Source organism: Eurosta solidaginis, chromosome 5, assembly GCF_040869045.1.
Source record: "Eurosta solidaginis isolate ZX-2024a chromosome 5, ASM4086904v1, whole genome shotgun sequence".
NCBI lineage: Eukaryota > Metazoa > Arthropoda > Insecta > Diptera > Tephritidae > Eurosta > Eurosta solidaginis.
Window position 1 is genome coordinate 214,808,618 of NC_090323.1, and position 288,358 is coordinate 215,096,975.

Consider the following 288,358-nt stretch of genomic DNA (forward strand, 5'->3'; position numbering starts at 1 on the left):
TATGAAAGGAAGAGAAAGTGGGATAGGGAGTGCGACAAGAGTGGGAGTGGGAGTGGGAGTGTGAGTGTGAGCGTGGCAATGCTAGTTGGAATGTGTTTAGGATTGGGATTAGGAGCAGGAGTAGCAGAGGGTATGTTAATGGGAGTGAGATGAGAGTGAGACTAGGAACGGGTATGGGAATGGAAGAGAGAATAAAAAAAGAAGTGGGATTGGGACCAGGAATGGGAGTGGGTGTAAAAGTCGAGGTATGACTGGGGTTGGATTTGGGAGCTAGGTGTGGAGGTGGGAGTGGAAGAGAAAGGGGGATTGGGAGTGCGATAAGAGTGGGAGTTTGAGCGTGAGTGTGAATGGAAGTGGGACCGGGAATGGGAATTTGAGTGGGAGTGGGAGTGGGAGTGAGAGTCAGTGTACGAGTGACAACGGCAATTGGAGTGCAAATGAGATGGAGACTGGAACTGGGAGTGGAAGCACGTGGGCGTGGTAGTGAAAGATGGAGTGGGATTGAGCATGCGAGTGCGAGTGGGCGGGATATAAAACAAACAATAAATGGGGAATGGTATAAAGAGTAAAGAGAAAAAGCGAGGCACACTTTTGGAATGTAGACAAACTTATTTTCAGGCAGGACAAAGTCTGCCAGTTACAAGAGCCTTATAAAATCAAGTCGCTAAATATGTATGTAAAGTTTCCACCCAGCATTTTTCGAAATCACTAAACATATTAGAGTCTTTTTCGAGTCTCCAGAATGATCAAAATAAGCATATGTGCGCTCATTTTCTGATCAGAGAAGACTCCCTCGCCGGGAGAAAATGGTACCCTACGAGCCTCATTTAACCCATATTCTTAATCAGTATTTAGTCTTTTTCGAGTTATATTTATTATCATTTATGAGTCTTGTGGGAATAATTTTTAAGTGTGTTTTAAAGCTTTTGCGATCAAAAGAAGACTCGAAATCGACTCCGTCTTATGAGTGAAATATGGTTTATTGAAAAAGCAACAATAAAATGTAAAGCGGACAAAAATTGATTATTCAATCATATTTCGATTCTCAATATGTTGTGTAAACAAATCACTCTTGGCGTTATAAATAAACTTTATGAAAGCACGTTAAAAGAATTGAAATAGAAAGCAATTAATTGGGTAAAGAAAGCCATGTAGGTCGCGAAGTTTACTTCGGACAGTCTTCTTTTAATGCAACTACTGCAAAAAATTATTTAAAAATGTAGATGTTTTGCGGAGAATTTCAGAAAAACATGGCGGTAAATGTATGAAATATGTTCAGTGTTTTCAAGATTTTGTTCTGTTGGTTAATTCTTGCTTTTCGCATAATTTATAACCGCGATTCGAAGTTAATATTAATAAATTTAAAACAAGTTATGAGGACTTGGAAATTAGTAATACACTTAAAGTGCATGCTGTAATTGAACACGTGCCTTACTTTTGTTCAAAACATGGAAAAGGTCTCGGTTTTTGGAGAGAGCAAGTTTTTGAATCATGCACAGATTTTAAAAAGACGGGCGTTAAGCACAGTGTTAAGATACCTCATCCAGAATACTCTATTCGTTTATTGATAGCAGTGTGCGAATACAATAGTTGCCGTTTGTGATTCAAATAAATTGAAGAAGCTTATTAACGAACTTTTGTGGTTTCAAACAAAAATATGCCTAATTTTGTAAATTTTGTTTAAAATAACTGTTTGCATTGTATGTAACGTTACATAAAATAAATGTTTATATTATTTTTTGTAAAGAAACATGATTATTATTGTGTTAAAATAGATTTCCCTATCAATAACGCATATGAAAGCTTTAGTTGCAAAATATAAAAATTTTAAAATTTCAAATGACTCTAAAAAAAGCGCCGAATATGCGTTTTCGCAGCTGGCTTTATTTGATAATAGACACCTCCTAGAAGAAGCCCACAGAAAAATTTCCCGGGTGGTCGGCAGAAAAACTTTAATTTTTTAAAACCAACCGTGTAATATAACAAATATGGCTTTTCCTGGGACTTAACCCAGGATTTTCGGCGTTGTAGGCGAGCACTACCACCATAGTAGTGGAAAAAATACAGGCTAAAAGTTTCTTGCACTTATTTATTTCCCATGAAATATATGTTTGAATACACAAAAACTAAAATTATCAACTCACTTAAACAACCATGCAAACAATCGTGCGATATATCCCTAAAGATAGCGGTAAGCGATTGATCTCTTTTGTCCATATTGGGGTATAATTGATCCCCTATAGTCCCATTTGGCTATATATGGCATCAGTCAATTTGACATTTGCGTAGCCAATTGAAAGAAACAATTAAAAACAAACAGCAACTAATGTAGAAAATAAAAAGGTTAAATGTGATTGACTAGCATTATTAAAGAAAAATGCCGAGCTCTATATCGATCCTAAAATACTAGTAGCATATGTTCCTTTATTGTAACATTTGTTTTGTTCTTATTGTTCTACAACACCAATACGCAAAAAAAGAGAATATTGTATTAGAATTTAAAAAAAAAAATATAAAACTCGCAAGAAATTCCATACGGATAGAAAAAGGACTTGTCCGACAGTACCCATAGGCGAACAAAAGAGGCTTGTGTGACTCTGGTTGTAGAGGTACGAAGAGAATATTTCCGACAACACCCGTATGGATAGAAAAAGGGCCTGTGGGACAATTCTCTTAGGGGTACAAAGGGGGCGTGTCGAACAGTACACAAAGGAGTATAAAGAGGAAATTTTGATCATTACAAAAAGGCTCTGTCCGACAGTACCCGTAGGGGTATAAAAAGGACCAGTCCTACACTACCCGTTCAGGTATAAACAGGCACAATTCGTCTCTCCACAGGACTTCCTCAAACAAAAGGAATCACTCCAACGCATATAAAGGGATCAAAACTGGCTATAATCGCATACTCCTTTGCGACTCTTCCCGGATTCATTCTAGACTATTCGCATTTTTTGCAGGGAAATTTTGTATTTTCGACCCACACTAGTACATACGCACACACATACTAATACATTTATATGAATAAATAGTTTACTTTTACGTACACATTATTATGCATTATATGCACTGATGTTTCTAGTTTTGACTTTTGCACCATAATTTAGTATGTACGTTTATGTGCTTGCGATGGACTATGAAATATCAGATATAAGCTCGCACAACGGCTCCACGCTTTGTTTGTTTGTACGATTGATTTCTGCTTCAAACCCGCATACTTGAGCCAAATTTATGCTGAATGCGGTTAGATAGCGCAATATTTCATGCAATTTTAACAAACGCTACATTTTACGTGCTTCGAAACTGTATTGATTTCTACTTAGTTAGGACGTAATAATTCTACATATCTACATATTAAGATAGAAAACGTACATATGTAGATATGTGGTTACATTGTAAAGGAATGTGAATAAAGTTTCTTTGGTAAATTAATTTTAAATGCTAGAACTGTTAAATTTCTTTTGAAAATAATTATCAAAGTTTCATTGACTTTTTCAATTTTAATGATAATCTAATAAAATTTTTTCGGTTGACCTAGAAATTAACAATTAAAAATATAGTCAAAAATGAACATTGTTGTTGGCTACTAAAAAAATCAAAAATAATTGAAAAAACAAAAACAATGAAATAAATAAAAATTATCAAATAATTACAACAAATCAAACAATTAGCTGAGCGTAGGGTAGGTTATGTGGTAGCTGCCCTGGTAGGGGAAGCTTACTTGGACAGGATTAAGATCCATTGTGATACCCAATTAAATAACGGTGACGTAGCTATAGCTATTTAGAGAGTCGTTACGTAGCAACCATATAATTTTTAATGAGACCGATTTAAACTTTGAATAAGTACTTCGAAAATCTAAGTAAGCCGCGACCGCAATATTTTCGCCTAGTTTAAGCATAAAGTGACTGGATGATTCCATCTCACCATCCTCCATATAGCTGCAGGGTATATTGAGACGTACCGCATAGATTCCCATTGGACGGTGCCTTGTCGAGAGCCCAATTGCCCTTGGTGAACTCAATCATTTTGGCAGACCCCCTCATTTTCTGCCAGAAGGATCTTGCTACTCTTCAAGAGGTGGTGTCTGCCCAAAGCTTGCTTAGCTGACTCGATGCCCATTTTGCAAGAGCAAACCACAGGTGACCAGCGGAATATCGCAATCCCTACAGCTATTTTCATCCGGATCAATTGTACCGATGCGGCCATCCGTATTATACAATTATAAAATTGTTCCATGCAATCGCAAGCGAGATCAGGCACTCCCAGTTCAACCTCGATCGCACTGTAGCTAAACTTAAGGCCTTTATAGCCGCCTGTCTATCGGAGTAGATGTTAAGCTCCCTAACCGTAGTAGCACTGGATAGCATTTCATCTACCGCATTCCAGCAATTTCTGCTTGGAAGGTGCTGCAGTGATCAGCCAACATAAATTTTCGGCTAACATTTAGCTCTCGACCCCAACTAAAAAATTAAATTAAACTAAATAAAATAAAATGAAATAAAATAAAATAAAATAAAAATATAAAAAATATAAAAAATAAAAATAAAAATAAAACAAAATTAAATTAAAATAAATAAAATAAAATAAAATAAAACAAAATAAAGTAAAAAAAATTAAAGAAAATAAAATAACATAAAACAAAATAAAAGAAAATAAAAAAAAAATAAATTAAAATAAAATAAAATGAAATAAAATAAAATAATATTAAATTAATTAAATTAAATTAAACTCAATAAAATTAAATAAAATTAAATTAACCTAAATTAAATTAAACTAAATAAAATAAAATAAAATAAAACAAAATAAAATAAAATAAAATGAAATAAACTAAAATAAAATAACTACAAAAGAAGCTACAATAAAATAAAATTTAAAAAATTAAACTAAATAAAGTAAAATAAAATGAAATGAAATAAAATTAAAAAAAATAAAAAATTAAAATAAAACGAAATTAAATTAAACTAAAATAAACTAAATAAAATAAAATAAAAATAATTAAATTAAATTAAATTAATTAAATTAAATTAAACTTAAAAAATAAATAAAATGAAATTGAATTAAACTAAATTAAATTAAACTAAATAAAATAAATAAAATAAAATAAAATAAAATGAAATAAACTAAACTAAATTAACTACAAAGAAGCTACAATAAAATAAAATTAAAAAAATTTAACTAAATAAAATAAAATAAAATAAAATAAAACAAAATAAAATAAAATAAAGTAGAACAAACTAAATACAAGAGAAACTACAATAAAATAAAATTTAATTAAATGAAATAAAATTAAATTAAATAAAAAAAAAAATAAAATAAAATAAACCAAAATAAAATAAAATAACGTCAAAATAAACTAAAGTAAAATTAAAAAATTAAAATATTTTCTCCAGCATTACGAAAAATTCAAATGGCAACAACTTTTCAATATGTCCAAAGGAGTTTCTTGGGAAAGCATTAGGGAAATTTTTCTCTTTTACACCTTAAGGACATGCTCGATGTAAATATGAAAATATTGTCGTATTTTGTACACAGATATACATTCAGATATTTCATATCAGTATCTTCCTTCATTGATTTCAAGCTTTAAGTTTTAAGTTTTCAATTTACTTAACATGATATTATTCACAGCACACATCATGTGAATTATGTCTTGCAAGTCAAACAATGACAAGTCGCAACAAAACACCTGACATCATCAGTGGCTACAACGAAGGAAATCACATGAAACTAATTAGCGCCGAGCAGGCTAATGCCGCCAACACAATCAATCAAATTAGTCCTAAAACTAAACGCATATATGCGTATTTAGTTTACAGGTGGAAAGACTAACCCAACATAAAATTTGCGTATAATGAAATAAGCAATTAATCAGCATAATCATTATTAAGAGTTCAAACCATTTTGAATGCTGTGTGTAAATCACGCCTACTATCTCTGTTTCGCGATATATGATGCAAATTGAGAGCACAAAGCGAGTCCTCTTATTGCTTTCCCTTTCGAACCTTTCTCGACCCGAGCGTATTCATGCAATCGAACGCCTTGTGATAGCCAGCGAAACCTTTGCGATTTGTGTGTATCATCAACAGAATCATATTTCTTTGCGAAAACAACAAAGGTCATCCCGTCGTTGATGATTACAGGCCATACATCAGGAGAGGGAGGAAGAGAAACTTATAGAGCGTAATTATTGGTTCGTCGAGACTGGACTTTACTCGTAAATTGTCTACTCCATCTAAAGTAGCACTCATTGGCAGTAGCCAATATCCGTTTGAGCTGAAATTGCTTTTTTTGTTTCATGAACAAATGAAGCCTCCTATGCCAAGACGCAAATGCGCTGACTATATCCTTCACAGCTTTGCTACCGCAGTACTATAAACTGAGGAAATTGTAATTAAAAAAACTATATATTTAGTTAGGTAGTTATTACTCAGTGCGTGGCACTTCTGCTCCTCATCTTCTCTAAAATCTCCTACTTTCGTTTGTCTCCATTTTTCCTCTACTTCCTCTCTTTCTCCTAAATCTTTTCTAATATTTTTCTCTTTTCCTCTAATTGACTACCTGCTATCCCCTTGTTTAATCTCAGCCTCTCTTTACTTTTCCTTCTTTTTGTACCCTCTCCCCCTTCTCTTTTCTGCGTCCTTTGCTCTTACCCTTCCAGTCCAAATCATAAGAATAAATATTTCGTTTTTTATGAATTGATGGGCCAACAGAATGAATCTCGGCAGAATAAAAAATAAAATTATCTTGGAATTAAATAGGTTTTCGTCATATAAACCATCAGAGGTTGATGGTGTTTCCTACATTATGGTGCAGAATACTCAAAAGTCCTTGGTTAAGTAAGTAAACGAAATATTTTCAGCATGCATTCACTATAGCCACATTCATACCAAAATCGTAAGGAATCAAGCAAGATCTACCGCAAGTTTCAGGAACATAAATCTTTCATTTTCGGGGTTTATGAACCAGCAAGGCATTGGCTCTCGTATCTTCTTCTTAACCGAAAGATATCAGCTGAGTTGGGGGAGCGAGAATTAGTCAGCAGATATGTTGTGGCACACCAGAAGCTATGGTGCTCTCTCTCACCTCTACTATGGTTTATTACTATAAACTATATTCTAGCAAAACTCAACACAAGTGTTGTGAAGATTGTGACGTGCGTTGGCAAAACCAAGTTAGTGAGCACAGGAATGAGCGCTTAGGCCAAGCCCAGAAAAGGCGGATCTACTACTCTCACGAGGAAGGTGGTTTATACTTCCTTTTAAGTTACCAAGGCTAAACGGCCACCAACTAACCCTGTTGATTAATACCAAATACCTGAGACCAAAAATTTACTAAACTCAACTGGAAAGTACGCATCGAGGAAAGGGGCAAAAATGGCCTTCTCGCTTTATAAGCCTGCAAGGCGTTGTAGCGGTAAGAAATGGGGTCCCAAAAGATGGTGCTATGGCGGTACGAAGCAGTCGTGTGACTTTTGCTGACGTATGGCTAAATAGTCCGCGGGGAAGCTCTAAATAAAAACTACAGGCTTAACAGTCTAAAGAAAGTTCATTGCAATGCATGTGTTGGTGCCACCGTAGCCTGCCGCACCTGCCCCTTGGCTGATTTAGACCCCCTTTTAAACCTACTTGCGAAGGATATACATATATTTTGTAAGACGGCACAAATTTTATAGAGACTCAGACAATCTGGGTGCCCGAAGAATCTTCACAAAGTACATAGCATTATGCTTAATTTTCTTTCGTTGGGAACCTTTAATTTCGGAATACATTATTATCATCGTAAATTGTAGTTGGAGGGCTATTATTAACATTTTAATTTCAAATGGAATTATTGAAAGATTGGCACGGTTCCAGCTAATAAGGCTTATCTACACCGATAGCTCCAAATTGGACTCAGGTGTGGGGGCTGGAGTTTATCTGCATTTCCTGGAAATTTCTGCGTCATTCAAACTGCCATTATACTGCGGAGTGTTTCAAGCAGAAATTCTGGCGATTTGGCAAGCCTTTAAATCACTCGAAGTACGAAGCATAACTGGCATAATATCTACCATTTTTGGTAGCTAAGCAGCAATAAAGGCTATGGAAATTGTTTCAATCTGGGTTCCGGTACATTGAGGCATCGAAGAAAATGAGGTGGTTCAAGAACTAGCACCTAGGGATGTATGGGCATCTCCTCGTTATGAAATAAGCAAATAGTACTTTTCCGAATTTCGTACACCTACTAACTGCTTTTAACATTTTTTGTATCCACCGCAGCTATATATACTAATCCGTGCGCTTATTTCAATACTAACAAAACAATAGCTGATTTGTGATTGTTTTGTTGTTGCAATTGGAAATTGAATCAAACCAAATATGCAAATGGACAGTAAGGATAACTCACAGGCAGGTAGTTAGATAGGCAAAATGCTACCAAAGCAAAATAGGTTTTGAATTTAATGGATATTATTGACATTGTGAATGATGTCTGTATATTGCACTGTGCGTATGTTTGATGAGTATAAGATACATATATTATACGTATATGTCACTTTATTCGAATGCGTATGTCAATATTTAATATGCCAATAGCGTAAAATGATCGCATGTAGGTCAATTAATAGCGTATAAATCAGTGAACAATTCAACCACAGCTGTATATCAAGCAATGAATAGCTCATTCGGGCACTTCAATGTTCAGGCACAAACGCACACATGCATAGCATACGATTACTTACAAAGGCACGTCCTCAATCACAATTGATTCTTGTATGCACACACACACTTTATGAGTCTTGTTTATACCTATTTCATTACATACTATAGTAAGTACAGTTATATGTAAACTCACACACGTCTGCTCGAATAAACAACAAATTAACACATCCGGTGACACACCTGACTACGTTCAAATCGTCAAACTGAGTTGATGGTTAACTTAAGGTAGTTGGATTGACTTCAATGATATGGATATATATATAAATGGGTTTCAGGAAGTATATATGTACATTGTATATACAAATAAGACAAATTTAAGTATATAGGTACATACGAGGTGCAGTTCATTTTTCGTCCACCCCTTTCCGTTGCTGTGCGAAGAAATCGCGTTCGAAAAAGGTGTGGCGTGCGTCGTCAATGAGCCCTCAATATACGCATTTGGGATTTTCAACCTTGCCTATTATGTGGAGATATATCCGGAAGTACCAGTTATAAATTGTGTTAGGGTCCAGCTCGAGAATAAGTTATCTATTCCAAATGCCTGCAGTAATGCAGCTCATCTGCGTACTTCTACTCGGAGTTGATAAATTTATTTCCTCTCCTCAGCTAGAATATATATCGGTATGGTTCGCGCAACGGCACGGACTGCGTCATTTCTGGCGCCTCTAATGATAGGCATATCTACTGCTGGTATATTTCAATCGCCCCAACCCTGAGTTGGGTTTTGTTTCTGGTTAGTTATTTTAATTAAACACTTCTAAATAGTTCCGCTCAATGACATCGAGTAAAGATGCAGTAGCTGTGAGTTCAATTAACTTATGGCAGAAACAAATATAGTGCCAATAAGGATTTATATCAGAAATTTACTTAAAGCTGTAGCTGTGGAGCACGAAATTTAAATTATGTATATTATGCAATGCTCCGTAGATATACGTTGATCCAGTGAGCTTTTACCCAATAACTTATGTATGTAGTAGTGGGGTAATATGTGCGCTGCTTGCCTTCTATAATGCATTTCATTAACAAAGGTTATGTGCCTGGAACTGTAAAACGTCTTGCTTTTTTATGTTCTTAATTGCAGAAATTATTAAAACCTTTACATATAATGGATTGATAGTAGTAATTGTTGCTTTGCGCGTGATCGCGCTCTAGTATGTGTATGAAAACATTTCTCTTCGCAAAGAGTTTAACAAAAAGGAATGGGCAAGGTCCTTTTATATTCCAACGGCATATTAACATCATCGGTACAGAGGCGTTTATGCATCTCTGTCAAGGGCGAGAAATTATTTCATTCATACAAGATTTTTGTTTAAATGGTTGAACTTGTTATAATAAATACCCAGAATGATTTTGATTATTTTGGGTTTCGCGGCCATGGCAGATAGATAGTATGCTCGTCTACGCCAACGTCTCAGCCATAAGCGAAAAATTTAGCAGCCTGAGCACATGGAGCTTATGTTAGTTAGTCCACAATTTTGTAGCAAAATAAAAAATTCATCCGTTCATAAAATCATTCTTTATTTACAGCACTACTGTGGTAGTACTTCCCAATTAAATTACTTACATACTTCATTTACAATGTTTTAAAATCAAACAGAATGATTATTGTTTAGCTTGCGCTGCTTTTTTAATCTCAGTTTCCTCATTCGCCTATTTACCCTGAGTCTAGGCTTTTTGCTAACAGCCTTCTCGAAAAATTGTTTAATTATTTGGCGTTTCTGTAATCCATACTGGACTTTTACTTCTATTTATATGTGTGAATACGTCTGAACATTATGCACTCTTTATTGATTTTTACATCTCGTATTCTCTGCTAAGTTCTATCCATAAGTGAGTAATATGCACTGTGTGTGTATGAATCTCGTATTCTCTGTTTGATTTTATGTATATGTATGTGCCAGTGTTTTCTATTTCATCCGAATAAGCGCTGCTGAACGAATATTCGAATTCTGAGTTCACAGGCAAAGTTGAAAGTTAATTTTATTTTCTTTTTTTTTTTATTTTAAACCAGTTTTTGTATATGTTACCCTAGATTAGCAGTAGCAATGAAAAATATGCTCCGATATTGTGAATCTGGGTCAATTTGTGTCTTCACTATCGAAGACTATACGAGACCATTTTTTGGTTAACTTTGGAGCTGTTTCTGGTTCTTTCAGGGTCTTCGATGTCAGTTTGTGGTCACTCTAGGATGATTTTGGAGTCCGTTTCGGACCCTTAAATGATCACGAAATAACTCCGTAAGGACCTTAAAATAATCCAGATACAAATTACACCAAGGTGATTCCCAAACGATCACAAAATGCGCGCGGAAGGATCCCGAAATGAACCTCAATAAAGCTCGTAGCAAAATGGATGATAAGCGAGGTCGTAGGGTTGTGAAAACTTAAAACAGCGCCACAATTGGAATGGGAAATTTATTTGCGTTCACTAACTTTTGTAAATAACTGATCTTTTTCATTCCTTTTCCCAAAAAAAAAAAATTTTTTGTTTTTGTGACAATTTATTTGTTTTTATTTTAAAATATTCGAATAATGATTAGTGCCAGTATACTAAACAAACCAACTAGTCAAATAGTTAAATTATTTTAGTAAAATTTCGTAAACGGAACATTCGAATAACCGATTAATGTAATTAGTCGAATAGTTGTAAGAGCTATAGTATTACTACCTACTTGAACCCTTTATTAAGATGTTGCGAACCTGAGCTCATGAAAAAAAACAATACAATTGTGAATACAAATAATGATGTTAAGAGTTTCTTTAACTATGTCAATAATTACGACCAACAATATGATATACGAATGCAGTGAGCTACCAAATAATATAAAAATTCACCATAAATCGAGGTCACAAAATACATCTTTGCACAAAAGTCTTTCGAGTGCCACATTTTCATCTGAAATGAAAACAAGCACTGATCTCACCTTTACCACAATTCACTCTTTAAAACTATGATTTATAAATGCTTGTTAGGTGGCACGAACTTCGAGTCTTTTCAGTGATAATACGACCAAATTATTTTTTTTTAAGTATGTTTCAACGTAGATAAGATCAGATTTAACCAACCGCTCCTTGAGGAACTTACATATATGAGTGTTACCAGAAGTCTTTCTAATGATCAAATTGAAAAGCCCCATCAAAAAGCATTACCTTTGTTATAAAATAATTCCTTCCTCCTGACAATTTCAAGAAGCTTTCCAGGCCCTACGCCGCTTGTTGCTTATAAATCTGATAGCTTTATCACTCATAAAATCTCGAGTGTTTTCCTGGCAAACAGAGAGCAGGAGCACAAAATGTGTTGATTCGTTACCTCCTCCAAGCGGCGCTTCCTTCATCTGCTATCGCTAATTGGACTTAATTTGAAGGCATATGACGCCAGAAGGTATTGTTCTATCAGAGTACATGTTATGATCTTACTGTCTTTTGATAACTCAATATAAAGATATGTTACATAAAAAAGTAGCTTGCTTTATACAGTATAAAAACTCTAGGTGTCATGAGAACCGTTTTTCTCCACTTGCATGCGCCTGTGCCTATACATATCCATATCTTACATACGTACATAGATACCTTTTGTATATGTTTGTAAAACATATTTCTTCATTTGCACTTCTTACTCATGTCTGCCTTTACATAAAAATATCTATTTAAATATATAAGTATATGCATTAGGCCGGGTCGATTTGTGGGGAGGCAAAAAAATCGCCAATTGCTCTGTGAAAATCATATTCTAGAGATCAAAGAAACCATGCCGAAGGAACCATGCCTCTAAAACGAATTCTGATTTCCCCCAATTTGGGTCGAACTTTTGGGTAGGGGCAAATTTTGAAAAATCCCACTTTGACCCATTTAGAGTGCTCCAATCGAATCCAAATGTATTACCGACCCCCACTAACTTTGGAGGCCCGACCCACCGATGCCAGTGGCACACCCCCTGGAACCCCCCTGGGGGTTCACCATACAAACATTTCAAAAAATCGCCGGTTTTGCACTTTACATGAAAAAATCAGCGAAATGCCTATGTTTTTTCTTTTTGGAATTTATATTTCTCTTTAGAAATTTATTTAGTCAGAACATATGTAAATGAAAAAATGAATTTATAATAGAATAGAAGGAATAATAGAAAAGAAATTAAAAAAAGTTATTAGAAATTAGCGTTTTTACAACCCTTTTAAAACCGGGGCACCACTGTGATACATTTGCATAGTCGTAGTTGTGTGGGTTTTTTATTCATAAAATAAAAAATGTAAGGCGCGATAACCTCCGAAGAGATCTAAGGCCGAGCTTCTCTTCCAATTTGCGTCGTGCTCCTCTTGATTTTCCCTACAAATTGGCCGGACGGGACCTACATGTTTTATGCCGACTCCGAACGGCATCTACAAGGCAGATGAGTTTTCACTGAGAGCTTTTCATGGCAGAAATACACCCGGAGCGCTTGCCAAACACTGCCGAGGGGCGATCCCGCTTAGAAAAATTTTCTTCTAATTGAAAAACCTTATTTCTAAAATTTTGATGTTGTTTGCCCGGGAGTTGAACCCAGGGCATACGGTGTGATAGGCGGAGCACGCTACCATCACACCACGGTGGTTTTTTATTCAACCGTTTTAAAAATGAAGGTATCACTGTGACACAATTGCAGATGGTAAAATTGCTTGTGTTTCATTTCATTCTTATTACCTCGTCTCGTAGACCATATATAACGCAACAGTTTTTGTGAATGCATTAAGTCGTTGTGAAGAACTCAAAATGTGAAGTGCTAATTTCAGATAAAAAAATATTTCAAAAAAAATAATAAGTGAAGTGACCATTCTAAATCAAAAAGTTTTCAATGAATCCACCATCCTCTACAACGCAAGATGAAGCAATTATATCAACAACTATCGAAAACCCAATGAGTTATATACCCAAGCATGATGTTACTGTTTTTGGTGTGTATACTGATTTAACGGATCTTAATTTACCAACCCATCTGGATATCTTGAGATATTATATTTACTTAAGCGAACGTGCTAAAACAGAACAAAAAAAGTTTTCCCATAAATCATTCACTATTCAAGTACAAGATAAGTTGATTGGTATGGAAATAATGCTGAAAAAAAGTGTATTTAATAAATTGAATAAATTGGTTGACAAGCATTAAGAGCAAATCAAGAGAAGAAACAACACCCAACAATTTACAGAGTATGTAAAATCTCTGGAAACAATTTTTTACATTGGAACATGTAAATGCGATTTGAAGGCATCTCCATGTGCATGCGGCTGGGTTCCCGAACACCCCAAAGAGTTCATGCACGATCAACATAATCAGAGAAGACTAACAATGGATGCATTTATGATGGAAACTGAAGAGCAAAGAGCAACGTCTATGTCATCAATGCCAACATACCAAGATCCCGATGATTCAACATACGCACCGCCACCGGTTCAAGAAGATATGGATAGAAGCACAAGTTCACAATACATAGAGAGATACGATTGTTTTAACTTTGCGTTGGTATGTGACAGATTTGGTGTGCCTGACAGAGTAGCATAAGCATTGGGAACCGCTCTTTTGCAAGATTTTAAAATTAAAGATAAACATGGGAAACCTCTTATCATGGATAAATCGAAAGTTCGCAGAGAAAAAGAGAAATGCAGACAAGAAGTGCTTCGCAAACGGTTAGATGATACCAATTTGTTAGCGTTTTCATTCGATGGCAGAAAAGATGATAATTTAACGATAGATAAAATTGATGAGAAGTATCATACTAGGATGGTAAAAGAACCTCATCTTGTTATTTTGAGAGAACCCAATTCTGAATTGATTGGTTACGTTAGACTGGAACATGAAACCGCTGAATACAAAACAACCAAATTAAATGGTTTTTCCAACGATAAAAATATATCACTGGATACATTAATTAGAATATGCACTGACGGTGAGCCAACAAACACTGGCCCACACGGTGGAATTATACGACGATTCGAATTGCTGTTAAAAAGACCATTGCATTGGTTCGTTTGCCTTCTACACTTCAACGAACTTCCGTTTCGGCATTTGTTTGAAGCTTTGGATAAATCAACCAGCACTGGGCCAAGATCGGCAACCGGAAAACTGAGCCGTCAAATCGAAATTTGTGAAACTCTTCCGGTAAGTTATTGCTATCACTCATTTATTATAATTCTCAACCATTTTTAATTATTTTATTATTATCTATTTTCAGGTGGTGGACGGCTTCCAGAAAATTGAGTTGCAAAATATGTCCCCTGCTCCAGAAAAAATTGAATTTTCCACCGATTCGAAGTACTTATACGGCATGGCCCATGCAATTTCTAGCGGCGTGGTTCCGGAGGATCTGGCTAACATCAAACCAGGGAAAATTGTACATTCTCGGTGGCTCACCAAGGCCGCTAGTTTATGGCGATTATATGTGACAACGGAAAATCCAGGTGCAAATTCAAGAATTCTGGTTGAATTTATAATTAAATCTTATGTGCCAATATACTTCAATATCAAGTATTACAGATCTGTCGTGTACGGCAGTGCATTATTTTTCAAATTCATTGGTTGGTCACGATTTCTAGAACCTCATTTACGCAAAATTGTCAATGAAGTAATTAAAGATAATTCATATTATGCGCATTCGGAAAATATCTTGTTATCAATGTTGTTTGATGATAGCAAAGAAAAGCGCGACTATGCCATCAAGAAAATTCTACGCTATCGAACCGATTTTGACGAGCCAATAGAACTTAGAGTTTATAAAAAACCAGATATAAACTTTAATTGCACAAGTTATACGGAAATGATCAATTTGAATGATATAAATATCGTATTTTAACCACCATTCACGCGAAGCATTCCGTACGATACATTGAAAGAATATTTAAATCAATATGATCCACCGTTTTATGATCCAAAAATTCCATCATACATATAAGGAACAGAACGACATGTTCAATTGCTAGCTTGCGTTTCCAAACGTGTTATACCGGAAAATGTAGAGGCTGTTATGGCGACGACATTAGAGAGCCGTGCGAAATTGCCCAGACTTGAAAGTAAAAAAGACTTCAAACAATAATTTTTTTTTAGTTTCTTTTCATAACTCACTTAAATTAATTTTTTCATTTACATATATTCTGACTAAATAAATATCTTAAGAGAAAAAATATATATTATTATAAATAAATAATAAATATTATTATAAATAAATAAATAAAAATAAAGAAAAAACATATCCATTTAGCTGATTTTTTCATGTAAAATGCAAAACCAGCGATTTTTTGAAATGTTTGTATGGTAAACCCCCAGGGGGGTTCCAGGAGGTGTGCCACTGGCATCGGTGGTTCGGGCCTCCAAAGTTAGTGAGAGTCGGTCATACATTTGGGCTCGATTGGAGCACTCTAAATGAGACAAAGTGGTATTTTTCAAAATTTGTTCCTACCCAAAAGTTCGACCCAAATTGGGGGACATCATAATTCGTTTTAGAGGTATGGTTCCTTCGGCAAATTTTCATATTTTGATCTCTAGAATACGATTTTCATAGAGCAATGAGCGAGTTTTAAATCGACCCGCCCTAATACATAAGTATATATTATGTTGTATATAACTTACCAGTGTGAAAATATGTAGAATGAAATTTAATTAATTGCAAACCGCTGTAAACAAACTCTTGCCATTGCATTCTTTTGCAATTTTCTCTTCAATTCTTGTAGTGAAATTCATTACATCCATTGCTTGTTCATTTACATGTCGAGAAGATGCCCACTGGTAATGTTTTCAATGTTGTTAAGTTGAAAAATCGTAAATTATTTTATATCTTTTATGGTAGAATTGCCGGCCCTCTTTTATACAAATTAACATATAAATACGAGCATATGCATTTCTATTCACACATGGATATATGTTTTGAGATTCCCGTAGAAAATTTCTTTCTTATTTCAGATACGCTTATAGATAATATGAATTTGTTGTTATTGCTACTAGAGAGATATTACAAAATTTTCAAACCGCGATATTTACTTAGACATGTTTTTGAATTTCCCTTCTTCATTTTCTGTTGGTGAGTTTTGAACTCAAAACCTCCAACATTCATACGTCATACTGGTGTAAAGATATATGCCTCTATACACTTAGCCGTATGAATGCTCAGCTGTAAGCTTTTGTAAATGATCGCTAAGTATTGCGTTTTTTGTTGCTATTGCTTTTGTACATAATTAGGTACATACTGTAATAAATTTTATGAATCCTTAATTATTCTGCTTTTTTCTTATAGTGCATATCGTACTAACAACTCAAATATTCAGAAGAGTAAAATGTTCTTTATTTACAACACTTTTTTAGTAGCAGTTTTTTCCCCCAGCGGGTTAGGGGGGGTCAGAATATACCCGCGGTAGGTATGCCTGTCGTAAGAGGCGACTAAAATACCAGATTCAAGGGGCTGTGTAGCGCAACCCTGCAGGTTGCCAGCGCAACATATAGCTTCTCCAAACCCAATTGTCAACCTCACCTATCCGCGGCGAATCCTGTTTCACTAACAGACGAGGCTCTGGCGACCCTAAGCTCCTTATGGAACTTGGGGTTGGGGAGGGAGGGGATGGCCTGAAGGTTTAATGTGGCCACATAAATCGTTCCCGAGATGGTCGGGCCAGCACCTTAATGGTGCTGTGGCACCGGAGCGTACCGGATCTGTATCCGGCAAAGGACCATCACATCGATAACACTCCCCAAAGCCTTCGGGGAGCAACCTTATCGCTACAACAACAACAACAACAGTAGCAGTTTTTCTTCAAAATTACTTTGCTTGCGTACTTCACATAAAGCGTATTAAAATCAAACCGATTTATCATTCCTTAGCTTGCGCTGCTTTTATATTATTACTAGGATCTATATATATGACGAACAGCTGCTTATTTATTTCTCATTTCTGTATCTGATTTTTACGTTTGTCGAAGTGATTCATCGCCATCTTCTTTTATTCAGGCTATGGGGTAGCTGCATTAGATGGATGACGCTCACACAGACAGCATTAATAAAGTTAGTGTAAGCCTTTAAGGCATAACTTCCTAGTTAACCTCTCGAATATTTTAGACTTTGCGGAGTTTTACCCAAACTTCTCCTAGCCCTTCGATTTCGTACTTATATACAAACAAGTGCATTCAAATTTCCTATTGGGGTTATACTATACTTTTTTAGGTATTCATTCTTGTAAAGAGAAATTAAAATAAATGTAAACTGGATAAAATTAAATGGTCTTACCTTCAAGCAGACATGCATATGTACATTTTAAGAAAGAAATCCTGTAAATTTTCATAAAAAAAAAAAACACTTATTTTATATACAACCGAAGGCTCTTTCGCGTATTATATTTACTTTTGTTATTAATGCATATTTCTTTTTCACATTCAGAAGCAAGAAAAGTGGCAAGAGCTATCAGATTCCAAAAGTTTGAGTTAGGTTACGTTGAACTGGCCGGTTCGTGAGGATTTCACATATAATTAATTAGTGCAAAGTGATACCATAAGTCTGTGTAACGACCAAACTGAAAATTCCTATACAAAACCAGAACTTATATTATAAAATAAGATCATTTTATCCTTTTCGAAATAGTCAGAAGCTTTCTAGGACCTATACCACTTGCTGCTTTTAGATCTTATAGCCGTATTACTCCGTTTATCTGGGGCCTTAATCTGGCAAGCGCAGGGCACGAGCACAAAACGTGCTCTATAATTTCCTCCTCCAACCTACACCTTCTACATCTGCTGTATCACTGACGGAGCCTAATTTAAATGATAAGAGTGACTTCAATAGTATAGATCTTCGATACTTTACAGCACTTTACATAAACAAGCATTTTTAAACCTGCATAAGGTTCCGACAAGGCCTTCTTCATTCTTCTTCCAACGTTGGACTTTTCTGACAATCAACTATCTCTTATAATTCCTAGTTATTTTTGTAAACGGGTACAGAGTCATCCCTTTTTTTTAGTTTTGATTCAATTTGGGGCCATTGACATTTTATTTAACAAGACCATACCCATTTTTTCTGCGTCGACGTTTCAACCCGACATTAGATGCCTAGGTATTATTTCGAAAGCGTCCGATCCATCAAAGAGCTAATTGTTGGAAGGCGCTTTACATTCGTGGCAATTGCAGCGTCATCTGCGTACGACTTATGTTCGATGTGGCCCTCGTCGCACCGCCAGAGCAGTTGGTTGAAGTTCAGCGTCCAGAGCAGTTATGATAATAATCTGCCCCGCGGCGCATCCCTTTCCACTGATTTCGTGGCCCCATTAAACTCCATTTATTACTGTAATCTTTCTGCAATTTTACGTGCAGCCTTATAGTGCGATAACCATTTTTACAACATGGGTTAGACCGATAATGGCATTATATCAATAATCTGCAATCCCCGTTATCAAGTTTACAAAGAAAGATAATAGTCAATTAAAACCAGTAAGGAAGGCTAAGTTCGGGTGTAACCGAACATTACATACTCAGTTGAGAGCTATGGAGACAAAATAAGGAAAATCACCATGTAGGAAAATGAACCTAGGGTAACCCTGGAATGTGGTTGTATGACATGTGTATCAAATGGAAGGTATTAAAGAGTATTTTAAGAGAGAGTAGGCCATAGTTCTATGGATGGACGCCATTTGGGGATATCGCCATAAAGGTGGACCAGGGCTGACTCTAGAATGTGTTTGTACGATATGGGTATCAAATGAAAGGTGATAATGAGTATTTTAAAAGGGAATGGGCTTTAGTTCTATAGGTGAACGCCTTTTCGATAAATCGCCATAAAGGTGGACCAGGGGTGACTCTAGAATATGTTTGTACGATATGGGTATCAAATGAAAGCTGTTAATGAATATTTTGAAAAGCAGTGATCCTTAGTTCCATAGGTGGACGCCGTTTCGAGATATCGCCATAAAGGTGGACCAGGGGTGTCTCTAGTTGTACGATATGGGAATCAAATGAAAGGTGTTACTGAGCATTTTAAGAGGGAGTGGGCATTAGGTCTATAGGTGCACGCCTTTTCGAAATGTCGCCATTAGGGTGGGCCAGGGGTGACTCTAGAATATGTTTGTATGATATGGGTATCAAATGAAAGATGGGAATGAGTATTTAAAAAGGGAGTAATCCTTAGTTCTATAGGTGTACGCCTTTTCGAGATATCGCCATAAAGGTGGACCAATGGTGACTCTAGAATGTTTGTACGATATGGGTATCAAACGAAAGGTGCTACTGAGCATTTTAAGAGGAAGTGGGCATGAGGTCTATAGGTGGACGCCTTTTCGAGGTATCGTCATTAGGGTGGGCCAGGGGTGACTCTAGAACGTGTTTGTACGATATGGGTATCAAACGAAAGGTGTTACTGATCATTTTAAGATGGAGTGGGCATTAGGTCTATAGGTGGACGCCTTTTCGAGATATCGCCATTAGGGTGAGTCAGGGGTGACTCTAGAATGTTTGTACGATATGGGTATCAAACGAAAGGTGTTACTGAGCAGTTTAAGAGGGAGTGGGCATTAGGTCTATAGGTGGACGCCTTTTCGAGATATAGCCATTAGGGTGGGAAAGGGGTGACTCTAGAATGTTTTTGTACGATATGGGTATCAAATGAAAGGTGGTAATGAGTATTTTAAAAGGGAGTAATCCTTAGTTCTATAGGTGGACGCCTTTTCGAGATATCGCCATAAACGTGGACTAAGGGTGACTCTAGAATGTTTGTACGATATGGATATCAAACGAAAGGTGTTACTGAGCATTTTAAGAGGGAGTGGGCATTAGGTCTATAGGTGGACGCCTTTTCGAGATATCGCCATTAGGGTGGGCCAGGGGTGACTCTAGAATGTTTGTACGATATGGGTATCAAACGAAAGGTGTTACTGAGCATTTTAAGAGGGAGTGGGCATTAGGTCTATAGGTGGACGCCTTTTCGAGATATCGCCATTAGGGTGGGCCAGGGTGACTCTAGAATGTGTTTGTACGATATGGGTATCAAATGAAAGGTGGTAATGAGTATTTTAAAAGGGAGTAATCCTTAGTTCTATAGGTGGACGCCTTTTCGAGATATCGCCATAAAGGTGGACCAAGGGTGACTCTACAATGTTTGTACGATATGGGTATCAAACGAAAGGTGTTACTGAGCCTCTTAAGAGGGAGTGGGCATTAGGTCTATATGTGGACGCCTTTTCGAGATATCGCCATTAGGGTGGGCCAGGGGTGACTCTAGAATGTTTGTACGATATGGGTATCAAACGAAAGGTGTTACTGAGCATTTTAAGAGGGAGTGGGCATTAGGTCTATAGGTGGTCGCCTTTTCGAGATATCGCCATTAGGGTGGGCCAGGGGTGACTCTAGAATGTTTGTACGATATGGGTATCAAACGAAAGGTCTTACTGAGCATTTTAAGAGGGAGTGGGCATTAGATCTATAGGTGGACGCCTTTTCGAGATATCGCCATTAGGGTGGGCCAGGGTGATTCTAGAATGTGTTTGTACGATATGGATATCAAATTAAAAGTATTAATGAGGGTTTTAAAAGCGAGTGGCCCTTAGATGTATATGTGAAGGCGTTCTCGCGATATCGACCAAAATGTGGACCAGGTGATCCAGAAAATCATCTGTCGGGTATTGCTAATTTATTTATATATGCAATACCACTAACAGTATTCCTGCCAAGATTCCAAGGGCTGTTGATTTCGCCTTGTAGAACTTTTTCATATTCTTCTACTTAATATGGTAGGTGTCACACCCATTTTACAAAGTTTTTTCCAAAGTTATATTTTGCGTCAATAAACTAATCCAGTTACCATGATTCATCCCTTTTTTCGTAGTTGGTATAGAATTATGGCATTTTTTTCATTTTTCGTAATTTTCGATATCGATAAAGTGGGCGTGGTTATGGTCGGATTTCGGCCATTTTTTATACCAAGATAAAGTGAGTTCAGATAAGTACGTGGGCTAAGCTTAGTAAAGATATATCGGTTTTTGCTCAAGTTATTGTGTTAACGGCCGAGCGGAAAGACAGACGGTGGACTGTGTATAAAAACTGGGCGTGGCTCCCACCGATTTCGCCCTTTTTCACAGAGAACAGTTACCGTCACAGAATCTATGCTCCTACCTAATTTGAGAAGGATTGGTAAATTTTTTTCGACTTATGGCATTAAAAGTATTCTAGACAAACTAAATGAAAATGGGCGGAGCCACGCCCATTTTGAAATTTTCTTTTATTTTTGGATTTTGTTGCATCATATCATTACTGGAGTTGAATTTTGACTTAATTTACTTATATACAGTAAAGATATTAACTTTTTTGTTAAAATTTGAATTTAAAAAAAAATTTTTTTAAAAAGTGGGCGTGTTCTTCATCCAATTTCGCTAATTTTTATTTAGCACATATATAGTAAGAGTAGTAACGTTCCTGCCAAATTTCATCATGATATCTTCAACGACTGCCAAATTACAGCTTGCAAAACTTTTAAATTACCTTCTTGTAAAAGTGGGCGGTGCCACGCCCATTGTCCAAAATCTTACTAGTTTTCTATTCTGCGTCATAACGTCAACCCATCTACCAAGTTTCATCGCTTTAACCGCCTTTGGCAATGAATTATCGCATTTTTTCGGTTTTTCGAAATTTTCGATATCGAAAAAGTGGGCGTGGTTATAGTCCGATATCGTTCATTTTAAATAGCGATCTGAGATGAGTGCTCAGAAACCTACATACCAAATTTCATCAAGATACCTCAAAATTTACTCAAGTTATCGTGTTAACGGACGGACGGACGGACGGACGGACGGACGGACATGGCTCAATCAAATTTTTTTTCGATCCTGATTATTTTGATATATGGAAGTCTATATCTATCTCGATTCCTTTATATATGTACAACCAACCGTTATCCAATCAAACTTAATATACTCTGTGAGCTCTGCTCAACTGAGTATAAAAAATTATATTTTGCCTCAAACTACTTTCAGTGGAACCCTAATTTAATTTACCACTTTATACAAATTGGCTGAAACTTATTAATCTTCCTACCTTTGATAGCTGCAGAGCGATATTTGGAGTCGTCTTAATGATTAAGCCGTTCACTAGGGTTTGGTTTCCAGTCCTCTTTTACTAAGCGTAGTTATCTTCAAATTTCCTTTTCTGCCCACTTTTGAATTAAATGTGATCTTGCTTCAGGTACAAACTCTCATTTGAACACAATTGATAGTTCAAAATCTCTTTGTAGCATTAATAATCTATTCCTTCATCATTTATCCTGCATTTTTAACAAGAAATTTGGTTTTTGCTTACTTACCTGAGACATAAGTGAGATGGACAGCTCCGTCCGACCGCCACTGAGTTACCTCCTAGGGAGAATCGACGAATATGATAACATGGCAACGTATGGACCAATACTGTTGGCTGCGAAGTCTCAAGGTCTTTATTGCCATGCTTGGATTGGCAAGGCACCAGCTTCCTTTTCAAACTGAACAAATCTGCGGTGAGGGTACTTACGGGTGTCATCACAGGTCATTGCTATCACACCAATGCTCCGAAGGTGGCGAATACCAACAAGGCCCTCTGCAGAAGCTGTCAGGATGAGGAGGAAGAGGAGTCGATCTACCACTTTCTCTGCCAATGTCCGGCGCTTCAAAGAAGAAGGCTCAGATTTCTGGGCGCACGCATCTTCGACAGCCTGGCAGAGGTTGAGAAGGTGGACGTCTCGCTTCTTCTTAGGTTCATCAGGGCCGCCACCCTGTACTTACTAAGGGCACTCACAATGGACAAAAATGTCTCACAGTGGAAATGTGGGTAACACCCATGCACGCCCTCTTAACCTAACCTAACCTAACCTACTTTACTAATTGTCGCTAAACCGAATAAATATTAATGGCCGTCGAACATGGCGAGCCAGTCGCTAGGTAGCTGAGATATCTGGCGCCAATTCGTTGCACCTAGAGTATTTAAATCGTTTTCCTCCTGGACCCTCTAGTGAAGTGGAGCTGCCCTCTTCGACTGCTTCCATGGGCAGTTTCTGATTAAACTACATTATTAGCCGGATTACCATTTTCCATTCACATAGCATGGCCTAGCTAGTGTATCCGCTGGGTTCTAATTCGCTGGACTATGTTGATTTCTGTATTAAGCTCGTACATTGTATCATTAAATTTTCTTCGGTACTCGCTGTCGCAAATGCGCAGAGGCCCGAAAATCTTCCAAAGAACTTTTATCTCGTTCACTCCCAGAGCCGCTTATCTGATTTTGTCATGTTCCATGCTTCTGCACCATACAGCAGAACGTGTACGATAAGTGACATGTGGAGCATGGTTTTCGTTTATCGCGAGAGGACTTTACTTTTCAATTTTCTACCTCGTGCAAAGTAACATTTATTGACAAGGGTGATAACTCGCTGGATTTCAGAGCTGATGCACTGTAGTACTCTCTATCAGTAGTACTTAACCTAATTTCGTTGGTGTTTTAATTAGCTTGTAACGAAGCTTTCCCCTATGCCCCGGTGCTCCTTGAATAATTGATGGAGTATACTCGCCGTGTCCAGGGTTCGGTACAATAAATTTATACTTTGGGGTCCTTTTCCAAGTCGTACAAATTCACTTTATTTAACTTAATTATTTATAACAAACTCATGCCTAAAATACCATATGAGTTCAATTCTTTGTTTTATTTGGTATTTGGTATCGGCGTCGGTAACGGTTCACCCGAGTTCCATTGGCGTGACTGCTGGTGTGCTTGCTTATTTTGTTAATGCTCTGCTGTATGTATTTGCTATTTGTATTATACTTTGGTATTGGCTAACGGACCACCAGATCCCATTAGCGCGTTGTTATAGGACGCCTTAGTGGCGTGCCTACGCTGGCGTTCGTCGCTACGTTGGCTGTCGTTCTGAGTAGGCAGTCACTGAGGACGCTTAAAAGGATATGCGGACACTGAGGACGCTCGTTGGCGATGCGTGGACCCTGGCGTTGCGGTTAGAACTTCGTCGCTGAGAATGCTCGATGATAATGGATATGCGACCACAGGGGGCGCTTGTTGGCGACACGCTTGTTGGCCGTCGCTGTCGGGTTTCGCCTCGCGATCGGCCGTGGTGGGTCGGCAGAACGCAGCCTTGAGCGTATATTAGCGGGTAAAAATCGCGACACTCAATCACAGCTCAGTTTCCGTCTACGTCGGGTGGTGATGTCCCGCATTGATCAAAACCTATTTACTGACTATCACCATCCGCTTGTAGATCCGATTATTAACCACAGCGACGGGATATGCCTTTTTCTGAACGACGATGCCTCGGTAGCGATTACGGGTCGCCTCGCGGTCCGTTGTGATATGTCGTCGGAGCGGAGCCTTAAGCGTATAATGAGTGGGGAAAAATCACAACACTCACGTACGGCTCAGTCTGCGTCTACGTCGGTTGGTGATGTCCCGCATTGTTCAAAATCTATTTACTGGCTATCACCATCCGCTTGTAGATCCGACTAATAATCACAGTGCTGGGCTACACCGTTTGATGGCGTCGATGGCTCTGTTGCTGGCACTGTTGGTTGCGACGGCGTTCGATGGGTCTGTTGGCGGCGCGGTTGGTTGCGTCGGCGTCCCGTTCACTGCGTTAACTCGCGTTGATATGGCGGCCCACGTTTGGCGGTGCGCAACCTATAGCTTGGTTTGGCTCAGTTCGCTTCTAATCTGAATGATGATGTCTCGCATTGGTCAAAACCTATTTCCGAGCTATCACTCTTCAACTTAGATCCGTTTGCTACCACGGCCCCGTTCTGACTAACTATTTTCTTGCTGTAGTCGTTCCATTATAGGCTTGAATCAAAATAATAAATGTGTTTGTTCGCCCACATGTTGCGACCGTGTTGTTACGATCGGTCGTGCTTCGGTAGAAGCTGTAGTTATTGTTTTAGCATGACTTGTGTACTGTGTTGGTACACGTAGGGAAAATTCCCTATTCGTGGGATTTTAGTCGGAAAAAAATTACCGTGGGGAATTAAAGACAGATCTTTATATAGTTGGTAAATGTAGGGATTTTTGACAAAATGAAGCAAAATGTGCAAATATATTTGTCTGTTTACATATTAAATTTGTTTTGTCTGAAACGGAAGTACGTTCATTTGGCAACTTTCTGTTATAAATATGGTTAAGTGGCATTATAGTAACAACTCCTACTTTACGTTATTACTGGCAACACTGTAATCAGCTGATTCAATGAAAGCACAATTTTTTTGAAACAAACGTCCAATTCCTACAATTTGTTTTGCGCCTTTCGCTGCTGATTTTATAAAAGTACACTTAAAGAAAAATTAAAAGCATTGGTATTCATTGACCACATTAATTTTGAACAGAAATGAGTTCTTCAGAAAAATCAAACAAAAGTTTTGAAAAGAGCAAAAATTATCGCAAGCAAAGGTTTACCAATAAGTGGCTCGAAGAGGAGAAGTTTAAGTTTTGGCTAGAAGCTATGGCTGGTGAGGAGTTCAAAATCAAATGTGTTGCCTGCAACAAAAATTTAAATTGCGGGAAGTCCGACTTGTTGAGACACGCCGAAATGAAATCGGACCAGAACAATGTAACGGCTATAGCCAAACAAAGCAATTTGAATAATTTTTTTAAAAAAACCTTGAATAGAGAAAGGGAAAAAGATAAAAAGAATTTTGAAATACGACTGTTTTTGTTCTTTGCTGAACACAACGTAGCATTGACAGTGGTGGATCACCTTATTCCGCTTTTAAAGAAATAGTGCCGGATTCTGAAATTATAAAAAAATGTTGATCTTGGGAGGAAAAAGTGTACTAGCATAATAAAAAAAATGTAATAGCAAAAGAAGAAAAAACAACTTGGTAAATAAATTAAAAACAAAAATGTTTTCCGTAATGATCGACGAGAGCACAGATATCGGCCTCAATAAGCATATGTGCATCCTGGCCAGGTTTTACGATGAAGAGGAAGGACTTGTCATAGTTAAGCTGTTGGATATTCTACCATTAGGAACTGATTGCACTGCTGATGCTCTATACAAAGCTTTTAAGGAATTAATTTTAACTCTTGGAATTCCATTTAATAATATAATTGGTAAATAAAATCTAATATCCGTACGTATGAACATATATCTTAAAGTAGTTTTATTACATGTTTATTTAAGGCATGTGCAGTGATGGCGCAAGTGTTAGGGTCGGAAAATGTAACTCATTCGCTTCCAGATTGATTACTGATATACAAAGCGCGGTGGTTGTAAAGTGTATTTGTCATTCGGTCTCAATCATTGCAAGTAAAGCTTGCTTAGCTCTTCCAAGAGCACCGGAAGGTCTTTTGCGACAAATCGGATCGTATGTCTCTAGAAGCCCCAAGAGATGTGTGCAGTTAGAAGATTTGCAAGAAATGTTAGGTGGAAGGAAAAAGAAAATTTTGAGGACTTGTGCAACTAGGTGGCTTTCACATCATAGAAGCGTCGAAAGTATTTTAGAAAACTGGGAAGTGCTTTTGGTGTTTTTTAAGTAAGCTGTCGTGCAAGATAAGTTGAAATCTACAGAAATTATTTGAACTTTGAACTTAATAACGTTTGCAGTAGAGTATATTTACTTTTTCTGAAGTATGTTCTCAACTACTTTAATACTCTAAATACACTTTTTCAGTCAAAAAAGCCATTAATACACATTCTTCAACGTAAATCGGTGAAACTATTTTTGAGTTTAGGTCAAAATTTCATTCAAAGGCCAGAACTTAATATTTATTGTACCGTTAAATCACCGCACGTTTCTCTACCAATAGAGGAAGTTTTTTTTGGACATGAAAAAGGCTTCAAGCAAAATCAGATTTGATTGCCTGCAGTTTTACATTATTGCTTTAGAAGAAATACAACGAATATTGCCTCTTGAAACAGGTATATTTACGGAAATGGAATTTTTATGTCCTGAAGTTGCAATGGGGGTAAAAGGAACCAAAAATAATTTCACATTTAAAACTATTTGTGAAAAAATACATTTAGATGTTAACGCACTTCAACAAGAGTGGAGAACTTTTGAGATTAATTTTAAGAGCGCTGAAAAGGAGAATCTTATGAGAGTGGACACTGAAGAATTTTAGAGCAACATAATCAAAATGAAAAACTTTAATGACAATTTTCTTTTTCCTACTATATCAAAAGTAGCCAAGTATGTCTTAACTTTGCCACATGCCAATGCAGAAAGAATTTTTTCTATAGTTACAGATGTTCGTCCGAAGAAAATAAATAAGTTAAGCCATGAAAATTTAACTTCTATTTGCGTAATGCGATCTTTTTTGCAAGATGAAACTCTAAATTGTTGCAATTTTTAATGCAAGGAATCGCATTTGAAAAATATGACAGCTCCACAGCTCTACGACCATCATTAATGTTTTTTGTTTGTGTTATGTTTAAAAAATTTACATGTTTCTGTTTTCTATTTTTTGCTTTTTCAACCAAATAACAAAGTTAACAACTTTATTGAATGACATTTGTATCTATGCTAGTCTAAAAGAAATGAATTCACTTATTATTTCTATGTCTGTACATATGCATACATAAAACGCAATATTTTGTTTGTATATATATTATTTATTTTTATAATAACATTATACCATTGCATTTTTAATTAAACATTTTTGGGTTTGTTTTTTTTTTTTTCGTCAAGTAGGGATTTTCCAAAAAATTATGTACCATCACAGCTTGGGTATACTGTTGTTTGATGTTGCTGTTGAAGTTGGGATGGCCTAGTTTGTTGCGTGTTGTATTCGTGTATTTGACTTGCTGTCAGCGTTGACAGATTGACGACGCCGTCGTCATTTTGACGATTTTCAACTAGTATGACGCTTGGCCGATTTTGTAATGAAAAATGACGATTTAAGCCTGCCTTCTATGTAAGATTTATTTTAAATATTCAAACACCAAGAAATAGATCAAATAATGTTGATTTTAGATGGACACTACAGTAATAAATATTGATCAACTTAGCTCGTGAAAACGGAGTGGTGATGATATCATTGCCTCCGCATTCCACTCATAAAATGCAACCGCTAGACAAAGCATACATATGCCCACCCAAGGCTTATTGCAGTAACGAATTAAAGCGTTTTATGAGCGAAAATGGCCGAAAAGTTACTCAATTCGATTTAGTTGGTCTCTTTTTCAAAGCGTATTATAAGGTTCAGATGGGCCAAATGGCAGTTGTATGAGCACAAACTGCCGAAAACTCTGAAGTTTCCTAGCAAAATAATGCAACTTCGGAGGCTGAACGTACTCTTACTTCACCGACATCTTATACAAATCGAGTGACTTCCCCAGAACATGTGGCATCAACCAGTTAAGGAGTCGTTTCACCATGGCAGATTTTACCATTGCCAAAGATTTGAAAGCCATTTGCTACCGGAAGAGGAAGAAAGTCAAAAGTGATAGTATTAACAAAATCACCACATAAGAGTCAGTTGGAATAAAGCACTCGGAAGATCCGGGAAAAAGTGAAGCTAAAAATTAAAAAACAAAAGGAACCTTAAAAAACTAGCAGGGAAATCTAGAACAGCTGAATGTGAAAATTAACCAGTGACTCCGAAGTAAGCGTCGTCTACGCATAGAACCAAGGGGATTTTGTTGAAATGCCTCCAGATGGAGCAATTTGCTCCTTTTGCGAAAAGTTATGGAAGGACGAAAGAAATATATCAGAATGTAGTGCTTGTTTACAGTACGATACGGTTTGGGATCATAACGTCTGCATTCCCAAAAAAATCCAATTTTTTTTGCGAGTCTTGCACAAATTGAAATTTTTATACAAGTTTGATATTTCCAATATCTTGTTCAATTTTAATATCAACGAGTTAAGTAGGCATTTTATTTTATCTTTTGAGAAGCTATTTATCTTTTATTAATAAAATTGGTAAATTTTAAAAGAAGTTATCTAATATTTTCTTTAGTAAAACTGATCTGGTTATTGTTCGGGTTAAATTATATTATGCCAAATTAGCCTACGTTTGCCAAATTAGCCTAGGTTTGCGTGCCACATTACCCGCCAATTTTTGGGGAAGCAGCATTTCGGGCTCACCCGAATTCCGTCTTATAAATTGTAAACTAATGGTGGTATACAACTTTTGATAAAGTATGCCATAGATGATATTTCACCAAACAAATTGTGATGAAAAATAGGTGAATTGGACTTTTGGTTAGGCCAAAATTTCCCAAAAACGAAAGGCTATACCACAAATGCCGCAGTTCCTCTATCTTGAAAACATTTATAAGGCTCCTCCAGAAGCTTTTTGTAAAACTATTTCTACTATCAAAAGAGCTGACTCTACCTTTTTTTTTTTATTTATGTGCATTCGTTCCAGATCTAATGTGCTTGCCACACTCTTCAGCGAATATAGAACGAATTTTTTTCTAAAATAAATTTAAACAACACAAAAATCCGAAACCCGCTGGAAACTGATACATTAAACGAATATTGCTAGCCCAAGATTATTTAAAATTTGATTTATTTTTCTGTCATAATTTGAACCGCAAATAAATATCCTAAAAAATTAGGAAACTAAAATGATATAGGAGGTTCGATTCGAGCTCAAACAAAACAAACAAAAAAAAAAAAAAATTGTTAAATTACTGAAAACAAGTACCTTTTGTATGTAATACAAAATTTATCTTTTAAGACGTTTTTGTTATTTATAAAATAAAACGAAATGAATTGAAAACAATTTTATAAGTTGTATGTGGCAAAAAAATAACAATCAAAGACAATTTTCAGAAAAGGGCTTTTAAAGTTAATATTATGGAATGAAATCCGGCGATCTCATTTTGGTTTCCGGCGAATACAATCGTACGTACCCTGGTAAAAACCCAACTTCGTCCTAACTCAACTTTGGTTGTTATTGCTTATTGCCCCAAATGACGATTTTTGACGATTTTCTTGGTGGCGCCTGACGACTTGGAAAGAAAATATATGGCAACGCTGCTTGCTGTAGGCATAATTTGTTTACTGTGTGATCGTGTTGCTGGCTTCGCTCAGCCTTATGTTGTGATTATAATGTTGTATGTGTTGCTGGTTTCGCTCAATTTAATGTTGCTGTGACAATGTTGTGTGTGCCAAATTTGGTGTCAATATTTGGTCCTCACAAGCTGATTAGCTTAAGAGTTCGCTGTAATTAAGTAAGCACTTCAAAATCTCGAAGTTTGACAAATCCCTGCCTTTCAACAACTTGGCAAACGAAAACAAACAGTTCGTGCGTTATGCGGATGCGCCCCTCATGTAGGCTGAATAAGCTGCGATAAAAGCCGTTGTTGCTAACAATTTTTTTGTTTGTAATATATAAAACGGATCTAAGGGTAAAATTTTTGATCAGCCAAGTTCAGTACGCCCTATTACCTTTGAGTTTATATGTACATACATTGAAATATATGTATATTAAACTGTGTTGATTTATTAACCAATATCGCGCCATCGATTTTTCGATGGGATTTCGGCTCAGGAAAAAAAAGTTCCACTACTCATACCCAAAACAATTATTTTAAATTTTTTTCAAAAAATTGTTATCGACAACGTTTTTAGACGACATTTTCGGGTCGGACAGGGCATACATATGAAAATTTTTTAAGCAGGTCATGAATAAAACCTTAAAAATCAAAACCAAAAAAAAAAAAAAAACAAAAAAAAAAAAAACAAAAATGTTGCAGGCTCGAAAAAAAAAGTCCTGAGCACAAATCCTATCCAAAAATCGATGGCGCGACATCGGTTAACTTTCGTTCATACAAATCGACCCAGGTTAATGTTTATATATTTCAAGATGTAAAAAATATATTACGCAGTTGCACATTAACTAAAATTGAAATTTTTTACATGTTTTCTTCATATTTCAAATGCAATTAGCAAATGCCAACAACAATAAAGTGTCAATATTCTTTAGCATTAAAACAAATGTTCGGTTTGTAATGCGATGTCGGATTTTGCGATTAGCTTATCATATTCAAGCATAATAAAATATTGAGTTTTTATATGGGGTATTCCATTCCATTTCGACCAATTTTGAACCCGATCCCTTTAGAATTGGCTGAAAGTTTTTCTTCGTTTTCTAGCTTACGGAGACGTTTTTCAGAATTTTTTCAAATATTTTCATCCAATTCAAAAAAAGTTACGAATTTTTAAAAAAACAAGGTTTTTGTTTTCAAAATGCTAAGATTTTTTCAAAGACTGACCATTTGGAATCTTTTTTTTTCTTTAATTTGTTTTTAAATGTACTTTTCGGAAAAAATATAAAAACATTTTTTTAGTATTTTTTTTTTTCAATTTTTCAATTTTTCGAGATTTTTCGGATTTCGCCATTTTTTTTTTTTTATAAAAAACTTCAATCAATTCTGCAATCATCCCCACTAATCCCGGAGTGAGCCGATTTTTTTTATATTTTTTTTATTTAATTTTTCAAAAATAAATTTTTTTTTTATCAATTTTATTTATATAACAAAAAAATGTAAGAAAATGATTTTCAAGTATTCTTTTCTTTATATATTATGGAATGTATGTGAATACCGGCCTAATACAGTTGCTGGACAGCGAAAGCGAGTCATTTTTAACGTAGATTACCTAATAAACAAAGAAAAGAATACTTAAAAATCATTTCCTTACATTTTTTTGTTATATAAATAAAATTGATAAAAAAAAAACTTTATTTTTGAAATATTAAATAAAAAAAATATAAAAAAAAATCGGCCCACCCCGGGATTAGTGGGGATGATGGCAGAATTGATTGAAGTTTTTTATCAGAAAAAAAAATGGCGAAATTCGAAAAATCTCGAAAAACTGAAAAATAAAAAAAAAAACTTTAAAATTTTTTTGTATTTTTTCCGAAAAGTACATTTAAAAACAAATTTAAAAAAAAAAGATCCCAAACGGTCAATTTTCGAAAAAGTTATAGCATTTTGAAAACAAAAACGGTGTTGTTTTTAAATTCATAACTTTTTTTGAGTTGGATGAAAAGATTTGAAAAAATTCTGAAAAACGTCTTTCGTAAGCTAGAAAAAGAAGAAAAACTTTCAGCCGATTCTAAAAGGGTCGGGTTCAAAATTGGTCGAAATGGTATGGAATACCCCGTATATATTTTTTTTTCATATACTTATAATAGAGAAAAATGAAAAAATTTGCACACAGCGTTGGTTAGTACAACATGTTTATGAATTTCTCTTCTTGATCATCTGGCTTTTCTTGAGCTGAATTTTTTTTAATCGAAACCTCTAACATTCATACTTTAAAGCCGCCTTCAACAGCACGAAAAGGAGCTACATATATGCCGCTATATCTGAATTTGGTTTCCCCGCAAAACTTATACGGCTATGCAAAATGACGTTGAGCAACACCATCAGCTCAGTCAGAAGTGAGAAAGACCTCTCCGAGCCGTTCGAAACTATTCGAGGTTTCAGACAGGGTGACCCCCTATCATGCGATTTCTTCAATTTGTTGCTGGAGAAAATTATACTAGCTGCAGAACTTAACCGCACTGGAACAATATTCTATAAAAGCGTGCAGTTACTGGCATATACTGATGATATTGATATCATCGGCCTAAACACCCACGCTATTAGTCTGCTTACTCCAAACTTGAAAAAGAAGCGGTAAAGATGGGTTTGATGGTGAATGAGGACAAAACGAAGTACGTGCTGTCATCGAGCAAAGAGTCAGCGCGTACGCGCCTTGGCAACCACGCTACTGTTGGCAGCCATAATTTTGAAACAGTAAAATACTTCGTTTATTTGTTAACTAGTATCAACACTAAAAACAACATCAGCACTGAAATCCAGCGAAGAATTAATCTTGCCAATAAATGCTACTTTGGACTAGGTAGGCAATTGAAAAGTATAGTCCTCTCTCGGCGAACGAACCTCATACTCTACAAGTCACTTAACGTACCCATCCTGCTATATGGGGCAGAAGCATGGATCATGACAACAGCAGATGAAGCGGCTTTGAGAGTATTCGAGAGAAAAGTTCTTCGAAAAATTTATGAACCTCTACGCGTTGGCGATGGCGAGTGGCGAAGAAGATTAAATGATGAGCTGTACGAGCTATACGCAGACATCAACATAGTCCAGCGAATTAAAACGCAGCGCCTGCGCTGGCTCGGCCATGTTATGCGAATGAAAGATGATGCTCCGGCCAAGAAAGTGTTTCTATCGGAACCCGCCTATGGAAGCAGATGTAAAGGGCGGCCCCCACTCCGTTGGAAGGATCAGGTAGAATACGATTTAAACTCCCTTGGTGTGACCAATAGGTGCCGGTTGGCGGAGCGACTGGCGCGCCTTGTTGGACGGCCTTAACCGTTTAGACGGTTAAGTGCCAATTAAGAAAGTAAGTCACATTCATACTGGTGTAAAGGGAGATGCCTCCCGCGGGGGTATCGGTCCCCTACCGGGCGCCTCCTCAGGTGGTGGATAGAGGAACGCTTCCCACAAGACGGGAGGTACTGAGTGAATTAAGTACTCAGGGCGAACCAAAACGAGCAATCCAGTGGAAAAATGGGAATGTGTTGCTTTAAGGGCAACACATCCCAAAGTTCCGGTGGAAGGGCGATAGGATGCCGCCCTAAAATACCTCATCAAGCATCCACAGGATCGAGACCAGTAAGATCCTGTTGACCAAAACTGGAAATATGATTATGAACTGATTGCTACGGGCTGGCGATGACGATAGGCTACTACCTTAATAAGCAAGGGTGACACCTTGACGAAACGGCTGGTAGGTTAATATCGGCATCGTCTGCGTCTCGTTAAAACCTTGGCAGGTCTTCAAGTACGTTCGAAGCACGTCGCCATTAAGTTGGTGGTGCAGGCTCAGTTGAGACGACTCCTGACTAACGCTGTATTCTGGCTCTGAACACAGACTCCCATAAGGACCTGTGTCAACCCACGCGTGACCTCCCTGCTTCTGCAAAGATAACCACGGGAATTGAAGACGGCGACTGCACATCGTGCGGAGATAGCGGCTTGAAGCGGAGACCCAATAGAACAATTGAGCAACAAAATAAAAACAACAAAGGAAGATAAAAGTAGAGAAAGCGAGAAAGAAAGGGGCGATGAAGCGGTGTTCAAGAAGAGCACTAAAGTGCTGAGATCGCCGGTTGTAACAACCCCCGCTAAAGCGACCTTGTCGGTAATGCCCACACAAGGCACCGAATCGGCGGAAAAGACAAAGGCAGCGAAAGCACAGCTGCGCAATAACCCCAGCCAGTCAACACCTGCTACTGCAAGGGAAAAAGCGTCGGTCAGCTCACCCAATGTCGTTGCACAGCGCGCTGTTGGGAAGGAGAAACGTGCGACTCCGCCAAGAGGCTCACTCTCATACACAAGCCTCGAAGGGAAGAGCCAAGACGAACTGCTGGAGTACGCGGTATCAGTGCTGCGCGAGATGCAGGAAACCGCTCTCAAGCAGAAGACCGTGTCCAAGGACATAAAAACCGGTATGGCTCTTCTCGAGGAAGCGTTAAGCTGCATGGGATCGTTAAGGGCCCAAAAGGTAGATGAGAGCAGAGAATCGGGCCGAAAAAGCAAGAGGGCACGAACGAGCTCAGATTCCCACTCGGAGGACTTGGAAGCCAAAAAGAAACGAGATTAAAGAACAAATACGCTTTCACAAGGTGAGTCTTGGTCCAATGTAGCGCGCCGGAGGCTGAAACAGCGGGCCCAGCCAGCCAAGCAGGCAACCCCCGTCCAAGCTCCTGAAGCTCAAAAACGGGCGAGAAAGAGGAGACAAGCAGCAACTTTTGTGGAAAAACCTGTGGAAGGCAAAAGCTATGCCCAGGTACTAGGGGCCATACGCGGCCAGCTCCGCCCTAATGACACAGGTACGGTGGTACGGTCAGTACGAAAAAGCAAATCTGGTAACGTACTGATTGAAACGGCGCGCTGCAGTGACCAGACGGACTTCAGAGCAGCTATAGGTAGTGCAGTAGGAGATGTCGGTGAAGCCCAACATCTCTCCAAGCGGATGAAGTTGGAAGTACTTGGCATGGACTGTCTCACAACTGAAACAGAAATCCAAGACGCAATAAGGAGGGAGGTCGGAAAAGAAGAAATCACTAGACCTCTCCGTGTCTCTGTGTTCGCAGCAAACCAAAGAGAACAGAAAATGGCGGTCGTCGAAGTGGACGAGAATATTGGCAACGCCCTACTCAAAAAAGGTAAAATTCCGATCGGATGGATACAGTGCCGAATCAGACAGCGAGCAGAAGTACAACGCTGCTTTAGGTGTCTCGGCTACGGACACCGGAAGGCAGAATGCTAGGGTCCAGACAGGAGTAACGCCTGCTGGAAGTATGGGCAAAGCGGCCACAAAGCTTCGGCCAAAATGTTACCTTTGTAATACACAGAAACTCGATCATGTCCCTGGATCTGGAGCATGCAGCATTTTCAGAGCGGCACTCGCTGTTGCAAAGGCCAAAGTCTCAATTCAATAGTGATTAGTTTTATCCAAGGCAACCCAGACTTGCTGATGAGCTACTACAACAGTTGGTCTTAGACCATAAAGCTAACAGCGTTATCATCAGCGAACCCTATAGAGCCCGAAATGATTGGCATATAGACAACACCGGCCCCGCAATCTGGATGACAGATGCAAACGCCAATATTGTGAACCGTGTTGCCGGACAAGGCTACGTCCGCCTAATTACGAATAATACCACAATAGTAAGCTGCTACTTGTCCCCGAATGATCCCATTCAAACGTTCAGGGAGAAGCTTGAACTTATTGAAGACGACCTGAGGGACTTAACTAGTAACCTGATTGTGGCGGGAGACTTTAACGCAAGAGCCGTCGAATGGGAAATGCCGCAGACTAACACCCGTGGAAGGTTAGTCCTTGAGATGGCAGCCAGGCTCGGTTTGAACGTGCTTAACACTGGTACGACCCCTATATACCGACGGCCAGGCTTTGGATACTCGATCCCCGATGTAACACTAGTGTCAGAAAGCCTGCTGCTGACCGCTGCTGGATGGAGAGTCATAGAGGATCTGACTGGCAGCGATCACAACTACATCACTTTCCACCTAAACGATCCCGGTCAGAGGCAGATTCCGAACGGGCCACGCAGAACAAAAGCATGGGACGCATCCAAGGTCGACTCTGCCACGTTCTCCGCATCAGTACTGGGGGATGTCCGACGGATAATCAAAAACTCCAGTCCGACGGAAGAGACGGTTGAAAAGACAATGAGCTGTCTTCCCCCCGCTTGCAACCTCTCTATGCCACGGAGGGGAGTGTGGAGGGGTAAAAAGCAGGTATACTGGTGGAATAGCGAAATCGCGGAGCTGCGGAAAATATGCCACAGGATGCGAAGGCTAGCAACTCGCGCGCGCGGCAGGCCTGAGGCTCTAGAAAAGTCGGAAGCGTACAAAGGAGCGAAGAAAGCTCTTAGTGCTGCCATTAAGCAAAGCAAGCTTAAGTGCTGGAAAGCGCTTTGCGAGGAAGTGGATCGAGACCCATGGGGGCAGGGATATAAGATAGTAATGAAGAAGTTCCGTCCGCCAAACCAGCTGATGGACGAGAACCAAATAAGGAACATTGTGGATGGCCTGTTTCCCACCCAACTGCCTAGGGAGGGCGGGTACGTTACCCATGAAGATCGCAACGTGGAACCATTCCAAGAAGAAGAGCTTAAAACTGCCGTGCGAACTATGAAACCTAGGAAAGCATCTGGGCCCGACGGAATACCCGCGGAGGCAATTAGACTAGCTGCAAACGACTGCCCAGAACTTATGTTGCACATGTACAACAAATGTCTCGAAGAAAGAATTTTCCCCACCATATGGAAGACAGCACGTCTGGTTCTCATTCCAAAAGGGAAAGGAGATCCCAACTCTCCATCATCCTACCGTCCCCTATGTATGTTGGACACAGCAGGGAAATTGATGGAGAGTCTCCTGAAGCAACGCCTCACCAGAGCGTTACAGGACGCCGGAGGACTGTCGCCCAGACAGCATGGTTTTCGGAGGGGACACTCTACAATAGATGCCATAGCAGAAGTTATAGACGCAGTCAAGGAAGCCGAGACAGCGCGCCACAGAGCAAGACCTATAGTGTTGCTGGTCACGCTGGACGTCAAAAACGCTTTTAACTCAGCTAGGTGGGAGGACATGCTTGAGGCACTAGAAAGCACTTTCAAAGTACCGCAATATTTGTTAGAAATTTTAAGGGACTACCTAAGAGAGAGGTATCTAATATATGAAAGTACTCACGGTCAAAAAAAGGTAAAAATAACAGGTGGAGCAGCCCAGGGTTCGGTACTAGGTCCCGATCTCTGGAATATAACTTACGACAGTCTTCTTCGATTAGACATGCCAGAAAGCACCTTCCTCGTTGCATTTGCAGACGACGTGGCAGCTGTGATAACAGCACCAAGTTGCGAGCTGGCACAGCTAAAATTAAACCAGGTCATGCGTAATGTAAATAGGTGGATGGCTGAGCACGGTCTCCAGTTAGCAACAGCCAAAACGGAGATCGTCATCATCACAAAGAGACGTATTCCCACTACCAGGAACATGATGGTTGGGGACCAGCCAATAGAAACACTCGCTTCAACGAAATATCTGGGAGTGAGGTTAGACAGCAAACTCAACTTCTCGGATCACATACGAGGGACCTGCGAAAGAGCTGCGCGCATAATAGCGCAGTTAAGTAGATTAATGGCAAACACAGGTGGCCCAAAGCCATGCACAAGGAAGTTGCTTGCATCAGCCTCGGATTCTATACTCTTATATGGTGCAGAAATCTGGGCGGACGCAATGAAATACCGGAAGAACCGAGTCGCCCTCACCTCGGTACAACGCATAGGGGCGCTGCGAATATCTTCGGCTTACCGCACGGTATCAGCTGAAGCTGTCCTGGTCGTTGCGGGAACCATACCGATATATCTTCTCGTTGAGGAAAGAAAAACAATATATGACAACGGATCGCAAGCAAGTAGAGCTGCTGTTGCCATGCAGGCGCGAGAAGAATCGATCCGACGTTGGCAAGATCAGTGGAGCAACAGCATCGTAGGAAAGTGGACTAGGGAACTAACCCCTGAACTTGATCCATGGTTGAAGCGACCGCACGGAGAGGTAGACTTTTACCTGACCCAGTTTCTAACGGGACATGGTTACTTCCGCAAATACCTACACAGAATGGGTAAGGTTGATAGCCCGAGCTGTCTGTACTGTGGGGAAATAGACGATGTACGCCACACCTTCTTCGAATGCAGGCACTTCTCCCATCAGCGAAGGAGGGTAGAAGAGGTACTTGGCGACCTATCCCCGGGCAGTGTCATTAATAACATGACCTGTCGAAGAGACAGATGGGATACGGTCAGCACATATGTGAGGCATATACTTACCAGTAAACGAGAAGACGGATGCCTAGCCCATTAGCGTGAGAGTAGCCATAGAGCTCACGTAGCGCGCACCCGTACCCGAAGTAATGCTAAACGCGGTCCCAGGTACGGGGATTTGCGCGGGCCGTGGGAGGTTAGGTTTTAGTGGGTAGGCCTTCATGGAAGAAGGGAGTCCTACACTCGGAGAGTCTCGCAGTGAGGCTTAAATATCCCGGTCAGTGCATAAAGCATTTCCTCCTTCCACGAAACACAAAAAAAAAAAAAAAAAAAAAAAAAAGGGAGATGGCTGTCTATACTCAGCTTTATAATTGGCTCAATGCGTGCTTTGTTATTTTTCTTTAAATATTGCCTTTTCTGGTGCTATTCCTTTTTTATATAATAAGGTACATAAGTGTTCTATGATTTTAATCCAAATGTTGAGGTATATTTTTAGGCACGGCTAACGGAACTTGATATGTGGCATAAGATTTCCTAGCAATACATTATTAGCAATCCTTTGGCCGTTCAATATCAAATCTTTATTATTTATTATTTATTTTGTAGTATTGTATATACTTTTTATCTAAACAAACCACGCACAGTTTCTCGATATTGAAATTTTTTTAAAATATTTAAAATCGATAGCGCATTATCGAAGACCCATAAAGTTATGTGGGTTGGCCTTAGGAAAATTCGTAATTTAGTAAAAGTTTTAAGGAGAAAATTTAAAACTTTTGCAAACCGTCAATCGAAAGGCGGTGGAGTCTTGTAAACACTAAATTCTCATGCTGGAACATATAAACTTGGTAAACTTTTAGAAAACGGACATTACCCGCACTATGGAAAATTTTAAAAATAGCTCTTTTGTTAAGAAAAAATTGTTCATTTGATTTGAAAAAAGTCGCATTTGGACTGAAAAAAGTTTCATTTGGTTTAAAGGAAGTTTAATTTGACTTGAAAAAAATTCATAAAAAATCAAAGAAGTTTATTTTGATTTGAAAAAAGATTAATATGATTTGAAAAAGGGTTATTTTGATTTGAAAAAAGTAAAAACGTTTCATTTGATTGGAAAAGTCTCATTTGAATTGAAAAAATTTTCGTTTCATTTAAGAGTTTCATTTGATTTGAAAAAATTTCATTTGAAATGAAAAAAGACTGTTTCGATTTAAAAAGGTTTATTTAGATTTGAAAAAAGTATATTTTTATTTGAAAAAAAAGTTGTTTTTTTTTTTTTTTGATTTGAAAAAACTTTCATTTGATTTTGAAAAAAATTTATTTGAAATGAAATAAGTTTATTTTGATTTGAAAAAGGTTTATTTTGATTTTAAAAAAGTTTATTTTTATTTGAAAAAAGTTTCATTCGATTCGAAAAACTTTCATTCGATTCGAAAAAAGTCTCATTTGAATTGAAAAAAATACGTTTGATTTAAAATAACGATATAAAAAAATTTCATTTGAAAAAAAAGCTTATTTTGAATTGGAAAAGGTCTATTTTGATTTGAAAAATGTTTATTTTTATTTGAAAAACTGATTTTTTCGATTTGAAAAAAGATTCATTTGATTCGAAAAAGGCTTTATTTGAATTGCAAAAAGTTTCGTTTGATTTAAAAGAAGTTTAATTTAATTTTAAAAAATTTCATTTGAAATAAAAGTCTATTTTGATTTGAAAAAAGTTTTTTTTTTTTATTAAAACAAAAATATTTTTGATTTGAAAGAAGTTTCGTTTGATTTGAAAAAGATTTTATTAGAAATGAAAGAAAGTTCCATTTCAAATGAAGAAAGTTTCATTTGATTTGCAAAAAGTTTCATTTGACTTGACTATAGTAAATAACATATACCAACGGGCTTTTAAAAACTGTTGCTTAAAACACTATTTTCGATTTACTCACGGTGCTTGCGGCGCACTGGACAATTGGGGTACATGCGGTAGGGATGGGAGTGGAACACTATACCTCCTATCGCAGCTGCAAGCGTCCGGAGGCGGAGGAAACGATTGAGGATCTGCTGTGCTAATGCCCAGCATACTGTCGAAGCAAAATAAAGTCTCTCGGAAAGCGCTTTTTCGAAAGCCTCCCCGAACTCAAGGATGTTAGGCCGGGAGAGCTTCTCAAATTTATAAACTCCACAGGATGGATATAGGGGGACGGGTTTCCCTGAGGTATTTGAAAATGTTTATGAGTCTTCTCACAACACCCTTTCATTGTTTAACTCACGAGTTTTTTGTATCAAAACGGCGCATTAATGCTAATTGGAGTCAACTGGGACTCACCACTCCAACCAACCAACACACCTACCTTTAAATACAGAATCATATCTTCACGTTCACGGGTTAGATACTCGTCTCCTAAACTTACTTATTTGGTATTGTGTTGTACGAGAACGAATCAGTGCTATCGTAATTTGCTATTACAATTTCAGTGAGTATAATCTGAAAGTCTTTAGCTTCAAACTGAAAAAGTCAAATTTGTTAGATTGCAAAAAGGCTTTCGAAACAATAATTTTCAAAATGAAATAAAAATAGTTTTAAGTTTCTATTATACCTTACAACTCGTCATACAAATCTCAACGGCCAGTTATCAAGTAGAAGCATGTTATTAGTAATAAATTAAATCCACAGAATATTCAAATTTAAAGACTGTCGCCAATCGTTAGAAAAACTTAAAAATTCTTGCTTCTTCAATTTTCTGCAAATATGCGACTTACCAGTTACCAGCATATTCTCTCATAATTATAAGGATATATCTCCGTTAAAGCTGCGAACAGATATGGAAAACAAGAATTCAGCCATTTGATTTAAAATACCATGAACATATCTCAGGCTCATGCTTTTACATCCGTAAAATCGTACGCCAATTCATCCCCCGTAAGTCACGTCAAAAATTTGATTTTAGGTTAAACTTTTACCTGTTATAGAATAAACTTTTACCTATCCAGAATCAACACAGACATACGCAGTGTATGTTTTGCTTGTATAGCGTCTCCACATCTTTTCAATTGAAATGTGAAACGAACGCCTTTATCTTTGTGTGACAACCCTGTTGAAACTGCAAGTTTCAGTCTTTTTCTTTAAGACATTATCAATGAAAATTTGTTAGTGATCGCACTCATTGGATGAGGCGACGCAATTCCAAAATAATAAAAAGAACGATAACCAAATACTAAAAATTTATGAGCTCATGCATCATTGTAACGCTAATGCTTAATCACCTGTAGCTGTAACGAATTTCTAACTTTAACTTTTTCAATAGCGAAATATGAAAACAGCCGAATGTTGCATTCTACTAATACCTTATATACATGATTATAAGGGAGAGCAAAATTATTCGCACAACACATACTTTTTCCATGAGCCTTCGACTAGGCAAAAATGACTACGGCTTCTGCTAAATTCCTAGCACCACTTACGCTCAATAACATTAACTTTGCTAGTTGGATCACAAAAAACACGATTCGAAGGATTCAAGGGGTTGATAAACGCAATTCAAACCTTCCGCAACACAACTTTCAACCTCACCTACGCGAGGCATATCCTGTTACAATTATGAATGTATAAGAGATATATTTAGCAAGCTAGGATCTAGGCAGGAGTGGGGATGGGATGGCTTAGACGATTTACTGTGGTCATATTTAATCGTTCCCGAGATGGTCGGGCTTGTACATCAATAGCGCTTTTTACCGCAACGTACCGGTTATATAACCATCAACATCGATAACACTCCCCAAAACTTTCGGAAAGTGTCTTTATCGCTAAAACAACAACAACAGCATGATTCGAGTATCGAGCAAAACAGAAATCTTAAATATTTGCTTATTTTTTACACATTGTGCTTTAAAACGCAGATAACTATGAAACAAATAAACATATACAATGTATTCGGCTATATTTATATATACATATATGTATGTGAGTTTATAAATCTTTACTTATTCCCTTTGTCGATTGCAAACTTTCACCAAACTATTGAAGTGTTGATTAAACTACGCAAGTACTTGTTGCTGGTCTTAAAAATACACCTTTCGCTACATAGCAAGTATTAAATTTTTTATTTGCAGGCGAAGTTATACAAGCAGTTTTCGCTTCCATTCTCTCGGCTAAGTTCCAGAGTTGGAAATGCATAAAAACTTATTTTAGTAAGTTCATACATAAAAGCGATAAAAATTGCAAAACAATTAAGTTGTAGCTTCTTCGAAGAAAATAACTTTGAAAGTATGAGAATTTTTATTTTTTTTTTTCAGAAAATTTGCAAGATTTCTTTATTTGATTTGTGTATATTTCCGTTTGTGCTCTTTGCATTTGTTTGTGTTGGTATATAACTTGGAGTGATTTTTAATACATTTTTTTTATTTTGCTTTAAGTGGTAAATTACGTATTGTATAATAGTACTTTTTGGAGCTTTCAGGCCCGCTTTCCTTTAAAATAAAACAAAAGTTTATTTCTTGGTACTACGCGCTTCGATGTTGTTTTGCGTCTTCCTCAGGGATTTCTATTTATTACACACAAAACGAAAAACATATAAATTGTTGAATATTAACTTAATTATAAGGCGACACAAACAGTTTTGAATATATTGAACTTACATCTTTTTGCTACTTAATGCACAAATTTTGTATTAAATTTAAATGCAATATCATTACGTAAGTACATAACAACCACATAATCTAAGAGCACTGTGACATCATTCCCTCTCAAAAGCTAAACATTTAATGTAATGGCGCTTGCATATGCGCAATTTATGCTATCTACATCGTCCCGATAATTTACAACTTTCGATATATTTTGTTGTATGCGCAGCCCTTCTAACGTCAACCTTCTTCTTATTATGTTCTCCACGTCCAAAATCTTTACATTATCGAAATCAGCTGTGTCCTTGCAATCCTTCAGGTGCTGCGCTAAAGCTGTGGTGTTTTGTTGTTTTTTGCGTCTAACCTGTGTGCATTTATTCTCCTGTTGACCGATCTTTTTGTTTGTACTACGTATACCCGCAAAATTCCCCCTCTCTTCGTCCAACACTTGGTATTTGGTAGATTACGTTGTGTAGTTGCTGTCTGTTAGTTTAGGTATGTATTTGACACCTGTGTATATTTATACCTTTCATGAAAATGAAATGGTATATTAAAATTTCGTCACGAAACCCAAAATTGTAAGTCCTTAAAGGAAAATAGATAGACCCACCATTAAGTATACCGAAATAATCAGGATGAAGAGCTGAGTTGATTTAGCCATGCCCATCTGTCCGTCTGTCTGTTTGTATGCAAACTAGTCCCTCAATTTTGGGGATATCTTCATAGAATTTGGTGAGCGGATGTATTTGGGTGTCCGATTAGACATTTGTCGGAACCGGCCGGATCGGACCACTATAGCATATATCCTCCATACAAACGATTTTTTAGAAAAAGAGGATTTTTGTCATATCTTACTCACTTTAACAGATTGGAGCTGCAAACTTCACCATATACTTTCGTATATTGCACATATGTTGCCTGAAAAAATTGATGAGGTCGGTCGTATATATAGTATATATCCCCCACAACTGATTGTTCAGATGAGAAACTTTTCGTAATTACTGCCCCATTTTAAGAGCTAGAGGCTTCAAATTTCAACGAATGCTTACGTATATAGCATATATTGTTGTCTGAAAAAATCATAGAGATCGGTGATATATATATTATATACTTCATATAAACTGTCATTTTTGCCCCTTTTTTACGGCTACAAGCTTCAAAATTCATCAAATTTCATCAAATAGTTACGTTTACGTCATATATTGTTGAAATACGTGATTCGTAGTCATAGTTTTTACACGCAGACCACAAAAAACCTGAAAATTTGCATCCTCACACAAAGTACCTACAGATTTTTTATTTTATATGTATCTTAAAAATCGGTTAGGTATGTAGATCTGTTCACTATATATTTCTTATTTTATACATCCGATTATGCGAAGATTACGAAGGGGATAAGATTATTGTTAAGCTCCATTCATGAAAGGTATGAAGTCTTCAGCACAGCCGAAGACAGTCCCGTCCTTACTTGTTTTCTATTGCTTTCTTCATTTAGTGTTGTGGTATTGTTGCTCGTTTTTTGTTTAGTTTTGTTTCTCGCCGTGCGTATTAGACCATTTATTATTTTATTTGGGTATCCATTTTTTTTTAAGTATGATCTGAATAGTTGTCTTGTTGTGCTCCATTAACTCCTGGTCACTCAAGGAGTAAACTTTGTTAATAAAGTTGATTATAGTATTTCTTTTTTGATTCCGTGGGTGGTTTGATTGGTAAGTGATCATTCTAGATAATGTCACGGCCTTTTTGTACCAATTTGTTTATATTTTGTTTCCGACATGGTGGATTTCCATGTCCAGAAAAGTTAGTTTGTGATGTTTTTCTTTTTCTAGTGTAAATTTTAATTTGTTGTGTTGCATTTCATCATCGTCAATGGTTACATCTTTTATTTTTTCTTTTTTTTTTTTATACATAACTATGCTTTTTCAACCAAAAATTATATCTTAAATTTATACTCTGGAAAGCGAGGAAGATGGCGTTGCATTCAATCGATAATTCAAGGGGATTTTTGCTGTTATGATTAGGGATGTGCACCGGATCGAAATAGTGGTCGTTTCGGTAAAGCTGTTTGAACCGTTTTTTCTCTTTGGATTGATCCATCAAAACAGTTTTTGACTGAAATAATAAATTGTAAGGTGGAAAACGTTCAATATAATAAAAACTTGGGTTGCAGTACTTTGCTTCGTACCTATTTTTGGTCTCCTTGTATACGCCCACCCGCTATACCCCAAGCACACTTCCGATCATTTTTGGAGCGAATATAAATATTCTGCAGCAAATATTATGCTAAAATCTTTTAGAGTGTAAAATTGCTCAAGCTAAGTGATTGCCTACGATGTACGAGTGTTAACTTGCTAATCGCTTCCTTCAAAAAATCGAGCGGATATTCCTTAAATAGAGTCTGTGATTTATCTGTTTTACCTACGTTGGGGGATCTGGCCAAGTCCCGTTTTGGGTACAACTGGGATTAGCCAGTTTGTAATTTATGCAGCCAATCTAAATAAATAATTGGAAATGGCAAAGAAGTGGGTTAGGTGAGGTTGAACTGGCCGGTAAATAAAGACATCACATAGAATTTGTTTGACGACCAAGCGGAAGAGCCCCAAACAGGTACCAGGTCCTATATTATAGAATAACTCCATCCTCTTGGCAAATTCTAGAAGTTTTCTAGGACCAAGCTTAATTGCAGCCTCGAGATCTGGCAACTCCTGCCGCATCTAAGATCTGGAGCCTGAGTGTAGGGCAATATCAGCCGTTTATTCCTGAAGTTCGCATTTCCTACGCCTGGTGATATTGACGTAGCCTAACTTAAAAGCATGTGACGCATTGTGAACTTGAACTCTTCTCTCTTCCGAGATATGAGCCACTTTGTAAGTCTAATATCGTAGGCTTTGCACATGATCGTAGAAATTTTGCAGCTCCACGCTTTTGCTCATACGATGGATCATATGCAACTCCTGTGTTCTTTTAATTTCTCCCAAACGGATTGGGACGTCTATCTTCGACTCAGTGACCTTTCCCAACTCATTGGCTTTTGGACTACCTTTTATACCTTAATGACCGTGAACCCAATACAAGTGTATGGTCCGGCCTGAGAAAACTTTTTCCAAAGCTTGTTTGCATTCCAGAACAGACTGTCAGTACTGTTTGAGATCATTGCCATAATCGCGCCTGATTATCAATAAATTTATTTACGCGATTGCCAGAACATCTGCTGCTTTTTTCTTGGCTATAATTTTCACCTGAAATGCACTGCAGTAATCTGATCTAAGTAAGTAAGATCAACATATTTCGGGAACGACACAGAAAACAGCAGACCCTACACCTTCCATTAATTTTGGACCATCCGTATACACATATGTATTATGTTCTGCACATTGGTACCAATCCTCTGGCTATATTTGGGTCCCTGAATCTCTTTTGAAACTCAACTACTGGATCATATATTCCGTTTACCTGACATTAGATGGCTCTGTACTGTTAAGACCATAAGACAAGAACTCGAGCTTTTCTGAGGCCTTATTGTAGTGGCAAACACGATGTTTTTGGCCATAAAGTCTTTAGGCGGGGTGTGTAGAGTGGCATGCAATGCTGCTGCCGACGCAGTTTTTGGGGCTACCATTTTACGCAATCAATTCATACTCTGCAACAAGTTTTTACATAAATGTCCTTTTCCGTATGGTTATGTGTATATATAAATTCACTGTGAATTTGAGATACTGAAAATAGTAGTAAACAAGCAATTATCCGGGAATGTTGTTCGCAAAAAATATAGAAATAAAAAAAACACGTGAAATAAAACAAGTATATCCGAATCCCGAAATTAGATTAACATGTTCAGGCAAAGAGAAATGTCGAATAGCAAACAATTAGACAAGAGGATTGCTTCCTCTCCCATCAAAGCTTTAAGGATGGGCTATTTGGAGCTTTAGAATGATAAGTTACGTAAATGAATGTTAGGCTGCTTATTTAAGTACAACTACATATATTAATTTGGTACGATATAAATCTTTTATACTGAAATTTTTTCGCGTACTACTCCTAATTTTTACCCACACGTTTTTGGAAACGGCGACTCCAATTACGTCTTTCTGAGAAGGTTTTCGTGGCCGAGCAGGAAGCGCTTGCTCACTACTGCCGATGGGCTGCCAAATTCTTGTACCGAGACTTAAACCTGGACCATCTGGTTCGGAACAGAGGTACTACGTTTATATCCACCCGTCGCCATGATTTTAACTTTAATGAAATGAATCACATACACGTGAAGCCTACACAATGTAGTACATACATATGAATATAGCTGTTACTGACCATTTTTCAAACTTCCTTTATATGAATGTAACAAACCAACAAAATTTGGGTTGAAAAATTATACTCCAATGTTTCCAAATCTTTTATATTACGAGCTTAAATGGACCCAGAATAGATTGGTATTGAAAGTGAGCGAAATCGGATGATAACCACTTTCTATATATATAACATTTTGGAAACAAAAAAAACCTGATTATTTAGTATATAATACACCTACAATGTTGAAATTTGACGTTTGGATTGATATTGAGACTGTTGATAAAAATTTTAAAATGAGCGTAACACCGCCCACTTGTGATAAAATCAATTTTACAAATATTATTAAGGTTTACTTTACTGAGAGGTTGCCTTACTATAAGGAATGCTTTGAAGAAAAATTAACGAAATCGGTTAAGGACCACGCCCACTTTTATATGAGAGATTTTTAAAAGGGTCGTGGACGAATAAAGCAAGCTATATCTTTGCAAAAAAGGCCTTTATATTGTGACGAATATTAGTAACACTAAGTGATACATCACTAATATGATATTAAGTAAATAAAGCCACAACAACAATAAAGCTGCCACACTTGTATGTACGTAAACAAATTAATCATCATGTACACACGTACATACAAGCAGCAGAGAGATACTCAAAAAAGTATGCAATCATCAGCTACTACTTCGCTCACATATAAATACGCATATGGTTACACATTAAAAATCCAGGCGCGACCAGGTAGGTAGAGGATTCTAGAAGAAGACACGTCTAGACATTTGGGCAGGGAGTATAAAATCAGCAGAAGCTGAGGTGTCCGGAATCAGTTTGATTTAAACACTCTATTAGTTGCGAAGGATAAGTGTTTTTGTACTATCAAAGTAGTCTAATAAAGACAATTTTGCATAATTGAATATTGGAGATATTTATTCAACAATTTAGCGATACGAACGTTAGTAGAAGGTGTAAAATAAGCGGAGTTTCACTAAATTCGTTACAATATCAATGGTGTTTCATTTCCCAAATGGATTTATAACAATAAATAGGAAAAACTTCAAATTTAAAAAATGAGCATGTTACCTCCCTTTTTTGACTAGTTTTTATGTTTCTGGAGCCATAGCTCGAACAAAAATTAGTACAGAATAGAACCATATATATGTGTATTATTACGCAGCCTTGTAACACTATTAAGCACACAAAACAAACAACAACAGCATTTCGAGTGTACATCAGATGTAATGTTCGGTTTCACCCCAACTTAGATTTCCTTACTTGGTTTTAACCTCTTTTCGTTGAAGGAATGCAAGTAATACACACGTAGTATTTGCAATCTATTAGGAACTTCGGTTTGGTAGTGAAGCGCACTGCCACAGCTTTCATATCTGAGGTCAGTTCTTACTCTGTTATAAAAAAGTTTTTATTGCATCCCCAACTCATAAATATTAATGTTTTCAGCAGCCTTGTTTCACTATCGATGACCATCGATGTTTGTATGAGCGGTATTGCATGCCCGCTCGCCTGTTTATTAATGATACATCCAGGCCCAACGAGAGGGGGGAATGGGGGGATTTCCCACGGGCCAGGTTTCTCAGGGGGCCAGCGACTTAGAGGTACTAAGTCATTTTTCTTTTTTATTTAGGAGAGTCTTTAGTTGTTCCATGTGCAAATTTTAAGCCGAATTTCTAAAGCAACGTATATTGATAATGATTTTTTCCCTGGGCCTTAGGAGACTATAAAAACATCAAACAAAAATGTATGCTTACATGAATCCGAAATCGCAAAGTTTTCGTTGTGACACTAATGAAGTTTCATCTTCAAAAAGTCTTCCAACAATACCACGATCTCTGTATCAATATCCAGATTATTTAAACGACTTCGATATCGGTACCGTGAATAATGAGTTTTTGCGATCTGAAGAAGTCAACGAAATAATTCGTCGAGGACACCAAACTTTCCCTGCTATTTTTCCACGTGATTGTCATGACGAGGCATTTCCCTACCTCCTTGTTAAACAGAATCTTGCCAAATGGAGAGAAAGTGGAGCGTGACTGGTTAGTGTGGAGTGCTAGTAGCAATGATTTTTATTACCTACCATGTCGTATGTTAAGCACCAATACTTTAAATCGACCTAAAATTTTTTGTCCTGTCGGATATATAATCACTGAAACTCAAAAGTGGAAAGAAATTTTATATAGAATTTTGGACACTATTTTATTTTGGGGTAAAAAGAGTTCTAGCTTTCAAGGCGAACGTATATATCTTGGTGAACGAAAAGATGTACATTTTTTGGGCACCTAAGGTCTCATAAGCCATTATGATCCGATACTTAGAGATCATTTGGAGAAAGTTAGGATTTCACAACAGCAGTACAAACGTTTACAAGTTCACTATTTTTCCCCAGACATTCAGAACGAATTTATAGCAATTTGTGCAAAGCACATGGGGAAAATTATATTAGATCACGGCACGAAAGCCAAGTATTTTGCTATTATCGTTTATGCTATGCCTGATGCTAGTCAGGTTGACGACTATCATGTTTCGCTAACTCCATTTCAATTCGAAAGCAAAAAATTTTACAATTCAAGAACGGTTTTTGGCTTTCGTAAATTGTAACCAAAAAACTGGTCAGAAAATCGCTGATCTAATTTTCCATACTCTATGTAAACATGAAATCCCATTAAAAGATTGTCGTGCACAAGGGTACGATAACGGTTCAATATGAAAGGAGCTTACAGCGGAGCACTACGGCACATTCTCGACAAAAACTCGAATGCTGATTACACGCCTTGTGCAACCCACAGTCCCAATTAATGTGGTATTGGTGCTGCAGAATGAAAGTTCGAATGTATCTTGCTGTCCTCAATTTGGTGCAAAATACTGACTACCATTAATGAAAGAAACGTGATCCTCCAAGTTAGAGACGTCACCATAGATGTTGAGGTCCGACGTCTAGATGCATTATAAGCAGATTTAAAGTTGATCAGGAACCAATGGGAAACAATTGTAAGCGAATGCAAAACAGTTGCTATTCAATTGAACATATCGCCAAAGTTTCTGCACATTCGAAAGAGAAAACCTAAAACACGTTCTGAAGATAATTTAAATGAGATGATTACGGATGATCCAGAGTCTGATTTTTAAAACAATACATTCCTGATGATCGTTGATTCGGAAATCACTGGCATCACTGAAAGATTTGCAGCTATGAGAAATTTGAGCGAGACATTTTCCCTTTTATGGCAATTTGAAGACATGGATGAAACTACGGTTCTGGCGAGTGCAGCAAAATTGGTCGAAAAATAAAAGTCGGACATTTCTCAAAGCTTAGAATGCGAAATAATTCACTTGAAACACATTTACGAAGCAAATTTTGCAAAGGCAAGTAAAGCCACTCTTTGATATCCGAACTTTCTATATTTAATTATTAAAATTTATAATCATTAAATTTATCAGGAATGTATTAAAATGTATGCGGCGGCCACCGTGGTGTGATGGTAGCGTGCTCCGCCTACCAAACCGAATGCCCTGGGTCCACACCCCGGGCAAAGCAACATCAAAATTTTAGAAATAAGGTGTTTTTATTAGCTTGGCAAGCACTCCGAGTGTATTTGTGTCATGAAAATCTCTCAGTGAAAACTCATCTGCCTCGCAGATGCCGTTCGGAGTTGTCATAAAAGAAGTAAGTCCCGTCCTGCCAATTTGTAAGAAAAATTAAAAAGGAGCACGACGTAAATTTGAAGAGAAGCTCGGCCTAAAATCTCTTCGGAGGTTATCGCGCCTTACATTTATTTTTGTTTGTATTAAAATGTTACCAAATAACTAGAACAGATTATTTGAAACAATATATGGCTGTTAAGAGAGAATTTTATTTCTACGTTACAGTAAAATCGTATAAGCAGTGAATATTCTGTGTTAATTTTATTGTCAGCTCATAGTCCAAAAATCATTTAGTTGATGTGGCAAACATGTTTTTTTTTTTTTTTTGATGTAATCATGCAATAATGATTCATGAAGTCATTAATTCAAGTTAATCAAATGTATTAGTGGATTTTTTATAGGGGGCCCGTAAATTGTTTAGTCCCGGGCTCGGATTTTCACTCTGCGACCCTGGATACATCCATTTTGAATGGTAAAAGCAATACATCAACAACATCCTGTTTAAGTTGGTAATTTATTCAAGGTTCAGCTAAACGTAGCCAAGCATTCATGTGTATCGAAAAATTCGCAGAACAGAAATGACAGCGATACTTTTGGTCTCCAGTTATGATGTACAATGTAACGTGGAAAAATCCATGGCTAGAATTTACAGCTGTTACCAGTGCATATCGTGTTGATGTTCGCACTATGCGTTTTTATTGTTCGGTAAATTAAGCACAAAATGAATGCATTTCCTGTAAAATTTGCGGGGCATTTTGGATGCATGTCATACGCACAGGCGGGGAAAAGTACCCAAATGATGTAAAAGTAAAAACATTTATACGTTTTGTATATTTTAGCATATTTATATTATTTCATGGGTATGCGTAAAAGAGCGTTAATATTTCGCTGAAACCAATAACGCAACTGGCAAAATGGAGTAATGCAATTTGATACTAATTAGTCATTTATGGTAGCGTTAGGAATAATTTTGTTTGTATATGCCTTTGGCACAATTGTATCTATAAAATACTTGAAAATAGGCACGCTGTTTTGTAAAAACCAACTAATTACCCATATCTATTAGTAACGCCTGAAAAGATGGGTACCGGTGCGTAACGTAATAATTTTGTGCTTACCATTTTTTCCCTCAATTGTATTGATGGGTTCAACCAGAACTTTGTAAACTTTAACCCTGCTAAGATAACGTACGTCTGTGAGAAGTACGTCGTTTTAATTTTGCTCTCGGTCTCCCACAATCGTAAAGAGCGAACAGTCTCTCTCTCAGTTTTCTCAGCTTCCATTTGCAGGTTGTCAGTGGTGGTTTTTTTCCAGTATTTTTTAGCTGAAATATTTACGATTGTTTTTTCGGAATAAGTCTAAGAGACGTATCGTTATCTTTTACGTGACTAAGAATATAATATTTAATTCTTGCCTATAATGGTAATTTGAGCTAATATTTTTAAATATAATTTAAAACAATTAATTCTTTCAATTTAAGTACAAAAAAAATGTATTTTATTTTAAGTTTTTTGCCATAAACTGAGGTCGAAGGACTGACTGACTGAAGAAAATACTGATTTTTATAATGAATTTTTAATACAACTCAAACTTAATTTTTAATATATTAAAAAAACAATATTTTTCTTTAAAAAACATTTAAAACAAGTGAATATATTTCAAATAAAAGATAAAATATACAAAAAAAAATTCAAGTTTTTTTTTGATACCTTTAGGGCACTTAAACTGGAACACGTCTGTCAGAAGTACGATATCTTTCTAGTATAAAACAAGTAAAGAAAATTAAGTTCGGGTGTAACCGAACATTACATACTCAGTTGAGAGCTATGGTGACAACATAAGGGAAAATAACCATGTAGAAAAATGAACCGAGGGAAACCCTGGAATGTGTTTGTATGACATGGGTATCAAATGGAAGGTATTAAAGAGTATTTTATGAGGGAGTGGGCCATAGTTCTATAGGTGGACGCCATTTAGGGATATCGCCATAAAGGTGGATCAGTGTTGACTCTAGAATTTGTTTGCACGATATGGGTATCAAAAGAAAGGTGTAAATGAGTATTTTAAAGGGAGTGATCCTTAGTTCCATAGCTGGACGCCGTTTCGAGATATCGCCATAAAGGTGGAGCAGGGGTTACCCTAGAATTTGTTTGTACGATATGGATATCAAACGAAAGGTATTAATGAGTATTTTAAAAGGGCTTAGTTCCATAGGTGGACGCCATTTAGGGATATCGCCATAAAGGTGGATCAGTGTTGACTCTAGAATTTGTTTGCACGATATGGGTATCAAAAGAAAGGTGTAAATGAGTATTTTAAAGGGAGTGATCCTTAGTTCCATAGGTGGACGCCGTTTCGAGATATCGCCATAAAGGTGGACCAGGGGTGACCCTAGAATTTGCTTGTACAATATGGGTATCAAAAGAAAGGTGTAAATGAATATTTTAAAAGGAGTGATCCTTAGTTCCATAGGTGGACGCCGTTTCGAGATATCGCCATAAAGGTGGACCAGGGGTGACCCTAGAATTTGCTTGTACAATATGGGTATCAAAAGAAAGGTGTTATTGAATATTTTAAAGGGAGTCATCCTTAGTTCCAATCAAATTTCAAAAGGATTGGTAAATTTTCTACTTATGGCATTAAAAGTATCCTAGACAAATTAAATGAAAAATGGCGGAGCCACGCCCATTTTAAAATTTTCTTTTATTTTTGTATTTTGTTGCACCATATCATAACTGGAGTTGAATGTTGCCATAATTTACTTATATACTGTAAAGGTATTAAATTTTTTGTTAAAATTTTATTTAAAAAAAAATTTTTTTTAAAAGTGGGCGTGGTACTTCTCCCATTTTGCTAATTTTTATTAAGCGTACATATAGTAATAAGAGTAACGTTCTTGCCAAATTTCATTATGATATCTTCAACGACTGCCAAATTACACTTGCAAAACTTTTAAATCACCTTCTTTTAAAAGTGGGAGGTGCCACGCCCATTTTCCAAAATTTTACTTATTTTCTGTTCTGCGTCATAAGTTCAAACCACCTACCAAGTTTGATCGATTTATCTGTCTTTGGTAATGAATTATCGCACTTTTTCTGTTTTTCGAAATTTTCGATATCGAAAAAGTTGGCGTGGTTATAGTCCGATATCGTTCATTTTAAATAGCGATCTGAGATCAGTGCTCTGGAACCTACATACCAAATTTCATTAAGATACCTCAAAATTTACTCAAGTTATCGTGTTAACGGACGGCCGGACGGACATGGCTCAATCAAATTTTTGTTCGATCCTGATGATTTTGATATATGGAAGTCTATATCTATCTCGATTCCTTTATACCTGTACAATCAACCGTTATCCAATCAAACTTAATATACTCTGTGAGCTCTGCTCAACTGAGTATAAAAATAACGTTAGCTCTGTAGGGTTAAATCCCAATTTCTATACTAGAATATAAGTTTTTTTTCAACGCTTTTTGATATCCTCTTTCAAATGTTTTAGCATAAAAATGTTTAAAAAAATTTTATAAATAGTTACTAAATTAAAGATTTCAATGAAAACGTCATATTGAGTACTGGTGGGTCTAGTCAGACTCTTAGTTTTGGTTTTGAATAATTTTAGGAAGTCCTAGGAAATACGAAAATGTGTGAAAGTATGATAGATATATTAGGGACTAGCTGACCCGGCAATATTCGTACCGCCTCAGAATCACTATATATAAAAATTAATTGTTTGATCGATTTTAAATATTTTTCTTTGTTCCGAAAATGGAAGCTAGACAGCCAACCGACGGCACACAAGAGGAGTTGGAGAATATCTCTAAAGCACATCGTAACGTCGATGTGAAAAAAATTGGTTTCTGAACACCACGAAAAAACAAATGATGAGATTTATAATACTGGATTGCAACCGATCCACCTTGAGCCAGCTTGAAGAGGAAACGCAAGAAGAAAAATGTGTGAACTCTACAGCGAGTTGAAACGGGAAGCGCGATGCCTTTAGAGGAGAAAGAACAAAAGTAGGAAGCAAGAGTACTTGCAATGCACGAGGATTAGCGGTTAAAAATTTTCCAAAAAAAATCTGGCGAAAGACAGAAGGTTTTAAGTTCTGAAAAATTTTTGTAAAACCGAAAACGGCTACAAGGGAATCCATGTCCAGTGGGTTCTTAGATTGTTAACTCTTATGAGGTGGGTTTTGTCTAAGGCTGGGGTAACACTCAGTCAATCCAGAGTCGAGTAAAGGTCCCACAAACCCCTACTGAATAAATACACGATATTTATGTGTTACGAACGCACGCACACACGGCTGGGGATATTAGGCGGACAGCAGCTTTCCGTGCAAAGATGGAGGCGGTGGCTAATAGGCGTAGTAGTAGCGGAGGGGTCGGTACGGTGGTTTAGCGGCGGTGCAGTAGCGGGCGGGATGGTACGGTTGTCCGGGAGCAGCGGCGGGATCAGCGCGGCGGCCGGACGGCGGACAGTATTAGCGGACGGATTGGTGCAGTAGTATGAGCGCAGTGGCTGGACGGCGGACAGTATTAGCGGACGGATGGGTGTAGCGGTATAGACGAAGTGACGGCACCAGCGAACTGGATGGACGGTGATGCAGCGGCTTAACGGCGGTAGGATGGCGAGCGGCCAACGGTCGTTGTAGCAGCGGCGGGACGGATACAGCGGCTCAACGGCGGTAGGATGGCGAACGGCCAACGGTCGTCGTAGCAGCGGCGGGACGGATACAGCGGCTCAACGGCGGCAGGATGGCGAACAGCCAACGGTCGTCGTAGCAGCGGCGTGACGGATGCAGCGGCTTAACGGCGGTAGGGTGGCGAACGGCCAACGGCCGTCGTAGTAGCGGCGGGACGGATACAGCGGCTCAACGGCGGTAGGATGGCGAACGGCCAACGGTCGTCGTAGCAGCGGTGGCACCAGAGGGGCGACGGTGCGACGGCAGCGGCGGTGGGCTACGGAGCGCGTACCAGGGCAGAGAGAGAGAGAAAGTAGGCCGGCGACGGGGTTTACCTGGACAGCGGCTGCGTGTTCCGGGCGGGGTCGGATAGGCGTACCAACGGGCTGGTATTGGTCGGTCGGCTGCAACGGGATCTCAAGTCGCTGTCTTCGGCAGCTGTGGTAGTCGCGGGGTCAGTCACCTGCGGAAGAGACTGCGAGGACTGGTTAGTGCTGGTTTCACCGCTGGACACCCCCGCCTTCCTACTTGCACACTAGTAGAAGGTGCGTAAGGGGGCGGTGTTGTACCAGCCGATACACCGTGGGTCGACCCGTGGGCGGAGGGGAAGTGCACCTTAACGGCACAGCGGTAGCCCCTGTGCGCACGCATCGGCTCACGGCCGAAACCAGAGCTGAGGGGAAGGGGTGGAATGTCATGAAGGCGTCGGGCCGCTCAACACCTAGGAGGGCGCGGGGGGCAAAGTAGCACAAGGCATCCTCCCCGTCGTCCTTACCTAAGTGAAGGGTGACCCGCGCCATGACAGCGCCCCCTCCACTCAGCCAGCCTAAGCTAGAACTGAGGGGGAGGGGTTAAATGGCCATGAAGGCGTCGGACCACTCAACACCTAGGAGGGCGCGGGGGGCAAAGTAGCACAAGGCATCCTCCCCGTCGTCCTTACCTAAGTGAAGGGTGACCCGCGCCATGACGGCGCCCCTTCCACTCAGCTAGCTAGCAGGAGGGAAAAATATGTCTTTAAAAAGACATCCACTCCCGCTGGCTCACCTGCGAGGACTGAATTGCAAAAATGCAAATTCAGTGTTTATATGGGTGGTGACGCAAACTGGTTGAGAATTCAACGCACCATTATTGTGATTTTCATTGGTTCGCAATTTAGTTGGTTGTTGAATATGCTATAAAAGAAGTGGTTGTTGGCTATGCTATAGCAAAATAAGTACAGGGAGGTTCAGGGTTAGGTGAATAAGGAAATACAGGGGGGGGTTACGTTATTGTAACGTTACGTTACAGTCCCCCTCCCACTTCGGTTGACGGAAAGCTGCGGTGGGGGAAAGGTGGATCTCCAGGCATGGCCTAGGTATTATTCCGGTGTGCGTGTGGGCGAAGCACTTTATTTAAAAAAAAAAATATTTTTTCCAAAAATATACAGAGTCATTCTACTTAAGTCTAACAGAGTTAATGTTACTATTTCAGGTTTTTTTTTTTTTTTTTTTTTTTTTTTTTTGTAATTTGAAAAATAATTCACACTTCATTTTCTCTTAAAATTAACAGAGGGTGCATATATATATAAAAATAGAAAATTTTGATTGGTCTCGTCTTCCTTCTTCAGTGCCTTATTCGATTGGTACGATTCGCTTCGTTCCATGAGTGACACCTTTGCGTGTTTGTCATTTATCACTTCTACCCTCACCCGCTGTGCTTTCCACCGGAATGTCCAGGTTTTCTTGGATTGGTTGGCCGGGCGTTTTAGCCTTAGTTCTCTAAAAAATTCCTCGGGATCCGGTAATTTTTTTTTTTTTTTTGCTGTTTTTGTTGTTTCGTTGGTTTCGGGGGCGCGCCGTTCTTGCGGCTCTGTCGCCGACTCCTTCTCCCGGATGGCCATTAGGTGGTTTATTGGCGGCCCATGAAAAATTTGTATGCGTTGTATCCTTGGTTTGTTTGCCGGCCATAATGTTGCCTCAAACGGTGGGTGCCACGGCCGTATTGGTTGTGGTGAGTCCGGTTTTTCGACTCATATTGGACGGTCTGGTTCACGCAATGAAGAGATAAACGGGTTGTTTATGATTCGTACGGCTTTAAGTCTTGCAAGTGTGCGTGTGCGTGTTGCCGCTTTGGTTGCTCCGGGTGGCCTAATTTTACCGTGTTCGTTGAAACGTATTCCATCAACAAGTACGGGCCGGAAAATTTTGGTGCTAACTTCTGGGCGAATTTGTCTGCCGCGGATGAGAGTGGGTGGTCCCTTTTCATCACCTGCTCACCTATGCGTGGCTTCAATTGCCGTCTGCGTAAGTCGTAGTGTTTTTTCTGTTGCTTTGAAGCTTTGGCTAGATGCCCATTTATCTCGTCCCACAACTTGGTGATGGACGGTGGTACGGTTGGTGGCTCTGCTGGTACTGCTCCCTCCGTGTGCACTTGCTGCGGTGCTGTAAGGTCTCTACCGAAGTTGATTTCTGCTGCTGATGCTGTTGTAGATTCTTGGCTGGCCGCGTTTATCGCGAATGCTATTTGCGGTATCTCCTGGTCCCAGGTGCGGTGGTCGTCCTTGCATCGCTGAGCCATCATGGTTTTCACGACTCGGTTGGTTCGCTCGGTGGGGTTTTCGTGCGGGGCGTAGGCTGCCGTAAACTTGTGATCGATGCGGTGGTCGTTCAAAAACGTTGCTAATGGCTTCCCGACGAATTGTTTGCCATTGTCTGTGAGGAGGGTTTTCGGGCAGCCAAATCGGTATATGACTCTTTCTTGGAGTGCTTTGATTACGCTTGCCGTTGTCGCTTGGCGCACTGGGATCAACTCCACCCACTTGGAGAATTTGTCCACCATTACGAGGAGGCAAGTATTTCCTTGCTTGGAACGGGGTAGTGGCCCTACGAAGTCAGCGGTTACTATTTCCCACGGTCGTGATGATTGCATGGTTGCCATCAATCCTGCTGGCCGTCTTTGCTCGACTTTGTATTCTGCGCATCTGATGCACTTCCGTACGTGTTTGAGGACATCGCGGAACATCCCGGGCCAGTAATAGTTCTGTTGTGCTCTCTTAAGCGTCTTCTTCACCCCGAGATGTCCGGCGGCGGCGGCGTCGTGGACTTCCTGTAGTACGTCCTTTCGTCGGTCGGCTGGGATGCACAGCTTCCATTGCGGTGACCGCGAAAGTTGATTTCTCGGGGAAATGTGGCGGAAGAGTCGGTTATCGACGATCTGGTAATCTGGGTGTGCTTGGGGTTTTTCCCGCACCTGTCTTGCTTTCCTCTCGTGCCAGTCGTTTGTTCCGTTGGTTATGGTGTACAAAATGTCGTCATGCGTGTCGTAGCGGGCAGCGGGAGAGTGCGTCGGCTACCACGTTCTGTGCTCCTTTTCGGTATTCTATCTCGAAATTATATTGTTGCAATTCCAGTGCCCATCTTGCCAGACGTCCAGAGGGGTTTTGGAGTGAATGCAGCCATTTTAGTGAGTGGTGGTCGGTGATGACGGTGAAGTGATACCCCTCCAGGTACGGTCTCATCTTACGGATACCCCATAGCACGGCGAGGCATTCTTGTTCGGTGGCCGAGTATCGCTTTTCCAGCTGGGTTAGGCTTCGGCTGGCGTAGGCTACTACATTCTCGTGGTCGGAATGGCGTTGATAGAGCACGACGCCCAGGCCCTCTCCGCTCGCGTCGGTCTGGAGAAAAAACGGTCGAGAGAAGTCCGGACAACAAAGTATTGGCGCGCTGGAGAGCTTATCCTTGAGAGCTTTGAAAGCGTGATTTTGTTGCGCCTCCCATTTCCAGACTTGTCCCTTTTTCAGCAGTTGGTTAAGCGGCGCGGCGAGCGTAGAAAAGTCTGCCACGAAGCGGCGGTACCATGACGCGAGTCCAAGAAAACGGCGGAGCTCTTTGAGCGTTTTCGGTGCGGGCATCTCCTGTACAGCGGATACTTTTGCTGGATCGGTGTGAATTCCTTTCGAACTGATGATATGTCCTAGGTAATGGAGTTGTTGCTGGACGAAGCTGCATTTTTTGAAGTTTACTTGCATCCTGTGTCTTTATAGGCGCTCGAACACTTCCCTCAAGATCGCCAAGTGTTCTGCGAAGGTATCTCCCAATACGATGATATCGTCCAGGTAGGCGAAAACTTTTGGTTGGAGTTCGGGTCCAAGTATCGAATCCAGAGCGCGTTGAAAGGTGGCCGGAGCAGAGTGTAGGCCAAATGGCATGACTTTCCACTGGAACAACCCTCTGCCAGGAACTGTAAATGCGGTGTATGGTCGGGATGCTCTGGCGAGCGGGATTTGCCAGTAGCCGTTCTTCCACTCAATGGTCGAGATGAATTTCGCCTATTTCAGCTGGTCGAGAATGGCTCCAATTTGCGGCAACGGGTAAGCGTCTGGTTCGCTGGCGGCGTTGAGTTGACGGTAATAGATGCACATCCTCCACGTGCCCTGTTGTTTGCGGACTAGCACGATTGGCGAGCTGTACGCGCTTCGCGATGGTTCTATCCTTCCTCCTGCTAATAGCTCGTCTACCTCTTCGTTGATGACTTGTTGCATGGCCGAGTTGCGGGGGTAGTATCGTTGCTTCAGCGGTCGGTTGTGTTTGAGACGAATCGTATGCTCGGCTGCAGTGCTTGGTCCGATGATTTCTCCAAACCGCTTTTGGTGATGCGCCAGGAAGTTTCCCAGTTCCGTGTTTTGTTCGTCGCTCAGGTGTTCTCGGCTCGTCAATGCACATAGCGTATCCAGTTCGGGTGCTCTCTTGGTCACGGTGGCCTCTAGCGGCTGACCATCCAGCGTGAGGATGATTCCCCTCTGTCTTAGGAAGTCCATTCCGAGGATTACCTGTTCGGCCAAGTTTGGGATAACGGATAGCATCGCGTCTGTGGTTCGTCCTTGATACACAATCCTTGCCGGGTAGGAGTTCGAGGTAAAGACACACGTTTGGTCTGCCAGCTGGATGCTTCGCTTGTTGGGGCGCGCCTTGATGTTGTTCTTTTCTAGGTGTTTCCGTACGGTGTCATCTACATAGGATAGGGTGGCGCCGGTGTCCACTAGTGCGCACACGCTCATGTCCTCGATGAGCACTGGTATATAGAATCGGCCATCTACTTGTGTTTTTGCGGTCGATTTGCTGGCGGGTGGTTCCTTCGGCTTCTCTGGTCGGACGTACGGTGCTTGGCGGCTTCCTTTAATAGCGTTGGACGGCGTTCGGGGTGCGTTCTCGGTAGTTGGGCTAGTCGGAGGGCATGGACAGTCCCTGGAGAGGATGTTGTCTTGGCCACACCGGGAGCAGAACTTCCTCCAGGGGCCCTTACATTGGAAGCGGTGGTGTCCGCGTTCCTTGCAGCGCCAACAGCACTCTTTGCTGTCGTATTCCATGGGTAGGTGGTATAGGCTGTGGGCCACCATTTTTCCCTGTTTCGCTTCCTCGCCTCTTAATAGCTCATACTCTTCCGTTAGCTCCAGGAGCTCCTCGATCGTCCTAAACTCGCTGCGTTTGACAAAAAGGCGGTATTCCACGCGTAGACCATCATAGATCCGTTCGAGGTGATTCTCTTCGCACATCGTCGGGTGTTGGCGGATCAGCGTTTCCAGTGCGAGGATGTAGTCCTTGGCCTTCTATCGGCCTTGCTGTTTGCGTTGTCGGATGGCCTCTTCCAAATGTCGTATGTGTCGCTTAGGTAGAAAAAAATTTTGCACCTCCCTCCGCAGATCGCTCCAGCGGTGTATGTGTTGCTTACGGACGCGGTACCATTGCAGTGCTTTCCCACGTAGAAGCTCCGGCAGTGTTGGGAGGAGTCGGTCGACGGGGATGCGGTAGCATTCGGCAAGCTCCTCTATCCTCTCAAGAAATTCGTGCAGTGACTCCTCCCCTGAAAAGTGCAAGTCCCAGCGGCGAACGGTATTCATAAGTTCACCGTCGCTCATTTCGTCTCGTTTTGGTAATGCGTTCTCTCCCTTTCCTCCGTGCGGCTGTGGGCTGTTGATCTGGATTGTAGGGATCGGCTTTGTTGTTGGCTGGGGTAGCGTAGCGAACTTCCCCTCTTCCTCGTTCACTTCTCGTTCCAGCTCTTTCAACAGGTCTTCACTGGATTTCCTGGCGCGTTTCGCTCGCACGTAAGTACTCAGTGCGCGACGAAGCTCGGCTACGGTTTGGCCTTCCACGTCGATTCGGTGTTCCTTACACTCCTCGATCAGCTTCTCCTTCCTAAGTAGGTAGATCCAATTGAGCGAGTCGGTGTTCAGCAGCGTGCCTTCCGGAGCCTGTGTGTGTGTTGTTTCTAGCGGTGCGTTCGTCGAACCCGCCCCGGCAGTGTTGGTGGTGGTTGTAGTTGTTTTTCCACGGTCATCTGCGGAGGAGGGTCCCTGCTCGGGCGCCATTTATGAGGTGGGTTTTGTGTAAGGCTGGGGTAACACTCAGTCAATCCAGAGTCGAGTAAAGGTCCCACAAACCCCTACTGAATAAATACACGATATTTATGTGTTACGAACGCACGCACACACGGCTGGGGATATTAGGCGGACAGCAGCTTTCCGTGCAAAGATGGAGGCGGTGGCTAATAGGCGTATTAGTAGCGGAGGGGTCGGTACGGTGGTTTAGCGGCGGTGCAGTAGCGGGCGGGATGGTACGATTGTCCGGGAGCAGCGGCGGGATCAGCGCGGCGGCTGGACGGCGGACAGTATTAGCGGACGGATTGGTGCAGTAGTATGAGCGCAGTGGCTGGACGGCGGACAGTATTAGCGGACGGATGGGTGTAGCGGTATAGACGAAGTGACGGCACCAGCGAACTGGATGGACGGTGATGCAGCGGCGGGACGGATACAGCGGCTCAACGGCGGTAGGATGGCGAACGGCCAACGGTCGTCGTAGCAGCGGCGGGACGGATACAGCGGCTCAACGGCGCCAGGATGGCGAACAGCGAACGGTCGTCGTAGCAGCGGCGTGACGGATGCAGCGGCTTAACGGCGGTAGGGTGGCGAACGGCCAACGGCCGTCGTAGCAGCGGCGGGACGGATACAGCGGCTCAACGGCGGTAGGATGGCGAACGGCCAACGGTCGTCGTAGCAGCGGCGTGACGGATTCAGCGGCTTAACGGCGGTAGGATGGCGAACGGCCAACGGTCGTCGTAGCAGCGGTGGCACCAGAGGGGCGACGGTGCGACGGAAGCGGCGGTGGGCTACGGAGCGCGTACCAGGGCAGAGAGAGAGAGAAAGTAGGCCGGCGACGGGGTTTACCTGGACAGCGGCTGCGTGTTCCGGGCGGGGTCGGATAGGCGTACAAACGGGCTGGAATTGGTCGGTCGGCTGCAACGGGATCTCTAGTCGCTCTTCTTCGGCAGCTGTGGTAGTCGCGGGGTCAGTCACCTGCGGAAGAGACTGCGAGGACTGGTTAGTGCTGGTTTCACCGCTGGACACCCCCGCCTCCCTACTTGCACACTAGTAGAAGGTGCGTAAGGGGGCGGGGTTGTACCAGCCGATACACCGTGGGTCGGCCCGTGGGCGGAGGGGAAGTGCACCTTAACGGCACAGCGGTAGCCCCTGTGCGCACGCATCGGCTCACGGCCGAAACCAGAGCTGAGGGGAAGGGGTGGAATGTCATGAAGGCGTCGGGCCGCTCAACACCTAGGAGGGCGCGGGGGGCAAAGTAGCACAAGGAATCCTCCCCGTCGTCCTTACCTAAGTGAAGGGTGACCCGCGCCATGACAGCGCCCCCTCCACTCAGCCAGCCTAAGCTAGAACTGAGGGGGAGGGGTTAAATGGCCATGAAGGCGTCGGACCACTCAACACCTAGGAGGGCGCGGGGGGCAAAGTAGCACAAGGCATCCTCCCCGTCGTCCTTACCTAAGTGAAGGGTGACCCGCGCCATGACGGCGCCCCTTCCACTCAGCTAGCTAGCAGGAGGGAAAAATATGTCTTTAAAAAGACATCCACTCCCGCTGGCTCACCTGCGAGGACTGAATTGCAAAAATGCAAATTCAGTGTTTATATGGGTGGTGACGCAAACTGGTTGAGAATTCAACGCACCATTATTGTGATTTTCATTGGTTCGCAATTTAGTTGGTTGTTGAATATGCTATAAAAGAAGTGGTTGTTGGCTATGCTATAGCAAAATAAGTACAGGGAGGTTCAGGTTTAGGTGAATAAGGAAATACAGGGGGGGGTTACGTTATTGTAACGTTACGTTACACTCTTAATTGAAAGAGGGGTTGAACGTCCACGCAAGATGACGAAACTAAAGCCCGCCATCAATGATGATGGAATAAATGTTTTCCCACCCGGCTGTAATGAAGTAAGAACAGCGATAAAAAATAAGTAAGGAAGGCTAAATTCGAGTGTGCGTTAGATTCGCAGGGTTTCGTAAATGGTTTGCAATTGGTTTTTAATTCCATACGTTTGGGAAATATCGACCAAATTGTAGACCAAGTGTGACGTTTTTTGGAACGATTTTCCTTCATCCTTTTTCAAATAAGGGAAAATCACAATGTAGGAAAATGAACCTAGGTTAACCCTGTAATATGTTTGTATGACATGGGTATCAAACGAAAGGTATTAAAGAGTATATTAAAACGGAATGGGTCTTGTTTCTTTATGAGGACACCTTTTCGAGATATCGCCATAAGGTGGACCAGGGGTGACTCTAGAATGTGTTTGTACGATATGGGTATCAAACTAAAGGTATTAATGAGGGTTTTAAAAGGGAGTGGTGGTAGTTGTATATGTGAAGGCATTTTCGAGATATCGACCAAAGCGTGGACCAGGGTGACCCAGGACATCATCTGTCGGGTACCGCTAATTTATTTATGTATGTAATTAGCAGACCCGGCAGACATTGTTCTGCCTTAAATTTGGTCTATCTGCATACCTTTTAATAAGCTTTTTCCGTCTAATTCTGCCCTACCCCCTCTTCACTTTTTCTTAATCCTTTTATTCACTTCTCTCTCCGTCTGTTCTGCTTAATCTTTCTCTATCTTCGTCTCACTCTATATCTTTCTCAGTCTCCATCTCCTTCCCTCTTTTCTCTTCTCTCAAGTTCTGCTCATACCTTATTGCCAGTCCCAGAGGGTGGTATCCACTTTGTTCCAGTCCCATTCCGAATCCCAGTCCCACTCCGAGTCTCAGTCCCAGTACTAGTCCTAATCCCAGTCCCAGTCCATCTCTGGCCTACTTCCCGGCAAAAAGGATCGTAAATACTAATATAGTCAAATTTATTTACCAAATTTCTGGCAAATTGAATAGTACGTATGTAAGTAGGTATGTGGGTATTATAAATTTTGCCACGCCTCTATAATATATACCTTCAAATTATATTAACTGTACCATCTCACGTAGCTAGGCTTTCAAATGCAAAAAACCGTTTTAAAATCGAAGGATTCTTTGTGAAATTATGTGCGTACATGGCATTTAGCGACTTTATTTTTTAATATTTATAGATAGATACCACGAACAGTACTCCTGCCATGATGCCAAGGGCTTTCGATTTCGCCCTGCAGAACTTTTTCATTTTCTTCTACTTAATATAGTTGTGACACCTACACCTATTTTACACAGTTTTTTCTAAAGTTGAATTTTGCGTCAAAAAACGAATCCAATCACCCTTCTTTCATATTTGGTATAGAATTATGGCATTTTTTTATTTTCCGAAATCTTGGCAGGAATACTGTTCGTGGTATTACATATATAAATAAATTACTGGTACCCGACAGAAGATGTTCTGGGTCACCCTGGTCCACATTTTGGTCGATATCTCGAAAACGCCTTCACATATACAACTAAGAGCTACTCCCTTTTAAAACTCTCATTAACACCTTCAATTTGATACCCATATCATACAACACACATTCCAGAGTCACCCCCGATCCACTTTTATGGCGATATCCTGAAATTGCGTCCACCTATAGAACTATGGCGCACTCCCCTTTAAAATACTCTTTAATACCTTCCATTTGAAACCCATGTCATACAAACACATTTCAGGGTTACCCTAGTTTCATTTTGGTGATTTGCCCATATTTTGTCTCCAAAGCTCTCAGCTGAGTATGTAATGTTCGGTTACACCCGAACTTAGCCTTCCTTACTTATTTATTTTATATTTACCTTAAAAATCGTTTAGGTTTGTACATCTGTTCACTATATATTTCGTATCTTATACATCCGATTATTTGGAGATTACGAATGGAATAATATTATTGTTCAGTCCCATTTATGAAAGGTGTGAAGTCTTCGGCACAGCCGAAAAGAGTCCCGTCCTTACTTGTTTAATATTAACTTTAAATTTCACTCATTGAAATATTTACTGCGTAGGGTCCTTACGTGCATACCAGTAAATATATTTCAGCTAAGCATAACTTAAATTGCCAGCGAAATCTAATACTTTCGCTTGGTACACTAATGATGCTCAAGGAAAAAAGTGCTTGCTGCCAACGCGATTCATTGTAAGGCTTCAATAAATTGCACTGATTTTTCCGTTTTCCCATTTGGCTGACGCTATCATGAATAAGAAGAAGAAGATCATCATTGCTGCAGCTTATTTTATTACCAACAATTCCTTTTCGTTCTTCTTCAGCAGCAGCAGCAGAAGCAGCAGCAATAGCCGTAGTTAAGTGGTGTAGTGTAGCTAGAAATAGGTACTTCATTATTTTCTACTTGGCAGTTTTGTATTGCTTATCGCGAAGTTAATTTTTTATGCCGCCACACTGTGCAAGCCAATTTGATAAAATAATTTCCGTAAAATTACTGTTGAATGCTTTCAATTTAATATCTTGGAAATGTATTTTTTTAGTTAGATTTAAAAAATGTATATATATTCACACCATGATTAAATAGGTTTCAAGAAGCATTGAGAATTTATGCGCACTTGCAGTTGAAAAAGTGTTATAATGGCTATTAAAAATGTAAGCGTAGATATTTAGTGTAAAGTCCAAAGGCAATAATATTGGGACGATCTCAGTATGAACTTAATAAATTTGACAAGTAACTTCTAAAATGTCCAGGGCGATGAGGTACGAGCAATACTGTGAGAACTTGGCGACGACAAATGAGGCATCAAAACTTCGCAAAATACTACAGGGTCTAGTTCAGGCCCTAATAGTATAAGCAAGTCTGATGGCTTATGGACCGTCTCCAGTCAGGAAATTCCAGAGGTCTTGATGGAGACACACTTTCCGGGATGCACGGAAACGACAGGCACGACGAAGTCAGAAAACCGCACATATCCTCCGGAAATCGACGTCACGGATATCGTTGATCGGAATAAATATCATGCGCTATAAAATCATTCGAACCCTACAAATCGGCGGGACCGACCGAATGGTGTGTTACCGGCTATGTTATGTGACGAGCATCACAATGATATTAGCCTCTCGACGTAATATGCGAACATCACAGGGCGATATCATTATCACAGCAACAATTATAATTGTGTGTTGCAGATCAAATTGTTTGTTGTATTGTATCGAACATTGGTTCGAAAAGTTCGTCACGACCAATGCTCAGTGCAACAACATAAAAATATACTTAGCGTCGATGTGCTCTGACGAAACAACAAAGGTAATTGGTTGTGAGCGGGCGAGCGTAACTTAAAAGCCCAGGTAAGGCAATCACTAACACACCCACTTGATATTGTACAATTGTAGGTACACATATAGGTATATATATGTAGATTAGAATTAGTGACCATGCACTAATACTTGGAAAACCCGCACATGCGCATAACGAAGGTGGCGCTCAACTAGTGGAACAGAGAACTACTAGATGACCATGCAGAAAATCCAATGATGCAAGCTATCGCACAATCAATATGAATGCTATGCTAAACTAGTCTTCATCCGTCTCATGGAAGTTTTGACATTTATTGCTCCAGCGGAACAACGTGGTTGAAAAAAGCGGTAGAAAAGCTAAATATAGTACAAGGACTAACAAAGAGGGAGAAGGAAGGATTGTCGTGTATTAGTTAAGAGTTCTTTGCGGAACTTGTCGTCATACATCGAATCGGGAGATGATGCAGGAGAGCCATAAGACAGCGCTTACACTTCGTTCAGGGAAGGTGTAGTGATATGCTGATTGAACGATACCTTCATCTAATTGGTGTTGACAACTTGAATGGGTTAAAATAATAATCGATTGATACGTAATGATTCAAGGCGTTGACGAGCGCAGTTCATAGCTTTATAAAACCAATTATCAAGCTTAAACACGCGAGGCGAATCCTCTTACAATAATGCATGTGTCGTAGATTTATTCAGCAAACGAGAATCTAGTGGCCCCAAGCTCATCATTGAACTATGGCGTGTGAGATTTGTGGCTTCGTTCTCGAGACGTGTACCTTAATGGTTCTTGTTAACAGAACTTGCTGGATTTATATCCGGCAAAGGACCATTATCGTCGATCTAGCTCCCCAAAATCTTCGAGGAGTGTCCTTATCACTACAACAACAACAACGAAATGGTTGCATAACGCTCAATTATGTACTAAACTCTTGAAAAGCTGCTCGAGTAATTTCCCAACCAAAAGCGGGAAGGACCGGTCATATTTATCCCAAAGACTTGAGGCCCATTAAATTAACATCATTTATTCTCAAAATCTTTGCGTGGTTGGTGGATATGTATACAAAGTACAACAGGAATGAAAAATTGTTCTCCAAAACACGAAATGGGTACACCAAAGGCAAGTCGGTGAACACGGCACCGCTTAGGGTATTTTAAAGCATAAAGAAAGCCTTGGAATTTAAAGAGTACGCCTATAGTGAGCGAGCTTTAACAATGTCTATAAACGGACATTCATAGATGGTATTAATATTTAAGTACATAAAGCCCAACCAGATGGAACGGTTGCATGCTAAATTGCAGGAAGATAGCTTCACAATGGAGGTTGTAAGAGCCTACTTCGGTAGTGAAAATTACGTCGCACGCAGACCTCGCTGCAGTTGTCATGAAAGTGTAAAACTCTTTTCAACAAATATCTCTTCGATGAATCGGGCATTTCGGTATATATATGTTTTGACATCTAAAGTCATATTGACCACCAACGCAATGAAGATGGATATGGTTTTGTTCACTAAGATGTATAAGGTCACAAATTGAACTAGACCTAAGCCTGGAGGGAAAGAAGAAAGCTTGTAAAAAATATCTGTAGATCATTCTAGACAGTAAGTTTTCGTGGAAACTCTGCGAAACTTAGAAAGTAAAGAAGAACCTGGCGGCACTTGGTGCATTTAAAAGAATGGCGGGATGATCGTGTACATCACCCTATCTTTTTAATGAGGTATTTGTAGCGATTGCAAAGCGTATCCTTTTTTGGACAGACACACGAAAGAGAATCCATTTCAAATAAGTAGAGGGTTATGCTGGCTATAAATGCTCTGCATTACGGGAACCCTGAGAACAACCAACGCCTATGCTGTGTATCATCCTGCACATTCAATCTGTAGACAAGAATAGAACATAGCATTTACAACTGCAGCAGGACTCGGTGCCTCGGGGCAGCTTGAGCCGAAACCACACGACCATAATAGTATGCGGTCATCAATTACTGGACAAACAAGTTATCTTGTTCTATATCTGCGCTATGATGGGACTCTTAGAGCCATAAAAGAGATGTATTAGGGACCAAAACCTTATCGTATGTAGTTTTTGGAAGATGGGATGACCCATAATAACCGATATGATCATGTCAGTATGGAGATGTAATTAATATCTGTGAAATAGCTGTCTTAAACCACGACCCCACCAAATCTTCGATAAGTGATGCACATACAAAAAAACAACAATAAAAATACATTTACCATATTAATCATGTAAAGAAAACTTGGGGCTGCACGGCTATTCGAGGATATTGACAACTTTTCCTGCCGTCAAAAAATTTAATTTTCACGATTTACCATCCAGCAACTAGGGAGTTACACAACCTAATCAAAAAAGGCAAAGTTCAGAGTAAAGTAGCAAAAGGTGGAGGTATCATTTTATGACTAACTATAAACACCTCAGAGGGACTGAATATAACCATAGTGTTACATGAAATTTGTTTGAAAATCATACAAAATAACTAGCCGCGCACAGGAGAGAGCGAACGTATTTTGTCTGTGATGAAATAAGAACTTGAGCCGATGTTAAGTCCTGCATCTACTTGTAACAACGTGGTATCTGGTTAAATATGTTTCGATAAAGTGACAGTCCTGTAGTTTGTACGAGTATCCTTAAAGCTGGTGCTTAACGGTGATCATGTTTCCATCACCGGCGAAATCGGTCAGCCACTGTTCATCAGGGGAAGTTTCATTGTTAAAGCTGAACTTTTTGACCATTAGGCCAAAAACACCTGCCTGCTCACATTGGCGTTGAAGTCGCCAAGCACGATTTTTATATCATAATCTGTTAATTATTTTCAAAAACATCTGCGACAGATACCATCCCTAAGTAAAATGCAAGCAAAAAAAGTTTCAAGGATCAAAACTTTGTTTGCAGGTTGGTATATTTGGTTAGCTAGCTAAGATTAAGATATTGATGTTCGAACTTATATTATGTTATACTTTAAGTTTAGTCCATGTAACTTTTTTCTCATATTCGCTTACTTGTTGTTCTTATGTATGTAGGTACTTAGTTTCTTAATTTTGCTAATCTGAACTTGCTGAACGTCGACATCATCATTAGCAGCACAACTAATAATTTTTAAGTGAAAACTTTCAACTTTGGTTAGCAACAAAAAAAAATGAACGTGCGACTTAGAATACTTCGATTTCTTTATTAATCACTCAAGTTCGGAACTTTTTGTTTGCTAAGCAAGAGAATAAATAAAAACAAGCTAGAAAGTCTAAGTTCGGGCGAGACTGAACATCATATCCACAACATGTACTCTCTTATTTTATATATCGTCATTAAGGCTGCCATCATATCAAGTTCCATCTTTTCGTCCAACATGCTCACCATCCCACTCGGAAAAAACACAAAGAAAATAAAAATTTCCTAACAGCAGGACCCAATGTTTTCAAAGTCTCCCCAGCTATCAATTCTAAGTAGATTTAGTGCATAAAATCATCAAAGTATTATTTGCCACACTCCCGTTGAAAAAAAAAAAAACAGCCTCTAGGCCGGTAATCTATATTTGTGGACATCATGATAAATATATCAAAAGTTTGATCATATTTTTTTTATCTTTTTATACTCAGTTGAGCAGAGCTCACAGAGTATACTAACTTTGATTGGATAACGGTTGGTTGTACAGGTATAAAGGAATCGAGATAGATATAGACTTCCATATATCAAAATCATCAATATCGAAAAAAAATTCGATCCGTCCGTCCGTCCGTCCGTCTGTCCGTTAACACGATAACTTGAGTAAATTTTGAGGAATCTTGATGAAATTTGGTATGTAGGTTCCTGGGCACTCATCTCAGATCGCTATTTAAAATGAACGATATCCGACAATAATCACGCCCACTTTTTCGATATCGAAAATTACGAAACATGAAAAAGAATGCCATAATTATATACCAAATACGAAAAAAGGGATGAAACATGGTAATTGTATTGGTCTGTTGACGCAGAATATAACTTTAGAAAAAAACTTGGTAAAATGGGTGTGACACCTACCGTATTAAGTAGAAGAACATGAAAAAGTTTTGCAGGGCGAAATCAAAAGTCCTTGGAATCCTGGAAGGAATACTGTTCGTGGTATTACATATATAAATAAATTAGCGGTACCCGAGAGATGGTGTTCTGGATCACCCTGGTCCACATTTTGGTCGATATCTCGAAAACGCCTTCACATATACAACTAAGGGCCACTCGCTTTTAAAACTCTCATTAACACCTTTCATTTGATACCCATATCGTACAAACAAATTCTAGAGTCGCCCCTGGTCCACCTTTATGGCGATATTTCGAAAAGGTGTCCACCTTAAGAACTAAGGCCCACGCCCTTTTAAAATACTCATTAACACCTTTCATTTGATACCCATATCGTACAAACAAATTCTAGAATCACCCCTGGTCCACGTTTATGGCCATATCTCGAAAAGGCATCCACCTATAGAACTAAGGCCCACGCCCTTTTAAAATACTCATTAACACCTTTCATTTCATACCCATATAGTACAAACAAATTCTAGAGTCACCCCTGGTCCACGTTTATGGCGATATCTCGAAAAGGCGTCCACATATAGAACTAAGGCCCACTCCTTTTTAAAATACTCATTAACACCTTTCATTTGATACCCATATCGTACAAACAAATTCTAGAGTCACCCCTGGTCCACCTTTATGGCGATATCTCGAAAAGGCGTCCACATATAGAACTAAGGCCCACGCCCTTTTAAAATACTCATTAACACCTTTCATTTGATACCCATATCGTACAAACAAATTCTAGAGTCACCCCTGGTCCACGTTTATGGCCATATCTCGAAAAGGCATCCACCTATAGAACTAAGGCCCACGCCCTTTTAAAATACTCATTAACACCTTTCATTTGATACCCATATCGTACAAACAAATTCTAGAGTCACCCCTGGTCCACGTTTATGGCCATATCTCGAAAATGCATCCACCTATAGAACTAAGGCCCACGCCCTTTTAAAATACTCATTAACACCTTTCATTTGATACCCATATAGTACAAACAAATTCTAGAGTCACCCCTGGTCCACGTTTATGGCGATATCTCGAAAAGGCGTCCACATATAGAACTAAGGCCCACTCCTTTTTAAAATACTCATTAACACCTTTCATTTGATACCCGTATCGTACAAACAAATTCTAGAGTCATCCCTGGTCCACCTTTATGGCGATATCTCGAAACGGCGTCCATCTATAGAACTTAGGCCCACGCATTTTAAAATACTCATTAATACCTTTCATTTGATACCCATATCGTACAAAATAAATTCTAGAGTCACCCTTGGTGCACCTTTATGGCGATATATCGAAAGGGCGTCCACCTATAGAACTTAGGCCCACTCCATTTTAAAATTATCATTAACACACTTCATTTGATACCCATATCGTACAAACAAACTCTAGAGTCAGGCCTGGTCCACCTTTATGGCGATATCCCTAAATGACGTCCATCTATAGAACTATTGTCCACTTCCTCTTAAAATACTCTTTAATACCTTCCATTTGATACACATGTCATCCAAACACATTCCAGGGTTACCCTAGGTTCTTTCTACAACATGGTGATTTTCCCTTACTTTGTCTCCACAGCTCTCAACTGAGTATGAAATGTTGGGTTACACCCGAAGTTAGCCTTCCTAACTTGTTTTTTCTAATGGAAGTTTTGGCAGCGCGGTGCCCTATGAAACCAGACTAATCATGTTCACGCGATCTATTTATATATATATATACTAGCAGACCCGGCAGACGTTGTTCTTGCCCTAAATCTGCATACATTTTGAAACGCCTTTTCCGTCTAACTCTGCCCTCGCCCTCTTCACGTTTTCCTAATCCTTTTATTCACTCCTCCTTCCGTCTTTATCGCTTCATCTATTTCAAATTTCGTCTCATTCTATCTATCTCTCAGTCTATATCTTTTGTTCCAGTCTCAGTCCCAGTCCCACACCGAGTCTCAGTCCCAGTCCTAGTCCTAATCCCAGTCCCATTCCGTCTCTGGTTAATTCAGGTCTCTACTTCGGCTTCGCATGCATATTTATCAGTTTTATCAGGTTGATGCGACTAAATCGAATATTACAATGAAAATTACTTTAAAGCTCTCAGCAACAGCTTTCATTTCATATCCATAATACCCGCACATTCTAGGTGTATCCGGGTCCACGTTTTGGCCTATATCTCGAGACCCTATTCACCCAGCGGTATAATATATTACTCTGTACTAAAGCACTCATCAACAGCTTTCATTTGTTATCCATATTCTATAAACATATTCTAGGGGTACCCGGGTCCACGTTTGAACAAAATCGACCGACGCATCTCTTCAAACACCGACCATCAACAAACACACATTTAGCCTTTCGTTTCATATATATAGATTTTTATTTTTCACACTTCACTATAATATTAAAACGAAAACAGATATTCGCTGCTTTTGAAATTCGGCTTAAAAATTGCACATGGAACAACTAAAGACTCTCTTAAATTAAAAAAAAAATGTCTTGGAACTTCTAAATCGCGGGCCTCCTCAGAAACCCGGGGTCCGGAGGTAATCCCCCATCCCCTGCCCCCCTCTCGGCGGGCCTGGTGATGTGCCCAAGTATAATATTTTTTATTGATAAGCACGTTGTTTAATTAAACACCAACCAATTACACGGAAGTATATCGGCACCACCTGAAAATATGAGTGCCGGTGCATATACGTAACACTTCATTATTACGTATAAACATATATAAAAATTTGCAATAAAATTATATTGAGACTATAAACTGAGATATAACCTACCCTATATTTCAAGTTAGATCAATCTACACAAGGGGTGCAAAATAAATTCAAAATCAGTTCAGTAGTTTAGGAGTCCATCGCGGACAAACAATGTGACACGTGATTTTTATATATAAACATAATAACTGTTTTTTTTTTTTTTTGCGAGTCTTTGATGGGCAGCGCTGTGCGATCTGAGTCTGCTCAGCTACAGAAGAGATTTCGTCATCCAAGCGTAATAATTAAATACTCACAGAAACAAACGTATTATACATTAATTATTAAGAGAGGTGCGAACAATCTTTTTTATAGAAAAAAGCGAGTCCGAGCTATCAAATGTGTTTGAGTGAGAGTTATAATCTTGGCATAAACGCCGAAAAGGTTCGCTTTGTTGGAAATTAGTTCGACATTCTTTCAGTAGAAGAGGCTTAAAGTGTTTCGATTTCCGAGAGGGGACGCAAAAGTTCACTTCGTTCAGACGGAATGTGTGCGACATTGATCCATTTAAAAGTTTCGTCATAAATATTGCACCAAGCATTTCCCTTCGACTAGCAAGAGTTGGAATATTGATAAGCTTTATCGATTAGTATAAGGTGGAAGATTAGTTAAAGAGTCCCATTGAAAATGTCTTAAGGTAAATAGTAAAAATTGTTTTTGTATTAATTCGAGACTGCCTGCATCGACTTGATAACGCGGATTCCAAATCGCTCAGTAATATTCTAATATTGGCCTAACTAATGTTGTAAAAAGTGCTTTAGTTATGGAAGGGTCATCAAATTCTTTTGACCACCGTTTAACAAATGCAAAAACACATTTGCCTTTATTCACTGTAGCATTAATATGAAGATTGAAACTAAGCTTTGAGTCCATCATGACTCCCAAGTCAACAAGATTGTTTACAGTTTCTAGACTATAGTTGTTAACTGTACATGAAGCTTGTGGAGAATTCCACGAGAAAAACACATAAACGTACATTTTTTAAGATTGAGCGGCATATAATTTACATTGCACCAGGTAACGAAGTGATTCAAATCAAATTGAAGCAAGGAATGTTGCTCAACCGAGGCATATGATTTGAAAAGTTTTACATCGTATGCGTACATCAAGATTTTTGAGTATTTAATTGTATTGGATATATCGTTTATGAACAACAAGAACAGAATCGGACCAAGATGGCTGCTCTGAGGAACACCAGAAGAAACATTGATGACCCCCGAAAGTGTATTTTTAAAGATTACTTTTTGCGTATTATTACCAAGATACGACGAAATCCAACATATAAGACGCAGTTGAAAACCAAGTTGACCGAGCTTATTAATAAGTAATGGGTGTGATACTTTGTCGAGAGCTTTACTGAAATCGGTGTTAAGGCCTTTTCTAAATCCATTGTTGACCTCAACCTTCAATAGGAAAGGAAAATTAGATAAAGAAATTAGTATTTGTGACAATTTGTAAACAAGAGGGTATAAGCGGCTGTATTTCAATGCAACCGTCCCGATATCCTTTGCTGATATCTACAAGGAGAGAGGAAGAGTAGCGTTACAAGCGAGGGAAAAGAAAAGCGCTACAAGCCAGGCATCAAACTCTGAAAGCAAAATATACGAAAATTCAACGAACTCCGTGATTGAGCCGCAGTAGGTTCCAATTACAGAAAATTAGATCATAGGCAGTAAGAGACCTCTTTCACAGTACTTTGAAAAACTGAGAATTTTCTTACGTCTAGAAGCGCTTTTCTACACACATTTCCCATCGGGAGACTATTCAGAAGAGCCAGCAGTCATCACTCACACTTCGATCACGGAGCGGGTAGTGCCGGGCTTGGTGACCGACACCAAGATCGAATGGGCAGTGAAGAAGTTTTCTAAGTTTAAATCGCCGGGCCGAGATGGTATATTCCTGGCCATGCTACAAGTTTCAAGTATGGCGGTTGTGGAATGGCTTAAAATAATATTCGATGGGTGCATAAGGCTGAATCATGTACCGCACTCTTGGAAAACTGCTCGTGTAGCTTTCCTACATAAAGTCCAACGTGGATGAAAAGCTGCTCTACACAACACAGCATGGGTACACCAAAGGCAAGTAGGTAGACACCGCATTGCATAGGGTGGTAATACGTATAGAGTTATCCTTGGAATATAAGGAATATGCCCTAGGATTCTTCCTGGACATTGCCGGGGCTTTCAATAATTTTCCTTAATGGGCGATTATGGATGGTCTTAATTACATTAACCGTCCTGTGCACAGATGGGTACCCGGGTATCTTTTGCATATTCAAAAACCATTTTTACATAATCTAAAAATAGAAACGAGTCAACATTTTTTGGCATCGTATGGGAATAAGTTTTCTACAAAAAGGAGAGAACATTTTTTAAAATATAATTTCATAAAGATGGTTTTTTAATAAATTAATTTTTTATAACTAAAATTAGTTTTTCATTACTAGTTCTCATGGCTGGGATACCCAGGTACCACTAGTAGTTCTCACGTATGAACTGCCTTGTTGTACCCGGGTACCCAGCCATGCGAAATAAGAAGAAAAAATATTCATGAACAGGACGGTTAAAGTACATCCAGCCTTAACCAGATTGATCGGCAGCATGTTAAATTGCAGGAAGATTACATCGCAATGGGGATTGTACGAGGCCGCGAAATCAGTGGACAGGGGCACGCCGCAGGGAGGGCTGCTATCACCTCTGCTGTGGACGCTGGCCATCAACCAACTGCTTAGGCGATTCGATGAGCGACCCGTAAAACATACGGTTTAAGCAGATGACGTTGCAATTGTCATAAGTGGAAAGTGCCTTCCAACGATTAGTTCTTTGATGGATCGGGTGCTTCGGCATATTCATACCTGGGCATCTAATGTCGTATTAAAAGTCAAAGCGGAGAAGACGGATATGGTCTTGTTTGCAAAGAGGTACAAGGTCCCAAATTGGACCAGGCCTAAGTTAGGAGGGGTGACCTTACAGGAGAAACCTTGCCCAAAATATCTAGGAATCAGCCTAGACACTAAGCTATAATGGAAGCTCAACGTGGAGGAGAGGGTGAAAAAGGCATTAACGGCACTTTATGCATGTAAAAGATTGCTGAGGCGTACGTGAGGCTTATCGCTGTCTCTTTCTCTTTGGGTTTTTAGAGCGATTGTAAGCCTAAGGAGTGCTTTTTTGGTGGAAAGCCACACAAAAAATAACATACCTCAAAAAATTAGAGGGGGTATGCAGATTATCGATGCTTAGCATAACGGGAGCCCTGAAAACAACCCCGACGGCTGCACTGTATGCTATTTTGCACTTTTCACCTGTAGACCTTGTAGCAAGGAACATAGCATTAACAACTGCAACCACGCTCGGTGCTTCGGGGCAGCTTAAGCGCCGACCATATAACCATAGTAGTATAGCGTCATCAATCACAAGAACAGACTATCTGATTCCCTATCTGCGCGTCGAGGGAGATCTTAAGGCCACAATAGAGGTGGACGGTTGGCGCAAGGGTGCGCAAACGGCGGACGAGGCGATACATATGTACACAGATGGTTCCAAAGTAGTGGAAAGAATACGGTCTGCGGTATACTATGCTGATACGGAAGTAAGCAAATCCTACAGGCTGCGGGATTACTGTAGCGTTTTCCAAGCGGAAATAGTAGCCGTAACCAAAGCGGTAGAAACCCTGGAAGGGAATAGCTTAAGCTGCAACCGTGTTAACTTTTATATTGGCAGTCAAGCAGCAATTAAGGCAATACTCTCGCATAGCACAGCATCTAAATGCATGTTAGAGTGTAAGCATTTCCTGGAGAGAATTGAGACAGGGAGAAGCATACATATTTATTGGGTATATGGGAATAGATGGGAATGAAAAAGCGGATGAACTAGCTAAAAAGGGCGCATCCCTTGAAGCTTGCCCCGTATATGTCCCAATTACCATGCAGGAAAGGCGTGGGTTCAAGCGCGGGGCTGTAAAGTGTCGAAGATTATGTGTAGGCCTTACAACCTTAGACTAACAAAGTTGCTTCTCTCATTAAAAAGAGAGGACTGTAGACTCATGATGGGTATTCTGACTAGACACTGCCTTCTGGCGTCACATGCCTTTAAATTAGGCTTGGTCAGTGATAGCAGATGTAGGAAGTGCGAGCGGGAGGAGGAAATGATCAAGCAAGTTCTGTGCTCGTACCCTGCGCTTTCCAGGCTAAGACTCTAGCTATTAGGAGTGATACAGCTGTCAGATCTAGAAGCAGCAAGTGGCTTAAGTCCTAGGAAGTTTCTAGTATTTGCCAAGAGGACGGAGTTATTTTATAACATAGGTCCTGGTTTTTGAGAGGGTTTTTCAGTTTTGTCGGTAAAACAAACTTCTGGTAATACTACGGACTCAATCAGTCTACGTGAAGTCCTCATGGACCGGCCAGTTCAACCAAACCTAACCTACGCCTGGAAGCAGTGGTCACCCCAACACATCTGGAGAGTGAGAAAACGTGAGGTGGTGCCAGTACGTCGAAGCCAGTTTAAGAGTTTTACAGCGAGTATGACTCGGTACATCAATCGGTATTATGAGAAAGAATTTCCAGATGGCAGAATTAAACAAACACGTTTAATTATCCAAAAGACAAAAGATTGATACCTTTCTGTAATTTTTGGTACCTCCAACGAGAATCAGCCAACTCATACTGTTTAGTTCAGATTTTGGTGATTTACCTAAGAGGAGAAGTAAAACTAAGGCTAAGGAGCTAAAGTGCAAGGTTAAATTCAGCTCGTTTTTACCTGTAATTTAAACTCCCACGGATAAACTTGGATTTAAATTTAACTTTTTAGTCCTTATTAAAAACCAAAAACAAGTTTAAGGTTAAGTAATATCCACACCTGTTTTTCCTGGGGCCGAGTTGCGCTACCTCCCCTTACATAGAAGAAACGCGCTCTTTCAAGGCGAAGAGTAAGATTATAACTTTGGCCTGTTTCGGTATAAACGGTCTCCAGATTTTGATGTATTGAGGGGAGAAATATGTTAGCTTTTGGTAAAATTTTATCCCGAAATATTTGAAGGCTGTATGTAAATGCTTATGGGATAGCCTCATGACAAAAGAAGGTGTGACCGCTGATCTTTTCGAGGTATCAGCATCCTTCCAGTAATTTGCGTGGCAGACGAGCTTCTATCCGTGGTATGAATGAAAGTGTGGACATGGAGGTCATCCTTGGGATGCATTCATTGTATATATATTTGGAACATGATGACGGACTTTCTGCTTGGACAACTCGTGTCGCTTTGTAAATTCAGCGCCTGCGCGAATGACGTCTTCTTATTAGTAGAGGATGAGTCTCGTGCCAGCGTTGAACGCATTCGTGGGTAAAACAAAAAAAAAAAAAAAAAAAAAACGGCTAGCTGGGGCGCTTATCGGCGGGAAAAACTCTGATAATGTTGCTGAAGGGCAGATTGTTTTTCGTGTTGTTCTTGTAGGTGGGTTCAGAAGCAGGTTTGTGATACAGGTCAAGAACCTGGGGCTGACCATTGGGGAGTTAATTAATTCTACTCAACACTTGGTGCGTATAAGAGAGAAAATGTTGTGTATTTCAGAGCAGTTGCGTTGCGTTGTAAGAAACGTCTAGAGCCTGAGTTGTCGTACTGATCGTTCAATATACCGTGGCCCCTTCGGAGCTTGTGCTACTTATGCGACCGCCTTGTAGTATTGAACGGCCATTTATTTATGACGGATTTTTAATGTACAATGGTTTTAGTTTCTGGCATGCCCACCGGGGTGTTACTCTACATAGACAGATGCCAACAAAGTTTTAATTAGCGAACCCCCTCTTGAACTGATGGTGATGCTTAGAGCTTAGTACTTAGCAAGAAGTTACATTCGAAATCATTCGGGAAATTTCGTTTGTGGCAGAAAGTCCAGCTTCAGATTTAATCTGGTTCTGGGTTTTCTGCTTACAGGTCATGGTTTCCTTAATACATTTTTGGTTAAGAGGACTTTGAGTGAAACGAGTGGATTTGAGGGTCTTTGTGTGAAAATGACTAATCCATGCATGTTTTGTCTGATTGTTCGGTGTACTTCTACGTAAAGGATTTAGGTATTTAAGGTATTAATTCTTTCCACTAGCCGGTCGATTGAATTGTTAAACACTTATTCTTTAGATGATACCACTGAAAGCAGATGACGTGCGGAGCTTGCTCTATTTCTGCTCAATCGGAAGTATCGCGATGGCTTTGGTTGATATCCAAATGCGATAAGAGTCAGCTAGCTCGAATGTGGAGCTGCACTGTAACTATATGCTATGACGACAGCGGGTTAGGGGGTTGGAATATACCCACGGTAGGTATGCTTGTCGTAAGAGGCGACTAAAATACCAAACAGATTCAAGGGATTGTGTAGCGCAACCCTTCCAAGGTGTTGCCAGCGCAAAATATAGCTTCTCCAACCCACTTGTCAACCTTACCTATCCGTGTCGAACACTGTTTCATTAACAGCCGAGGCTCTGGCGACCCCGAACTCCTCATATCTAGGTGGAAGGGCAGGATAGCCTAGAAGGTCGCATGTGGTCATACCTAATCGTTCCCGAGATGGTCGGGCTTCGTGCCGGAAGTTACCTAATCTGCATACAGCGAAGGACCATCAACTCGGATAATATTCCCCAAGGACTCCGGGGAGTGTCCTTATCGCTACAATAATAATAACAACAACAACAAAGCATAGATTGGAAGAGTTGATAGATAGGCTTCACTATCCCACCAGGGCGATGGTGTGTGTACTCATTATCAATTGAAACGAAGCTAAGCGAGCCTTGCATGCTGTCCAGACGTGCTTTGACTCATAAATATTGGATCATCGTAAGGTTTTTTGACGAGGGAAGGTACTTTCGTTGTACAAATTATTTTACTATAAGTACACCGGTAAAAGCACCAACTGTTATCTTTAGTACACGGGACTTTGCAGCTTCACGCCCCTCCCGGTTGTATGGTCATATGCAATTCATGTTTCAAACCTTCATAGTCACCTAATTGGCTCTTTGGTTACCTGCTATCGAAGGAAATACCCTACGATATCATAATATGACTTTTTTAAATATTAATTTAAACTTTTCTTGGTTGCACATTTTAAGTTAAAAAAGTGTGATTTACATATTTATTATGTTAAGAGAAAAAATGTATGTAAATCATGAATTAGCATGTTCGCAATGTAGCAATCCACAAAAAATAAAAATAAAACTTTTTGTTAAGTTTGTAAGCTAATTAAATATCTAACAAACTTTACAACCAAAGATATCATTGCCAAAATCTATTTCAATAATTACTAATTTATTATTGGTTAGGAAGACCTCCCAATTTTCCAACACCGCACAGTTGCCGAAGCAAAACCAAAATTGAATATTAAAAAACAAAAAACTTCTTGAAATGAATCATGACAGATAATTCCGATGAGCAATGAAGCGTTGAACAGAGCAAAGTATGCAAAAGTACCGCAAAAATTTCTAATAAAATTACATTCCTACTATTGACTCATTCTTTCTATGTAGTCTATTACAAGTATTTGTATAATAAATACACAGGGAAGGCCAACAAAAGCACCAAGTTATAGATTAGAGTTGGAAACCATTAAAACCACTGCAATGTACACATCTAATTGGACATCTAAGTTGAACTGAAAAGCAAACTACTTACACCGAAGCATATGTACATATGTATATACACACATACATACCATATTCGAATAAATACAGACAAATGTGGACATTTACAAATCTATGTACAGTAAACACGATGCAAAATGAACACGCCCAAACTCAAATAAAACGAAAACTATTTTTATTTGCTCAAAATTTTAATTTTTTGCAAAGGATTACCTCCAATCAATCTTATGAGAAACAAGTAAGGAAGGCTAAGTTCGGGTGTAACCGAACATTACATACTCAGTTGAGAGCTATGGAGACAAAATAAGGAAAATCACCATGTAGGAAAATGAACCTAGGGTAACCCTGGAATATGGTTGTATGACATGTGTATCAAATGGAAGGTATTAAAGAGTACTTTAAGAGAGAGTAGGCCATAGTTCTATGGATGGACACCATTTAGGGATATCGCCATAATGGTGGACCAGGGCTGACTCTAAAATGTGTTTGTACGATATGGGTATCAAATGAAAGGTGATAATGGGTATTTTAAAAGGGAATGGGCTTTAGTTCTATAGGTGAACGCCTTTTCGAGAAATCCCCATAAAGGTGGACCAGGGGTGACTCTAGAATATTTTTGTACGATATGGGTATCAAATGAAAGCTGTTAATGAGTATTTTGAAAAGGAGTGATCCTTAGTTCCCTAGGTGGACGCCGTTTCGAGATATCGCCATAAAGGTGGACCAGGAGTGTCTCTAGTTGTACGATATGGGAATCAAATGAAAGGTGTTACTGAGCATTTTAAAAGGGAGTGGGCATTAGGTCTATAGGTGGACGCCTTTTCGAGATATCGCCATTAGGGTGGGCCAGGGGTGACTCTAGAATGTTTGTACGATATGGGTATCAAACGAAAGGTGTTACTGAGCATTTTAAGAGGGAGTGGGCATTAGGTCTATAGGTGGACGCCTTTTCGAGATATCGCCATTAGGGTGAGCCAGGGGTGACTCTAGAATGTTTTTACGATATGGGTATCAAACGAAAGGTGTTACTGAGCATTTTAAGAGGAAGTGGGCATTAGGTCTATAGGTGCACGCCTTTTCGAGATATCGCCATTAGGGTGGGCCAGGGGTGACTCTAGAATGTGTTTGTACGATATGGGTATCAAAATAAAGGCATTAATGAGGGTTTTAAAAGCGAGTGGCCCTTAGATGTATATGTGAAGGCGTTCTCGCGATATCGACAAAATGTGGACCAGGTGATCCAGAAAATCATCTGTCGGGTACTGCTAATTTATTTATATATTCAATACCACTAACAGTATTCCTGCCAAGATTCCAAGGGCTGTTGATTTCGCCTTGTAGAACTTTTTCATTTTCTTCTACTTAATATGGTAGGTGTCACACCCATTTTACAAAGTTTTTTCCAAAGTTATATTTTGCGTCAATAAACCAATCCAGTTACCATGTTTCATCCCTTTTTTCGTATTTGGTATAGAATTATGGCATTTTTTTCATTTTTCGTAATTTTCGATATCGATAAAGTGGGCGTGGTTATGGTCGGATTTCGGCCATTTTTTATACCAAGATAAAGTGAGTTCAGATAAGTACGTGGGCTAAGTTTAGTAAAGATATATCGGTTTTTGCTCAAGTTATTGTGTTAACGGCCGAGCGGAAGGACAGACGGTGGACTGTGTATAAAAACTGGGCGTGGCTTCCACCGATTTCGCCCATTTTCACAGATAACAGTTACCGTCATAGCATCTATGCTCCTACCAAACTTCAAAAGGATTGGTAAATTTTTGTTCGACTTATGGCATTAAAAGTATTCTAGACTAACTAAATGAAAATGGGCGGAGCAACGCCCATTTTGAAATTTTCTTTTATTTTTATATTTTGTTGCATCATATTATTACTGGAGTTGAATTTTGACTTAATTTACTTATATACAGTAAAGATATTAAATTTTTTGTTAAAATTTGAATTAAAAAAAAATTTTTTTTTTTTGCTAGTTTTTATTTAGCACATATATAGTAATAGTAGTTGCGTTCCTGCCAAATTTCATCATGATATCTTCAACGACTGCCAAATTACAGCTTGCAAAACTTTTAAATTACCTTCTTGTAAAAGTGGGCGGTGCCACGCCCATTGTCCAAAATCTTACTAATTTTCTATTCTGCGTCATAACGTCAACCCATCTGCCAAGTTGCATCGCTTTAACCGCCTTCGGCAATGAATTATCGCATTTTTTCCGTTTTTCGAAATTTTCGATATCGAAAAAGTGGGCGTGGTTATAGTCCGATATCGTTCATTTTAAATAGCGATCTGAGATGAGTGCTCAGGAACCTACATACCAAATTTCATTAAGATACCTCAAAATTTATTCAAGTTATCGTGTTAACGGACGGACGGACGGACGGACGGACAGACATGGCTCAATCAAATTTTTTTTTGGATCCTGATTATTTTGATATAAGGAAGTCTATATCTATATCGATTCCTTTATATTTGTACAACCAACCGTTTTCCAATCAAACTTAATATACTCTGTGAGCTCTGCTCAACTGAGTATAAAAAGTAAAAATAAAAAAATAAAAAAAATTTAGTTAAACGGTTTTATTGAAAAGAATACCTACATTAAATAATAATAATACTTAAAGCTAGCAAAAAAAGTAGGTCCTAGGTACTAGTCATCACACTAACCATCAATGCAGGGCGTTGTTTTTTTGAATATCTCGATCCTTTCGCCACCTAGCGGAATTTAAAAAAAAAGCAATGTCTATTTCTGAATGTAATGTCTGTTCCAAATATGAGCCAAATCGCACAAAAAATACGATTTTTTGAAATATATTGATCTATGTGCCACCTAGCGGAGTTTTTTATTTTTTTTTATTGTATTGTCATCGGGTTCTGAACTATATTCCAAGTTTCAAGCTTGTATCTTATCGGGATGTTGCTTAAATTACAATTACAAAATTCGTAAACAACATCCGCTACACAGATTTAAGCTAAATATAACCATTTAAAAAAGAGGACGAAAGGTACAGTGATAAAAAGGAGAAATAAAGAACAAATAGAGGGGAAAGCGTATGGGCGAATGAGACGAGGAGAAAAAAAAACAGCCATAGAAAGTCCGGTCCTACGATTTCCACAGGGCTCGTCAAAATTACGTTTGTCAAATCCAGGAGCAAGATTACAAGACAAGTTTAACCGAGTTTGCATCAGCAGATCCCAAGTTCCCCCTTTTTATTTTATTTGATCTTAGGAGCAGATATTTATCTTAATGTAATCTTAGGAGCAGATATTAATGGGCCATTGCTCTGTAAATAATTGAAGCAGTCTTCTCCCAACACTCCAGTGGCAAATAATACGCACTTAGATTGAGTCATACATGCAAGCTGCTCTGAATCTTGGGCTCCATTGCACACAAGCTTTTGTGCAACAGCTGCAATTGAACTTTACCAGTAGTCTAAGTCGCTTTGGACTTTTATTGCATTCACAGATATTTAATCGTCATAAAATGGATAATCTTCTTGCGTTCTTGATTTAATACGTAGTTCATTTGTGCGTTAATTTTCAGAAACCATGCTGGTTTGCGGTGAAATAAGGGAGCGATGGGAGGGTATAATATAATATGGGTATTATAGTTTAGCTGGCCTCCCGGGCTTTAAAAGCGGACTCGCGAAATCGTCCTCGCCATTTTCCAAGATTTTTAAGCATATCTCAGACCATCAAATAGTTTAGAAAGTTCGATGGCTTCTTCAACATCTTTGGTGGCGATATTAACATTAAATAAAATACTTTACAACGATGGATGTTTTGTCATTGTCTCCGACCGGTTTGAGAGAGATTTAGCAGTTGATAGAAGCTTACCTTCACTGGTAAAAAGGTTTCAGTTCCTTAGATGGTCCTTCCATTTTCTAGCCCTTGTGTTTGTATACAACGTAGGTCTACTAAAATTGGAAGTGACTGATATTTCGCATACGCATTGAGAGCACAATTTTGCTATAGAATGCAGGCCTCTTGTCATTAAACTGTTTAATGCGAAGGCCTATGTCCCAGATTCGGGGGTCACTAGGGTATCGCTGTTTTATAAGGTTACGCTCTCTCGCTAAATTGGCTATGGGGATGTTGTTCCACTTCATAAAGTCGACTAACTCCGAGATCTTTCTAGTCATTTCCCTGGAGTTAGGCATGGGTGGTTGCGCCTGGGTTGTAAAATCTAAATCGCATGTGCTGTTGGAGTCCTGGTACGAGACGTCAAAGGGGTATTGCCTGGGTAGCCGGTATTGTTGGATGTGTTGATACGATAAAAACAATAGCCGTGGGATAGCTGTCGGCAAGAACATAAAAAAAAAATGACATCGTCCAAAGGCAGGAACTGCACTGGCAGATGTTGTAAACCTATATATTCTGTACTAAGATGTAGACTACGTGGAACCTTGGGCCGTGAACAACAATGTACTACAAAAGTTTTAAAACGGGACCGGAAAATGTTGGGATTTAGGCCAGAACTTCCTGTTCGTTGCAACCAAGTAAAACCATTTCTCTGGATCAGTTTTGGGTTCAAAAACTTCCCGGGGGCAAGAGAAAATTGAGAAGCCCTAATGAAAGGATCTACTCTGAGGATGACAATAAGTAGGATGGATGCAGCAAACTAAAAGTTGTTATACGTAAATCACAGCCTTTGGAAAAATATACTGAACCGGTCCGGTTCATAGAACTGACTGCCGTGGGAAGCGTGTGATTTATCAGGCACGCTTTTTATTTCGAGCAAACCTGGCTTTATTTTGTTAGAGCTACCGATTGCTTACTTTAATTTCATTATACAGATTTACTTAGTTTAAGTAACTTGACACAGAAATCGGGTGTAAAGAAAAATGCTTATATTACATGTGTACTTAGTATGTAACCTTGCAAACGTACCAACATACATTTGTCAATACAAACGTTTTTTAATACATACATACAACTCTGTACTAAAGCTTTATATCCTGGCAGCCATAGTCTGTTTGTGGTGACATTAAGAATTTCACAAAGTTTCCAATGCAGAATTTGCTGGCAAAAACAAGAAAATTGAGACCAAGAGACAAGTGTTGCCTCGATACCATTTTGTACTCGATACTAGTACTCATTTAAAACGATCAAAGAAATTCATCTATACCAAAAGTGTATTCTGTGTAACCTACCGATCGATCTTTATATCGTATATATTACTAGAAAGTCAGGCACAGCTCAGAGAAAGGTGAAAAGGAACACTCTCTCGCCTACTTTGCGTCGTGGCAAAAGAAGACGAAGAGTCAGGGCCTTGAGTGTAGAGGCTGCCAAGTTGTGTATTATACATATGCCCTGAATATTCTTGTCATCAATCAACTTCTGAATATATTGAGTGATGTTTTACAGAGTTACCTGGATATCGTGACCAGTTGGTACGAATAATGCGGATAAACTATAGCCCTTATATAAGCGAGATAATTTTGTTCCTGAATTTAGACCACGCACTTTTGTGGAGTACTTTTGTTGGTGTCTGACAGGGTTAAGTACCTTTGAACTATTCTTGACAGCAAGCTGACATGGAAGCTTAATCTGTAGGAGTGGACTGGAAAGTGTGGAGAAAAGCCTTGTTTAACTGTAGAAGGGAAGCTGGCAAGTCCCTCTGCAAAGGTGGATATGCTGGTCAAGCGGATTATCTTCGCCGGCAATACGGCTTCGTAAATAAAATATTCACAATATTCTTTTTGGGGGAATATTTAGTTATAGGGGAGCACGATTTTAGCGGGTGTTGTCGTTACAAATGAGTAATTGATACCGTTATACTGTCCAACGTATGTATTACCTTCTACCTAAGAAATTATTATATCTACTACGAATAATATTCGTTGATTCACAAAAGTACTAGAGTATCTACACGTATTTGTTAAAAGCGAAACAACACTAGTCATGGCAAATTGCAGTTGAGACGAAAAATTTCTAAATGAAATATTAAGTTTCTGCAATGAAGATGTTTAGAAAAAACAAATAAGGAAAGCTAAGTTCGGGTGTAACCGAACATTGCATACTCAACTGAGAGCATAGCTGCTTACATATCACATACATTTGGGAAATATCGACCAAATTCAAACGCTCAAAGAATCATATATTCTTTACTAAGTACAAGCACTATTTAAAAATATTTATTCATTTAGATAAGTTTCTGTACAATAACTATATTCATAGTATTGAGTCGAATATTAAATCGAATCTTAAAACTTTTTGAACTATATAAAGTCAAAAAAAGGTGGCTCCAGTGTACCCTCTGGAGTTTTCCTTGATTATCAGCCTGCGCGATCTCTAAGTGAAGCAGCGAACTTATTTGCTGAGTTTTTTAAGTCAAATTTTTCTCAGGATGATAATAATAAAGCGGTTGATTTTTCATTGGATTCCGTTAATATCCTGAACTTCGGTACGCTTACTCTCTCCTGTGGGGATGTTAGTAAGGCTATTATTATACTTAAATCCTCATCTCAAACTGACGTTGATGGGTTTTCTTCTGTCTTGTTAAAAAACTGTCCAGCCTCGGTCTGTCCGTTGACTCTGATTTTCAATAAATCATTATCATCTGGGACGTTCATCGATGATTGGAAGCTCACCTCGATTACGCCCGTTTTCAAATGTGGAAATAAGAACAATGTGCGTAACTATAGACCAATATCCAGGCTGTCCACATTCTCTAAAATTTTTGAGCATGCTGTGAATGCCAAGTTGAGTTTTGCTGTTAAATCCCTTATATCACCCCTCCAGCACGGGTTTGTTGCTTATAGGTCCACGGTTTCAAATCTTGCTGTTTTCAGCGAATACTGTGTAGATTCTTTCTCTGCTGGACTACAGGTTGATTGCATTTACACTGACTTTTCCAAAGCTTTTGATAGAGTTCCTCACACAGTTCTGATAAAAAAATTAAACTGTATTTTTTTTTTTCATTCAACGTTTCTTTTGTGGATTCGTTCTTATTTAAGTAATAGACACTGCGTTGTTACCATTGATGGGAAAATGTCTAGTCCGTTCGTTGCGACTTCTGGCGTTCCCCAGGGAAGTATACTAGGCCCACTTTTATTTATATTATTTATTAATGACATCAGCAGATGTTTTTCGTTTGCAAAGTGTTTAATTTATGCAGATGACTTAAAAATATTCTCAGCTACTAAATCGCAAGAAGATGCCATAAAGCTGCAGGATGATATAAATAAACTTCACCAATGGTGCCTGAATTCCTGTCTCTTTTTAAATACGCAAAAATGCTTACACATTATTTATTCAAAATCAACTAACAATTTGTCTACAAAATACAGTATATCTAACTATGAACTTCAATTTGTTGATGAGATTAAAGACCTGGGTGTCGTTTTTGACAAAAGTTTTCCTTCATTAATCACATTAACTACGTAATATCGAAAGCATATTCTATGGTCGGATTTGTACGGCGCAATGCTTCAAAATTCTCAGACCCCTATACATTTAAGCTGTTCTACACGTCATACGTAAGATCTCATATTGAATATGCTGTCTTCATTTGGAGACCAAGCAATCAAACGGCCATTTGTAGAATTGAGAGATTTCAAAAAATTTTCCTTAAATATGCCCTTCGGCCGTTAAACTTTTCGGAGCCGATTCTTTCCTACTCTGCACGTCTTTTACTTTTAAGCCTCAAGTCTATGGAAAATCGTAGATCTATACTGTGCTTGTCATTCATGTATAATGTTATTAATGGCTACATTGATTACCCTTATTTGCTGGAAAGGATTCGATTTAATGTTCCCCAAATATCTCTCAGAAATTCCTTTCCATTTTATTACGATTATTTCGGAACGAATTACGCTGGTAATGCTCCCATTACGCGTGCTATTCGGGAGCTTAACTCAATAAGTAGTTCCGCTGCTCTTGATTTCTCTATACAAAGGGCTGACTTTATGAATATTTTGAAGTCTGCTTTCTAAGTAAACCGATTACTTTTAGGCATAAGTATTTTTTAAATTTTCATTGTATCATAGTCTGTAAGAATTAAAATTCACAGACTTAAACAAATGAATAAATAAATTGTTGACCAAGGGTGACGTTTTTCGGAACGATATTCCTTCATCCTTTGTCAAATAAGGGAAAATCACCATGTAGGAAAATGAACCTAGGGTAACCCTGGCATGTGTTTGTATGACATGTGTATCAAATGGAAGGTATTACAGAGTATTTTAAAGGGGATTGGGCCTTGGTTGTAGAAGTGAAGGTGTTTTCGAGATATTGAACCAAACGTGGACCAAGGTGACCCAGAACATCATCAGTCGGGTACCGCTAATTTACTTATATATGTAATACCATGAACAGCATTCCTGCCATGATTCCAAGGGCTTTTGATTTCGCCCTGCACAACTTTTTCATTATCTTCTACTTAATATGGTAGGTTTCACACCCATTTTACAAAGTTTTTTCTAAAGTTAAATTTTGCGTCATAAAACCAATCCAATCGCCATGTTTCATTCCTTTTTTCGTATTTGAGTATAGAGTTATGGATTTTTTTTTCATTTTTCGAAAATTTCGAAAAAGTGGGCATGGTCATAGTCGGATTTCGCCCATTTTTAATACCAAGATAAAGCGAGTTCCGATAAGTACGTGAACAAAGTTTAGTAAAGATATATCGTTTTCGGCTTAAGTTATCGTGATAACGGCCGAGCGGAAGGATAGACGAGCAACTGTGTATAAAAATTGGGCGTGGCTTTAACCTATTTCGCCTATTTTTACAAAAAACAGTTATCGTCATAGAAGCTATGCCCTTACAAAATTTGACAAGAATGTGTAAATTTTCGTTCGACTTATGGCATTAAAAGTATTCTAGACCAATTAAATGAAAAAGGGTGGAGCTACGCCCATTTTGAAATTTTCTTTTATTTTTGTATTTTGTTGCATCATATCATTTTTGGAGTTGAATGTTGACATAATTTACTCATATACTGTACAGATATTAAATTTTTTGTTAAATTTTGACTTAAACATTTTTTTTAAAAGTGGGCGTGTTCGTCATCCGATTTCGGAAATTTTTTTTAATAAAACATATAGTAACAGGAGTAGCGGTCCTGCCAAATTTCATCCTGATATCATCAACGACTGCCGCAGTAATTTGCTTGCAAACCTCGCAAATAACCTTCATTTAAAAGTGGGCGGTGCCACGCCAATTGTCCAAAATTTTCCTAATTTTCTATTCTGCGTCATAAGGTAAACCCACCTACCAAGTTTCATCGCTTTATCGGTCTTTGGTAATGAATTATCGCACTTTTTCGGTTTTTTGAAATTTTCTATATCGAAAAAGTGGGCGTAGTTATAGTCCGATTTCGATCATTTTAAATAGCGATCTGGGATGAGTGCCCAGGAACTTACATACCAAATTTCATTAAGATACCACAAAATTTACTCAAGTTGTCGTGATATCGGACAGACGGATGGACATGGCTAAATGAATTTCTTTCTTCGCCCAGATCATTTTGATATATAGAAGTCTATATCTATCTTGATAAGTTTATGGTGTTACCGGGTACCGTTATGGGAAAAAAATTAATATACTCTGTGAGCTATGCTCAGCTGAGTATAATTAGCTGTCAGTTAAAAATATTTTATTATCTTCATAAATAATTAATAACATAAGCTCAAATTATTAGTGCGAGTTTGGATTACAGTTAAAGTTGACTACATTTAAACAAAGTAATTTTTATAACCAGCATCTTTTTTTCAGTGCGAGTTCTAGCTTCCCTTAGTTCCCTAGGTGGACGCCGTTTCGAGATATCGCCATAAAGGTGGACCAGGAGTGTCTCTAGTTGTACGATATGGGAATCAAATGAAAGGTGTTACTGAGCATTTTAAAAGGGAGTGGGCATTAGGTCTATAGGTGGACGCCTTTTCGAGATATCGCCATTAGGGTGGGCCAGGGGTGACTCTAGAATGTTTGTACGATATGGGTATCAAACGAAAGGTGTTACTGAGCATTTTAAGAGGGAGTGGGCATTAGGTCTATAGGTGGACGCCTTTTCGAGATATCGCCATTAGGGTGAGCCAGGGGTGACTCTAGAATGTTTTTACGATATGGGTATCAAACGAAAGGTGTTACTGAGCATTTTAAGAGGAAGTGGGCATTAGGTCTATAGGTGCACGCCTTTTCGAGATATCGCCATTAGGGTGGGCCAGGGGTGACTCTAGAATGTGTTTGTACGATATGGGTATCAAAATAAAGGCATTAATGAGGGTTTTAAAAGCGAGTGGCCCTTAGATGTATATGTGAAGGCGTTCTCGCGATATCGACAAAATGTGGACCAGGTGATCCAGAAAATCATCTGTCGGGTACTGCTAATTTATTTATATATTCAATACCACTAACAGTATTCCTGCCAAGATTCCAAGGGCTGTTGATTTCGCCTTGTAGAACTTTTTCATTTTCTTCTACTTAATATGGTAGGTGTCACACCCATTTTACAAAGTTTTTTCCAAAGTTATATTTTGCGTCAATAAACCAATCCAGTTACCATGTTTCATCCCTTTTTTCGTATTTGGTATAGAATTATGGCATTTTTTTCATTTTTTGTAATTTTCGATATCGATAAAGTGGGCGTGGTTATGGTCGGATTTCGGCCATTTTTTATACCAAGATAAAGTGAGTTCAGATAAGTACGTGGGCTAAGTTTAGTAAAGATATATCGGTTTTTGCTCAAGTTATTGTGTTAACGGCCGAGCGGAAGGACAGACGGTGGACTGTGTATAAAAACTGGGCGTGGCTTCCACCGATTTCGCCCATTTTCACAGATAACAGTTACCGTCATAGCATCTATGCTCCTACCAAACTTCAAAAGGATTGGTAAATTTTTGTTCGACTTATGGCATTAAAAGTATTCTAGACTAACTAAATGAAAATGGGCGGAGCAACGCCCATTTTGAAATTTTCTTTTATTTTTATATTTTGTTGCATCATATTATTACTGGAGTTGAATTTTGACTTAATTTACTTATATACAGTAAAGATATTAAATTTTTTGTTAAAATTTGAATTAAAAAAAAATTTTTTTTTTTTGCTAGTTTTTATTTAGCACATATATAGTAATAGTAGTTGCGTTCCTGCCAAATTTCATCATGATATCTTCAACGACTGCCAGATTACAGCTTGCAAAACTTTTAAATTACCTTCTTGTAAAAGTGGGCGGTGCCACGCCCATTGTCCAAAATCTTACTAATTTTCTATTCTGCGTCATAACGTCAACCCATCTGCCAAGTTGCATCGCTTTAACCGCCTTCGGCAATGAATTATCGCATTTTTTCCGTTTTTCGAAATTTTCGATATCGAAAAAGTGGGCGTGGTTATAGTCCGATATCGTTCATTTTAAATAGCGATCTGAGATGAGTGCTCAGGAACCTACATACCAAATTTCATTAAGATACCTCAAAATTTATTCAAGTTATCGTGTTAACGGACGGACGGACGGACGGACGGACAGACATGGCTCAATCAAATTTTTTTTTGGATCCTGATTATTTTGATATAAGGAAGTCTATATCTATATCGATTCCTTTATATTTGTACAACCAACCGTTTTCCAATCAAACTTAATATACTCTGTGAGCTCTGCTCAACTGAGTATAAAAAGTAAAAATAAAAAAATAAAAAAAATTTAGTTAAACGGTTTTATTGAAAAGAATACCTACATTAAATAATAATAATACTTAAAGCTAGCAAAAAAAGTAGGTCCTAGGTACTAGTCATCACACTAACCATCAATGCAGGGCGTTGTTTTTTTGAATATCTCGATCCTTTCGCCACCTAGCGGAATTTAAAAAAAAAGCAATGTCTATTTCTGAATGTAATGTCTGTTCCAAATATGAGCCAAATCGCACAAAAAATACGATTTTTTGAAATATATTGATCTATGTGCCACCTAGCGGAGTTTTTTATTTTTTTTATTGTATTGTCATCGGGTTCTGAACTATATTCCAAGTTTCAAGCTTGTATCTTATCGGGATGTTGCTTAAATTACAATTACAAAATTCGTAAACAACATCCGCTACACAGATTTAAGCTAAATATAACCATTTAAAAAAGAGGACGAAAGGTACAGTGATAAAAAGGAGAAATAAAGAACAAATAGAGGGGAAAGCGTATGGGCGAATGAGACGAGGAGAAAAAAAAACAGCCATAGAAAGTCCGGTCCTACGATTTCCACAGGGCTCGTCAAAATTACGTTTGTCAAATCCAGGAGCAAGATTACAAGACAAGTTTAACCGAGTTTGCATCAGCAGATCCCAAGTTCCCCCTTTTTATTTTATTTGATCTTAGGAGCAGATATTTATCTTAATGTAATCTTAGGAGCAGATATTAATGGGCCATTGCTCTGTAAATAATTGAAGCAGTCTTCTCCCAACACTCCAGTGGCAAATAATACGCACTTAGATTGAGTCATACATGCAAGCTGCTCTGAATCTTGGGCTCCATTGCACACAAGCTTTTGTGCAACAGCTGCAATTGAACTTTACCAGTAGTCTAAGTCGCTTTGGACTTTTATTGCATTCACAGATATTTAATCGTCATAAAATGGATAATCTTCTTGCGTTCTTGATTTAATACGTAGTTCATTTGTGCGTTAATTTTCAGAAACCATGCTGGTTTGCGGTGAAATAAGGGAGCGATGGGAGGGTATAATATAATATGGGTATTATAGTTTAGCTGGCCTCCCGGGCTTTAAAAGCGGACTCGCGAAATCGTCCTCGCCATTTTCCAAGATTTTTAAGCATATCTCAGACCATCAAATAGTTTAGAAAGTTCGATGGCTTCTTCAACATCTTTGGTGGCGATATTAACATTAAATAAAATACTTTACAACGATGGATGTTTTGTCATTGTCTCCGACCGGTTTGAGAGAGATTTAGCAGTTGATAGAAGCTTACCTTCACTGGTAAAAAGGTTTCAGTTCCTTAGATGGTCCTTCCATTTTCTAGCCCTTGTGTTTGTATACAACGTAGGTCTACTAAAATTGGAAGTGACTGATATTTCGCATACGCATTGAGAGCACAATTTTGCTATAGAATGCAGGCCTCTTGTCATTAAACTGTTTAATGCGAAGGCCTATGTCCCAGATTCGGGGGTCACTAGGGTATCGCTGTTTTATAAGGTTACGCTCTCTCGCTAAATTGGCTATGGGGATGTTGTTCCACTTCATAAAGTCGACTAACTCCGAGATCTTTCTAGTCATTTCCCTGGAGTTAGGCATGGGTGGTTGCGCCTGGGTTGTAAAATCTAAATCGCATGTGCTGTTGGAGTCCTGGTACGAGACGTCAAAGGGGTATTGCCTGGGTAGCCGGTATTGTTGGATGTGTTGATACGATAAAAACAATAGCCGTGGGATAGCTGTCGGCAAGAACATAAAAAAAAAATGACATCGTCCAAAGGCAGGAACTGCACTGGCAGATGTTGTAAACCTATATATTCTGTACTAAGATGTAGACTACGTGGAACCTTGGGCCGTGAACAACAATGTACTACAAAAGTTTTAAAACGGGACCGGAAAATGTTGGGATTTAGGCCAGAACTTCCTGTTCGTTGCAACCAAGTAAAACCATTTCTCTGGATCAGTTTTGGGTTCAAAAACTTCCCGGGGGCAAGAGAAAATTGAGAAGCCCTAATGAAAGGATCTACTCTGAGGATGACAATAAGTAGGATGGATGCAGCAAACTAAAAGTTGTTATACGTAAATCACAGCCTTTGGAAAAATATACTGAACCGGTCCGGTTCATAGAACTGACTGCCGTGGGAAGCGTGTGATTTATCAGGCACGCTTTTTATTTCGAGCAAACCTGGCTTTATTTTGTTAGAGCTACCGATTGCTTACTTTAATTTCATTATACAGATTTACTTAGTTTAAGTAACTTGACACAGAAATCGGGTGTAAAGAAAAATGTTTATATTACATGTGTACTTAGTATGTAACCTTGCAAACGTACCAACATACATTTGTCAATACAAACGTTTTTTAATACATACATACAACTCTGTACTAAAGCTTTATATCCTGGCAGCCATAGTCTGTTTGTGGTGACATTAAGAATTTCACAAAGTTTCCAATGCAGAATTTGCTGGCAAAAACAAGAAAATTGAGACCAAGAGACAAGTGTTGCCTCGATACCATTTTGTACTCGATACTAGTACTCATTTAAAACGATCAAAGAAATTCATCTATACCAAAAGTGTATTCTGTGTAACCTACCGATCGATCTTTATATCGTATATATTACTAGAAAGTCAGGCACAGCTCAGAGAAAGGTGAAAAGGAACACTCTCTCGCCTACTTTGCGTCGTGGCAAAAGAAGACGAAGAGTCAGGGCCTTGAGTGTAGAGGCTGCCAAGTTGTGTATTATACATATGCCCTGAATATTCTTGTCATCAATCAACTTCTGAATATATTGAGTGATGTTTTACAGAGTTACCTGGATATCGTGACCAGTTGGTACGAATAATGCGGATAAACTATAGCCCTTATATAAGCGAGATAATTTTGTTCCTGAATTTAGACCACGCACTTTTGTGGAGTACTTTTGTTGGTGTCTGACAGGGTTAAGTACCTTTGAACTATTCTTGACAGCAAGCTGACATGGAAGCTTAATCTGTAGGAGTGGACTGGAAAGTGTGGAGAAAAGCCTTGTTTAACTGTAGAAGGGAAGCTGGCAAGTCCCTCTGCAAAGGTGGATATGCTGGTCAAGCGGATTATCTTCGCCGGCAATACGGTTTCGTAAATAAAATATTCACAATATTCTTTTTGGGGGAATATTTAGTTATAGGGGAGCACGATTTTAGCGGGTGTTGTCGTTACAAATGAGTAATTGATACCGTTATACTGTCCAACGTATGTATTACCTTCTACCTAAGAAATTATTATATCTACTACGAATAATATTCGTTGATTCACAAAAGTACTAGAGTATCTACACGTATTTGTTAAAAGCGAAACAACACTAGTCATGGCAAATTGCAGTTGAGACGAAAAATTTCTAAATGAAATATTAAGTTTCTGCAATGAAGATGTTTAGAAAAAACAAATAAGGAAAGCTAAGTTCGGGTGTAACCGAACATTGCATACTCAACTGAGAGCATAGCTGCTTACATATCACATACATTTGGGAAATATCGACCAAATTCAAACGCTCAAAGAATCATATATTCTTTACTAAGTACAAGCACTATTTAAAAATATTTATTCATTTAGATAAGTTTCTGTACAATAACTATATTCATAGTATTGAGTCGAATATTAAATCGAATCTTAAAACTTTTTGAACTATATAAAGTCAAAAAAAGGTGGCTCCAGTGTACCCTCTGGAGTTTTCCTTGATTATCAGCCTGCGCGATCTCTAAGTGAAGCAGCGAACTTATTTGCTGAGTTTTTTAAGTCAAATTTTTCTCAGGATGATAATAATAAAGCGGTTGATTTTTCATTGGATTCCGTTAATATCCTGAACTTCGGTACGCTTACTCTCTCCTGTGGGGATGTTAGTAAGGCTATTATTATACTTAAATCCTCATCTCAAACTGACGTTGATGGGTTTTCTTCTGTCTTGATAAAAAAACTGTCCAGCCTCGGTCTGTCCGTTGACTCTGATTTTCAATAAATCATTATCATCTGGGACGTTCATCGATGATTGGAAGCTCACCTCGATTACGCCCGTTTTCAAATGTGGAAATAAGAACAATGTGCGTAACTATAGACCAATATCCAGGCTGTCCACATTCTCTAAAATTTTTGAGCATGCTGTGAATGCCAAGTTGAGTTTTGCTGTTAAATCCCTTATATCACCCCTCCAGCACGGGTTTGTTGCTTATAGGTCCACGGTTTCAAATCTTGCTGTTTTCAGCGAATACTGTGTAGATTCTTTCTCTGCTGGACTACAGGTTGATTGCATTTACACTGACTTTTCCAAAGCTTTTGATAGAGTTCCTCACACAGTTCTGATAAAAAAATTAAACTGTATTTTTTTTTTTCATTCAACGTTTCTTTTGTGGATTCGTTCTTATTTAAGTAATAGACACTGCGTTGTTACCATTGATGGGAAAATGTCTAGTCCGTTCGTTGCGACTTCTGGCGTTCCCCAGGGAAGTATACTAGGCCCACTTTTATTTATATTATTTATTAATGACATCAGCAGATGTTTTTCGTTTGCAAAGTGTTTAATTTATGCAGATGACTTAAAAATATTCTCAGCTACTAAATCGCAAGAAGATGCCATAAAGCTGCAGGATGATATAAATAAACTTCACCAATGGTGCCTGAATTCCTGTCTCTTTTTAAATACGCAAAAATGCTTACACATTATTTATTCAAAATCAACTAACAATTTGTCTACAAAATACAGTATATCTAACTATGAACTTCAATTTGTTGATGAGATTAAAGACCTGGGTGTCGTTTTTGACAAAAGTTTTCCTTCATTAATCACATTAACTACGTAATATCGAAAGCATATTCTATGGTCGGATTTGTACGGCGCAATGCTTCAAAATTCTCAGACCCCTATACATTTAAGCTGTTCTACACGTCATACGTAAGATCTCATATTGAATATGCTGTCTTCATTTGGAGACCAAGCAATCAAACGGTCATTTGTAGAATTGAGAGATTTCAAAAAATTTTCCTTAAATATGCCCTTCGGCCGTTAAACTTTTCGGAGCCGATTCTTTCCTACTCTGCACGTCTTTTACTTTTAAGCCTCAAGTCTATGGAAAATCGTAGATCTATACTGTGCTTGTCATTCATGTATAATGTTATTAATGGCTACATTGATTACCCTTATTTGCTGGAAAGGATTCGATTTAATGTTCCCCAAATATCTCTCAGAAATTCCTTTCCATTTTATTACGATTATTTCGGAACGAATTACGCTGGTAATGCTCCCATTACGCGTGCTATTCGGGAGCTTAACTCAATAAGTAGTTCCGCTGCTCTTGATTTCTCTATACAAAGGGCTGACTTTATGAATATTTTGAAGTCTGCTTTCTAAGTAAACCGATTACTTTTAGGCATAAGTATTTTTTAAATTTTCATTGTATCATAGTCTGTAAGAATTAAAATTCACAGACTTAAACAAATAAATAAATAAATTGTTGACCAAGGGTGACGTTTTTCGGAACGATATTCCTTCATCCTTTGTCAAATAAGGGAAAATCACCATGTAGGAAAATGAACCTAGGGTAACCCTGGCATGTGTTTGTATGACATGTGTATCAAATGGAAGGTATTACAGAGTATTTTAAAGGGGATTGGGCCTTGGTTGTAGAAGTGAAGGTGTTTTCGAGATATTGAACCAAACGTGGACCAAGGTGACCCAGAACATCATCAGTCGGGTACCGCTAATTTACTTATATATGTAATACCATGAACAGCATTCCTGCCATGATTCCAAGGGCTTTTGATTTCGCCCTGCACAACTTTTTCATTATCTTCTACTTAATATGGTAGGTTTCACACCCATTTTACAAAGTTTTTTCTAAAGTTAAATTTTGCGTCATAAAACCAATCCAATCGCCATGTTTCATTCCTTTTTTCGTATTTGAGTATAGAGTTATGGATTTTTTTTCATTTTTCGAAAATTTCGAAAAAGTGGGCATGGTCATAGTCGGATTTCGCCCATTTTTAATACCAAGATAAAGCGAGTTCCGATAAGTACGTGAACAAAGTTTAGTAAAGATATATCGTTTTCGGCTTAAGTTATCGTGATAACGGCCGAGCGGAAGGATAGACGAGCAACTGTGTATAAAAATTGGGCGTGGCTTTAACCTATTTCGCCTATTTTTACAAAAAACAGTTATCGTCATAGAAGCTATGCCCTTACAAAATTTGACAAGAATGTGTAAATTTTCGTTCGACTTATGGCATTAAAAGTATTCTAGACCAATTAAATGAAAAAGGGTGGAGCTACGCCCATTTTGAAATTTTCTTTTATTTTTGTATTTTGTTGCATCATATCATTTTTGGAGTTGAATGTTGACATAATTTACTCATATACTGTACAGATATTAAATTTTTTGTTAAATTTTGACTTAAACATTTTTTTTAAAAGTGGGCGTGTTCGTCATCCGATTTCGGAAATTTTTTTTAATAAAACATATAGTAACAGGAGTAGCGGTCCTGCCAAATTTCATCCTGATATCATCAACGACTGCCGCAGTAATTTGCTTGCAAACCTCGCAAATAACCTTCATTTAAAAGTGGGCGGTGCCACGCCAATTGTCCAAAATTTTCCTAATTTTCTATTCTGCGTCATAAGGTAAACCCACCTACCAAGTTTCATCGCTTTATTGGTCTTTGGTAATGAATTATCGCACTTTTTCGGTTTTTTGAAATTTTCTATATCGAAAAAGTGGGCGTAGTTATAGTCCGATTTCGATCATTTTAAATAGCGATCTGGGATGAGTGCCCAGGAACTTACATACCAAATTTCATTAAGATACCACAAAATTTACTCAAGTTGTCGTGATATCGGACAGACGGATGGACATGGCTAAATGAATTTCTTTCTTCGCCCAGATCATTTTGATATATAGAAGTCTATATCTATCTTGATAAGTTTATGGTGTTACCGGGTACCGTTATGGGAAAAAAATTAATATACTCTGTGAGCTATGCTCAGCTGAGTATAATTAGCTGTCAGTTAAAAATATTTTATTATCTTCATAAATAATTAATAACATAAGCTCAAATTATTAGTGCGAGTTTGGATTACAGTTAAAGTTGACTACATTTAAACAAAGTAATTTTTATAACCAGCATCTTTTTTTCAGTGCGAGTTCTAGCTCAAGTTAATTATGTTGTTCAGTTCCGTTATATTTTAAATCTCATCTCAGTTAAAACGACCAAAGTGGCAAGATTGAATACGGACTGGAAAAACTGGATACAAAAGTTGTTGCGTTGTGAAGCAAGCTACTTTTTCTTGGCAGCCCTTTATTATTTAGACTTGTTTTTGCAGCATAATGCGTTTTGCCTGGACAAGTAAAGATTTAAATTATTTCAATATCCAGATAAAAGTTAGGCTGAAGGGATGCGCATTTTTAATACGTTGTGGAATCCGCACTACTTCCTTATTTGTTATTTCACCGAGATTGCTAAAACGGCAGGCTTAGGTGGCGCAGAAACCCATGAAATGGGGCATTAGGTTAACGGAGTACCTGAATGTGCCATTTTTGATGCATCTGCCGATTCCATATTCGGAATTAAATCTCCGTAGACTATACGTCCAGTCAATTAAAATTAATGACTGCAGAGATTACAGTCAGAAAAAATCTTCTTTAGAATATAGAAAATAGCATTGGCGTTCTTGCTTGGACGACGAAAAGGAGGATTTTGAGCTTCTCTTCTTCCCAGAAGCTCTGGTTTCGGTTGTGAAATTATGCATGCGCAACTGTAGTGACCATTGTGGATGATAAACATGCACTTTAACTTTGCCCACAGCTCGGTCTAAGAAGTTTCAGTTGGTACAACCATGCCCGCGTTAATACTTTAATCAAGCGTGCAGATATGGAAGCAATTGTGTTCAGCGAGGAAGTTAGAGCTGTTGTGCTTCCTTACTGTCTGTTGTAAGTTACTTACTTGCCTCAATCAGTCTATGCCACTGACTATAACCCCTGAAGAAGCAACCAGCCGTTGCACAGGTAAATCAGAAGGGCATCCGCAATCGAAGTATTTCATATCGCTGCAACTCTGTTGCCCGTTAACACGTGCCCGGTTCCTCACTGTCAAAATATGTTGCTTTTGCTGTTCTTGTTGTAGCGAGAAAGGCAATTTAAGGGGTGTTATCTATGTTGATTGCCCTCTGCCGTTCTGGTAACAAGTATCATTAAGAAACAAGCACGAGAAGCTATAAATTGCCCTGGCAACCCCTTAAGACTGTTGCACTACACAATCCCTTGAATCAATTGGGTGTTTTTGACGCCTCTTTCCGCAAGCATTTTTACCGCGGGTATATTCTCAGGTTATAGTCGACCCCCGAAAAAATTCACCATATACTTTCGTATTACTTTCTCCGAATATTCTTTCTTCCGATTTTTTTTTGAATTTCCAGACGTTTGTTATTTGTCTAAATACTTGTTGCCATATAAGGACATTTCATCATTTACTATCTAAAAGCAGCACGATGTAAATAATAAGAGAAATTAGATCTAATCTTCGCGGAAGTAAATCGCGCCTGCGGGCTTTTCGAGATAAGCTTCGCCGGCTTCTAATCGGTAACAACCAATGGCAACAAGTTATTTTTGTAATATCGACCTGTTAACAAAACGAAACTATCGTGAATTAGCGGTTTCATATCGGCTTGCTAGCGACGGCTAACAGATATATGAAAACTTCAGGAAGTGTTATAAATATTGAAGGTCCGTTGCCGGATATAGATTTGCACGATCCAGTAAAAAGCACCTTTAAAATACGGGAATGATTTAATATAACCACATTTAACAATCTAGGTGCACTCCCTAATTCCATGAGGAACTTGCCAGAGCTTCACCTGCTAAATATGTGTATGATACATGCATATTTGTAAGAGAATTCACCTCGCGTAGTTGAGGTTGAGAATTGCTCTCGTCTCACTCTCTCCTTTATATTTTTTAATTTTTATTTTCATCGATATCAGTTTCTGCTTTCGGTAATCAAATGACTTTCTGTCCGCTTTCAATCATATTAGCTCTACCACGTACAGTGTTCTCACATTAAGGTAAAGTGTAGTGACTATACTGACGTATACTATATTTTCCCATACAGCATACCACTTCCAAACACTACGTTTACACTTATACTTACCTCACTCTTACATTACGAATTCTACCATACAGTAACCAAGAATTTTTCGCATCAAAAATGTTACGTATACGCACCGGCACCCGCCTTTGCAGCTGGCAGGAATATGTTTGCATGTGATTGGTTGATTTTTAATAAAGCAACGTGATTATTTATACTCAATGTACATATGTAGTCCAAAATTCACTTGTGGAATAAAAACTTTGTTAAATAAAACCTTTATACTACCGACTCAAGTGATTATTCACATATTGCGAACATTATCCCAACTCTTGGTATTAAGAATCGAATTATTTAAGAACAAATAAGGAAGGCTAAGTTCGGGTGTAACCGAACATTACATAGATACTCAGCTGAGAGCTTTGGAGACAAAATAAGAGAAAATCGCCATTTAGCAACATGAACCTAGGGTCACCCTTGGAATGTGTTTGTATGACATGGGTTTCAAATGGAAAGTATTAAAGAGTATTTTAAAAGGGAGAGCGCCATAATTCTATAGGTGGACGCCATTTCGGGATAGCGCCATAAAGGTGGACCAGGCGTGACTCCAAAATGTGTTTGTATGATATGTGTATCAAAGGAAAGGTGTTAATGAGTATTTTAAAAGAGAGTGAGCCTTAGTTCTATAGGTGGACCCCTTTTCGAGATATCGCAATAAAGGTGGACCAGGGGTGACTCTAGAATGTGTTTGTACGATATGGGTATCAAATGAAATATGTTAATGAGTATTTTAAAAGGGAGTGGGCCTTAGTTCTATAGGTGGACTCCTTTTCGAGATATCGCCATAAAGGTGGACCAGGGGTGACCAGAATGCGTTTGTCCAATATGAGTATCAAATTAAAGGTTTTAATGGGGGTTTTAAAAGAGAGTGGGTCTTAGTTGTATATGTGAAGGCGTTTTCGAGATGTCGACCAAAATGTGGACCAGGGAGACCAAGAACATCATCTATCGTGTACCGTTAATTTATTTATATATGTAATACCACGTACAGTATTCCTTCCAAGATTCCAAGTGCTTTTGATTTCGCCATGCAGAACTTTTTCATTTTATTCTACTTAATATGGTAGGTGTCACACCCATTTTACGAAGTTTTTTCTAAAGTTATATTTTGCATCAATAAACCAATCAAATTACAATGTTTGATCCCTTTTTTCATATTTGGTATAGAATTATGGCATTTTTTTCATTTTTTTTAATTTTCGATATCGCGTGATATCGAAATGGGCGTGGTCATAGTCGGATTTCGGCCAATTTTTATACCAAGATAAAGTGAGTTCAGATAAGTACGTGAACTGAGTTTAGTAAAGATATATCGATTTTTGCTCAAGTTATCGTGTTAACGGCCGAGCGGAAGGACAGACAGAGGACTGTGTATCAAATCTGGTCGTAGCTTCAAACGATTTCGCCCATTTTCATAGAAAAAAGTTATCGTCATAGAATCTATGCCCCTACCAAATTTTATTTATTTATTTATTTAGTCTAGTAATAATGTTAACACTTATGACTAAATTACAGAAACCAGCTTATATTAAGCTATGGAAAACACTATATTATTACAGATTAAGTAACTTTTTAGTTTAAGTTGGATAGCGAATTTTGAGTCGGAGAAATCAATATCCAAGACACTTAGAAGCAATTAGTTTCTGATAGGGCTCTGTTAATAGGCGCTTTTGAGCTATAAACAGTTCTACTCAGACCTATGAAAAAGATTTCAAAGTGGCGGAGGTTTCTACAGGGAGTATTTAAGCATAGTCTTTCAAGAAGCAACGCTCAGTCAATTTTGCCCGTAAAATGATCGAAAATGAACAACGAGGCCAAATGAATTCAGCAATTGTTTAGGGATAGTAAGGATATTAGTTGGCATCGAGACTCATAACACGGGATCGGTTCAGAGAATCGTAATGAAATAAGCGCGAAGCCATAAAGATTTTTTGAACCCGCTCCAGGCGGTTGACTGCATGGTAAGGCCGCCAAATGAAAGCCGCATATTCAAGTTTGGACCGCACAAAGGACTTATATAAAACTTTGAGTGTGTATGGGTCAGAGAAGTTTGCGGAATGGCGTCTGACAGAAGCAAGCATTGAAAGCGCCTTAGAAACTGTGAAGCTGACGTGAGTGTTTAAATTAAACTTTGAGTCGAAGTATACCCCCCTGTCTTTAACTTCAAGAATCGTTCGAAGAAAAGTGTCTGCAATATGATAGGAGGTATGAAGTGGCCACAGCAGTTTACCATACGTCACAGTGTGGCACTTACTTATATTAAGGAAAAGACGGTTCCTAACACACCAAATATAAAGCTTATTAGTCTCAGATTAAAGAACAACGACATTATCTGATCTCGGAATAGATCTTGAGATCATCAGCATAAAGCAGAAATTTGGTACATGGATTGGTAAATTTTTGTTCGACTTATGGCATTAAAAGTATTGTAGACGAATTAAATGAAAAAGGGTGGAGCAACGCCCTTGTGGGCATTTTTGTAATCCGATTTTTCTAATATTTATGTAGCACATATATAGTTACAGTAGTAACGTTCCTGCCATATTTCATCAACAACTTCCAAATTACAGCTTGCAAAACTTTTAAATTACCTTCTTTTAAAAGTGGGCGGTGCCACGCCCGTTATCCAAAATTTTACCAATTTTCTAGTTTGCGTCATAAGATCAAGGCGCCTACCAAATTTCATCGCTTTATCCGTCTTTGGTATTGAATTATCGCACTTTTTCCCTTTTTCGAAATTTTCGATATCGAAAAAGTGGGCGTAGTTGCAGTCCGCTTTCGTTCATTTTAAGTACCGCTCTGAGATCAGCACCCAGGATCCCACGTACTACATTGCATTAAGATACCTCAAAATTTACTCAAGTTACCCTGCTTACGGACGGACGGACGGACGGACATGGCTAAATGTATTTCTTTTTTCGCCAAGATCATTTTGATATAGAAGTGTATATCTATCTCGATTAGTTTATGCCGTTACGGATTACCTTTATGCGAACAAAGGTAATATACTCTGTGATCTCTGCTCAGCTGAGTATATAAATGCGGAGTCCTATACCGTACCTAAATTTTAGAATATATTACATCTGTGAGTATTATTTTACTACCATTGGGGTTAAAAATGCGACTGAACCTATTTGAGTCCTTATTGGACCGAAAAGGGACAAAGGGTTCAAAGGGTATTGGTCCTATCGATACCGTTTGGGTATAAATGTGTACAAATAGTGTCTTCATAGGACAGAGTCAAACAAAAGGGAACATTTCAACTCGTACAAAGAGATCAAAACTGGCATTGGTCGCATACTCCTTTCAAACTCATCCCGGATTCATCCTAGACTAATTGCAGCGGCCCACACCACTGGTAATCACGCTAAAACAATAATTTTACTCTTTGCTCAAACATTGCTGTTGTCAATATGGCCTTTACAAATATCAGGACAGCTGCTGTTTGAAATAACAAATTGTTTTCGTATGTCGATTTATCTTCTCTGAACTATTATTTGTTACACATTCAGCAGAATATAATTCTTAAGACATAGTCCTACGCTGAAAGACTCTTACGTGGTTATTTTCATTACGAAAAGCTGATCTCAGCTCAAGCTTATCTTGTGCGAGATCAAGGGCCAATAAGCAACACCAGAAAACTATTTTCGGAAGTCGAGCTTAGAAAAAATTGTTTGTTGTCAGATAATAAAATAATACACTTTAATAATAATTTCGTACTTGCAAACATCCACCAAACTTTGCATACTCAGCTAATATTGCGGTCAGATACCATATTTTCATATTTTTTTTTTTCAAAAAAAAAAAAAAAATTATCACAAGAAAGCTGGAAATTTAAAAAAAAAATCCTTCAACATTCATATTTACACACAACTTGGAAAAAGCAGAAAGATACTTTCATTCTCACCGAATAGCTTTCTTTTATTTACAATTCTTATTCAGTTCTTTTATTTTTATATACTATGGAATCCTCTTTATTTTTGTGAATAGCGCGTAACATACGTTTACAATTTCGTTACTTCCACCACTTAAATGAACACTCTAAATAGCCATTGTGGCATTCTCTATTACACTTTGCAATGTGCACTTTCTGAAACGACATACACAGTGGCTTTTGAAGATTTTCTCCTTGGACTACAAACATAATAAATACAAATGTAGGTATGACTTACTTCAGTTGATTTATATTTTGGTGTCTTTTGAATGAGTCACTGCATTAAGAGATAGTTATTTTTCAATTACATCGCCTGTCATTTGCCAAAAGTTATCCGGACATTTTTACCACACTTTTGAATTTAATAACACATAAACAAGTGTTTGAGAAAAACTACAAAGGAGAAAAATAAAACTTTAACAATTTTTAGAAAATTAAACGCAAATGGCAAATAACGTTGCAGGTTGCTCTGGAAGTGCTATTTTAGATTAAATTCTGAAGCGTTTCTCTCTCTTTGTTTCAGTAAAGCACACTTTCATACTATCGTCAAGCATAACTTTGGGAGGGTATTGGTGCCGGCAAGTAGCATTTTAAATTGCGGGCATTTGATGGAAAATTATCAAAATTAACCAAGTTTGTTGTTCAAGTAACATCGTGTTGCATAGAGATTGATATACGTTTATATTTAATCAAACTTGAGGAAAGCATTATTCTCTTTCGCGAAACATGTTTATATAAAATAAAATTCATATGACATTCACATTGCATCAAAATTTCGAGTTTATGGCCCATTTTGGAGTTTAAAAGTATTGGTTAAAATTTAGCGGTATTGGAAAACTCCAAAATGTAAATGCTAAATCTGTCGATAATGCATCGCAGAGGGTGATCAAGAAAAAACGAAAGCACTCGAATATCAAGGATATGCTCTTGGTATTTTTCTCGAAGTTAGGCCTTATCAGTAACAGGGTTGAAGTACCAATTGGATTGACTCCGTGCTTAGCTACATATCGATCAAGTTGCGATTTGGTATATGAAGGGTCAAGATATTTGTTAACAGAGGAAAATCACAAGGTGGGTTTTTATTTCCAATATACGTGATATAAAATTCGTGCTTGCAGACTTTAGCAAAAGGATGTACGAGGAGTTTAGAATTCACAATAGAACATATCCTAATAAGCTGAGACTGATCGACGGCATATCTTCAGTGCTTTAGATGTACGCATTATTTAACGACCTGGCATCTACTCTAGTCAGTATCTCGGTGCTACTGCACGAACAAATGCAGGGAGCAAACCCACAGGAAAAGCTAGTCATCGAAAGGCTGCAATCGCAACAGAATGGCATTAGTTTCGCAGCTCGACTCTCAGGTCTGCTCTCTGGGAGCAGGAGTCAATACGACATAATGCAGAAGCAGCGAGCGCATACCATTTAACCCACTTTGTACCGTGGAAAAGACAAAAGTTAGTAACTGGAGTCGTAAAAAAGGCATGCCATGCCCACTTTTGATAATACTAATCGAAAAACAATGAGTTTTTATTTAGCTGTTTGACGGAATCTGTCAGCTAAGTATACAATGTTCGGCCACATCCTAACTTTACATTTTAAGAAATAAAGTTTTGGAATAGAAATAATATATATAATTTTATAAAGCATATTTTTAGGTATTTGAGGTGGATTACTATATGGGGTTGGTTGTTGTTGTAGCAATAAAGACACTTCCCATAATTTTCCGGAGTTTTAGCGATGTTAAATTTTCTTTGCCGGATAGAGGTCCGATGCGTTCCGGTAACAGGCGCTATTAAGGTACAAGCTCGACACTTTTAGAAACGATTTCATGTGTCCACACTGGACCTCTTTGGTTATCCCTACCCCACCCCCTGGTTCAATGGAACACCAGATCCTTGGCTGCTAAATAAGCAGAATTCGCCACGGGTTGGTGGCGCTGGCATTTGGGTTGGTGAAGCTATATATTTCGCTTGCGACCCATTTAATGGGTTGCGCCACACAACGCCTTGAATCAATTGGGTATTTTAATAGCCTTATACGACAGTCATACCTGCCGCGTGTATATTCTAAGCCTGAAACGCTGGGGTCGGTTCAACTTACCTCTGCACTTTAAATGAAAATGCACCCAAAAAAAAAGGCATATCTATGCGCTTTTTTTTTGTGTTTATTTGTATAAGTTCACACGCTTGTAAATATATATTTCATTCAAAGTATCATATGAAAGTGAAACAGCTTTTATGGTTTATTGCTTATGTGTTTGAGTTCTATCATTTGCTCATTGTACCAAAGGTATCTCGTGGTACCACATTGTTTCAGTTGTAACATATTCATTTGCTAACAAGTAGAACTGGCAGTTTTGTATTGTTGTTCAAACATTGACTCAACGTTTCCGACATTTGTATTGTAACTGTGTTTCTAACCACTGACGCCCATGCAAACGTCACCACACACCTACCAATGCATACATACATATATATATGCATGCTTTACCTACATATTGTGTAACCGCATGTAAAACCACGGACTTGAAACACCAAAGTTTAACGGTTACTCGTAGTGTATAACGGTACGTAACAGTATCGTGGCATATAAGTATATATATTCAATTTCCATGCAACGCTATGCCACAAGAACGCAAATTTAAGTGTACTTTACTTCAATTAAGCATGAGTTTGGCGAAACAAACCAATGAAATAGTCAAGCACAAAGTCATCGTATTTGTATTCTGTTGTGCTAATAAACTTTTAATTCAATTTCGAGCGAAAATTTAGTTTTTTGTGTATACTGCACAATCCTCTTTTCGTTTTTTAATGATCTTTGTTCGTTACCTTTTTGTACGTTTTTATGCTTTGTGAATAGTTTTGTTTGAGTACCTTAAAATATTGGCTCGTTTGCAGGTTTGAAGCTTATGCATAAAAATGTACGTATGTTTGCATTATCACATATGTGTGGATAGCAATGTATATGTGCGAGCATAGCTACAAAAGTCATAGCCGCGGATAACGGTTTAAGCGACAAAATGAAATAAGCAGAAAAACACAGTTCATTGGAGACTGTAAGCCAGGATCTCTTTTTATAATACCTCTGAAGTTGGCATTCACCATCTCGCATAAAATAAAAAGCAATAACTGTTCTGAGTTGGTTTCCAATAGTTCTGGAGTTCCTGAAAACAAGAAAAGGGTTCTGGCTTTTTAGATAGAAAAAAAAGTTTTTGAAATTTGTGTATGCCAACTTCACGCAGCATACAAAATGTTAAAAATCGATAAAAAAAAACTGTTCTGAGTAGCTTTTCGGTAGTTCTGGAGTTCCTGAAAAGGAGAAAAAGTTCTGCAGAATTTCACCAAATATACACATTTTTCAAAAAAATTTGAAAAATTCGAAAATTTGGAAAAAATTCAAAAAAAAAAGTTGTTCTAAGTTGGTTTTTTAAATTCTGGGGTTCCTGAAAAGGAAAAAAAATTTCTGCAAATTTACGCCCAATTTTCACATTTTTCCAAAGTAGAATTTTTAAAAAATTTTCAATACAAAAAAAAAATTAGTGTTCTGAGTAGCTTTTAAAATGTTCTGGAGCTTCTGAAAAGGAGAAAAAAGGTTCTGTAAATTTACGCCCAATATTCCCATTTTTCCAAAAGTCGAATTTATAAAAAAATTTTCAAAATCAAGTAAACAAATGGTGTTCTCAGTAGCTTCTAAAAAGTTCCGGAGTTCCTGAAAAGGAGAAAAAAGTTCTGCAAATTTACGCCCAATATTAACATTTTTCCAAAAGTCTAATTTTTAAAAAAATTAAAAAAAAAAATTGGTATTCTGAGTAGCTTTCGAAAAGTTCTGGAGTTCTTTTTTTTTTTCTCTTTTTCAGGAACACTAAGAACTCATTCAGTCTATGTCCTCATGGACCGGCCAGTTCAACCTAACCTAATCTTCCATATATGAAATAATTTAGATGGGAGACATAGAGAGTGGAATATATGAAGTAATTAAGATGAAGATAGGGTATGAAAAAGGGACTAAGAGTAGGAATGGGATTGATAGTGGGAGTACAAATGGGAATGTGCTTGAGAGTGAGAAAGAGAATTAGAATGGGAAGAGAGTTGGGATAAAGGAAATATGAAAGTGACAGGAAAAAAGGAGAAATTGAAGAAACAGTAGTAAAGCCTTGGTTTTTATGATGACATAAAGAGTGGAGTGAATTCAACTTTTTAAATACAGGGCAGGACAATGTTTGCGGGTACGTTTGTTATAAATAAAACTTATAATAACTTCGCTATATTAGTGACTCAGCAGCGGCATTTTCATTCACCAACAAAATAATTTGGTAATGCGTTTGGGATGTAATTGAAGAACGGCCATGGGTATATTTTGATGATTAAAACTTAAGAGGATCTGTAAAAGATCCCAGCCGTACCAAATTTTTGGATTATATTAGATTAAGATGTAGAAGAAAGCTGGAACTTTTCTAAACAATGACGTGCCGATATATTTATACCATAAGCAAGGCATAACTTCTTGCTCTGCATTTTCTTGAAATTGTATCCAATATTTTGTGTATGGATGCCATATATGAAGTAATTAAAATGGAAAGATGGAGAGTGAAAGAGAGAGTAGGCGGGGGAATGGGTATGGGAAAGGGAGTGGGAATGAGAGTGGGACTGGCAACAAGAGTGGGAGTGGAAGTGGCAATGTGCTTAGTAGTGAGAAGGAAAATTATAATGAGAAGAAAGTTGGGAAAAAGGCAATATGGATATGACAAAAAAAGAATGTGAAATTGACGAAAAAGTAGTAAAGTTGTAGTCATTATGATGATACAGAGAGTGATAGAGTGAAGTGAATACGACTTTTCAAATACAGGGCAGGGCAACGCTTTTTATAAATAACACTATAAATAAGATCGCCACATTAGCAGGCTCGGAAGCGGCTTTTTGGTCCACCAACAAATTCTTTAGTAATGCGTTTATGAAGAACGGCCATGGTTATATTTTGATCATTAAAACTTAAGAGAATATATAAAAGATCCTTGCCGTAACAAATTTTTGGATTAGATTAGATAAAGGTAAAGAAGAAAGCTCGAACTTTTCTAAACAATTACGTGCCGACATATTTATCCCATAAGCATGGCATTCTTGATGTGCATTATGTATGAGAGTTACTACCTAACTCTACCAGATAACTACGTTTAGAGTGTGTATTTTTAAGTTTTTTAATTTATATTCAATTCATCTTATAAAAAATGGCTTTAGACGGTATAGTTGATAATACAACTATATATTTTTAAAAATTTTATTTATTTTATTTTAAAATATTAATATTAACATTGAAAAGTTATAAATACACTGACACTAAAATTTTTATTTTGAAGTAATATTCAAAAATAAGGTAATTCAAAAAATAATTTACCAAAATAAATTATATTTAAATAAAGTAGATAACTCCACATTTACTCCCCCTCCAGTGAAATGAAAAAAATTTATTTTTGATTGTTAATTTACAGTGTATATTAAGTACTGTAAGAATTTTGTGTTATAGTTTGAAGAACATTTGAATTATGTGTTAATTGCGTTAAAGGTTTATGTTAGTATTGATGTAAGTACCCAATCTTTTGATGATTTGATGTATTTGATAACTTATTTTTAGTTGTTTTTATTGTTTACTTATTGTATTAATATTTTATGTATATTAATATTTGGTTGTGTTATTGCAATGTTGTTTGTGAAATATTGTTATTTATCATGATGTGATTGAAGAATCTAGAATTAGGTTGAGTAATATTAGATGGCAACTTTGTGTGCACAATTACTCAAAAATTAAAAACTTGTATTATGCATAATGTATGTCCAAGTTGTTTATAAGGAAGAAAAATTTGATTCCGTTATTCGTTTGAGATTGATATGAAATTGTCATATGATTTTAATTTCAATATGAAAGAATTGATATATGTCAATAAAAATTATTTTAAGAAATCTTTTGAGATTTTTTAAAATTTTTTATTGATTATTAATTGTTGTTTTTTTTTTATTGAAAATGAGGTTTATTAAATATTAATTTACTTGTATTGTAAAGTTTATATGTCTGTTGTTGCAAAATTTCTCATTTCTATAAATGATAAATATATACTTTTCAATATAAACTGGAGAAAGAGTGTACATAATTAATATAAATAATAAACTGATTATTGTTTAAAATGTTGAAAATATATTAAATATTTAAACATTAATTTAATTTAATAGTAACTTTAATTTAATATTATTTAAAACAAAATCAATTATGAAGTTAATAAATTATTTGAATTGTTTAAAGAATGAAAATATTGTTGCAAATTAAATCTTTAAAAAGTAAATTATTTAGTTTGAAAATATAAAAGATATAATCTGAAAAATGAATGAATATAAATAAATAAAAAATGCTTAACACTTGCTGTGAACTCCATATTTTGAAAAATTGATTGTTGTTAATAATTATCATTGTATTGTAAGATGTTCCAAATTCTTTTTGTAAATAAAGAAATGTTGATTGTTGTAAGTTGATGATTTTAAAATAGTCCAAATGTTACTGGTAAATTTTGCATCAAGTATTCTCTCTTCGTATAAAGTTTTGTTTAAATTGGTTATAACATACTTCATGGAAAGCACAATGACAAAATTTCTGATTTAATTAGCATTTCTATATTTAAATTTAGTCTTATTTGGCAATTTATATAGAGATTTTGTTATACTATCGGATTTATTTTAAATTGTAGGAGAAATAAATTGTCTTTTGATTTTTTGTTAAAATTTTAACTATTTTAATTTGGTAGTATGAATCCCGTTTAAAGTTTATACATTTCAATAATTATAATTTCATTATAAATTTTGTTCTGTTTTAATTGTTTGCTTTTAAAAATATTACTAACCACGTACATTATATAACGTTCTAAATTTTATTAATTAATTTAATTCGCTAAAATATTGCATTTTTAAATAGCCTTCTCACAATAGTTAATTATAATTATTTTTGGTAAAATTACTGCTTGCTCATCTTTTAAATTTTGATTGAAGATATTTCTTTAAATAAGTATTTGTGCATTTTCTTTTTATTGATTCGCAATGGCTTTAGATAAGTTTATTGTAGTTGATGGTCCGATGGGCAGGCTCGCCATTATATAGTTGATAATACCACTATATATTTTTTAAAATTTTATTTATTTTATTTTAAAATATTAATATTAACATTGAAAATTTATAAATACACTGACACTAAAATTTTCGTTTTGAAGTAATATTCAAAAATAAAGTAATTAAATAAATAATTTACAAAAATAAAGTATATGGGATATTCCATCCCATTTCGACCAATTTTGAACCCGATCCCTTTAGAATTTGCTGAAAGTTTTTCTTCTTTTTCTAGCTTACGAAAGACGTTTTTCAGAAGTTTTTCAAATTTTTTAATCCAACTCAAAAAAGTTATGAATTTTTAAAACAACACCGTTTTTGTTTTCAAAATGCTATAACTTTTTCATAAATTGACCGTTTGGGATCTTCTTTTTTTTTAATTTGTTTTTAAATGTACTTTTCGGAAAAAATTCAAAAAAATGTTTAAAGTTTTTTTTGCAATTCTTCAGTTTTTTGAGATTTTTCGAATTTCGCCCTTTTTTTCATAAAAAACTTCCATCAATTCTGAAATCATCCCCACTAATAACGAAGTTGGCCAAGAATTTTTGTTTTTTTTTTTATTTAATTGAAAAAAAAAAATCTTTAAATTTTTTTTGTATTTTTTCAGAAAAGTACATTTAAAAACATATTTAAAAAAAAATGATCCCAAACGGTCAATTTTTGAAAAAGTTATAGCATTTAAAAAAAAAAAAACACCGTTTTCCAACTCAAAATAAGTTTTAAATATTTTGAAAAAAAGGTGTTTTTTTCAAAATGCTATAACTTTTTCAAAAATTGACCGTTTGGGATCATTTTTTTTTTTGAATATGTTTTTAAATGTACTTTTCGGAAAAAATACAAAAAAAATTTTAAAGTTTTTTTTTTTATGTATGTTTGTTTATTGGTGTGTTCAGTTTATACTTAAAAAAAAAATTATCGGCCCATTCCGGGATTAGTGGGGATGATTGCAGAATTGATTGAAGTTTTTTATGAGAAAAAAAGGGCGAAATTCGAAAAATCTCGAAAAACTGAAAAATTACAAAAAAAAATTTTTAACATTTTTTTGAATTTTTTCCGAAAAGTACATTTAAAAACCAATTAAAAAAAAAAAGATCCAAAACGGTCAATTTTTGAAAAAGTTATAGCATTTTGAAAACAAAAACAGTGTTTTTTTAAAAATTCATAACTTTTTTTGAGTTGGATGAAAAAATTTGAAAAACTTTTGAAAAACGTTTTTCGTAAGCTAGAAAAAGAAGAATTCTAAAGGCGTCGCGTTCAAATTTGGTCGAAATGGGATGGAATACCCCATATATAAATAAAGTAGATAACTCCACAGACGGCAATATCTGTATAAAAATTGAAAACCTTTTATTTCGAAATTACGTACGTCAAAGTTTCTCTCACACTTACCGACAAAATTCTAATATTTTATTGACGCTATTTCCTGCCTTTTTATACTCAGTTGAGCAGAGCTCACAGAGTATATTAACTTTGAATGGATAACGGTTGGCTGTACAGGTATAAATGAATCGAGACAGATATAGGCTTCTATAAATCAAAATCATCAGTATCGAAAAAAAATTTGATTGAGCCATATCCGTCCGCCCGTTAACCCGATAATGTGAGTAACTTTTGATGTATCTTGATGAAATTTGGTATGTATGTTCCTGAGCACTCATCTCAGATTGCTATTTAAAACGAACAATATCGGACTAAAAGCACGCCCAATTTTTCGATATCGAAAATTTCGAAAACCCGAAAAAGTGCGATAATTCATTACCAAAGAAGAAACTTGATAGGGAGTTGAACTTATGACGCAGAATAGAAAATTAGTAAACTTTTTGACAATGGGCGTGGCACCGTCCACTTTTAAAAGAAGGTAATTTAAAAGTTTTGCAAGCTGTAATTTGGCAGTCGTTGAAGATATCATGGTGAAATTTGGCAGGAACGTTACTACTATTACTATATGTTAAATAATAATATGTTTAATAATAATTAGCATAAACGGATAACGACCACGCCCACTTAAAAAAAAAAAATTTTTTTAAGTCAAATTTTAGAAAAAAATTTTATATCTTTACAGTACATAAGTAAATTATGTCAACATTCAACTCCAGTAATGATATGTTGCAACAAAATACAAAAATAAAAGAAAATTTCAAAAGGGGTGTAGCTCCGTCCTTTTTTCATTTTATTTGTTTAGGATACTTTTATTGCCATAACTCGAACAAAAATTTACCAATCCTTGTGAAGTTTGGTAGGGGCTTAGATTACAGGACGATAACTGTTTTCTGTGAAAAAGGGCGAAATCAGTTTAAGCCACGCCAAGTTTTTTATACACACTCGACCGTCTGTCCTTCCGCTCGGCCGTTAACACGATAACTTGAGCAAAAATTGATATATCTTTACTACACTCAGTTCACGTGCTCATTTGAACTCAATTTTTATTGGTATAAAAAAATGGCCGAAATACGATTATGACCACGCCCACTTTTTCGATATCGAAAATTGCGAAAAATGGAAAAAATGCCATAATTATATACCAAATACGAAAAAAGGGATGAAACTTGGTAATTGTGCATGCAGCCTCTGTATCCTTTATTCTTCTTTTCAACGGAAATTAGTTCAGAATAGAATGATATATGTATTACTGCTTAGCCTATAACACTATTAACCATACAAAGTAAAACAACAATAGCATTTCAAGTGTACAACTGGGTATAAAATATCCGGTTTTCATCCCAACTTAGACTTTCTTACTATATAAGTAAACCAGTTTTATGGCATGGCAAATTCTACCAGGTACGCCTTTCTATAATATAAATGTAATATAATATTTTCCGTGTATTTAAAAATGTTCCATATAGTAAAATCTAATAACTTTTATATTTATCTATGCATATATTCTTGTCCTTTCTTCTTCAAAAAAAATGTATGAAAAATATTGTTTACGACGTTTTTCGTGGCCAACTTGCAGACACTCATATGCACAGAAATATATATATATGTAAAAAAGTTCGTAGTTAAGTGCTGGTATTTGTTTCAAAACTTGTTAAATGTAACAAAATTGTTAAATATGTGGGTACAACTGTAAATCATGGGATTTTAATCAAGTAGTTATTTCCATACTTTACCAGCAATTTTTAATGTCAGATTATCCGCAGGTTTTAGCAGCATTAGCTTAAATGGCTAATTTTCAAATAATGTACATGCAGATTGAATACGACTATGTTATGGGTGTCAGCCGTTACCTTAACAGCTGTAAAATGACTGGCGAAAAAATTAATTCTACAAAAAAGATTACTTTTCAGCATTTGGAGACATGAATGCAGTGAATATGGTTTTTAATAAAAAAAAAAATTTCGTTTGAACTATTCACGTAAGCGTACTTATCAGGTTATCTACTTATGAGCTTATGATATCATCTTAATTACTAAAAGAAAATACTCTGAACCGAAATAATCTTTATACCTTTCATGAAAATGAAAATTTAACACGAACCTCAAAATTCTAAGTTCTTAAAGGAGAAGAGATAAACCCACCAATAAGTATACCAAAATGATCAATATGAAAAGCTGAGTTGATTTAGCCAATATTTTTTGTTTTATTTTGTTGTGTATAGGTATTTTTGCGATATATTTGGCGTGGTATATACGTAGGATGCTGACCTTCGCTATGGTAGGAAGGTCCTTAGTTCAGCCAATGGAAGAATTTACATCAAAACAAAAATGTAGCTGTTTCGGCCTTTAGAAGAAATTTTGCTTAATTCACAAAGTTATAAAAGAAATTTCAAAATGTTTCTCCTATCAAGGTATACCAGAAAAAACAAAGCAAAAAGGTCACTAAATGACCTTAAAGAAACCAAAGGGTTAAGCTGATAATCGGTGACGTGAATAGACAAAATTTGTTTTTGGATACCCGTTGTGCGTTGCGGTTAATCGTTACGCAAAACTACGTGGTTGAGTTGTATTAAGCACACCCCTGTCGATGTATTGGTAGTCATGAATGACATCCCAGTTGGAAAATGAGTAATACATTACTTTTTTCGTATATGAATGCATTCACGAATCCCTATGAACGAAAACATGCATGCCAATATAAGCGAAATGGTAATGTGCAATTGACCTCTTCGATACATGCGTTGACAGTTATGTATCTTTTTTATCTTTTTCTCTTTGTCGCGTGTTTGGCTGATGCAATTTTGCATTTTCAGTAAAACATTTCTGCCGTGTAGACGTGAAAAATTAAAAAGTGTAAAAAACAATATAAATAAATTAGTAAGTTGATAAATGTGTTTCAAACTAAGTGTAAAATTGTTTTTATAAACGATTAATGAATGTGATAAATGAATATGTAATGATTAAACATTGAAAGTATAAGAATTAAGAATATAAGAAAAAAACATGTACTCGAGACGCCATTGGCGTCGTTTGCTAAAAAAACGAAAAAGAAATATTTGTATTGAAAAAAACTTTGGTGCAAGTGACTCCTGCTCCCAAACGGCGCAAAATGATCCATCTTCTAATGCATCAGAAGTGATAAGTGTACAAGATGGATGTTTGTTATTAGATGGCAGCAATAAGGATAAATCCGATGAGCTGTTCGACAATGCTCAGCATTTGAACCTATGCCAAAAGCTTTCCATGTGGGGTGCAAAGTTTGGGCTCGGCAGGCTGTGCTTCGATGAATTATTGGCAATATTACTATCTGAAAATATTTGCGTACCACAATCTTCTAAAACTTTGATGAAAAATGAGTTAACAACGTTACGTACGGTATCTCCAGGGTATTACATCCACATAGGCATTGAAAAACCATTGATGAAATTGTTTGAGTTGCTAAAAAAAATTGATTCCGTAGTTTTAGATATAAATATCGATGGTCTTCCTATATTCAAAAGCATTATTTTATCTTTGTTGCCGGTATTAGGAAAGATAGTTGACGATCGGAATGAAAATGTATTTCCCATTGGAATTTTTCTGGAAAATAAAAAACTATATGATGTTCTACGTTCCTTCACGATTTTATTTTTGAATATAAAAGACTAAATCTTAATATATTTAAACAATCAATATATTTTTTAGATGAAGTTTCTGAATGTAAGTCATTACTTCAACAACTTATCAACACCCGATCCAAGTCGAACGTATTACTTGAAAGCCTTTTAACCCAAAAGGAGACACGTTGCACATTTCCAATTAAAACCGTAGACGAGTTATACAAAACTGATGAAATTGTTGGCCAGGATCCAGACCTATATGTAAGTATTCTTAATAAACCTAGCAATACTTTTAGTGTGTACTACGTATACAATTTTAACTAAAATCCATTACGCCGTTCATTATTATTTATATACATATATATGTATGTACTTCCATTTTTAATAGATTGCAGTTTTAAAAAATATTTTTTTGGCAGCATTCGCTTAACAAAAAACTTACATCAATTGTCAGTGAGGACGTAATTTTAAAGCTAAACTACGGCGGAGTTAAGGATATGATACCCTTTAAAAATTTAAAGAATTTAAATGAAATATTATTCAGTAAGTTTTTTTAAATTAATTTTTATTACTATTAGGTCATACAATTTTATTTGACGATTTTAACTAAACTTAGTTCTATTTTTTAGTATTATACTTTCTTTTAGATCTCAATCAAATTATATTTTAGTTTTATTTAACTTGATTTTATTTCATTTTATTTTATTTTACTTTAATTTATTTTATTTCACTTTATTTTACTTTACTTTTATTTATTTTATTTCACTTTATTTAATTTAATTTAATTTTACTTTATTTTATTCATTTTATTTTATTTTATTTTATTTCATTTTATTTTATTTTATTTTATTTTACCTTATTTATTTTATTTCGTTTTTTTTATTTTTTGTTTATTTATATTATTATTATTATTTTTTATATATTTCTAGGTTGTCTTCAGAAGGAGGGATATGATCAGAAAACTTATGAAAACGATGTTCGCACTGCAATAAAGGTAGTAAAAGGACTATACTTTAAAAAACAATGTACTATTAAAAAAAAAACAAGAAATTACAATGTGATAAAAATATACAAGAAAACGTATAAATGAATAAATGTATATTTTTCTATTCAATAAAATTCAAATATTCTTAAAAAACTTATTTGGTATATTCAGCTCAACTTCGGTGACTTGGTAATTCGGTATTTGTTAACTGGGTACATCGTTTAACTCCCGCAAAAATGAAATTTTAGTTAATATTGAATTTGTAAGTGCCGCACTTGAACTGAATACCCCTATTTTTATTTGCCATGTAAAGAAGTGAAAAATACGCATTAATTTGGAATGCTTCTTGTAATGAACACCAATTCATACATGAATTCCTATACGAAACGGTAATGTGTCGCTTTGCCTTTTAAGCGACACATTACTTTCGTAGGACACGTGCTGTGTTAGGAGTCATGAATGCTGTAATGCGTACATAGTGCACGTGATAGATTACTTTATGCATTACCAAACATTACCATTTCCAACTGGGATAGTATAGATTTTTGACGCTAAGCGTGTAGTGGTGAGGCATTCCTGCACATGTTGGACGGTAGTTTTTGGCTACGAAGTCTCTGTTCTATCACGAACTCGACATTGAAATTATGCTTACCGGCTGACCGCTTTAGAAAACGACAATTGTTTTAATCAGGGGCCGAAATTGTTATTCCTTTATAATATAATTCCTTGCAAAACCATTAATTTTGGCCTTCTAATATATTCTGATCAAGATAAAAATTGTTTTCGGATTTTTATTTTTTAATCCGATGGAACTAGTTAAACTCGGGCTTTTAAAAATAAAAGTCCCGAAATAAAAGTTAAATCCGGACTTTTATTTTTTAAGGCCAAAATAAAAGTTCCGCTTGATAACAAAGAAACGGCTTATCCGAATCAAACAATTTTTTTTTATTTCTGATAAGCCGTTTCTTTGTTATCAAGCCAGACTTTTATTTTGGCCTTAAAAAATAAAAGTCCGGATTTAACTTTTATTTCTGGACTTTTATTTTTAAAAGTCCGAGTTTAGCTACATAGTTCTATCGGACTAAAAAAATAAAAATACAGATTTTACTTTTATATGTGGACTTTAATGGAAAAAGTTCGAAAAAGAAAAAGGATGCATAAATCGACATGATATTGCTATATGGATACCTGGGAACTCAAAAATTTTCACCGAGGACAATTTTTCGACTAAAAAAAATAAAAACTATTATTATTTTCCGTCCCTGGTTTTAATTGATTTATTCCACTTTATTTACTGAAAATAAAGTGCCGTATTGGTTCTTCTCAGCCCCCGCATGGGATAAGTGTTCCTTTCACAAAATATTTTATATTTATTTTTTTGACGTAAACTTTCGGGAGTATTGAATTGCTTGAACTACTTGCAAATGAAAAGCCCTGGCTAATCGTAGGTGAGTTCCGATCAGATACTTTCCCCACTTGCAGCTTCTTCCCAGCATAACTAGACCTTTCATTGTGGTGAGGCGTTAGCCCAGGTTGAACTGGCCGGTCAATCAAGGCTTCACATATACTGAATAAATTCGTGTTGTTGCTAGAGTTTGTTTGAAAATTTAACTACAAACTCAGGTAATAAAATAATTTCGTCCTCTTTGCAAAGCCTAAGGATTTTCAAGAACATGGTATAATTGCTGCTTCGAGTCCTGAAAGCTCGTCCGCGCCTATTGCCTGGAGACTTCACTACACAATGAAAGGTCGTGAACAAAGAAGGCCCTCAAGCGTTTTTCCTGCAGTCCGCATTTCCTTCATTTTACGTTACGACAATCAACTCATCAGCGCTTTCGTCACTTTGTATCTCTTCTAACTGGCAATGTAGGTATTATGTGTGACCTGAGAAATGTTTCTTTATGTTTGTTTGCATTTCAGGATAGTTGCTGGTGAAGTACTATGTGAGATTATTATCTAAATAGTCATCTTACTATCAATGTACGTATATAAGGACCGACTGACACTTAAAAACGATATTTTCAGAAGTACCGCTGCTTTTTTACACAACCAAAGCCAAAAGCACAGCAGCGAGTCTGAATGATAAACTTATTTCTGGATTAACAGATCTGAAACCTTCCGTTAACTTGAAACCGTCGGTTTACACGTGCATAAAATGATAATTAACAAGTAAGGAAGGCTAAGTTCGGGTGTAACCGAACATTACATACTCAGCTGAGAGCTATGGAGACAAAATAAGGAAAATCACCATGTAGGAAAATGAACCTAGGGTAACCCTGGAATGTGGTTGTATGACATGTGTATCAAATGGAAGATATTAAAGAGTATTTTAAGAGAGAGTAGGCCATAGTTCTATGGATGGACGCCATTTAGGGATATCGCCATAAAGGTGGGGGGTGACTCTAGAATGTGTTTGTACAATATGGGTACAAAATGGAAGATGTTTATGATTATTTAAAAGGGAGAGGACCTTAGTTCTATAGATGGACGCCTTTTCGAGATATCGCCAATAAGTTGGACCAGTGGTGACTCCATAATATGTTTGTACGATATGGGTATCAAATTAAAGGTATTAATGAGGTTTTAAAAGGGAGTTGCCCTTAGTTGTATATGTGAAGGCGTTTTCGAGATATCGACCAAAATGTGGACCAGGGTGACCCAGGAGATCAGCCGTCGGGTCCCGCAAATTTTTTTATATATGTAATACCACGAACAGTACTCCTGCCAAGACTCCAAGGGCTTTTGCTTACGCCCTGCAGAACTTTTTCATTTTCTTCTACTTAATATGATAGGTGTCACACCCATTTTTTTCCAAAATTATATTTTGCGTCAATAAACCAATCCAATTACCATGTTTCATCCCCTTTTTCGTATTTGGTATATAATTATGGCATTTTTTTCATTTTTCGTAATATTCGATATCGAAAAAGTGGGCGTGGTCATAGTCGGATTTCCTTCATTTTTTATACCAAGATAAAGTGAGTTCAGATAAGTATGTGAACTAAGCTCAGTAAAGATATGTCGATTTTTGCTCAAGTTATCGTGTTAACGGCCGAGCGGAAGGACAGACGATTGACTGTGTATAAAACCTGGACGTGGCTTCAACCGATTTCGCCCATTTTCACAGAAAACAGTTATCATCATAAAATCTATCTCTCTACCAAATTTCATAAGGATTGGTAAATTGTTGTTCGACTTATGATATTAAAAGTATTCTAGACAAATTAAATGAAAAAGCGCGGAGACTCGCTCATTTGGAAATTTTCTTTTATTTTTGTATTTTGTTGCACCATATCATTACTGGCGTAGAATGTTGACATAATTTACTTATATAACGTTCCTGCCAAATTTCATAATGATATCTTCAACTACTTCCAAATTACAGCTTGCAAAACTTTTAAATTTCCTTCTTATTGCTCTAAAATCTCTTTCACAGCTCATGAATGCAATCATTTAGGTAGTTCGCTCTACATTACATGACGCTTAACTAGGGCCATGAAGCCTGCACTCATGCTGCCTCAAGGCTTTAAGCTTAGCTGAATTTGGCACCGTTGTGCTCTTAGCCCCTAGATCTGTAGGCGGTATTTGTACCATGGCGTGAAGTGTTTTTGCGTGAAGTGAAGCCTTAAGGCTGTTTGTATCCATCAAACAAAGACCTTCTTCATAAAGGATAGGTCTGACAATTTCCGTATACCCAATGAAAGAGTTCAAGTCTTACGTGCATATCGTTCCGCGGAGGCTTTCTTCGACCTCTTTTCTAGATTTAATTTTCATCAAAATTAACTATCCCGTATAATTCCTGGATGTTTTGTGCTATACTTCTCATGTAAGGCTACACCTTCTAGCTTAGGTCCAGTTCACTTCAGGACCTTGCAATAGTAAATCCATTTTTTCCATGTTTGCGTTTTAGCCAAGTCCCGACTTCCAGCAATCTCTCAATTAAGATAGCAAAAAACTCATCTACATTCATCATACGCTTAACCAACATACATAGATTCGTAATACGTAAATAACAGTCAGCATATTATAATGACCTATTTATGGTACAATTGTATATAATTAGACAGTCACTATGACCAATAGACAAATATTTCGTAAGCGTGACTATCGATAAGTGTGCTGGTCAATGTGGTATATTGACAAATGTAAACAAATATGTGTCGTGTGTGTCGGCATGCACATATGACATTGAACTCTCGTAGAGATCAAGTAATTATGTGGGTAAGTATAACTTGACTACTTGTGTGGTCTATATGTGTGTCTGTATATTATACCATCAAATGCATTGAAAATGAAACGCGTTCTAAGTAATGCTACACAAAGTGACTATATTGGATTGGGGAATGCCTATGTTTTATTATTGATTTTTCTCTATGGTTATGATCACTTTTTGTAAATAGGTATCGACTATTTTGTCTTTCATGTAAGTATAATACGCTGAATAGAATAATGTTTCGTTTATATTTTACTCTATATCATGGGTTGAGTAGAAAAATGCCAAAGTTATAGGGCTGTAGTCTTTCGCATGCAGGTAACTAGTTTTGCCCGCTTTCAGTATGAAAACTATTCAACCCATTCTTCAAGATAGCGAGGCGTGGTTCAGTTTCAAGCAATCTTTACAGATTATTCTAAGCCATTCTATAATTATTGCACCTGCCATCCACAACTTAGCAAGCAATATCTCAGATGGGTCCGACTAGTTTAACATGACAAAACATCGCCCATTTTTTTCAGTGTTTCTCACTAACTCTGGTATTGACCGTTTCGCATTTGCAGTTTGGACGTTGTTATACAACTCATCTGCATCATCTTTTGGTGAGACTATTTCAGGTCAGTGCCAAGAATAAATTTATTGTAAGTTTTCTTACCATCTTCATGACATCGAAATAAAAGCGGTTTTTCATAAATACCTCTGTTGGGTCTTCTCTTAAGCTTTATGAGTCATTTGATTCTCCTACCTTATTTTCCTGTTTGAAATTATTCAATTGAATGTAAGATATTTTTCCAGTTTACAAGCCCAATCACAAATAACCGCATGCAAAATTAATATCAATGGACTATGGAATGAAAGCGTCCAGTTGCAGCTATTTGTCCAGATTGAGTTCTTACTATCTGTAAATACATTTTTCCCCAACTACGTTGTATGCATTTCGAGATACAGATGTACATAGTAAATTTGCACAAAGAACTGCATGCGGTTGCATATAACAAATTTGTGATTATGTGATTATACCCTACCACCCACTTATAATTTTCCTCAAGTGTATTCATGCACTTTGATACAACTCGACACAGTCTTACAGTCATTTTGATATAACAATTATATGTATGCATGGATGAAATGAAGACGGTTCGACATCATCAACTTTTCTAATACAAAGTGCATCGACCACAATTATGAAGCCAGCGATACACATTGGTTATGCTGTTATAGAAACCATGCCACTTGCACACATAAGCGGTATTTACTTAGGCATATGCATATGTATTTGTTTGTGCCTTAATCAATTGCCACTGAAAGATACTTTCGGACAAAGTACTGAATTAAGTGCGATTTACTTCTGCGTATAGACTTCAGATCATATTCAGTCATATAAGTTGCGTTTATTGTTGGAATAGTGATGTAGTTTAAGTATTCGCTGCACTTTTACCTAGTTTAAAACTAGCATATCTGACAGACGTTGATTTCCTTAACTTTTGTTTATCTGCATATTTCCCTTCCCCTCTATCGCTGAATAAAGTGGTGATTATTTTGTAAGCGGTTCAACCAGTACACTACTCCCGGTAACTTGCTGGTGGTGAGTCAATCTTAGAAGGCAAACAAGGTATAGAAGGTAACGAAAAGGCGTATAAGTTGGAAAAGGAGGGTTCAACACTTCCTGAGTCGACAATAGACGTCCCATCCGCTTGGGAGAAATCAAAAAGAGACAGGAGTTGCATATGATTCATCTAGCAGGAAAGGCATGGACAAAAGCGCGAGGTTGCAAAATGTCTAAGATCATGTGCAAAGTCTACGATATTAGACTCACATAATGGCTCACATCTCTGAAGATAGAAGACTTAAGCACGATGGGCATACTGACAGGACACTGCCTTCTGGCGTCACATGCCTATAAGTTAGGGCTCGTCAGTAACAGCAAGTGCAGGAAGTCTGAGCTGCAGGAAGAAACGGTTGAGCACGTTCTGTGTTCCTGCCCTGCGCTCGCCAGGTTGAGGCTCCAGCTACTCGCGGCAGCAGAGTTGCCAGATCTCGAGGAAAAAATTAAGCTGGGTCCTAGAAAATTGTTGTATTTGCCAAGAGGACGTTTCTATAACGTAGGTCCTGGAAATTTATTGGGTTCTTCCGTTTGGTCGTAAAACAATTTCTGGTAACACAATGGTCACATTCACTTCAACTTAACCTAACCTATAAACCAAAAATCTTACTAAGCCAATCCATCATAAGCGGTATAAGGGCCAGCTGGAGGGCTTCAGAGTAGCATCTGATAACTATAAGGCAAGGAAAGTTTCTAGAGTTAGCGGAGCCCTAACGCAAATAATGCCCAACATGGGCGGCCCAGGCGAAGATACGTCAACGTAATAGTATATGCAGCACCAGTATGGCACGGATCTAAAATCGTTCACCAAAATGATATACTAGAAACCTTCCGCATTACAGCTATACGAGTAGCATGTGCTCATAGGAGTTTGTCCGCGAGGCGATCCATGTTTTATCCAGGAAAATCCCAGTAGATCTACACTCAGGTGAAATGAACGATCTTTTAAGCACTGCAATCAGCCAACCTTCTGAAGACTCTAAGAAAAGCGCAAGGTCAGGAACAATCGTTAATTGGCAAGAACGGTGGGAAGAATCAAGAAAAAGGAGCTGGACCTACATGCTAGTTCGGAATATATCGAAATGGTACGATCGAAAACACGGCGAACTAAATTATTGCCTCACACAGATAATAAGCGGGCACGGCGGCTTCAAGGAATATCTACATAAGCGTGAGATACAGGAGGATCCTTTCTGTCCACACTGTCCCTCCGAATTGGAAAGCGCAGAACATATGCTTCACTGCCCTCGTTTTCACGCCGAAAGACTCTTTGTACACAAAGTTTTTAGAGAGGACTCTTCTATTAGGAACTGAGTTCCACGAATGTGCGGACAAATAGATTGTTGGAATGCTGTGAGCAAGATGGCCTTTATAGTAATGATGAAATTGATGCATGCTGAAAGGGAGCGCAGAGAAATGCGCTTACGAAGTAGTGGCACCTAATTTGCTCTCCCTCCCCCCCCCCCTCTCTTGACGTTATGGCTAACGGTGGTCCCACGGGGTGCGGAATAAAAAAAAAAAAAAAAACAAGTAAGGACGGGACTGTCTTCGGCGGACCGCGTTAACAAAAAAATAAAATTTCGAAATGTAGAATTTCGAACTTCGAATTTCGTAAGCCGATATCTATTTTTTTGAGGCTAAGTTCGAAAAACGGAGATATCACTTTGTTTACTTAAGACTCAATCTCTACAAAAAAGTGGGTTTTGTCCAATACCCAGAAAAAAAGTTGATTTTGTCGCATAGCGTTTTTATTATAAATACGAAACAACAGGTTTGACCACTTATTTACTTTGACTTCCCTTATTCATGATATTTGGCATATCTTTATTAACTTTTCAATGCAAACCCTGCAATTTTTTCTCCAAAAATATCATGAGTTTTAGGTCTAAGTATAATAAGAATCAGGTAAAATAACAGTTGCAATAAATATTGAAAGTGTTATAACTTCTTTGTTTATTATTTTAGTAATATGGTTTCAAAGAAATATTTGCTTGAATTTTTAAGTACCTTCATTTGATAAGGAAAAACAACATACATTAGGGGGGTCAAATTTTGTTAGCTGACCTAATCATATGAAAACGACTTCATAGCTTAAAAGAACATTAAACGGTAATGTGAAGCTTCTCAAGGCCAAAATAATGGCATATCAATTTTAAAAATCGGACGTAAAATAACCAAGTTACAACGAAAACACATTTTCGGCTGTATTTCGAAGGATCAAAAAAAATTAAAAAAAAATTTTCCGAAACTCTCTCAACGTAATCTTCTAATATAGGGGCGGACATTGGCAACTTTTTTTTTTCGACCCAGTGTAGTATATACTATATACATATAGCTCCGATCAAAGTAATTTTTTCAGGATATCTTCTATGACATATTAAAATATATATCACCGAGTTTCACGTTTATACTTTCTAAATTGCGGCAGGAATGACCAAAATCGTCTTATCTGAACGACCGGTTCTATGGGAGATATATGTTATAGTGGTCCGATCCTACCTGATCCAAAAAATGGCTTATATAATACAAAAATACATCCTTGTGCCAAAGTTCATTGAGATATCTCAAAATTTGAGAGACTACCGTCAAAAGATGGAGTTTTTACCTTCGTATTACTAGCTGAAACTGCTGGGCGATTCATTTGCTACTCCTGTATACGATCTCTCCAATCTTCTATCTCGGCATCAATTTTGTCCTCGAGCTGTACAATTTTTGCATCATGTGCTTCCAGCTTTGATGTTACCCTTGCTTCCTGTGCTTCCAACTGCGAAGACATTTGTACCACCTGCAATGATAAGCGCTCCTCTTGTGCTTCCATTTTAGATGTAATCTGTGTCGACATTTCTGAAATACGCGTTTCTTGTGCTCCAATCTTCGGTGTTATGATGGTTCTCCTGCGAGTCTAGTTGTGTTTCCATCTTGGATGTTATACGTGTCTCTTGCGGCTCCAGTTGGGATGCTATACTTGCGTTTTGTTCTTCCAGTTGTGATGACATGTTGGTGGATATTTGTGAAGAAATTTAAACGTTTGTGTCAATTTTGCAGCCAATATCATGTTCAAGTCTGTGTTCGCCATTGTCTGCGGTATTTCGTTTTTCTCCTACAATTTAGTTGTCTCATCGCCATCAGGATGAAAGACATACTCTTCTACGTTAATTCCTACTGATTCCATTGCCTCTCGTAGCCGTGCCTGAAGTTCGAGTTTATTGCCGGTTGTATTCAATATACGGTTCTTCAACTCCTACAGTTGCTGAATCCTCAATTCAGTCCACTTTGCCATGTCCTTGTTGTATTCGAAGTCTTCGAAATTTAATCAGCAATTCCTCTTCTGACACCTATTGTAACAAATTAGGAAAATTCTGCTTATTCCAAATATTCTGCTAACGTTCGAATCACTAAGCTGTTGAAAAAATAAATCCAATATTCAACAATGCAAAATTGGTCTTTATTATACTACTTCAAAGTACTTCACAATAACACTTCACAACCCATAGCGTGATTAAATCAAACTGATTGCTGCTTGCTCAGCTTTCGCTACTTATATACCCTCTTCTGTGTCGTTCGTATACTTCTAGGCATTTCTTCTTCTAGAATTTACTACTTAGTTACCAGCTATAAACTCACCAGCTATAAACTACAGATGCACGTTTATAGCTTCTCGTAGAGCCATATGCGCGTATGTATGTGAGTGATACTTCCACCGATGATTGCATACTTTTTTGAGTATCTCAGATATATGCGTGTGTTTGTGCGTTTCCCTCCTCTGCTTGTAAGTACATATGTGTAGATATAATTACGGATTTTTTTATGTACATACCAGTTACTGCTTAGTATCTGCTTAGAGATGATAGTATCCCTTAATATTGCTAATATTCGCCACACTGCGCCCAACATAAGTCAGACAGATGCACGTTTATAGCTTCTCGCATAGCCATATGCGCGTGTATATGTGAGTGACACTTCCACCGATGATTGCATACTTTTGTGAGTATCTCAGATATATGCATATGTTTGTGCGTTTCTCTCCGCTGCTTGTACGTACATATGTGTAGACATAGTGATTGACTTGTTTATGTACATACCAGCGACTGCTTAGTATCGGCTTAGAGATAATAGTATCACTTACTGTTGCGAATATTCGTCACAATAACATTAATAACAAGTACCTGAAAGTAGTTCTGGATAGGAAAGGTGATGGTTTAAGCAGGCAAATATGATCTGGTGAGGACATCCTACATCATAATCATCAGACATTACAGTTAGGTAGTTCTTGCTGTAATAAAATATGCATTTATTTACTTTTGACCTTAGATAGGTCAAATATATCTTTCCTGACAATATTATAGATTTCGTTCATATTAAAATCAATATCTTATCGGTCCAGCTGTACCTATATAATATTGAATAAGTCTGAAGTTTTGCTGAAGTCAGGGTTGCGTGATTTTTATTTGACTGAATCACAAATCCAAAAATAAAATGTATTTTTATTTCAAAATGTTTTCAAATCAAAAATATTTTTATCTTTTATTTGATTCGGCATCCAAATAAAAAATATTTGTCATTATTTAAAAAATATTTTTTTGTTTGTTATTTGATTCTTCAGCGCGAATCAAAGATACTTCTTATCTCTTATTATCTCTTATTTTATTTGTTATTTGATACTTCAGCGAATTAAAGATACTTTTTATATTTTATTTACTCAGCGTACAAATAAAAAATATTTTTTTTTTTTTGTTATTTGCTTCTTCCAGCGAATCAAAGATACTTTTTATACCCAGAGTGCTTTGCACACAGAGTATATTAACTTTGATTGGATAACGGTTGGTTGTGCAGGTATAAAGGAATCGAGATGGATATAGACTTCCATATAACAAAATATCACTATCGAAAAAAAATTTGATTGAGCCATGTCCGTCCATCCGTCCGTATGTCTATCCGTTAACACCATAACTTGATTAAATATTGAGATATCTTCACCAAATTTGGTACTCGAGCTTCTCTGGACCCAGAATAGATTGGTATTTAAAACGAATGAAATCGGATGATAACCACGCCCACTTTTTATATATATAACATTTTGGAAAACACAAAAAACCTGATTATTTAGTAAATAATACACCTAGAATGTTGAAGTTTGACGTACGGACTGATATTGAGACTCTCGATAAAAATTTGGAAACATTTTTAAAATGCGCGTGGCACCGCCTACTTGTGATAAAACCAATTTTACAAAAATTATTAATCATAAATCAAAAATCTTTAAACATATCGTAACGAAATTCGGTAGAGAGGTTGCCTTTACCATAAGGAATGCTTTGAAGAAAAATTAACGAATTCGGTTAAGAACCACGCCCACTTTTATATAAAAGATTTTTAAAAGGGTCGTGGACGAATAAAATAAGCTATATCTTTGCAAAAAAGAGCTTTATATCAATGGTATTTCTTTCCCAAGTGAATTTATAACAATAAATAGGAAAAACTTCAAATTTAAAAAAATGGGCGTGGCACCGCCCCTTTTATAACTAAGCAACTTCCTATGTTTCGGGAGCCATAACTCGAAGAAAAATTAACATATCGTTTCTATTAAAAATGGACGGGATCGGTTAAAGACCACGGCAACTTAGATATAAAATAAATTTAAAAAGGTCGTAGGCTAGAATAATAAGCTATAAATTAGCAAAAAACAGTTTTGCATCAATGATATTTCACTTATATGTTTTATTGTAAGAGGAAATGGGGAGACGTGTTATATAGACGAGTAATTTATCTGAAATGAAATGTATAATTGAAGCTCACGTTGAGTATATAATTTATTTATTTATTTTTTATTTCAATTAGTCAATAGACTTAAATCCTTACAGACTATGATACAAACTAAATTTAATATTCGGTTACATCCGAACTTACACACTTTTACTCATTTTAAATAACTTTTGAACAGTTATAACGAGTTAAATTTCGCAACTGGATTCTTATAACTGGCAGTGATGCGCATCCGTTTATACCACTTTCGACCAATTTTCAACATGAACAATAAATGGCCTAAATATTCTTAAACGAGGAGAAAATATAATAACGCGCCGGATGCTGCCGCCGCCGCGCCGATATTTTTGATATTCGGCGGTGCGAAAAACGACAAAAATCGATGTCGGCGTTTATCGGCGGCGTATATCTCTTGTATAGCAGACATCCAGTCTGCCAATTTTTGGAAAATGAAGAACTTCACTCCTGAGCAGGAGATTTTTTGCGTTCGGCGGAAGAATCAAATAACAAATAAAAAGTATCTTTGATTCGCCTGAAAAATCAAATAACAAATAAAAAATATTTTTTATTTGAACGCCGAGTAAATAAAAAATAAAAAGTATCTTTGATTCGTCTGAAGAATCCAATAACTAATAAAAACTATTTTTTATTTGGATGCCGAATCAAATAAAATAAAAAATTTTCTTTGATTTTAAATTGGATGTTCAATCAAAAAGTATTTAGAATCACGCAACCCTGGCTGAAATTATTATCCTATTTATACACGGACGGACCTTCTCTAAAGGTTTTTCACACGAGTTGATTTAGGGTTCCATATACGTGGTTAAAATGCACCATTAAAGATTAAGGCTACACTAAGCTGTTTCCATGTGCAGCTGAGTAAAAACATTGATCTTTGTATAAAGCAAACTTTTAAGCCAAGACTCCTCTTTTGTTTTTGAATTTTTAATTTTGTAAAATTTCCGGCATAAAGTATTTGCTTCAAGCGTTTAACAGTCTAAATATTACAAATTTACATATTATTTTTTTAATTTATATTTTGCGTTTTGGTTTGAAATCATGTGAAAGTTATTGGATTCCGTCCATTTTGGTGTGAGTAGTATTGGCTATATCTAGAAGAGAAGGTTTGGTTACATTATTGCAACGACTCTGAATAAAATGGTTGGAACACGTCTACCAGTTCTGTTATACTAGGTACATCAATAATAAATACAGGGCCCTTGTTTGTGAGTAGACCATTTAGTATTTTTTTAGTTTTGGAAAGTTCCTGCCCTTAAATGTTCTATGGAGCACTTTGAAGGAGTATTTCGACTCCACTTCCGAGGAAGATTATCTGTTTGCCATAACCAATTGTGGAAACCACCGAACCATCAGTTGAGGCAATGGTTGTTTCACTAGAAATAAGTGCTTCATGAGTCGTATACCAACTTGCAAACTCCCACTAGATAGTGAGATAGCAACGAAAGAGCGTGGCTTTTAAACATATTTTGTGGTGTCAACATATGGCATCAATGTTAGTAGATCTGGAAGGACAATAAGCCTGTAGTGGAATTCACTAACTTTTTTAACCACTTTACCATCGCATTATTTGCGCATCTATAACTATAACGATTTCGTTATTGAGTAACTATTTTATATCGATATTTGTTTATTGAAAATCAGCTGTGTTGTTAAAAAAACGGCAAGTAAATTGGCTGCGTTAAAAATTAAGAAATTAATATTTCTGGCAATTTCAGTTAAAAAAGAAAATCGGACCTTTAATAAACACTTTAAAACACGAAAAGCTGATTTATAAATAAAATGGCATTTGAGTACTTGGCGTAAGTTTTATCACAAGATGAAGACTTACTAAGTCCATCGCCAGTCGATGGACACCTTCTTAGAGAAGTAGATACCGCATTCCACTTGAATGCAACGGAGTTTCGAAAGCTGCACCGACTAACCCCAGAATTGGCTCATGATATCATTTCTCAATTTGATGTTCAATTAAGGGGTATAATAATAACTGCGATATCAACAGAGAAAAAAACTCATAAACTTTATATCATCACAGCCTTTCAAATACAAAATAAATACGGCGAAGAACTTTATAGACAAAATATTATCTATCAGCCATCAAAGTTTTCATGACGCAAATATTAGGAAAATTAAATTGTCGCTTAAAAAGAATAATTATCCGTACCATATCATATCAAATTTAATAAATCAGAAACAAATGGAAATAGAAAATATAGCCCAAAAACACAGTCTTCAGATACAAATAACCAGACAAAGCGGTACTTCAGTGTCACTTACATTCATAGGTTCACAGAAAATTTCACAGATGACTTGACAAAAACATCAAACACAAACACTACACTAGCATACAGGTCAAACTGCACTTTGGCAACGTGCTTTACATAAACAACAAGTAAGGAAGGTTAAGTTCGGGTGTAACCGAATATTACATACTCAGTTGAGAGCTATGGTGAAAACATAAGGGAAAATAACCATGTAGGAAAATGAACCGAGGGAAACCCTGGAATGTGTATCAAATGAAAGGCATTAAAGAGCATTTTATGAGGGAGTGGGCCATAGTTCTATGGGTGGACGCCATTTAGGGATATAGCCATAAAGGTGGATCAGGGTTGACTCTAGAATGCGTTTGTACGATATGGGTATCAAATGAAAGGTGTTAATGAGTATTTTAAAAGGGAGTAATCCTTAGTTCCATAGGTGGACGCCGTTTCGAGATATCGCCATAAAGGTGGAGCAGGGGTGACCCTAGAATTTGTTTGTACAATATGGGTATCAAAAGAAAGGTGTTAATGAGTATTTTAAAAGGGAGTAATCCTTAGTTCCATAGGTGGACGCCGTTTCGAGATATCGCCATAAAGGTGGGCCGGGGGTGACTCTAGAATTCGTTTGTGCAATATGGGTATCAAACGAAAGGAGTTAATGAGTATTTTATGAGGGAGTGACCCATAGTTCTATGGGTGGACGCCATTTAGGGATATAGCCATAAAGGTGGATCAGGGTTGACTCTAGAATGCGTTTGTACGATATGGGTATCAAATGAAAGGTGTTAATGAGTATTTTAAAAGGGAGTAATCCTTAGTTCCATAGGTGGACGCCGTTTCGAGATATCGCCATAAAGGTGGAGCAGGGGTGACCCTAGAATTTGTTTGTACAATATGGGTATCAAAAGAAAGGTGTTAATGAGTATTTTAAAAGGGAGTAATCCTTAGTTCCATAGGTGGACGCCGTTTCGAGATATCGCCATAAAGGTGGGCCGGGGGTGACTCTAGAATTCGTTTGTGCAATATGGGTATCAAACGAAAGGAGTTAATGAGTATTTTATGAGGGAGTGACCCATAGTTCTATGGGTGGACGCCATTTAGGGATATAGCCATAAAGGTGGATCAGGGTTGACTCTAGAATGCGTTTGTACGATATGGGTATCAAATGAAAGGTGTTAATGAGTATTTTTAAAAGGGAGTGGGCCCTCGTTTTAAAGGTGTTCGCCTTTTCGAGATATCGCCAGAGGTGATTTTAGAATATGTTTGTACGATATGGGTATCAAATGAAAGGTGTTAATGAGTATTTTAAAAGGGCGTTTGGCTTAGTTCTATAGGTGGGCGCCTATTCGAGATGTCGCCATTAAGGTGGACCAGGAGTGACTCTAGAATGAGTTTGTACGATATGGGTATCAAATTAAAGGTATTAATGAGAGTTTTAAAAGGGAGTGAAGGCGTTTTCCAGATATCGACCAAAATGTGGACCAGGGTGACCCACAACATCATCTGTTGAATACCGCTAATTTATATATATACGTAATACCTGCCAAGATTTTAAGGGTTTTTTATTTCGGCCTGCAGAACTTTTTCATTTTCTTCTACTTAATATGGTAGGTGTCACAACCATTTTATAAAGTTTTTTCCAAAGTTATATTTCGCGTTAATAAAACAATCCAATTACCTTACCATGTTTCATCCTTTTTTCGTATTTGGTATAGAATTATGGCATTTTTTCATTTTTCGTAATTTTCGATATCGAAAAAGTGAGCGTGGTCATAGTCGGATTTCGTTCATTTTTCATACCAAGATAAAGTGAGTTCAAGTAAGCACGTGAACTAAGTTCATTAAAGATATGTCGATTTTTGCTCAATTTATCGTGTTAACGGCCATGCGGAGGGACAGACTGTGTATAAAAACTGGGCGTGGCATCAACCGATTTCGCCCATCTTCACAGAAAACAGTTAACATTATAAAATCTATGCCCCTACCAAACTACAAATGGATTGGTTAATTTTTGTTCGACTTATGGCATTAAAAGTATCCTAGACAAATTAAATGAAACAAGGTGGAGCCACGCCCATTTTGAAATTTTATTTTAGTTTTGAATTTTGTTGCACCATATCATTACTGGAGTTGAATGTTGACATAATTTACTTATATAATGTAAAGATATTAAATTTTTTGTTAAAATTTTACTTTAAAAAAATTTTTTTTTAAAGTGGGCGTGGTCCTTCGCCGATTTTGCTAATTTTGTTAAGCGTACATATAGCAATAGGAGTAACGCTCCTGCCAAATTTCATCATCATATCTTCAACGACTGCCAAATTACAGCTTGCAAAAGTTAAAAATTAACTTCTTTTAAAAGTGGGCGGTGCCACGCCAACTGTCCAAAAGTTTACTAATTTTCTATTCTTCGTCACAAGCTCAACTAATCTACCAAGTTTCGTCGCTTTAGCTGTCTTCTGTAATGAATTATCGCACTTTTTCGGTTTTTTCGAAATTTTCGATATCGAAAAAGTGGGCGTGGTTATAGTCCGATATCGTTCATTTTAAATAAAGATCTGAGATGAGTGCTCAGGAACTTACATACCAAATTTCATCAAGAAACCTCAAAATTTACTCAAGTTATCGTGTTAACGGACGGACGGACGGACGGACGGACATGGCTCAATCAAATTTTTTTTCGATCCTGATTATTTTGATATGTGGAAGTCTATATCTATCTCGATTCCTTTATATATGTACAACCAACCGTTATCCAATCAAACTTAATATACTCTGTGAGCTCTGCTCAACTGAGTATAAAAACACCCATTGATCTCCAACAACGTAGCAATGTAGTTTACGAAATTCAATGTAAAGGGAATAAAGAAGATAGCACAAAGCGGGCGCTCGGCATGTGGGTAGCTGAGCACGAAGCAGATATACGTAAACAAAAACAAAGCACAGCTTTGGCACAGCATGCAATAGAAAATAAGCACACAGCTGATTTTGAAAACATAAAAATAATAGACACCGAAGGGAGAGAAAAATCGCGTTACACCTTAGAAAGCCTAAGAATTTTGCAAATAATGAGGAAACACAATAAACAAAAAAAAAAGATACAGACAATATCGCCGCCGCGTACCCTTTATGTTTGTAATTTAGTTTTTAGTATGACAAGTTTACCGCAAGTAGGTGGTATCGATTTTTTCTACTTCATTAACTTTCTGCAATTTATTAGTATTCAAATGTTTTTAAGTGTTTAAATGTTTTAGTGAAAATTGTGTTTTTCTTTAATTTTCCATCATTGTAAGTAAGAAAATTTTTTTGCAATCAATATTTATTTGCAATATTTTAAATTTTAAATCTATATTTATCTGATTGTGTTTTTTGTTGTTTTTTTGTTTTATTAAATAAATACATTGTCACGCTCCTGAAGATGCCAAGGAAACTTGGCGAAACGTCGAGCTGAAATGTGGAATAATCTTTGTTTTTATTTGCACCCAACACAATAGATCTGCGTAGCTTAAAATATACATAAATAAAAAAAAATTAATACCGCATTTACTTACCTTTTTTTAAAATAGGTAAAAATTTGCACAATAATGACTTCTAAAAGCAGTTAGTATACGGAGTTTATTTATCTTTGGTATTCCTTTTTTGTACCTTTCTACTATTAGTCGTTAAAACTAAGTTAGTGAGTATTAGAAGCGTTAAGGCAAGCGACAAAATCTTTAATTAAAATCTCGACAAATCGCATCATTATAAGTTAGTGAATTCCACTACTGACTTGGCTTTGACTTATGTAGGTGTAGAGAAATTTGTTCGATATAATTCGGGTTTGCAGACGGCTAAGTCTAAACGATATTTATAGAAAGAAGAAGAATCGCTTTGAAGTTGCTTGCCCTCAAATTATTCGGAAGTACAAGCGCCATGTGGGTGGCGTTGATCTTATGAATAGCTTAATGGGATGATACCATATAAGATTCAAGACACGTGACTCAATGACTCGTCCTTTTTATCACTTCATTTGTATGGCTGCAGCAAACTCTTACATTCTTTATCTTCATATTCACAAGGGGAATTTGAAAAACTCCGGTAATAGGTACTCTGAAAAAGGGAAAATATTACAGTTACCTCGATTCCAAGAAAAGTTGGCTAAAAAAGTCAATCCGCTTCTCCATTCGTAGGAAGAAAAGCTATTTACCCGTTGTTGACCTTTAACTCAAAGGTAAGAATCATCTTCCAAAATGACTTCAGAAAAAAAGTGGTAAAATATGGTGCAAATAATGTAAAAATTAGAGAACCCAATGTAAAGTATTCAACATACATTTTTGTTAACCGTCCACAGAAAATTTGATGTCTGTCCTGATTGCATTGTTATATTAAATATTTGCAATAACACCAACGCCTCTGCTTCTTTTATCTCAATTCGAATGCAAATGAATCGACATTATGACAAACTGATGACGGTTTTATGTTTTTCGTGAACTAATTACGTAAGCACAAAATTCCCAGCAATTTCGCATTAGTACTTCTAAGTGGCAAGTTATAGGGTTAAGTGCCTGTTAAGTACCCCTAAAATCATCCCCATTCATATAAATATAACAAAATTTACAACTCAAAAAATTAAGAAATTATATGAAATTATTGCGTTTTCCTATAACCACTCATCCGTATGAATTCCCCGCTGCTCGCTTTGCAATTAGTTTCTAGGTGTCGCCTTTGCTGTTATTCATTTTGTTCACCATTTAGGTATATACAATTCTATATGCTGTTTAATCCTAATGGTGTGGAATTTTTTAGCCCGCTTAAAAGCTTAGTAACAATGGATTTTTACAGCATTGTTTTTTAATTAGCAGTGCTTCAGCTGTTAGCTATTATATCAATGTTATAATCTGTATTTAATTAGCGAGACTTGCAAAATTTTCTCTAATATCAATAATAAAAATTGTATAAACAATATGAGGAAGTCTCGTCAATTAAATACAGATGCTAAAATTTATATTTTTGACTCAACATAAAAATTATTACATTGGCTTTCGAAAGTGAAGTTAAATTCCATCCTTTTCTCAAAAAAAAAAAATAAAAATTAATTTTGCATTTATTGCGTTTTGGTTTGGAACTCCTCATATAATAATATCTATTGCAAATTCTCCAAATACATAATTTGTTAATATAATTTTAAATGGTTATTTTGCACGCCCGAATTGTCCAGTTACGCATATAAAATATGTAAAATTGTTTGACTATATTCAACATATTGAATAAATATTTATGTAAACAAATGTGATATTACTGCCGGATGCAAATTGAAAAGTAAAATGTGCCGATATTTGTTGTAACTGAAATTTATAATATTTATTGTATAAACAAATTATTACCTAATACTAATTTTATATTAGTAAATCGTGCGAATATTTGGCATTAATATAATACGTAATTAAATATTTCTATGCATAAATTGTGGAAATATATGATATGATATCATATCTGCAATGTAACCAAACACAAAGTTTGATATTAATAAAATTTCTGAAATACAATTGTTAGTTTGCATAATAGTATATTTGCATGGGTAAGTTTATAGAAACTTTAATAATTTGGTAAACCCATCAATTACTGCTCACTGGTTGTTGTTGTTGTAACAGTGCTTCGGCCCATCCAAAAGGTATGACCAGTCACAAGTTTTCTTCTAATGGGAGTCCGAGGAAACTTGTTGTTTGTTCAGGGTTGAACCATAGATATATATAAATGTTTTAGAGATCTTGGTCGCACAAAGTATCATATGAGACACTTTAAAAGCACAACTCTGCGGCTTCAGGGTGTTTGTCCTTGGCCTTAACATCCTTCTTTTCTTCATGCGGCTTAATCCGAAATTTAGAATTTATTTAAAGTACATACGGAGATAACCACTTAAGTTTCTGCGAGCGTGGCCAATATTTCTAGCTACTCAGCATAAACTGCTTGCTCAGCATTTCATTTCACTCCTTTATGGGAAATATTGTCACCTCAGTGTGTATATGATGTTCTGGAGACAAAATCATACATCCCGTGGCAGTTGTAAAGGCGGTGTTTTGACAGACGCGTAGTTTGCCTCTTTTAGCATCGACTACCAATACTGGGAATGCCTAACATACAAGCCGGCAGCTAATTGCTTTATTATGAGCATTTCTTATTATCGTTTTTTTTTTAATTTGGCCCATGTGCTGCCGGCAAGATATTTGAGGATTTAGTTTTGGCTGTGGACTTTAGGTACAATTTCGGCTGCTTGTAAACCCTGTATTCTTGTAGGTACGATAGTCGGCAGCGTTCTGTCATCATTTTGGAGGTGCAATATCTTCGAAATTTCCAACGTCCGTGTTGTAGATAAGGTTGACGAGGATTTGATGGACGCCTATATGAAATTTTACGAGCTGAGGAAATTAAAAAATTGGGGAGATAGTCGTTAATATTATTACAAAGCTCACCAATGAATGTGTTGTTGCAATGGCAACTCTTACTGGTGGGCAATGGAGCTTCGATATGTAAAATTTCAACAAAAATGGATATAGGATGCCACCTTGTGACAAACATTGTTTAATTATTCCCGGCTTTAAAGCTACGTTTCTGAACTGCACCGATGCCTTTCGACCACACATGTAATTTGCAGTCCATCTTTCTAGACCGGGAAGTAAGTTGGACCTTTACAGGTCTTTAAGTAAAAGCTGAGTAGTGTTAAATGATAGGGGTTTTATTTTAGTAGATTCTGGAAACAACGTCCATACCACAACCATAATATACTTAGCAAACTTTGTACGTCAGGTCGATGCTATCATTTCTGCAGGAACTTGCCTCAATCTTGCAACTTTCCATCACTTGGTTAAATTATTGGTAGAATATTGGGATATTTCTCCCCTCCAGCCAGCTCTTTGCACTCACGTCGTTCTGCTTTATCTATTTCAAACAGAGCGCTACTCCTTCTTCTTCACAATACGGTATCGCTTCAATTTACCACGCATTTCCGCGCATTAAGTAATGAGAAGGAAATATTTACTCGGTTAATCGTCAGGTCAAAGGCTGCTCTCAGTGAGTGGAATAATCATCGGCTGTTTCTTTCATGTGCAGCTCCACAATGCAACTTTCATTGTATCACAGCATGCACTTTCGTCATCATACGCAGGTGTGTACCACAAAATAATGACCCGAAACAAACAGCTAAATGGCTTGTGAGTTGGTCAAACGAAATCTTGATTAGATAAGATTATACTTACCGATCAATACAGGCCTCACATAGACTGAAGGTATCCAGAGTGTTATTATAATTTGAAAAGCAATCTGAATAACCACAAATAAGTACCAGGAACTATGTTATAAAATAACACCGTTCTCTGGGAAAACACCAAAAATGTTCTAAGATCTAGGCTGAAGCTTTGATTTCACGAGCGCAGGACTCAAACACACAATATAATCCAGCGTTTCTTTCTACAGCCCAAACTTTCTACACCTGATTTCACAGATGATGCCTACTTTGAAAGCCTGTGTAAGGCCCATCATGAACTTTAAGTCTTCTCTTTTTAGAGATATAAGCAACTTTATGAGTTTTGTTACCTCAGACTTGCACATGATCTAAGAAATTTTGCAGGGACTTCTACTCATTCCTGTTTTATGGATAATACGAATTTTTTGACTCCTTTTGATTTCCCCAAACCGAACTGGGACGTCTTCCGCCGATTTTTCGAGTGCTGCACCATCCCATGTGCATTTTTGTAACTTTATAATACTCTTTGACCATAAACCCAGTAAAGGTGTATGGTGCGGCCTATGCGAAGTCTCTCCAATGGTTATTTGGATAGAATTACTGGAATTTTGCTAAAAGACCAAGCTGAGAAAAAACCCTTTCAAAAACCAGGACCAATGCTATAAAATAACGCCGTTTTCTAGGTAATTACTGGCAGCATCCTAGAGCCTATGTCACTTGATGCTTCTATTATCTAAAGAGCATTAGTTTGATGAACTGCAATGAGTACAGATTGCACTTTAAACAAATAAATAATAAATAGCTCTGATTGAAATAAGCAGATTGCTTCGTAGAAAAAATTATCTCTAACAGACTGTATTGCCTTTCCGGCGTTTATTTGATATTCAGTGCAAAATGGGCTCATCTTGGACAGAGATTTGTTTTAGATACGAGGGCTCCCAAGACAATCATTAAACCTCCATCTTCGACAACATCCATTGAAAAACTTATATGTATGTCCAATATACTAGCCTGTCCGCACACTGAAGGTATATAAGGCCTTTTGATGTTTATGTATCAACGAAATTGCCGTATAGGTCTCGGGGTCCAAAAAGGAACTCCTGAAACTAGTTTCGTTTGATGGATATTAATGCGATACGCTTGTTCATCAGTACCTTCAGTTAATAGCCGGTATATTGCACCAATCATAGTTAGGTTAGGTTAGATAGCTACTTAGATAAAGTTCCGAATGATACCGATCACAACCTTGTATAAATCTTCGGAAGAACTAAGTGAGTCGTAACCGAAGTTCTTTTTCCTAGTTCTGACAAAATCTGGGCAATCAATCATAAAGTTATTTGATGATTCCACCATATCATCCTCCGTACAACTGCAGGAGGATGAAGTTTCCAATATATTAAGACGTACCGCATGGATACCCATTGGGCAGTGCCCTGCCAAATCACCAATGACCATTACTACTTCCTGTTAGATAATTTTACATATAAGTACGTAATGGCGGTATACATCGAGGGAAGTTTTATTGTGCGCTGTATCAGCTTTACATGGAAGTGAGAATAGTGCAAACATTTTACGCTTCGTTTGCTCGGTCATGGTTTGTGAATGAAAGAAAATGCTTCCACTCAAAAAGTACTCCCATATTCAATTTTTAATGTGGAAGCAGACCTTCATAGAGTTGGAAGGAACATGCGGAGATTTATCTTCGTGCTTCCAATTGGCGTCAGTTATTGCGACACAGGAATAGCTAGCATAACTTGTTATTCCATAGTCAATTAGACCGTTAAGAACAAATGAGTGATTTTGATGCATACCTGATATTTTATACATATGTATGTAAGCTATGGCTGAAAATATAAGTTTATTATCATTTCGGGTAAGAGTCACAATGTATGAATCATAAGTTTACCATATAACTGAAATTATATATGACCATGTAATTATTATTTATGCATTGCAGATACTTTGGCAAAATACAGGAGTGCAAAGGTAAAAGTATGTGTGTATATACAACTACAGATGTACATATATCAAAGCAAGTATTAATATTCTAACATTACAGACATATTTGTATAGGCCATAAAATGGTTTATAACTCCTTGGACGCAATGCAGATATTTGCTTATTTTGCTTTAAGCGGGTTTCCATTGCAAATACAAACATGAAATGTATGGAACAACTTTATATACATACATACATATATGTATACATAGGTCTGAGTTTGTGTCGGTCCTTCCAAGAGTAGAGTAAGTAGTGCTAGCAATGCATTTGTCGGTGACCAGTTGCCTGCAATATAGAGAAGCAGCGATAGATTTAACAATCCACTGGGCCTTCGTAAAATGTATATACATATGCATTCAAATAATATGCACCTACAATTCAACATCTACATACTATAAATATATCTATATGCATACATGCAGTAAATGCAATATCCATAATTACGCGAGTTGAATATAGTGTTGTATGCACAAAAGCACAAGTGTTCCGAATTAAAGACTTTCCTAGAATGCTTTTGGCAGTGGCTTGGCGTATGCATTGCTTTTCTTGGCTAAACTTTAGTATGACTGTCTGCCTGAGTTTTGAACATATTTTATACATTTACTTCGTAATGCTCAGCCCGATTGTAGCTATGAACGCACGTACTTGCACGCCTCTATATTCTGCAGCAGGCGTGAAAAGGGAAAATAGCAATGGCAATTTTTATAAAGCTTCGTGAATCAAATTTTAATTTTTTCTACTACCAATCATTAACCAAAAAATTGTTTAAAGTTATCGATTTATTATCGAAAAAATTCAATTTTTTATCGAAAAATTACTGTATACTTATCGATTCACTATCAAAAAATATCGATTTTTATTGATTTGTTATCGGCGGGTGTTGGATTTGTTATCGACGAGTTATCGGTTTTATTATTCGATATGTTATCGTGGCGTTTCCGATGTTGTTATTTGGACGGTTGGAGAGACATTGCTTTTTTCATTCGTGCCTATGATTTTACGTTATGCCTTGTTGCCTATTCGCTACTTCTGCGGCGCAGCTTTTTCGGAATTCTTAATCACTTCATTGCTTCTGCGATGACATCGCATATTCCATCCATTTTTGGATACTTTGGAGAATATAACCAATGATTGTCTCGGTATGGAGTGTATTATTTTTCACAAATATTCTGCGCAATCTATTTTTTCAAAAAAAGATGCGGTGCACATCCTCTATTATTTCATCTACGAATATATTATTTTCTTGGTTTGGAATAGCACAATTATAATTCACAATTATACTTCACTTCGCAACTAATAGCGTGCTTAAACCAAACTAATTAGTGATTTCTCAGCTTGCGGTGCTTTTATACTCTAGGTTTTCTCCTTCACCCATTTCTCATAAGGTCTAGTAATTTCGCTAACAGTTGTATATCGTGCTTGGTTACCAGCTGTAAACATGTATATTTGTAGTTTATGCCTTTCTACTATCCATATACGTGTGTACGTGTGAGTAACTACTGCGGCTATGACTACATGTATGTGTGTGCGATATCTCTTCGTTGCCTTGCACATAAGTGTAGCGGCTTGCTGTGTTTTGTTGTTGTAGATTATTTACTAACAGCCCAGTGATGTCAACATTCGCCTCAATATCTTCCTTTTGCGTGTCGATGTCATGGCTGCCGATTTTTTTGAAGTTTTGCTTTATATATTTTTTTTTTTTTTTCATTTTGATAAGAGGTCTGCCTCTGTTTTTTGCTCCGCGAACTGAAATTCTTTTGTTTCATCCACGATTGAACACGATTTTGATTGCGTACGATTTCTTACTCAATTTGCTTATTTTATTGGCATTAACAACTAAAGCTATGTAATCCACAAATCCAATAGTTTTAACTTTATTGTGCATCCTAAGACACAATATTCCCTCAGATATAATGTTCTAGAGAAGAGGCCGCGCACGGCCCCTCAAAGAACGCTGCCTTAGACCTGAAACTTTTTCGTTTAAGCTGTTATCTCGTATTGTAGCAGTCGATCTTCAAAGTAGCTGCATGTGACCATCTTGATACGAAAGGATATACCTAAGCGATCCAGTGTGTCTCATATTGTTATCCAATTAGCGCTATTGAAAGCAGTTTTCGCATTTAAAATAATTGCAGGCAGTTCTTTTTCCTGCCCTCGAATCATTAAGAGGCTGGATGGCTCTGTAAAAGTTTTACTAGACTTTGGAAATAGTACCACTGGGAGTGGGAGTATTCGATTAAAAATCTATTGAGTAATTAACGTTTATATTCGACAAGTATTCGTAATTGGAATAATATTTGTCCGAACTTTTTACACCGTTATTTGAATTATATTATTCCACCCGCTTACCTTATTACTCGAATGCCTTTAAACTCGAATAGCCTACTTTGTTATTCGATCACCTTTCATGACCATTCGAATATTGTTTTGCAAAAAAACCCACTAATACCACAGATATCAGATTAATAAATAACCATTTGAGAGTGAACATATGTAGGCCCAAACATATAAGCATTGATTGGGTATTTAAGTACATAATTGTTCCAAACCAATATACGTAGAGTGGTATTCGAATTGAGGTATTCGAATAACGAGATACTCGATTTCTCAGCTTTTATAGGATTAGTAAGCTATTATTCGTATAGAAAGCTTTTATCCGAATTATTTAAGCTGAATATTATTATTCGCTTATTCGATTATTATTCGAAAAAACTCACTACTAAGTACCAGCCTTTGGAGCTTCCATATTGTTCCCTCAGCTAAGCATACATTAAACACCATCGCAATCGTTAGCATCTCATGACTAAAGTCCACTTTAAGTGCTTTGTTGGCAATGCCGACAGGCACCGGAGATTTGTTATCTGAAAGTATATTAGCAGCTTTATTCATGTTAAGCTCGTAAAAGGCTATATCATTTTTCACCTCGTTTAACCCTCCGATAGATTGTGGCATCTGGCCATACGAAAAGGCTTTATTTTCTTGAATAAATTTACTGCTACCTACCCGATCATGAAAAGCTTTAGTGACTTTTTAAGTTTAGAGGCGGTCTTTATAATAATTCCGAAATCGATAATTTTTTCTTTTTATTTTATCTGTTTTTTGCAGTGACGGAAAATAATAATAATTTTTTTTTCGGAGTCGAAAAATTCCGGGTCAAAAAATTGTCCTAAGTGAAAATGTTTGAGTTTCCAGGTATCCCTATATTAATATCATTTCGAATCGTGCATCCTTTTTATTTTTCGAACTTTTTCCATAAAAGTCCACATATAAAAGTAAAATCTGTATTTTTATTTTTTGAGTCCGATAGAACTAATTACAGTCGGACTTTTAAAAATAAAAAAAAATGTTTATTTCGGATAAGCCGTTTCTGTCTTATCAAGCGGGACTTTTATTTCGGCCTTAAAAATAAAAGTCTAGATTTAACTTTTACTTCGGGACTTTTGTTTTTAAAAGTCCGCGTTTAATTAGTTCTATGTGACTCAAAAAATAAAAATCCGAAAATAATTTTTCTATTGATCCAAATATATTTAAGTCCAAAATCAATAGCTCTGCAAGGATTTATATTATAAAAGGAATAACAGTTTCAGCCCGTGGTTTTTTTTGCCAAAGTTGATTATGTCACATTTTAGCGTTGTCATCTGGCTAGATGAACATAAGGCTTCATAGTTCGTATTCGTTTAAAAATTTATCAATAAAAATTCAAACTTATCACAGTGTGCGACGAGTTTTCTTCAAAATTTAAGTAAAAATTCAAATATTTGTGGATAAAATTCAAAGTGTAAAATTTCATCTGATCAGATGACAACGCTAAGATGTGTTGAATTTATTCACAACTAATCGGAGGGTTAATGTATACAGAGGGACATTCTTCGAAGCAAAAACCAGCCTTTATTGCGTGGGATGTAAAGTCCCTACCACGTCCTTTGGAAAATGCATTTAAGTATATTCAAAGTGATTTATTAATGTGCTACAACTATGAAGTATTTGTAATTGGATTGAAATTGAAAAAGTTCATAAATTGTACATTATTAAATTCTATGAGCAAATGCACGTTTGCGTGAATGTTCAGGCATGTGTATACAAACTTTCAACTGCAGTGTAATTAAAAAAAAAAATAAATGTAAGGCGCGATAACCTCCGAAGAGATCTAAGGCCGAGCTTCTCTTCCAATTTCCGTCGTGCTCCTCTTGCTTTTTCCCTACAAATTGGCCGGACGGGACCTACATGTTTTTATGCCGACTCCGAACGGCATCTGCAAGGCAGATGAGTTTTCACTGAGCGCTTTTCATGGCAGAAATACACCCGGAGCGCTTGCCAAACACTTCCGAGGGGCGACCCCGTTAGAAAAATTTTCTTCTAATTGAAAAACCTTATTTCTAAAATTTTGATGTTGCTTTGCCCCGGGTGTGAACCCAGGGCATACGGTGTGGTAGGCGGAGCACGCTACCATCACACCACGGTGGCCTGCAGTGTAATTGTCAACGGTAAAAATGAGACCAAAATTATGAGTTTGAGGAATGTAATAAAATGAACCAGAAACACATATATTTAAGAACTAAGTTGTAAATTCATTTTTCTTCGCACGTATCCACATATACACTTGGGCATTTATATTACAACATATCTGTAAAACTATCCTTTAGGGAAAATTTCTAGTTCTGAACTAGTGAATTTCTAGTGCATTCGGGACCATTACGAATTCGTCTCAACCACTTTTGTATGCTGTAAACTGGTGAATTATATATGGCGATGTACTAGGCAGTGCAAGTTCCCTATTATATATTTCCAAACTAGCAAGAATCTAGATACAATTAAACTTGTTCTTATTTGGTGCTTTAAACCTAGATCTGAACTTAAAATTTGTATCACCACCTACTTGCTCCCCTAACATCTATCAATAAAAAAATAAAGGAAAGATGCTGTCCACAGGGCTATATTAAAAGCGAGCGGAACAAGAAGAGTGGGTGAACGAGAAGTGAAGCGACGCGCCTTTTCAGGAAGTTAAAACACAGGCTGAAAGACGTGAGTGAGTGCGAGGAGCTTGAGCTTACTAGCTAACAGAAATGACGTCCGCAAATTTTACCAAAAAATTCGGCCACAGAAGGAAGCTTTTAATTCCGAGCAAATGCCTGTAAGAATGAAAAGGGCGACTTTGTAGACGATGTCCAGAGAGTATTTATGTAGCGAAACTTTCTTTAATGGATATAGCAATGTATCATCCCTGTGTGGAACTCGATCACGCAATCGATGATGATGGAATTAATGTCGCCCCACCTGATTAAAACGAAGTCAGAAAAGCAATAATCAGATTTAAAAAAAACGAGACCGCGGGCTCTAACAGATTATTTGCGGAGCTATTCAAACACGGTGCTGAAGAGCTGGTAAGGCGTATGCATCAGCTGCTAGGCAAAATATCGTCGGACGAGTGCATGCCCAACAATTGGAACTCTAGTGTTCTTAGACCAGTTCAAAAGATAGGGGTAAACTTAAAACTGCGCCAACTATCGCGCAATCAGTCTTCTTTATATCGCATATAAGGTCTTGTCAAGTGTATTTTGCGAAATATTGAAGCGAACCGTGAATCGGCTGACTGAACCTTATCAGTGCGTCTAAAGGCCTAGTAAAATAGCCATCGGCCAGATTTTCACATTGGGAAAAAAACACGAAAAATCAATTGACACATATCACCTTTACGTCGAATTCATCCGCCTTCGACAACAAAAAAGAAATTCCCTTTATGCTGCTCTATCTGCATTTGGTTTGCTTTAGAACACAATTCTTTAAGGCGTTGCCGACGGCGAGAAGATTTAAAATGAGATGTACAAACTTTATGCAGACATCAATATAGTACAGCAAATTAAAACGCAGCGGCTATGCTGGCTAGGCCATGTTATGCGAATGAAAGATGACGCTCCGGCTTAGAAAGTTTTTTCTATCAGAGCTCGTTTTTGAAAACAAAGGAAGGAAGGGTGGCCCCCACTTCGGTGGAACAAGCAGGTGGAAATAATTTAAATTCCTTTAGTGTGGCCAACTGGCGCCCCATAACATAGCGCAGAAGCAATTGCAGCGCCTTGTTGGACGGCTTAAACTCTTTAAGCTGTTAAGCGCTAATTAAGTAAGTAAGTAAGTAAACTCGTGATGTGTATTCTGACTATGCACAACTTTTTGATATCACATGACTTTAAATTAGATTTGGTGCACGTTTTGTGCTCGCATCCTACGCTTGCCAGGGAAAGACCCTAGTTATTAGGAGTGATACAACTGTCAGATTTAGGAGCAGCAAGTGACAAATGTCATAGAAAGGTTCTAGTATTTGCCAAGAGGACGAATTTTTTTTTATTACATAGGTGCTGGTTTTTGATACGGTCTTTCAATCTGTCCTTACAAAAATTGCTGCTAACACTACGAACTCATTCAGTCTATGTGAGGTTTCTTGGATCAGCCAGTTTAAACTATCCCAACTTACTTCCCTGTAGGGTATGTAAGCATTTGTCATAATGATTAACATTTGCATTTATGTACGTACGATGTTCAAATGCTACAAAATATGTTATTTTATATTAGCTAACTTTGATAAATGTTTAGTGCTTACACACACACACGCAAACACACAAAAACATGTACAATGTACACGACTACTTAGGGAATATGAATTTAATAACATTTTGTAATAAATATTTCCATAAGGTTTGCCCTACAACACAACTTTACAATTTTAAATACTGTTGTTGTGATATTTATTGTTTGTTTGTATCTTTTACTACATTGCAGATATTGCAGAAATTTCTTAATGAAGTCATAAATAAATTATATGGATAATAGCTGGGGCTTAAGGTATTTTCACAAGTAACTATTTGTAAGAAATTTATGTAAGAAACTTAGTAACGTGCTGTATTTATGTTTATTCATATATTTGTTTCCTACACTTGCACTGGGGTGTTCCTCTATCGTTTTTTTCACTAAGAGACGATTGTTGTTGCAATGTGTTATCATGTTAAGATATCAGTGAGAACACGAACCCTCAAGAAAACCCACAAAAACTGCAATACGTAAGATTCAATAAGTCGCCATTGCATAAGCTTTTTGATTATAAATTGAAATTTGTATATACTAATGAAAATATATATCAGTTGTGAGATGCGATAAAAAGTCAATCGAAATAATTCGAAATTGCCCTCATAAGAGAGAACACAGCGTTAATAACTTCAACTAGGCTCGGTGCCACGGGACAGCTTGAGCGACGACCATACCGCCATAGTAATATAGCGCCATCAGTCACAAGACGAACAGCCTACCCAATTCCCTACCTTTGTTTCGAGGGCAATCTTAAGACCACAATAGAGGTGGACTGTTGGCGTAAGGGTGCTCAAATGGCGGACGAGGCGATACATGTGTACACAGATGATTCCAAAGTAGTGGAGGGAGTAGGGTCCATGGTATACTGAGCCGATCTAGAAATAAACATACCATACAAGCTGCCAGATTACTGTAGCGTTTTCCAAGCGGACATATTAGCCGTAACCAAAGCAGTAGAAAGCCACGAAGAGAAACTGCAACCGTGTTAACTTTTATATTGACAGTCAAGCAGAAATTAATGCAATAATTTCGCATACCACATCATATGAATTCGTGTAAGTGTCTAAGCGCTCTCAGAAGATAATCGGGACAGGGAGAAGTATACATATATATTGGGTCCCAGGGAATATGGGAATAGATGGGACTGAAAAGGCGGATGAAGCAGGAAAGGCGCGGGTTCAAGCGCGGGGCTGCATAATGTCGAATACTATGTGTAGGCCACAACCTTAGACTAACAAAGTTGCTTCTCTCATTAAAAAGAGAGGACTGTAGACGATGTAGATGATGGGTATTCTGACTGAATACTGTCTTCTTGCGTCAAACGCCTCTAAATTAGGCTTGGCCAGTGATAACAGGTGTAGAAAGTGGGTGCTGGAAGAGGAAACGATCGAGGATGTTCTGTGCTCGTGCGTTGCGCTTGCCAGGCTAAGACTCCAGGAGTAATACGGCTGTCGGATCTAGAAGCAGCAAGTGGCTTAAGTCCTAGGAAGCTTCTAGTATTTGCCAAGAGGACGACATTATTTTATAATATAGGTCCTGGTTTTTGATAGGATTTTTCAGTTTGGTCGGTAAAACAAACTTCTGGTAACAACGGACTCATTCGGTCTATGTGAGGTCCTCATTGGCCGGCCAGTTCAACCTGACCTAACCTACCCTCAAAAGAGTACTTTTGATCATCCCTTATGGAGATACGCCATAAACGTACAGCATATTCATGATTTCACCGTAGATGACTTAAGTTATCATATGTAGATAAATAATTAACCTAAATAATAAACAATATGGAATTGGAAAAAAAAAATAGGAAATTATTCATCCCAAATGCTACAGAGTTCTGTTATTTATTGATATACATGTATTTTCTATATCGATTATTTTTTGATTTTATATCTACGTAGAGGACGCCAGCGCCGGATTATTGTTTGCTATTCGTGCTGTCCTCAAATAATCTTCCCTAGGTCGTAATTGTGTTTTTCCCACAGAGCTTTAGAATCTGATTTTGAGTAGGTTGTTAATACAATTGCTGTTAAGCTGCGAGATTGCGAGGGAAGAAATATCAGCTTTGGATAAATTGGTATCCCAGTGATTTTCATTTTCCAGCAGACCTAAAAGTTGACAAGCTTGTTCGTTCCTTGAACGTATAAACTGTAATGCTGACACAACTGGAAAAAGCGATCAATTTATTGTCAAGAGGATTTGAAGGTTAGCCAATGCGTTCGCCCGAGTAAAATATACGCGTTGACCATGCCCAAGATATACTGTCATAGGGACAACGGGTGGGATACCTTTCATTTATTGAAAAGCCCTGATAGAAGGTGTAGAGTAGTCAAATCTGATTCTGCTGTCAAACTTTAGCTGTTAAAGCAACCATAGTTCTGAAAAATGCTATTTGTGGGGAAGTTTTCACGCCTCCTATTACCCAATTCTACATTTGACAGGAGGGGTTAAGATTTACCGTCATATAGCTTTTTACCAGTCTCTATTAATTTACCATTACTACCCAGAGTTATGTAGTATACAAAAATTCAGCCTATGGCCATCCTTGGAATGTTTCGGGTGAGTGTTGAGCTATATATATGGGGTATTCCATCCTATTTCGACCAATTTTGAACCCGACCCCTTTAGAATTGGCTGCAAGTTTTTCTTCTTTTTCTAGCTTACGAAAGACGTTTTTCAGAAGCTTTTCAGATTTTTTCATCCGACTCAAAAAAGGTTATGAATTTTAAAAAAACAACTTTTTTGTTTCCAAAATGCTATAACTTTTTCAAAAATTGACCGTTTGGGATCTTTCTTTTTTTAATTTGTTTTTAAATGTACTTTTCGGAAAAAATTCAAAAGAATTTTTAAAGTTTTTTTTTGTTTTGTAATTTTTCAGTTTTTCGAGATTTTTCGAATTTCGCCCTTTTTTTTTCTCATAAAAAACTTAAATAAATTCTGCAATCATCCCCACTAATCCCGGAGTGGACCGAGAATTTTTTTTGTTTTTTATTTAATTGAAAAAAAACTTTAAATTTTTTTTTGAATTTTTTCCGAAAAGCGCATTTAAAAACATATTTAAAAAAAAAAAAAAAAATGATCCCAAACGGTCAATTTTTGAAAAAGTTATAGCATTTAAAAAAAAAACTCCGTTTTTTTCAAAATATTTAAAACTTATTTTGAGTTGGAAAACGGTGTAATTTGCAAAATGCTATAACTTTTTCAAAAATTTACCGTTTGGGATCATTTTTTTTTTTTTAATATATTTTTAAATGTAGTTTTCGGAAAAAATACAAAAAAAAAATTTAAGTTATTTTTTTTTTCAATTAAATAAAAAAAAAAAGAAAAAACTTTAGGCCCACTCCGGGATTAGTGGGGATGATTTCAGAATTGATTGAAGTTTTTTATGAGAAAAAAAAGGGCAAAGAAATTCGAAAAATCTCGAAAAACTGAAAGATTACAAAAAAAAATCTTTAAACATTTTTTTGAATTTTTTCCGAAAAGTACATTTAAAAACAAATTTAAAAAAAGATCCCAAACGGTAAATTTTTGAAAAAGTTATAGCATTTTGAAAACAAAAACAGTGTTTTTTTTTTTAAATTCATAACTTTTTTTGAGTTGGATGAAAAAATTTGAAAAACTTCTGAAAAACGTCTTTCATAAGCTAAAAAAAGAAGAAAAATTTTAAGCCAATTCTAAAGGGGTTGGGTTCAAAATTTGTCGAAATGGGATGGAATACCCCATATATATATAGTTTTTATTTTACATGCATGTTGCTCATACGCCATAGCGTTCGTAAAATCACATACGTCACTATACACTTACGCTCAAAAAAAAAAAAAAAAAAAACAAGCTGACGAAAATTTATTCCGATTACGGCGTTTGTATGGTCACTACAGTTACTAAACGAAACTTCAATGTTATTGTGGTTAGCATCGAAAGTTAAAAAGGCCCCAGCAGTTCTCGTTAAAGCAACTATATTCCTTAAAAGTAATAGTTTTATCCTTGGAGAAAAAATTAACATAATTGTCTACAAAGGGCAAATCACGCAAAATATGGAAATAGTAGACGAAGTACATTACAGTGAATTGTCACTAAGCATAGTCTGGAAGAAATATATTGAAAAGGTGATCTAAGACCCGCGTTATCGAGGAAGACGACCACGAAAGGCTATTGAACGCGTTGATAGGAATATCGCAATGATGGCTCTTCTGAATACACTTCAAGCTGCTACAGAAACTTCCGCGGAATTGAAGGATATTATGAAGCTGAAAACGATAATGTCATTGGTTCGTCGTCACTTGAGCTAAAACAATTAATTAGGACCCTGGCTAATTTAAAACCCTGGCTAAATTAAATTACAATTTTGTAGCAAAAATTTGAATGTACGTTTTATTTCGAAAATATAGCATTCGAAAATTAATTAACGCACCTGCATGAAATAAGCTGTGAGCCATTGTATGTGTTATCATAAAATAGATCTATACTTTGACAGATATGTAAATATCTGGGATTGAAAGGATCATTGCTGGTACTATATCAGTCATTTTTCTCATTCTTGAAAAACTGAAATGTTGAAAGTACGTGTGAAGTACCCCAATTGTTCAATGCTTCCTAGTTAGTAGCTGAGCGAATACTGTAGCTCAAATACTATGAATACTTCTTGTATGCCTTATTCATGACTAACATTTTGCTCTAGTACAGTGGTTTTATAAAATCCCTCAGTTTGATTAACTTTCTAAGCCCAAAAAATATAAGACTATAGTTCAAAACTATAAAACGCCTTTTAAACAAAATAAACTTTTTGATGAAAAACAGTAGTAACTTCTTTGTATGCTGAAATATATACGATTGTTTTTTAAAACTACGTATAAGAGACGTATCCCTATCTTTTACGTGACTACAAATTTTATATTTTAGCTAATATTTTTTTAAGTATAGTCTAAATCAGTAAATCCATTCAATTGAAATACAAAAAATGTATTTTATTTTAATTTTTCTGCTATAAACCGAGGTCCTTCGAAAAAGACCGATTTTCGTATGGACATGTTAAGACACGACAAACTTAATTTTTAATATATTAAATAAACAACATTTTTCTTTAAAAAACATTTAAAACAAGTAAATGTATATTACATAAATTAATAAGAAAAAAAAAAAATGTAAGTTTTTTTATTTGTTTAGGGTCCTTAAAATTGAACACGTCCTCGGACGTACGTTATCTTACCAGGGTAAAAAATAACATTATCTTTCTAGGGTTGGAGAACAGAACAAAACATAAGCTTCTATTGAAGAAAGTCCTTTGCTTCAAGCGGATTTATACTGCCTAGTTACTTTGTGCAACGTAAATTCAATGCCGCTGAACCTCAATAAATGTTAATTCATGCGCTTCTCTCGGAGATCTATGCCTGCAGCTTTTTACGTAATTAATAATTTTTGTCTTGTATCAGCAAATCCGCGATATCAAGTTCATGAAGGTAGACTTGAGTCAATACAGAAGCAATTTTTACTTTTCCCTTTAAGGAATTTTCATCGAGTCTCTGCATATAATCTTCCAACTTATACTAGTCGGTTAAAGCTTACACTACTCAACGAATTTTGATCAACTTTAGTCTGCAAGAATAAAATAGACCTTGCCTAAAGTGGAATTTTCTCCTGATTCCGAATATGATTTCTATTTTCCTGTGGCAGATCTAGTTTCCGAGATATCGGCGAAAATATGAAATTTCCCATTTTTGCAGAACACTACTTAATTTAGGTACGGCAAAAATTAGTATTTTTAATTTTTTGACTTTAAGCTGTTGAATTATGCATTACTCTAATTCCCATAAAAATTTCGTGCCTTCACCTCCCTTAAGCAGCGTCAGTAGTTTGGCCACTATGCCAAAAAAAGTTCCAAAAATATTGAAAAAAACGAAATTTTTTACAAAATTTCAGATTTAACCATTTTAAAATCGGAAAAATTCCATTGACGAAAAAAAGTTAGCTCTCCTATGTTGTAGGTAATTTAATTACGAAAATTCCAAGCATACACGCACAATAATCAGACGAGCCGTTGAGACTATAGCCCCGTCAACTTGCAAGCGTCTATCCTACAATTTTTACAGAGACAATTTTTATTCAAACTACGTTTTTATTTTTTTATAACGCTTTATTATAGACATATGTTTGCACGTTAAACTGTATTCAATTGAGTAATGAGGATAAATCAGCAATTTTGTAAAAAACAATAACGACAACAACATTAAATACATAATACCTACATCTAAAAAAAGTCAAGTTGAGCGATTTTACCGTGGTTGTCAATAGTGAGGGACGTGGGTACTTTTAATTACCCGCTTATAATTTTCTGGGTTTGTCTCCCGTATCCAGCAATAATCTCCCATCATTTCTTCTTTCCAAAAGCCTTGATAACGCTTTTCAAAAATCATGAGGTCTTGGTGAAACCTTTCACCCTGTTCATCACTTTCAGCACCTAGGTTTGCGGGAAAATTATCCAAATGTGAATGCAAAAAATGCATTTTGAGGTACACGTTGCATTTCATAGCACTGTAGTTTTTCAACAAGTCTTTGACCATCCTTCTATAGTTCGGATCTTTTTTGTTGCCAAGAAATCCACTAACGACTTGCTTAAAGCTGTCCCAAGTCGCTGCTTCTCCTGTTGATAAATTATTCGCAAAATTTTCGTCTTTCAGCAACTTTCTAATTTCCGGACCAACAAATATACCTTCTTTTAATTTGGCTTGATTTATTTTAGGGAAAAATTTCGTTAGGTACTGGAAGGATGGCGCGTCCTTATTTAACGCCTTTACAAAATTTTTCATTGATCTTTATTTGATGTGAACTGCTGGCAAAATAACTCGTTCGGGATTTGCTAAAAGCGGGTTTGCGATATTGAAGGCACCCGGTTCGTACTCAGCTCTTAGTGGCCAGTTTTCCTGAATATAATGGGTTTCTCTAGCACGGCTGTCCCAAAGACAGAGAAAACAGCAATATTTAGTGAAACCTCCTTGAAGTCCGAGAATTACATCTACAACCTGGGATGTATTTCATATACTATTTATTTTAAACTGTACCACCGAAACTGCTTACCTTTAACCCCGCAAAAATTTTCCAATTAAATTGTTTGTATTGAATGAGCTCAAATAAGTTTCTTTGGTATTCTCGGAATGTGACACTGGTATTGACGGTAACGAATTTCCTTTATGGAGTAATCCTGCTTTTAAACTGTGCTTTGAACTGTCTATAAACAAGCGCCAACCATCCACTTTATTTTCTAATTTTAGTGCTTCAAATAAACCTTGACCATCATTCCAGTAGCAAATATTTTCACTTTTAGTAAAAAAAGAAAAGAAAGTCTTGTGTCTATTTCGAAATTTGGAAGCACTTGTCGAAGGGCTCAGGCTGCCCCATTGCTTCCTCCTAGAACTTCGCTGTCAAATTTCGATAATTTCAAACCTCTCTCAAAGTCATTAAGTTCGGCTTATGAGACTATATATGAGACCTCTCCGTCTTGTTCACTGTCTGAGTTATCTGCTTCGGAGTCACTTTCGCTTGAGGCTTCAAAACTTATAGGCGGCTTAGGTATGGGTAAGATATGGTCATGTAGTTTTGGTTTTGTAGCTGACGCCACATTTGGATAACTTATAAATTTCCTCTTTTTTCTCGTTTTACCTTTAACGTCTATCACGCAAAAATAGCACTGGTCATGGTTAAAATGTTCAGTCCACATCATTGGAACACCAAATTTCAAGTTATGAGGTTTACCCGATACCTATCTCACTAAAGTTAATCTATAGGAGGCGCAAATAAAATGGGGTGTCAAGACTTATCGAGATTTTTTACACGGAAACCGAAATAATGAAAGTATCCATCTTTGACAGAGCTGAGTTTCCGAAAATATAATGTCCGCAAATAAAGCAAAAATCACCCGGATTACTTTTACATTTAAAATCTCTTTTGCAACAAGCCATTTCTTAAACACATCTATCGATATAGTATGTATAAATTTGCACTTCAAAACAAAATTTACAACCAACAGTAATGACAATTAAATACTTGATGTCTTTTTAAATTTATTATAGCCTAAGATAGAGTGACCAAATGTAATGTCTCGCCAATTTTATCAAAGTAATATTAAAATTTTAGGATAGACGCTTTCAAGTTAACGGGGCTATAGTCTCAACGGCACGTCCGATTGTTATACTGGTATGCTTAAAATTTTTGCAGTTAAATTACTTACAACATAGGTGGACTAGCTTTTTTTCGTCCATAGAATTTTTCCGATTTTAAAGTGGTTTAATCTGAAATTTTGTAAAAAATTTCGTTTTTTTCAACATTTTTTGAACGTTTTTTGGCATAGTGGCTACTGAAACTACTTAAGGGAGGTGAAGGCACGAAATTTTTACGGGAATTAGAATAATGCATAATTCAACAGCTTAAAGCGAACAAATTAAAAATACAAATTTTTGCCGTACCTATATGAAGTAGTGTTCTGCATAAATGGTAATTTTCATATTTTCGCCGATGTCTCGGAAACTTGATCGGCCATAGGAAAATGGAAGTCTTATTCGGAATCAGGAGAAAATTTTACTTTAGGAAAAGCCTATTTTATTTTTGGAGATTTTTTTTTCGAGTAGTGTTATCTATCTTCCAACTCTCGCAAGTCGTAGAGAAATGCTAGGCGTATTATTTGTGGCTAAACTACTGAGCGGACTGATTTCTAGCCCCTTTCTTTTGAACGAAGTAATCTTCAATGTCCGATCACGAGCGTCAAGAAATTACAGATCTCTTATTTTGAGGCAGTATAGAACTAATTTCGAATAAAGTGAATTTTTCTGTATTTTTGTCATGATTTTTACTCTCATTTAAATTTATTTGATATGTATAACCGATTCACTTTTTACTATAAAGAAAACTATCCTATCCTATCTTAACTCGTAACAAAATCTATATATATATATAAATCAAATTATGTGTATGTGTGTATGTGTGTGTGTGTGTGTGTGTGTGTGTGTGTGTGTGTTCGCTATGGAAACGTATTTTCCACACTTCAATTATCGCCAAATGTTGGCTATAGTTTCCTTCTATCAAGACGAAGCTTTTAGGCTAAAAATAAGCTCGATATATAAAGTTGGCGTGGCACCCCCCATAAAAATGGAATGTTTTTTTTTAGCTGTGCAAACGAGCAATCTTAGCTCCCAAAAATGATGATATTACCAAAATTAATGATCGCATTCAAAGCCAAATTCCTGGTGAAGTGACGAAATTTAAACAAACAAACGAACACAGTTTCAGATGAACATCAAATTGTGAATTATCCAATTTAATTTCAAAACTCTTTAGAACAACCTGGAATGCCTGCGCATATGTCAACTTTTGAAATTGGATTGTTGAGTCATGCTGCTTCGGAATTTAGACCCACCAAAATTGTGCAATGGAACCAAATTTTGCATTAAGAAATTAATGCCGTATCTAATCGAAGCAACAATCATCAGCGGCAAAAGCAACGGTGAAGATGTGCTCATATCACGGATCCCAATGATTCCTACAGATTCGTCATTCAATTTTAAGCTCTTTCAGTTTCCTCTACGCTTTGCTTTTGCAATTATAATAAAAAAGCTTGCTTTTCCCATGGTTAGCTATATATTGCTTGCTCTAGAGTTGCAACGCCAAAAAATTTTTTATCTTTGCACCGAACGAACAAACCAAAAATATTATGCACCCACTAAGATGCAATAATAAAATGTTTTAAACGAAAATTTCAGCAAATACGCGAACATAATTCAATTTAATTTACAGAACAATAAACTAAAGAATCAACAAACAAAACAGCAAAAACAACGTAACATTCACTCGATATCGGGCGTTACAACGTAAAATTTTCACTTATTTAACAATTTAGTAAATGTATTATTTCTATCTGATATAAAATACTCAGCTGATGATTTTTATTCTGTAGCTGAGCAGTTTTATAACTCGACGCTTAACAAAACTTCGTCTATCAACAACTCGGCAAAAACAAAATCCGTGCGTCATGCGGATGTGCCCCTCGTATCGGTTGGGCAGACTTTGGAGGGTATTAATACGTTGGGTTTTTTATTATTACACTCCATAAAAACCCCCAACTAGAATGTTGCACTATAAATATATTACTTTTTATCTTATAATAATCGGCGCATGCAAATGCCTCAAATTAATAGGCATAAAATTAATACAAACTTTTGAAGAGGTTGCCTTAACAACTAAATTGTAGACTCGATAATATAAACATACAAACTTTGATATATCCTCACATACATAAAAACCTTAACTCAATATTTACACATTCTATAATAACAATATGAGATTGACATACATACTAATGTAAATAAACATAAACATTTCTCTTTGAAGTTCTTATATTTGTTAACTTTGTAACTCATTCAAATACTTTCCAGAAAAAACACAGTCACTTGGGTAAACAAACCAGCATGTTGAAATTATGTAACAACAAATTAGTTGGAAGCATCATGATACCAACATTACTACATACTAACACTTTTTCAACACTTATGTGTATATTAAAATTAATGTTAAGGAATGGGTCTGATGTGGCGTATGCGCAACTTTTATGGTGAGTGTCGGGAGCGTAAATATTTTATTTTTAGCTTTTCTGAGCGCGTATTTAAATTTAAATTAGCTGCGTATAAAGAGGCTAAGCGTCGGTGGAGTTTATAATTTTTCTGCGTATAAAGTATGACCATGAAAAAATAATAGCAGAGGTATAGGTAAGCATTTGATAGGGATGTGTGTGGATGAATCTGGAAGTTACAACGGTGCCCTACATAAGCCCTGGAATTCTGAGTAGCGGATACACATAACTCTGGGGATCATAGTTTATAACCTATATCTGATTTGATTGCAATTAATAATGGACTCAAGCACTTTTTGTTCATAAAATTGGTGAATAGTAAAGAAACAAAATGAAGAGACACATCTCTGTTCCAACTGAGTATAATGCATACTGAAATTTAGCCGTACTAATTTTCTGCGCAACAATTTCATAAGTGTAAATTAAGTTATGCACTTGGTAGGCCCTATAAAGTTTAAGTGCATATGTATATGGGGTATTCCATCCCATTTCGACCAATTTTGAACCGACCCCTTTAGAATTGGCTGAAAGATTTTCTTACTTTTCTAGCTTACGAGAGACGTTTTTCAAAAGTTTTTCAAATTTTTTCATCCAACTCAAAAAAAGTTATGAATTTAAAAAAAAACGCCGTTTTTGTTTTCAAAATGCTATAACTTTTTCAAAAATTGACCGTTTGGGATCATTTTTTTTAAATAGGTTTTTAAATGTACTTTTCGGAAAAAATACAAAAAAAATTTTAAGTTTTTTTTTTTCAATTAAATAAAAAAAAAAATTCTCGGCCCACTCCGGTATTAGTGGGGATGATTGCAGAATTGACTGAAGTTTTTTATGAGAAAAAAAAAGGGCGAAATTCGAAAAATCTCGAAAAACTGAAAAATTACAAAACAAAAAAACTAAAATTTTTTTTGAAATTTTTCCGAAAAGTACTTTTAAAAATAAATTTAAAAAAAAAAGATCCCAAACGGCCAATTTTTGAAAAAGTTATAGCACTTTGAAAACAAAAACGGTGTTTTTTTTAAAATTCATAACTTTTTCTGAGTTGGATGAAAAAATTTGAAAAACTTCTGAAAAACGTCTTTCGTAAGCTAGAAAAAGAAGAAAAACTTTCAGCCAATTCTAAAGGGGTCGGGTTCAAAATTGATCGAAATGGGATGGAATACCCCATATACTTGTATGTGAAAAAGACAAAGCTATTCATAACATAAACTTAATTCTTAAAATTGTCAGAATCGAGACACAACACAGTCCAGACAGGCTAGCAGATATTCTCAAATGAAAATTCAAGGAAACTAACAATCTAGTTTGACCACGGAGAAATAAGTTTAAGAGGTGTAGGTTACACATTAAAATTAAAAAATAATGTAGACTCCAAACAAGTAAATGTATAACCTGATACAGTACCTAGATCGAAGCTGAGCCAGAGCAACGTTGATCTCCTAGGAAGTCAGCATCCCTTATCGTGGGTTTCCGCTATTGGATGCTAACTAGGAACTGGGTCCCAGTAGGTTAGGGGGCTAGAATATACCCGCAGTAAGTATGCCTGTCGTAAGAGGCGAGTAAAATACCAAACACATTCAAGGGGTTGTGTAGCGTAAACCTTTCAAGGGGTCGCCTGCGCAATATATAGCTTCTCCAGCCCAATTGTCAACCTCACCTATCTGTGGGGAATCCGTTTCATTAACCCGAACTCTTCATGTATCTAGGGGGTGGGAGGGCGGTTATGGGCTTAGAGGTCCCATGTGGTCATAACAAATCGTTCCCGATATGGTCGGGCTCGGTACCTGAATGTACCGGATCTGCATCCGGCAAAGGACCATCAACACCGATAACAATCCCCAAAGCCTTCGGGGAGTATCCTTATAGCAGCAACAACAACAACTATGAACTGGATTTGCAAGGAATTTATCAGAAATAGATTTTGCCGAAAACTTTACGTATGAGACTGATGGGTTTTTCATGATCTGCTGGCTCAAGCGGCCAAAAAATTGTTTGCCGAATCTCTTCGTAGTGCTTGCATAGATGCACTTTATATCCCTAAGTGGCAGGGCCACATCCATCATTTATCTGTTGGGATTCCCAGATGTCTGTTTGATCAGTATTCCCCCAATCTTTTTTTGTGGGTAGCAGTCTACCCTTACAATGTAGATGATGTTCTGGTGTCATAAGAAGACATCCTTTTGCAGTTCTGGGTACGATGTTCAGCTGTTTAATTGCTATATAAGTAGCTGAGCGTTTTTGTCTTTACCTCAAAAGTGTCCTGCACTCAAGGGTTTTTGGAACGGCTCTGTGCGGGGCTGAAAATTGTCCAAGAACATGTGAAGGTACTACAACCTTAGACTAACAAAGTTACTTTTATCATTGATAAAACTAGACTTTAGGCTTTGTCAGTGATGGCAGGTGTAGGGAGTACGTGTTAAAGTTTGAACCGTTCGACCACGACTTGTACTCGTACCCTGCGTACAAGGCTAAGACTCCAGCTATTACGAGTGGAATTGCTATATCTGAAAGCAGCAAGTAGCAAGGGTCCTAGAAAGTTTAAAGTTTTCTCCTAGAGAATAGAGCTATTTGTTACATAAGTCCTGGTTTCTGATATGATTTTCAGTTTCGTCGTTGTGCAAACTTCCATAATACTATGGAAACATTCAGAAAAGGTGAGGTCCCCACGGACCACCCAGTCCAACCTTATGTAGCCTTTGTGCTTTAAGTGAAATAATAGCTCCATACTCAAGAAAATAAAGTTCATTTTCGAACTTCAAATTTAGTTTTTTTTGCCAGACAAACTGAAATATAATGCCTATGACGTGGATGTACAATATAAATGACACTTCCGGCGTGATATTCCTAAATGAGATATCCCAGTTCTTTGTTGGTGATAGTACCGTTAAAAAAAAAACAAGGGAATTGACAGATTTATCTCCGATGAAATTTCCAATATATGCTGTGTTCCTTTTAATTTTTCCTTCAAATTTGCAACATATTTTATGTCAATATCGAACTGCATTGAGTAGCTGTCACTAAGACGCATTTTCTTATGAAAAACTCATTTCTAGTTGAATGGTCATCGGCGTAGAATACAATGATGAAGCTATGTTGTGCGGAAATGGATTTCGAGAAATCAAACAGAAAAGGAGATAGCATACCATATATATGTGTCCCTTATTTAATTCTTCTTTTAAATCTTTTGGCGTAAGGGTAGACCGTTCAAAGTATTGCATTAACGTACAAGACGGCTTAAAGTGTCTTGGCTACAGCCGATAGTACAAATATCGGATGACATGTGTACACTTGGTCAGCTGGTTTTGCAGTCTTAAATAGCGTTACCACCGTTTTCCGCGTTGCTACTGTACCACACCGAAGTATTTTTAACTAAGGTGAAGTTGCAGCGCCCTTTCTCCGATTCTTCCCACATCAGATTAGCGATTACATTTTAAAGCAGGTAAACTGGGACAAAGATCGCATCGTCAGAGACTGTACCAGAAGCACTTGTTATTCGCATAGTATAGACTTGGTAAGCTGCTAGTAAATATTTTTTGTGGGTTATTTTAGATCCGTGTGTTTAAGATTATCAAACTGGTAATGTTGGACAATCGCTGTCATGTAGTTTTTCCTGGACCGCAAATGTTGGGCATTATTCGCATAAATGCCCCCTTACTTTAGCAACATTTTCACTCCCACAGCGCTGAAGCGTTTCCTAAATGTTTTTTCATAGTCAATGTTTACTCCCAAATATTCGAAGTTAGGCCTTGAGTTTGTTTTAAAATATTCTATGGTTAGGACTAACTCATCTACAGTCCGGGCGTAAAGCGGATAAAGCTCACTTCTATTTTACCGCTAGCCGTCTCCAGCCCAATATTCGTCAGCCATTACTTTATTCTTCCTGCGGCGTCATTATATGATGCTTCGAGTAGGTCCAGTTTCTTGAAGAATGCTAATAGTACATAGCCACATGTTGCCTACCTCCGGGAAAGTCGAAGTTAGAACAGATCCCAGAAGGACGCCTTCGATAAGTTTTTTCTCTCTTACTTTCACATTCGTATCAAATAGGGGTACTCTGTCATTAAATTAGATACCGATTACTCTTCGCAGCTAATCAGTTGCCATACACCGTTCCGCAAATGCATAATACACACTAGAGGTTTACGCCGGTCACTTAATCGATGGCGCATCTACATAATTTAAACTTACATGGACCGTTGATAAAAGTTTAAAAATGTAGACCATAATTTGCATATATTTTTTTTTTCTTTTTTTGTATTCACGTATGATGAAATTAAATATTTAGTTAAAGCCTTTATTTAACTAGTTCACATAAATAAATCAAAACTATGTGCTGAAAAAAAAACTTATTTTTCTAGCACTCTTAGTAAGACATCAGTAATGAACCTTACAGCCAAAAAATACATCAACTGTAATAAAAGCCGAGAAAAAAAATACCAGAAAAACTGTCTCATCATTACACTGAAAGTAGGTCGTAGAAAAATATGCGGAAAAGAATGAAATACACTCGACTTACATTAGATAAATTGCAGGAAGTCTTCGATCGTCTTTCTTTGCTTTCTATCATCAGAGCATTACATACATACATACATACATACATACATACATACATACAAACATACCTGACTATGAATATAAGTAAGTGTTCATGTACACGGAACTAGTCATAGAAATAACTATCTCACAAGACAAATTTTTGTAACTAAGATTGCAGTAGTACTGAAACGGTAGTACTGAAACCGCAGGAAAACTGATGGTGAGCCTCCTGAAGCAACGACCCACGAGAGCAATAGAGGACGGGACAGGACTATCATATAGACACAATAATTAGAAGTGAAGTGACAAACGCGATCAAGGAAGCCTAGACTGGTAGTGTTACTCTTCACGCTAAATATCAAGAGTGCTTTTAAGTTAGCCTGGTGACACGACGTGCTTTTTCAGAGTAACACAATGCCTGCTACAAGTTCTGTAGGACTATTTGAGAGACGGATATAGATCTAAAATGGAATAAAAATTATAAATTTAAACATCGTATATCCCTAGAAGAATTTGGGTGTGAACTTCTTTCTCACGAAATATCGCACATGACTACCCTTCCTCGTAGCGATCCAACCAAAGCTGTTATACGCATTCCTCAAAATAGCGCTGAAACTTCAAAAAAGTATACCAAAATCAATAAATCTTAACCGAGGACGTTGCATAAAACACATCAATAAATGTTTCAGCTGTGAAAAATTTATTTGTATGAATAACTCGGAGATGTCGACCAAATCCAATAATTCTTCTTAAAATACTTAAACTATTTTTTATATTCTTTCACAAATAATTTTTATGTTCATTAAATAAAAGAATTGATTTCAAACTTGAATTATAATCAACAGGCGTTTTTTTTTAATAAATTTACCCATGAACTTAATGTACGATATTTTTTTGAAAAGAAGGATACGGGTTGCAACTAAACTACGCCTTCCCTTTGGAAGTTTTTGTTTTCCTAGGTAGCACTGTCCCAGTGACCTGCATCAGGTGAGTGGTTTCAATTTTGTAGCTCAATAGGAAATCGCATAAAAATGCATAAAAAAATTTCTAGATAGAAGGAAAGCATCCATCCCAGAACTATCTCTGGGTGGTACAAAAATACAATTCTCAATGGAGGTAAACTACCTAGGGGTCACACTGGATAGAACCCTCACGTAAAATGCTCATTTGGATGCTATCCTAAACAAAGCAGCAAGATATTTCTTCTCCTGTACTCGAATCGACGGCCAAACTTGGGGGATATTTCCAAAAATGGTATAGTGGGCATTTAATACTGTTGTAAGGCCAATAGTCACCTATGCTACCCTAGTTTTGTGGCAGAAGGCCACGCAAAGAACGGCAACAGCAAAACTAAGAAAACAGCATCGATTAGTTTGCATTGGCATAGCGGGTGCTATGAGAAAGTCCCCTGCTAATGCACTTGTGCTTTAGTGGGAATACCTCCATCTGAAATTAACAAGAAAATTCATAGGAAATCCCACATTAAAACTGCGTGACGTAACGTCCCCTAAGCTCAGAATCTCACCGAACTTTGAAATGTCCATTGTGGAGACGCCCCACTGGAAAACAGGGAATCCCTATAATCACCTTGACTCAGAGGTCTAGTTCAAGAACGAATCGAAATTCGATGTCGGAAGAACGGCAGCTGGCATCTGTGGACCGAACTTCAAGAAATCGATACCAATGGAATGCTACCTCACCATATTTCAGGCATAAATCCATGCACTAGAAGTCTCTGGTAGAGAATGTCTGCGGACTGGCTTAACATCGAAGAGCATCTACATTATGTGGGACAGCCAGGCGGCCCTGCGTGCCATGCAATCCTACACAGTTACAACTAAGCTAGTGGATGACTGCACTGAAATCCTTAATGGCCGGGGAGCCAAAAACAATGTTTTGTTATGATTTGTTCCCGAACATCAGGAACAAGAGTAATGAACATGTAGATTAACTAGCAAAGGAGGATACAATAGCAGAATTCTATGGTCCAGATCCCTTATGTGGACTTACAAAAGCACACACCAGGGAAACTATAAGTAACTGGGAAACTAAACAATTCAGACATCACTGGATTAATTGCCCAGGGTAAAGAGAGACAAACAGTTTATACTTACGGCAATGCAAGTATCAGCCAAACTCATTAATCTATGCAGGGAGGAACTAAGAACCCTCAACGGGCACTATACGGGACACTGTGGTCTACCATATCACCTAAGTAAGTTAAATCCATACGATACCCAAATTTGTAACTCCTTTGAGCCGGATGATGAAACGCCAGTTCTCATTCTCAGCGAATTCGTCGCTCTGGCTAGGCAGAGACTATCCATTAGAAGGTGTAACTCTTAGTCCCTATGTGATTTGGAGTAAAAAGCCTCAAGAGATACTTAGATACATTTAATGCCTCCAGACACCAAATTAGGTTGAAAGGATTGGCTTTCTAATGATCTATAAATATCTTAGATCTTTTTTCTTTATAGAAGACTTCTGTTTGTGTTTTTCAGGTTGTGTTTCCACTATTCGACAGTGAAATTTCCGAATTCGATTGCGTTTTCGAAATTTCACTTTCCCGGCGTCATCTGGCAATAGTTTTTTTTTAACACATGTTGCTTTGTCAGCTGATTATTTTTTAAGGCTCAAGCTCTATTTTTCAATATTTTCTAATTTCGCATTTAAATTTGCTGAGACACACGAAAGCAAGTTAATACAAAGGAATTATAATTATAACTTAAGAAGTTCCCTGTCCCATGTATCATATAGTCGGTCCAATGCCAAAGTCACGAATGTGCAAATTTTATGTATTGAAATAAACGCTTAAAACATTGTTAAAAATAGAGATTTGATTAACTGAGATTTACTTTTGTATTTTTCAACCACTATTGGAAGGTTTACTTTTGAAAACCACTAAGTAATGTTATTTGGCAAAATGATTTTTTAATTTTTTTTTCAAAAAAGTGCACACTTGTTGTTTTAGCTTTGCAAAATTTGACATATATAATATTTCCTTTAAACAAAAATGGAAAATTCGTGGCTTTGTCATTGTATTGACTATATATAATTCAAGCTTGCAATTTTGTACCGTGCACGTGTATCATATATGAGCAAATTTTGATATATTTTATACAATGGAAATTACTTAAACATAGTGAGCTATATCTGTTTTTCGTATGGGACAAGGCTGTATAGACTTTTTAAACTGTAAACTTTTCAAGTAAGGAAGGCTAAGCTCGGGTGTAACCTAACATTACATACTCAGTTGAGAGCTTTGGAGACAAAAAAAGGGAAAATCACCATTTAGGAAAATGAACCTAGGGTAACCCTGGAATGTGTTTTTATGACTTGTGGATCAAACGGAAGGTATTAAAGAGTATTTTAAAAGCGATTGGGTCATAGATCTATAGGTGGACGCCTTTTCGGGATATCGCCATATAGATGGACCAGAAGTGACTCTAGAATATGTTTGTACGATATGGAAATCCAATGAAAGGTGATAATGAATATTATGAGTATTTTAAAAGGGAGTGGGCTTTAGTTCTATAGGTGGACGCCTTTTCGAGATATGGCCATAAAGGTGGAGCAAGGGTGACTCTAGAATGCGTTTGTACATTATGGGTATCAAATTAAAGGTATTAATGAGGGTTTTAAAAGGTAGTGGCCTTTGGTTGTATATGTGAAGGCGTTTTCGAGATATCGACCAAAATTTGGACCAGGGTGACCCAGAACATCATCTGACGGGTACCGCTAATTTATTTATATGTGTTATACCACGAACAGTATTCCTGTCAAAATTCCAAAGGCTTTTGTTTTCGCGCTGCAGAAATTTTTCATTTTCTTCTACTTAACATGGCAGGTGTCACACCAATTTTGCAAAGATTTTTTCTAAAGTTATATTTTGTGTCATTAAAAAAATCCAATTTCCATGTGTCATCCCTTCTTTCGTATTTGGTATAGAATTATGGCATTTTTTTTAATTTTCGTAATTTTCGATATCAAAAAAATGGCCGTGGTCGGATTTGGGCCATTTTTTTACCAAGATAAAGTGAGTTCAGATAAGTACGTGAACTGAGTTTAGTAATGATATATCGATTTTTGCTCAAGTTATCGTGTTAACGGCCGAGCGGAAAGACAGACGGTCGACTGTGTATAAAAACTGGGCGTGGCTTCAACCGATTTCGCCCTTTTCCACAGAAAACAGTTATCGTGTCAGAATCTAAGCCTCTACCAAATTTCACAAGGTTGGTAAATTTTTGTTCGACTTATAGCATTAAAAGTATCGTAGACAAATTAAATGTAAAAGGGCGAAGCCACGCCCATTTTGAAATTTTCTTTTATTTTTGTATTTTGGTGCGCCATATTATTACTAGAGTTCAATGTTGACATAATTTACTTATATATTGTAAAGATATTAAATTTTTTGTTAAAATTTGACTTTTAATTGTTTTTTTTTTTTTTAAGTGGGCGTGTTCTTCCTTCCGATTTTTCTAATTTTTATTTAGCACATATAAAGTAATATTAGTAACGCTGCTGCCAAATTTCATCATGATATCTTCAACGACTGCCAAATTACAGCCTGCAAAACTTTTAAATTACCTTCTTTTAAATGTGGGCGGTGCCGCATCCATTCTCTGAAATTGTACTAATTTTCTATTCTACCTCAAAAGGTCAACCCATCTACCAAATTTCATATCTTTATCAGTCTTTCGTAATGAATTATCGCATTTTTTCGGTGTTTCGAAATTTTCGATATCCAAAAAGTGGCCTTGGTTATAATCCGATATCGTTCGTTAATATCAATAGCAATCTGAGATGAGTGCCCAGGAACCTACATGCCAAGTTTCATCAGGATACCTCAAAATTTACTCAAGTTATCGTGTTAACGGACAAACGGACGGACGGACATGGCTCAATTAAATTTTTTTTCGATACTGATGATTTTGATATATGGAAGTGTATATCTATATCGATTTCTTTATATCTGTACAACCAACCGTTATCCAATCAGAATTAATACACTGTGTGTGCAAAACACGCTGAGTGTAAAAAAATTAAGGAATTTTCAAATATGTACTTCCTAGGAATTCGTAAACATTTTTTGTTTTTGTATATTTTTTTACTATTATCTTTAAGAAGCTTGTACCTTCAATATTTGTTCCAACGTAATTACGAATCTTGAAAAAAATCATTGAGCGTGGAGCACTTCACGGATATTGTTATATGGAACAGGAAACCTGCAAAGTTACTAGTCTTGCTACGGATATATACAAGTTGTGAGGAGTTTTAAAATAGGTGATCTTACTACGTCTTATACATGTGCATATAAAGTGCAACGAATGTGTGTCAAAGAACAAATTGTTATTGAGAATATGAGCGGGTAGAGTGAGTGAATATGTATGCGAGTATATATGTGTATGCGTCTGTATGCATTATGTAGTGCCAGTGTCCAAAGTCAATATATAAAATGAGAAAGAAAAACAGAAGAACAAAGTCGAAAGCTGTCAGTTGTTCATACAAAGTCAACGCTGCTATATAAAAGGGTGAAACATAAAAAAATAAGTCAAAAGGATATCATTACTAAATAATATTATCAAAATATATCAGACGTATAGTAGTATACTAGATACTTTTTATTTAAGTTTGTTTAAATATGTGCATGTGTAAGACTGTGTATTGTCGTGTATTATAAGTGTGTGATTACAGCTACTGAGATATTGACACTTACAAACGACTGATTGCTTTGTGTGCTATTCAAATAGCACTTAAATGAAAAGAAGTCACATGAGCTGATTCAAAGGACATGTACACATATGCGCATTTAAATGTATAAGTGTGTTTAAATAAACTCTCAAATCAATTGAAATGAAATTTATTTCAAAACTTATGTGATAGCTGAATGAAGAACAAATTTGTAAGGTTTTTGGATCAAATTTTATTTGTGTATGGCTCCGAAAATGTCTGGCAATATTCGAAAAGCTTGTTGTTGCTGTATCAGTGCTTCGCCCCATCCAATAGGTGCGACCAATCACAAATTGTGATCAATTTCCTCTAACGGAAGTCCAAAGAAACTTGCTGTTTCAACAGGGGTGGACCATAATGTGAGGGATGTTAGAGGCGTTGGTCTCACAATACAGTTGAAGAGATGGTTGCTGTCATATGGGGACACATTGCAAAAAGGACTTACATTTTGTATGTCGGTTGATTCTGGATAGGTAAGGGTTTAACCTGTTACAGTACACAGGTCGAAGTTGAGCTAGAGTGACGCGATTTCCTTGGGAGAGTGCGTTGTTTCTCTGCTAGTTTTGATTTTTTTTCTTTAAGCACTGGATTCTGCGGGCAATTCCTGGCATAGAGGTCCGACGCCTGTTTGTAGATATCACTGAGGATCTACTTGTGCTTTTTTGCTTCATACGGCTGTATTCTCAGGTGCCGTATTTCCTCATAATGCTTACAAAGATGACCCCTTAAGCCCCTAGGCGGTGTAGTCGCATCAATCAGATGTCTGTTGGGATGCCCAGGTTTCTGGGTATTCAACAGAAACTTTTTGGTTTGCATTTCATTTCTCCCCCTAACGGGGACTACTCTCGCCAGATTATGTAGATTATGTTTTATATTCGGACCGATACATTAATTTGTTATATGTGTATCTTGTGGCAAAGATGAGATGGAGTTATGGATGATAAATCGAAGTTGTAGGCTAAGTTTGGTGGATGTTGCACTCACTAAGAAGAAGCGGCTAACTTGAACACTTTTAAGATCCATTGGGATACCACATTGACTAACGTGCACATTGATTTTAGATCACTTAGGCAATCACGATGTAGCAGTGATGCTCTTCTGGGTGAGGCTAATTTGTTGTTCTTGTAGAGATATATAGACCTTTCGATGATGTTGGAAAGTATTATAGGAAACGATTTAATATGTCTACATTCAACTTCCTAGGCCATTCCTAGACCCCACCTTTTACTCCAATGAGGGTCGCCGGATCATTACGTGCTAAGTATATGTATGATACATTCACATTGTTACAGATTGTCCGTTGTGTAAGTGAGGTTGACAATTGCGTTGCGGAATTTGTGTAGCTATAAAGCTTTTTATTGCATTTATCAACCCCTCGAGTCCTGATAAGGCAAACATTGCAGGTAATCTCCTCCGTAGTTTCGTATAAGTCCCTATGTAGATACTACGACTCATTCTTACAACAGCTGGGGGGTTCAGCGTGAATTTATTGGATGATTCTTCGACTTCATCTTCCATCAAACTAATACGGTAAGTGTTTTGCAGTTATCTTATATTTTGTGAGGTTGACTGCCAAGGTCAAAACCTGGTGCGCAATAATGTGTCCTACTGGGGTTGAAGGTAAAGCTGCTGAGATTTGCTTGATTACCGTGTTATACAGCCATTGTTTTACGCTCGGTGAGAGCCCTCATCGTACTCCAAGGCTATTGAAGCTTTCCTGAGGTAGTCCAATATATTTTTTTAGCTTCTATGACAGCTTGTTATTAAGTTAATGCCATGGAACTTAACCCTAATAGCAAGTTACAGTAGCATTAAACCTAAAGTGTGTAGTTTGAATACAGTAACCTTGTATTTTCTAGTAAATAAAATTAGATCAATACACTGGACACACGTATCCCTGTAAAGATCTTTCCAAGGTTTTCCGGGGGGAGAGAGGAACCCACTTTGTAGTTGCAGTAGACCTGCCTTTACAATAGGCAAATTGTGATGCCGATAATTGCTTTCGATGAACTCTGATCCGTATTCATAGATCAATCAGGCAGTGCAGCGCTCTTGCCATTAACGACGACAGACCGACTGATGAAAAATACTAAACGATTTTCAAGGCAGAATAGCTCAAACGAGAGGCCATTGTGCTAGGAAAAACTTTTCCATTATAAAGTTTTTTTGATCCTGCTATCTTCGATATTTTAAATGAGGTTCTTGCTAGTTCAGCCTTCTACCTCTTTACCATTGTGCCCATTAGTTACTAATGTGATAATTATCGCTTCCCTTTCATTTTTTCTTTTCTCTATACCTCTTTTGCACGCTTACACCTTTTCCTTAAGCTTTCACTTCGTTTTTTAATTTCCATTTCATTTCTATTTTCTTTCTCCTTCTTCTCGTATTTCGCCTTTCTCTCCTCTTCCTCTGTTTTCCTTTCTCTAAATTTTCTTCTGCGTTCCTGCCACAACAGCTTTTCCTTTCCTCATTCACAGTTTACCGTTGTACTTCCGCTTGCATTCTCCATTCTCCGCCCACCCATCTCTTTCTCGATCTCTTCTGCTCTAATCCTGCTCCCTGTTATCTCCTTTATCTTTACTTCCTTTCTTCATTCCCCTTTTCAGCTCGAAAAAGTAGATGAAAGCAAAGCAGTGGCAATTTTATACAAATTTTTGTCAATCAATCTTTTATTTCTCTAAGAGTATTTCCGATATTGATGACCCATCTGTCGCACCTTCAAGTACAAGCTTAACCATCTCGGGAACGATTTTATATGACCACATTGATCCTTATACGCAATCAATCCTTCAACCACTCCTTGTACAATGAGTAAATTAGGGTCGGACCTGCACAAAATGTGTATGACACATTCATATTTTTTACAAGATTCTGCTTAGGCTTGTTGGGTTGAAAATTAGGTTGTGGAAGCTGTGAATGGCGCTTATCACCTCCTTGAACCTGGAGCTAACAGCATAGTGTTGCGCTAATTACGGTGATAAATATGACTATTCTTTAGCGGTTGAAATATAACGATAGATTTTTCCCAGGTAACCAAGCTTTAATCATCAAGTTTAGGCCAAATACCTTCAACGTAAAAGTGAACGTCTGCAAATGTAAAATTTTTAAAAGTTTTACTACAAAATATCTTCTATTATAAATATTCGCGGGGGCATGCATACAAATGTTCGGGCATATAAATGTTTATTTAGAATTTTTTTTACTTTTTCGTAATATTTTTACAGCAGCTCGACTGCGGGCAAATTGAATTTAATTTTTGTAAATATTTTACAGTGTTGCATAGCGAAAGACGAAGACGATGATATAATAAAAGTCGGCAGTATGTACGCCATTCACAAGCAGTCACAAGGTACATACATAATAATATTTTAAATATTATATGTGTGTTAGTACATATGATTCTACCAAAAAAAAATGTTGTCAGCTAATACAGTAGGAGAGCAAGGCAGCTTGGTGTTGGGAAGGCAACGTTCAAGTAATGAATCAACCTGATTTCACATTACACAGTGGATTAGGAGGAGGAGACATTCCCTGATAACGGCACATGCGCAAAATTTCACTCAGGCAGAAATAGCTGGGCCACATCTACCTGGTTGGTAAGTAGCAAAAACAAAGGTCGTAAGCTCGAACACAACTGCAGGGTTCTGTATTCAAAGAGCGCAATAAAAAGACAACACCAATGCTCCTTACACTAAATTTTCTTTTAAGATGAACGCCCCGTTCAATGACTCATCCACCATCGACTATCTTGGTACATCAATAATTGCAACAAGGTAAGACACCAATCGCGGGTTATGGGATTAGAATATACCCGCGGAATATATACCTGTCGTAAGAGGCGACTAAAATACAGGGCTTGTATACGGTAACCCCTTCAGGTTGCCAGCCTAATATATGACTTACCCAAACCCAATTGTCAACCTCACCTATCCGTGGTGAATCCTGTTTCATTAACAGCCGAGGCTCTGGCGACCTCGAACTCCTCACGGATCTAGGGGGTGGGAGGGCGGTATGGCCTGGAAGGTCGCATGTGGTTATAACAAATCGTTCACGAGATGGTCGGGCTTGTTACCGGAACGTACCGGATTTGTATCCGGCAAACGGCCATCATCATCGATAACACTCCACAAGGCCATCGGGGAGGGTCCTTATCGCTACAACAACAACAATCGCTTTTTTTACTGCAGTGCTAATTCATGTCGTTTCCTAATAAAAGCCTTATAAAATGTTCAATTTAAGCTGTCAAGCTCGACAAAACTTTAAATTTGCCTAGCAAATTCCATCTCAAATTGATGCTTAACCGCCTAAACTATTTTGGACGTTTCGTAACAAGTCAAGCCAGTAAAACTGATGCAAATCGGGAGAACCAAAGGATTTCAAGTCTACCTCCACTTGCCTCTCGCAACTCAGCATAGGTCTCCCCTTTCCACGACTTCTAACCTACGTATCGTCTGAAATACTTTCTTGGCCGTAGCGTCTACGGCCATTCGTATAACGTGACCTGGCCAGCGAAGCCTTTGAGTTTTTATTCGCTGCGCTATCGTAAAACTGCTCGTCGTCGGCATCACGGGCAGGAGCATAAATCTTCTATAAGCTTTTTTATCAATTTAAATAAGCCTTAAATATTATAACACAGAAATTTATTTTGGGTACGCATATGGTTCGTTGCCTTGAAGGCTTGTTTGGCTGTTTGTCCGCATATCCTCAAATATTCTGAGCTCTTCGTGCGTTATGTGCGCAGCTAGAAAATGGCAAAATGGAACAACGCTCCTCCGCATATTCTACGTGGTTTCATCAGAAAAATGTCAGCCAGAATGTATCGTGATGCTCCTATTTATTATATGTTGACGAAATAGCATAGATAAATGTATTTTGGATTCGCAGTGCAACATTTCATGTCGGCAAGATGAGTTGTAACACATTCTGTGATGCAAACGCAAAGGAAAACAAATTAAAAATAGAGCAAAATGGGTACCACTCATATAAAAATTCATAAAGATAAGCGATACGTGTTTTTCCTTCTTCGGTCGATGACAAATTTCGAATTATGAAAACTCATAGATTGTGGTGAATTTTTGTTCTTTGATACGAAACACAACTTAAGACTGCTCCTTGCGCAGTAAATTTACTACGGTTGACCCGAAAATATGACTCCGACAAAAACAAACGTGCCCCTCTCGTAGACTCTGGTGGTGGTATGCTGTGCATGTGTAGCCGCTACACTACAGCGTGAGATCAATGTCCGTTGTTGAAATTATGGAGCAAAATGGGGCAGCGAAGCAGAGCAAAGGAAAGGAAAGGAAGAGAAAAGAAAAGAAAGGAAAAGATTAAAAAAGGAAGTAAAGGAGAGGAAAGGAAAGGAAAGGAAAGGAAAGGAAAGGAGAGGAAAGGAAAGGAAAGGGAAGGAAAGGAAAGGAAAGGAAAGGAAAGGAAAGGAAAGGAAAGGAAAGAAAAGGAAAGGAAAGGAAAGGAAAGGAAAGGAAAGGAAGGGAAAGGAAAGGAAAGAGGAAGAAAGGACAGGAAGGACCAGGAAAGAATAAAAGAAAAGGAAGGATACGGAAAAGAACGATTAGAAATCAAGACCAAAGCAGAAGCTGAAACCAAAACTAAATAACAATCCGGCGTGTTATCAAATTGTAATCGAACTGTAAGAAGTTTGTAATCGATGAGTTATTGGTTTGTTTCCGATGGGTTATGTGCGTCGTTATTCATTATCGATAAATTATCGATGCGTGATCGATAAACTATAGCCTAGTTATCACTTGTTATCGAAATGTAAGGATTATCTATATGTTATCGGCTTTTGTCGAAAAGCTTCGATTAATTGTAAAAAATTTATAGATTATTTAACACATATATCGATATGTTGTCAAAAAGTATTCCATTTGTCATCGACGTATTGTCGATTTGTGTTATCGGTTTTTTATGAAAATTTATTAATGTTTTCATTCACAAGTTGTCCATTTGTTATTGAAAAGTTATCAAAAAACTATCAATTTATTTTCCAAAACTATCGATTTTATATATAGGAGTGTTCCCGATTTGCTATCGGCGTGTTATCGATTGATTATCGAAAGTTTATTGATTTGTTACCTAACAGTTGTCGACCTAGTCATAGCCTAGTTATAAAAATGATACCTATAAAACTCCTAGCTTACAGGAAACATATGAGATGCCGATGACTCGGCGATTACAATCGATTATTCGGATTAATCGAATTCTTTTATATTTGATTTTTAAGAACTGTACTCCAATCAAAGCTGGATTTAAAATTGTTTTTGAAAGGCTCATGCCAAATAGCACCAGTGACCGCGAAACAAAGGATATCGATAATGCGAAACCTTCTGATGATACTTTCAATTAAGGTTGTAGTTGTAAGAGGTACAACAATTAGCTCTCTGATAGATCGGGCACTTTGGGATATACAAGACTGGGTATCTTATGTTGGGTTGTGCGCCAATGTGGAGAAGATGGATCAATACCATACTAGGAGATAACTAATAGGTCTCAGTCTAAGCATGGAAGTGAAATGCTGCAGAACAAATCTGCTACCAAATATCTAGAAACCATTTTAGACATTAAGATATCGTGGAAGCTGCCCGTGGAGAAAAGAGTGGAGAAGGCCTCAATGGCACTTAATGCACTCACATGAATGCTGTGATGTATGGGGTATGTAAGCTATTAACGTTTAGCATAACGGGAGCCTAGAAGACAACACAGACGGCTGCACTCTATGCGACTCTCCACCTGTAGACCTTTTTGTGAATAACGTGGCCTTACTAACTGCACCGATACTCCATGCCTAAAAAAAAGCTTCAGCGCAAACCATACGGTCATTTTAGTAAAGCGTAATCAATTATTCGACGGACATACTACCTAGTACCTTACCTGCGCTTCTATTTGTCTCCTAGAGTCACAATAAGTGTAAAAGGTGGACACAAAGGGAGCTCAAATGGCAGACCAGGTTATACGCGTGTGTATATATCGATGGTTCCAAAGAAGTGCAAGAAGTAAGGCCTGCGGTATACTGCGCAGATCTGGAAATAAATAAATCATACAAGCTGTTGTTACATTGTAGTGCCTTTCAATTTAAAGATGTAGCCATGACTAAAGCAGCAACACTAGAGAAAATAGCTTTACTTGCTTTTGAGTAAATTTTTACATTCCAGGACATTCTCCGCCGTTTCCTGAATTTTTGCATTATCTTCTGACGGGAATGGCTTCAAGACACTTTTCACTACTACGTGGCCGTTCGCTTCCTTTATTAAACCTGGGACTCCATTTACGGTAGCTGGGAATTTCTTTTATAGCGCTGTTTCGATGGAGTCCGCGATGTCCGCACGTAAAATTTTCCATGAGCCTCTCTTTGCTTTTTGGATTTCGCGCTTCTGGATCTCAAACAAATCCCTCGTGGCTGAAGGTTTCACCTTCCACTTCCTTTGCTAGTTTGAACATCTTTTTTACCTATCCTCCAAGAAGACTCAGCTCCTTATTCCATCATGGCGATTTCGTTTTTATTCTAAATCTTCATATGGCACAAGCTCTGTTGTAAAAAGTAGGAAGTAGAGTCGTCTAAACTATAAAATATATAAATTTTATTTTTATTACTAAAAATGTCGCATAAAAAACTATAAAAAAATGAATGCTTGCAATAGGCCTTAAAATTTATATGTGAATGTGCCTTCGTATATGGTTCCTAATATTAGCAAACTTTATTGAATTCTCATTGCATATTTCTGCCTAAAAAATATTAGAAAAGTCACAAACACGAATTCGAATTCGAAATTATGGGCTTTTTGGGAATTATATGCTTTATATAGAAAAGTTCGGCAAAAGCGCTTTAATCTTATAAAAATCCAAATAATAAATGAAAAATATCAAAAGTTTTTCAGAGGAAAAACTCAGCAAAATCAGCAAATTCTAACCAAATTCGAAACAAAAGTAGCATTTGCCTGTAAGCTTTACAAAAATTCTATTCTATATGAACCACATTTTTCAAATGTGGAATAGTTTTCAAACTTTTATTCCAATTAAGCATAAACAACTCTCGGTCACTTTTTTTTTCAACGATTTTTTGAGAAATACAAAATGAGCGCAAGCAAGCAAGTGAAAAGAGTTGTGTTTACAAAAAGTTTCTGATCTCAATTGCATATAATCCCCCCTCGTTCCTCGCCAGCACTAACCACACTCGAAAGTGCACATACTAAATAATCTTTAGTAAGTAACAAAAAAGTTAAGGCAGCTTGTTACTTTTTCTAAAAATGTTTGCGAGAAAATTGTAAGCTACCACAAACCATCTGTTTACTTACGAAGCGCGACAATGGTGCTCTTTTGTGTTGTTATTATTATTATTATTATTATTATTTTTTTTTTTTTTTGAATATCCATCGGGTTAGAATATGTGAGCTGCTGTAAGGCAGATCAATTGTAAACTGAAACCCAATGACTAAAAAAGTGTCAAGAGTGGGAGTGTCAGCAAATGTTAACTTTGGGACGAGTTTGCGTTTTAAGCAACAGCTGAACTTTTGAGCGTTTATAATTTGCTTAGACTTTTGTCGCATTTTCTAGTTAAGCTCAATCGTCAGACAAAAAAAAGTTTTCAACACTAAGCTGCTTATATTGAATGAGTTTAATTGTTTGTGAACTGAAGCCAGGGATTTGTGTACCACAGAAAAAGATACATTACAGGTTGTATATGTAACAACATACATGTGCATATGTATATACTTGTAGCAACATTATTTATTTGTTTATGTTTTTCTAAAAAAATACATCCAGTTACACTAAAAAAAAAAATACACTGAGAGAAATGTTGCTAGTAAAATCAACCAATGGGTTCTGTTGTTGTTGACTTAACGGAAATTCGGTGAAATTGAACGAACTACGGTTAATTCGACCGAGTTCTTTGTCAAGCGAACAAATTAGTTTAGTCATTTCAACAGATGAGAAATTATCGCACTTAAGTTAACAAAATTTTGTAAAATTTACAGATTCCTAATCAATCTAACTGATTTTTCTGTTAACATAACTGATCTTACAAGTTATTTCAATGGCGATCAACTGTCAGTACATGAGCAAATTATTTCAAAGAGACTTTTAGGCTCACTGCGCTATCTACTTTGTACTTATGACGATTGTGCCACAAAAAAAACACCAAAATAAGAAAACCATCAAATCGAAAAAACACACAAAATGAGAAAACAACAAAGAACAATTTTTCAGTTATAAATACAAAAAAAAAAACCCCTTTTTTTGAATTTACTGTGCAAAAAATTGTAAGCTACCGGGACACCTATCTATCGGGTACAATTTTGCAATTTCTCATCCAAACGAAATGCAAAATTGCGCCCTCTTGTTGCAAAAGTTTTGCTAGAACGAACAGGATTTTTCCAAAGTTAGTAACATTTTGTTCAAGTTTTTACGAATTTTCACTCACGCGAACGAATATAATAAGATAATAAAAAACAACCTTTTTTGATGTTGATGTTTCCGACAAAATGAAAGTTTGAGTTGTTTTGGAATCGTTTCAACTTAAAGTGTTACGAAAATTAAACTTGCCGAATGACATGTAAAGTTACTCCAATAGTGAATTACCTTCCTGCGATTTGATTTTTTACTTTTCTATAACTCTTCTCTTTTTGAAATATTACGTCAAATATTTATACTACAAGTTTTATTCGAAACAATCAAGAGTGGACACTACATACGAGAGAAGAAATTGAGAATGAGCTGAGCTGCAACTGAAAGAATTGAGAATCAGTTTTGTGACTACTATTTTAATTTCTATATTCATATGGATATATGTAAGATTATGGATTTGTTCATTAAGAAGCGAACAATTGCAATCTAGTTTATTGTATATTGTTTAAATGAAATTGAGGTATTATGAAGTTAATTTAAATGAATTACATTGCAATTTAAGAAAAAGTTTAAAATGTTCAATTCGGCTGATGAAATACACGTCTGCGTCGTTCGGCTTTTGCAACACAAGTCTTTTCGTTTTCGTTCTTCTCTTGTTTCTTCTCTTCTATTGCAGTCCCGTTAAATGGCGTTGCCACCTGCATTCCCACAACTTTCACATATTTACGTATTTATATGGCGGCCACCGTGGTGTGATGGTAGCGTGCTCCGCCTACCACACCAAAGACCCTCGGTTCACATCCCGGGCAAAGCAAAATCAAAATTTTAGAAACAAGCTTTTTCAATTAGAAGAAAATTTTCTAAGCGGGGTCGCCCCTCAGCAAGCACTCAGAGTGTATTTCTGCCACGAAAAGCTCTCAGTGAAAACTCGTCTGTCTTGCAGATGCCGTTCGAAGTCGGCATAAAACAAGTAGGTCCCGTCCCGCCAATTTGTAAGAAAAATTAAAAAGGAGCACGACGCAAATTGGAAGAGAAGTTCGGCCTCAAATCTCTTCGGAGGTTATCGCGCCTTACATTTATTTACATATTTATATGGCAACATAGGTACTTTCATACAAAACTGTCGCAACAACTATTTTTGTTCATTTGACAATAAACCGGTCAATTATGAATCAACGATTTGTGCGCAGTTGATTCAACATCTTGTTGCGGTGGAAAAAATTGACAGAAATTTGGGTTGTATTGACCCATATTTCGGTTGATTTTACCAGTCTTTTTCTTTCAGTGTATATACATTTTTTTAAGTACTAGCTTCACCTTTCTGTTACGATATGTCCATTTAGTGGCCTTTTTTTGCTTTATTTTTCTTGATATCTCTTTACAGGAGAAAAATTTTGGAGTTTCCTTTCATTTCTTTTTATATTAATCGAAATTCGTTGAAAACATCTCAAAAAGCAAGATTTAGCTTAATCCAATAACTGATAATAAACAAACGTGCGTGGTCGCACCAAGGTCATTCTGTGTCCAGAGCTTTTGTTATGAGCATAGAAAGCAAACAACGTATAAAAAATCAACAAATGATGAACATTTGATATCATAGAACTTTTTGGATATTTATTTATTTACTTTTTTCGAAAAGCAAAAAATATTTAGGCAAAGTTTTTTCCCAATTAGTGATACGTGGCTATTTTTTCCTAAAGATTTATGGAGACCTATATTTTCTATGCCTATTTTAAATGATAACTGCCTAAAGAGTAGTATTACTTTATAGAAGGTTATTGCAGGTTATACTCAGAGGATATTTCAGATCACTTCCGAGAGGTGTTCCGCTTTAAAAATTTATTTGAAAGTGTTTTGATGTTAATTCTTCCATTAGCTGAACAATGTTTCTTCCGTATAGTAAACCAGCATCCCACGTATATGCCGCGTCCACCATATCGCAGAAATACCGACATATAATGAATTAAACTAATAAATCTCAGCAACTGCTTTAGGAATTGTCAAAGTTTTTAACGATAAGCATAACAAATAACAACATAAAATACGTATGTGAACCACAATTTGACACAATTTCGTCTTGAATATAACAATCTACCATGTATCGAAAGAGTTCGTATATATATATTTGAGCTCGTCAAATTTTTTTCCCATCAGGAGTATAGCAAAATCGTAATCTACAGATGATTCTAAGAAAAATTGCTGAAGACACCATAGCTCTAATTCCGATTTCGAGGTCCTCACTTTTGCAAATTATTAGGGTGTTGATAAGAAAAAAATAATAATAAAAGCGTGTATGTCATATATGTTTTCCAAATATGAGCCAAATCAGACCACAAATACGATTTTTCTTAATATCTCGACACCTGCGCCACCTAGCGGGGTTTTTTTTTTTAATAGGACTAGTACCTAAGACTTACCTAATTATTTTCTATCTTTTAGTATTATTATTAGTTAAGCTAAGTATTGCTTTCAATAAAACCGTTTAACTTAAAAATTTTTTTTATTTATTTTATTTTATCTGCTTTTTTATTTTACACGTTTTAATGCTACCTGCATGATGGTCACTCTTTCGCTCCTTAGAGACGTCTTTTTGTTATATAGCTCCATCACCAGGTTCAAAACTGTGTCAAATCTATAGGCCTCTAGGAAGTTACTAAATAATTGGGAGCAAAGATTCTACACTCTCTGTCCGAATTTCCAAACGATAACTAGTGGACTTTTTTATGATATATATTGTACAGCCTCTATGTGGAAGCAAAGTAAGGGCTGAACTTCAACTGAGTAAAGAGAAGCAGGGGGACGAAAAGTTATTCTGCTTTTGTGCTTCCGATTGGTGTCAGTTATTTCGAAACACTTATAGCTAAACCAAATTGCCCAAACAGATTAAGGCCAATTCAGCGTCCAAGCACGCCCACATTTTTTTTTTTTGCTCCCAGCAACGAGAATATCAGCCAAACTCATTAATCCAAGCAGTGATGACCCACGAACTATCACTGGGTACTAAACAGGACAATGTTCTCTGCGATATCACCAATTATTTCTGTGAGTTTGAGGATAAAATGACATTTCATATGCTCTGCAATTTCGCTGCTATGCAAATCGTGTACTCTCCTATCTAGGTGTCATGACTCTAAATCCCCTCGTGATGAGGAGTAAACAGCCTGAAGAGGTATTAAATACATTAAAAGACTACACATTCAATAAAAGCTAAAATGTGAAGTAAACTAAATAAAGATCACAGTGCATCGAGGCTTAGTAATAATAAGTGCCTAGATCTAAAGTTCTATTGAAAACTTTGCCTTGCTAAATTCGCCATTGAATAGGCTAATCACGCTATGAAAAAATCAACATAGCATGAGAAAGAGAGAGAGAAACCGAACAGTATTAGGTTCGTATAAATGTGCAAAGATAACGCAAACAAAGAGTCAACACTAAAGTAATTATGTAGGGTTGGCCCCTGATAAAATACTTTTACAGAAAATAAAAAAGCAAAACATCAAAAAACATTTGTATTTGTTTTTGTGAAATTTTTCCAATCCTTGAGAAAGGAGTAAAGGAAAATTAAATTTGGAAGTGCAATAATCTTTATTTAAGTGGCTTCTTTTCTCTTCCGTTTTCTCGGTGTGTCCTCCGTATTTGTTGCTATTATGTGTTCGTATTTGGAAGTACCCAGTATAAGTATAAACAATAAGTTTTTTGTCAACGCTTATTGTTTTTCCTTGAGTTGCACTTTACAATGGTGTGAGACAAATGTCACAAAAAGTAACATGAAAATTGGCAGCCAATTCTATTTTTTGAACCTTAAGGAATAAGGGAAGTAAAATTTAATCGAAAATATAAATGGAGCACAGCTAAACGAGATATTAACAAAAGCAATTCAATAATTTTGGAATGTACGTACGAATGTATATATCAAGACACATATGTAGCTATGTATGCCGATACTACTAATTTGATACCAATTTCGTTCTGGATAAGATGAGCGCAATTTCTGCTACATTATACAGTAGATGGCCGCCTTGGTGTGGAGATGGCATGCTCGCATAACACACTGAAGGTTTAAATCTCAGAAAAGGCAATATCAAAATACTTTACAAACTTTTTTCTAAATAGGATCGCCCCTCAGCGGTGGTTTTGAAAATATTCCGATTATATTTTTGATATCTAAAGCTAATCATTGAAAATTTGCCGCCTTTTAGTTGTTGCTTTTGTAGCGATAAAGGAAGTATTTGATGATTTAATATTACTACATTCAAATTTCAAGTCATCCCGCCCGTCACCCAGTGCTCTCAAGAGCAACTAGAGATCGCCGAAGCTTCGTCTGCTAAATAAGCTGGATTCAGGTTTGGCAATTCCGTTGAAAAAGCTATAATTTGCGCTGGAAACCCATATAAAATTGAAATATATGGGTATTTTTGTCGCCATTGACGTTAGGCAGCAGATTTTTGACGCACTCCAACACTAGTGCTCACTTTATTTCGAACGCTAGCGCTAAAAATAGCGATAGTTTTGTTGGAGTATGTGCGTTGAAGGTTCAGCTCAGGCACTCTGATTTATGGCGTATGCTTTCGCTTGAACAATACCATTTCCGAAAGACTTCCTGCCTGAGGATATCATCTCTAATTAAGATATTGGGCTCTTCTTTCTTAGTTCCTCCATGTTTCGCAATGATATTATCTTTTTTTGCTCGAGTCCTCTTTTTGCTATATTCAGCAGAGTTATCTTGGCTGACTTCTGTATCGCTAATTGTAGCGGAGTTAGGTCGAATATAGCTTTTACAGCTGTTTTAGGTCATGTAAACATAGCCCCCGTGATCCGCACTCACGCCGCGATCGTTGAATTTTTGTCAGCGCTTGCCTCGTTGGTAATAGAGTTGTGCTCGATATCCAGGCTATCGACCTATAGACTATCATTGGTTTTACTATCATGGTATACATCCATCTCAGGAGATATGGGCTGCAGCTCTATGATTTTCCTGCTAGACATTTGCATACTACAATGGACTTTGTGGCCCTTGTTGTCATGTAGTCAAAGTGTTGCTACCATTATTGGTGTCAAAAGTGACCAACAAGTATTTTTCTTCAGCTCCATTCTACACTGCTCATCTATTTTAATTGACGGCTTGATGTTAGGCTCCACACTGGCGCAATATCTTCTTGTTATGTTGAATGTTATCTGTGTGATATCACAAAATGTTCAAAACGCATTTCGATAAGGCAATATTCAACAGCTCTTTATCTGCTTGTCGTGCTCGAAATACCAGAATATCAAAATTCCGTGAAAAAAAGCTCATTAGGATATTATAGATATGGATATTTCGAAGAATTTTTCACAATTTATATCCAATTCATTTTTTCATTTAATGAGTAACGTTTTCAAAGTCTTACTAAAATATTCTTTTCTTATAAACCCTGCTCAGCACACAAATGACGATTAAGTGACCGATAACAATCATATTGTTTTTCACACCTTCTCTATCAGCATTCGCCCATCAACGCTTTCTTAATTTGGCTATTGTTACGTACTCATAGCAAGTGATTATCGCTTTCTTTCTTTCCATATGATTTCGTACTTTTTTTCTTCCATTTACGATTTTCATAAAAATGTAATTGCATACAATTGATATTTTTTTCTTGCCAACATTTATGGGATTACTTGTTGGCACTGCATAATAGCACTCGCTTCTAGGGGCTTAAGTATTCATGTATGTATGTGTGTATGCGCATTCAATGTTAGAAACTCATGAATAGATGGAACTTCTTTTTGCATCGAGAGAATACTTGCACAAAAATTTGCTGGCTATTGTTTGCGTGTACTTAATGAATTATGCATCGAATGTTCGTGTGAATATATTTACGTTTTGCTTGAAAATAAGCAACCGATTACACAATGGCATATTCGTACTGCATAAAATCATAATAAAATGAGCAATGATCATAAATTTGACATTTTGTCCCTCTTCACACTGAAAGAAAAAGACTGGTAAATTCAACCGAAATTTCTGTCAATTTTTATCCATCGCAACAAGACGTTGACTCAACTGCGTACAAATCGTTGATTCGTAATTGACCGTTTTAGTAGAAGAATAAACAAAAAAACCTATTGCGAGAGCTTTGTCCGAAAGTACTTATGTTGCGACATATGCAAGTCAGATGAGTTTTCACTGAGATCTTTTCATGGCAGAATTACACTCAGAGTGCTTGCCGAACAGTGCCGAGGGGCGATCGCTTAGGAAAATTTTCTTCTAATTGAACTGATTTGTTGATTTTACTAGTATCATTTCTTTCAGTGCACTAAGTTTTTTTTTAAAAAGACTGCCTTGTTCATTAAAATAGAAGGACATAATTAAGATGCTCACGACTAGAGGAAGCAATCAGGTTGCGTAATGAGATTAAGCAATTGAATTTAAACCTCTGACAAGCGGCGTAAGACCTCTTATCTCAAACAATGTTTGAAGGAGGATTTGATATAGCGGTACTCCCTGAAGTCTTAATAAGTTCTCAAGGTAGACTATCGGACTCAGTTGAGAAAGTCTCAACTTGGACACCATGAACAATTCTTCATCAGGAAAATATGACACCGACAGCAGCTGGATTCACGTGGGCAAAAATCAAAGGAATATACATTTTTTGTTGCTATGCATCTCTGATTATGACTAACATAGAATTTTAGAGCGTGCTTCTTGACATTACCACAGAAGCACAAGTTATAAATCTTTTTATTCATATCGAGACTTCAATGCATGGTCAACTTTTTGGGGTAGTAGTCGAACTAAAGACAGAGGTAGAGTTCTTTATGAAAGTCTTAAACCCTTGGGCCTAGAACTCCTAAATGAGCCATACATTGTACACTGGTCATATACTCTCTATTATAGATCTCACATTTACCCGTAGTGCAATAAAGAGATATACGAAATGGTGCATCAGTAACGTCTACACACAAAGGGACCTCAAACCTATAAGTTAAGAGATACAAGAAGAGGATGGAAACAACAACTTTTTGAGCCAAATATATTTGAATTTGTATGGAATAGTGCCACAAGACGAAGAACGCATATGAAAGACATGTCGATTCAAATATCGTCATACCCAGAAGACGGGCAGAGGTAAATCGGACTCGTATATACTGGTGGAACGTCGATATATCGGAAGAGTGTACAAAGTTTCACAATAAAAGATAAAGTGTAGAGAAGACACACTCGTCACCAAGATATGATGAACTACACAGTAGCTACATAACTCAAAGAACAGCGCTTAGAAATTCCATAAAAAGCAAGAGAGCAGCGAATGGAAAGTGCCAATATTGCTCCTTGAAGATTGGCTCACAGAACAGTGATGGCTAATATAAAGGCAGAAATCAGAGCAACAAAAATTGCCGGTAAAAGTGGGAAGAACACAAGTATACAGGACTTTTCAAAGCGGGACACAGAAGTTATAGAAATCTCTCCTTTAACATATCAGGAGGTACTAACTGGAACTCATAGTTCCGCCGATAATAAGTTCAGAGTTCCCGAAGAAGTGCCAATTATTTTCATTGAAGTAGCAATAAGGTCAAGATCATCAGTATTCACATATCCCTTCAACGTCATGAAGGCATCTTTCCCCACTAATGGAAACGTCAAAAATTTGTTCTTTTGACGGAATCTGCTAAAATACCAGCTATACTTATACAGATCGCTTCGTATGTTGCAATTTATAGGGAAAATCTCAAGCATATTATCCTGAAAAGCTCAGGTGGCTTGTAAAATGTTCAGTTTGGATTTTGAAAATAAAGATACGTTATAAATGCAAAACAAACAGCTTTTAGTATAGCCCGTGAAGCCGTAACCGTAGGGCACAGTAAAAGAAGCTTTCTATATGGATTATTTTTGATACTAAGAATGCCTTTTGTACTAGTATTGCGAGTTTACTGCAGATAATGACAGAGCTCCGAATCTTTGGGATACCTGTTTAGCCGCGCAAAATAATTGGTAGCTATTTAAGCGACAGAGTACTCTTGTAAGTTATGGATGTGGGACCAAGAAAATTCAACATTATAAGCAGCGTCCTGCAGTGATCTGTTCTAGATGGAATGTTTTGTACGACGGTATGACAGATGATATTTTAGTTATTGTAACTGCCAAGAAACTGATCAACCCAAGCATATTGTTATGATGACGTCGTAGGAAGAATAGATGAACTGGTGGCTTGAGGATTTATGAAGCGCACAGTTGACCCAACTAAAGGAAATTATAAAATTAGTTCACAGTCTGACTTTGGAGTAAACATTGATTCAAAATTACCTTTTTAGGAGCACTTCAGAATGGTGGGAGAAAAATTGTCTAAAGTTGCTGGCGCCCTTATGCAAAAATTCTCTACATTGTCGGACCAGTCAAAGCTACCCTTCAGCTATTTTCTGACGTAACCAACTCGATAATATTAAACGCAGCACACAACAAAGAAATGTAATATCAATTTACCGAATTACTGCTATATGAAGAGCAAGTGCTTATCGGACGTTGTCCGATCCTTGTTTTATCTCTGAAAATCCCAGTTAATCTGCAGTCATGGAAAATTGTAGATATATATATAATTGTAACGTGCACCTAAAAGTGGGGATCCGCCCTTTGCGCTTTCAAAGTGGAGTCCCCCCCCCCCCCCCCCCCCCTAGCCCAGTATGAGGGCCGTGATTCTTAACCCTTGTCCACCATGATGCAGGGCGGATGTTATAACCATCTTTATTCACCACAGACATGCACCCACCACGCAGAAAGCCCACCGGATCTTGGACCGCTCGATTTTTCTGCCTTGTAGCAAGTCGCCTTTTCTTTTGCTGCAAATGACCCTATCTATATACCCTAATTGGAATTAAGCAACAATCTGAAGATGCCAAGATAAGCGAAAGGTCATACACGATAGTTCGGTGGCAAGAACGGAGTGAGCAACCAAGTAAAGGGCGTTGGACCTTTATGCTAGTTATTGAGTAAAAATTGAGTAAACATGGCAATTTCAAGGAGTATTTACATAAGCGTAATATAGAGGAGGAAACTTTTTGTCCACGCTGTCTTACCGATTTGAAAAGCGCAGAAAAGTGATGTTCCATTGCCCTCGTTTTCTCGGCGAACTACATTCTGCACATATAGTTTTTGGAATGGAATGGAAGGCTGTTGCAAACTGAAAGGAAGCGGAGCAGAGAAATGAGCATTTAAAGCAGTGATGATTAAATCGCCAAGCAATGCATCGATGTTAGTTTTGTTAATATTTTAGTCAGAAGAAGTTTTTATTTCTTGTGTTTTTTATTCATGAAGTCCCAGCGAATCTAAGTAAAAATCAGAAGTTTATAAAAAATTTCCTTTTTCCGAAGGCGCACTTCTTTGGCATTAGGCTTTTTTCCGTTTTGAACCGGGTACTTTTTCGGATCTTAAAACTTTTTTAAAAACAGGTATTTTTTGGGATCAGGTATTTTTAAAAACTATTTTTTTAGGATCCAAATCTTTATTTTTGAAGCAGCCCTAGACGTGCATTAGCAACCGGAAGCTTTCTGTGGTTCGGCTGCTTTTTTTGGACCTGGTGCTTTTTAAGAATAGAGCACATTTTTTGAATCAGGTACTTGTGTCGATCCAGGAACCGTTCAAGAACTAACTCCTTTATTAGAAAACATAAATTTTTTAATTGATATTAGAGAAAAATTGTAAGTTTACAAACGGCGATGGTTACTAGGACATGTTTCTGAATTTCACTTCTTCATCGGCTAGCTTTTCGGGAGCTGTGCGTTGAACTCGAATCTCCAACATTCTTATCAGTGTAAGTCTTTAGCTGCTAAGCCATATGAATGTCCCGTTGTTCGCTGTACAATTGGTCTCTATGAGTTGCCTTTTTGTTTATATTCCTTTTGATCACCATGTAGGCACATACGCTCTGTATGTAGTTTATTCCTAATGGTGTGGATATGATTTTTAGGCGCGCTTTTGAAAGCTTAGTAACATTTGTTCGGATTTTAACAGTATTTGTTTTTAATACTTCCGCTGTTACTATTATATCAATATGATCATATGTATTTAATTAGCGAGCTTTGCTCATATTGCTTTATGCAATTGTGTTTGTAATTGAGCAACTCTTGGAGAGCAATTGTACAGCGAACAACGGGACATTCATATGGCTTAGCAGCTAAAGGCTTACACTGATATGAATGTTGGAGATTCGAGTTCAACGCTCAGCTCCCGAAAAGCTAGCTGATGAAGAAGTGAAAATCAGAACCATGTCCTAGTAACCATCGCCGTTTGTAAACTTACAATTTTCTCTAATATCAATTACAAAAACCATTGTATAAAGCAATATGCGCAAAGCTCGCTAACTAAATACATATGATCATAAATTTTTTAGAAACCAGGTTTATTCTAGATCCAGTTACATTTTCAATATGGATGGATAATTTTTAAGAACCTGGTAGCTTTTTAAGAACTGAGTATTTTTAAGCACCAGATGTTGTTTCATTTTTCTATTTTGTTTTTGTGCCTTCGTTCATTTCCATTATCTAATTTGATGTATGATTGCGCTCATATCAACTTAACCATTTACATCGATTACATTTAAGTAACCTCTCTTACATTTACTAGATTCACCTATATCGTGAGCAAAGATGTTTACACATCAAACAGTTTTTCCAGTAACAAAAAGATTTTTTAAGCAGTGGCAGTGGTTTGGAAAATTCCCTGAGTATTTTTTTGGTAATGAAAAGCTTCTCAGTGCTTTTGCTTGCAGCTGCCTATCGGAGTCGGCATAAAACATGTATGCCTCGGTCCGTTAATTTGCAGCTAACTTAAAAAGGAGTACGCCGTAAATTGGAAGAAAAGCTCTGCCTTAATCACCTCGTTTTTAAGTAAGCTCACATGCTACCATGCTTTATAATATCATTTAAGTTGCAATTCTACATTCGTGAGAGTAAGAAACGCCACCCAAAAGAAAAAAACTTACAAAAAACTTAAAGTTTGTGTCAAATAAGTCTTCTTTGAAAATATATCTTTTTTTGTATAATATTGACTGAAAAAAGTTCAGAGGTAGTTGTTACCTTCATAAATGTTTATTAAAAAGTTATGAGTAATAGCTACTTCTATAGAAATACAGAAGCAGTATTATTGAAGAATATTAAACTACTAGTCAGCTTGGGGGCGAGAATACTCCCCATCAGGGAGAGAAATGAGATGCTAACCAAACAGTTCCTGTTGAATACCCAGAAACCTGGGCATCCAAACAGACATCTGATTGATGAGCCAACACCGCCTTGGGGCTTAAGGAGTCATTTCCGTAAGCATTTTGAGGAAATACGGCACCTGAGAACCCAGCCGTATGAAGCAAAAAAACACAAGCAGGTCCTTGGTGAACTCCACAAACAGGCGTCGGACCTTTATGGAAGACGACCGGACCTTGTGGAAGAGGAATGCATACTCCCCAGGGAAACGCGTGCCACTCTTGGTCAACTTCGTTCTGGATACTATAACAGGTTAAACTCTTACCTATCCAGAATCAACCCCGACATACAAAATGTATGCCCGCTTATAATGTGTCCCAACATGACACCAACTATCTCTTTAGTTTTAATGTGGAACCAAAGCCCCTAACACCCCTTTCATTGTGGTGCACCCCTGTTGAAACAGCAAGTTTCCTTGGACTCCCGTTAGAGGATATTGATGACAATTTGTGATCGGTCGCGGCTGTTAGGTGGGGCGAAGCACTGCTACAACAACAACAACAAACTTGTCAGCTTGATTTTACCAACTGCGAGTGTTCTTTGTAGGGGAGATCTTGCACAATATCGCCGTCGTTAGTAGTGCCGGGGGAACAAACGTCAATATAATTATACATACATATATATTTCTTTGTTTATAATCTTATAAAGAACAATCATTTTAATAGCTTTTGTAAGATAATTCAAAATTTTTTACATTCACTTCAATCAGCATTTGGAAAAAAACAAAATATTTATAAATTCGTGCGCCAAAAACTATGCTGTTATAGCAGCATTCATCTGCCGAGTTGTTTATTTGTGGCAACAACAACACAATTATTTTTAGTTCAATTCCAGCTCATTGCATCTATGCATTTATTTATTCAGTGAAATAAATTTCCATAGCAAATAATAGAGTTATACTTGTTAATGTTGTTGTTGTTAATTTTATGGTAACAAAAGTCATTTTAAATTGTTGCAAGTAAAGCAATAATGTCAAACGTAATTTACTGTTTATTGCAATTTTTTCTATTATTTTACATATATAAATACATATTTATTTATGTTAAACAGACTTAAGTATTCACCAATACAGTAGAGGAGGGGAAAAAGCATCTGAATGCAATATTATATTAATAAGAAAATTTCGTTCAGGAAAAATCTCAATCAATAATAGAAACTAAAAACTATCTAAGACTACGCAGATTTCAAGTTGCTTAATTATATGAAAGTAACAAATTTAAAGATCCTGGCTTCAAGTCCCACAAAAAGCAACATCAAAATTTAAAAAGTCATTTTTTTTTAATTGGAGAAAAGCTTTTCAAAGGAAGACCTGAAGGGCATTTGGTTTGGCAAACACTCCGAGTGAATTTTTAGCATGAAAAACTTCTCAGTGAAAACTAGTCAATAACAAGTAGGAAAGGGACTATCTTTGGCTGCGCCGAAGGCGTACTACCTTTCATGATTGAAAATGAACAATAAGCTGATGAAATTAAAAAAAAAAATTCAGAAAAATCAACACATTTTATTGACCTTGGCAATTTTTTCAGGCAATAACACATTCCATATATATTATATGTTGCGTTGAACTGGCTGGTCAATAAAGACCTCACATTAACTAAATGTGTCCGTAGTGTTACCAAGATTTGTTTGACGACCAAACGGAAGAACCCCAATCAGGTGCCAGAACTTATGTTATAAAATAACTGCGTCCTCTTGGCAAATACTAGAAGTTTTCTAGGATATTGCTGCCTCGAGATCTGGCAACTCTTCCACCTCTTAATATAAATATTTTATGTATCTGGTAAGTTATCATGCTCCTAGTTACTAAAATGAGGAAGAAATAACAAGGGGTTCCGTCAGAACAATCGGTTATATGGGATATATCTTTTATACATATATAATCGATCTTGGCAACTTTTATGGCATACATCTAAGCACCTTATAAAATTCCAAGCTTCTAGTTATTAAATCGGAGGAAAAAATTAGCAAACCCTTTTGTCAAAAAATCGGTTGTATGGGAGATATTTGTTCTAGTAGTCCGATCTATATGTCCCTTCCGACTTTGCGACAAATGATTATTCGGACACCCAAATATAACCCCTCACCAAATTTGATCAATATAGTTAAATAATTGAGGGACTAGCTTGCGTTCAAACAGACAGACAGACAACTCAGATCGTCCTCCTGATTAGTTCGATATACTCATTGGTTGGTCTATCTGACATCTATACAGTTATTGCTATATTGAATCGACAAGATCCCTTAAACATTCGTTTTGCTTTTTTGATTTTCCGACAGGGTATGTTGAATCAATTTCGGTGAGACATGTGACTTGGAGGTAGAAGTGGCATTGAACTTAACTGTCAGTCGTTGACATAATGCCATCGACGTGAAAGTTCAATTTAAATTGCTTCCATTTCTTAACGAAAGTGGCCGTTGGTTTTGTCGTTTATAGTATCGAGTAACGCGATGTGAAGAAAACAAAAACTAATTCGTGGATTATAGGACCAGGTCCGGTTGCAATTATCATGCATATGTTGGCATAAGGAATGATAATAACTCCTTTTGCTGGAGAATAGCATTGGGGATATGACATCATATTACACCAACCTTTGTTTCATTCTCCTAGATTTTAAGGTTTCCTTCCTAAATTCAACATACTTACTGCTCACAGGTGGGATATTGGCCGATATTACTCACCAAGTCGAGGTGTGCGTTAAAATCGTCAAAAGTGTTTTTCGCTACTAAAAAGCATAGTTTGGGGATAAAGAGATTGACATTTCTATATTAACATCACCTTAACGGATGGTTATGCCTTGAATTTATTAAGATTGGGTTAAAATAGACTCTTTTGCACGGTGTGATGGGTGATAAAAGATAGGCCTCCATCATTCCCCTTTTCGCAATCATTCCTGTGAATATTGAAGCCCTCGCAAGTTCGGAAGACTGGCCTGGCTGTTTGCTTCGTCTTTTTAAATGGGGCTGTAAGTATATAATTTTTACTCATGTTATCGGTCATCTCAGTGACCATTTCGCTTAACCTGTAAAAATTTAATTGCAGAATTCTGAAGTGTATAAGTGTCGTCAGTCAGGGAAATAGAAATGTATGAAACGCGTCGTTGAATCTATGCTTTGTCAATCGTGCTGTCTGACTGCTGCATGTGTACCTGGTGTCAATAAGTCGGTACTTGTGTATTGGCAGCACGGTATAAAGTATGTATGATACCAATTGGAGGGCTGCGATTACTAAGCCCAAAATAAATACTCGTAGCTGATATACGGGGCAGGTAATGTGGGGGACCAGGAGCAGATGACTCGTTCTTACGGGCACGCTTGTTCCGGAAAAGGATGACGAAACGGCGGCAGATGCTATTTCGCGGCGTTGCTTCTATCCATACTACGAAGATTCTAGTGATTGGTTGGAGTGGCGGTGAGAGCTAGATGCGCCGTTCGACGCGATCCACAGTGGGCAGTTGATCAGGCCTGCTGACCAAAAATGGTGTTAGAAGACAGGAGCTTGGCCACGAAGAGAAGGAACCACGAAAAGTCAGTAAAAATTTTGGAGTCGAAGTGAGTTGGGATCTAGCCGCGAAAATCCCGAAAGATCCAATCATCCTTTGTTTCCTCGTGATGAATTGATAGGAGTATGACCGTCTGACGCAAATTCTTTGGATAGGTTCAGTATTTTCCCCGAGAAGGAGGGTATGAAGCAGTACAGCTACAAGGAGCTACCAAAAGATCGTAGGGGAAGTATTTCAATGTACTATACAATTTGCCTTTATTCAATAAAAAATCTTTTTTTTTTAAATATATGTATCTACCGGCTCATTACCAACTCACACAACCGATATTTACGTACATACAACATCCCATATGTATGTACTCGAAAAAAGTTGGTAGCAATAAAGCACAATTTTCCGCTTTAATTCGGTTTAAATCAAAAGCGGATGTAAGCAGCCTTCACCTCCAGCACAAAGAGATCACCCGCAAGAGTATTGACAGCAGCAATAACGAAAACTGAAAGCACAATATCAATACCAACATTATCAACAATAATATGTGTGCGTGGTAGTTGCAGTCAATAAGCAAATGCTGGCTGGTAAACAGCAACGTCGGTTTAAAAGTTGCAGAGTTGCTTAACAATATCAACAACAACGATGACGATGGCGAAAGCAAAGGTGTTAATGGAAATTTAGTCAGGAGCGGAGCTTAAGGTGTGCTTCAATAGAAGTAGAACATAAATGATAAGTACAATTTCATCTATTACAACAACAACAACTATATCTAGTAGTCTTATAACTAACATGCATATAGCAACGAGTTGAGACAAACGGAAAACCGAACCAGACAAAGATGAATGCTGAACGTAGAACATTGTGGAAAGATATTCACGCTTCCGCTACAGCACCAGCTACAACAAATACTGAAGTCAACAAATATCAATGAACATATGTAAAAGAGGGAATTTGTACTTACGATATAGGAGTAAAGAACGCTAGCGAATATGTGTGCATTCAAAGCATTTACACAAATGAGCGTGTCCTTTTGTGAGGCTAAACAAGCAAAGCACGCCAGTGGGAATAGCAACTAGGAGCTACCGAAGCGTATATGAATGCTAGTGACTAATGCACAATTACAATTCATCAATGTAGCTGTATGTGGGTGTGTGAGTGTAAATTTGTTTGCGCGGATTCATGTGTTTACAAAGTTTGCTGTTTGCAGGTGCATTAGGATGGCACATTTTGTTCTTTTAAATTTTATCGTATTGTAGCGAATTTCAGGAATTCCGGTTATTCCAAACCTTCTGCTAACGTTCGAATCGCTAAACTTTTGAATAAATAACTCCAATATTCTGTATTACAGAATGGTCTTTGTTAGATTACTTTGATAGTACTTCACAAAAACACTTATTCTTCACAACCAATAGCGTGCTTAAATCAAACTGATTACTGACTACTCAGTTTTCGCTGCTTTTATACTCTCTGTTATCTCGTCCATCTACTTATCCCAAATCTACTAACTTCTCGAAATTCATTCTGGGTTACGATCCATATGTATATTTGTAGTTTATAGTCTCTCGCATAGCCATATGCCTGTGTATATATGAGTACTCTTTCGGATGATGATTACATCTGTGTGTGAGTTATCTCTTCATTGCCTTGTATGTATTTGGTAAATGAAGGTTAATGTGTTTATGTAGCTTGCTTTAATGTTTTTGTTGTTGTGCATTTATTTAGTGATGTGAAGATTCGCCACATTGCCCTCCACCAAAGTCGGATCGTCCCGATCACACAATTTCCTGACCTAAACGCTGCCAGCTTTCCAAATGAACTACTTTCATTTTGGGTCGTAGTTTGCAAATAGTTTGTATGCGGTAAGTACACCGTTGATCCATTTTGCAACTTTGTATTGACCTTCCCAATTGCACTGCAATTTCGGAGACAAGCCTTTTTTACGTTGCGGGCTATAACAGCACCAAATCTCCTTCCTGAAAACCTTCTGAATTAATTGCTTTATCATATCTGGCTTTCATCTTGTCACTCATAATCTGTGTTCGTTGCCCTACAGGATCGTGTATTTCTCTAATCTCTTCTTCCAAGACACCAGTGGATTTATTGGCATTTCTCTCCGCATCGGCATCTATCGCAAACTCCAAATCAGCTGGCAGTCGAAGGTCATTCCGAAAAACTGCTTTTGCGTGGGTTTGGCCCGTTGTCTCATGCACTGCCGATCATCAAGCCATCAAGAATAATGGTATGCGTGTATCCCACTCTTTATGGAACTTGTCCACTACTTTCCTTAAGTGCTCCTTCAATGTTCTATTGAATCGTTCCACCATACCATCGGACTGAGGATGCAATGCAGTTGTCTGAGTTTTTCGAATGCCCAATTTCTTGCACATATCTTGAAACACCACTGATTCAAAATTTCTCCCTTAGTCAGAATGTAACTCCATTGGTACACCATACCTTGCAACCCAATTGTTTATGAAGAGTTCTGCTACAGTTTCTGCTTATTGATTTGGGATTGGGTCTCTCTCTGGCCATTTTCTGAATTAATTCATAACCGCAAGTACATATTTGTTTCCGCAGCTGGTAGTAGGAAACGGACCTGCGGCATTCACAGCGATCCTTTCAAATGGCGCACCTGAGTTATAATGCTCCATCTGGCCATGACTTCGGGTTCTGTGCCCTTTTGCTCTCTTGCAAACCTGGCAGTTGGCAATTCAATAAAATCTCTGCTTAATATACTCGAGCGTCTTCTTAGTTCAAAAATGACCTCCACTTGGACCATTATGTAGCTTACTGAGAACAACGGAAATCCTTTTCCTGGGAACAACTATCACTTTCCTCTTACTCTTACCATCCTCACTCTCTCATGCTCGATGCAGGCAACCGTATATCAATTCTAAACTGTTCCACTGTGCCCAATATGACTCCTCAATAGGACTCTCTGCAGACATCTCCTCTCTATTTGGTCTTTCTTTTCGTTCGAGCCCTTGCATAATATGAGACAGATCGGTATCTTCTAGCTGACACTTCCTTAGTTCTTCCATGTCCCATTCATCCGAACACATTATAGTCATAAGCCAGACATCTATGGTGTCTTCATTAGTCTTAGCTTTCGAACAGTGTTTGCATTCCAAATAACATGGTTTTCGTGACATTGCTTCGGCATTTCCATGAGTTCTACCATTCCGATTCTCGATGGAAAAGTCATTGCTTTATAGTTGCTCTATCCACCGTGCCAATCGACCCTCTGAATCACGGAACTGCAGGAGCCATTTCGACGCTACGAGAACTACCTTGGCGCGGAATCTCTGCCCGTAGAGGTAATTGTGAAAATGTTTAATGCACTCTACCAATTCCAATAGCTCTCTCCGTGTAGCGCAATAGTTTCTTTATAGTTTTCCCATTGAACGGCAACTACCTTCTCCTGTCCATTGACCAGTTGTGACAAACCGCCTCCTATTGCATATCCGCTCGGATCTGTATCTAGAATAAACGTTGCTCCTGGAATCGGATATTCCAACATTGGGCCAGTGCACAAACGCTCTTTAAATGTTTGGAAAGCCACTTCTTGCTCCTTCTTCCATTCAAAAGCTTAATTTTTTCTTGTATGCTCGCGGAGGCTATGGGCTATATTGGCAAAATTTTGTACAAACCGGCGGTAATATGTGCACAGCCCAAGGAAACTTCTTAATTCAGCAAGTTCTGTGGTATTGGCCACTCCTTTAGAGCTTCTATCTTTTCATTCACAGCGCAGATTCCCTCTGTCATTTTCTTGTGATGCAAATAATTTATTTCCTTTTTAAACAGCGATCACTTTTTGGGACAGACTAACGCCAGCTTTTCTCTGGAAAACTTCATCTATGTTTTTAAGATGTTCATCAAAGTTCTTGCCCAATACGATGATGTCGTCCAGGTACACCAAGCATGTTTTCCAATGTAGTCCTTTCAATACCTAATCCATGAGTCGCTCAAAAGTAGCTGGTGCATTATATAGTCCAAAGGGCATTACTGTAAATTGCCAAAGACCATCTCCGACACTGAAGGCTGTTTTCTCTTTGTCTTCCTCCTTTACCTCCACTTACCAGTAGCCGCTTTTCAAGTCCAGTGTGGAAAACCGTTTCGTACCAGATAGCGAATCCAGAATATCGTCAATTCTTGGCAAAGGGTAGCTGTCCTTTTTCGTAACGTCGTTCAACTTGCGGTAGTCCATGCAAAACCTCATTTTTCCATCCTTCTTCTTTTCAAATACCACCGGTGAGCTCCATTGAATAGCTGACGGTTCAGTGACGCCTCTGTCGCTCATTTATTGTACGATTTCCCGCTTCGGGCGTGGAACGCTACGAGAAGCTTTACGGATCGGCCTCCAGTATCAATTTGATGTTTAAAAACATTGGTGCGGCCTGGTTGGGAACCATCCTGTCCAATATGTTCGCGTATTTTAGGAGCAGTTATTTTGCCTTACTCTGATAGTTTTCCTCTAGTCCCTCCGTCCATGCCGTGATGTAATTTGAAATATCACTCTTGCTAGTTGAAACGTGTTCCCGGAGCTGCTCACAGTTAATAACTACTTCAGCCTATTGGCATCTTCCCAATAAAGCTCCTTCGGTAGTTTGAGTGGTGACTTAAACTCATTGAATACTATTACCGGAATAAGTCCATCTTGTTTTGTCATAGCCAGTGTTTTTCCCACAAGTGCATTCGGTGTTGATCTGTTTGCTGCTTAAAAAACCCATAATTTGTTTGTCCCAAAATCTCCATCAACCTTGGCCCAGTTTACTGCCTCCGATTTTGGTAGTATTTGCTGATTCTCCATCACCAGCACTCGTTTATTGCTGTAGTCTTTCACGTGGTCTTCATAAGGCTGATTTGATAGTACTTCACAATAAATAACACTTATACTTCACAACCAATGGCGTGCTTAAATTAAACTGATTACTGACTACTCAGCGTTCGCTGCTTTTATACTTTCAGTTGTCTCGTCCACCCATTTCTCCTAAGGTCTAGTAACTTGTCGAAATTCATGCTTGGTTACCATCCATATATGTACATGTATATTTGTAGTTTATGGTCTCTCGCATAGCCATATGCTTGTGTATATGTGAGTACTACTTCGGCTGACGATTACATCTGTGTGTGAGTTATCTCTTCATTGCCTTCATTGCTATGTATTTGGTAAATAATGATTAATGTGTTTATGTTATCGCAAGGGTGCTCAAATGGCGGACGAGGCGACACATGTGTACACTAGAGTTTTCTTAAATTTATTTTCCGCAAAAAGTCTGTTCCGCCCCCGCAATTTATTCCTTTGTATGTAAGTAATAAATATCACAACTCCTGGGCAGATTACATCAGCTTAAGGCGTGGCACATGCCCACTGAAAATGCCCAAACAAATTTTTTTTAATTTTCGAGAATAATGCCCGACAAATCTTAAAAAAAGTTGTAAATAAGCTTCCTCGCTCCGCCAATTGCCGCCAAACGGTCACACCAAGGGAGTTTAAATCATTTTCCACCTGGGTTTTCCAGCGGAGTGGGGGCCGCCCTCTACCTCCTAGCAGGGTTACAATAAAAATATTTTTTGTAATTCGCATAACATTGCCTAGCCAGCGTAGCCGCTGAGTTTTAATTAATTCGCTGGACTATGTTGATGTCTGCGTAAAGCTCGTACAGCTCATAATTAAATCTTCTTCGGTACTCGCCATCGCCGATTCTTAGAGGTCCGTCTTTTGAAAACTTTTCTCTCGAAAACTCCCAGAGCCGCGTCATCTGATTCACGCTTCTGCACCATATAGCATGACGGGTACGTGAATTGTAGAGCATGATTTTCGTTTGTGGATGTAGGAATTAACTTTGCAATTGCCTACCTAGTCCAAGTTAGCATTTAATGGCAAGAATGATTCTTCTCTGGATTTCAGAGCTGATGTTGTTGCTTGCGTTAGTGCTTTTTAGTTAGTTAGTCTTTTACTATTTCGAAATAATGGCTGCCAAAAGTAGCGTAGTTTCCAAGGCGCAAATGCGCAGACTCTTTGCTCGATAACAGGAGGTACTTCGTTTTGTCTTCATTAACCATCAAACCCATCAATTTTTTAATTTCTTACATTTAGTTTGGTCACGCTGACTTTAATGATCCTACCTTTCCAAAAATAAATGTCGCTGCTTGGCCTCTAGCCGTATGTTTTAAATGAAACACAACGGCCACCTTTCATAACTCATTTGTACAAAAATATCACGACCTCTGTTTCTCCAGTCTCCCAATGATCCAGAGCATTCCCGTGAGAACTGATTGGGATACGGAGCTAGAAACTCACTGAATGATGGCTAATTTGAGGAAGTTGATCAAAAGGAGAAATAAACGCTGTTAAGAATCGACCTTAAGCAAATAAGTGGTTTTTTGTTTGTTAATTAATGCAGAACCATAAAACAGTTTTAACAAACATGGAAGAAGAATAAGAAAGGTTGTCTATTAAGTTCGGGTGTAAACGAGCATCACATACTCAGCTAGAGATCTATCGCACAGTTCTTTTAGTTCAGTTTCTTGACCCTAAGTATTATCGAAAGAGGGGTGTTTATTTAATGATTTTGGGTTTTTATAAGAAGTATTCCTCTTTGTACAGCAAACAAGTATAAAGGGTTTCTGCCCCCATTTAAAAATGTGTAAGTTATGTCAATCGATCTTCGAGTTATGGCACTAGAAACCGTAGCCAATGCATGATCAAATAAGAGGCAGTGCCACGCCCGCTTCAAAAAATTGGTGTCATTAAATTAATTGTTATAAATACACTTTAGAAGAGAAATAGCGTATTGCCAATTTTTAAAAGGTTTTGTCGGGCATGGCTATCGAAAATAACAAAAAGCCCGATTCTGAGCATTTCAATGGAAATGTGTCACGCCTTATCCTTAAGTTATCTGCCCAAGAGTTTGAAATTAATTACCTATATACAAAGAATAATTTGAGTGGGCGGTACCGCTTTTTAAAAGCTTTTATTTTTTTCATACAAAATATGTCCAGTCTAGTGTACACAGATGGTTCCAAAGTAGTGCCAGGAGTAGGATCTGCGGTATACTGTGCTGATCCGGAGATAAACAGATCCTACAGGCTGTCGGAATACTGTAGCGATTTCCAAGCGAAAATACTAGCCTTAACCAAAGCAGTAGAAACTCTGGAAGAGAATAGCTTAAGATGCAACAGTTTTAACTTTTTATCTCGCATAACACAGCATCTAAATAATTGTTAGAGTGTAAGCAGTCTCTGGAGAGAATCGGGACAGGGAGAAGCATACATCTACATTGGGTCCAGGGCATAAGGGAATAGATGGGAATGAAAAAGCAGACGAACTACCTAAAAAGGGCGCTCCGTAGACGTTCCAATTAGACTGGGCGAGATTAAGCGAAGGCCAGAGGTGCCCATTATCGGGAAAGGCGTGGATTCAAGTGCGGGGCTGTAAAGTGTCGAAGAGTATGTGTAGGTCTTACAACCTTAGACTAACAAAATTGCTTCAATCACTAAAAAGAGAGGACTGTAGATTCATGACGGGTGTTCTGACTGGTCTCTGCCTTCTGTTGTCACATGCCTTTAAATTAGGCTTGGTCAGCGATAGCAGATGTAGGAAGTGCGGGTAGGAGGAGGAAACGATCGAGCACGTTTTGTGCTCGTGCTCTGCGCTAAGACTCCAGCTATTAGGAGTGATACAGCTGTCAGATCTAGAAGCAACAAGTGGCTTAAGTCTCAGGAAGCTTCTAGAATTTGCCAAGAGGACAAAGTTATTTTATAACATAGGTCCTGGTTTTTGATAGGGTTTTTCAGTTTGGTGTTTAAAATAAACTTCTGGTAACACTACGGACTCGCTAAGTCTATGTGAAGTCCCCACGGACGGGCCAGTTCAACCTAACCTAACTTACCATGTTACTTTGTCCGTTGATCTTCTTTATACGAATTAACACACTAATCAGCGTCTGCGCCAGCATTAAACTAGACGGAATACTGGTTATTATTCACACCAATATCATACCAATTGACATACTAGTTAGTTTATGCAACAGCAACAAACCAGTTGGCGATACTACTCCGTCTATATATATGGGGAAGCCGCCAAACTTTGGTTTTTTTTGAAACATGGTATCACGCAAATATTTTTTTGTTAGGAACAATTTACCCCGGAGCTATAATGCATCGCCGTTACTCGTCTTACATAATGCTTCAAAAAGATATAGTCAAAAGATCGAGCAAAATATATAAATTGAGATTGCAATACTTAATATACATTTATTTCAACACTTCTGTACCGATTATATCGAAATTTTTAACAAAATATGGAGACATATGTTACTGTTAGCTATGTAAAATCTTTTTGATACACGAGACCCGGTTTTGGAAATATTGATAAAAATATTTATCCGGAAAACCTTAAATTTGTTTACTTATTTAAACACTTCTTAACCGATTGTGTTGAAATTTTATCAGGATGTACATACCTATATGGGGTATATTTAGGTAAAATTTTGTTGATACCCGAAACCCGGTTTTAGAGATATCGGCAAAAATATGAAACCGGGTAACCGTCAAATATTTCATACCCGTTTGTTAATTTTTGTCTCTACACCACAGTAGTATAACATCATTTGTCTCATCTTGGAATATTCGCTCAAGGAAAGTTATTGATGTTTGTACATGGGGCAAATATACGAAATTTTCGCCAAAAATTGGAAATCGTCAAAAAGTGTAGAAAAAAATTTTATTTTTTTTTTTAATTTTTGTACCAAATTTGTGTTTATTTTGATTTACTTTTAAATAAAAACTAGTTTAAAAAAAAAAAAAAAACAAAAAAAAAAATTCTGCACTTTTTGACGATTGCCAATTTTTGTCGGAAATTTCTAATATTTGCACCATGTACAAACGTCAATAACTTTCCTTGCGTGAATATTCTAAGATGAGGCGATTGATGGTATACTACAGTGGTGTAGAGAAAAAATTAAAAAACCGGGTATGAAGTGATAAAAGTAGAATTGTAGCTGTGTCCACGAAAAAACATGCTCCTGAAAAAAATTTACGCAACCAAGTGCTTCCACTTTTCTGCCTCTACCTTCAAAACTGAAAGGGGCACATTGAATTTGAAGCCCCACGTATTTTTCGTCCCTGATAGGCTATTATCGTGCATAATCCAAATTTCAATACTCAGTTGCCTCAATAAGCAAAAAACTGTCAATATTGAAAATGACAAAAAAAAAAAAGGATCGCTATTTTGATTGATGATAGTTTTGAGTATTGGAGGGGCACATTAATCTTGCTCATACTTTTAGAATCTCCGTCTCGAAAACAACATTCAGTTTGAATTCCATAGCGTTTCAGTGATGCCTCAAAATTTTATCGAAAAAATTCAAAAAAAAAAAACAAGGGTATCGCTTGAAAGGTGTAAAAATCGACGTTTTTTACGTTTCGAAGTTCTGCAAAAACTTTCTATCAACTTTCTTCATTTTTAAAATTATCAGATCGGATATTCAAAAGGTCAAACTTAATGCCGTTGTACTTTTTTCTGGCCTCGAGTTTTTTGCCCGTGTGTAAAACCCGAGTATCCAAAAAAGTAATAGTTTTTGGGATTTGCCCATATACTATACATCAGGGTAATACAAGGTGACATGCTCGTTGATCTAGGCATCACTTGACTGCTTTTTCATATACTAGTGTGTACATCTATCTCGGGCATATTCAACTAACCTTTACGAACAGGGAGACACGCGTGTTTTGCTTGACAGTCTGGGACCGTATCAAGTTATACGATCAAGTATCGAAAAAAGCAATTTCACTTAAACAATAAATCGGAAAATATCAAAAAATTTCTGAAAATGATATTAAGTTATGGATCCCAAGAACACTGGTAGTGGTTTCACATATTTTTTTTACCCGATTAACCATTTCAAAGCTATATCGATTTAAAAAATTGATTTCAATCACTGAACTTATAACACGATATGGTCCCTGCTTTGCTCATTGATAACAGCGTTCACTGGTTGAGACTTAGCAAAGAAGTTTGCCGACTTAATGTGGATTAGGCTGAGGGCCTCCTTAAGTTTATCTTGATCAACCGACTGGGTTTTTATGTTGCCATTTCTCATCGTTGTGCTTACGAAGATGATTCCTTATACATCTGGCAGGTGAGTATAGATCAAGCAGTTGTTTGCTGGGATGCCCCGTTTTGTGACAGTTCACCAAAACGGTATATTCAGAATTTCATTATACTCCTTTAAGTTGAGCTCTTTTGCCTAAATGTGTAGAGGTGTTTAGAGCTCATAACAAGACATCCCGTGGCAGTTCTGATTACAGTATTTTTCCACGCCTGCAGCTTTTCCACTGTGTATTTTTAAGACCAATTGACCAGAATGGCGACGGGTAGAACGTGAGCAACCGGCCAATTGATTTGTTAGTTATTAGGGGCCTTTCTTTATCTTTCCTTCAAGTCCTGCTGGCAAGCGACTTGAGGACTTTTGTTGCAGCTTTGTACATTAGATATTATTTCTGAAGCATGCGCCTTTAAATTAAGAGTGTTATTGAACGTTATCCTTAAGATCTTTAGGTGCTTCACAGTCGGCAGTGTCCATGGGGTTGGACATGAATGTCTAATAATTACGTGCTCCTTTGCTTCCACGTAGTAAACAGAATGGCTTTTGATTTGGGTGGTGACAGCACCAGGTCGCGCGACGTGAAGAAACCATAAATCTCGGGCCTTAACTTATTAGTTTAGAAACTAATTCGTCTGTTGAAGTGTCACGTCCGGTTTACATTATCTGCATGACGCCGTCGGCATAGGAGATGAAACTAATTCCTTTAAATGAGTAAGGCAGCTTTGATTTGTAAAAGATAAACAGAATTGGACATTGGACTTTGGATAGCAGCCATTCTTTAGTAATCTCTTCCCAAGGCAGCCGGGGCGACTCGGGATTTTTCCCGACCTAGGGCTGTCATTTCAGTGTAACCCCACTTAATTTGTTATAACCCCCCACTTCTTTAATCTTCCTAGGTTTGAAGTTACGTTCCTAAACTGAAAGCGCTACGTAGTAGGCACTTAAGGTTTACAAATCTATCCTTTACTGTTCATTACTCAGTGGCGTATTCAAAAACTAATAAACCAATAAATTCGCAGGTTTAATATATCATCTATAAGTAGACTCAATAACATATTTAATAATAATATGATTATAATACATTAGTAAAACTAATATCTACATATGTGCAAATTTTCCTTGCCTTTGAAATAAATATGTATGTCAATGATATCATCAAAATTTATAATTCAAGTTTTTCTCTTTCTAAACCAAATAATGTTAGGTAACTTGGGCGACCTTGCCTCATCGTTGACCATAAATATGTCAAAATAAGTTTTAATTTGCTGCATGAACGTTCGCAACTTGTCAAGGGTATTTGAGGTAACACTCGCAAGTTCGGAAAAACATCTGCTCCATACGAGATTATAAAAATAAGTAATTCTAACAGAGGTTTAGATTCAATTTCTTTTCTACTGTGGAGCAATATTTTGTAGTCACATATTTCGATAAAAAGTTCTGTTCCATCGTAATTAGTATTATAAAATTCACCCAAGCTCTTTCAATTTCTTTATAAGTCGTTATTATCCATGTTTCACTAATTTCCAACGTATAAAAAATCCAAATGTAAAAATAGGGTCATTTAGTAGTGTAAATTTTGTACGTATTTGTTGTTGGAAACGATCAAGAATATTTTTCATAACACGATAAATGTCACATTCTGCGGAAAGACTCTAGCCGATTCTCCTAGCATTTAGCGGCGCCTTGTTACACGTTCCATTATATACATAACCCATTTTTCGCAAAAATAGTTCGCTTTTTCTTTGCTTCTTCACAGAAAGTGTCTCGAATTTCAGATATTTCAGACGCTAATTATTTAAGATCATGATATGCTTCTCTAAAATTCATCCCGTGATCTTGTAATCTGAGCTGCATACGATCAATCCTCTTAAGATTTCATACCAAAAATGAACTAATATTATGAAACTAAAATTTAGTATATTTTTCAACGGAACTGTAGCTATGCTTCTGGTGTTACTTGTGATAATTGTTCTAAGTGTTCCATCGATGATAACGCTAACCGCTTGTATTCTGGCACTCCATCGTGTTTCAGATTCACAGAGTTTCACAGTTTTTGGTCAAGCATTTTTTAGTAGTTCCCACTGTAACGTTGAACGTGAGAAAAAATGATATATGCTGTCAATTATTCCACAACCTTTTGCAAGTGTTCCGGATATATGCATGTAATTTTTAGTATAGAAAAATTGTTTCCAGAAATTTATATTTTCCAGAAATCAGTTATAAAAAAATACAAATTATCTTTTGCGGACTATCAAAACCATCAAAACTCATCATCAAAGTTGTATCATACGTTAGTGAAGTGCCAAACCTAATTTTGGTTACTTTCCCTGCCGTGATGTAAAGAACGCTAGTAAAACTAATTATTTGTGCAAAAAACATAGATTGCATACAACAATACAATATGGTTTAACTAATATTTGCGACTCAGTGGATGCTAACTATTTTTGAAAGGCCTCAATTGAACCAGCTCACATGCGTCGGAGACCCTCCTTTGATTTCTACGACTGTTTAAATTTTTTAAATCGATGGTCGGTAGGAAATGAATATCAAGCCGATTTTGATTTTGAAGCTCAACAATATAAGGTGGTGGTATGCCTTGTTTTAACGATTGGCTTACAAATCACTTGAACACCTGTTCATAACTGGTAAGATAATTATTTTTTTTTTGCAGAAAGGGAGCAGTAAAGGTGATTTCCGCATCGCATATTAGCTCAAAATGGGCATGTGCATTGAAATAATTTTAAGCTGCGTTCAAAAGAGATGTGGTCAGACTTCGATGAGAGAAGACCAAGGAAAAAGGATATCTTGAAACAACACCAATAGATTTATAAAGTTTCAAAAAATGGGTATTCCGCATATTGGCTACAGTCAAAGCTGCAAAGACAAAACTAGCTAAAGCACATATAAAATATCTTTCTTGGAAAAGACTTGAAATCATAAATCCAAAAATATCTAATTTATCTATCCACTGTGGGTGAGTGTAGCATCAATCCTGATTAGCATAGCTAGCCGCCGTGGTGTGGTGAACGCACTTTTCCGCTTACCACACCGAAGATCCTGAGTTCACGCTCCGGGCAAAGCAACATCAAAATTTTAGAAAAACGTTTTTTGAATTAGAAGAAAATCTATCTAACGGGGTCGTCTCTAGGCAATGTTTGGCAAGCAGTGCGAGTGTACTTCTTCCATGAAAAGCTCTGCATTGCAGATGCCGTTCGGATTGGGTGTAAAACAAGGTCCTGTCCCGCCAATTTGCAAAAAAAAAATTAAAAAGGAGCACGGTTTTATATTTATAGCTTTTAAATTGCAGTTTGAGTTACCCGAGTAAAAGCCATTGTAACCTTCTACAAGATTAATTAGTCTTTTTTATCGAATATCACTTTTTAAATATGAACCACCCTAATGTGTATAATGCAGTGCATTTCTCATTTAACAAAGGCAAACTGTGAACTACGAATGAATGGAATAATTGCTGTTACTATTTGCGCGTTCTACTGATTTTGTTGATTTCGCAGCAGTTAGTAGCCCTGGGGAAACGTTCATTTGGTAGCATAGGAGTGCTCCTACCGAGAGGGTGAGCATATTGGAAAATAGAAAATATTGAAATTAAAGCTAGAAAGAACTGTAATTGAAAACCACGTAGAGTCTTTACTCAAACTGTATAAATATGGCTTAGGAACACTAAATTAAATATAGTGAATAAGTTCAATGTAAATTATCAAATGAAATTTGTTGCAGCTTCAAAATAAGGTTTCTATTTCTTGGCCTGGCTAAAGTTGCATGTTAAACAAGTGGATATTGCAGTGAGCGTCAACAAGGTGAAGTTTTTCGTTAAAGAAAGAATTGGTGATTTTTCTTTTTATGTTAAGTTAGGTAAGGTTAAAGTGACCACATCACCGCCAAAACTCAACTAGGCTATTGTGGCTCGTTGTGATACCACGAAGAACACCTGGTTTATTTTCTGTGAATTCGGTTCATACACCAATTAAGCAAAACCAGTGCGTTTGGAAAATATAGCACAGAATTTCGTTTATATTTGCGGATACTAGCTCCGCAAAACACCCACAAGAAGTACCTGTCGGTAACTGGTATTCGACCGGACAGGCGGGGCATTTGTTTGCAGGCCCATATGAGCCCTATGGTCGTTCATCACCTGTTATTTTACCAACTAATGGGCTAATAGATAGGCGATTCAGAAGTACGAACTATTGTGATTTCTTTTCGTCCAGCTTTGACGAGATTTGCCAAGACATCCTACATGTTGGTTCCATGGCCCATATCGCGTTTGCTTGCTCCGTTAACTCATATTTCAGTAAGTGCTTGAAAGTATTTAGATGGAGATTCACCTAGCCAGCAGTTGTGATTGTTTGCAAGCAGGTGCCTTCTCTAGCTAGCTCATCAGCAGCGAAGTTTCCCGAAATGCTACTGTGACCTGGCGTCTAGATAAAATATATAACTCTTGCAAAAAGACATTGTTTTGATAGAATGCGCTATAGTTTTTAATTTATTACACCATTCCAAGAAGGTCAAAGGATTGCTGATAAAAAACTTATTTTTTTTTTCAGAGTGACCAATGACAGTGACCATCCTGACAGGACACAGCTTAACGATCGAGCACCTTCGGCGCCTGCATGCTGAGCTTGCCAGGCCACGCCGCCAGCTATTAAGAGTAAAACTGTTATCACAATTGGAATAAGCAAGTAGCATAGAGCCTATAAAGCTTCTAGTATTTGCTACGAGGACGGAGTTATTTTATGTGATAGGTCCTGGTTTTTAATTGAGTTTTTCCGATTGCTCAACCTTACCTGAACCATTTACGAAATATCACGCTATATGGGTTGTCGTTTTGTAACCCTGGAATGTGTTTGTATGACATGGGTTTCAAATGGAAGGTATTAAAAAGTATTTTAAAAGGGAGTGGGCCTTAGTGCTATAGGTGGACGCCTTTTCGAGATATCGCCATAAAGATGGACCAGGGGTGACTCTAGAATGCGTTTGTACAATATGGGTATCAAATGAAAGGTGTTAATGATTATTTAAAACGTAGTGGCCTTAGTTCTATAGGTGGACGCCTTTTTGAAACATCGCCATAAGGGTGGACCAAATTAAAGGTAGGCAGGTGAAATGGCTGAGAATCTGGTCGCCCAGGCAGCTATTTAAAACCGTTTTGATGTCATGTAACTCATCTAAAAACCTACGGAATGCTACAGTCAATGTATTGCAACCAGCCAGAGTTGTTGATAAAAATAAGAATATTCGAGATTGCTATCACAGATAACCTTCCGAGGTCTTCTAGAAATGGGGTTCCACGGAACCTTAGTCGGGCTCTAGCTAGAGCTGGGAATTTACACATAAAGTGTTTTCTGTGTCCATGGCATTTGGATCTTTGCAGCTTCGGAAGAAATCATTATACGGAATGCCCATCTTTTCCAAATGTGTACCTACTGCCCATTGTCCAGTGCAGGCTGCTATCAGTTTGCGTGTGTTAACTCTGGATTTGTTCAGAAGACTTCTCGTCCTATTTCCATAATAGTTTGGCCAATGAATTTTGGTATCGCAAAGGTGGTGATATTGTTCCACTTTGTTTTTGCTTTCTTCAAGTTGAAGCTTTGGATATTCCCCTTGGCTAATGGTAAGGGTATGCCTACTTCGACACTGGTTATTTCCTCGTTCATCTCCGATGAGCCCCTACGTGCTAGTTCGTCAGCCTTCTCTTTACCCTTTATCCCCCTATTACCCGGGATCCAGATTCCAAATTAAAGATATTAATGAGGGTTTTAAAAGGGAGTGGCCGTTAGTTGTATATGTGAAGGCGTTTTCGAAATATCGACCAAAATGTGGACCAGGGTGACTCAGAACATCATCTGTCGGGTATCGCTAATTTATTTATATTTGCAATACAACGAAGAGTATTCCTGCCAAGATTCCAAGGGCGTTTGATTTCGCCCTGCAACACTTTTTCATTTTCTTCTACTTAATACGGTAGGCGCCACACCCATTTTACAAAGTTTTTTCTAAAGTTATATTTTGCGTCAATAAACCAATCCAGAAACATGGTAATTTCATCTCTTTTTACATATTTGGTATAGAATTATTGCATTTTTTCCATTTTTCGTAATTTTCGATATCGAAAAAGTGGGCGTGGTCATAGTCGAATCTCGGAAATTTTTTATACCAAGATAAAGTGAGCTCAGATAAGTACGTGAGCAAAGTTTAGTAAAGATATATCGCTTTTTGCTCAAGTTATCGTGCTAGCGGCCTAGCGGAAGGACAGACAGATGACTATGTATAAAAAATGAGCGTGGCTTCACAGATATCGCCCATTTCCGCAGAAAACAGCTATCGTCATAAAATCAATGCTCCTACCAAATTTCACAAGGATTAGTAAATTTTTTTTGACTTATGGCATTAAAAGTATTCTAGACGAATTAAATGAAAAAGGACGGAGCCACGCCCATTTTGAAATTTTCTTTTATTTTTGTATTTTGTTATACCATATCATTATTGGAGTTAAATGTGCACATAATTTACTTATATGCTGTAAAGATATTAAATTTTATGTTAAAATTTTACTTAAAAAAAATTTTTTTTTAAAAGTGGGCGTGTTCGTAATCCGATTTTGCTAATTTTTACTTAGCATACATACGGTAATAGGAGTAACGTTCTTGCTATATCTCATCATCATATCTTCAACGACTGCCAAATTACAGCTTGAAAACTTTGAAATTACCTTCTTTTAAAAGTGGGTGGTGCCACGCCCATTGTCCAAAATTTTACTAATTTTCTATTCTGCGTCATAAGGTCTACCCACCTACCTAGTTTCATCGCTTTAGCCGTCTTTGGTACTAAATTATCGCACTTTTTCTGTTTTTCGAAATTTTCGATATCGAAAAAGTGGGCGTGGTTATTGTACGATTTCGTTCATCTTAAATAGCGATCTGAGATGAGTACCCGGGAACCTACATACCAAATTTTATCAAGGTGCCTCAAAATTTACTCAAGTTATCGTCTTTACGAACGGACGGGCATGGCTAAATGAATTTCTTTTTTCGCCCAGATCATTTTGATATATAGAAGTCTATATCTATCTCGCTAGTTTATGCCGTTACGGATTACCGTTATGCGAACAAAGTTAATATACTCTGTGGGCTCTGCTCAGCCGAGTATAAAAATTAAGCAAAATGTCCAATTAGCGTCCAACAGGCGGCCACCGTGGTGTGATGGTAGCGTGCTCCGCCCACCACACCGTATGCCCTGGGTTCACACCCCGGGCAAAGCAACATCAAAATTTTAGAAATAAGGTTTTTCAATTAGAAGAAAATTTTTCTAAGCGGGGTCGTCCCTCGGCAGTGTTTGGCAAGCGCTCCGGGTGTATTTCTGCCATGAAAAGCTCTCAGTGAAAACTCATCTGCCTTGCAGATGCGTTCGGAGTCGGCATAAAACATGTAGGTCCCGTCCGGCCGATTTGTAGGGAAAATCAATAGGAGCACGACGCAAATTGGAAGAGAAGCTCGGCCTTAGATTTCTTCGGAGGTTATCGCGCCTTACATTTTTTTTTTTAAAACGTCCAATTTCAGAGTTTGTTTGAAGGACCTTGGAATTTTATAATTGGTTCAAAAACGCTCTGAGATATGGCGTTCTTTAAATAAAATCTTTGTTAAAGCGCTTGTGAAAAAAAAAAAATTCATAAAACAATTTCACTCAAAGATAAATATGGAGCTCTTAGAAAATGTTAAATAAATAAAAAGTAAAAATGATAACAAATTTCTCTTATGAGTACCAGTAGCTACCATTTTATTTCCGATTAACCATTTCAGAAATACTGCGATTTAAAAAATTCATTTCGATCACAGATCTTTTAACACGATACGGACCCTGATATTGAGATGGTGGGGTGGTATGAGACTCAGTCGTCAAAAGATCAAAATTTATCCAATTTTATTCACTAATTACGGATAAAAGATAATGCACTGTATAATTTAGAGTTGGCGATTTACGGGCAGTACTCATTCGCGGGTTCACTTAATGAAAAAGCTTTCCAGGCAAGATGGGTAGAGAATGTCTTGATCTGCAACTTTTAAAAGGACGATAAATGCAGAAAATGCTTAGAAGATCAGGTATTTGGGAGAATAATTTTTGTGTCATTTGATCTTCATAATCTGAGAAGTGGCTCGCGTTCCAAGCTGGGGTGTGTGCACTCCGCCATAGTACCGTTTGGTGAAACTGGGTTCAAAATTTGTTCTGCTGGCTTTGAAATTAAATTGCAATTGCAAAACAAAAACAAAGCAAAGGCCCCAACAGTATATGTCTTTGCATTGGTCCTGAGCTGGTGCCACTTTAAAATAAGGCACGTTGAAACTGTTCTGTCACAATAAGCGTTAACCAAATAAGGAAAGCTAGGTTCGGGTGTAACCGAGCATTACATGCACAGCTGCAAAATTACAGCTTGCAAAACTTTTAAATTACCTTCTTTTATAATTGGGCGGTGATACACCTATTGCCTAGAATTTTACAATTTTTCTATTCTGAGTCATAAAGTCAACCCACCTACCAAGTTTCTTTGCTTTATCCGTCTTGGGTAATGAATTGTCGCACTTTTTCGGTTTTTTCGAAATTTTCGATATCGAAAAAGTGGGCGTGGTTATAGTCCGATTTCGTTTATTTTAAATAGCGATCTGAGATGAGTGCCATGGAACTTACATACCAAATTTCATTAAGATACCTAAAAATTTACTCAAGTTATCGTGTTTAAGGGCAGACGGACGGACATGGTTAAATGAATTTCTTTTTTCGCCCATATCATTTTGATATATAGAAGTCTATATCTATCTCGATTAGTTTATGCCATTACGGGGTACCGCTATGCGAATAAAATTAATATACTCTGTGAGCTCTGCTCAGCTGAGTATAAAAATTTACCATTTGATTTTTTGTTATAAGGAAAAACAAAAATAACAAGCAGAGGCGGGACTGTTTTCAACAGCGCCAACAACCTTATACCTTTCATGAATAGAATTCGTTATGATCATCCGATTCGTAATATCTGAATAATCGGCTGTATTAAATAAAAGCTAGCCCTATACAAGCAATATAGTATAAAAAATAAAAACAAAGTACAACAGCAGCCTGCGCAGGTGCACTCAGGCCGTGTCCAAGTGACGCGTTAAATGTTATCCTTAACCAGCTGCCACTGCAACAACTCATACGCCTTTCAGCTACCAACTATGTCATCAGATTCAAGGAATCGAATTGTTGGTTCGCGAGGCAGTATGGTCACAATGGTGTCCTTAAAAAGTTACCTAATGAAGATTCCACAACAGATTACCCTTCACTTACATTGAATTTTGACAAGAATTTTAAGGTGAGGATACCCTCGAAAAAAGATTCATCAGCCGACATTTTGTGTGAGGAGGCTGTCACCGCTCTATTCACTGCCGGGTCCAAAATGGACTGGGTTATTGGTATAGTGTTCCAAACAGCTGGAAGTTGCAGTCTCAGTCCGTCTTCCGAACTCTGCTAGTATCTTTCAAGTAGAGCTACAAGGAATAACTCAGGGCGTTGGAGACCCCACTTGCCTCCTCTCTCGATAACTGTACGAAAATACTGGACAATGTAGCAAACTCAGTAACCATTTCTCTAACATATACCAGGACACAGGTATATAAATGGCATTGAAAACGCCCCTGAACTGGTAAAGGTAGGTGTATTTTTAGACATCACTCAGAAAGTCAGGATACATCGACCACTTACATCAATAAAAAATGATATTTGTACCTAAATATTTCAAGAAAACAGCCTTTCAAAATTGGGTTTATACGGACTTATGTAGTATCATCAAAAGAATTTTGCCGGAATATCACCAAAAAAAAAAACAACAAAATTATTTACTAAAATTGTTCAAATGTGCCGGCATTAACTCACATGCAGCAACATGTGAAGGAAGTGTAAACAAGAATTCTGAAAGGAAACGGTCAACAATTTTTCTGGGACGTCAAGCCTTGGAAAATATTAGGTACCGAACTCTAGGCGGTTTGGTGCTTCCAACCTATGTGAGATATCAAAATCATTGACAGGTTTTTTGAGCTTACACAATTGTTCGATTAAAAACAAGCTCATGCATATTAATAGATTCCAGCTGAACGTGTACAAAATCCTTTATTTTCGACAAAAACTTTTCAACTGTATATTAAGTTTTCCTTTTCGCTTGCTTTCACGCCCTGCATCCAAGATGATCTCTTTCTTCAATCGCGTTAAGCGTAGGTATAGCAAAGTATAAGAGGCTTGTCAAAACAAAATATTTTCTAACTAAACCACGTTTTTTTATTTCGTACTCTTAAAACTTTCATTTTTATTGACTTCTGTAAATGCCTTGTTTATACATAAAGTGACAGGGTATGTTGAAAGAAAAAGACCCTGAGGAAACTTTGCTGCTTTAAATAATGGCATTTGGTAAGCGATACCAAAAGTTGCTAAAATGGCTTACTTTTTTTTGCTTTTTTGCGACACAAATACGAAAAATAGATTTCCTTATATGCTTACATACTTTTCTGTTCAGCAATATATCAAAAATACTCCACATACTTTAGTGAAATTATCTTTATCCGGTTCACTTATTTTTCTATTTACTGGCCTATAAAATAAGTGTCTTTGATTGTATTACGCTCCATTTTCCTACTTCGTACCAGATTGATAAAAAACTTAAAAATTTACGTGAGATTCAGCCGCTTTTTGTCAACACCATATAATGCAGCTGATGGATTTGGGGATACTTTACAGCTTACATAGCAATATACATAAATGAAAATGTCAAAAGTTGTTTCGAACAAAAATAAACAAAAAAACAATTCAAACGGATATATATTAAGTGGAAAACATGGCTCAATTATATGGTTCATCTCATCAGCTGATTTTATTTATTTCATGGCATGGTCGATGGGATTGTCAAAAGGAGATGGAAAACTCAAAATGAAACCAATACATTGGCAACATTTTCTTACACATACAAAAACTGCTAGGTTTTATATTTCCATTCCATACCATTCGCACCAACACCAGTATACAGATTTTGACAATTTGAACAGACATATTTTGTTATTGTATATATGAGCCAACGCTATAATTGAACTATGTGGAAAACACTGAACGAGTCCCGTTGCGTTGAAAAGTTATCGTCAAATATTGCGGCCAAATTAAATTAAAACCCAAAGCAGTTAAGTGTTGCATGCAAAAGTGAAATGCAACATACATATGTGTACAAATTCTTATGTATGTTTACATCGAGCGTTCCATGGAAAATTGTAAATATTCGCACATATTTTTACCGCTCTTATTATCAATTTTCAATGCCATATATATTTTAATTACATTACACCTCATCGAAAGTTGCAAGGGGAAGCGAAACGTATTTACAGCTTGCACATGCAAATTAAAAATATAATTAAAAAAAATGATTTAAGTCAAACGGGTTTATTGAAAAAAAAATACTTATATTAAGTAATAAAATACTAAAAGATAGGAAATAATTAGGCAGGTCCTATGTACTAGTCATCACACTCGTCATCAATCCAGGGCGTTGATCAGACAATTAAATAAAAGCGTTGGATGCGTAAAATTTCCATTGATAGTAATAAGTAAGACCAACTGAACTTTAATAAAATTATGCTACGCCACACGTTGTTAGAAATTTTTCGCCCCCAACGCTCTTATTTAAATGTCTGTTCAACGCCCTAGATTGATAGAAAGTGTGATGACTAGTACCTAGGAACTACTTAATCATTTTCTAGCTGTTAATATTATTATTACTTAATGTAAGTATTGTTTTTAAAAAAACCCTTTAACTTGAAATAATTTTCATACCTTTCATGAACATGAAATGGTATAAACTTTGGTCCGATGTTTGTAACGATGAGAAATATAGAAGATAGACTTACCAGTAAGTATACCGAATTGATCACGGCGACGAACTGAGTTGATATAGCTATGTCCGTCTGTCCGTCTGTCTGCTTGAACTCAAACTAGCCCCTCAAATTTTGAGATAACTCAATGAAATTTGGCACAAGGATGTATTTTTATTATATTAGACATTTGTCGGATCCGGTAGGATCGGACCACTACAACATATATCTCCCATACAACCGATCGTTCAGATAAGACGTTTCTGGTCATTCATGCCGCAATTTAGAAAGTATAAACGTGAAACTCGGTGATATATATTCTAATATATCATAGAAGATATCCTGAAAAAATCACTTTGGTCCGATCTATATATAGTTATATCCCATACACCGATCTTTCAGATAGAAAGATTTTTGGCTATTTCTCTCTTAATTTAGAAAGCATAAACGTGAACCTCGGTGATATATATTCTAATATATCATAGACAATTTTCTGAAAAAATTATTTTGATCAGAGCTATATATAGTATATATCCCATACAACCGATCGTTCAGATAGAAAGATTTTTGGCCATTTATCCTTTAGTTTCCAATATAGAAACGTGAAACTTGGTGATATATATTCTAATATATCATAGAAGATTTCCTGCAAAAATAATTTCGATCGGAGCTATATATAATATATATCCTATACAACCGGTCGTTCAGATAAGGAGGTTTTTTGCCATTTTGTATTTTGTATTGTAAAAATCGTTTAGGTATGTACATCTGTTCACTATATATTTCTTATCTTATTCATCCGATTATTTTGAGATTACGAACGGGATTATATTATTGTTCAGCCCCATTCATGAAAGGTAAGAAGTCTTCGGCACATCCGAAGACAGTCCCGTCCTTACTGGTTTTTAGTTATTATATTTTCAAGTTTTCAGAATTTATTTAGTTGCCTATTATTTCTCATTCTATTTAGTTCATTTAGTGACTCATTATTACAAGGACTATTTCCTCACAATTTTTTACAACCTAAATCCTCAATACATAATCCTTCCAAAGACTACTTTACTCTGCGCCACGTATGTTTGTCCCTCCTCCAACTCCGAAATATTTTGATGTCATCTCTACCGGACTGTATGTAATATTGGTTCCACATATGAGCCAAATCGGACATCATAGGTCGCTTTCTATTAATGTATGTATTATGTGTTGCAAATATGGACCAAATCGGGCAACACATACGATTTTTTTTTAATATCTCGAACTTTGTGTCACCTAGCGGCGTCATAGGTCGCTTTCTATTCTTATATATATTATGTGTTCCAAATATGAGCCAAATCGAACCACAAATACGATTTTTGTGAATATATCGATCCTCGCTCCACCTAGCGGCAATTTTTTCCATAGGTCGCTTTCTATTCCCGTATGTATTATGTGTTCCGAATATGAGGCAAATCGGACAACAAATACGATTTTTGTGAATATCTCGATCCTTGCGCCACCTAGCGGCGACTTTTTATTATTATTGCATTGTCATGGGTTTCTGAACTATATTCCAAGTTTCAAGCTTGTAGCTTAGCGGGAAGTTACTTAAATTTCAATTACAAAGTTCGTTCACAACGGCCGTCCATGCTGCCTGCCTGTCAAGTCAAGCTACATAAAACCATTTAAAAACATCTACCCTTGCAAGTCCTAATAAACGGGAGTGCGTTTATATTTATCATTTTGAAATTAACGGCAAATAAACAAAGGTTTGCAAAAAATGCTTTCTTCATTGTATGGTGAAACTGAACAGAGAATCAAAACTTTTGTAAATACAAAGTACAACAGGAATATAGTGGAGTCATTCCCGATGATCGCCGGGGACATCGTGTCCCAATCAACAAACTAACAAATGAAAAGCATAATGAAGCTTTGAACTTCATAAACAGTATTCCAAAATATGAAAGTCATTACAGCCGACGTCATACTACCAAGCTTTATTCCCAACAAAGCCTTAATCAGGCATCACTTTATGGATTATATAAAGAAAAGATTTCTAACCCGGTATCAGAAACTAAATTTCAGGAAATATTTAAAACTTTAGATATTAAATTTAAAAGGGCCCAGCTTGACTTATGCACCTAATGCGAGATATTAAAAGAAAAAATTAAAAACACAGAGAATATACAGGAAAATGCTGAGATTAAATTACAATTACAAAAGCACCACGATGCTGCTGATTTCGCCTACGCTTGTAAGAAAAGGAACAAAGAACTTTCCCTTCAAGATAAGTCTATGAAAATATTTTCTTTTGAACTTCAGCAGTGTCTGCCAACGCCTTATTTGAAAGTTTCTATTTTTTTTTATAAACGTCCTTTTTGGACCTTCAATTTAACTATTCATGATGGTGCAACCAATAAAGCTACTACTACTATATTTGACATGAAACTTTTGCGAAGCGTGAAGCCAATGATATCGGCTCGTGCATTTATAAGTGTCTTCTAGGCTTACCCAATAATATAAAGCATGTCATTTTGTACAGTGATTCCTGCATTGGTCAGAACCATAACTCATTTATTTGTGCTATGTTCGGAAAGGTATTGGAAGATAATCCTACAATTGAAATGATTGATCACAAATTTCTACTTGTTGGTCATACTCATCTAGAGTGTGATACAGTTCACGCACAAATAGAAAAGAAGAAAATAAACTCTTCTCTTTCTATTCAGCATTCCATGACTGATCTAATTTAATTGCTGCTACAAACAAAAAGTATATTACTCAGGACATGAAACAATTGCCATGCATTGTTGAAAGACAAATATACCTGGAGAAGCAATAACACCAGTGTTTTGTATTTTATACTATTTTATACTTACTTATATTTGTTTCATAATTATTCGTGTTTTTAGGTGAAAAGTTTGAGTGGAAGCTGGTAAGGTGGCAGCGATATGCAAAAAAGGAACCTGGACTGATACGGTACAAATATTCTCTTGACATGGACGATTCATTCAAGGAGTTGAACATAAATGCACGACGCAAAATAAATCAAAACACCGAACTCTAAAAATTTTATACAGGACCTCTTCCGATTTCTGTAAACAAAAAACTCGATTTACTTGATATGTTGCCATCCTGGGTTGCGCGTTTACAATATTTTTTTGATTGTTGACACTTTCATTGTAAACAATTGTAAATAATGTAAACAATTGTAAACAACTGTAAATAATGTAGACAATTGTAAAAATTGTAAATAATGTAAACAATTGTAAACATTTACCAGCGTATGCCATTTCAACTTATATTGTAAACTGTCAAGTATTATTATTTTTTACAAGGTTGGAAAACTGTTTGAAAAATACTGAAATTGCTTAATTAGTAGTAGGTTATTTCTAACTCATAAAAAAGCAAAAAAAATGAATTTGTTACGTAAACAACTAGCTTGTAAACAATTGCGTTGTCTGCATGTAAAAATTGCTGTAAATAATGTAAATTTTTAAAAGCCCAACCCTGGTTGCCATATATCAAACCAGAGCTGCATAATTTTTACCAAAATATCAAAGTGGAAGGAAAACACGAAGTTGAAATAGATTCAGATTTGGATGAAGTTGAAGAAAATAACTTATAGTTGAATCAATGGAAATTAAAACAAAATTTTTAATGTATTATTATATGCATATATATTTCAAGATTATTGGATTAAATCATTTTATTTTCTTTGCTGTAATACGTTATATATGTGTTTTCTTTTGATTTTCTTTTTTGTGTATTTTGTCTATTAATATTAAAAATTAATTTTAGATTCTTCACCTCAGTCGATTTACTTCCAATAACCTGTTTGCAAAGTAACCTAAGTGATCTTAAGTAACCAAATTTTAAAAAAATTTTATAAGAAGTAATTTTTGTAAAACCTCTTATGTGACTTAAGTTGATATTTTTTTTCTAAAATCAGTTAGGCGAAAGAACTTAATTTGTTTTGAAATTTGTTTAAAAAGAAACCGTTACGTATAGAGAAGAAATTTAACTAAAAGAGGTACAGCAGATCACGATTTCATTATATAATAGCTTTATTTCTATTTATGAGGCGTTATGAGGGGGCCCGCGATTTAGCGGTACTATGACATTTTTTTTTATTCAGGAGAGTCTTTAGTTGTTCCATGTGCAATTTTTAAGCCGAATTTCAAAAGCAACGAAAATTTGGATTTCGTTTTAATATTATAGTGAAGTGTAAAAATAAAAATCTATATATACAAAAAGAAAGGCTAAAATGTGTGTTAGTTGGTCGCCGGTGTTTGAAGAGATTCGTTGGTCGATTTTGTTCAAACTTTCACACAAGTTGCGTAAACCTCACGCGGTGGTTACTACATAGGTTTGGTTGCTATCGACGTACAGAGTACAGAGATGTAAGTCGAAACGTGGACCTGAGTACCACTAGAATGTGTTTATAGAATATGGATAACAAATGAAAGCTGTTTATTAGTGCTTTAGTAGAGGGTAATATATTATCCAGTGACGGACTGGGACTGGGATTAGGACTAGGACTGGGACTAAGACTCGGTGTGGGACTGAGACTAGGACTAGAATAAAATACATACCACCCCCTGGGACAGGCAATAAGGGATGCAGAATAATGAGAAGAAATTGAGAGAAGAGAAAAAAGAGAAAGAGAAGGAGATTGAGAAAGAAATAGAGTGAGACGAAGCGAAAAAGGCGAAGGGAGGAGTGAATAAAAGGATTAGGAAAAAGTGAAGAGGGAGGAGGGCATAATCAGGCGGAAAAAGCTCATTAAAATGTATGCAGATAGGCCAAATTTAGGGCAGGACAACGTCTGCCAGGTCTTCTAGTATATTATAAATTCTACCTATATATACGATTTATGCATAGAACAATTTATGCTATAAACGTAATCATTTGGCGAAATTTGACCTGAAATTTTACCTATTAAAATGGGGACAGCAACGACGAAAATCTTATCTGAACAATCGGTTTGTGTGGGATATATGTTATATTGTGTCGAGTAATAGCAGTTCGTTAGTAATAAATTTTGGACAACAACAACAGCCAGACAAGCAGATGAAATATAAAAGAGCCACACAACATGTGAAGACACGACATGTAAACGCAAACATTGAAGGCAACAGTTACAAAGAGGTGCGGAGGTATGAGCAAATAAGCAACTAATCGAAAAGGCTGTTCGCGAAAAGTCTAGACCTTGGAAAAAGTTGGCGGACGAGGCCACCGAGGGTATAAAAGCAGCTAGAGCTAAGGAATAATGCATCACTTTGATGTTAATATGCTATAAGTGAAGTACGCGTTCACATTTAATTATGGAGATCTGCTAACATAGCAGTGCAGTTAACAAATAGTGTTTATTTATTTGACAGTTTCAAGATAACGGTAACAGAAAATGCAGAATTATCGATAATTTTTAAAACAATTTATACCCTCAACGTAATCATTTGGTGAAACTTGAATTTTAGGTCCTGAATTGAGGCAAAAAACTATGAAAAGTTATTTATCTGAATAATAGATATATAGGATATATACAAGATATATATACCACCAATCTCTTAAATTTATTTAGACCCAATATGTGCCATCTACGAAAATATTTGAAGCATCTTATTTGATGAATTGAGGAAGATATGCGGAAAAAACTTCTTTTATGAAAAACCGGTTGTATGGGGTATATATGCTCTAGTAATCCGATTTAGTTGGTCGACCACCAGAAAGAATGGGACACCACTGACCAAATTTCATCAAGGTATATAAAAAATTGGGAGACTAGTTCGCCTGCAAACAGACAGACAAGCATGGCTAAATGCTCTCAGAGTCTCATAATGATCATTTTGGTATACTTGAGTATTAGTGGGTAAATCCATTCTCCTTGGTGTACCATCGTCATTGTGGGACTTCAACTGCACTAATCCCCCTACCGTCTTTGTATGACTTACCCCCAGTACTACCGTCAAATATTCCGTCGGGAGGTATGTACTTACAGTGCTTGTAGAATCTTTGTTACACAATGAATCAAGTGTGCCTGCGGCGTTTTTTGTTTATATAAATATTGTTTTTCTATATATTTTTTCTACCGGGTGGAGAGGTCTTTTCTCTAATCCGTTTGCGAATACTCAAAAAATTTCAAGCTGCTACGTTTTTACTCCTACGTTGTTATTTCTACGGTTTGAGAGGCCTCTTCTCCAATCCATATGCATATCGCTTCGTTTTCTTTTTTTATTCTGATGTTTCGCGGATTTAAATGCCTTGCGCGCTATCAGCGTCTTTGATATCTTTATCTTGTCTGGTTAGCATTTTCTGTCACGCGAGTATATTTTCACTGCTTCTGATCGCACGGTTGCAGAGGTCTTGTTGTCCAATTCGTGGTTTATTCGTTCACCTGAAGCCTTTTTCAAATATATGGAGAGTCTTTTTCCCCCATCCATCCCCTGGCCGATTTTCACAACACTCTCATGGTAAGTTCACGTGGTCATCCTATATTTTTCTGGTTGGATAAAAATTGAAAAAACGAAACGGTGTTAGACCTTTACTGAACAGAATTATCATTTTGTCTATAATCCAAGTCAATTTACCTCAAAATTTTGATTATTAAATTAATCTGCTTTATATATTAATCTATATACAGAGGTGGGCCGTGGCGCAACTATATATAATAAATATATAATAAGTGTAAGGCGCAATAACCTTCGAAAAGATTTTAGGCCCAGATTCTCTTCCAATTTGCGTCTTGCTCCTTTGGAAGGTAAATCTGTAAATCCTGACAAAATGAATCTTTAAAGTAATAATTAAAATCCTAAACAACTAGTGTTGCGACACATATATATATGGGTTGATAATGTGCCTCTTAGAGAAACACTCGAGGTTGGACGTATGTTTGGCAAAGAAATGAAAGAACAAGTATTTTTCGTAGTATTAAGTACCATTAATGTGTATGTGTGTGTGCGTGACATATGGGAGTCCAAAGTAATCAACCACTCTTGACAAAAATTATACAGAAAGCGCACGATGTCATCCCGTATTTTTTTTTTTTTTTTTTGCTATATACCGTTTGAAAAAGTGACCGGTACCAGCGCTGTATTAAGAAATATTTGAATTCAATATATTCTCATATAATTTGAAGAAGGTATCAAATATTTGGTACAGAAACTTCAAACATCAAAAATAATTTGGAGGTAACAGGGGAGGGAGTAGAAATATATGTGGATGTAGTAACATTAGTGGAATTGGAGGTGAAAATGAAACAAAACTTTAGTACGCAGTTTCCTAGTAATTTTTTTGAAATAATGTATACAATATTTTGTATAAATTTATATTGCACACCAAGATCAACACAACAATCCAAGCAAAAAATCCCAATGTTCAGAAAACGTGAAAAATTGTGAAAAACAAAGTCGTTTCTCGCTCATTAGTGGAAGTATTAGTAAATCGAGTATACAGGTCGCTAGATATTGAATTGGGGTGTACGGAGGTACTCCTAAGTTCTAAACTGTAAATTTTTGAGTTACCTCCCTTTTAATCTAGGTGTGCGATATCAAGTTATTAAAGTGGGTGAGGTATAGGGAGTCGAAGATAGAGTGAGAAGAGAAGTAAAAATAAAAGTGAGAGGTGGAGTATGGGAGTATGACTAATATTTTCTGAAAAAATGTGTTTCTGAATTTATGGGGCACCGTAATTAATATAATTTTCATAAAAAAGCTCCTCGACTTTTAATTGAGAGTTTTGTTATCTGGGTATAAAACTCGTTCACCATTTACTCTTCTTCAACGTACCAGAGCAATTTGGGGCGTTTCGGCAACCATTTGTCTATGCAAACTTTAGTTCAATAGGTTTGGTAGGTGTCTCTGAGCCGATGAAAAAATATGAAATCATAATAAACTAAATTTGTATAAATAGAAAACAAAGTACTTTTCTAGCTATAACATAGATACGCCACTTCCCCTAAAATTTTGATAAGACTATTTGAAAAACGCACTATTGAAGCAAGCGTCTATATACATCCTGAGAGTACAAAGTTATTCCACTCTTTATTAAACGTTGTCGTAACCCGAAAATAAGTAAATTATAAGTAGTGGGATTTGGACTGTTAATTAATTTTGGAGTACGTTTCTGTCATTTCCAAAAAATCTTGATAGCCAAGCGCATAAAAAAACGGATAATATCGCATAGCCCATTATAGAAGCTACTGCTACTAGAAAGAAATGGCAATTCCCCGGTCGTATGTTAACAGATCGTAATGAAAGGGCAAACAAGCTGGCAAAGGCCGTTGGAAACCATAATAAATTGGACCTTATACTATGGGCCGCTCAATTGTATTAGATGATTTAAAAAGGAGGCAAAATTCACATATTATTAACCAAACAGGAAAGGCGTGAATTTTTGTGTGTGTTAGCGCCTCCACTTACATCGGGATTATGCATATCAGTAAAAATTTAAAAAATGCAAAAAATGAAATTTACGCGATATTTGTACTACCGTACTAGTAGTGAAAGAGTGAACTTGAATGCTGATTGTTTGTGTAAGATAAGGCTTGAATTATAGAATAAATGACCGCTTGTTTGAACTCTTGTAAAATGGAGTACTATAGACTGAATCAAATTGCTTCATAAATTTTTTTTATCTCTGAAATCGTTGTTGTACTGAATTCGTATAATATGTCATGTGATTACTTTTGATGCCGAGTCCCTCTACTCCATTTTTGACGCAACTTAAATAATTTCCATTACAAAGTAGTTAACATTAAATGTTAATGACACTAACGGTAAGGTGAGTTTCTTAAGCACTTTACGAAAAAGAGTACTATCATTTTTTGTATACTAATCCCAGTATTATTGTATAACAGAAACTGAGAGCGTTAACAGTATAACGAAGAACAAATTGAATAAAATGGTTTTAAGCGAAACTGTTAACAGAAGACTTATGTATGTAAGCCAGTGTCAATAACATCAAGCTGCTGGTAGCAGTCATTTCTTGATTTAACATTGAAGGAATATTGGTGAATTCAAATTTGTTTGTTATCATATTATTTTTAAGAGTTTGCGAGCTCAGAAGCAAACAATTTTTTATATATTCATACGAATATTATTTGAAGATTAAAAAGGTTTTTTCAGAAGGCTGTGAAACCTTATAGCGTTTTCTTTTCTGGAAGAAATATTGCGCTGATGTTGCGCTCTTAGATTCATACTTTTGAACTAAGTCCTCTTGTGCTATGCAAAATTCCCCTTTTTATTGGTAGTGAAACCTCTTTTATTATTTAGTGGAAAGTAATTTTTAGAAGGATCACAGAAATTCACGAAAGTGCTGCGAAAACTAACAGGACGACACTATTTTCAGAAAAGAAAAACGCCATTAAATTTACTTCTTCCCAGCGACATAAATATTATTTAAGATATCTGCTTTACGTAAAAAAGAGTTCTACTTTCTAATAGGACCAAAAAATGTTCCTAACAAGTAAGGAAGTTAATATATTTTAAGCACTCATTTCAAACTAAATGCAACGAGAATTTAGTCTAAACTTAGAAAATTAAAAAAAGGAGTACCTCAGGGTAGTGTCTTATCCCGGCTGCCGGCTGTTTGCTTAACATGGACATGTCGAAGCTTCCTTTCCCAGCAGAAGATGTTACCATTTTATCACACTTCGATAACTGCACGATAATGGCAACAAGTCCCAGCCCATCCATGCTATACTTTGAAATCAACGCCCTTCTCTCTAATAATTCTAGTGTTTCAACTTCATGAAATCTGACATTGCCACCAACCAAATACTCGGCAAGCTTCTATACAATATACAAACAAAAAAATCTGCCAGATTGGACATCCACGTCAATGGCATTACGCACCCGATTTTCTTAAATCCAAAAATACTGGCGGAGTCTTTAGATCAGGGCCAACATTTCGGCGAGCTTGTGGGCGAAATGGTACCTTAAGTTCAGAGCTGTAGAAAAATCTTCAATTCTTTTGTCAACAGCATGTGGGGTAAGAATAAAGAAATGCCCATAACCACTAATAAAGAAATGGGCTGGCCGCTTGTTTGTTACGTATCCCCTATGATCACCAATCGAAGAAGATAAGCTCACTCTAGGAAATATCAGGCCAGTCAAAACACGGCGCTAGGAACTGCCGCATTGATAAATGTCTCCGAAATATAAACTACACTGTGAGGCGAGAAAACTCTCGATAAGGGAGAAAAATTTGAATGAAGAGGATCCGCCTCCATACCTCCCCACCTCCCCTGTATTTGGAATTCATATCTAAAAGCACTTCGCAGAAATCCGGCACGCACGAAGTCAGCCGTATGAAGGAAGGCCCTCAGTGACTGCCAAAATTCTAAGGTGAACCCCGTTCATAAAAACCAATTCATTGAAATAACAGTTGAGGAAAGCAACCTCTACAGTGAAAAAGGCGTCACTTTAGATCAACTTTCATCTAGAATTGAACCTGACATACCTAATATTTGTTCTGCTAGTTAAATGTCCCCACATGACAATCACCATCTTTTCAATTACAATGTGAAGCCAATGCCTCGCACACCCTTATCTCTGTTGATGACTACTTGTGAGTGGTCGCACCTTTTGGATAGGGCTAAGCATTGCTGCAGCAACAACAACATACTGCCTTTAGCTTGGTGAACTATAAAAATACCATCATTTAAAAAATAATAATTAAAAAAGCAAAAACCAGTTGGAAACAAATCTTTTTTATAAAAAAAACACAAGTAAACAAAAAGTGAAGTGAACTGAGCAATAAAAAGCGGAAACTTGAAAAACGGTTATTAAGTCAGTGACATTTGCAGAAACTAAGTAGTCTGCAACTGCCAATTTAATACACACGAAACTCTAAATGTATGTGATTACAAAATTATTGTATTTGTAAATCTATGCCAAGTTAACAGCACACGCATTACGCATGAGAAAGCAAATATTAGCAGAAATACTTATTGTAAAAAACATAGAATCAAAGAAAGGGATTTGGGATTTTGAGAGAGAGAGACAGAGAGAGGGAGAGTGAAAACAGGATTGTTAGTAAGTTTAGTATATTTGATACAAGCTACACAAACTTCTACGTCGAGCAGCGTGGATGCTGTGCTCTACATTGAGTTATACAGTTCTAAACTAGTTGTTAAATACGGAATGTTGCTCATACGCAGCGGTGTACCAACAGTGTACGAGAGAGTTTATAGTAAAATGAGAAGATACAAAGAACTTTCGTCGCTGAAAACGAGCAGCACACGAAAAATGATTTTGTCTGACTACAAGCAGCCTTAAAGGAATATTCTCAATGTGCTAAAAGTTGCAAAAGAGAGAGAGAGCACCAAATGAGTTGCTTGTATATAAATACAAATGACATACCCGTAGCTGTTTGGTAGCTGAAAGCTATTGGGTTACAAAGTTTGAACCGCAGCAATGTTATACACTCACATTGTTATTATACTCCACTTGCATACGAAGCGAATTAAGCCGAATATTAAGTAGAATCGTTAGCACGAACAAAGTTTCAACACTAATTTGCTTTCGGTCGTGTTTACAAGCAGAATACCTTACTGATAAGTATGAGTACGTTTGTGAGTATACAGCATCCCGAAACACAGCATCCAATTTGATGTGTAAGCTAACACACACACGTATACATACATAAACACATACATTGTTGAAGATAAAGCAGGAGTGGAAGTAATAAAGCTACAGAAAAAAAAATAACAAATAGCAGGAATATCAGTTTTTCGGGGTTAAAGCTACGTTGAGTTTCTTAGTACTTTTAGTACTTATTAGAATGCGTACTGTAACGGACGAGTTAACGAAAGACGTGCTTGTACGCGGTACACTAAAGATATACAATATAAATATTACAATTTACGCTACATACGCATGCTAAAAATGTGTTGGCTATATGTGAAATAGTGAAAATAAGATTACGTGAAAAATTGTTGCTGTTGAGTCAACAATAAATGCATAAAGTGAGTGAAAGTGCAAGGCATGGGAAACTTGTGCTTCTTAGGTTGAAGACAGAGTGAAAGCAATAAGCGTTGCTGTAATATCTATATAGAAAGCTTTGCATATTATTTCTTATGAAAAATCGTTTAAGTTATTAGAGTACCAATAAGATTTTAAGCTAGAGCAACATATAAAGACTAATCACGCTTTACTTCAAACATTTCTCTTTGTAAAAGCCAGCGCTCTGCATTCCTTAGCTTGTTATTATTTTTATTTTTATACATTTGATGAAAATGAAATGGTATATTAATTTCGTCACGAACCCTAAAATTGTAAGTCCTTAAAGGAAAATAGATAGACCCGCTATTAAGGATACCGAAATAATCAGGGCGAAGAGCTGAGTTGATTTAGCTAAGACCGTCTGTCCGTCTGCGTGTTTGTATGCAAACCAGTCCCTCAATTTTTGAGAGATCGGTTGTATATATAGTATATATCTCATACAACCGATTGTTCAGCTAAGAAACTTTTCGCAATTTCTACCCCATTTTAACAGTGGTATATATATTATATACCCCATAAAAACTGTCATTTGTGCACCTTTTTTACGGCCAAAAGCTTCAAAATTCATTAAAAATCATCAAATTTCATCAAATAGTTACGCTTACATCATATATTGTTGAAATACGTGATTCGCAGTCATAGTTTTTACAAGCAGACCACAAAAAACGTGAAGTTTTGCATCCTCACACAAAGTATCTACCTGTTTTTTATTTTATATTTATCTTAAAAATTGTTTGCTCACTATATATTTCTTATCTAATACATCCGATTATTTGGAGACTACGAACGGGATAAAATTATTGTTGAGCCCCATTCATGAAAGGTATGTAGTCTCCCGCACAGCCGAAGACAGTCCCGTCTTTATTTTTTTTTTTTTTTTTTGTATTTCTTTTGTCTGATTCAGTTTCTTCATTTCTTCTTTTATTTGTGGCTAAATCCTTTACGTTGGCCAATTTATGCAGAAGACTTGGCAAATACTAGAAGTCTCCTAGAACTTAAGCCACTTGCTGCTTTTAGATCTGACAGCTGTATCACTCCTAGTAGCTGGAGTCTTAGCCTGGCACGTGCAGGGCACGTTTTAAGATAAGAAAACTCTGAATTTTTTTTTAAACTTGAAAGTATGTACTTAATATACATACAAACCAACTGGCAGAACCGGCAGACGTTGTTCTGCCCTAAATTTGGTATATTTGCATATTTTTTAATAAGCTTCCATTGTTACCTTGATCCACGTTTTAGCCTATATTTTGAGACCCTAGTCACCAATAGGTATGAAAATTACCCTGTACTAAACCACCCATCAACAGCTTTCATTTGTCATACATATTGTATACCCACATTCTAGAGGTACCCGGGTCCACGTTTTGGCCTACATCTCGAGACCCTAGTCGCCAATAGGTATGAAAATTACCCTGTACTAAAGCACTCATCAACAGCTTTCATTTGTTATCCACTTTGTAGAAACACATTCTAGGGGTAGCCGGGTCCACGTTTTGGCCTATATCTCGAGACCCCAGTCACCAATAGGTATGAAAACTACCTTGTACTAAAGCACCCATCAACAGCTTCCATTTGTTATCCATATTATATAAACACTGTCTAAGGTTACACGGGCCCACGTTTTGGCCTATATCTCGAGACCCAGGGGTACGAATTATACATATGAACCTTCCTCTTCAATCACTCTATCCACTAAAAAACCGCATCAAAATCTGTTGCGTAGTTTTACAGAGTAAAGCATTCAAAGGGACATAGGGACAGAAAAAGCGACTTTGTTTTATACTATGTAGTGATTTTTTTTTTTTTTGTTTCAAGGTAATACAAATTTGGTGGATGGATGATTAACAGGTTTTTGTACAGCGCTAATAAACTATAATCAATCGATTCACAGTGGACTTCAATCCCTCGCACAATACCCTTGACAAGACCTAATATAGCCCAAATCACGGGAAATAAAGTTTTAGCAATTTTTTGTTTTTTTAATTTCCCGACTTATGTACATTTTCTTGTTGAACATTTTCCATTTTATTCACCGACACAACCTTATCCGAGAGATTCCTTGTATTCTTCAAGTATTGAGGGCACGATAGTTGCCGCAATTTGCAGTTTTCCCCTTCTTGTAGACTGCGCAAAACTTCCAATCAACAGGTATGCAATATTTCGACCTTCTTTTGCAAAAAAGTTGATGCATGCTCCACAAACAGTTTATCAGCGGTTGCGCCTTTTTTGTTTTTAAATCTGGTGAAGGCTATTCTTATTTCATCATAGTTGGGTTTGGGTACATTTATCCAATAACCATCGATTGCGGCCTTGGGTTCATCAACTAACCTGGGCGTTTTATCACTTTGTCTAGAGTGGAAACAGAGAAGAGTCCCCTCCATAATTTAACCACCCTATGGACATTGGTTACTTTCTCTCTATAGCCGGACTTTTTGGTAAAATTTGTAAGAGTTTTTCTTTTTATAAATGTATACAAAATGTGCAAAAATTTCATCCATAGCACGTTAAATTTGGGAAGTAGTAGAAGAACGAAATTTATTTTCAACAAAACAATTAATCAATGCCAATGCGCAAAAAAAAATTAAAAAAACAACCTTGCAAAAAACCGTGCGGTTAATCCCTAAAGATACTGGTGTTAGATTGATCCCTTTTGTCTACATTTGGACATAATTGAACCCCTTTCATCCCTTTCGGGTACAGTTGGGATTAATCAGTTTGAAATCTATGTAGCCCATTTTAAGAAATATTAAAAACACAAACGGCAACGAAGTGAGTAAAATAAAAAACATTACAGGTGATTGGACGGAATTATTTAAGAACAAGTAAAGGTGTCAAGTTCGGGTGTAACCGAACATTATACACTCAGCGTGAGCTTCAATTGCACATTTCATTTCAGATAAATTACTTTTCTACATAACACGTAGCACCGCCCGTTTAAAAAATGTCTCCCCATATCCTCTTACAATAAAACTTTATAAGCAAATATTATTAATTCAAAACTATTTTTTGCTAAGTTAAATCTTATTATTGTAGTCTACGACATTTTTAACTTGTTTTATATCTATGTTGCCGTTGTCTTTAATCCATCCCTTCCACTAAAAATATTTTCTGCTATACATAAGGAAAATATGTGTACACAATTTTATTACGATCCGTTAATTTTTCTTCGAGTTATGGCTCCCGAAATATAGAAAATTGCTTAGTCATAAAAGGGGCGGGCCACGCCCATTTTTTTAATTTAAAATTTTTCCTATTTATTGTTATAAATCCAATTGGGAAATGAAATACCATTGATATAAAGCTTTTTTTTGTAAAGATATAGCTTATCTTTTTCGTTCACGACCCTTCTAAAATTTTTTTATATAAAAGTGGCCGTGGTCATTAACCGATTTCGTAAACTTTTCTTCAGAGCATTCCTTATAGTAAAGGCAAACTCTCTGCCGAATTTTGTTACGATAGGTTTAACAATTTTTGTTTTATGATTAATAATATTTGTAAAATTGATTTTATCACGAGTGGGCGTTGCCACGCCCATTTAAAAATCTTTTTTTTAATTTTTGTCAAGAGTCTCAGTATCACGACAAATTTCAACGTTATAGGTGTATTATTTACTAAATAATCAGTTTTTTTGTATTTTCCAAAATTGTACATATATATAAAAAGTGGGCGTGGTTATAGTCCGATTTAGTTCATTTTCAACACCAACCTATCTTGGGTCCAGATAAGCTCATGTACCAACTTTGGTGAAGATATCTCAATAGTTTCTCAAGTGTTAACGGACAGACGGACGGATCAATCAAATTTTTTTGATGATTTAGATATATGGAAGTCAATATCTATCCCTATTGCTTTATAACTGTACAACCAACCGTTATCCAATTAAAGTTAATATACTCTGTGTACAAAGCACGTTGAGTATAAAAATGCGGAGCCCCATACCGAACCTAAATTACTAGGACTTAACGACTACGCCGGAGTTAGGGTTAAATTTTCGGAGAATATTTTATATTCCTTTTTGAAAAGCGGGGAACAACTTTCATTAAATAGATTTGGTGGTTTGGCAAACCCTTCGATTGTATTTGTGCATTGAAAAATGCGACTGACTCTATTTGAGTCCTTATTGAATCGAAAAGGGACAAGCCTTCGTATGTTCCCATATGGGTACAAACGAGATTGGTCCTATCGATCCTTTTCAGGTATAAATGGGTACAATTAGTCTCTTCATATGACATGCTCAAACAAAAGTGAACAGTTCAACTTATACAAAGAGAGCAAAACTGCCATTGTTTGGAGTATCCTTTCTGACTAGTACCGGATTCATACCAGCCTAATCGCATTTTTTGCAGGGACATTGAAAGTGACGAAATAAAGAAGCAAAAAATATTTTTTTTTATATAAAATCAGTGCTTAATTAGAATCAGTTGTAAGAATAAAGTAATTAGTTCGACTCCCAAATATACTAGCTCCCAAAATTTCAACAAGATATCTCAAAAGTTGAGGGACTAGTTTGCGTTCAAACTATAGACAGACAGAAAGACAGATGGACATAGCTATTTAGCTCAGCTCGTCATCCTTATCATTTCGGTGTACTTATTGGTGGCTCTTTATCTCCTTTTTTATCGAATTACAATTATGAAATTCGTGACAAAATTTATAATACACAATTTCATCTTCACGGAAGTATACAAAACAGCCTTACAAACAAGTATTACGTAAATTTGAAAAGACAATGCCAAAAAGCATATATCTCATTACCCAGGAAATAGCAACAATTACGCAGGAAGAATATAATTATTAAGTTGCTTGACCATCGTTAAGCTGCCGGCTATAAATGTGCGTCACGTGTGCAAATAGCTTCGCTTGAGCTCTCCCACACAAACGTGCACACACGCAACACCACTACTATGAATTTCTCTATTATGTTATAATAATATAAGAAAATAGCCTCTAATATGGCGTTAGTGGAGCATTTTGTTTCTTTAATATATAAAGAGTGTATGTAGCCAATGCTAATTTTGTCACGTCATTTAAAATCTCCAATGGAAAGAAAACTAAAAATTGCGTAATATAATGTGTGAAAAAATATGAGCTTTTGTTTGTGTTGCTACTTTTGTGATTCTCCTATTTTCTTCAAACATTTAATACTTCTTATTCCTATATGGCAATAAAATTTACATGTACTATTTTATCACAGATATTCTTAATTTTTTAATTTAACGCTCAACATTCCTTTTTTAGTTTATTGCAACTGCGAAGAATACAATCAGTGTATCAAACCTACATTCGTTATATTAACGATAAAGACACTCCCCGAGGGTACTAGCCCAACAATGTCGGGAACGATTGATATGACCATACTAAACCTTTTAAGCCATACCGCCCCCCCCCCCCCCCCTCTCGCATGGGTGATGTTGACAATTGGGTTGCGGAAACTTTTAAGCAATAAATCTTTGTATTTGTATTGCGCTTATCAACACCCTGAATCCCATATTAAACTTTCTCTCAGACTTTAGTCCTTTAGACTAAAGTCCAAAGCATTGAAATTTGGATTATATTTGGGAACACCACCGATAATGCAAAAAAAATTATTTAGAAAGGAATTCGAAAATTTTCCCATCGATTCTTAAGTAACGTTTCTATAATAAAAACGCCCTTGCTTAGCTTTAATTTAGTAATTTGAAGGAAGATATTGTGCATGACGTAATAATGGCAGGTGGTCTATGTTCTGATCGCTTATTTTGAAAACTCCCTTACAGCACGAAGTAAAAGTGGAAGACTAATAACAGAGGAGGGAGAGTATATTAATATTACACACTTTTTTAAGATTTTTAAAGGAAAACATTGCTTATATATGCTATCCAATGTAAGCCAGAGTAGCTACCGGGATATGAGGTAATTAAAAATAAAGTTTATGCTTAACAAAGTCGGGTAATAGTGCGGTGTTTCGGTCATAAAAACCTTCTAAGCAAATATTCATCTAATTAGCAGACGCCAATCGGAGTCTGTGTTAAACATTTAGGCCTGTTATTTTGTGATGAAATGAGTTTTTAGTTGAAAAAGGAGTATCTACATTTATACCTATACTCCTTGGCTTTGTTGTTGTAAAACTGGACAAGCATGCTTTGTTTAACCAATGGACATCCGTTACATAATATGCTAAATGGAAAGAGGCAAAACCTGGGCAGAACCTGTCGCAACGGTTTGAGGGATTGCTCATGGATTTCGTTAAAAGCATCTGACTGGTATAATGTACGATCTCGAGCTAGCGGATTTCTCACAATAAAAGCACATTTCAATGAGAATAAAAGCAACAAATTATGCTGTGAATATAGTCATTACATCATATGCCGTTTATGGTCGTATTTGAACAGAAAAGCGAAGATTGCATATTGAACTTGTTGCGTTAGATTTCGTGGGAAAGTTCTTCGATTCATGCGCGTGTTCGTAGGTTTTGGCTTGATAATATTAAAGAATCATATATTTAATTTTAATTAATTTTGACCCCTATGTCGACGATGAATGATGCATTTCGCTAGTGCATGAAGTGCTCAAATCATCCCTGCCCCTGCAATTACATAGACGTGATTGGCGACTTAAATACCAATTGCTCGCTATAGCGGGTACGTGTTCCCCCCCCCCCCCCCCCCCCCACACACAGCAGTAAAGTTTAGCCACTACGATGCTATCTTACCCAATGGCTTGTCGACTTGGCCTATGCCCGACATATTTATGATGAATATTAATGTGTTCTCATTCCGTTGACGGTTTCCTCTATTCCCACAAGTTCGGTATGCATATTTTAGGGGGCTGTCTATCACATATTACTGTTTTTGAGTTCTACTATAATCAGAGTTAATTTAACTTTAAGTACTTTAAGTTCAAAAATGTAATGTATTATATTATGTAAGCCACTACCAGAATTTTTTAGATGAAAAGATAAATATAACTTAACTAGTTTGAGGAAATTTTTTATAAAAATGAAGCAAACAATTTTATCAATTTTATAATACACGTAGATACTGGCAAATAGAGTTTCTGAAAAAGTGAGGTTATGTAAATAACCTCGTCCTTAGTATTAAACTGAGAAACGAAAATCATCATACATACATAGAACTTTCAGGTAATTTAAATCTTTCTGAAAATCAAACAAAATTTTTTCTAAATAAAATTAAATATTTTTATTTTAAACGGAATCTTTTCCTTGGTATATTGCTGGCTTGAGTTCCGTTTTTTAAATGAAAAACCAAAAGTCCCTTTTAATTGTACCATTACCTACGGTAACCGGCTTCGAAGCTGACTATAAACAAAAGCATATAACATACAGATAATAACAATTTACTTAAATAACCTTGATCCATATACATACATTGTTTTACACGCCTTCAGTGATTGCGTGGAGTCTCGTTATGTCCGTCTGTTGGTTATTAAATATCTGTAATTATCGACGTCCGTCCGTTCTTATGTTGGACGGTGTGTTTATCATGCATTTCCAATGTAAATCCCTTCGTATAATTTTGTTCTTGCTAAAGAATCGTCGCGTCCTCAAAGTTAGGAGAGTGACCAAATAGAAAATCGACTAGTGAAACACAAATCTGACTTCAGATATTATCATGAAACAAATATCCATAAAACAGCACTCTTGACACATTGTAACAAGAAAAACCACTCTCCTAAATTTGACGACGCAACGATCCTTCAACAAAATAACTTTAATCAAATAAAATTTAATTTAATTTTATTTAATTTAATTTAATTCAATAAATTGAAATAAAATAAAAGAAAAGAAAATAAAATGAAATAAATTAAAATAAAATAAATAAATAAAAGTTACTAAGCTTTCAAAAGCGCGCCTAAAAATCATATCCACACTATTAGGAATAAACTACATAGAGAGTGTATGTGCCTACATGGTGATCAAAAGGAAAAGAAACAAAAAGGCAACTCTTAGAGACCAATTGTACAGCGAACAACGGGACATTCATATGGCTGAGCAGCTAAAGGCATCTGCCTTTGCTCTGATATGAAAGTTGGAGATTCGAGTTCAACGCTCAGCTCCCGAAAAAGCTAGCTGATGAAGAAGTGGAATTCAGAAAAATGTCCTAGTAACCATCGCCGTTTGTAAACTTACAATTTTTCTCTAATATCTATAACAAAAACCATTGTATGAAGCAATATGAGCAAAGCCCGCTAATTAAACACATATAAAATAAAATAAAATTAAATAAAATAAAATAAAATAAATAAAATAAAATAAAAATAAAAATAAAAATAAATAAAATAAAATAAAATAAATTAAAATAAAATCAAATCAAATCAAATAAAACAAAATAAAATTTAAAAAAATAATATTAAAGAAAATAAAATAAAATGAATAAAAAAAATAAAAAAAAAATAAAATAAAATCAAATCATATATTATTATTTATTTTATTATATAAGATAAAATAAAATAAAGTAAAACATAATAAAATAAGATAAAATAATTAAGAAAAAAACAAAAAATAAAATAGAATGATATAAAAAAATAAAGAAAAAAAGCATAAAATATAAGTAATTCATATAAAATAAAGTAAAATAAAATATAATAAAATACAATTAAATGAACTAAAATTAAATTAAATTGATTTTTAATCAACGAGTAATCCATTTTTTTTTTATACTCAGTTGAGCAGAGCTCAGAGAGTATATTAACTTTGATTGGATAACGGTTGGTTGTATAGGTATAAAGGAATCGAGATAGATATAGACTTGCATATATCAAAATCATCAGTATCGAAAAAAAATTTTACTGAGCCATGTCCGTCCGTCCGTCCGTCCGCCAGTCTGTCCCTTAACACGATAACTTGAGTAAATTTTGAGGTATCTTGATGAAATTTGGTATGTAGGTTTCTGGGCACTCATCTCAGATCGTTATTTAAAATCAACGATATCGGACTATAACCACGCCCACATTTTCGATATCGAAAATTTCGAAGAAAAAAAAAATGCGATAATTCATGGCCAAAGACGGATAAAGCAATGAAACTTGGTAGATGGGTTGACCTTATGACGCAGAATAGAAAATTAGTAAAATTTTGGACAACGGGCGTGGCACCGCCCACATTTAATGAAGGTAATTTAAAAGTTTAGCAAACTGTAATTTGGCAGTCACTAAGGATATTATGATGAAATTTGGCAGGAACGTTACTACTATTACTGTATATGTGCTAAATCAAAATTAGAAAAATCGGATCAACAACACGCCCACTTTTAAAAAAAAAATTTTAAAAGTCAAATTTTAACAAAAAATTTAATATACTTACTGTATATAAGTAAATTATGTCAACATTGGTGCAACAAAAAAACAAAAATAAAAGAAGATTTCATAATGGGCGTGGTTCCGCCCTTTTTCATTTAGTTTGTCTAGAATACTTTTGATGCCATAAGTCGAACAAAAATTTACCAATCCTTCTGAAATTTGGTAGTGGCATAGACCCTATGACGGTAACTGTTTTCTGTGAAAATTGGCGAAATCTGTTGAAGCCACGCCCAGTTTTTATACACAGTCGACCGTCTGTCCTTCCACTCGGCCGTTAAAACGATAACTTGAGCAAAACCCGATACTAAATACCCCGAACTCACTTTATCTTGGTACAAAAATGGCCGAAATCCGAATATAACCGCGCCCACTTTTTCGAAATCGAAAATTACGAAAAATGAAAAAAATGCCATAATTCTATACCAAATATGAAAAAAGGGATGAAATATGGTAATTTGATTGGTTTATTGACGCAAAAAATAACTTTAGAAAAAACTTTATAAACTTCGTGTGATACCTGCCATATTAAGTAGAAAAAAATGAAAAAGATCTGCAGGGTGCAATCAAAAGCCCTTGGAAACTTGGCAGGAATACTGTTTGTGGTATTACATATATAAATAAATTAGCGGTACCCAACAGATGATGTTTTGGGTCACCCTGGTCCACATTTTGGTCGATATCTCGAAAACGCCTTCACATATACAACTAAGGGCCACTTCCTTTTAAAACCCTCATTAATACCTTTAATTTGATATCCATATCGTACAAACATATAACCGAGTCACCCCTGGTCCACCTATATGGCGATATCTGGAAAAAGCGTCCACATATAGAACTAAGGCCCACTCCCTTTTAAAATACTCATTAACACCATTCAGTTCATACCCATATCGTACAAACACATTCTAGAGTCACCCCTGGTCCACCTTTAGAACTATGGCCGACTCCCTTTTCAAATACTCTTTAATACCTTCCATTTGGTACCCATGTCATACAAACACATTCCAGGGTTGCCCTAGGTTCATTTTCCTACATGGTGATTTTCCCTTATTTTGTCTCCAAAGCTCTCAGCTGAGTATTTAATGTTCGGTTACACCCGAACTTAGCCTTCCTTACTTGTTTTTCATAAAGTCTTAAATTAATCACCGAAAACTTAAACAAACGTCATCGATACATTATTAATTTGTTATCAAATTGATCCCAATTTATTTTTGGAGTGTTATCAATTTTTTTACCAAAAAATTATCGAAAGGTTATAGATATGTCATCGAAGGAAACAAACTTGCTTTCGTGAAATTATAGTTTTGTTATCGGAGTACTACCAATTTGCTATCGACATGTTTTCGAAAAATTATCGACTTTGTTTATTAATTTCAGGGCAGGCTCTAGTTAATTTGAAAACATTACATTCCTAGGCGTGCACCTGTATGTTTACATTTCCAACTTGCGTGGAGTATTTAGAACTATTGCCCTTTTCTTTTTGAGTATGTGTATTTTTTTAAAAATAAACGCTAAACAAATATGACATTTTAATTCGCTTGGGTGCAAAACTATGTGAGCTTTTGTGAATGGGTTTCTCACGCCTCGATTCCGAGTTTGTGTGGCGATTAAAACTATCAAAGTTATATGAATTTTAGAGGAGCTGCACGTTAAGGTTCTACGTTTGCTTGCACTAACTGGTCGGTGAGGACCTCATACACACTGAATGAGTTCATAGTGTTTAAAGAAGGGTACTTAACGACATTTCTTAAGAAGCTTTTTAAGACCTATTCTACATCTTTCTTATCTATCTTACAGCTTTGTCACTGGATTCTTAGCCCTTAAAGCGTAGAGAACGGACACAGAATGCGCTCAATAGTTTCCTCCTCAACTCGCATTTTTTCCTTCTCATCCTTCATCTGTTCTCGTTGACCGAGCCCAAATAATAGGCATGTGGCGCCGGAAAATAGTATCTACTCATGAGAATTTTAATGTGTCTACAGTCTTCTCTTTTTAATGATAGGAGTAACTTTTTTTATTTAACGTTGTCAGACCTGCACATTATTTTCGACTCTTTGCAGTCCCCACACTTTGTTTCACGCCACTCTTGGTTGGGCAATCATGTCCCACTCTTAACTTTTCTTAATCTCGCCCAATTTATTTGAGACTGCTACGAGCAATTTTGAAGGGATTCGCCCTTTTTGCCCTTAACTACTGAGGTGTATTGTGCGAAAGATTGAAGCCCACCGTGAACCGGCTGATTGGACCTTATCAGTGCGGCTTTAGACCTGGTAAATCTACCATCGACCAGATTTGCACAATACGCCAAATCTTGGAAAAAACCCGTGAAAAGAGAATCGATACACACCACCTCTTCGTCGACTTTAAAGCCGCCTTCGAAAGCACGAAAAGGAGCTGCCGATATGCCGCTATGTCTGAATTTGGTTTCCCCGCAAAACTTATACGGCTGTAAAAATGACGTTGAGCAACACCATCAGCTCAGTCAGAATTGGGAAGGACCTCTCCGAGCCGTTCGAAACTAAACGAGGTTTCAGACAGGGTGACCCCCTATCGTGCGATTTCTTTAATTTGATGCTGGAGAAAATTATACTAGCTGCAGAACTTAACCGCACTGGAACAATATACTATAAAAGCGTGCAATTACTGGCATATGCTGATGACATTGATATCATCGGCCTAAACACCCGCGCTGTTAGTTCTGCTTACTCCAAGCTGGAAAAAGAAGCAGTAAAAATGGGTTTGATGGTGAATGAGGACAAAACGAAGTACCTGCTGTCATCGAGCAAAGAGTCAGCGCATATGCGCCTTGGCAACCACGCTACTGTTGGCAGCCATAATTTCGAAATAGTAAAAGACTTCGTTTATTTGGGAACCAGCATCAACACTAGCAACAACATCAGCACTGAAATCTAGCGAAGAATCAATCTTGCCAATAAAAGCTACTTTGGACTAGGTAGGCAATTGAAAAGTAAAGTCCTCTCTCGGCGAACGAAAATCATACTCTACAAGTCACTTTTCGTACCCGTCCTGCTATATGGGGCAGAAGCATGGACCATGACAACAGCAGATGAAGCGGCTTTGGGAGTGTTCGAGAGAAAAGTTCTTCGAAAGATTTATGGACCTCTACGCGTTGGCGATGGCGAGTACCGAAGAAGATTTAATGATGAGCTGTACGAGCTATACGCAGACATCAACATAGTCCAGCGAATTAAAACGCAGCGGCTGCGCTGGCTAGGCCATGTTATGCGAATGAAAAATGATGCTCCGGCCAAGAAAGTGTTTCTATCGGAACCCGCCTATGGAAGCAGAGGTAGAGGGCGGCCCCCACTCCGTTGGAAGGACCAGGTGGAAAACGATTTAAACTCCCTTGGTGTGACCAATTGGCGCCGGTTGGCGGAGCGAAGGAGCGACTGGCGCGCCTTGTTGGACGGCCATAACCGTGTAGACGGTTAAGCGCCAATTAAGTAAGTATGTAAGTTATTGTGGAGTAAATTTTACTCCTTTATAATATATAAATAATTTTTGTCAATGAAAAATTTTTTAAATTATTTGTTTTTAATTGGAATAATAAAACCCATTTTTAAAGAAATAAAATACTAAATTTAAAGAAATCGAACTTCTAGTTTAAAAAAACAAGGACTTTGTTTATTAGCCAGTTTTCTTAAAACTAAAAAAAGCACAAATATAACTTAAAAAAAATTGTAAAAAAAAATCAAAAACACAAAAAGACACTTTTCACAGCCAAATTTATGATATTAGAATCACAAGAAGAAAACAAACCCAAATTATGTTATTTTATATATAAACTTATGTAATACGTAACCCCGGACGGGTGATAATTTTGGCACCAGCCCTGGTATATGTCCGCTTATGCAATATCCACGACTGTCCAAACACAACTGAATAATACTAATAGGATAAAGAGAAGATACTACGAGAATGAAATTGATAGCGCTCAACTGAAGATAAGTAGTAAGAGAGAAAAGAAAATACGAGGGGTAAAATTTACCACCGCCTCAGTACTTAAAGGTTAATTTCCTCATACGCTTTTTCATTTTCATCTTCTGCCATATGCATTAAAACACAATATACAATATACGCTTCTCCCTATTCCGACTCTTTCCAGGGATTGTTCACAAATTAACACACTTTTAGATGTTTTGCTATGGAAATTATAGCTTTAATGGCTTCTAGTCTGTTTATATAAAAGTTATCACGGCGTCATTTATTACAAATGTTTCATGCTACGGTGATCTAATGGGTTCTGTTTATTTTGCGATCGGCGCAGTAAACCACACTTTCTATTCCCTTCATTACTTTGGAACCATCGCTGTACAAGTTTTTCGCCTCGTCCGCCATTTGGGTACACTTTCACCAACAATCCACCTCGTTTGTGACACTAAAAGTGCCACCAAAGCGTAAAAGGGAACAAAGTATTTTATCCGTCCCATATTTGATGACGCCGTTCTAAGGTAGTATGATCTGAGTTCAAGCTGCACCGAGGATTCTATGTTCTTCGCCACCAGGTTTGTTGAATAAATATGAAAAAAATGTTCCATTGTATTCTATGGAATCCCTTTGATCAAAAATTTATATGAAACTAAAGACTAAAAAGAAAAAGAATTAAAAATTAAATTGTTTGCAATTAAAACGTTCTTTCATTGTAAAGTAAAATTGCCATTCGCTACAATAACGAAAGCGAATATAATAATTTTTGTGGAATAACTTTTCCCTGCATTTATCTCATATTTTCATATAGTAGTTCTAGCCAAATGGCGCAATAATTTTTACAAACGTCAGCACAATATCTATCTAAAGCACCCAGCTTACATTCTGTTACTTACTCAAAAGTTCAACAATGGTATTACAACAATTTGAAAATGTCTGCACTTATCAAGGTCATGGCTTTAGCAGCGCTGACCACTGTGCTACGCAGTCATTGTCAGCATTCTCTCTACACTGATTGCCTAGAGGCAAGTTGTAATGCATAATAAGAAAAGGAAATTTTACAAAAGTTAAGACAAAGAAGCCTAAATTAAAAAAAAAAAACAAGTAAGGACGGGACTGTCTTCGGCTGTGCCGTAGACTTCATACCTTTCCTGAATGGGGCTGAACAATAATCTTATCCCGTTCGTAATCTCCAAATAATCGGATGTATAAGACAAGAAATATATAGTGAACAGATGTACATACCTAAACGATTTTAAGATAAATATAAAAAAATGGCAAAATATCCCCTTATCTGAACGACCGGTTGTATGGGATATATGCTATATATAGCTCCGATTAAAGTGATTTTTTCAGGATATCTTCTATGATATATTATAATACATATCACCGAGTTTCACGTTTATACTTTCTAAATTGCAGCAGGAATGACTAAAATCGTCTTATCTGAACGATCGGTTGTATGGGAGATATATGTTATAGTGGTCCGATCCTACCGGATCCGACAAGTGTCTAATATAATACAAAAATACATCCTTGTGCCGAATTTCATTGAGATATCTCAAAATTTGAGGGTCTGGTTTGCGTTCAAACAGACGGACGGGCAGACGGACGGACAGAGGGACGGACAGACGGACATGGCTATATCAACTCAGTTCGTCGCCCTGATCAATTCGGTATACTTAATGGTGAGTCTATCTTCTATATTTCTCAACGTTAAAAACATCGGACCAAAGTTAATATACCATTTCATGTTCATGAAAGGTATATAAAAAGCATGGAAAAGAAAAAGTTACAGATTCCTGTAAACGTAAGGCATGTAAATCTCACCTAAATGCTATGTCCCATTTCTTTTTCGTGGTCGGCCACACAAAAGCAATATTGATGGTATTATCATATATATAATACTTCCATATCAATACCTTCATATCTTCCTAAAGTGCAAATTTTCTGTCAATCATTATTTGCTGAAACTGTGCAAATGTATGTTCTGCGAATGCGCGGGCTTTGTTCGTGTTAGTGAATTGTAGTAGCGTGTGTAAAAAAAACGTATTAAAGGAGTAACAATGGTTAAACAATGAAAAGGCCAACAAATACAATACAAGGTTTGATGTATTTATTATTTAAACATGGGCTGCAGCCGTACAAAGTACACTATTTACATAAATAGTAAAAAAAACAAGGCGAAGAATTCATATTTATGAAATTAAAAAAAGCAGACATCGTAATGGGAGAATTACTATGCAAATTTGAAGAAAAACAACCCCATAAACCGCGCCTTCTCAGTAAATATGTAGACGATATTTTTGCTATTGGGCGAACTGACGCGATAGAGGCAAAGCTGGCCGAACTAAATGCCTACAACAAGTCGATAAATTTTACAGTAGAAGTTGAGAGTGATGGACAGTTACCATTTTTGGACACACTCGTTGTAAGAAAAGATAACATCCTTACATTTGATTGGTATAAAAAATTGTATTTTGAATTTTTATTCCAAACATGGCAAAGCAACAATAATTAACACGGCAAGAAATTTTATAAGAAGAGTCCTCTCAATCAGTGATGAGATGTACCACGCGAAAAATAAAGAAATAATAAGAAATATCCTAGAAAATAATGAATTTCCCACTCATCTAATTAATCGGTACATACGTGATCATTTCGAACCGAGTAAAAACAGAACAATTACGCACGAAAGGATATATAAATCGGCAATATTCGTACATGGCCTATCTAACAGAATCAAATATTCAAATCTATACGACAGGGAAAAATTTCAAACTACCTTCAAATATCACAACACTTTGCAACAAATATATAACAACACGAAGAGTAAGATCGGGAAATACGATAAATCCGACGTTATATACAACATTAAATGCCGCGGTGGGATCCGTCACCTTACCTTGCCCTAAGGTATATATTGGGGCCACCAAATCCAGACTAAAAACGAGGATTTCAGCGCACAAATCCAATATTAAAAATCGCGATTACTATAATGACAACCAAACAGCTCTTTCCCAGCATTGTAAAACTTTGGGACACTCTCCAGATTGTGATGATGTAAAATCACATTACAATAAACGCTACATTTTAGAGATGTTGTATATTATCGGCACTCACAACGAAAATCGCTTGAATTTCAAGTCCGACACTGACGGTGGAGTTGCCCAGGCATACAGACAGCTGATAACGCAGAACAGTAACCAGAAATGATGGGAGTGACATCAATTCGTTTTTTATCCTCATCTTCGTCTTGTATTATATTTGTTTACATGGAAGATTCTCTTATACATATATATGTACATATGCATTTTACCATTTCATGTATTGTTGTTTGTATCAAATTTTGTTTACCATATCGGTGTCTCCTTTTGTTTGTTTACTTTTTTGTGTTCATATTCCTGTGTTCTTAACTTTAAATATTAAGTTAGTCGACTAGGTGAAGTCAAGAATATAGGTATATGATTATATACTTTTGTGCAATTTGGTTTTATGTGTTTATTTATTAATATTATAACAACATTTTTCAGTCCTGAAGATGATTTCAAATTGAAATCGAAATACCGACCTAAATACATCACTAAATATATACAAGTATGTGTATTTTATTTAATGTGTGGCCTAGAGGTCGTTTAAGATTATTAAAATTATTGAAATGAAAAAAAATCAAATATACATGCATAAAAATATACTTACACATACATCCCAAAAAGCATTTTTTAAACGTTTTTCAAAATAATTTAAAGTGAACTAGCTTAAACAAATGATATATAAATTCTTGCTCTTGGATCCTACGCATATTTTGTAACTGTTAATTCTGTTCATTAGAAATTCGTAGTTGTCAGTTGGCATTATTTGTTTTCTTTGTCGCTTTTTGGTCACTAAGGGCCCATTTGCATACGTATGTCTGCGCACTCAGCACAAATCGGTAATGTTATTCTCCGGAGTCCTTGAAGCAATAGAAATTATATAATACTAATGGAAAACAAAAACTTACTTTTTCATTTGGAGAACGAAATAGCCTAATGTACAATATTGATAGAAGTAAGACGACTTGTGGAAATATACATACATACATTTATGTCCCTCTTTTACAAAAATTTAACGACAGACTTGAGGTTTTGTCTCCTTCTCTCGTTGTATACCTGTACTGTAATGTTTGACAAGCTGCACAGTTCAGTAGTAGTGATATAGAAGTACATATTACATATATGGGTATTGTGCAGGGTTTGCCCTGTAAACTGTTCAGATTGTTTACAGCAATTATTTACACGTAAACAATATAAATGTTTACAAGCTAATTGTTTACCCAAAAAATTCATTTTTGCAAACAATTAATTTTTTTGCTTTTTTTATGAGTCAGAAACAATCTACTACTAATTAAGCTTTTTCACTATTTTTCAAACAGTTTTCAAAGCTTCTAAAAAATAGTAAAAAAAAATACGCTTTAATATTTAATATTTTAATATTTTTTATTAATCTTAACTGTCCGATTCTTCATTCTTTTGGTCAATTTTCATTTTATTATAAAAAAAATTAACTTTTTGGACCTTTTAAATCGATCTGTTGACTTAACAGTTTTCAATATAAGTTGAATTGACATATGCTGGTAAATATTTACAATTGTTTACAATGAAAGTGTGAACAATCCAAAAGATGTTGTAAACGCACAACCCTGGTGTAAAGGAAACCATGATAACCGTAAAATCTGTAGTCGTAGTTACTATCTTTTGCGGCATCAGCATTAAGCGTGTGTTCAGTTACAAATATGGATATTTATTCCAGCTCTGCGAAGAACGTTGGTAATGGCGATGAGTTTTATTACTTAATAGGCTCCATACATTTCTACAGTAAGTGAACGGGTGTACTTTTTATAATTTTCGGAAGGTTTGATGCTATCAATGAGTACGGCATTTTTACCGCTGAATAGGCAAGTGAAAAATAAAACCCCTTCTTGAGGAACAAAAGTCTCGCTCTGCAAGTCGCTCATCATACATGTTCTAATGCATGGCTCGGAATCATGGACGGTGTCGAGAGAAGATGAGATGGTTCTTGAAGTGCTGGAGAGAAATATATATGATCCTCTCCGTGATGCTGATGGCGAATATACAAGGAGGTATAATGATGAGCTGTAAGAGCTTTACGAAAATATGGATACTTAAACTTGTTTCAAGTATCTTCATAATTATTAAATAAACATTTATGGACCTGCAGTATACAGCGTTTTGTGAGATCTTGTTTATGCTTTAGGTATAAATATATCTTCGATCTTTATTTCACGAATATCAACTACAGTGATAAACGTTATAGAGAGCATTCTCAAGGAAGTGTTTATGGGGTAACCTGAGCTGCGATTTTTGTTCAATGTCATTTAACGAGCACAGAAATAGTGGGATAATAACCATTTACAATAGAAATTTTGCAACAGGGTAACAACGGTATTTTTCGGAAAGGAGATATCCAACAGACACATTTTTTTTTAAAACAAATTTGTAGTGCAGATCGATTGTATACTTTTGATTTGCAATAAAAAATTAAACGGGTGTCGTTGAGTTCTTCGGCCATGTGTGAAGTATTTTCAAGTATTCAAGCTTCAAATATTTCTGTTTACTATACAAGTATCATTTCGCACAAAATACTTTCAAACCCCATAATTTAACCTTTCGCCACTTTTTCATACTTTTTACTGAGGCATCAGGATGATGCACCAATTTGCCAAAGACATTCACGGCATTTTAACTTCTGGGCTAAAAATATATAGATGAACTTATCGTGGAGTGTTTTAGTGTTAGTACTGTAGCGAATTTAAGGAAATTCTTGATTATTTTCCAGCTTCTTTTAATGTTCGAAACTCTGAACTGTCGAATAAATTACTCAAATATTCATTATAGCAAAGTTTCCTTAATTTAGAATACTTTAGTGGTAGTACTTCACAATTACAATTATCGCGTACTTCACTTATAGCATGCTAAAATCAAACTGATTCATTATTCCTCAACTTGCGCTGCTTTCTTACTCCAAGTTGCCTCGTTCGCATATTTCTCCTAGTGTCAAGACCTTTCTCGAACAACCTTCTTGAACAACTGCTTATTTATTTCTATTTTATGTATTTTATATTCTGTTTGCCTTCTAGTTATATGAGTGTCTGTGTGTGAGTAATAACTTTTTCTCTCAGGTGATGACTATACATGTGTATGTGATATAATCTCTTTGCCCTTAGCTTCGCTGTTTGCATGTATGTGTGGCTAATTGCTTTGATGTTTACATGCACATGCGTGTGATTGCTTACTGTGCTGTTTGTTGTGCATTTATTTACAGATATCGTTAATAACAAATTTTCATATAAAAAATATAAAAAATGGGCTGCCAGCCATGCCCACTTTTAATTATATATAAAATATACGCCTCAGTACTTACTTAGTTAATTGGCGATTAAACGTTTAAACGCCAGTGGCTCATTCTCTCTCTCTTCGCTGCCCTTTTTATGGGTTTCTTCTAGTTTTTTTATTCATGAGAAATTTTATAATCCACTAATTGAATAAAGCAATAGCAAGCAATGAAGTCGCCCAAGAAAATTGTACGCAAATTATCAAACGGCGTTGAAGAAATGCTTTGTGGCGCTGCAGCATGAACTAAAGTACATAGGTAGCAGAAAAAGTAGAAAACTTAAAGCAAGCTAAAGAAAAGGTTAGGGGAAATAATAAGCAACACCCTTTGGGAAACTTAAGTCGGAGTGAATAAGTATGGTAGAAATAATTACTTACTTAATTACGTACATCAACACATTCGCACCAAATATTCTCGTCAGTTCCTATATAAATATGCATTTATTCTTACATATTTAAATGCATGGGCGTAGTTAAGCTGCATAAAGGGAAACTCTTTTATCCTAGACTATTTTTTTATAATAATTTTGAAAGCTCTTTCATCTGCTGCAATGGCTTCTTAATGAGAGCAAATTTCTTGCCTCCATAAAAAATATTATATATTTTCCCACAAATATACATGCAATCCATCAATATAAAATTTGGAATGCCAATGCATCACCCCATCAAAATGTTGTGTTGTACACTGCACAGCTGCTAGTAAATCTCTTGGCTTTTACCCGCTCAATTCTAAATTAACAATAAACTATCGCCGTTCTCTTCAACATATGGACAAACATAACCGTATATGCTTCGTATGGGCCCCAGGGCACCGGGGCATCCGGGACACTACTTTGCAGACGATCAGGCATACATAGTATGGCCAGGCAGTTACTGCCTGATCATGATAGCTTAGGTATACCCCTTGCCACATGAAAGCTAATATTAAAGGAGCATATCTACCAGCAAATAGACGGATGATGTCTACAAATACCTTGGTGTCAGAAATCAAAATAAGTTTGACCAAAATGTGTACTTTAAAGATCCCGTCAAGTTTGTGCCTAAGTAGGGATTCAATAATCTTAAATTTAGACATGTACAAAATTATTTTTTCTATGCTACTCTCTCTTGCCTCTTGCCTTTGCTCTATCTCCCTCTACTTTTCCCTCCCCCGCTCCATATATCCCTATCTCTTCATCCTACTGTAACTCTATCTCTTTGTCAGTCTCTTTTCCCTTTCCTCGTATTCCTTTACTCTAGTTATTTTTGCTCTCCTCCGGTCTTTCTTTCCAGTCCCAGTCCCACTCTCAGTCCTATTCCAGATCTTATTCCCTGTCTGGTTTCAATCCCACACATAGAGGGTTGTATGTATTTTTGAATCCTTTTTCATAAAAACAAAAAACTGTGTCTAAAAAAATTTTTAGAGTGTACCACCCGTATGAAATATGGCAAATATCTGATTCTCAGATCTTCTCAATATGCTCACAAAATTTTATGAGAATCGGTTGAGATGTTTCGAAGGAGCTCAACTACATACACTGTGACACAAGAATTTTAACTATAAGATTAGATAGGTAATTTTCCTGCCATCAGAAAAAATAGCATAATTTAAAACCAAAGCGTCAACTTTTAAGAACATACGAGAAACCGAAAACATATTCTCCCTTACCCCATTCTTGCCCGATGTTGATTTTGCCAATGCATATCTGTGAATATGTCACCATATGTTCAAACACCTCTCATCACTATATGCAAGCGTAATCACATCTACTTTTTTATTTATATTAAGGCCGAGATTCCTTTTCAAATGCGATATGAGCAACTTTAATAAAATTTTCTACAAATTTGTTTGTTTTGTACTGGTTTCGAATGACGTCTTTTTATTGATCTTATTTCTCACATATTTTGAATATCCAGTTATTCTTCGATAAAAAAAAAACCACACTTCTTCCGCACTTTGTACTCTTAGCATAAATTTGCACATAACTTTGTGCACATTTCTACTTTGACTTCAAATGAGCATTAATTTGCCAGCCGATTTTTCTTCACTAAAAACACTTTTGCACTTTTGCTACTTTTACAAACGTCAAATTTTCAAGTGCTTCATTTTGCGTGCATCCGCCTTTGACACTTCTTATACTTGCTATATTCGTACTTTCCTACCTATATGTATGTGTATGTACGTATAGCACTGTGTATATTTCACGCTATCGTAAAGTCACTTTAGAAGGGTCGCTACTTCAACTTGGAAGTTTGATAGCGTTTAGCAAATCGCATTAGATTTGCTTTGAGTGGGTACAATTTTAAATTAATTAAATAGTTTTTCACTCAAAGTCAGATGATTGTAAGTAATTGCATACACACATACAAAAAAAAAATAAAATAGTATTAATAACGCACGGTGGGCTATTTGAACAATCTAGTTGGCCAAAACAGCAGTTATTTATGTTCAAAGAGGGGTTTTCTAACTTCATTGTTATGAAAGGAAATAGCTGAAAATAAATTCACGGAGGTCCGCGCACAACTACTATTGATCGGGCCTCAGGTTTCGGATGGACCCGGTCATTTTTTGGCATTACATGAAATATGTCAATATGGGTATCAAACGAAAGGTATTTTACTTCGCATTTATACTGAAATTTTAAGTAGGGTTGCCACTTAGGGCTGCCACCTCACCATCTTTTTTATATTTATTTGTATATACAATACCATCTCGGAAAAAGCTTAACCGATTTGAATAATATTTGGTACATCCACATAGTATGACATTTTAAGACTTTTCACCCAGCTGTTGCCACTGAGGATATTTTCACAAGGTTGCCACCTATTTGATGTTAAAAAAAATTACACGAAATATGCCAATAAGGTATCAAAGGAAAGGTATTTCACCCCCGCTTTCCAATAAATACATTTTTAGGTAGCGTTGTCACCTCACTTTTTTGTAGATATATCAGATTATATCCACTACGATCTCGAAAAAAAAAGAAAAAGAAATATTTGACAGTAAATTCAATGTTTAATTATTCTTAATTAGTATCAATATCAATAGCACTATCGTAGTCTTCATCATATTGAACATCTATGGAATAAGGTTCAGCAGAAATTGGCATCTCTTCACTCTCTTTTGACAATGGGATTGATATTTTCTTTATTGGGGGCTCCCTTCCGGTCAAAAAATGATCCGAAGTTAAAAGCAATCTGTTCATTACATCAACGTTGCTAGAAGTTCTTGAATGTTTTCTTGCAAAATTATCTCGATAAAGGCGAAAATGGTTGTTCCTCGCTTCAATGCCTTCTTCCTATAATTGATCGATAGGCAATAAAGAATTTTCAATAACAGTTTTGCCATGAATTAGAATTTTGTGTACTGTTGGAGACATCGGATACCAAGGTAAAGGCTAACATACAGCTCTGCAGTTTTCACGACAGACTCTTACAAAATTGATCACCAATCACAAATCATGGGTATGCGCAGCCGTTTTTGTTATTAAACTTTGAAACCAACACAAGCTTATGTATTGTCAAAAAATTACTGACATGATATGCATTGAAAAAAATGTATGTTGAAAAGTAATAGTATTACAAGTAGAATAAATAACTCAGTTAAAACATGCGGTATAAGAAATCTAGCATATGAATTAAAAACAAATTTACCTGTTTTTAAATAAAAATTAACTAGATTTGATTAAGGCTAAACAAGTGAACAATAATTTAGATTAGGAGGGTATATTGCTTTTTAATCCAAATAAACATCGAGCTGCACACAATCCTTATACAATTTTAGACGTGTGCGGTTAGCTCCGTTGACGTTGCAGATGGGTTTTGGGGTATGTATACTATTCAGTGGACATCTAAGAATGCCAGTGGATATATTTAAAAAAAAAAATTGGAATATTTTGAAAAATCAACTTTTAGCCAGCTATATTGATCAAATACCCCACCGTGCAACGCAAGGAAGAAATCCCAACTGGAGAGACGTTGTTCGTTACTAAATTATATCATGCAGAGCTCATAGAGTTTATAAAATTAATAGTAGATTAAAGTGAATATAAAGCAAGAATAGAGAAAACCCGTTTATTCTATTGCTTCACATAATTATTTTAAAATCATTATTTAACACAAAGCAGCAAGAATGCAAAATACAAAAAAAAAAAAATTCAAATAATTCCGCATTTTTGCTAAAATTGAATTAACCATCAAACGAAAAGCCCCAATGAAGACGCAGTATTCATTTTAGAAATAACTGCGATTCAGCTTAATTTCTTATAGCTCTATCATTTAACGGGTGCTGATGGAATTCCTGCGGAGCTATTCAATTACGGTCGCGAGGAGTTGGCAAAGCGCATGCATCAGCGTCTTGGCAAAATATGGGTGGACGAGTGCGTGCCCGATGATTGGAATCTAAGTGTTTACTGGCCAGTACACAAGAAGGGGGATACTGCAAATTGCACCAACTATCGTGGAATCGGCCTTCTTAATATCGCATATAAGCTCCTGTCAAATGCATTGTGCGAAAGATTGCAGCGCACCGTGAACCGGCTGATTGGGTCTTATCAGTGAGGCTTCAGACCTGGTAAATCTACCATCGACCAGATTTTCACAATGCGCCAAATCTTGGAAAAACTCGCGAAAAAAAAAACTGACACACATCACCTCTTCGCCGATTTTAAAGCCGCCTTCCACAACACGAAAAGGAGCTGCCTATAGGCCGCTATGTCTGAATTTGGTTTCCCCGCAAAACTTATACGGCTGTGTAAAATGACGTTGAGCAACACCATCAGCTCAGTCAGAAATGGGAAGGACCTCTCCGAGCCATTCGAAACTAAATGAGGTTTCAGACAGGGTGACTTCCTATCGTGCGATTTCTTTAATTTGATGCTGAAGAAATTTATACTAGCTGCAGAACTTAACCGCTCTGGAAAAATATTCTATAAAAGTGTGAAATTACTGGCGTATGCCGATGACGTTGATATTATCTGCCTAAACATCCGAGTCCTTAGTTCTGCTTACTCCAAACTGGAAAAAGAAGCAGTAAAGATGGGTTTGATGGTGAATGCTGCAGTCATATTTTCGAAATAGTAAAAGACTTCGTTTATTTGGGAACCAGCATCAACACTAGCAACAACATCAGCTTTGAAATCCAGCGAAGAATCACGCTTGCCAATAAATGCTACTTTGGACTAGGTAGGCAATGGAAAAGTAAATTCCTCTCTCGGCAAACGAAAATCATACCCTACAAGTCACTTATCGTTCCCGTCCTGCTATATTGTGCAGAAGCATGGGCCATGAAAACAGCAGACGAATTGGCTCTGGGAGTGTTCGAGAGAAAAGTTCTTCGAAAGATTTATGGATCTCTATGCGTTGGCGATGGCGAGTACCGAAGATGATTTAACGACGAGTTGTACGAGCTATATGTAGACATCAACATAGTCTAGCGAATTAAAATGCAGCGGCTGCGCTGGCTAGGCCATGTTATGCGAAGAAAAAATGACGCTCCAGCTAAGAAAGTGTTTCTATCGGAACCAGCCTATGGAAATATAGGAAAAAGGCTGCCCCAACTCCGTTGGATGGACTAGGTGGAAAACGATTTAAACTCCCTTGGTGTGACCAATTGGCGCCGGTTGGCAGAGAGAAGGAGCAACTGGCGCGCCTTGTTGGACGGCCATAACCGTTTAAACGGTTAAGCGCGATTGAAGTAAGTAAGTGAAAGTTGAGCTAGAGTGACGCGCCTATGCTTGGGGATGTTGCTTTCTTCAACTCCGAGGTCTTTGGCATTGTACTCGGATCTTCTTCATGTGGATGAATTCTTGACTGCCAAATTGCTTGAATGCGAAATCCTACTGAATCCTATAACTTTCTTAGTTCTGTTAAGTTTTCTTTTTCGTTATTAAAATTATATTTGTAAACACGGCATCACGAAAAATCATTAATGCTATTAATATTTAAGATCTCTACGAATATTGCCAATTGTTTGGAAAAGTAACAGTCTCCAGTTTCGTCCAACGCTTAGTGCCTTCAACGAAATCATTAGCAATAATCTCTGATTGATTCACTACATAATTAAGTCTGCGCATGTGTTGGTAGCTACTGAAGTTCTTCCCTCCGATTGCATACTCAATTATGGTACCTAACAAAGGTTACACCCACATTCTACTTGCAACACTTGCTTTTATATGCTCGCTTAAATGCACCGCATTTTAATATTTCTGACTAGAATTTATTTATAACATCAATACTTACACATATTAAGCGCATATTGTATACAAACCCGCTTTAGCTTTATGAGGTGGGTTTTGTCTAAGGCTGGGGTAACGCTCAGTCAATCCAGAGTCGAGTAGAGGTCCCAAAAACCCCTACTGAATAACTACACAATATTTATGTGTTACGAACACACGCACACACGGCTGGCAATATTAGGCGGGCAGCAGCTTTCCGTCGCAAGATGGCGAGGGGTCGGAGCGGCGGCTAACGGTCGTTGGAGTAGAGGGGGGTTAGGTAGGGCGGTTGAACGGTCGGGTAACGGACGGACTCGTACGGCGGTACGGAAGCAGCGGCGGGATAGAATCAGCGGCTTAACGGCGGTAGGATGGCAGACGGCCAACGGTCGTCGTAGCAGCGGCGTGACGGATGCAGCGGCTGAACGGCGGTAGGATGGCAAACGGCCAACCGTCGTCGTAGCAGCGGCGTAACGGATGCAGCGGCTTAACGGCGGTAGGATGGCGAACGGCCGACGGTTAGTGGGGCAGCGGCGGCACCAGCAAGGCGGGATGGGCACGGCAGTAGTATGGCAGACGGCCAACGGTCGGCGTAGCACCGGTGGCACCAGAGGGGCGACGATGCGACGGCAGCGGCGGTGGGCTACGGAGCGCATACCAGGGCCGAGGTGAGAGGGGAAGTAGGCTGGCGATGGGGTTTACCTGGACAGCGGCGGCTCGTTCCGGGCGGGGTCGGTTGACGGTATCGGATTGATCGGCAGTCTTCGGCAGAATCGATAGGAAGCCGGTAGGTCACCTGTTGAAGAGACTGCGAGGACTCGTTAGTGCTGGTTTCACCGCTGGACACCCCCGCCTCCCTACTTGCACACTAGTAGAAGGTGCGTAAGGGGGGCGGGGTTGTACCAGCCGATACGCCGTGGGTCAACCCGTGGGCGAAGGGGAAGTGCACCTTAACGGCGCAGCGGGAGCCCCTGTGCGCACGCATCGGCTCACGGCCGGAACCAGTGCTGAGAGGAAGGGGTGGAATGGTCATTAAGGCATCGGGCCGCACAACACCTAGGAGGGCGCGGTGGGCAAAGTAGCACAAGGCATCCTCCCCGTCGTCCTTACCAAAGTGAAGGGTGACCCGCGCCATGACAGCGCCCCTTCCACTCAGCCAGCTAACAGGAGGGAAAAGTATGTCTTAAAAAAGACATCCACTCCCGCTGGTTCACCTGCGAGGACTGAATTGCAAAAATGCAAATTCGATGTTTATATGGGTGGTGCCGCAAACTGGTTGAGAAGTCAACACACCATTATTGTGATTTTCATTGGTTTGCTATTTAGTGGTTGTTGACTATGCTATAAAAGAATAAGTACAAGTGGTTGTTGGTTATGCTATAGAAAAACAAGTAAGGAAGGCTAAGTTCGGGTGTGACCGAACATTACATACTCAGTTGAGAGCTATGGAGACAAAATAAGGAAAATCACCATGTAGGAAAATGAACCTAGGGTAACCCTGGAATGTGGTTGTATGACATGTGTATCAAATGGGAGGTATTAAAGAGTATTTAAGAGAGAGTAGGCCATAGATCTATGGATGGACGCCATTTAGGGATGTCGCCATAAAAGTGGACCAGGGCTGACTCAAGAATTTGTTTGTACGATATGGGTATCAAATGAAAGGTGTTACTGAGCATTTTAAGAGGGAGCGGGCCTTAGGTCTATCGGTAGACGCCTTTTCGAGATATCGCCATTAAGGTGGGCCAGGGGTGACTCCAGAATGTGTTTGTACGATATGGGTATCAAATGAAAGGTGGTAATGAGTATTTTAAAAGGGAATGGGCTTTAGTTCTATAGGTGAACGCCTTTTCGCGAAATCGCCATAAAGGTGAACCAGGGGTAACTCTAGAATATGTTTGTACGATATGGGTATCAAATGAAAGGTGTATATGAGTATTTTCAAAGGGAGTGATCCTTAGTTCCATAGGTGGACACCGTTTCGAGATATCGCCATAAAGGTGAACCAGGGGCGACACTAGAATGTGTTTGTACGATATGGGAATCAAATGAAAGGTGTTACTGAGCATTTTCAGAGGGAGTGGGCATTAGGTCTATAGGTGGACGCCTTTTCGAGATATCGCCATTAGGGTGGGCCAGGGGTGACTCTAGAATGTTTGAACGATATGGGTATCAAACGAAAGGTGTTACTGAGCACTTTAAGAGGGAGTGGGCATTAGGTCTATAGGTGGACGCCTTTTCGAGATATCGCCATTAGGGTGGGCCAGGGGTGACTCTAGAATGTTTGAACGATATGGGTATCAAACGAAGGGTGTTACTGAGCATTTTAAGAGGGAGTGGGCATTAGGTCTATAAGTGGACGCCTTTTCCAGATATCGCCATTAGGGTGGGCCAGGGTGACTCTAGAATGTGTTTGTACGATATGGGTATCAAATGAAAGGTGGTAATGATTATTTTAAAAGGGAGTAATCCTTAGTTCTATAGGTGGACGCCTTTTCGAGATATCGCCATTAGGGTGGGCCAGGGGTGACTCTAGAATGTTTGTACGATATGGGTATCAAACGAAGGGTGTTACTGAGCATTTTAAGAGGGAGTGGGCATTAGGTCTATAAGTGGACGCCTTTTCGAGATATCGCCATTAGGGTGGGCCAGGGTGACTCTAGAATGTGTTTGTACGTTATGGGTATCAAATGAAAGGTGGTAATGAGTATTTTAAAAGGGAGTAATCCTTAGGTCTATAGGTGGACGCCTTTTCGAGATATCGCCATAAAGGTGGACCAAGGGTGACTCTAGAATCTTTGTACGATATGGGTATCAAACGAAAGGTGTTACTGAGCATTTTAAGAGGGAGTGGGCATTAGGTCTATAAGTGGACACCTTTTCGAGATATCGCCATTAGGGTGGGCCAGGGGTGACTCTAGAATGTTTGTACGATATGCGTATCATACGAAAGGTGTTACTGAGCATTTTAGGAGGGAGTGGCCATTAGGTCTATAGGTGGACGCCTTTTCGAGATATCGCCATTAGGGTGGGCCAGGGGTGACTCTAGAATGTTTGTACGATATGGGTATCAAACGAAAGGTGTTACTGAGCATTTTCAGAGGGAGTGGGCATTAGGTCTATAGGTGGACGCCTTTTCGAGATGTCGCCATTAGGGTGGGACAGGGGTGACTCTAGAATGTTTGTACGATATGGGTATCAAACGAAAGGTGTTACTGAGCATTTTAAAAGGGAGTTGGCATTAGGTCTATAGGTGGACGCCTTTTCGAAATATCGCCATTAGGGTGGGCCAGGGGTGACTCTAGAATGTTTGTACGATATGGGTATCAAACGAAGGGTGTTACTGAGCACTTTAAGAGGGAGTGGGCATTAGGTCTATAGGTGGACGCCTTTTCGAGATATCGCCATTAGGGTGGGCCAGGGGTGACTCTAGAATGTGTTTGTACGATATGGATATCAAATTAAAGGTATTAATGAGGGTTTTAAAAGCGAGTGGTCCTTAGAAATATATGTGAAGGCGTTTTCGCGATATCGACCAAAATGTGGACCAGGTGATCCAGAAAATCATCTGTCGGGTACTGCTAATTTATTTATATATGCGACACCACTAACAGTATAACTGCCCAGATTCCAAACGCTGTTGATTTCGCCTTGTAGAACTTTTTCATTTTCTTCTACTTAATATGGTAGGTGTCACACCCATTTTACAAAGTTTTTTCCAAAGTTATATTTTGCGTCAATAAACCAATCCAGTTACCATGTTTCATCCCTTTTTTCGTGTTTGGTATAGAATTATGGCATTTTTTTCATTTTTCGTAATTTTCGATATCGATAAAGTGGGCGTGGTTATGGTCGGATTTCTGCCATTTTTTATACCAATATAAAGTGAGTTCAGGTAAGTGCGTGGACTAAGTTTAGTAAAGATATATCGGTTTTTGCTCAAGTTATTGTGTTAACGGCCGAGAGGAAGGCCAGACGGTGGACTGTGTATAAAAACTGGGCGTGTCTTGCACCGATTTCGCCCGTTTTCACAGAAAACAGTTACCGTCATAGAGTCTATGCCCCTACCAAATTTAAGAAGGATTGCTAAATTTTTGTTCGACTTATGGCATTAAAAGTATTCTAGACAAACTAAATGAAAACGGGCGGAGCCTCGCCCATTTTGAAATTTTCTTTTATTTTTGTATTTTGTTGCATCATATCATTACTGGAGTTGAATTCTGACTTAATATACTTATATACAGTAAGGATATTAAATTTTTTGTTAAAATTTGAATTTAAAAAAAAATTTTTTTAAAAAGTGGGCGTGTTCTTCATCCAATTTTGCTAATTTTTATTTAGCGCATATATAGTAATAGTAGTAACGTTCCTGCCAAATTTCATCATGATATCTTCAACGACTGCCATATTACAGCTTGCAAAACTTTTAAATTACCTTCTTGTAAAAGTGGGCGGTGCCACGCCCATTGTCCAAAATCTTACTAATTTTATATTCTACGTTATAACATAAACCCACCTACCAAGTTTTATCGCTTTATCCGCCTTTGGCAATGAATTATCGCATTTTTTCGGTTTTTAGAAATTTTCGATATCGAAAAAATGGGCGTGGTTATAGTCCGATATCGTTAATTTTAAATAGCGATCTGAGATGAGTGCCCAGGAATCTACATACCAAATTTCATCAAGATACCTCAAAATTTACTCAAGTTATCGTGTTAACGGACGGACGGACGGACGGACGGACGGAAGGACGGACGGACGGACGGACATGGCTCAATCAAATTTTTTTTCGATCCTGATTATTTTGATATATGGAAGTCTATATCTATCTCGATTCCTTTATATATGTACAACCAACCGTTATCCAATCAAACTTAATATACTCTGTGAGCTCTGCTCAACTGCGTATAATAAGTACACGGAGGTTCAGGTAGCTATACTATAGAAAAATAAGTACAGGGAGGTTCAGGTTTAAGTGAATAAGGAAATACAGGAGGATTTACGTTATTGTAACGCTACGTTACAACTTAAAGAAGAATAGGTATAAGGCCAATATTATTAGTATATTTATCAGAGATCGCAAAAGACAGCTCCCGAGGTCGATAATTTCAATTAAATTAGTTAAATAATTGTTACTATTGGTTTCAATTTCTCACAGAGAGCGACCGTATTTAGGTTAGATGGTAGCTGCCCTGATAAGGGAAGCTCACTTGGACAACACGAAGGTCCGTCGTGATACCACATACAATAAAATAACGGTGACGTTGATAAAGCTATTTAGAGAATTGTGTGGTAGTAACGATAAAGTACCGAATGACTCCGATCTCAATCTTGGGTACATCCTCTGGAGATCCAAGTGAGTCGCGACCGAAATACTTTCGCTTAGTTCTGGCAAACTCTGAACAACAAAGCATAAAGTTATTTGGTGATTCGACCTCATCATCCTTCATACAGCTGCAGCGAGATTGGTTTTCCAATATATTTGGACGTACCGCATGGATATATATGGGACAGTGCCCTGCTAAAACCTCAATGACCATTGATGGGTGAGGCTTGGTGAACCCAATTACTTCGGCAGTCCTACTGGCATGCACTTTATGCCAGAAAGATTGTGTTACCCTGTAAGAGGTAGTGTCCGCCCAACGTTTGCTGAGCTGACTCGCGGCCCAGCTATGGAGGAGCAAAACACAGGTGGCCAGCGGAATCCCAAAATGCCTGCAGCCATCTTCATCAGGTTCAGTTGTACCGATGCGGGCTAAGAGATCCGCTTGACAGTTACCCGGGATATCACTATGGCACGGGAGAGAACGACCGAAAAATAAAAAAAAAATATATGATTCAGGTTGAGCACTTGGAATGTCATCAAACAAAGTAATTGACAATAAACAAAAAATCCAGCATTATCAGTGATTTGCACCAGATGGCGCAACACTGAATAAATATAGTTGATAAAAAGGAATAGAAGTAGCAAATTTGCCAGTCAAACAAACCACCGCTGTATAGCTAAATGGTTAGCGCAGCATGCCTAAAGCGTACTGATGATGAAGGCTTAGCACCCTTCGAAATGGATCTATCTGCGCAGCTATGGCAGGTTGTCTGAAAAATTTTCTACTTACTATTCCAAAAACAAAATACAATTTTCCAAATTTAGAAAAATTAAAAAATAACAATAATTATCATTAGAAAAAAATTATTGTTCTGGCCTTGAGCTCGAATCGAACCTGAATCATTTATCAATAGGCCGATAAAAACAAAAACAATTGTTAAAAACAAAAACAACAAAAAAAATATACAAAAAATCTCGTCATCGATTTGCTATCAAAAAATCGATTTTTTTTGAAGTGTTGCCGGATTTTAATTGAATAAGGGAGCCTGATCGTTACCCAGTTCCGCATCTGCACGATTTCACGCACAACTTGCTCGGTTGCACTATTTTTTCGACAATAGACTTACGCCGAGCATACCATCAACTGCCAGTGGAGTCAGCAGACATTCCCAAAACGGCGATCACGACACCTTTTGGGTTATTCGAATTTGTTTTCATGTGCTTTGGGCTGCTCAACGCGAGTCAAACGTTTCAACGGTTTATGGACCACATACTAAGAGACTTGGATTTTGCATGGGCTTACTTAGACGACACCTTAGTTGCATCTAAAGACGAAGATCAGCATCGGTAGCACCTTTGCACCGTACTTAAAAGATTGCGTGAGTATAATGTTATAACAAACCCATCTAAATGCATTTGGGGCAAGCCAGAAATATTATTTTTGGGTTACGTTGTCAGCAAAGACGGGGTTACGCCACCTGCTGAGAGAGTTAAGGCTATCAGTGAATTTGAGTTATCTAAACGAATCTGCGATCTTAGGCCATTTTTGGGTATGCTCAAATACTTTCGACGTTTTTTGCCAAAGGCAGAAGTAAGTCCAGGCGTACTTTCTGGGCTAATAAAAGGCAAAAGAAAAAATGACACTTCGAAAATTATATGGAATAAAACCACAGTTAGTTCTTTTGAGCAATGCAAAAAAGAGCTTTCTGAAGCAACTTCGTTAGTTTTTCCGAAGCCAGGTGCACCTCTACCATTTACAGTAGACGCCTCCAGCAACGCTGTCGGTGCCGTTTTACAACAAAAAAATGGCAACGAATGGCAACCACTCGGGTTCTATTCTGAACGTCTTACAGCGACGCAGCAACGCTATAGTACATATGACCGTGAATTATTAGGCGCGTATAAAGCAGTCAAATATTTTCGACACGTGCTTGAAGGTCAAAGTTTTTGTTTATTCACGGATCATAAGCCGCTCCAGTTCGTATTCCAACAAAAGCTGGAAAAAGCATCGCCAAGACGAATACGATACCTTGATTTTTTAAGCCAATTTACTACAGATATTCGGTATTTACCAGGAAAAGATAACGTCGTCGCCGATGCCTTATCACGCATTGAAGCAGTACATGTCAATAGTCACATTGATTATCATAAATTGGCAGAAAGTTAACGTAACGATGAAGAGCTACAGAAACTACTTCACCATAATACGTCAGGGTTAGTCCTTAAGCCATTTTCATTATTTGTGTAAATACCGAAATTTATTGCGACGTTAGCACAAATAAGAAGGTTTTTTGTCGATGCATAACACATGTCATAGCGGAGCGGCTAAAACAATCAAACTCGTCGCGGAAAAGTTTATATGGCTTAATCTCAGAAAAAACTGCCGCCAGTGGACCAAAGCATGTATCGCATGCCAAAAAGCAAATGTATTTCGACATAACAAAGCCCCATTATCTACGTACACACTTGCAATTAAGCATTTGGAATATGTTAACATCGACATAGTCGGACATTTACCACCTTGCAGAGGATTCCGTTATTGCCTTACGTGCATCGATCGTTATACGAGATGTGTAGAAGCGTATCCTATTGAAAATATTTCGGCTGAATCTATAGCCCATACATTTTATTCGAATTGGATCAGCAGATTTGGTGTTCCCCTCCGAGTCACTGCGGATTAAGGGGGGCAATTCGAATCTTCCTTATTCCGTGAACTCAGCAATGTTTTGAGAATACAATATCTAAGAACCACGGCGTACCATCCAATAGCAAACGGCATAATAGAACGTTGGCACAAAACGCTAAAGGCAAGCATCAAATCTCACCAGACGGTAAAATGAGTCGATACAAAGAAGATTTAAAATCTACACCAGCTGAGATGGTCTATGGAGACTCTCTCCGTTTACCAGTAGAATTTTTGCAACCATCTTAGGGAAGCAATGAGATGACTTCCGAACATCAGTTTACAAACCACCTTCGTTGCAAAATGCGTCAGCTGAGGCCTTCGCAAACGACAAATCATACGCGATCATCTCTATTCATCGAGACTGATTTGACTGCTACTTCAGCTGGTTTTATAAGAACGGATTCAACCACCATATGAAGGCCCTTTTCCGGTAATAAAACGATACGAAAAATATTTTAAAGTCTATGTTCATGGAAAACATGTGAATGTCAGCATCGATCGATTGAAAGCCGCATATGTTATCAATGAAAATGAGACACCGCCATCACTACCTGCACCCGAAGAGTTTCGAACACGATCTGGACGTAGAGTTAAATTTCGCTTTCCGTTAAGGGGGGAGTGATGTGCCGCACTCAGCCGAACATGCTCAGCAAATATGTATAATAAAAATAGTACATCGAAAACACAGCACTGCGACATGACATAGCTTTTTTTCTTTTTCTTGTTGTTGTTGTTGTTGTTGTAGCGATAATGTTGCTCCCCGAAGGCTTTGGGGAGTGTTATGGATGTGATGGTCCTTTGCCGGTTACAGATCCGGTACGCTCCGGTACAACAGCACCATTAAGGTGCCGGCCCGACCATCTCGGGAACGATTTGTGTGGCCACATTAAACCTTCAGGCCATTCCCTCCCTCTCCACCCCCAAGTTCCATGAAGAGCTTCGGGTCGCCAGAGCCTCTTCTGTTAGTGAAACAGGATTCGCCGCGGATAGGTGAGGTTGACAATTGAGTTTGGAGAAGCTGAAGGGTTGCGCTACCCAGCCCCTTGAATCTGCTATTTTAGTCGCCTCTTACGACAGGCATACCTACCGCGGGTATATTCTGATCCCCTAACCCGCTGGGGAGTTTTCTTTTCTTTTTCTTCGCACTGTCTCGTACTTATTCTATTCGTTTTCGTCAGACCGACAAGTGCGCGTTTAGATATTGAATTCATAAAATTTACATTTTTCTTAATGTTTTAACAAAATAAATTTAAATTCGTTAAGCATAAAACGTGTTAATTATTTCTTGTGAGACTACAATATATGTATATAAATATGTATATGGGCACGTGCAAATTGACTCACGCTTCCGTTAACTCATCGTTCTGTCGATGCAGACACGCTACCGTTACACCTCATTGCACTAATTTACAGGAACAACTACATTCACGTGTTCTCTTATGCCTGGTAATATAACATATGTATGTAAATTAGGCTAGGGAGATTTATATAGCGGATAAAAGCCTATAACGTGGTTTCGAAATTATAAAAGGTTTAATGGATATCAACAAAAATTAATTTGAAACTTTGGATGTTCGCATGTCCAGACGTGTTCCTTGTGACCCAATCACGGCAAAATGTCTAAACGGATGTGTATGTAAACAGACGTATGTGTATGGAGAAGTCACTTTCAATAATTTTGTAATAGTTTTGTAAGCGAGGCACCACTTCTTGCTATTCCTCCTAGAACCCCTTTTAAAAATCGTAAAATCTCTGGGTCCATATGACTTTGACCAAAAATATTTTGTATATGGGTAACATAAGTCGTGGTCTAACAATTGAGGAGACATGACCAGTAACACCACTTCTCTCTCCCTTTTGAACTATTTTTATAAACCTTCATATCTCTAGTTGCATCTAAACAGAGGCACAAATTATTTATATGAGAAGAACAATGATAACTGAACAGTGGCAGTTTTCGAATTGTGTTTTGGATATATCTATAATCATTTTAATATGGTTTTGAATATTTTTGGACTATCTCGAGATCATTACGGTGTTATTATCAGGATACTTTCAGAAAAATTTCAGAAAACCCGTCTTGAACATAAAAATATCTAGTAGCTTTTTTGTTGTTGTTGTTGTAGCGACGAGATATTGCCCGAAGGTTTTTGGAGATTGTTGTCGATGTTGATGGTCCTTTGCTAGATATGGATCTGGTTAGTTTTGGTAAGAACCATTATTAAGGCACTAGTCGGGCCATCTCGGAAATTGTTAATATTATCAAATTGAATCACATAAGCCCCGTATGCTTCATAAAGCTGTTGGTCTAAATGATTTGGGAAAAGTTTTCAGTTCTCAGGTAACTCACTGGATAATTTTACTATAATTCCAGGCTGAACTAATTGTTCACAGTCATCGTAGAAATCCAACTCAGCCAAAGCCACATATAGGTAACTCCTCTTCATCCTGTCGAAGACGACCTTAAATTTAACGAAGATATGATGAGTGTCAATACTTTTTTGAGGGCTGAGTCCACGATAGTTGGCGCAGTTTGTAAATTCCCATATCTTTTTCGTGTAGACTGAACAAAGAACACTAAAATTCCCATCCTCAGACACGCACTCGTGCGGGCATATCCCGTCATTACCTTAGTACTCTTAGGATTACGGTAACAGTGTCCTCGTCCATCTGTCTATCGTCGAGTTTTGAGTAAATTATTTGTTTAAATATTCAGAGCTTTGTTACTGTTTAGAACTGCAGCAATACCAAACTCAAAATACTCACACTTGTACTTAATTCTTTTATTTGCACTTCAGTTCATATCTATTGTTAATTACTTAAAATCCAATGGACTTGGCCCAGCATATGCAATCATAAAGTTTGTCAAGGTCAGTTTTTTTCCTTGTAGTAGTCAACAGTCTGTAGGACGTTTTGGTTACAATTGTAACAAACTCCTTTTTGTAATTGCTCATACCCTTGTCGTACAAATAAATATAGGAGCATATGTGAGTTTCTCGAAGTTTGACATGTATTGTTGTTGCTATACTCTAAGTTGTCATAGTTGCTATATGATTTTTTCGAGGTTATGAATAAATTCATTACTATGAGGCCTTTTCAATGCTATGAAATTTTCCCTTTCATATTTTTTTATGTCAGTTGCCAATTACTTTGGTATGCTTTTAGGCTATCACTAGTTTTATCATGTGAAGCGTGTTGTTTATATTTTTTATCTTTTTTTTTGCTGTTTACTTCATTATTTGTTTTGCGTTTCTACAAATATGTTCTTACATTGTTTAATATTTGCACAACAATAAGTCATTTATGTTTTTTTTTTAAGTAATTTTTTTTACACATCACTTTGTTAAAGTAAATGGCTTGCCATTTAAGCGCCAGAATAGTCAATTAAATAAAGACTTTACATAAAAAAGTTATACAATCTTAATTAAGACTTATGCGTCAGAAATTTGCTGTTCACGTCAGTGGGGGCTCTGGAATAAGATGAGTTCTTTGATACACTTCCTTTCACCCAGATGATTTAACCTTACTTTTGAATTTAGATTTTTTTGACTGAATTAGACATTATTTATAGGCCACGATGCACTGCGTTATTTTATTTAGATTTATTGTGCTTGACCTTTAAGCATTTTACTGTATGTAGAAGCTTCTAATGAATAGATGTACCCCTTTGGGTTTTTTACTCGATATCTCAAAGGGATTAAGAGTCACGCCATCTAGAAGGAATATTCTCTGTGTTACCATATCTATGCATCTGTTGAGAATGTGAAGCGGCGTTTCGTCCTTGATCTCACAAAAGTGACAGATTAATCCGAGAAATTGAACTTAGTTAGGTGATACTGTAGTCTACAAGTCTCGTGTATAGTTCATAAGGGAGAAGAGAGTACACCCCTTTGAAGGACATCTCCTAGTGGTCCCAATTGACTCTTTAATTATCTTCTTCCAAATGTGGGTAGTGTCATGCCCCACTTTAAAAATTTTTCCAGTTCCTATTATTCAAGTCATTAAGTTAACCAAAATATTAAGTTCCAAATCCTTAACTATCTTTGTTAACGAATACCCACATTTTTCTTATTTTTCAAAATTTCGAAATGTTTTTTTTTTAAGTGGGCCAATCGATTTTGTTAAAATTTATAAAGTGAATTTACATTAGAAGAACAACCCCACGCCAATTTTCAGCACGGTAAGTGGTTTAGGATTTGTGGCTTAGAGAACTCTCAAATTTTCTTCTTCTAAATGTAGGCGCTGCTAAGCCCGTTTTCCAAAATTTTTAAAAATGTCTATTTCTTATCACAAAATCAACTCTAATATCAATTTTCATCATTTTATAGGTTTGTGATTATGAACTATCGCACTTTTTACATTTTTCGAAATTTTCGTTATCGAAAAAGTGGGCGCGGTAAACTTTCTGAAAATTTTTCAATTTGTACAAAATTTATCATGTTAATGAGTGGACGAAAAGTCGGACGGACATGGCTAAATCGAGTTTTTTCGATGCTGATAATTTTGATGCATTAAAGTCAGTGTCTATCTTAATTCCTTTTTGCCATTACGCACTACCGTTATCCAATCTAAGAAAGGTATTACCCTTGTGGACAAGAACGCGTTGGGTATGATAATTGAATTATACTTTTTCCCATACCAACTGCGAATAGTATGCCATGGCGTATGAGTAACTAAAATGGTTACCCAAAAAACAAACAGGCGATGAAGGAAAACAACACGAGTCTTTGATAACAAATTGTAGAGAGGGCTAATACATATCGTCGGTGTCCTTATCGCTACAACAACAACAAAAACATGTTGTTGCTGAAAGTGCAAAACTGCGCTAATCACTTCTGCAAAACCGCGTACGCATTGGTACATACATTTTACAGGAGAAATTAAAACTGATTTACTTCAAAGCCTGTCGGTATGTCAAGAAATAAATTACAATAAAGCTAGAAAATTCGAAAGTATATCTTTCCAATCCATTTTTAAATTTTGATAAGGAAAGCGTTTTTAAACAGATATTTCGAATCATTACATCCTATCCGGTTTTGCAATTATTATTTGACTCAATACCTGCGTAAGCGCGGCTTTGCACACACAGATTTTCTTAATAAAAGACAAGGAAACGGGAACTTTTTCAAAGAATTTTATTAAATAATTTCACCCTGCTGAGCAAAGCTCACAGATTATTATTTTTGCCACAACAGGAGCATTGTATGCAATTCTTCACATCTTGCCTGCAGACCGAATTGCCAAAAATATCGAGTCGGCCACTGCAACAAGATTTAAGGTCTAGGGGCTGGTTGAGTGCAGGCCGTATGGTCATAGCAGCATAGCGCCATCTTACATCGGGCAAACGGTGTATAAGGTCCCGTGTCTCAGCTTTAAAAGAGATCTTGGGGCCACAGTTGAAATGGGTGGTTGGCGCCAGTGTGCAGAAATGCAGAAACAGTATACTATGCACGTATAAACATACGGTTCTGAATTAATGAAAGGGGTCGGGTCTATGGTATACTGTGTCAATCTTAAAACAAAAAGATCCTAGAGGCTGAAAGATTACCACGATATTTCTGGTGAGAATTTAACTGGCGTAAAAAAGCAGCAGAACTTCTGGAGAAAGCGTGCTTAAGCTTCAGGCAAGAAGCATTGGGAAAACTTCGCTCAGGCCGGACCATACATCTTTACTGGGTTCCCTGTCAAAAGGGGATATAAAGTAATGAGCAGGACGAAAAAGCTCATATCTTTGAAGAGTAAAAATTTAAGGCTAACGTCGGGCATTATTTCTGGACATTGTTTCTGGCGCCACTTGCTCATATGTAAGGCCTCATCAGTCGCAGCAAATGTAAGAAGTAAGAACTGCAGGAAAAAACTTTTTAGCGCATTTTGCGTTCTTGTACTGTGCTCGCGTGACTAATGCTGCAGCTACTAGGGGTTGCAACGTTTCCAGATTTCGAGCCAGCAGTTAAGCTGGGTACTTGAAAACTTCTAGTATTTGGCAAGAAGAGGAGTTAATCTATAACATAAGTCCTGGCACCTGATGCACAATCATCTTTGGTTTGGTCAAACAAATTTTGATAGCACTTTAGAAACATTCAGTCTATTTTAGGTCTTTATTGACTGGCCTTCAACCTAACCTAAACTATCTTTCCTCTTCCAACTCCATTTATTGCTTGCTTTTGCCCAACCTATGTACCGAACTTCGTTTAAGTAACGATAACTTTGACTTAAAAACGCTCCGTAAACAAAAATAACTTGCATAATTATGTATTTTGGAACCATTTTCCCTCATTCATTGACAAATTCGGTTTTGAGACAAACCGGTTCCGCGTTGTGCCATCTAATATTCGATTTTTGTTCATGTAATAAAATTATAATATTTTAGTTCCTTGTTTTAATTACCAAAATAAATTTTTCCATTTTGGCTGCTAACCGTTTTGAAGATGCTCTATATCAGAAAAAAATTGTAGAATATTCTATCTAAGCATTTTCTCAAGTGTGCCATAATCAAGCTTAAATCCAATACACTTTGACATTAGCCAGGACGTTTTTGAAAAAAAATTCTGAACATGCTTTTTGAACTGAGTTTTTAAATAGGGCTTAGCTCAAACGCTCTCTGAGCTCAGAAACTTAGAAACGCCAGCCAAAATAGCTTGAATAATTTAGTATAATAGTAATTTAAAATTCATTTTTTTTTATTTTTTTTTTTCTTTTTTTTTTTTGAACTTAGACAAGGAACCTCAATATAATTGTTTATATTATAACACATCTTTCATTTACTTTCAGGCCTAGCATTACAAAATTGTATGACTTCGAAGATGCTTCTAGAAAATAGCATTATAATATAAAGTAGCAACAAGAAAAAAATTTCGTAGTACAGTGAATGGAACAGATAGAAAAACGTGATAAAAAACATTAAAACAAGTTAAACATAAAGCAAAGATTAGTTGAACAGAATATACTCTTGTCATTATTGCCGAACAAATGTTACTAAATTCGAGGAAACATAGCCACTACGCCAATTAATTTAAATTGTTTATAATTTTACAAGTAGATAATGCGCTTATGCCAATTAAATTGAATAAAAAAAAACAACAAAAAATATTAAAAGCAAAAATACTAAGCTGTTGACGGCATAAGCTAAAATTAAAAACAAGCAACTGAACTATTAAAAAAACACTTAACTACATTTCCGCAGACGGAATAAAAATAACAAAAATAAAGAAAACATTCGAAAAATTATTATAACCGTGAAATTGTAGAGAGCACAGAAAAATCTAATTTTAATTTAAGTGTTCAAAAAAGTTAAGAAAAAAATAAAAAATCAATTAAGCTTGTAGCTCTGCAATGCAAATAAACTCAGTAACGCCTTTCGTGACCGTGCCAATTTCAACGCTGCCAACACACATTTATGAGCGACGCTTCCAACAACTTTTATAGAAAACATTACCACAAACAACGTTAACAACTAGCACCAACAACATTATCAGTAGCCACTTTAAACCACAAATACAACAGAAAGTCAGAGCATTGAATATTTACTTTAATTTATGCATATTTACTATATGTTTGCACATTCGTTAAGTTGCTTTCTTATGTTGCCACAGTACGTTTGTGGACTATGTTGTTGGTGCATTAGTGTGAGGTAAGCTAAAAATGCAGCAGTGCAGTGAACGTGTGCGTGTGTATTTCAAAATGCTTAGCATATAAAAATTTTTATATTTTTATGGTTGGGGCATGCGTTGAACACTTGGCTGAATTTTACCTTCGTCAAGAACAACCATCAACATTAACAGAGAAAATCCCATTAGGTAATTTTAAGTGTATGTGTGAATATTTTCCTTAACACGTATGTACATATTTATTTTACTCGATTTTTATGTCACACTTCTATTTTTATATAAATGTACTAGTATGAGTTTAAAATAAATATTATTTGATATAACGAAGCAATAAGCAAAACAAAGTGATTAAAAAGATTTACCGCTTTACTTATCGTCCATACGTGAGAGCTTTCAATAGATTTTTGCCCCTCATTAAATAATATAAAATTACGAGATATAGGGATGAATGAATTAAGTGGTAAAATTAAATTTTCGAGACGATGTAGCTTAGAGATTGGCGATATAAAAAACAAGTATTCCCGGCACATTTTTTTCCGCACGAAAATTGGTTTGCTTTAATTCTTATTCTGTTAGTCTTATGCTAATAACCTACCTCCATTTTCAAACGGATTTCCACTCCCAGCCCTTTTCTACTACCGTGCCAAGTCCCACACTAATTATTGTATCCACTCCCAATCCCACTGCCAATCCCAATCCCTCTCCCCTTCCACTTCTACTCATAGTCTCGCTCCTCTCATTCACTCTACCACACGCAGTTTCACTCCCACTCCTTCCACCTTTCCCACCTAAAAGGTAAAATTTTTAAAATCGCATAAAATTTTATATATAAGATATATGGAAAAATCCCAAAAACTTTTACTTTTTTTGATACTCGTATTTTACACACGGGCAAAAAACTTAAGTCCAGAAAAAAGTACCAGGACATTAAGTCTGACCTTTTGGCTATCCGAACTGATGATTTTAAAAATCAAGAAAATTGATAGTAAGTTTTTGCAGAACTTCGAATCGTAAAAAACATCAATTTTTACACTTTTTCAAGCGATATCCTTGATTTTTTATTTTTTTTTTTTTTTTGAAATGTTTCAATAAAATTTTGAGGCATCGCTTAAACGCTGTGGAATTTAAATTGAACGTTTTCTTTGAGACGAAAATTCTAAAGGTATGAGCAAAATTAATTTACCCCTACAATACTCAAAAATACCATCAATCAAAGAGCGATACTTTTTTTTGCCATTTCCAATTGACAGTTTTCCAGTTTTTTGCTTATAGCTTTTTGAGGCAACTGAGTATTGAAATTTGGATTATGCACGATAATAGCCTATCAGGGACTAAAAATACCTGGGGCTTCAAATTCGATGTGCCCCTTTCAGTTTTGAAGGTAGAGGCAGCAAAGTGGAAGCACTTTGTTGCGTAAATTTTTTTCGGGAGCATGTTTTTTTGTGGGCACAGCTACAATTTTACCTTTATCACTTCATAACCGTTTGTTAATTTTTTCTCTACACCACAGTAGTATACCATCAATTGCCTCATCTTGGAATATTCACGCAAGGAAAGTTATTGATGTTTGTACATGGAGCAAATATACGAAATTTTCGCCAAAAATTGGCAATCGTCAAAAAGTGTAGAAAAAAAAATTTTTTTTTAACCAGATTTTATTTAAAAGTAAGTTAAAAGAAATACAAATTTGATATAAAAATTAAAAAAAAAAAAATAAATTTTTTTTCTACACTTTTTGACTATTGCCAATTTTTGCGGAAAATTTCTTATATTTGCCCCATGTACAAACAGGAATAACTTTCCTTGCGTGAATATTCCAAGATGAGGCAATTGATGGTATACTACTGTGGTGTAGAGAAAAAATTAACAAACGATTATGAAATATTTGACGGTTACCCCGTTTCATATTTTTGCCGATATTTCTAAAACCGTGTTTCGGGTATCAACAAAATTTTACCTAAATATATCCCACATAGATATGTACATCCTGATAAAATTTCAACACAATCGGTTAAGAAGTGTTTAAATAAGCAAACAAATTTAAGGTTTCCCGGGTTTATATTTTTATCAATATCTCCAAAACCTGATCTCGGGTATTAAAATTTTTTCCTAAAGATACTTCGTTCACATATCTATATGTTTTTAAAGTTTCAAAAGAATCGGTAGAAAGGTTTTAAAATAATTGTGTTGCAAACTTTGCAGTAAAAAATTATTGTCGGTTATTCGGTTTTATATTTTTACCAAATCTACAAAACCGGGTCTCGTGTATCAAAAAAATTTACATAGCTAACACTTTCATATATCTCCATATTTTGTTAAAATTTCGATATTATCGGTACAGAAGTGTTGAAATAAATGTATATTAAGCATTGCAACCTCAATTTACATATATTTTGCTTGATCTTTTGACTATATCTGTTTGAGGCATTATGTAAGACGAGTAACGGTGATGCACTATAGCTCCAATTTACCCCTCAATAATCTTAACAAAAAGATATTTGCGTGATACCATCTTTCAAAAAATATTTTTTTTCTCCAAAAAACCAAAGTTTGGCGAATTTCCCCACATATGTATATTATTATGTGATTCTCGGTAAGTGTTGTCGTTTTAGGGAGTATTTTCCATATTGATGATCCTTTGCCGAATATAGATCCTGAAGTTCCCGTAACAAGCATCATAGCGGTGCGGGCCATCGCGGGCATAATATGAAATAACAACATTGAATCTTCTAAGAAGTTTTCTAGGAACCAGCTTAATTTCCTTATTCAGATCTGGCAACTCCGCTGCCGCTAATAGCTGAAGCCTTGATCTTGCGAATACAGGACACTAACACAGAACTGACGAAGTCTATCTTATAAGCATGCGACGCCAGAAGGCAGTGTCCACCTCTTTTGCCCATCGTGAGTTTAAAGTCTTCTCTCTTCAGAGATATTAGTAACTTTGTGTGTCTAATGTCATAAGATTTGCACATGATCTTAGAAATTGTGCAGCCACGTGGTGGCCTTATATAATCTCCTGTCGCCTTTTGATTTTCCCAAAAGGATTGGGAAATCTATGGTCGACTCGTCGAGTGCGTGCTCCAGCCTCCTTTTTGAACTCTTTTTTTATCTTCAATCTATATATGACCGGGAACCCAGTAAATATGTATGGTCAGACCTGAGCGAGAGATTGCCGCCTGACTATCATTATATATATTGACGCGACAGCGGCTTAAGCACGCGTCCTCCCGAACTGGTGCTGCTTTTCTCAAAGCTATAAATTCTGCCTGAAAGACGCTGCAGTAGTTTCGTAGCATGTAAGGACTATTTATTTCTGGATCGACACAGTAAACAGCAGACCCGACCCCTTCCATTAACGTAGAATTATTGGTATTTACGTGTATGGTATGTTCTGCCATTCCTACACCCTGGAACTAGCCCTCAAATTGTGGCCCAAGAACCCTTTTAAAGCTTAGGCACGGGCCTGAGTATTCCATTTGCCCGATATTAGATGTCGCTTTACTGCTATGCCCATATGACCTACACTTAAGTTGCCCCGAGGCTCTTACCCTTGCTGTAGTTGTTAATGCGATATTTTTGGCGATCAGGTCGGCAGATGGAATGTGTAGAATGACATGCAATTCTGCTGTCGGGGGTAGTTTTTATGGCTTCCGTTATGCTTTTCATCGATAATCTGCATACCGCCTAAAGTTTTTTGGTATACTCGTATATACTCTTTTGTGTGGCTGTCCACTAAATTCATAATGAGAGAGTTTTGGTAAACTTAGTTCGTGCTGTATAATTTTACCCAAAGTATAGTAAGTCAGTTTACCGTACATGCATTTTTCACTTCTAATCTAATCTTCTCATCTGTCTTCCATGTCCTTACTGCTTTCTTCAACCTCGATTATTTGCCGTACACAAAAAAAGTTTTTCTTACATTTTTTAGCCAATAACTTTGGAGGATATTTGTTTGTTAAACTGAAATATTTTTGTGGCGAAACAAAATAAAAATCCAGCCTCAGAGCTTCAAATTTTATTCCTTTTATGTCTGGTAATTCTGTGCTCAAATAAATTTGGTTAAAAACTTTGTAATTCTTACACAACACTCAGATACCCTTAAGCGATATACAACGTAATGGTAAACTTATTCTTATGTATAAAAATACATGTAAATTTCTACATTTGTGTAAGTGTGAACCTATAAATGATTTTCAAAAACTGGGACAGCGCAAATATCATCAGACATAAAATCACTACAATCGCCTCACTTTCTTCAAATATTTTCAAATTGACGTAAACTGTAGATAACCACGATTGTGTATTTAATTTGAGATTTGCTGGCAAACATTGTGTGGAGTGAAAATGCATTTTTTTGTTATATATATACAGCAGTTAGTTTGGAAACCAATTAAGCCCATTCACTTAACCGTCCTGTTCATGGATAATTTTTCTTCTTAGTTCGGGTACCCGGGTACCACAAGGCAGTTCATAGAGTATGCAGCACTTGTGGAAAACCAATTTGCCTTAGTCATACTAAAAATAAGTGTCTTGAGTATTAAGATTTGAAAATTTATAACCCACTACGTGGGTATCTTAGCCATGAGAACTAGTAAAAAAAAAATTATTTTAGTAATAAAAAACTAATTTATTTAAAAACCATTTTTATGAAAGTATATTTGAAAAAATGTTCTCTCCTTTTTTTAGAATACTTATTCCCATAGGATGCCACAAAATTTTAACTTGTTGCTATTTGTAGATTATGTAAAATCGTGAGAACTGCTAGGGGTTACTGGGTCTCCAGCCATGAGAACCAGTAATAAAATATTAACATATTAAAAACATCATCTTTATGAAACCACCGTGGTGTGATGGTAGCGTGCTCCGCCTACCATACCGTATGCCCTGGGTTCGAACCCCGGGCAAAGCAACATCAACATTTTAGAAATAAGGTTTTTCAATTAGAAGAAAATTTTTCTAAGCGGGGTCGCCCCTCGGCAGTGTTTGGCAAACGCTCCGAGTGTATTTGTGCCATGAAAAGCTCTCAGTGAAAACTCATCTGCCTTGCAGATGCCGTTCGGAGTCGGCAAAAAACATGTAGGTCCCGTTCGGCCAATTTGTAGGGAAAATCACGAGGAGCACGACGCAAATTGGAAAAGAAATTCGGCCTTAGATCTCTTCGGAGGTTATCGCGCCTTACATTTATTTATTTTTTTTTTATGAAATTATATTTGAAAAAAATGTTTCTCATTTTTGTAGACAACTTGTTCCCATAGGGTGTCACACAATTTTAACTCGTTTATATTTGTAGATTATGTAAAAATGACTTTTGAATATGCAAAAGGTATTCGGGTACCAACCTGTGAACAGGACTGTTAAATAAGGCTCTACAAGAAATGCATTGCTGCTTTTCTGTCCGAGATCTTAAGTTAGTCGCTCTAACCAAATTGGTGAGCGAAACTTGCAATCATAGCACATTCGGTAGCTTAAGCCGGGTGATGATAAATTAAAACAGACAGAGATCTGCAACAATAGACATATATATGAATTTGGTTAAAAGCGTTTGGATCGAAGAGCACCAAAACTGAAACTGTGGGAACAGATGGGAATGAAAAAGCAGATGAACTAGCTAAAAAGTGCGCATCGCTTAAAGCTTCCTCCGCAGATGTCCTATTTAGAAGGGCGAGATTAAGAGAAGGCGAGAGGAGCATTTGTTCGACCAAGCGGAAAAGGGAAGGTTTCAAGCGCGCGGCTGTAAAGTGTCGAAGATCATGTGATCAACCTAAGACTAACAAAGTTGTTTCTATCCATAAAAAGAGAGGACTATAGACTCATGACGGGTATTCTGACTTGCATTGCGGCGTCACATGCCTTTAAATTAGGCTTGTGATAGCAGGTGTAGGACTTGCGGGTTGGAGGAGGAAACGATCGAGCACGTTTTGTGCTCGTGCCCTGTACTTGCCAGGCTATTAGGAGTGACGCAGCTGTCAGATCTAGAAGCAGAAACTGGCTTAAGTCCTAGAAACTTTCTAATTTTTCCAAGAGGCCGTAGTTATTTTATATAATAGGTCGTGGTTTTTGATAAGGTTTTTCAGTTCTGTCGTTAAAATAAACTTCTGGTAAAACTACGGTCTCATTCAATCTATGTGAGGTCCTCATGGACCGGCTAGTTCAACCTAACCTAAACATTAATATTTTTTACACAAGTTGACTACCTCTGGTTTAGATCAAAGGTTTAAATAAATACACACTGAAAGCGTAGTTTGAGCCGCCTTTCGGAATTGGTTTGGCCAACACTGCGAGTTTATTTAAACGCATAACTCTCGCAGCTTCCGCTTGTAGTTGGCATAAAACATGTAGGTATCATATACTGAATTTTTTGAAAAAAAAAAAAGAGTACTACGCTTACATATTTCTGTCACAAGAGATGATTGAAGTACCCAATTGATTCCAGGGGAGTGTGTCGGAATGAGCGTATTCAGTAGTAAACGAGAATAGTCAAGCATCCGTTATAAGACTCCTTAGTTGTAAATAAGAGTGGTCAATTACGGTTCACGATTTCGAATTTTTGTTTGACGCATCCTAATTACTTTTCACGCGTTTGTTTGTTGAAAAAAGACTTTTTTCAATTACAAATTATGTTTTTTTTATTTGAAAGTTTCTCTTTTAAAAGTCACCTGTCTCATACGTGACTCGATCGCCTTTAGCATTGACTATTCTCATTCGCTTTGACGCTAACATCATCATAAGTGAATACTCTGTTTATATGCTGAATATTCTCACTACATATATAATTATATATGTTTAATGCTTTTTATTTAAAATTGAGCTTCCTTATATCGACGAGACGCTTTCCCATTTACAATTAACAATTCTAATTTTTATATGATTAGAGATGGGATTATACCGGGTATTTACCATTTTTATGGGTAGGTAGGTAGGTAGGTTGAACTGGCCGGTCCATGAGGACCTTACATACACTGATTGAGCCAGTAGTGTTACGAGAAATTTCTTTTAACGACCAAACTGAAAAACCCTATCAAAAACCAGGACCAATGTTATAAAATAACTCCGTCCTCTTGGCAAATACTAGAAGCTTCCTAGGACTTAAACCACTTGCTGCTTCTATATCTGACAGCTGTGTCACTCCTAATAGCTGGAGTCTTAGCCTGGCAAGTCCAGGGCACGAGCACAGAACGTGCTTGATCGTTTCCTCCTCCAGCCCGCACTTCCTACATCTGCTATCACTGACCAAGCCTAATTTAAAGGCATGTGATGCCAGAAGGCAGTGTCCAGTCAGAATACCGGTCATGAGTCTACAGTCCTCTCTTTTTAATGACAGAAGCAACTATGGTAGTCTAAGGTTGTAAGACCTACACATAATCTTCGACACTTTACAGCCCGCGCTTGAACCCACGGCTTTCCCGCTTGGTCGATCATGTGCACCTCTCGCCTTCGCTTAATCTCGCTCAATCTAATTGAGACATCTACGGAGCAAGCTTCAAGGGATGCGCCCTTTTTAGATAGTTCGTCCGCTTTTTTATTCCCATCTATTCCCATATGCCCTGGGACTCAATATAGATGTATGCTTCTCCCTGTCCCGATTCTCTCCAGAGACTGCTTACACCCTAACACGCATTTAGATGCTGTGTTATGAGAGATTATTGCCTTAATTGCTGCTTGAACGTCAATATAAAAGTTAACACGGTTGCAGCTTAAGCTATTCTCCTCCAGGGTTTCTACTGCTTTAGTTACGGCTACTATTTCCGCTTGGAAAACGCTACAGTAATCCGGGAGCCTGTAGGATCTGTTTATTTCCGGATCAGCACAGTATATCGCAGACCCTACTCCTTCCACTACTTTGGAAACATCTGTGTAAACATGCATCGCCTCGTCCGCCATTTGAACACACTTGTGCCAACCGTCCACCTCTATTGTGGCTTTAAGATCGCCCTCGAAGCACAGATAGGGATACAGGTAGCCTGTTCGTCTTTTGATTGATGACGCTTTGCTACCATGGCCGTACGATCGGCGCTCAAGCTGTCCCGAGGCACCGACCCTGGTTACAGTTGTTAACGCTATGTTCTTTGCTACCAGGTCTACAGGTGGAATGTGCAGAATGGCATACAGTGTAGCTGTCGGGGTTGTTTTCAGGGCGCCCGTAATGCTAAGCATTGATAGTCCCAGCATTCTTTTACATGCATAGAGTGCCGTTGAGGCATTCTTGACCCTCTCCTCCACGTTGAGCTTCCATGACAGCTTACTGTCTAGGATGATTCCTAGATATTTTATGCAAGGTTTCTCCTGTAAGGTCGCCACTATTAACTTAGGCCTAGTCCAATTTGGGACCTTGTACCTCTTTGTAACCAAGACCATATCCGTCTTCTCCGCATTGACTTTCAAACCGACATTAGATGCCCAGGAATGAATATCCCGAAGCGCCCGATCAATCAAAGAACTAATCGTTGGAAGGCACTTTCCACTTATGAAAATTGCAACATCATCTGCGTAAGCCGTAAGTTTTGCGAGTCCCTCACCGAATTGCCTTGGCAGTTGGTTGATGACCAGTGTCCGCAGCAGAGGTGATAGCACCCCTCCCTGCGGTGTGCCGCTGCCCACTGATTTCGTGGCTTCGCACAATCCCCATTGTGATGTAATCTTTCTGCAATTTAACATGCAGCCGATCCATCTGATTAAGGCAGGATGTAGTTTAATGTAATTAAGACCATCCATAATCGCCCGTTTTGCAACATTATGAAAAGCCCCGGCAATGTCCAAGAAGACTCCTATAGCATACTCCTTATATTCCAGGGATTTCTCTATGCTTATTACCACCCTATGCAATGCGGTGTCTACCGACTTGCCTTTGGTGTATGCATGCTGTGTTGTGGAGAGCAGCTTTTCATCCACGTTGGACTTTATGTACACATCTATCAGCCTCTCAAAGGTTTTGAGCAGAAATGATGTTAAGCTAATGTGTCTATAGTCTTTCAGATACACGTACATACACGTTATGGGTAAATACCAGGAAAATACCCTTCCTTTTTGTACCTTTTTTTGAGTATTTAAAAATCATTTGAATCGAGTCTGGTTAGCATTACAATTCAGCAATTAAATTTATACGTCGTTTGAAAATAAGAAAAAAATCATTTTGATTTTAACCCTAGGACTAGCGTTGTGGTGTGACGGATCATTTTCAAAAATTTTAATAACAATTATTGGTTTCCCTAACATTTTTCGACAAACCGTCTTATGACTTTATAAAGTTCCATGAGGAGTTTCTAATCCAGTGGAGAACTGTATCGTTTGTGTAATTTTTTGTGTAAAAACATCGTATTGTGTTATATGTGCGTTTTTCCAAGTTGTGGTCTGTCAGACCACAGCGTAGAAACTGTGTCTACCTTATAACGGTTGATGAGACGCTGTTGGCTTATCGTCGGAGAAGTTTGGTAGGGTTGTGACTCAACATCCCATTAACCATTGAAGGCCCAAATTTATACTGGTAAACTAAGCGATGTACCTAGGGAAATCAATCAAGGTCAACGGGTTGTGTGGACTTTGTTCAAAAACATACAGCACGGTACGAACATTACACGCTGACAACTTTTTATACTCAGTTGAGCAGAGCTCACAGAGTATATTAACTTTGATTGGATAACGGTTGGTTGTACAGGTATAAAGGAATCGAGATAGATATAGACTTCCATATATCAAAATCATCAATATCGAAAAAAAATTTGATTGAGCCATGTCCGTCCGTCCGTCCGTCCGTCTGTCCGTTAACACGATAACTTGAGTAAATTTTGAGGTATCTTGATGAAATTTGGTATGTAGATTCCTGGGCACTCATCTCAGATCGATATTTAAAATGAACGATATCGGACTATAACCACGCCCACTTTTTCGATATCGAAAATTTCGAAAAACCGAAAAATGCGATAATTCATTGCCAAAGGCGGTTAAAGCGATGAAACTTGGTAGATGGGTTGACGTTATGACACAGAATAGAAAATTAGTAAGATTTTGGACAATGGGCGTGGCACCGCCCACTTTTACAAGAAGGTAATTTACAAGTTTTGCAAGCTGTAATTTGGCAGTCGTTGAAGATATCATGATGAAATTTGGCAGGAACGTTACTACTATTACTATATATGTGCTAGATAAAAATTAGCGAAATCGGAGAACCACCACGTCCACTTTTTAAAAAAAAATTTTTTTAATTCAAATTTTAACAAAAAATTTAATATCTTTACTGTATATAAGTAAATTAAGTCAAAATTCAACTCTAGTAATGATATGATGCAACAAAATACAAAAATAAAAGAAAATTTCAAAATGGGCGTGGCTCCGCCCATTTTCATTTAGTTTGTCTAGAATACTTTTAATGCCATAAGTCGAACAAAAATTTACCAATCCTTCTCAAATTTGGTAGGGGCATAGATTCTATGACGGTAACTGTTCTCTGTGAAAATGGGCGAAATCGGTGGAAGCCACGCCCAGTTTTTAAACACAGTCCACCGTCTGTCCTTCCGCTCGGCCGTTAACACAATAACTTGAGCAAAAACCGATATATCTTTACTAAACTTAGCCCACATACTTACCTGAACTCACTTTATCTTGGTATAAAAAATGGTCGAAATCCTACCATAACCACGCCCACTTTATCGATATCGAAAATTACAAAAAATGAAAAAAATGCCATAATTCTATACCAAATACGAAAAAAGGGAATGAAACATGGTAGCTGGATTGGTTTGTTGATGCAAAATATAACTTTGGAAAAAAACTTTGTAAAATGGGTGTGACACCTACCATATTAAGCAGAAGAAAATGAAAAAGTTCTCCGCCCATTTTCATTTAGTTTGTCTAGAATACTTTTAATGCCAAAAGTCGAACAAAAATTTACCAATCCTTCTCAAATTTGGTAGGGGCATAGATTTTATGACGGTAACTGTTCTCTGTGAAAATGGGCGAAATCGGTGGAAGCCACGCCCAGTTTTTAAACACAGTCCACCGTCTGTCCTTCCGCTCGGCCGTTAACACAATAACTTGAGCAAAAACCGAGTTATCTTTACTAAACTTAGCCCACATACTTACCTGAACTCACTTTATCTTGGTATAAAAAATGGTCGAAATCCTACCATAACCACGCCCCACTTTATCGATATCGAAAATTACGAAAATGAAAAAAATGCCATAATTCTATACCAAATACGAAAAAAGGAATGAAACATGGTAGCTGGATTGGTTTGTTGATGCAAAATATAACTTTGGAAAAAACTTTGTAAAATGGGTGTGACACCTACCATATTAAGCAGAAGAAAATGAAAAAGTTCTGCAAGGCGAAATCAACAGCCCTTGGAATCTTGCCAGGAATACTGTTAGTGGTATTGCATATATAAATAAATTAGCAGTACCCGACAGATGATTTTCTGGATCACCTGGTCCACATTTTGGTCGATATCGCGAGAACGCCTTCACATATACATCTAAGGGCCACTCGCTTTTAAAACCCTCATTAATACCTTTAATTTGATATCCATATCGTACAAACACATTCTAGAGTCACCCCTGGCCCACCCTAATGGCGATATCTCGAAAAGGCGTCCACCTATAGACCCTAATGCCCACTCCCTCTTAAAATGCTCAGTAACAACTTTCGTTTGATACCCATATCGTACAAACATTCTAGAGTCACCCCTGGCCCACCCTAATGGCGATATCTCGAAAAGGCGTCCACATATAGACCTAATGCCCACTCCCTCTTAAAATGCTCAGTAACACCTTTCGTTTGATACCCATATCGTACAAACATTCTAGAGTCACCCCTCTCCCACCCTAATGGCGATATCCCAAAAAGGCGTCCACCTATAGACCTAATGTCCACTCCTCTTAAAATGCTCAGTAACACCTTTCGTTTGATACCCATATCGTACAAACATTCTAGAGTCACCCCTGGCCCACCCTAATGGCGACATTTCGAAAAGGCGTCTACCTATAGGACTAATGCCCACTCCCTCTTAAACTGCTCACCTTTCATTTGATTCCCATATCGTACAAACACATTCTAGAGTCACCTCTGGTCCACCTTTATGGCGATATCTCGAAAAGGCGTCCACCTATAGAACTAAGGATTACTCCCTTTTAAAATACTCATTTCTACCTCTCATTTGAAACCCATATCGTACGAACACATTCTAGAGTCACCCTTGGCCCACCCTAATGGCGATATCTCGAAAAGGCGTCTACCTATAGACCTAATGCCCACTCCCTCTTAAAATGCTCAGTAACACCTTTCGTTTGATACCCATATCATACAAACACATTCTAGAGTCACCCCTGGCCCACCCTAATGGCGACATTTCGAAAAGGCGTCTACCTATAGGACTAATGCCCACTCCCTCTTAAACTGCTCACCTTTCATTTGATTCCCATATCGTACAAACACATTCTAGAGTCACCTCTGGTCCACCTTTATGGCGATTTCTGGAAAAGGCGTTCACCTATAGAACTAAAGCCCATTCCCTTTTAAAATACTCATTACCACCTTTCATTTGATACCCATATCGTACAAACACATTCTAGAGTCACCCCTGGTCCACCTTAATGGCGATATCTCGAAAAGGCGTCCACCAATAGAACTAAGGCCCACTCCTTCTTGAAATGCTCAGTAACACCTTTCATTTGATACCCATATCGTACAAACAAATTCTAGAGTCAGCCCTGGTCCACCTTTATGGCGATATCCCTAAATGGCGTCCATCCATAGAACTATGGCCTACTCTCTCTTAAAATATTCTTTAATACCTTCCATTTGATACACATGTCATACAACCACATTCCAGGGTTACCCTAGGTTCATTTTCCTACATGGTGATTTTCCTTATTTTGTCTCCATAGCTCTCAACTGAGTATGTAATGTTCGGTTACACCCGAACTTAGCCTTCCTTACTTGTTTATACTCAGTTGAGCAGAGCTCACAGAGTATATTAAGTTTGATTGGATAACGGTTGGTTGTACATATATAAAGGAATCGAGATAGATATAGACTTCCATATATCAAAATAATCAGGATCGAAAAAAAATTTGATTGAGCCATGTCCGTCCGTCCGTCCGTCCGTCCGTTAACACTATAACTTGAGTAAATTTTGAGTTATCTTGATGAAATTTGGCATGTGGTTTCCTTAGTACTCATCTCAGATCGCTATTTAAAATGAAAGATATCGGACTATAACCACGCCCACTTTTTCGATATCGAAAATTTCAAAAAACCGAAAAAGTGCGATAATTCATTACAAAAGACAGATAAAGCGATGAAACTTGGTAAATGAGTTGAACTTATGACGCAAAATAGAAAATTAGTAAAATTTTGGACAATGGGCGTGGCACCGCCCACTTTTAAAAGAAGGTAATTTAAAATTTTGCAAGCTGTAATTTGGCAGTCGTTGAAGATATCATGATGAAATTTGGCAGGAGCGTTACTCCTATTACTATATGTACGCTTAATAAAAATTAGCAAAATCGGAGAAGGACCACGCCCACTTTAAAAAAAAAATTTTTTAAAGTAAAATTTTAACAAAAAATTTAATATCTTTACAGTATATAAGTAAATTATGTCAACATTCAACTCCATTAATGATATGCTGCAACAAAATACAAAAATTAAAGAAAATTTCAAAATGGGCGTGGCTCCGCCCTTTTTCATTTAATTTGTCTAGGATACTTTTAACGCCATAAGTCGAACAAAAATTTACCAATCCTTTTGAAATTTGGTAGGGGCATAGATTTTATTACGCTAACTGTTTTCTGTGAAACTGGGAGAAATCGGTTGATGCCACGCCCATTTTTTATACACAGTCGTCCGTCTGTCCTTCCGCACGGCCGTTAACACGATAACTTGAGCAAAAATCGACATATCTTTAATGAACTTAGTTCACGTGCTTACTTGAACTCAGTTTATCTTGGTATGAAAAATGAACGAAATCCGACTATGACCACGCCCACTTTTTCGATATCGAAAATTACGAAAAATGAAAAAATGCCATAATTTTATACCAAATACGAAAAAAGGGATGAGACATGGTAAGGTAATTGGATTGTTTTATTGACGCGAAATATAAGTTTAGAAAAGTAGAAGAAAATGAAAAAGTTCTGCAGGGCGAAATAAAAAAACCCTTAAAATATAGGCAGGTATTACATATATAAATAAATTAGCGGTATCCAAGAGATGATGTTCTGGGTCACCTTGGTCCACATTTTGGTCGATATCTGGAAAACGCCTTCACATATACAACTACCACCACTCCCTTTTAAAACTCTCATTAATACCTTTAATTTGATACCCATATCGTACAAACTCATTCTAGAGTCACCCCTGGTCCACCTTTATGGCGATATCTCGAAAAGGCGTACACCTACAGAACTAAGCCCCACGCCCTTTTAAAATACTCATTAACACCTTTCATCTGATACCCATATCGTACAAACGCATTCTAGAGTCACCCCTGGTCCACCTTTATGGCGATATTTCGAAACCCCGTCCACCTATAGAACTAAGGCCCACTTCCTTTTAAAATACTCATTAACACCTTTCGTTTGATGCCCATATTGTACAAACAAATTCTAGGTTCACCCCTGGTCCACCTTTATGGCGATATCTCGAAACGGCGTCCACCTATGGAACTAAGGATTACTCCCTTTTAAAATACTCATTAATACCTTTCATTTGATACCCATATCGTACAAACGCATTCTAGAGTCACCCCTGGTCCATCTTTATGGCGATATCTCGAAAAGGCGACCACCTATACAACAACCACCACTCCCTTTTAAAACTCTCATTAATACCTTTAATTTGATACCCATAACGTACAAACGCATTCTAGAGTCACCCCTGGTCCACCTTTATGGCGATATCTCGAAAAGGCGACCACCTATACTACAACCACCACTCCCTTTTAAAACTCTCATTAATACCTTTAATTTGATACCCATATCGTACAAACACATTCTAGAGTCACCCCTGGTCCACCTTTATGGCTATATTTCGAAACGGCATCCACCTATAGAACTAAGGTCCACTCCCTTTTAAAATACTCATTAACACCATTCGTTTGATGCCCATATTGTACAAACAAATTCTAGGGTCACCCCTGGCCACCTTTGTGGCTGTATCTCGAAACGGCGTCCACCTATGGAACTAAGGATTACTCCCTTTTAAAATACTCATTAACACCTTTCATTTGATATCCATATCGTACAAACGCATTCTAGAGTTAACCCTGATCCACCTTTATGGCTATATCCCTAAATGGCGTCCACCTATAGAACTATGGCCCACTTCCTCATAAAATATCTTTAAAGCCTCTCATTTGATACACATGTCATACAACCACATTCCAGGGTTTCCCTCGGTTCATTTTCCTACATGGTTATTTTCCCTTATGTTGTCACCATAGCTCTCAACTGAGTATGTAATGTTCGGTTACACCCGAACTTAACCTTCCTTACTTGTTTCATCACTAGAATTAGCTAGCCATCTTATGTCGAAAAACTTGGCTTTCGTTGGAACTGTTCGCAATAATAAAAGATTCAGTCCACCAGAATTACTAACATCTTCTACTCGTCCACTGAACAGCAGCATCTTCGGTTTCTACTTAAATTACTTTTCTTTATGCTCGTACGTGCCAAAGAAAAACAAGTATCTCATTCTTATTTCAACCGAACATTACACTTCAGACGCTGATGGGGAGGCCAGCAAGCCCCTGCAAATATTAGATTACAATAAGTATAAGACGGGAGTAAACGCCATGGATCAAATGATATCATTTTACTCTTGCAAACGCCAAACAAGGCGTTGGCCACTTGCGTTCTTCTACAACATGCTGGAAGTTTCAGCGCTTGCTCATCATATTTGATGACTTACCCCCAAAGAGGAGAACTGATAAATGACGGGAATTTTTGGTTGAATTAGCACATCAATTGGTTAAACCACACATGGAGTTAGGAGCAGCCAAGCCCAATATATCGCGATTCCAGTATATCAAAGATGCCTTGAAAATTGTAAATGTTTTCGTAAGTTAATTGATTTTTTTGAACTTTTTTAGTATTATTGTAAACAATTGCTCTTCAGCTTTCATGTTCTTAAGTGCCAACATAAAATAATTTGCCTATATGTGCTCCATCTGCCTCTAACAAGTATGTTTGTCGTACTTGCTATAAGGAGGATAAAGGAAACAGGAACACGTGTTTCCGTTGCATGAAATGTAAATCTCCGGTTTGTGATTCGCACTCTATTTAAGTGTGTTTTAAATGCATTGCTGAAAAAACACCAAGAGACTCCTCGAACTAAGGACTTATACGAGTCTAGTTTCATTCAGAATGGCATACGAGTCTAGTTTCATCAGATTTGAATTATAACAGACTCATAGGTGTGTCTGATATTTTTCACATATTTTGGACCCATTTTGTGCGAAATGTGAGAATCAGAAAAATTATCATGTATTGATATTTTTTCACTACAATATTTTATTTTAATAAAAAATGAATTACATTTGTACATTATTGTTACGCTTGCTATTCCTTTTTTAGTGGTATGGACGTTTTTCCGCTCTTGGACGCCTCTTCACAGTCACCTACATCTTAAAAATGTAAGTATTTTGAACATTTGTTGATTTGACAGCTAAACTGCCACACTTTGCTGTTGTGTTTAACTCCATATGTCTCAAATAAGCGCAAACAATGCTTAGTAAATAGGTAAAAATAGATGTAATTTAATAAGAGCAATATATGTTGCCTTAGATAGTGTCAGTAGAGGCTAAAAATGAGCTGTTTAAAAGCCTTTTAAGATTAATAGCGGACTCTTATTCAGGTTAGGGCTCAAATAATACATGTTAATAGGCTCATACGGGACGATCGTTGCAAGAACGGAACTACATTCATTCCGGCTTCTTAAACAAGCTCATATCAAATGTAAAAACTCCGATTTAAATATTTTTTCTGACCTTTTTGTGTTTTAAAATGTTTGCTGAGTAAACTAAAAATTTTGCAACGGCATGCCTTATTGCGTAAAGATTTTGAAAAAAACGCTGGAATACAGATGATTCGTTAGCGCAATGTATAACAACCCGCGCCTATATAGGACAACTCGGGTACATTTTTAGTTGAATTTGTGTGTTTGTTTCGCACATTGTAAAGGATTTTTTTTACCCTTCTTTTGGGTAAATATCTTTCGCATCTATTACTATTCGTGTTTACTATTAACTTATCTCAATTCAAAATAACAGTTGAACATCTTTATTTAACCGTTTCAAAGTGGCATTTTTCTTTAAAACAAGACTGTTCTGAATAACAAATGACGATTTCGTATTTTTATTCGACGATTTTCCACTTACAAGTGACTATTCTCAGACCAAAATAACTCTTTCACATTGATCGTTGAAGATTCTAATTTATTGTTTCTTATTTACAATTGATTATTCTCATTTTTAATTGTTCTTAAACAACTAGAGTTGACTATTCTCATTTGAGATTGACTAGTCCCAATTTCAAATGACAATTTCACATTTTATTTGACGGTTTCCAAACTTAACGAGGGGCTTTTTTTAAATGGCTCTTTCGAATTTTCATTTAACGGTTCCACATTTACAAGTTATTGTTATCACCTCAAAGTGACTATTTTCTATTGATTACTGACAATTGTCACATACTCTTTCCCATTTACAATTGACATTTCTCATTACTATATAGGACTTTTGCATATAGAGTTGACTTTTCTCATTTAAAACTGATGACTCTCATTTACGAATTATGATTTAACATTTTTATTTGACGTTTTCTCAATTATTAGTGACAATTCCCACATCAAAGTGACCCTTTCTTATTGATCGTTCTCATTTACGCTTTCCCATACAATTGACAATTCTCATTTTTATACTCAGCTTAGCAGAGCTCACAGAGTATATGAATTTTGTTCGCATAACGGTAATCCGTAACGGCATAAAATTATCGAGATAGATATAGACTTCTATATATCAAAATGATCTGGGCGAAAAGTTTAGCTATGTCCGTCCGTCCGTCCGTCCGTAAACACGATAACTTGATTAAATTTTAAGGTATCTTGATAAAATTTGGTATCTCAGATCGCTATTTAAAATGAACGAATCTGACCACGCCCACTGTTACGATATCAAAAATTTCGAAAAACCGAAAAAGTGCAATAATTCATTACCAAAGACGGTTAAAGCTTTGAAACTTGGCAGGTAAGATGACATTAAGAGACAGAATACAAAATTAATAAAATTTTGGACATTAGGCGTGGCACCGCCCACTTTTAAAAGAAGGTAATTTCAAA

The 288,358-nt window shown here is 37.1% G+C and overlaps 1 pseudogene; it reads left to right on the plus strand.

Moving 5' to 3' along the window:
• The first annotated feature begins 118,412 nt into the window (after positions 1-118,412).
• Positions 118,413-220,203, plus strand: LOC137254377 (uncharacterized; annotated as a pseudogene).
• Positions 220,204-288,358: the final 68,155 nt, after the last annotated feature.